Below are 287,649 nucleotides of genomic sequence, written 5' to 3'. Positions count from 1 at the left end.
GGGGTACCCACAGACATTACAGCTAAGGAAGCAGAGAGTTAAAGTTGCCAGGAAAATGTCTTCGAGACTTGCCATCAGGGGAGGAACAAGAGGTCTCTGGAGTTCAGCTCAATTTATGGCACCTACTATATCCATCTGGAGAATTCCACTGTCTTCTCAAGAGTACCAAGGGCATTCACTTGGACAGGAATTTGGGGTTTCCTAACCCAATCCTGAACACACCTGGCTCCTTTTTCCACTATTTTTTTTTTTGGTCATGATTTGCCTCAGGTCTCCCCTATCTCTGAAGGAAAAAGCAAGGACATTTTAGAAATTTCCCGTGTGCAGTCTCCTTAACTATTCATACTAGTTCGGGTGGAGATGCAGTGGTCAAGCTCAGCTAGATCACGGCCAAGGGCCATGTTACATGGCTCATCTTTTCACTCTCTTCATGATACCATTTGATGAGCAAAGTCTTCATTCTACTGTAGTCCAATTTATCATTTTTTTCTACTTGGTGAATTTCATATCCTATTTAAAAAGTCATTCCCTACCATGAGGTCATGAATATAGAAGCGTTATTGTTTTACCTTCTTTTTCTTCTTTTAAAGTTTTTATATAAATTCCAGTTAGTTAACATAATGTTAGTTTTAGGTGAAATATTAGTTTCGTGTGTACAATTTAGTGATTCAGCACTTCCATACATCACCCGGTGCCCATCACAAGTGCCCTCCTTAGTCCCCATCACTTATTTCACCCATCTCCTCACCCACCTCCCCTCTGGTCACCATCAGTTTGTTCTCTACAATTAAGAGTCTGTGTTTCGGTTTGCCTCTTTCTCTTTCTCTTTTTCCTTTTGTTCATTTGTTTTGTTTCTTAAATTTCACATATGGTATGTGTCTTTCTCTGACTGACTTATGTCGCTTGGCATAATACAATCTAGCTCCATCCGTGTCATTGCAAATGGCAAGATTTCATTCTTTTTCTATGGCTGAGTAATGTTCCATTGTGTGTATACACCGCATCTTCTTTGTCTAGTCATCAGTTGGACATTTGGGCTCTTTCCATAATTTGGCTATTGTTGATAATGCTGCTATAAACATCGGGGAGCATGTATCCCTTTGAATTAGTATCCTTTGGATAAATACCTAGTTGTGTAATTGCTGGATTGTAGGGTGGTTCTATTTTTAACTTTTTGAGGAACTCCTGGCTGTTTCCCACAGTGGTTGCACCACTCTGCATTCCCACATTTGTTTTATCTTTTACACTTTGGTCTACAATCTACCTGGAATTGATTATTCCATGTAGTTTAAAACGAGATCAAGTTTAGTTATTTTTCCATGTGGATATCTAATTGACACCAATTACTGAGAAGTTTCCTTTTCCTAAAGTCAATCAATGCCCTATTTTTTATAAATCAAATGTTTAGATATTGGATTTACTCAAAATTTATCATTTTCATTGTTCTTCATTTCTTTCTGTATCTTTGAACTTCCATGTGGGATCTTTTTTCTGCCTGGATTAATTAATAAATTCTCTTAATTAGTTAATTAATTCTCTTAGTTTTTATTTCAAAATATTTTCATTTCACCTGAATTCTTAAAGGACATTTTCCTTGGATATAGACTGGCTTTTATTTTCTTTTTATTAACTACTTAACTCTGTTGTTTTTTATGAAGAAATCCACTTTAAGTTCAATTGCTACTCCTGAGAAGGTAATCTGTTTTTTCACCCCTTCTGACAGCATTTAAGATCTGCATTTTGGGGCACGTGGGTGGCTCACTCAGTTAAGTAAGAGTTTGACTCTTGATTTCGGCTCAGGTCATGATCTCGAGGTTGTGAGATCTGTGGTAGGCGTAGAGCCTGCTTAAGATTCTCTCTCTCTCTCTCTCTCTCTCTCTCTCTCTCTCTCTCAAGCTCTCCCTCTGCCCCTCCCCCACCATGCTTGTGCACACTCGCTCTCTCTCAAAAAAAATCTGCATTTTGTCTTTATTTATTTTGTAAGTATTTCCACTATAGTGTGCTTAGGTGTGGACGTGATGTGTGTGTAGATAGAAACACACACATATACAAAAATATAAAGTACATATAACACAAATATTTCTTAATGCATTTGGCTTATGGGTGTAGGACGTTTTAAATCTAGGGCTTAATATTTTTCAGCATTTTTGTAAAGTTCTCAGCTGTTTTATTTCTAAATATTGTCTGCCTGATTTTCACTCAGCTCTCTTGACATGCCAAGTGTATGTATGTCAGACCTTCTGTTTCTTACTCTCCTGTTTTCCATCATTTTGTCTCTCCATGCTTCATTCTGGACATTTTCACCAGTTCATAAATTCAATAATTACCTTTACAGATTAATTTAATCTATTATTTATTATTATTATTATTTTTTAATTTTTAAAAAATGTTTTTATTTTTATTTTTGAGACAGAGAGAGACAGAGCATGAGCAGGGGAGGGGCAGACAGAGAGGGAGACACAGAATCCAAAGCAGGCTCTGGGCTCCAAGCTGTCAGCACAGAGCCTGACGCAGGGCTCGAACTCATGGACTGTGAGATCATGACCTGAGCTGAAGTCAGACACTAACCGACTGAGCCACTCAGGCGCCCCTATTATTTATTATTTTTTTTAAAGTTTACTTACTTATTTTGAGAGAGACAGAGAGATAGAGAGGGAGAGAGAGAATCCCAAGCAGGCACCACACTGTCAGCCCAGAGCCCAACGCTGAACTCTAACTCATGAACTGTGAGATCCTGACCTGAGCCAAAATCAAGAGTTGGAGGCTCACCAACTGAGCCACCCAGGTGCCCCTAATTTAATCTACTATTAATCACATCCATTGAGTTTTAAAAACAGGCTTTTGTATTTTTCAGTTCTGGAATATTCTTTTTTAAAAAATAGTTCTCCTCTACCAAAATTCTCCATATTGGTTTTGGTCATCTTAAACATACATGCATCAATATTTTAAATTTTTTTTAATGGTTATTTCTTTTTGAGAGAGAGAGAGAGAGAGAGAGCGAGAGAGCAGGGGAGGGGCAGAGAGAGAGGGAGACACAAAAACCAAAGCAGGCTCCAGGCTCTGTCAGCACAGAGCCTGATGCGGGGCTTGAATTCACACACCCTGAGACCATGACCTGAGCTGAAGTCGGAGGCTTAACCGACTGAGCCACCCAGGTGCCCCACATGCATCAATATTTTAAAGTTCATGTGCAGTAACTCTTCTGTAATCTCTGGAAGTCTGTTTCTGTTGCCTACTTTTTCTTTTAGTTTCTTTTCTTCTTGTGTGCTTGTTATTTCTTATTGTGTGAACATGAGTTTTGAAAAATTGTTTGCTGAAAGAATTTGAGGACTAGAATAACATATAGGACATATGCTTGCTTCTGCTGTGCATGTAGGATTGCCAGCACTTGGAGTTACCTGATCCGGTTCGGCACTGAGAGAGCTTCGAGCTGAATTGCAGCCTCCTTGAGAGCAATTTGCAGCTGTTCAGTTTTAGGGTACAGCCTTTCTGTGACCCCAACCCAAAAGGAAGTGTGTTCATCAGGCCACCCCTGTACACCAGCTCACTGCTATGTTAGTGAGCTCTGCACTCCTCTCCTGGCACACCACGCCCTACAAATGTGCTGCTCAGCCTTTCAGCCGGCTTCTCTAGGGTCAACACACACTCCCAGAGGAGGGATGGCCCAGCTACTGGGCTTACCTCTCTGGGCCTCTGGTCTGCCTTCTAGATCGTTCCCGTAATTCTTTATGACCTTGTTAGTTCACTATCAAGACATAACAATGCCTTCAAGAGAAGTTTTTAAAAGATTTTATATACTTTTAATATTTGTTCTCAGCAGGAAGTTGTTCTTTTTTTTTAATGCTTATTATTTTTGAGGAGAGAGAGAGAGAGGGAGAGAGAGAGAGAATGTGAGCAGGGAAGGGGCAGAGAAAGAGGGAGACACAGGATCCAAAGCAGGCTCCAGGCTCTGAGCTGTCAGCACAGAGCCGGATGAGGGGCTCGAACTCATGGACCGTGAGATCATGACCTGAGCAGAAGTCGGATGCCCAACTGACTGAGCCACCCAGGTGCCCCGAGGAAGGTTGTTCTAAATTACTGCACTCCCATCACCGAGAGCAAGAAGTCCTCTTCAGCAGAGGGGCTCTGCCCACCATGTTACTCTTTAACATTTAATATCAGGCATTGTCCAGTAGCAGGAGTTGTATCTGAGAATAACTTTGGAGAGAGAGAGAGAGAGAGAGAGAGAGAGAGAGAGAGAGAGAGAGAAACATAATATGGTAGCATAAGAGCGCGGGCTAATTTTGGACTACAGTCAGCCTCCATTTGAAGCCCTTTGTTTCAGAGATTGGCTTGGCCAAGATATTTTGTTCTTTTCTTTAATTAAAAAAAAAAAAAAGCTCTTAATGCTGTAGAACCCATAGGATCCTTTCAAAACGAATCATGTCTATATAGATATGTTTCTCTGGAAGTTATAAAACTATATTTAAAATATCGCCTAAAAAAGAAATACATACCAAACCCTAAAACGTATTTTAGATTTAGATTTCCCATCTCAGGAAATTTGGAAAATAACCGGAAAATATTTTTGTGACTTAAAGAAGCTCTTCTGAGCTCCCCATCATTACCTGACTCATTCATTTAAAATGCATCATTGGACTTTCCCTGTTTTCCTATGCTAGGGCCCCAAACATTGGGAGTATGCACTTCTCAGCCTTGGAGAATGTATAATCTAGCTAAAACCAGACAGGTGAAAACCATCTAAAGTGATAAATATGCATAAGATCTTATAATGAAATGTACATATATTACAGAACCTAATTCCAAGAATGAACATTTATGAATTATTCTGCTTCACTGATCATTTATCATAAACCCTCATGGCAGTTCATAGTTGTTGACTACTTTTGGCTTCCCCTGAGAAATTCAAAAATACCTGTGTAATCTAAAAATCTTCATTTGTTAATAGCCCCTAAAACTTATACACTAAAAAGTAGTATAAAAGAATAGGCAAGGGGGCAGATGCAGGAGTTAGACTGCGGGGGCGTGAATTCTTAGGAGTTGGGCAACCTTGATGGGGTCATTTAACCTCCATCCCCCTCTGTTTACTCTTCTGTAAAATAAGGATGAGGGCACCTACTTTGTAACATGTTTGTGCAGAACAAAGGAGCTGAAATCAATCTTGCACTTAGAACAAGTAGTAGGGCCTGAGAAAATACTCAATGTAAATTCTTTTTTTTTTTTTTTTTCTTCAGGTGCAATCATGGTTAAACATCTACTTGGGGGAATTGAAGAATAACTTAGAAAATACTTTGTGAATTATTAGGAACAACATCCACAATCAAGAGGGAAAAGGGAAAATCCATTTTGTTCCCAGCCAAGAAACATTTAAACAAATATCTTTCCTGTCCCCGCTCAAATGTGTGTGGTACAAAAGCAGTTTTAACTTTGTCCTTCCAGAATATCTTTTTGATTTTTCTTATCCTCACACCTGAAAGAATTGGCTAGCGACTTTTCTTACTGGAGGCTATTTTACTGAAAGAATATTTACTTCCTCATTGTGCAGGGACCGGAGCCTCAGTAAAGACGGTTCGCTTGTGTCCTCATTACCTACACTCTCATTGATAATATAGCTGTTCTCCTACCCAACTCAATCCTCTCTCCTCTTTGCCTCTAAATCAAACTTTTGACTTTGGCTATTGCATTACTATAATCTTGATTATCAAGTACATTTCTTAAAAGCCTGGGAGAGAACTTGAATAGCACTGTATTTACCAATTACTACCCACGAGAACATTCTGTCTTGTTAAAATTTAAATTGACCTGAAACAGTAAAAATATACTTTCTCTAATAAAAAGCCCCATTCATTGGACAACTTTTCTTCTTCATAGCCTTTTAATGTTTTGTATTCTTCTTTTCTTTTTTTAAATAACGTTTATTTATTTATTTTGAGAGAGAGAGCACGTATGCACACACAAGTGGGAGAGGGGCAGAGAGAGAGGGAGAGAGAGAATCATCCCAAGCAGTTCTGTGCTGCCAGTGCAGAGCCCGATGCAAGGCTTGAACCCACAAACTGTGAGTCCATGCATGACCTGAGCTGAAATCCAAAGCCAGACACTCAACAGACTGAGCCACTTAGGTGCCCCTAATGTTGGTATTCTTAAGACCTAAGGGCTTTTTCTTTGCTCTCCCATTTCTTTTTGAAATCACATCCATGTTAAGGATTTCCTTCCCTACCACTTTGTATCTTTTGCATAGAATTTGTCCTCAGTTGTGAAGCTCGATCCGACTTCCTCCTGGACAGCTCCCATCTGGATATCCCAGAGACGCCTCAACCTCAATATGTCTAAAGCAACTAACGATAAAGTGCAACCAAAGTGACCAATATGATTATGCTATATCTCTGCTTAGGTTCTTGAATTAACCTCTCAGTCAATGGTGCCAGTATTTTCCAACTAAAGGGTGCATAAGCATTACCCAGGCATCTTGTAAATCTGTGGGGTCCTGGGCTACAAAAATTCTGATTCAGTAGATCTGGGAATGGAGCTCAAAAATCAACATTGTTTTTCAAATGTTAATTTATTTATTTTGAGAGAGAGTGTGTGAGTGGAAGAGAGGGGCAGAGCGAGAAGGAGAGAGAGGATCCCAAGCTGGCCCCATGCTCAGCATGGAGCCCGATGTGGGGCTTGATCTCACAACTGTGAGATCATGACCTGAGCTGAAATCAAGAGTCGGACACTTAACTAACTGAGCCACCCAAGCACCGCAGGCATCAGCATTTTTTTAAAAAATTTTTTTTTCAACGTTTATTTATTTTTGGGACAGAGAGAGAGACAGAGCATGAACGGGGGAGGGCCAGAGAGAGAGGGAGACACAGAATGGGAAACAGGCTCCAGGCTCTGAGCCATCAGCCCAGAGCCTGACGCGGGGCTCGAACTCACGGACCGCGAGATCGTGACCTGGCTGAAGTCGGACGCTTAACCGACTGCGCCACCCAGGCGCCCCAAGGCATCAGCATTTTTAAGAAACGTGTCAAAGCTCTGACATGGGCAGCTGGATCCCATTCTGAGAAGGACTGCACTGCAGGACAGTTCGGCGCCCTGGGGATAGCACACATGCCCATGGTTTTCGGCATGTACTCACCTCTCTAACCTCATCTCTGTCTATTCCCCCCTTCGTGTCCTAAAATCCAGCACGCAGGCCAAGGACCAGGAGCCTGGGAATGCTTGCATCTTGACCTGCCACTCACTCATGTTTACTTCGAAGATCTCCCTGAAGGAGGTCTACCCCCAGACTATAACAGAAGTGAGAAAAACGCCATCTTGTTAATAGCTCAGACTATGCCCGATACCCTTGAGTTCATGGTCATCTTATAAAAACTGGAATGCTAAACATGGCTGAGCATAGGATAAAGAGAAGGAAGCAAGACACCACCCTTGGACCAAGAGTGTCCACATCTACAAAGCCAGGCCTGAGTTCACTTGCCCAACTGATGATCAACAGCTGGTCTATGGCCAGGCAGGAGACCTGGGAGCAGGGAACAAGGGTCGGTGGAGTCCGTCTAAGGAGACAGAGGTAAAAGTGTGCTTATTTCATGGGAGGACAAAATTTAAGAGAGGTACCATGCATGGCTAACAATCTTTAAGCCACAGTAACCGCTCACTGTAAAATGAGACTAATTTCTCTTCCCTTATTTTAGGGGAGGGGTCTTGGGAGGTAGACTGTTGGGTGGAGGCTGGAAGCCTGGGAAGACAGTGGACACTTGTTGCTCCTGGACTGCCGGAGGAAGGACAGAGTCAGAGCCACTCAAGGACAGAGCTCTACACCCCTTGCCATCACGGACTCTTTGGAATACTAGAAAGAAAATATATTTGGGCAAAAATTATTCTTTGCAAAATTGTAACTTTTGATTCGGGAATGAGATAAGGAAACACAAATTACATCTCTTAGAGAATACAAATGAGTTTTCAAGAAGCAAATGGGAGTGTTTCTCAGTGTGAGATACCTTATCTGGCTTAATTAAGAGCCCCAGGAATCCTATTCAGGGAGCATTGATCACATCAGATTTCCTTTTCTCTAAAATAAAAATGCAGCCAGTGAAAATTTATCCAGTCCTGGGAATAAAGAGCTCTAGATTCTTCCAGAGAACTTGGAGGTATGAAAAAGAGGTGTATATTTGAAAGTTGGAAATGTGGAATAGGGGTAAAGATTCAAATTCTGCCTGTGGTAATATCTTTAGTGCATAACGCTTCATTCAAAATCAGACCTATCTCCCTTCCAGGTAGAAGCTGGACACTCACCAGTAACCATGAAGTCCATTCAAGGCGACCCAAACTTCAGATGAACGCAAGGCAGCCCATTCTCAGAGAACACTCTTTTCACCTTTAATTGTGCCATCTTTCCATGTTTCATTTTACCTGGGATGGGAGTTGTGGCTCTTGGCCAGGCCTGGTGATTGGGGTGAGACCAACCCCATGGTGGGTGCCAGAGGTGGGTATCAGCTCCCGAGGAAGGCCAGAGTTTAAGGCAGAGCATGAAAAGTTTGGAAATCCAACTGGCCAAGTAAATATGTTAAAGGCACATTCCAGAGGCTGATTGGAAACCTGCCTTGCCTAGTCTTCATGTGCCTTCATGAGCCTTAAGTTTTTGGAGTGCCGTCTTGTCCCTCGAGCTAAGGAAGAAGACGGAGGAAGGCTAAGATCAGGTTTCTGGAGAAACTCCAGAAACTTCCATTATACCCGTGAAGACCATGTGTGCATCAGGAAAACCTGGCCCAGATGGTCTGGAATGACCGAGGCTTCAGACCTCCTGCCAATGAACACGCTTTTCCCTGTTCACCCACCATTGCTCCCACCCCACAGTACTGTGACTGGGGGACCTGCGTGCCTAAGCCAGCCCCCACCACTGCCAGCTTGTCAACAACAGGCTTCAACTCGGCCATTTCAGTGAAGGGCCCACAGGCACCTCTAGGGAGAGTTCCAGAGCCTGTAAGTCATTTCTGGAGACACTGAACCCTGGTCACCTACCCTGGTCACCCTGGCACATTTAGCACCCCCAGCCAGTGGGGGCAGTGTGCAGGAGGCTAGTTCCATGGTTCCCCCAAATTCTAGGAAGGAGAGGAGAGAAGAAAAGGGAACGGAGTAGCCCTGATGCTTTTTATTATAACTATATTTCTGTATCAATAGATCTGTCCCTAGCCACCATTATTTCACTCTTTGTGCTGTCTTATCAAATACTCACAACAATTAACGTGAGGAAGATATAATTACTACCATTTGCAGATGAGGCTCGGAGAAGTTAAGTTACTTTACCCCTCATCAATGGTTCTCGAACCTTTGCATATATGAGACTCCCCCGAAGGGATTGTGACCACATAGAATGCTGAGTTTCTGATTTAATGGATCTGGGATGGGGCTCAAGAATTTGCATTTCCAACCCGTTCTCAGGTGCTGCTGCTGCTGGTGGTCCGGGGTCCACACTTTGAGACACAGAGGTGTCCACAGTCTCGTGGGGTCCCAGACAGTAAACAGCTACCGATCTGGGAGAAGTGCATGGCAGAGGGATGCGTGCAGGTCCACCTGAATCTGGAAGAGAGGCAGGCAGGGCTTCTGTTTCACACATCTTCTGGGGTGAGGGGGTCTGGTCATATTACAGAAACGGCCCTGCCTCCTCCTCTCCGCTCTACTTTTGGGGCAAAACTACTGGAGGTATACCAGTTGCGGTTCCATCAGAAGCAGAAACCTCACATGTTTTTACAGGGACAGTTTAATTTAAAATAGTATTAAGTATTTCTAGGAGATTAAACACTCAGAGAATAAAACAACTCTCAAGGACATCCCAAGGCTGCGGTAAATTAGTCCCAGGGGGCCCGCTGGATGGGGAGGGGGCTGACTGGGCTGCTATGGGCCCCAGTGGGTCTACAGGTGGAGACTATGGTTGGAGAGCAAAGAAACTCAGATGGGGACGAGCCTACTGTAAGCTTCCTGCTGGGTCACAAGTAGGCCAAGGCCAGTGGACAGGGAATCCTGGGCCAGGACCAGCAGACCCTCCTGGGGTGCCAGCGGGCCAGGAATCCAGGCTGGGACTGGCAACAACACATGCTGGAGGGTAAGCACTACTGGGGGTTCAGCACACGTGCTCCAGGCAGCCACGGGGAAGCAGAAACAAAAGCACAGACCAGGGAGAGAGGCCCTTCCTCCTGCAGCGTCTCTTCCATACCCTCCACACAAGCTTAACTTCGTGCCAGATGGCAAAGGAGAAACGTTCACGGAGTCCAGTGTCATTATCTGGAAGTAAGGCATTGAAAGGTGCATTGAGAAGCAAGAAATTGATAACTGTACCCACCAGGGATCCACGAACTTAAACTACAGTGTGAATGACCTTTTGGAATCCAGAAGCAAGGTGGCCGTGAGAGAGGCATTCGCCCACGTCGGTGGGTGGTTAGCGGAGTTGTCCTTGAAATACTTTCCATTCCGTCATGGAAATTGGCTGGAGGAAAGACAGGAAAGGCAGTGCAGGCAGAAAGAATTGTTTTCCTGAAGGCACATGGGAGAAGACCATGAACTTTCCCAAGGAGCCATTGAGTAGAGAGAAGGGCAGATATTGAGCTTTTCATCCTCCCAAGAGCAAATGCTAGTTAAGCAAAGAACTTCACTTCCCTGAACCAAAATGGATGTGAGGGAGCAGCTCCTTTAGTCACCTGCCCTCCTCCATCTCCCCTCCCTACAGACCTTTCCACCCTACTTCCTGCCTTTCCTCCTAGGCTTGCCCCTCCTAGCCCCGCCCCAACCCCCACTCCCTAGCCCCGCCCCAACCCCACCCTCTTAGTCCCGCCCCCAACCCCACCCCTCCTAGCTGCACCTCTTCTAGCCCCACACCTCCCAGCCCCACCTCTTCTAGCCCCACCCTCCTAGTTCTGCCTCTTCTAGCCCCACCCCTCCCAGCTCCACCTCTTCTAGCCCCACTCCTCCCAGCTCCGCCTCTTCTAGCCCCACCCACCTAGTTCCACCTCTTCTAGCCCCACCCCTCCTAGCTCCACCTCTTCTAGCCCCACCCCTCCTAGCTCCACCTCTTCTAGCCACGCCCCCTCCTGGCTCCACCTCCTTCCTTTTGAGAATGCCGTTCTTTCACATTTCTCCCCAGTAGTCTTTGGAGTCTCTAGGATGAGATCAGGGGCTTCATAAGAGGTGATTCTTTCCACTACTTCCCTCCTCTCTTGCTGTAGTTCATTGTAGATGAATCTTCTGATGCTGCCAATGCCACACCTACCAGAGGCACCCCCACCTCGGCAAGTGCCCAACAAGGGCTGTGCCAAAGCTCCAGAGGCCTGCTGTGTAGGGCCCCAGTGCAAACACGCCGAAGGTGGCCGCCATTGTTGCCCGAGCAGGTGCTGGTGTCCACTGACACCCTGTCCAGGGCTGCTTCTGCCTGAGGCAGGGGCTGATGTCTGCAGCAGAGACTAGGGACCCTAAGCAGCTTGCTCTCCCTGGCCCTGGGAGCAGGGTCACGTCTCCCTCCAACACCAGCTCAGGTTCTTAACCAAAATGTAGCCCTTGCACCCTGTTAAGCATGAGTTCCCTTCCAGAAGGCTCCGAGGTTCATTATGATAATAGACCAGGGATGGCAAATGGGTATCATTTCACTGCCCTCCAGATGTTTGAGGATCCTCTGGGCAGGTCCAGAACAGGGGAGGAGGAACACCCTGATAAATTATACATGACAAACGGAGGTGGCGCCTCTGCAAATCTCCTGGGAAACCAGTGTGGCCCAATCCCACCGCCAACACAGCAGGGACCCCTCCTTCTGAACTGTAATCTCACTTTTCAAACAGGAAATAGAAGAATAAAGCTTGTTTTGACACAAGAGCTATAATTTGTACGTGAGAGTAGGTGCTGGAAACACCACCTGTGCACCCAGCTCTCGGTAGAACAGCCCAGTGGCTGAAAAGAAGCAGCTGCTTTTCCTCTGCACCGAGGCATTGTGTGTCCGAAAGGTTACCCTGGGTGTCTGACTCATTGTCCTTCTTGAAGCAGGATGGGTTGTGGCAGGACCCCTTAGGGAACTGGACAGTTCAGGATAGGAAAGTGAATCCTCTAAGTTGGGTCCAGATGCTGAAGAAGCACATCAGCGGGGAGGGGGCGGTGGTGGTGGTGCCTGAGCCAGGTCGTCTTGGCGGGCTGAAACCTGACAAAATGTCGGGAGGAGAACCAGACAAATCAAAATGAACGCTGGAGACTCTTGTTCTCGGTGGCCGGAAGCTAGGGATGGAGGCACCAGCTCAAAATCTTAGCTCCCCGGCTGCTATCCTGCAGATCATGGTGGGCCAGTCTGGGCCTTCTGTGTGGACCCAGGGAGGGGGGGGGGGTGGCTGCACCACCCTCGGCAGGGAGTGAGGCCCTGGCGGCAGGTGCCACTGGCCTGGCCCTCTTTGGAACGTGAATTTCTTATGGTTGCCGAGCTCCAGAAGTCCCAGGGTGTAGGGACTGTTGAGAGCTGCTGTACCTCCCCCCAAAACAGGAGGGAGAGGGACCCTCGAGGAAAGAGCTCAGTGCTAGCATCGAACACCTGCTCTCTCACATTTTCCTGACGTGTGGAATTGCATAAGCTTCTGGTGAGTTTGGTTATTCCTTGAGACAACTGGGGAAGAACTTCAGAAGACTGCAGGAAGGATTTTAAGAAATAATAGATGCATAGTACTTGCAGTGTTCGCCAAATTGGCTGAATTGACATATTTGACGGGAAACAGGGAGGGTTGGAGGTGATGACCTCTATGTTCTTTTGAACCCGAGGTGTCTGATTCTACTGGTTTCAGCTTCTGTGCTGGAAGCTGCTTTTGTCCAACCCGCGGCCCTTCGGTGGACTCTTCTCTCAGTCTGCGTGTGAAGCGCTGCTTCCTCCTGGGCGCCCTCTGGAGGTCAGGGGACGCAGGCACAAGCAGGGCCGGGAGCGCTGCTGCGCTATTGGACTTCAAGGAGTGTTTTCAGCCCTGGTGTTAGGGACAGGGGGACTGTCTTCAAGTAAATGATTTGCACAGTTTGGACTGTGCATGCCCTTCCTTGTCACGTGGCTCCCCTAACTTCGCCCGTGGCGCCTGTCACTGCTGCTGCTGGGCCCGCCGTGGAGCTCCCAAAAGGAGAGACATCAGCCGCTCCCCCTCGCGAGCACCCCACGCTGGTGCAGGGTGCCAGGTGCAGGGCTGGATGCCCCCGCGTGAGGAGCGCTTTGGGGAAGCTGCCTGACTGGTGACTTCTTCCAGCTCCGTGTCCAAGGACGTGACCTCACACAGGGCAGCAGCAGCGGGGTCTGGTCCGCGGGAGGAGCGGCAGGAGGCCAGAAGGTAGGGGTAGAATGAGATCATGGTAGTTGTTTGCTGGGCTCCCTGCTTGTGGGCTTGGGTGGGCTGTGTCCCCTAGAGGCCATAGCTCCTGGCTGGTGGACTTCTCTCTCCATCTCGCTGTCTGCCCCGGCTCAGGTAATTTTCCCTCGCCTTGGCTCCTCAGTCCCAGAGACTGCGTCCTCTCTGTGTCTTCCCCTAAAATCAGCCCCCACCTTTGCTAATAGGTCTTATATTAAAATCCCTCGATTGCCCTGTTTGGAGGTACCGTCTGTTTCCAGCTGGGACCAAGGCTAATAACTGGGTGAACTTTCTCCAGAATTCGCAGGGGCTTCTTGGGTCCAGTCCCTCTTTCAAGTATGGACTCTGAAGCCAGACTGTTGGCGTCAGAATCATGTCTTCACCCGCACCCCCAGCTGTGACTCTGGGCACAAGATGCCACTTCCCCAAGCCTCACTTTCCCTGCATGTGAAATGGGCACAATAACGTTATGTCCTCGGTGGCTTGTTACAGGAGCTAAATGTGGGGGCATGTGCCAAATGCTGGCGAAGACCTGGCTCAGTGAACCTGAACTACAGCTCTGCTTCGCCCCCCTGCTTGCCTCTTCTGTACCCAGCTCCACCAAGGCCTTCACCTCCAGGAGGTGGGGTGGGGAGCAGCTGGCACTTAGTCTCCGGGCAGGTGTGCAGGGAGTTCAGAGTCAGGCAGGCAGCCCCCAGCTCAATGTCCGGGCCCTGGTGAATGAATGAACGTAGTCATTAACATGATTTTATTCCCGGAGAATCCGTAGATCTTACAGCTAGACGCACCCCTCGGAGAAGCTCCATGTCCCACACTTGACTGTTGTGGAAACAGAGGGCTTGTTGCCTTCCCCAGAGTCACATGACTGGTTGCTTACGATGTCCCTCCCCCCACCCCTCCCCACCCGCCCGGGCTTTCTGTTTGAGTTTGTAAAAGCATCTCTAAGGTGTTGTGATTATAGCTCAGCCCGACTATTTCACTCTGAGTTGGTAGACCGCTCCTTTGGTGATGTCAGGAAAACTAGGATAGGAATAAATACATCCTGGCAATAATAATAATAATCTATTATTTCATAATTTATTGTAATTATTTGTTATATATAATATTATTTATTATATAATAATTTATTATAATTTATATTATTATTATTATTATTATTATTATTATTATTCCAGTTCTGCTGCTGCTACCACTTTTGTTTTCTATCCTGCACTTTTTTTTTTTTAATTCTCTTAAGCACTGGCCCTAATAACAAGCCGGTTCCCCGTTTTCCGCAGACAGCCTCTCCGCAGCCGTGAGCTCAGATGTGCTGCAGCTTCCGACAGTGGGTCCAGAAGGCAGGGCCTGGGCTGGCGGGACACCCAGAGCCCTGCGGGGACACCTCAGAAGGAGCAGGGCCCCAGGTGCCCCTGCCGGCTGGACGAAAGCCCCGCGCGTCGTGGGTCCTAATCAAACCCGAAGAGACTGTGACGACTTGTCCCCGCCAGCTTCGCAGGAGGCTCTGTTCTCATGGAAGTTGGTCTGTTCCTGAATCCCGTAGCTGGACTCCCAGCCTCGCTGTGACTCAGGCGCTGGTCCTCGAGGTTTGGGTGACCCGTTTCCAGCTCTGGGGACTAGAGAGGGCAGGCCGGATAAACAGCTCCAAGGGAAGGGCCGGCCCGCCTCTCAGTCCTGGGTGGCTGCAAGGTGCAAAGGTCTTTTCTTGAGAAGCCGCCTGGGCTTTTGGAAGGAAGAAGTTCATGGCTGGGCGTGGAGCAAGGAAGAGCTACGGGGGGGGGGGGGGGGGTGTGAAGCTATGCAGCTGACGGACGTGCAGGGGAGAGCGGCGGTGGGGAGAGGGCCCCTCAGGAGAACGTGGGCCGGGGGGGGGGGAGGGGGGGGGCGGAAGGGCTCTGCATCTGTCCCAGAGCCCGGTCTCTGTCACAGCTAGGCTGGCGATCAGGTGGCCCGCAGAGCAGCAGTCCTTGACTCCAGGAGGCCTTTTCCCCAGGCAGGGGAGGACACAAGGCACTTGGAAGCTTTGCGGCTCCGAGCAGGGGAAGGGCACACCGGGCTTTCCCCTTATTCGTGTCTCCTGGGCGCCGGACTGCAGGGCTGGGGCCTTGGCGGCCGAGGAGCCGGGCGCACCCCGGTCTGTCCCCCGGGGGCGTGGGGAGGGCACAGACCTCGCGGGGTGGGGGCTGGGCTGGTCAGGCTGCTGGAGGCCACGTGCTGTGGCAACGAGAAGGGGAGGCAGAGCCCCGTTATTTGCCATCTCTGTCTCCGCTCTCCTTTGCTCTGATGACCTTGAAGAACCTTTTGTTCCTCCTGTCCCAGTTCGGTTTCCATGGGAACCGGAGTGGCAGCCTCATCTCTCGGCAGAGGTGCTGTGCCCCCAGGATGCCAGGAACACCTAGGGGAGAGACTAGCAGAGAAGGATAAACCATCTCAGAAATTACCCTTCAGGGCGCTTCCATATTTGGTTTTTATTATTTTTATTTTTATATATAATTTATTGTCAAATTGGTTTCCGTACAACGCCCAGTGCTCATCCCGACGGGTGAAGGGTGCTTGCTTACATTCTGCTTCCACTTTCGCCTGGGTTGTAGGTGTTTAGTTTCGTTTGGGTTAAGTTGGCCCATGGAGGCTGCAGGGGAAGAGGCTCTCAGTTCCACTCCGTCTGGATCTTTGGTCCTCAGCAATGCCTTGTGCCTGGTTGGCGTGATAATTATTTACGGAGGGATTCGTGGGCGGGGTGGCTGCGGGCACATGAAGTAATGTGATGTCCTCTCAATAAATCCACATAACAACACAGGGCTCCTTGAGTCCTGGCCTCTCCCCAGATTTGCCACCTGACAAAATGACTTCATGAGGGAGTCATGAACTGCTCTAGATGCATTTTATTTGAACTTCTCCAAAAAGCTAATGGTACACTTACAAGTGGTCACCTACAGCCAAGCTGATTGACAGCCATGGAACTTTCTGGAATGGGCTGGGGCCCGCTCAGCAGGACCCTGGACAAGAAGACAGATTTGGGGTAAGCAGTCTCCTGGTGAGAGCACAGACTCTGGAGCCAGGGTGCCTGGCTCAGATGCCAGCTCTGCCACTTACAGACGGAGCTGTGTGACCCTGACCAGGGAACTTTGCCTGTCTGAGTCTCAGTGTCCTCATCCATAAAATAGGATGATAACAGACTCTATCTCATAGACTTGCAGTGAGTATTGAATGAATGTACGAAAAGTGCCCAGAAAATACCTACCCATAATAAATTCTAGAAGTCTTATTATTACCATCCTTATCCTGTTTTATTCATTCTGAGACACATCTCTGAAATCTGAAGATTTTTTTTCTATCTTCTTGGTATATAACATATGGTGTGCCCAACGGTAGATTGTATTTTAGGTTCAGTTAAATTCATTATTGTTGTTGTAATGATCTCCAGTCTCCGGCACAGTATCTGGTAAATAATGAGGACTCCATACACTTTAGGAAAAACCACATTCTCTGGACACTTGGCCCTCCCAGGTGTCTCTCCAGGCCTTGCCCTCCTGGAATCAGAGTGCTTAAAGGTTTGCCAGTGTGATCATCAGTGTGTGTTCAATTATGATCAGAATAGAAGTTCTGTCATGCAGACCAGAACTGCAGATTCTAGATATGTGATCATCTCATTTTCTTCTCCTTAGCCATCAAGCCAGATGTTTTAGCTGGGTTTTCAGTGTTGGGTGGGTACATTGCCTCATTTTGCATCACGCTGACAATCAGAGGGAGTTTTGTGTCTTCACTGGTGAGAGTTCTCCAGAGAAACAGAGATGAGAGGATAAGTACTACATGTATAAAAAGAATTGACTCATGTAATTATATGATTGACAGTCCAAAACCTACAGAATAGGTTAGCAGGCTGGACACTCAAGAGGGAGCTAGTGTCGCAGTTCAAATCTGTAAGACCGTTTGCTGCAGAATTCTTTCATGCTCAGGGGAGGTCAATCTTTTGTTCTAGGCAGGTGTTCAACTGACTAGGTGAGGCCCACCCACACTATGGCGGGCAATCTGCTTTACTCAAAGTCTACTAACTTAAATGTTCATCCCATTCAAAATACTGTCACAGAAACATCCAAAATAATGTTTGGCTGAATATCTGGGCATCTTGGCCCAACTAAGTTGTCACAAAAATTCACCATCACAGTGACTTATGGAGAAGATGCCTGGAGTAAAGGTGTTCCGTTCTTGCCTTGGGGAGACTACCCCCACTCCACTGTGAATTTCTGATGGTCTGGGCTAGACTCTACAATTGTATCTTCTACTATCCCCTCAACAACCTCAACAACCCTGCACATTAGGCAGGAATATCTTTATTTCTCTTTTTTTTTTTTAATTTTTTTTAACATTTATTTATTTTTGAGACAGAGAGAGACAGAGCACGAATGGGGGAGGGGCAGAGAGAGAGGGAGACACAGAATCAGAGGCAGGCTCCAGGCTCTGAGCCATCAGCCCAGAGCCCGACGCAGGGCTCGAACTCATGGACCGCGAGATCGTGACCTGAGCCGAAGTCGGACGCTCAACCAACTGAGCCACCCAGGCGCCCCTTCTTTTTTTCTTTTTTTCTTTCTTTTTTTTTTTTTTTTTAGGAATATCTTTATTTCTCAAATGAAGAAACAAAAATCTGAATTTAAATGATTTATTAGTAGCTATCTCTGGCCAACTAGTGGATGCATTACTCAAATCCAGCTTCATTTGTCATTAGCTCTTGCTTGTCAAGGATCCGAATAATCGTTGTTGTTATTGTTTTCTTGTATTTGACTTAGGTGTACTGTATTTCAGGCAATGTTCGAAGCACTTTACATATATTAACTTTTAAAAATTAACTCGCTATCCTAACCATCCCCCACCTTCTGAAGACAGATGTGATAAACAAGTCACTTGAAAGTGTGACGTGCCTGTGTCCACATCACTGGGGCTGGCCCCCCACCCCAGGGCTCTGGGCGGTCCTGCCAGTCCTCTCCCCTGCTATTTTTACTGAGCAACTGATTAATTCCTGCTTGGGGTGGACATGCCCACTCCGTGGTGTTCACATCTCATCAGTTCTTAGCACCTTCTAATTGCTTCTGAGATTATCTCCTCTCTTAGTTTGACACGTCTGATGAGGACAGGGAGGACAGGAGGACAGGACACACAGGAACCAGGGATGCTGTCAACACCCCAGGCTCTCCTACATCCACCCTCCTACATTCTCATTTTGCGCCTTTTGTTAATTGCCAGTAGCTCAGACCTGCCATCCTCGGGAGAAATGTGAACCTCGTTAGCAGGACATCTGTCTGTCTCTGAGCGTTCACTCAAGGGTTGAAGTCCTGTGAGCACAGGGCTGCTGGAAGGTCTCTGTCCTCACCCTGACTCCTGATAGAGATAACTTTGTAGTAAAAGCCCTTTTCTCTTTCACGTCAGGCCAGCGCTGGTGCTGAGGGAGGCGCATTAAAAGAAAGAAGATGTCACCTTGATTGACTAGATGGCACATCTAGAGGACACGGGTCATCATTTGGTGTGAGCAGTGAGTGCTACAAAGACTGCGCATTTGGGGGGGACAAGGAACACGGAAGCATGGTTTGGCTAAGAAGGAAAAAGGGGTGTTGACTTCATCTGGGTAATGAAGCATAAGTAGAACCTTAAAGTTATATATTTATTTTGAGAGGCACAGGGACAGTGTGAGTTGGGGAGGGGCAGAGAGAGAGGGAGAGAGAGAATCCCAAGCAGCCTCTGCGATACCAGCGTAGAGCCCAATGTGGGATTTGAACTCATGAAACTGTGGGATCATGACCTGAGCCAAGCATTGGACGCTCAACCGACTGAGCCCCCCGGGCGCCCGAGAATAAATAGGACTTTAAAAGAGCGAAGGGAAGGGAGAAGAAAGGCAGTGGGGACAACAAGGGAGGGGCGGAACGTCCCACAGAGCGGGGGTTCTCCACTGTGGTCTTGTCAGCATGCTCCGGATCCCACTGCTCCCGTTTTCTTGGGGATCATTTGCTGATGCCCCCAGCCCTGTCATGCACCTGCTGCTGTCTCTTCTCTGGGAGGCATTTCCTACCAACATTTCACCATGCTAAGCCTCCAGCGTCCTCAAATGACAGTGCACAGTCAAAGCTCTAACAGAGTGTCCCTCCAGACACCCACCACCCTGCTTCTCCACTTCAAAGCCAATAGTCCAGAAGGAGGTGTGCCTAGGTCTTCTGCCTCACATGCCCCTCGGTCCCTCCAAGCTGGCCTCCCTCTGCACGCACAGTCTCCCGCGACAGCTCTTGCTAAGGGACACTGTGTCAGTCTTTACTATTGTCTGGTTCTTAGCAGCACGTGACCGTATTCACCACTCGCTTCTTGTTGAAGTGCCCTTGCCTTTGTCCCCAGGGGTCCCAGACAGGTACTACCGGTTCGTCCCCTTTCTGACTGTCCCATCCAGGCTTCTTTCCCACACGGCACGTCCCACTTGCACGTATCATGGGCCCTTCACGTGCAACACGTGAAAAAGAAAACTCATTCTTTTTCCGATCCTGATCATTCTCCACTAGCTTTGTCTTCGTCAATGGGATCACTGTACATCCAGTTGCCCAAGCCTGAAACAAGGGGTTCAGTCTTTATATCCTTTTACATACTCTGTCCACTTCCCTCATTCTTTTTCTATTACCAGGTCCTGTTCACTTTCCCTCTTGAATGTCACCAGTGAATTTTGTGTGTCAACTCGACTGGCTCAGAGGACACGTTGTTTCTGGGTGTGAAGTTAGCATTTGAATCAGTGGACTTCATAAAGTAGGTTGCCTTCTCCAATGTGGGTTGGGGGGGGCATCATCCAATCCATGGCTGGCCTGAATGGAACAAAAGGCAGAGGAAGGAGGTATTTGCCCCTCTTTTTCCTACCTCACTGTTGAGCTGAACATCTCATCTCGTTTCCTCCTGCTTTCAGACTGGGATTTATACCACTGGCTCCCCCTGTTTGCAAGTGTTTGGACTCAGACTAAATTAGACCACTGGCTTTCCTGGGTCTCTAGCATGCAGATGGCACATTGTGGGACCTCTCCATCTCCGTAGTTGGGTGAGACAATTCCTATACTAAATCTCTCTCTTTCTCTCTTTTATATATGTATAAAATACAACATATTATATATAATGTATACATGCATACATACACATTCACATATACATATATCTATATCTATCTTACAAGTTCTGTTTCTCTGGAGATCCCTGATTATTTATATCTATCTATCTATCATCTATTATTTATCTATCTCTCTATCATCTATCATCTATCTATCTATCATCTACCATTTATCTATCATCTATGTCTATCTATTATCTATTATTTATCTATCTGTCTACTATATCTACCAATCATCTACCATCATCTATTATCTATCTATCTATCTATCTATCTATCTATCTATCTATCTATTTACCATCATCTATTATCTATCTATCTATCTATCTATCTATTTATCTATCTATCTATTATCTATCTACTATCTATCTATCTACTGTCTATGTACCATCATCTATCTATCTATCACCTCTTATATATCTATCATCTATATCTATCTATCTATCTATCTATCATCTACTACTTATCTATCATTTATATCTATCTATCTATCTATTATCTATCTACTATCTATGTATCTATTATCTATCTACCATCTATCTACCATCATCTATCTATCTATTATCTATATATCTATCTATCTACCATCTATGTACCATCATCTATTATTTATATATCTATTTACCATCTATTTATTATCTATCTATCTATTATCTATCTACTATCTATATCTCTACTATCTATCTATCATTTATCATCTATATCTATCTGCCATCTACCATCATCTATTATCTATATATCTATCTATTTACCATCACCTATCTATCTATCTATCATCTATCTATCATTATCTATCTATCTATCTATCTACTCTCTATCTATTATCTATTATCTCTATCTATATATATATCATCTATCATTTATCTATCACTCTATCTATCATCTACCATTTATCTATCATCTATATGTATCTATCTATTATCTATCTATTATCTTCTATCTAACTATCTACCATCTATCTACCATCATCGATCTATCTATTCCCTCTCTCTCTCTCTCTCTCATCTATCTACCTACCATCTATCTACTTCTACTCTCCTAGCCCAAGCTGCCAGCATCCCTTCCCCAGACTAGTAACTCACTTCTAACCAGTTTCCCCACATCTGTCCCTGACCTTTTTCCATCTTATTCTCCACATCGCAGCTAAATTGAATTTTTAGAAAATTGCAAATATCATTTTGCAGCTGCTCTATTTAAAACCTGCCGGTAGCCTCTTTTTGCTGCAGACCAGAGTCCTTCCCGTGGCCTGGGGGCCCGCCTGGACTGACTCCTGAAAACCCCACCAGGCACATGCCACGTCATCTTCTCCCCCATTCACCCCTCACCCGTGGGCCCTGTCACTTCCTCCCACACCCCAAGCTCATGCCCTCTTCCTGGCTTTTTCCCAAGCCCTTCCCTATGTCTAGGACATTTTCCTGCTAAACCTTTACCTAGTTCTTGTTCTCTTTGGGGGCACTGTGTTCAGAGCAGATATCAAAATGCGAATTCAACATTAATTGTAGAATTAGTTTTCAGGTACCTCCCCCCTGCACCCCAGAACGAGGGTTTCTGTTCATCTGCTGCGCCTGTGGTGCCCTGGCATGTGCTGTGCCCACTGGGACCTCAGTAATTCCCCAAGCACCCCAACCTCCCTGCTGCTGGCTTCCCCCACGGAGCCACCAATCTGGCTGTCTCACTTTCTTAAAGCTCGTCAGTGGCTCCAAGTGGCCCACAGCTCTTCTTGTCAATCTTTTCCACTTGAGTGAAGGAGGTCCAGGAGGTTACGCAAAGCAGCCAATGTCAAGCATGGCATTTTTCTGACATTTCACGTTGTCTTTTAAAAACTCATGTGAAGTCTGCATTCCAAGCTCTAATATCCATTTGCTAAAAATAGAAATCATGCTTCCCCACAAAATGCACACACACAAAACTGATGCTCCAAGCTCATAATGCCCATGGGGCCCTCCTGTCATGACCACCATGTGCTTCTGGGAATGTAAATACCCGGGTTCGAGAAGTGCAAGTTTGGTGTTCTTCATAGAAGATGATGTTGGGGTCGCATGCCACCCCTTTGGCCTACCTTTCAGTTTCCCACAGGGGCAGTGGACAGTCCCCAATCCTGCTGACAGGTTCTCACTTCACGCACCTGAGAGCTTTTTCTCCGTGCAGTGAGAGCTTGCTCAGCCAGTGTTCAAGGCAGCTCAACCCTGAAATTTGAGGGATTTAAAAACTCCAGGGCAACCCTCAGCTGAGGAGGGAAGAGTTGGTATGTAAATTCTCCAGCTTCCATTGGTGGGTCAATTGTGAGCCATTTGGGTCTTCCAGGAAGAATATGCTAAGACGTAGTTAGACATGTGATTAATAGAGAGTAAAAGACAAATGGCTTTTGAAGGCTGAGGCAGAGCCCGAAGTCACCCGCTGCTGGTGGCTGTCAGTCAATTGCATTCCTGTGGCTGGCTGTGTCACCAAGAGAAATCATTATCTACCTTTGCAGAGGAGGCTAATGGGCACTAGGTCACGAGGCAAGCTATGGATCCAGGGCTTGATTGGAGGGCACGATGAGCAACCAGAATGAGATTGGGTTTTTGTTAATGGCAGAAGTTAGGATATACTTGAGTTCTTGGCTTCCCCTGGGACAATGCCAATGGCCTAAAGGGGCCAGGTTGACTCCTATGGTTGACGAGAACCACAGGAGATGTCAGCGCCAGAATGGACCTGCAATGGGCAAGCAGAAGCCATCTGCACCAGGACCATGTCAGAGCTCTGTGAGCCCAGTGTGGTCTTTCCCAATTCCTATGCTCATATCAGTGGCCACAGTCAATTCAAAAGAGTCCAGGTCCCCAGTGCTGCAGCAGCCCCTGTGTGCCATCTTCCCATCTCCCTTGCCCCAGAGGTGCACTGTGTTCCCAGAGCCAGGCCACCATGTTGCTCCTGGCCACTCCCTTTTGGACCAGAGCTGAGTTTCCAGTTCTGCGGCTGCACCCTATGCCCAGTTGATGTCCTTCCTGTCTGTGTAGTAGGGCAGGGTCCCCGTCCCTCAACCATGGTCAACAGAGGGTGACAGCTGAGCAGGCAAAAAGATCAGAGTGATCTGGTGGAACCTTGGCCTCTCGATGACTTCTGACACGTGACACCTGACTCCCTTTCTCTCATCTGTCCTCCTGTGCACAGGAGTCACCTGTTAGCCAAGACAAGGGAGAGGAGGCCATATTTACAGAGATGCCACCTTGAATGGGGCCTTCCCATGAAATCCCATTTAATTTTATGACATTCCATGAGGTAGTTATCACTGTTCTACAGCAGAAAAAGAGACTCAGAGGTTGAACCTGGGTCTTTCTGACCGAGGGGCTCTTCTCTTTCCAAGGTGGTATGGATACTCCAAGTTCAGATGGAGTTACTTCTTGCACTAGCACTTCTGGCTCTTTACCTGTGTGGGGTAGATAATGGTGAAGATGATGGTGAAACATCAATTGTGGGACATTAAAGTTTGCTCATGGTTTTCAATTTATAACTCTTGTTGTAAATTAGTGGGTAAGGCAACGGTTATCATGACCAATTCAAAGGTCAGTAAAGAGATAGCCACTGTGGAAACAGTATGGAGTTTCCCCCAAAAAATTAAAAATGGGATTACTATATGATCCAGTAATTCCTCTACTGGGTATTTATTTACCCAAAGATGTGGAGATATGGAAGCAACCCAAATGTCCATCCATAGATGAATGGATAAAGAAGGCATGGGGAAAAATATGTATGTATAATGGAATATTACTCAGCCATAAAAAAGAATGATATCTTGCCATTTGCGACAACAAGGATGGGCCTATAGGGTGTAATACTAAGTGAAATAAGTCAGAGAAAGACAAATACCATGTGGTTTCACTCATATGTGTAATTTAAGAAACAAAACAAACGAACAAACAAAGAATAAAAGAGCGAAACCCCCCCCCAAAATACTCTTAAATACAGAGAACAAACTGGTGGTTGCCAGAGAGGAGGTGGGTGAGGAAATGGGTGAAACAGGTAAAGGGGATTCAGACCACACTTATCATGATGGGCACTAAGTAATGTACAGAATTGTTGAATCACTTTAAAAAATAAAAAATAAAATTAAAAAAAGAGAATTGTTGAATCACTATCTTGTACACCTGAAACTAATATAACACTCTATGGTAATTACACTTCAATTGAAAAAGAAGAAAAAAGAATATCATGACATCAAGTGCATAGGTGTCCCAGAAGAAGAGAGAGAGGAAAGGGCAGAAAACTTACTGGAACTAAAACCCAGAATTATGAATTAATGCTCAGTGTGGATCCTGGAGGGGTGTGTGTATCTTGTATGTTTGTGATGTAAACGTGTGAGTGAAAACATTACCATATTTTGGATTTTTTTCATGAGTCTTGGCTGAAGGATTCTGCTGTGGAAACTTGAAGCATAGCTTCCTAAGAATGAAACAGTTGGGCTGGATAAACACCCTGCAAATGAATGAAAGGCACTAACTCATGACACACGAAGACCATCTTTAAGTGAGTAAAATGAATACAGTGGAAACATCCGAGACATTTCGTTGGAATCGCAGCTGAGGTGGCTGCTTCTGGATTATCTTTCAGAAGAGCCTATCCCAGGCACAGGTTCTACTGATTACATGGGGATGGGGTGACGTGAGGGGCAGTCATGGAGGCATCAACTCTATTAACTAGTGACAAAGTTCTCCTCCCTTGGGTAATTTCTTCAGTTTTCCTCCCTGGGACCTCACATTGACAAGAAGCCAGTGGCTTCATTCCGTATACCTTTCTGCCCACCAGCTGTGTCATAGGAGCCGACTGCCTTTCCTCCAACGGATATGAAAATGCAAATCTGTAAGGAGAATATGGAAATTCACTCTTTTAAGCTAGCTACATGTCAGACATCCCAATAGAAACCAACAAGATGACATCAACTTTAAAGAATGCTTCAAAAGTGAGCGTAAGGCGTTTAGATGGGCAGTGGAAGTCAAAAGACAGCGCGAAGCTACAAAGTCAAAAGAACTAATTAGGAGAGAGATTCAGAGCAATGTAGATCATGTGGCATGTGAGAAGGAGAGAAAAATAGGCCACATTCAGGAGGTAGAGGAGATGGTTATTGGAGGGAAACCCTCGAACCCTCTTGTTTGAGGATGGGCCCTCTTGTTTGGCCATCTTGGGGCTGGGGTGCTTGGAAGCGAGCCGGCTGGTGCAGGGGGACTTTGAAGGGTGCGCTCTGCTTGGGGCAGGTCAGTGAGCGCTGCCTCGTGCTGCCCAGTCCTGCTGTTTTCACCTCATGACTCTTCCACGGGCTCCTCGTTCGGCATCTCCTCAGGATCCCAGAGGCTCTAGGAGAAGTCGTTGTGCTTGTCTCCGGGAGGGTCTCCCCGAACGTAGCATCCCGCAGAGTCCTGGAAGGCAGGGGGGCCTTTGTGAGCCCCTTCGCAGGCCCCTCCTATCCAGCCTGCCTACCAAATGAAGAGGCAGTCCTGTCCCTGCTTCACCCTCCATGCTTTCTTCAAGGACGATCTCATCCGCAGACTCACCTCCATCTTCCACTTGTCCGCTGATGACGCTCAAACTCAGAACTTTTCCTGTTCTCAGTCTCTGAGCCCCAGACTTCTATGTTCAAATGGTTACTGAGTGTCCTCGGACATACCTCACGCGCAACCATGCAAATGCAGAGATTTGGTGAAACCACACCCGTACCAGTCTCCTCTCTACCCCCACCACCAAAACTGGCCTCTGCTCCAGTGCAGCGAGGCTCAGGTGATGACCCAGCTGCCTGTCTGCTTCTGGAAGCCAGAGGGCTGAATGTCCTCCGTGACACCCCCAGGATCCCATCATTCTGCTAAAACTCATCTTGCATTTTCCCAAACCTGCCTACATCTCCTCAACTCCACTGCTGCCTCCTTAGTCCAAGTTACCAACATTTCTTACCCAACTAGCTTCCCCAAAGCATTCTCTGGCCCTTTCCAATCCATTCCCTACTCTTTATTTATTTATTTAGAGAGTGAGGAGAGGGGGTTGGAGAGAGAGAGAGAGAGAGAATCTTTTGTTTTTATTAATGCTTATTTATTTTTGAGAGAGACACAGAGCATGAGCAGTGGAGGAACAGAGAAAGAGGGGGACACAGAACCCCGAAACAGGCTCCAGGCTCTGCACTGTTGACACAGAGCCCGACGCAGGGGCTTGAACTCACGAACCACGAGACCGGGACCCGAGCCGGAGTCGGACGTGCAACCGACAGAGCCACCCAAGCATCCCATCCATTCTCTACTCTTAACCAAAGAGGTATTCTAAAAACTGTACATCTTTTGGTGGTGCTCCATTGCTCTTAAGCTAAGAGTCAAAATCTGTGCCACCAAGGTAGCCCTGGCACCCTGCTGTCCTCCAGCCCCCGCCTCCGGCACTTTCCCCCTCAGCCTGGCTATTTCTCTGTCGTCCAGAACATCATTCTCCCTCGCCCGCAGTGCCCACACTGGGAGGGTTTTCTTCACCCCGTCTCCTGACTAAGCCCTTCTCGTGCTTCAGACCTCAGCTCAAATGCCATGACTCCAGACCAGGTAAGATCTGCTGTTCTGTGCTTTGTAGATTCTTCATTGCCTCATGTAACTCTCATTGACACGGCTGGCCAAAGCCTAAGTTTGCACGATGTGTGAATTTACTTCGTCAATGCTTGCCTCCCCACTGGAATCTAAGCTCCTCCAAGACCAGAGACATCTCTTTTGCCAGTTGCTGAAACTCCCATCCCAAGTCCAGTGCCAGGGCCACCGTGTCCCCACCCCCTGGCAAGGGCTTTCTGCTGAGGTTTGCTCAGTGGTGGGTCGGGGATGGGTGTGTGGGAGGCCTGGAGTGCCGCTTCCGCAAAATCTCCCTCTGTGGACCAAGTTTCCAGTTGGAAAATGCTGCCTCCCCCTGGTCACCTGCACGGACAGGAGAGGGCCGTGGGGGACCTGCAGGGCCCTGTCAGGGTCAGGATGGGCAGAATTTTCCAAGTCCATGATGAACAGCTGTGTTCCTTTTTTTTTTTTTTAAGGTGGAGCATGAAAAAAATCCTGGAAACTGGAATAACTATTTGCTGGTTGACCCATTTTCCATAGATTAAGCCGAAGAGTTTGCAAATGAGTTGAAAGTGGAGGGTCTGAAGGTTTTGCCTGGAATTGTCATTGTCTTTTAATGGTGTATCTTAAACGTATAAATTGTTACTACTGATTTGATGGCAAATCATTGACTTTATAGACAAAACCTGCATTTTGAGTCTTTTCGTTCACTAATTTTTTAATGAAAATATCCTTGTATTTTTATCTGGTCCTCTGGTAACCAACAACATGGGCATTTGTCTGTGTCTATAACGCAGATTAAGATGGTTGGTCAATGAGACAAATCAGAGCCATCAGTTTGAAACCCTTGTCCAACTTGGCTGCGGGCTCCCAATGGGCAGGGGCCGTGTCTTATTCGATTCTCTTCCCCCAGCTCCTGGTAGGATGTTCAGAACACAGAAGGTTGCTCATTGAAATTTGCTGAATATGTGAGTGAGTGATTACAAGTTAAGCCTGGCCTAAAGGGATGGCCTAGAATGACTTCCGGAACAACCTAATTCCTCTGTAAAAATCCTTCCACTGAACCCTTCCACTTAAAAATGTTGTGAATTTTGTTTTTTGTTTTGTTTTGTTAACTGTTTATTTCTGAGAGAGAGAGAGTGAGCTGGGGAGGTATGGCGGTTGGGGGGGGGACAGAGGATCTGAAGCGGGCTCTGTGCTGACTGCAGAGAGCCCATGTGGGGCTCAAACCTATGAATTGTGGGATCATGATCTGAGCCCAAGTTGGATGCTTCACCAACTGAGCCACCCAGGCTCCCCTTGTTTTGTTTTTAAAAGCGATCTTAGGGGCGCCTGGGTGGCGCAGTCGGTTAAGCGTCCGACTTCAGCCAGGTCACGATTTCGCGGTCCGGGAGTTCGAGCCCCGCGTCAGGCTCTGGGCTGATGGCTCAGAGCCTGGAGCCTGTTTCCCTCTGTGTCTCCCTCTCTCTCTCTGCCCCTCCCCCGTTCATGCTCTGTCTCTCTCTGTCCCAAAAATAAATAAACGTTGAAAAAAAAAATTAAAAAATAAAAATGAAAAATAAAATAAAAAAAATAAAAGCGATCTTATTTTCATATACAGAGGGGGAAGGAAATGGTAAGTTGAACCTGGCTGGGGGCCAATATCCTTGGAAGAGTGTGTGCAGGGAAACTTTGGCTAGCAACAAGGCATCTTGCAGTGAGTGGAAGGCGGAGTGGGCGGGGGGAGGCGGGGTGGGAGCAAGAGAGTCAAAGGGTCCATGATTGAAGGTGGGAAGAGGGGTCATAAAGGGGCAAGGGGGTTGGGAGCAGCAGTAGCACTGGATTTCTTTGAGTGTCACACAAAGCAATACCAATTTTCAAGATGTTATACACATGTCATACACACGCACAGTGCCTTACGGAATGAAATTTCCTTTTTCTAAAGCGAAAACTTTAAAGCCTTTGAAAAGCGACCAGTTTTCTCTTCCAGATGCTGCCTGGCAGTGTTGCAATGAAAAGAGCCTACCATCTACTTGAAGTGAATGTGGAATGAGCTGTCAAGGTCAGTGCTATACAGTAGGAAGGCTTTCTCGATATTCTTAAGTAGCCGGAACGCGGCTTGAAAACCAGCGTAGGTGGCAAATGCAGCAGGTGGACATGGGCGTGGCTTGTGGCATTAAGGGGCCCTGACCCGATCCGATCAGCATCTCACACGCAGGGGATGTGCAATAATATTTGGAATGAATTTGTTCGGAACGGCTCAGAAATAGCACAGAGTTTACAACCCGGAAATGTTTACAAAGTGTTTCAAGTCAGCTGTGGCTTTTGAGTACAGCCAGACGGAGCAGCTCAGAAAGCGGCCCCTTGTGGCTGATAACCTGAGGCCCCGCTGGGGAACGAAAGCCCACACAACTGAGCCCACGCCATCTCGAAATAGAATTGCTTCCTGTCGGGTAGCCCCTCTGACAAAACCCTTTCTGCTCTTCTCCACTGCCCTTGGAATAAAGCCCACGCTCACAGCCCTGTCTCCCAGCCGGCAGGGTCTGACCTCTGCTTCCTCCCCCTCCCCCCCACGGTGCCACAGCCTCCCTGGTCTTTGCCCTCAGATTCTTCCACTCCAGGACTCACGCACATGCTCTAACCTCTGTCCAGAATCAGACACTCCCACCACTTTGCCTGATGAATTCATTCCTCCTCATATGCAAGTCTCAGCTCCAGGACGCCTCCTCGGAGGTGGGTCCCTGCATCCTTCCCCAGGTGCACCTGCGCTGTGCTTGACTTCAGTTTGCTCTTTCCTTACCGCAAGCTAAGTCTTTCTTTTGTTTGTGTCCCTTTCTGTCTCTCTCTTGCTCCCTGCCAGATGGTAAGTTCCCCAGGGTAGAGGATCAGGTCCATCTTGACTGCTGCTGAATCCATGGTGCCTGTTCCTGCTCCTGACACACAGAAGGTGCTCCATAAATTTTTGCTGCGTGACGGGATGTGTAGGCAAATCGAAGCGATGGAAAGTGAGAGACCCTTTGGACGTTGTGCAGAGTCGGCCCCGTGTTTTCTGCCACGAGACGGTGGTCGAAATGGCTAACAGCACTCCACCGAGCCTGGAGGGAAGGGATGGTCAGGAGTAAGGTCCAGGCTCTCCTGCCAACGTGGCCCCACTGGGATTCTGGGACCCACAGAAAGAGGAACAGATCCCTCCCGCCCCACCCTCAGGATTTTCTCTTTGCATATGAAAAGACTGTGAGGGCCCTGAAGATGGGGTGTGTGCATTGGGCAGAATTGTAGTCTGAAGCTTAATCTGAAAAGGAAGGAGGGTGGGGGGTGGCTTGGACACCCATGCCTCTATCCTTCGGGGAGCAATCTGGGTCCCACTAACACCCTTCCTCTCTTTCCTGTCTCCATGTGCACACCCAGCGGACCTCTGCGAGGGGAACAGGTGGTGGGTGAATGCCTGAATGACCATGGCTGAGCGCTCCTGCGGGTTAGGGGACAAAGCAGTTGCCATGCAAGGGTTCAAATCCCCCAGGTCTGACTGCAGTGTCTCCCATGAACAGGTCTATTTAAGACGTGATTTGGAACGTGACAATGACATTCAGCGTGTATGCCACCTCCTTTCTTACTACCAGCAGCCTTACCCCGCTCCGCCCTAGATTTTTCCACCTACGCTATTGCCACTTGGTAAAGAGGGAAGCTCAAAGCACACGCTGGTGTGCCCAAATTCTCATTAATTCCTCCCTGTGATTTGGGGAGAAATCGAGGTTACTTTAGTAGCAGCTTCTGAGTAAAAGTAAGCAGCCTCTTAGAGAACAAACAACCCTCCTGTTTCCGAAACTCCTCCCTGGACACTTATTTGCCAGAGAGAAGTCAACATGCCTTATGGCTGGGATCTAACAGGGTCTAAAGGGATGGTCAGGGACACACGTGGCACATGTTGGTCTTTCGCCTAGCACAAGCCAAGACTGGACCTTCTGGGCCAAAGTGGGTCTTCCGAGGGCAACATTCAGCTTTTTGCTTTTTCCCTGCAATGGGTGTATGGTTCTCCTTCCCCAAATGGACATCTAGGCTTGGATGGCAAATTGCCCATTGAGGGGTCCAATTCCCCCCCGGACCTTGTGTCTCCCTTCTGATACTGAACAGTATGGGTAGTGCAATCCCCAGCCGGGAGGCATTCCTGCAGGCAAACAGGCAGCCATTCTCAGAGTGTCCTGACCTTTGCACATGGTTTTTATTTTCCCTCACCACCACGAAGGCAATGTCACCCTCCACATTGGCAGGTGCTTTGGCCCTGTGCTGATGTAGAGGTCCCACTCTTGCCTCGGCCTATGTCACACGCACTGATCTTATACCTTGCTATAGAGCGAATGTTTGTGTCCCTTCCAAAATTCACATGTTGAAATCCTAACCCCCGACGCGATCATGTTAGGAGGTGGGCCTTTGAAGGTGATTAGGCATCTATGAACTAGGACATGGGACCCTCACGGGACACCCCAAATCTGCCAGAGCCTTGATCTTGGACCTTCTAGACTCCAGAACGGTAGAAATAAATGTTTGTTATTTAAGTCTCAGTCTTTATTATTTTTGGTATAGCAGCCTGGACAGACTAAGACGTAGCTGGTTAATCATGGGCCGGCCACTGAGCCAGACATGGGAGAAGATCCCACACATACCAGGACTGCATTGCCTTTCACAAGTGAACATATTGCTTCTTGTTCTCTTATTTTTGTTTTAATGTTTATTTATTTTTGAGAGAGAGAGAGAGAGAGAGAGCAGGGGAGTGGCAGAGAGAGAGGGAGACACAGAATCTGAAGCAGGTTCCAGGCTCTGAGGTGTCAGCACAGAGCCCGACGCCGGGCTCGAACTCACGCATCATGAGATCATGACCTGAGTTGAAGTTGAACGCTTAACAGACCGAGCCACTCAGATGCCCCTAAAGTGGATATTATAAAAGATGCTCATTATTTAGGTAATGCAGAGTCTGAATAGTTAACATTAAAGCAGGTGTGACGATTATTTGGGGAGAGGGAATGAATGATCGGAGAACCCACACTGCTTAGGTTCCCTGCTCTGCACTTTGTCTACAGGCTCAGCCCTGACTCCTGGTCTGGCTCTCCTCAATCCGGTGCCCTCCCCACCTGTGCCCACATTCTCACCTCAACGTTGGGCTAGATACTGACGCTGCATTTTTAGACTGATGAGAACAAGAGGACAAGTTTGCTTAAACCAGCAGTCACTTTGAATGGGAAACCAGTGGCCATCGATTTAAAATGGGAAAGAGTGCTCTGTAAGATCAAATCCACTTTATTGGATGAATTTTTAGCTGTGCAATGGTGTTCTCTTTAATAAGAAGATTGACAAATCTTACACAGGGGGAAAGAGATTTGACACAGCAGTTTAAGGAGATGTTGTTAGCAAAAAACAAGCCGAGCAGAATTAAGTGGCTTCTTCCAGAAAGCAATAATTCCCCGTCTAGTCTCTTTTCACAGCTCATTAATTCTCTAGGCATCAGAAAAAGGTGTCTCCCAATTATCTTGCCACAGGAGAACGATGCTGGTGGATGGAAGCGGACGGTCTACAGCCCAGCACAGAAAAGTGGTGATCTGAAGAGGTGGGATGCTCCTGTTGCCGTGGCCCCAGCTCAGGAGTCGCCCTGGAGGGGGGTGAGGCGCACCATGATGGCCTCTCTGTATTTGGGAGGGCTTGGCTCAGAGGCCCCTGCCTATCATTATCTGCGGCCTTGAGCAAACTAATTAACCTGTCAGCACCTCACTTGTCTCATTGGTAACAAGGGGTTACTAAGAGCTTCTCTGCAGTGTTTGCAAATGAGGTGCGATCATCCAGGTGAAGTGCCTCATCCACTGGGCGCGTAGTAGGTGCTCAGTAAATGGTGTATGTGCAGAGATGCGTTCAGGGCATATTCTTAGAAGACAACAGGCAGATGGTTTTTGTGTGTGTTTTGTTTTGTTTTTGCTTTTGGCAATTTCAGTACAAAAATTTCAAGTTTCTGTGGCTCTCAACTCACATGAGACACATGGTTGAGGCAGGCTGGAAAGCAGGGCACGGGATAAATAAGGTGAAACTAGGTGCCCAGTTGTTATAGGTGGTGAGCAAGGAGGGCTCTTGCCAGGCAAGACAAGGGCTTCTTCTCCTCCAGCCAGGTCAACTGCTCAGGCTAGGATCTTAAGACAGCGGAAGGGAATGACAGGAAGTGGGCTTTGACTGCACAAGGGTGGCATCTGCAGGGAACGGTCACGGGCAACACCCATTCTACCCATTCCATGGGCAATGCTGTCCACACCTATCAGGTGTCAGATTCATGGGGAGAGGAGAATTAGTGGGAACGTAGCGTCCTCTGAGTTCTCAGGGGCTCCTCCCTTATAAGGGGTGATTTCAGAAAGGAAGGTCATGGAAGCTAAGGCAAGAAGTTAGCTCCCAATGCCTCAGGGTCTGACCTGTGGGATACCGCTCTGGGATTTGGGAGGTGCTGAGGCCTATGGGAATTACCAGTGCGCGTGCCTGACAAACTGGCTTAACTCAGCTGTGTGGCCCTTCAGAAGTGATGGGCGGGCTCGGAGCCGTGTAGCTAAGGGCTGTGATCCACACATGGCTGGTGTGCAGGTGCAACGTTTATAAAGTAATCCACCGAAGGTCTGGCCCCCACCAGACTCGACATTTAGTAAGTGCACGCTTACACGAGAACTTCCAGAAAATGATTTGAAGAATGTTTCTTAGGTGTACCGAGTGGTCATGAAGAAGGATTTCCTTGAGATATGAAGGGCAGTCAGTCTTCCTGCAATTGAATCTTCATGAGAGAAGGCAGCGAATATGCACACTGGGATTGGTATCTGACTAATCGGGGAGCTTTGGAAGAGGACCGCATTGATCTCATTGGCTTCTGCAGCCTCGACGGCTTCTGTAGTTGGCTGAGACATGATACGGCCCCGGGTTCATGGAGGCCACGCAGAGTTAGCCAGCAGGAGACTGGCTCACTCGGCCCGGTGGGGGAGGTTTTAGAATTGGAGATGGAGGCAGGTGTGAAGCGGGCCCCTCCAGTCCAGCTGCAGCGTTAGCTTCACCTGCGGTGCCCCCCTTCTTAGCTGCCTCACCGAGGGCTCTAACACGCAGGCACTGATGGGTGTTGACTAAGGCCAGTTTTAGGTCTGGTGAGGCGGGTTGAGGAAATAGCCCCGCTGTGCAAGCCCTGGACCTGACAGGCCTGGGGTGAGGCCTGGAGCCCACCGGAGAGTCAAGACATCCCATCTTAGTAACGGACTGCATGCCTTAGATTCCTGATAGCATGCAGTTCCCCACTGGGGTGCTTCCCCTTTCCGTGGGGGCAGGATTCTAGTGCATTCCCCCATTCCCGCCAATACCTGCCTCACCACAGAAAAATGCTTGGAACCGGGATTCGGCGCCATGCCCCTGGCAGGAAGAACCACCCCCCCCCACCCCTTGCCGGCCCTGTCCCTGTGCCTGCTCTCAAGATGGAGTCCACATACCCAAGCACAAGAATCCCCTTCCTCTGAGTATGGCGGCCCTACAAGAGGCAGTTCCCCATCCAGGCTGCCTGCCTCCTCTTCGAACACCAGCCCAGCCTGAGGGGATGTGGGCCTGAGAGCCCAGAAGTCGTTCCCTTTGCTCCGCCTTAACTTTCTGCCTCACCATGGCGCTCCTCTCTCTTCCAGGGAAGGTGCCTCAGAGCGGGCAGGAACGTGCTTCCATTCTCAAAGGGCAGCTGAGGGCTGTGAAAATCATAATTCTGCAGCCAGGGAGCATTTGAAATCTCTCTCCAGGTCCAGGGCAGCCTCTCAGGAGCCTGTCTGCCTCGACACGTGTCAGCTGTGCTTCATGGACCTCACCATCTGCCCCGTCTGCCCGCCCTCTTCCTGTGCCGCTAAACTGGAAAAGAAAACCTCCGGAAGTTGTCCTTTTGTGAAGGCCCTTCTCTGCTCTTTTCTCTCTTCAGGTTCCCCGGCTCCCTGATTCTCCCACTGATTGCCCTCGCCCCACGTTTCCTTCCCTTCCCGTCTGCTCCCTGGGCCTCATTCCTGCTCTCCAGCCTACAGGGAGGAGGCCCAGGGGCTTCTCAGCTGGGCTGGAAGGTGAGGCCTCCCGGGTTCCCCCTCTTTGTGCTTCACAACTGCCTCCCCTCAGGTAAGGGCGCTGAGCCCGAGGTCAGAGTGTCTTGGCAGTGATTGGCGCTGATTCTCATTTTAAAATTTTAATTGCTTGCCTCTCTGGTTTTCCTCCCCCCTCCTGGTTTCAGTCCTGACTGGCTCATCTTGAGCTGGAAACTCCACTCTCTCCCCGGATCTCACCACAGGCTGAGACCGTGAAAGAAAACTACAGCGAAGGTGATAGGTACTTTGTGATTCTTGGGCCAAAAGTGCGAGAAAAGAACCAGCCACTGGGTTCTGCCTTGGGCGGGAGCTGTGGGGCACAGTACGATGGGGAATGGCCAGGAAGTGGCCCGTGACAGCTGTACATGAGCTCGTGGGTGCGCTGGGTGGCCCAGGCCAGCTTCTGAGAGTTACTTCCAGGAGACCAGGTATCTGGGAGGCTACATGTGACACGCAGAACACAGCAGAGGAAACACAGAGGAGGACAGACCATTCAAGGACCTTGTCCTCCGTAGCTCTCAGAAGGTGGACACTGCTCTGGGAGTTGGAAGGAATCGCCTGCGTGACGTGGATGGACCTTAACCCACGAGGTCTGTGAGCCTAGCCCAGGACCAGGGGTGTGAGCTTCCAGGGGGGCAGAATCTCCCCGCCCAGAATCCACAACAAGCCTCAGGGTGGTAGGGATGAGGGGCGAGGGGTGCTGGCCCTTGGAGGGGAGCTGCTGGGTGGTCTGTGAGATCCAAAGAGGGGGGTGATCCCGGCCAGCCGGCAGAGAGAAGTGTGTGTGAAGACAGAGGGCCCTCTGTAACTATCATTGTGGGGAAACCCATCCTGCCAGCAGGGCTGGCAGAGGCCGGGAGGGAAGAGGCAGCATTGCCACAGGGGCCCAGGCCACAGGCCCCCTACTCAGGAAGGCCTGAGCTGGGAGATGCCGGGACTGGACATACTGTTCCTCCCCATGGAGCCTTGATGGCCCCGGGGCCCCCCCGAACAGCGCAGTCACATCATTCCTCCTCCTCCCCCGGCTCTGTGGCAGGTGCTGTGCCCCTAGAGGCCAGCGAGGGGAGGTCGTGGGGACAGTACCGTCCTCACACCGAACCCGTGTTGTCCCGGGACCCACCCAGGCCCTCGGGCCCGTCCTCTCCCTCCTGCTCGGCCTCTGTATCGAGCTCCGTTTCAGCACAGCCCCCCGGCAGGGGTGGGCTAGGGAGATACTGGAGGAGCCGGCCTTCCCGCCTCATTTCTGCCAGCTCCTTGGCACAGCAGCTGGGCGTGTTGGTCTCGTAGGTGTCATGGAAGGTGTTGTAGTCCACCTCGTAGAAGCCCTTTTCCAAGGTGAGGACTGGTGTGAATCGGTGGCCCCAGAGCACCTCTGTATCCATGTAGGAGCTCCGTGCCTGGCAAGTCATACCTGGGGGGACAGAGGGCACAGGTGTGAGGACTAGCCACATCCATCATCCATCGTCCAGCCAGCATTTGTGCACCTCTACTTGTGCTGAGCACGTTGGAGATGTAAAGCCGAAGAAGGCACAGCCCCCGCCTTGGGGGAGCTCCCCGGGGGGGGGCGGGGCGGGTAGAGGCAGAAAAGTAGAAACCAACATGCGAGATTCTGGAGTAGGTTCCTAGAGACTGGGGCAGAAAATGCTGGAACAGACAGAGCCAGTGACATGCATTAAGGTCTAGAAGACTGAGCTACAAAAGAGGCAGGAAAAACATCTGAACAAAGATAAATACAGAGTGAGTGAATGTTGAGAGACTGACAGGCATGTAGGACACACAGGGATTGTTTGGGGGTAGACACATATGGGCAGAAGCCTCTCTCTCTCTCTCACTCACGCAGACACACACACACCTTGGCTCCTCGACTGGCATGCTCCAATGCCTCCATTCCCTGTCTGCTCAGCCCTTGCATGCTTATGTTATTTTTAGGTGTCGCTTTTTCTCCAGGGAGGAGAGCAGCTTTGTTTATGGATGAGGAAGCCTCTGTGTTTGGGGTCACAGGAAAGCAGCTTTCTGATATTTAATCTTCCGGTGGCTTGCGCTCTTAACTGAAGGAGAAGCCCTCTCCAGCTCACGGGGTCTCATGCACACCTAACCCAAGTGAAAGGCCGCTTCCCACCCATTTGTACTCCAGTGCTGGGTACCCCCAGTGCACCCCACACACCGTGGGCTTGCAGCCCGCTCTCTGCTCCCGGGGTGCTGCCTGGGCCGGGCCTTTCCATTCTGTCGTCCCCTGTCACGGCCCAGAAGAGGGGCAGAGGCCTGAGCTGGGCACTGACCAGCCTAGACCCGGGCCAGATGTCCGCAGGCTCGGGGGGCCTTGGAGAAGACAGCGGTACAGGACGTCCACGGGGGCCTTTGGGCCGCATCTCCTGGGGCCCTCCCCTTGGGATGTGGCGGGGGGCCACCCTGCAGCTAGAGAGCCCACCTGTGTCCCTGATCTGGAAGGAAAAGACGCCCTTCCAGGTGCCAGACACGGTGCTGTACATAGGACACTCGTGTAATCGCTTCATCCCCCCCGGCCACCCTGTGAGACGGATGGCACTCGTTTTGCTGACAAGTTAACAACTTGCCCACACTCACGCAGGCTGGTTGTGGCAGAGCTGTGCCAGTCAAAAACCCGCCTGAATCCACGGCCCGTGCCTGGCTCCGAGAGTGTGGCGACTAAGACGTTAAAGTCACGGAGAGGAGAACAGGTGTGGGTGGGAGCTGTCCTCCCCTGGTCTCCCGGGGACTCCCTGTGCTCATGGGAGGGGAGGAGGTCAACCAGGTCGGGAAGGTCACCTGCAGGCCACTGATTCTGAAGGATACCCGAGGGGTGGAGAGCCAGTTCGGCTGGGTCGACACCTGATCCCTCCATGGCAGGTGGGAGCAAAGGCATGAGGGCAGTGTAGGGCATAACTGTCCAATGTGTCCCCACCTCTCTGACCTGGCCCCTCCTTTGTGGTCCCAGAGTGGAGCTCCTCCTCCAGAAGCTCAGCCCCTGTTCGGATCCCCAACCCAGCGCCGAGGGCGGTGTGGCCTGCAAGCCCCCCTCCCCCTGCTCTGCTGTAGGCTTCCTGCGTCCTGACTGTCCTTGGCCCCAGGGGCTCCCTCGGCTGCCACCATATGCTGTCTGGCCAGGCTCCAGCCCCCAGCAGATGGCCGAGCAGCCCCCCCCCGCGCCCATCCCTGGAGCCTGTTTGCACCCCCAGCCAGCTTCCCCAGGCTCCGTCCAAATGGGAAGGTTTGTGAACGCCCCGTCTGAGTTTCCCACCCAGCCACCAGCCTCCGAAAGGTGAGGAAGCCTTGTTTGGCCATCTTTGTGACAGGCCGCTGAAATTCTGGGAGGCGGTGTGGTGCGGCAGACAAAACTCTGGATCTGTACGTGGAATACCTGACTATGAACACCTTCTGTCTGCACGAAGCTGTGCGACGCAGCATCAATGTCTGCTTAGACGGGACTGGAGTGACCCTGGGGTGCTGTGGCGACAATTAGAAAACTACTTATCATTCCGAGCCTGAGTGCGTTTTCTCTGAGCGCTCCGTCTACTGGGTGAAAAGAAGAGAAAAGAAGGCAAGGAGAGGAAAAGAAAGAAGAAGCAGGGTGCGGGGTTCTGCCGGAGGGCTCCTCACCCCAGGAGGTGTGGCAGGGGTGGTGGGAGTGGGGGCTCGCACAGAGGCCTTGGCCTTTGAGGCAGGGCTACCAGCTGCCTGTGAGGGTTCACAGCTGAGCAGGCAGACTGGCCACGAAGAGGGCGTTTGCGTGGGGCGTAGATACCCTGTTTTCGGCTCGCCCTGTGTTCACTCAGCTGGCCTTCCGCAGGGAAGCTTCTGGACAGGCTTCTCCAGAGGGGGGTCAGCCAGAAGAGCTGCTCCCATGGCCCTGGGGCACGGGCCTCTCTCCCAAAACAGGATCCTATGACTTTGGGAATCCTTGTGTTTGGGAGATGCCACACCGGAGCCTCTTCTCGCAGAGTGACCCGCAGCACGGGGAGACACCGTCAAGTCCTGCTGTAAAGAAGCCAGGGCACCCTGTTTGACTGTATTTCTCCAAGTTCTCTGGTCACAGAACTCCGTTTGGGTAGACATGTGCTCCAGGATGGGGTGGGGCAGCGTGGCCTGCTGAAAGCGAGGGCCAGCTTTGAGGCCCCCTGCCTTCACAGGCATCCTGGCTCTTTGACTGGCTCTTGGACAAAAAGTAGACCAATAGCCTGCCTGTCTGTGCCTCTGTTTCTTTATCTGTAACTTAAGGACCATCATCTCACAGGAGGTGGGAGGGCATTAAAGGCAATATGATACGTTGGAAGTTTAGAACTGCGTGGGGCAATCGGAGGGTTCAGTGAACATTAGCTGTTGTTACTCCCTCTTGAATACTCCCTCTTGAATACTCCCCTCAGGTCACACCGTTAGAGACTGGGCTGGCTGAGTGTGCCATCCCAGGATTCTTAGGCACCAACCTCCACCTTCTAATCCTGGTGACCTAAGCTCCCGGGCACGTTGGAAGGTTCTGTGGCCGAGGAAGATAAAGTGTCTTACCTGTTGCTTCCACCATCCCTTCTAGAATGACCACGACTTCAAACTCCTCCTGATCCAGCTGGGCCCGAGACATCTCCCAGAAAGGGCTCTTCTCATTTATCTCGTGGGAGATGATGAGCGGAGACACCAGGAAGAGACGGTCATCCCCAGTGTCGAAGCCCACGTTAATGTCCGTCTGGTTCAGGGGGATGAACTCCCCTTCTTTGGTCTGCCGGGACTTGATGAGTTTGGCGCGGATGGAGGCCTCCACAATGTGGGAGTTGCGAAGGTCACCCACCCGGAACATGAGGCAGAGCTTCTCGTCCCGCATGGAGATGACCGCGTTGTTGGAAAACATGAGGGTCTCTGCTCTCTTCTTTGGCTGACTGATCTTGACAAACATGCACCCCACCATGAATGCATTGACAATGGAGCCAAGGATGGCCTGGACCAAGAGGAGTATGATCCCCTCTGGACACTTCTCTGTGATCACCCGAAAGCCATACCCGATGGTGGTTTCAGTCTCAATGGAGAACAGGAAGGCAGACACAAAGCCACTGAGGTTTTCAACACAAGGAATCCAATCTTGGTCACCAACGTGGTCCAGATCACCTCGGATGTAGGCAATCAGCCACCAAATGAAACCAAAGAACAGCCAAGTGATGGTGTAGACCATCGTGAAGACAAGCAGGTTGAAGCGCCATTTGAGGTCCACCAGGGTGGTGAAGAGGTCGCTCAGGTACCTATAGGTTTCTTGGACGTTGCCATGGTGGACGTTGCACTTGCCACTCTTTTCCATGTAGCGCTGGCGGGGCTTCTTGCCTTCTGCCAGCAGACGGGTGCGGTCTGTGGCAATGGGGATGTAATCCCGGGCCTGTTTGGGAATCTTCTTAGGGTCCCTGGGAGTGACTCCAATCTCCATATCCTGGTTCATAGCATTCCTAGAATCGCCAGCCATAGCTGGGATGCGTGGAGTTAAAAAAGACATCATCAGTGAAGTGGACTGTTCTGATTCACAGAAACATAGGCCTTCAAGGTCACCCTTGCTTCTGGGTTCTCAAAGGCCCCTCATCTGGTATACAGTAGACCCTACTGTGGCGTTCTCAAGGGCAGGGACCATGTTTTCTTATATTACCTGCTTGTATCCCTGGTGCCCACTACAGGTTCTAGCATATAGTAGCAGCTCAATAGTTGCTTGCTGAAGGAAGGATGGAAGGAAGGAAGGGAGTAAGTGAGGGAAGTGGGAGGGAGGGAGGAAGGAATAGTTGTTTGTTGGATGAGTAAGTATGCAGGTGCAAACCGCACATCGTGTTGAAGGGATTTAAAGATATGTGGGAGCAATTTAAAAAATAAAATCACAACAATTAATTAAGTGCCTGCTACAGTCCATGCATTACACATGGACCGTCACTTGTTATCACGACAACTGGTTGGAGTTGGAGCGTGGGGTCTCACCGTTTGCTTAAGCGTCTATTTATTTCTAATAGTACCCCCCCCCATTAGAATGTAAGCTCCGCATGGGCACAGTTGTGTCTGTTTTGTTCCCTCATACATTCCAAATACCCAGAGGCTAGCCCAGAACATACTGTATCCTCAAAAAGTACTTATTGGATAAATGAATAAATAAATAAGAAAATAGAGTCCCAAAGCAGTAAGTGATTAAGTGCTACCTGGGCCACCAAACATGTATGTACGGGAGCTGATAATCTGGATTCTTGATCACTGGGCCCAAAGTCTGTGTTTTTTTCTTTTTATCTCCCTGTCTCCTCTCTTTTTGTCTCAGATCTCAGCAGCAGACAGAAAGGAAAAGGCAGTGGGTGGCGGATTCACCATGTGGTCACTCCTCCCATCTGAGTGGGGAGTGCTGCCTGAGCACTTAGTAATATGACAAATTGAAGTGTAGACCCACCATTAAAAATCTTGACACAGTAATTCTGTGGCCTCCAAAAAACTGAAATGGACAGGACATTAATGCCCCTAAGGTTTTCAGAAGGGCTGCAAACTTTTATGTGGAATCAAAAAAGAATGCATGAAAACCAAACTCACAGATACAGAGAACAGATACAGGGGCAGCGAAACGGGTGAGGTGGTCAAAAGGTACAAACTTCTGGTTGGAAAATAAGTCCTGGGGATGCAATGTACAGCATGGCGGTTACAGTTAACAGAAAGATGCTAAGGGGGCGAGTCTTCAAAGTCTTTGTCACAAGAAAAACAATTGTAACTACACGTGGTGATGGATGTTAAGTAATTGTGGTGATCGTTTTGCAATGTATGCATCTATCAAATCATTGTGTTATACACCTGAAACGAATACAATGTTACATGCCAATTATCTCAGTAAAATATCTCAATATTTTACTCAAATATCTCAAAAAATAACTCTCAGAAAGGGCTGTGAAATGTTTTTGGAGGATATGCCATACTTTAAAGAAACATCTAGATACCTGTAATAGTCTGCTATTTTTCGGATATTCTGCCCCCTTGCATTTAAAATACTTTAAGGGGCATCTGGGTGGCACAGTTAAGCGTCTGACTCTTGGTTTTGGCTCAGGTCATGATCTCATGGTTTGTGAGTTTGGGCCCCACAATCAGGCTCTGTTGCTGACGACATGAAGCTTTCTTGGGATTCTCTTTCCCCCTCTCCCTGCTCCTCCCCAGCTCCCTCTTTCTCTCTCTCTCTGTCTCTCTCTCTCTGCCTCTCTCTCTCTCTCTCTCAAAATAAAAAAATAAACTTAAAAAAAAAACAACTACTTTAAGACTCTGCTGAAACTAGGAACGACCATGAGAATCTCTACAGTTAATAATCACAGCTTAAATTTCTGAGCATTCATGAACCAGGCCATGTGCTAAGAAATTTACATCCATTAGCTCATTTCTCACAACAAAGCTATTAGACAGGAACTGTTATTATCCTCCCAATTTTCAGGCAAGGACAATGAAACTCAGTTAAGTGGCTGTTAGGATTTGAATCTTGGTTTATTTAGCTCCAGCCTGGGGTCTCACAGGACCCACCATACAATGGCTTCTAGACATTGATGTTCTATGGCTCCTGCTTCAGCTAATGAGCTGCCTATTCTGGAAAGTTCTATGAGCTTCTGATCCTGGGGGAATTCACCTCAGGAGATGCTGTTACTCAGCCCTTCACCTTTACAAGTAAACTTGTCTTGATTTCACAGGTGCTCCCCCCCCATTCCGAGGAAGCAGGGTCCCTGGTAGCAAATCCCAGATGCGTGTTCTATAAACCATGGAGGAAGAGTTCACCCATCACAAAAAAGTCAGATGATCCTGGCAGACCTTTTTCTCTGCTGCCTTGGTGGTTGCAGCAATTTCAAGGTAACCTTTAAAATATCACATTGAAGGGTCATCAGGAAGGCTGTTTGTCTCAGACATCCGTTGGCCATTTCCCATTCTGCAGAGGGCCACCTGCTCCCTGCTCCCTCACATGGCAGTTACAAAGATAAATGAAACCAGGAGCGAAATGCTTGGTGCTGCTTTGCAGAATCCCAAGCGTGATGTCACTCTGCCCCTTGGTAGGAGACTGTTTACTGACGACTCACTCAGAGATACCCAGAAACAATGAGAATTGCTGCTAATTCCAATGCCTTGTGTGCTCCTGGGGACTCCAGCTGTTGGAACCCAGAGAGGGGTCTAACAGGAGGGCTGTCCATGGACTCCCCAAGCCACTGACTCTGGGCAAGGGCAGGTGCAGTGCTGGCAAGAATGAGTCACTGGCTAGGGCACCTGGGGAAGCACCTTCTCCTGCCCCAGCTCTTCCGGAGAAACAGCTTTTCTGCTGATTTTCTGCACTGTTTCCTTCTTTACTTTTAAACATACTTTTGTATGTTCTTGTAGGAGAAAGCCTTGCTCTGTACTAGAAACAGAAAGATTTTCTAGGACCCCTCAGTCAAGATCTGAGAATTCGTTGTGCTCAGCAGACAGGGAAAGGGTTTACTTGATATTGGCATCCGTTCTCCAAGTGTACTAAAATCATCTGCCGGAATCATTTCTTGCTCAGCCCAGGTTGAGATCTGGGTTCTAGCCCAGCTTCCAAGAAACTTGTTCTGTGACCCAAGGAAAAACAGTGTTAACTTTCTTTGCCTCAGTTTACTCTGCTATGAACCCCAGATAATATTTTCCACCATTCCAGCTCTGGGGGCCATTATGGGGATCTAGGGAAAGACTATATGAAAACAAACAGAAGTGTGAATATAAATATAGATCCATAAACTCTCCTTGAATTGAAATTTAATTCAATGTCCCATTAACCCCCACTTGAAGGATGAAGAAAGAGACACAGAGCATCTAAGTCAAGGACCGAAGGGCCCCGGTGGGCCATCTGCTGGGCAAGGCACCACGCTCACAGGTATGGAAACTCTCCTACCCGGATTTCTTCCTAAGAGTAAGTGAAATGCCCATTCTAGAAATCTTGGCCTCCAATGCTATGGGCCCATAACATGAAAAGAATTTTTAGGGATGATGGAGATGAGCTTTTTGAATCAGATTTTCAAGATCTATTCTATTAACTCATGCACCCATTCAGCAAGCGTTAGTGGAGGAACCGGTCCAGCTTTTGTGCTAAGAGCTGGAGAGTAAGTAGTGAATGAGGTGATACAGACCCAGCCTCCATGCCCTTTAGAGTCTAGCACTGCCCCCTTTGAACCCAGGGGTCTGGGCCGGGCAGAGGCTTTGGACTGGAGGAGGCAAGCCAGTAAGAGAGCTGCTCTCTGCAGGACCAGGAAAGGCACTGACTTGAGCAAATCCCATTAAACCCCATCAGGCCTGGTGCCGCTACTCATCTGTAATCCTTTCCTGTGTCTGTGAGTAGGAAGCTGTGCCCAGACATGATTAAAACTCTTGGGAAAGACAGAGCCTGAAGTCCAGCAAAGTGGTGAAAACTCTTTGATATAAAAGCACAAACGGAGAAAGAATGAAAGGAGGCACAATCAAAGGAAGTTGTACTTAAAAAAAAAATTTTTTTTAACATTTATTTTTGAGAGACAAACAGAGACAGAGTGCGAGTGGGGGAGGGGCAGAGAGAGAGGGAGACACAGAATCCGAAGCAGGCGCCAGGCTCCGAGCTGTCAACACAGAGCCCAATGCGGGACTCGAACTCACAAACTGTGAGTTTAGGTGATGCCTGAGTGAATCTGACATTCTTTTAAAGGGGCCTCTGTATTAAGAATTCCCACCCCTCCCCCACCCCTCCCCCACTGGACACACAAGGTAAACAAAGTCCTGTGTCATGGGGATGCTTTTTCTACAAAGTCAGGAGCCATGGACACAGTACCTTGATACAAGCTGCACTTGGAAGTCGGCAGGGTTTCCGGAAGGGAGCACTAGGCTGGGAGTCTTGTTTCAGACTGGTTCCCTACTGTGAAAAGGAGAAGAGCAGATATCCTTCACAATTTCTTCCTTTCTCTCTTACATATGCTGAGTCAGTGTCTTCCCGGAGATTTGAGATATGGGATGAGGCTGGAGGAGGGGTCATGAAGAACATACTCCTATTTCAGGCTAAATATTTGTATACTGTTCTACATGAATCTCTGTGGCTATTACTGAAATATGAAAATGCTCCAAATGGTTGATGAATAGGCTGTCCCAATGCTCTTGAGGACCTTCAAGATTAGCAGGGAGTAGGGGCCCTGGGTGGCTCAGTCGGTTAAGTGTCGACTTCAGCTCAGGTCATAATCTCAAGGTTTGTGGGTTCAAGCCCCACGTCGGGCTCTGTGCTGACCGCTCAGAGCCTGGGGCCTGCTTCAGATTCTGTGTCTACATCTCTCTTTGCCCCTGCCCCACTTGTGCTCTGTCTCTCTTTCTCTCAAAAATAAACAAGCATCCAAAAAAAGAGAGAAAGATTAGCAGGGAGCATTAAAGGTGTTACCAATGGAGTATGTGCTGGGTATAGAGAAGGCACATGCAGGCGGCAGAATTCTAAGATGCCCCCATTATTCCTGCCCCCCCCCCCGAAACTCCCTGTAATTCCCCCAGATCTGGGGAAGGGATACTCTCTCCCGTGACGCGCCACAGCTGACTTTAAGAAAGGGAGACCACCTGGGGTGAGCCAGACCTAATCAGGTAAGCCCGTAAAGGGACTGGGGCTTTTTCTGAAGCAGAAGCTTAGAGGCATGGGCGGAATTAGATGAGAGGGAGAGGCTCTTGGCTAGCTGTGAACATGGAGGGGGCCAAGTGGCAAGGAAAGTAGTGACCTCTGGGAGCTGACAGCAGCCCCTCGTGACAGCCAGCAAAGAAACAGGGACCTCGGTCCTAATAACCACCAAGAACTAAGTTCTGCCACAACCAGAGGAGCTTGAGTTCCAAAGGAGTGCGTAGCTTGCTGACACGTGGATTTCAGTCTTCTTAGACTCAGAGCGAAGAACACAGTCATGTCATGCTTGGACCTCTTACTTAACCCTAAGCCTAAAACTGGCTGTTGTTTTAAGCCATTTAGTCTACAGTCGTTTGTTGTGCAGAAAAAAATAAGACAAAACAAAACAAAAATAAACAAAACCAAAAAAACCCCACTAACACAGACTAGAAGGGGGAACCAGGTAATAAGTAGTTAGGAAAGCTGACCCTGGCATCAGATTACCCAGCTTCTGATCTGACCTGGAGCTGAGGGACTTTGGGGGAAGTTACTGCTCTGTGCCTCAGTTACTTTTTCTGTAAAATGGGGATGATGAGGGGACCAACCAGGGAGGGCTGCCGTGAAGACTGAATAAAGGTTGAGACCAGTACTTATTTTCCATCCAGGGTAGAGTTGTGGGGGTGGGGCAGGAGGGCTTCAAGCAATTCAGGAGAAGAAAGAGCCAACAGCCCCTAGTGTCTACTGGGTGTCAGCATCATGCTTCCAGCAGCTTCTTTCACTCCACAGGGAGGCACGGTCTTTATTTTCCAAAGAGGGACACTGAGGGGGAGCGTGAATAACTTGCCCAGTCACACAGCAACTGTGGAGAAGCTCTCTAGAACCCACACTAGTTGTGCTGGATGAGTCATTGCTGCTTGGAAAGGAGCTCTGACCTTGCTCCGGTCTCTCTGGGGTCCCCAAGCGGCTGGGCCTGAAGAACTTTCTAAGAACTCTCTCGCCCGTGGCCCTTGCACGTAGAGGCAGAGGCTGTTCTGGGGCTCAGATATGGGTGGCTCACTCTTCTGCTCCTCTCTTCCTGGGTCCCGATGAGCTGCCCTCCTGGGGCAAGAGCGGGACGAAGAGGGGGAGGGAAGGTGACCAGGACAGGGGAGCCCCAAGCACGAGCATGGCGGGGATCTGGGAATCCCTAGAGGGGGGGCCTGGAGCATGGGGTCGGGGTCCCCTGGCGTGTGCGGCATGACCCCGGCCACCTCCCGTTGCTGGTCTCTTGGAATGAGACGCAGGGGGCTTCCCATGACCCTTCTTTTCTCAGCAGGCTGCTAGAGGACAAAGGTTGGAAACTGCAGTTCTGGCCTCTGCCTTTATAGCTCCCTCGGGGCCACCCCGGGCTGCCCTTCCTGACCGACGCACAAGCAGCTGGAGAAGCTCGGGGGGCAGGGGAGAGCAAGACCGGCCCTGTCCCCTGGATGGGTGGGGCTGGCCCAAGAAATCCATGTCTGAGCCCTGCTTCCCCAAGGAGGGGGTCCCCCAGAGCCTGTGTCCAAACCACACTGATGGGCTGGCTGCTGCCAGGGGGCCAGTCCCGCTCTCCCAGCTTTCAAAATAACCATCCTTAAAAAAAAAAAAGAAAAGAAAAAAAGAAAAACTTCAGCGCATCCTGTGGTTTAATGGCAAAAGAGCACAGTAGTAATACATCTTTAAAAACCCATCAGGTATTTTATTTTAAAGCGCAATCATTTTGCAGCTATTTGTTCTTGTTCACTTAGATGGAAACCTATTCTTTAATTTAGTGTGTTGTGGTTTTATTTTTTGAACCTAAGTTCAAAAACGATCTGGGTGATAGCACGTGTGAGACTAGGCGTACAAGTCCGTCGAAAACTGTAATGCGCAGATTCAGTCATTCATCCATTCCGTGAGACCTCCACTGACCCCCCTGCAGGCTTTAACTGTGCTGGGCCCTGGGGGTAGGAGGAGGTGGAAGAGCACTTTACCATCTTTCTTGTGCTTTCTAGTCCCAGAGATCTTGTTAACATGCAGATTCTGATTCGGCTGGTCTGGGGTTCCCAGAGTCTGCATTTTATCAAGGAGCTTCCAGTCATGTTAATGCTGCTGATCCTCTCTTTTTTTCAACGTTTATTTATTTTTGGGACAGAGAGAGACAGAGCATGAACGGGGGAGGGGCAGAGAGAGAGGGAGACACAGAATCGGAAACAGGCTCCGAGCCATCAGCCCAGAGCCTGACGCGGGGCTCGAACTCACAGACCGCGAGATCGTGACCTGGCTGAAGTCGGACGCTTAACCGACTGCGCCACCCAGGCGCCCCTGATCCTCTCTTTTTTTAAAAAAACTTTTTTTAATGTTTATTTTATTTTTGAAAGAGAGAGAGACAGACAGACAGAGTGTGAGCAGGGGAAGGACAAAGAGAGAGGGGAAACAGAATCCGATGCAGGCTCCAGGTTCTGAGCTGTCAGCACAGAGCCCGGCATGGGGCTGGAACTCATGAACCGTGAGATCATGACCTGAGCTGAAGTTGGACGCTTAACTGACTGAGCCACCCAGGCGCCCCTCTCTCTCTCTCTTTTTTTAATGTTTATTTATTTTGAGAGAGAGAGAGAGAGACAGAGAGAGAGCACGTGAGTGAGGGTCAGAGAGAGTGAGAGAGAGTGAGAATTCCAAGCAAAGCTCCATGCTGTCAGCGCAGAGCCCGACTCAGGGCTTGATCTCAGGAACCCTGAGATCCTAACCTAAGCGGGTATCCAGAGTCCCTTGCACTTGGGTGGTCGCCTCCCCAGCTGAGCCACCCATGCGCCCCCTGCTGGTCCTCTTGGAGTTGCAAGACTTCCCTGCAGGTGCACATTGTAATCAGCCCGGAGCTGGACACCAGGCTGATGCCTACGTCCCGCCCCCAGAGAACCTGACCCCAGGGGATTCTAACAGCAACCAAGATCGAGGACCACTAGTGTCTTTTCTGCCCTCTAGGAGTCACGGCCTGTTGGGGAACACACAGCAAACAGTCAGGGTAGCAGAGAGTGATGGCCAGACCAAGAGACAGGTCTTAATTTGGCTTGGCCAGGGTGAGTGAGGAAGGGCCAGGAACGACTTGGTGAGGAAGGTACCCGGCAAGTGAGGTGGAGTGAGCTGCTCGCCATGAGACGCTGGTGGGCTAAGCACCTGTCATGAGCCATCTCTGTGCCAGGTGATGTTTACACACTGTCTCATTTAATATTCAAATAGATCTATTAAGCCTGCCTTAATTTACAGATGATTTAGTAACTTGCTGAACGTCACTGAGCTCTTAAGCGGCTGGACCGCGTGTGTCTGATTCTAAAACCTCTAAAAGCGGCTGCCGCTGCCTCTGAGGTTACTCGGCCTCGGCCCTCGGGGTTTGACCAGGCTCTCAGTGGCTCTGAGCCTCAGGGGGGACCCGACCCTGAAATATCTGGCCCAGGAGACTGCCAGACGGACACGCGCCTGGTCTGTGCCATGCAACCACTTCAGGATCTGCTGCTGGGCAGCCCCACGCCCCCAGGCTGCCCGGAGCCGCCTTCCTTTTACCCCCGAGGGGACTGTACCTTCCATCCACCCTCCTACTTGCCCTCAGTAGGCCCCCTGCTCAGGCTTACAGCTGCTCCTTGACTTTTTCTAACAATGGCAACACTTGCCCCCACAGGTCCCTAACTGTTCCAAAGAGACAGAAGGGGGGGGGGTTCTGCGTGTCCCAGCTGACACCTGTTCAGGTATAATCACCGAGGACCCCTTCCACTCCCAGAAATGTCAGGGTTTGCACAACATGGCCCCATACAGGGAAGACACAACTGCCCGGGAGTCACCGATTCCTCTAAGAGTAAGTCTCCTGCCTCTAAGGTGTGTCTATTTCTGCCAGGAGTGGGGTGAATACCCTGCCATTCCTGAATTTCTTAGCTGAGTGGGGCGTGCAGCCTGCGGTAACCAGAACCCATGAGGCTGGTGCCAGACTCTGCGGTCCACGGAGCTCAGTGAGGGGAGGTGCTCGGCTGAATTCTTTCCGCGCTCACTGGCCACGTACAGATAATATACTTTCTGCCATTTTGCACTCGAATAGAAGCTCTCTTTAGGCCTTCACTTTCATGTTTTTGATAGAGACAAGGATTTTACAAGATTTAATTCTCTTTATCCTGGGAAAAGCAATTATATGAATACATAAGTGCAACCAAAACTTGCTCTGGGTTTCGGGAGCACAATATGGAGCGGTGGGGAGTGAGGTGAGGACACACACACAATCCTAACGGGAACAACTGTTATTCAGCCGCTGCTGGTTGTTACCATGCCAGACTGTGGAGCTGGTGCCGTAAGACCTTCCTCTTTCTTTTTCCAGAAAAGCAAGAGATGAAGACTTTTTTTTTTTTTTTAGATGAAGACTTTTAAACAGGGATTTTTTTTTTTCAACGTTGACAATGAATTCAACCATTTTTGAAACAGCAAGCTAACCAAAGAAAATAGATCTGTGAGTCAGATTCAGTCTGTCAGCTGCCAATTTATACTCCTGGGCTCCTGAGTCGGAGAGAGGCTTTTTCCTCACATGGGCGCGTTGGATTGTACTTTGAGTTATGCTGAGCATGGCGTTAAGAGTTGTGGTGGCACCAGAAAATTCTCCCTAACAGGTCTTCTGTGAACACGGCCTGTCAGCCCTCAGTACACGGGAAGCCAGAAGGCCCATCTGGGACTCACATCACAGCAAGGAGAGGGGTAAATGGGTTGTCCTTCCCTGCCCACTGGTCCGGTTCCTATGGTCCTAACAAGCCCTGTCTCCTCACCGACAGCCTTGTCCTCCCCAGTCTCCTCCATTGTGCAGGCGACTGTCGCGACCCCTCCGCCTCCCTACGGTGAATCTTCTGTCTAGCTGCCTTTCCCTCTCCGATTGCACCCTTTGCAAGTATGCCGTCACGAGCAGAATCTTGGACAAGCATCGCAGCCTGCCATCTCAGTCACGGTGGACGTGGTTCTCAGCGGGGAGAAAGTTCTATAATGTCTATAAATGCCTCAGAGAAGGTGGAGGGAGCTCCCTCTCCGGAGGGGGGCTGTAAGGACAGGAGCATGGGGCAGGTCAACTCCCGAGCTCGTTTCTGGCTCCCAGGTAATGGATGCTGATCACCAGCGATGACAGAACCCTAGAACAATGGGACTGCGAGGCTCTGACGCGGGTAGGGTTTGACCACCTGTGCTGGTCTTAGGCCCAGGCTGCTCCTCGCTCTCGTGGGCCCGCAAGGGCTTGGGGAACGCCTGCTGTTGGTTCTGCTCCGAGCAGAGTGCCCAGTAAAGGGGGTTCTGCCAAGATCTGCCATTGCCAAAGTGAACTTGGGCACCCCTCTCTCTGGAGTGCAGAGGTCTCCCATGGCTTTGTGGGTGGGTGGGGGCTGCATGTGGAAGGAGCAGAGTGAAGGGCTTTCATTGAAACACGGAGCCAGGGACAATGTGGTGGGAGGAACCGCCTGTGTCAGGACACTTCATCACTGCGGATGTTCTGGTACACCATGTTCCTGATAGCTCGGCTGCCAAGGCCACTGCGGGGGAGCCACTGTGGAAGGCAGGTGAGGAGGCCTCAGACGACGAGGGCCCCGCCCCCCCACCTCCGGACGGCATCGGCCTGGCTCAGGCTGCCCCTTCCTGGAGAGCGGTCACAGACTCACACATCTCCCCCTGCCCAGGCATCCCAGGCCTCCATCCTGGGGCAGCCTCTCTCCCTTCCAAGGAAGGGGAGCCCTTGAATCTGGCCCCTCGGCACGAGCGTGATTATTATCTAGAGCCAAGTCAAGGTCTGAGGCTGCTCCTAGAATAACTCAGCTGTGCCTCGTTTCCACTCAGAGCATCTATTCCGTCTGCGCCCCACCTTCCCTCTGCCCTTTCCACTCGTTCTGCTATCGTTTAAAACATGTGCTGGATTTATTTCCTGTAGCTGGTGACGCTGACTTCTTGTTTTTCTTCGCAGAACAGCCGTCGAAGTGAAATGTGCATGCGTATGCTACTCCGAATAGGTGCCTTGTGTAAATCAGCTCACTTAACCATCCCAACAACATTTTAGAGCGAAGGACTGTGTCTGTCAGACAAACAAGGAGACTGAGAGTCAGAGAAGGTAAAGAAGTTGCCGACGGTCACGTGGCTCCTAAACAGCAGGACCCGGTTTTGAACTGACCGTGGCCGAATTGCAGAGCTGGTGCTCTCCTGCTCTCCCACGTGAAGCCCATCCAAGTCCAGAGCACTAAACAGAGTGCGATCTTGGTTCTGAATTATAATCCTGACTTTCCTGGCCGCATATCTGGCTCTGAATTACACATTACTGCATAGCTCCCTATCTGGGGTCTCTTTCCCTATGTAAGAAATGGAAATATCCAAGGGAATCATAATGGTAATGAAATAGCTGCCATTGTTTCAGGGAGATTCTACACTACCAGATAATAGTATAATATACTTTGTTCCCTAACCTGAATTGTTACAGGCTAAGAGCAGGCACGAAGTTATGAAATAATACCGGTATTATCGGTATATGTCATCAGGATGGAATAATAATAGTAATTGGCATCTCTGTTGGGGGTCTCTCAGAACTCTTGGATTGGCTCATGAGAATCCTATAATATTAATCTCACTTGCTAGTTGCATAGTTGTGGCTTACACAGGGCACACAACTGCTGGTTAACTCCCTCCCAAGATGACGACACTGTAGACACAGCAACACTGAGTGTGAAGTTTTATGTCATATAAACACTGAAAAACGTAACAAAGGCTTAACAGGTGGCTTTGACTTCTGGCTGCACTTCTGGTAAAGGGGGCCAGTCGATGCCACAAGGGGCACCAGAAGGTTGAGTCTGGGGCCTTCGGAGCCGTGGGCAGCCCAGACAAGGGAAGATAATTAGCTGTCTTTCAAACTGCATCTTTGGAGACCTCGGCACCAACATTCTAAGGAAGTAATAAAAACTTGTGCGTTATTTTATGGTATCTGGAGAGAAACATGTACTCTATGAGAAGTGCTGTGGACTAATCCCGTTACTTGTCATTAAAGAAACAAAAATACTGACACTTCACCATAAAGATAAAAAGCAAGGAGAGGAGGATTAAAGGGTGTTTCACTCAAGGTTTTGTTTTGTTTTGTTTTGTTTTTTTGGAAGACACAGTTCTTGTCCGAAACGGGAGCAGGCAGATCTGGCACTTGCTGGTGGAGTCCAATTCTTTGGAGAAAATACAGAGACAAAAAGATCATTTTGATGGTATTGAGAAGGTTTCCTTGAGTAGATTTGAGTCCAAATACACCCGGCAGTTTTTAAAAGGGCAAAGTTAGGCCTATTTCAAGGTATGGAATATAGATTTGAAAGTCTTAATCACGGTGTGAGTACTTTTCAAGCAATTGAACATTTCATATGTCCCTAATTATCGAGCAGTGCCTCTATGGAGCAGGGCTGGAAGCATGTGACTGAGGTTCCCAACTCGTTTGGCCCTCATTTGCTTAAGATGGAATATCTCATTGCCTTTCTCGGCGGGCTGCTGTGGGCCACTCGAGGGGCCCTTCCGTCTATTTTTCCTAATACTTAGCCGTGGCTTACCGGCCACAATGCAGATTCACCCACCCAGCCCCCTGCAGATGATGTATGAAAAATCATGAATAAAAGGGCATGAAAATCAAATTAATTCATTTTCCATTTCCCCCACATTTGTATCTGTCTATCCAGTACTTTTCCTTTTTAAGCCTGCTGTCCCTTTGAAAGCGAGCAGCATGGTTATAATACATTCTCCTCATCGTAACCCTGCACTGTATGCATTCTGCATTAAATAATAAAGGAGATTAATAATTAAATCAAAATGAAAAACCACTTGTTTCCTGTCTACAGCCCAAGGGACAGATTTCCTGGGCTGGTGCCAATTTATCAATGATGATTAGAGACTAGGAGGCAGGAGAGGTGCAGAGAAGACAACCACGAGAAAGCAGAGTCATGTGAATATGAACGTACTGATGTACGAGGGAAAAAGAAGGGACGATGATGACAGGTAAGTGAATGGGGAGAAAAGACCAGACAGGTAAAATCCCAAAAATTATAGTTGAAACCTACTGGGGGCTCACCATACCCCACATTGGACTCTAAATGCTTTACATGTGTTAACTCGTAATCATTTCAGAACAGGTGTGAGATAGATACTGTTTCCCCCATTTTACAGATGAAGAAACTGAGGCACAAGGCAGGGTAAACCAACTGCCCCAAAGCAAGTGTTTGTGTGGACTGAAACCCAGGCTAACTGGCTCTAGGCTCATTCTCAGAGTCCAAGGACAAAAAACAGGGAATGCCCCAAATGCGAGGAATGACAAATATTAAGGGAGAATAGACAGGAGAAGTCAGCGAGAATATGACAAAGATAAAAGCCTAAGAATAAAAGACTTGAGAGTGAAAGTAGGTTAAGAAACAAAGGATGAAAAGACAAAACACAGTGAAAGTGAATACAGGCAAGAAGAAGAAAAGAAAGAACAGAGATGATCAATCAAGGGGAATAAGTCATCAAGTGCTTATTGTCCGATGCTTTTCCTTTGCTATCTTGTTTTTCCATGCCATGTCAAGGTAGGTGTTACTATACCCATTTTACAGAAGGCAAAGTGAAGGTCTGAGAAGTGATATACACAAGGTCACACAGTTGGTTTATGGGAGATCAGACATTTTGTATCAATGAGGGGCACCTGGGTGGCTCAGTCGGTTAAGCGCCTTCCTCTTGGTTTCAGCTTAAGTCACAATCTCACAGTTCCTTGAGTTCGAGCCCTGTGTCGGGCTCTGTGCTGACAGCACAGAGCCTGCTTGGGATTCTGTCTCTCCCTCTCTCTGCCACTCCCTCGCTCTCTCTTCTCTCTGTCTCTCTCAAATAAACTTTAAAAAAAAGTGTCAACGAAAGACATTAAGGAATATCTAAATAAGGAAGAAATATACTGTGTTCATAGACTGGAAGACTCAATAACAGTAAAGATGTCAATTCTCCCCAGACTGATGTGCAGGCTTAATGCAATTCCTATCAAAATCCCACCAGATTTTCCATAGGTAGAGAGATTATGCTAAAATTCCATTGGAAGTTAAAGGAACTAGACTATTCTTGTAAAACAGTTTGAAAAAGAATAAAGTGGAAGAAATCAGTCTAGTGCATTTTAAAACTTATTGTCTAGCTAAGTGATCAAGTCTAAGTGGAACCGGAGGAGAGACAGACACATAGATCAATAGAACAGAACCCGGAACCCAGAAATAGACCTTCACAAATATACCCCACTGGTTTTTGACAAAAGCACAAACCGGATTCAATGGAGGAAAGACTGTCTTTACAACAAATGGTATCAGAACAATAGCCACAGACAGAAAGATGAACGTGACTGAGTCTCAGACCTTATACAGAAAGTGACTCAAAATGAATCACGCACAAAGTATAAACGAGACAGCTGTACAACTTTTAGGAAACAAAAGAAAACCTGCGGAAACCTTCAAGATCTACAGCAGGCAGAGAATTCTTCGACTTGACACCGAAAACCTCATCCATAAAAGGAAACACCTATAAATTGGACCTTGTCGGAATTAAAAAGTTTACGTTTTGCTGAAAAAGACCTTGTTAAGATGAAAAGACATGCTCCAGAGTAGGAGAAAATGTTTGCAAACCATGTATATGGCAAGGGTTAGTACCTGGCATGCATACAGGACTCTCGAGATCCAACAGTAAAGCAAACAATCTAATTAGAAAATGGGTCTAAGACACGAAAGGACATTTTCCTAAAGAGAACATATGGGGAGCAAACAAACACATGAAGAGATGGCCAATATCATTAGCCATTAGGGAAATGCAAAACCACAGTGAGATATCATCGCACACCTATGAGGATGGCTAAAATAAAAAATAGTGACACCACCACATAGTGGCAAGGATATGGAGAAAACGGATCACTCCTACACTGCGGATAGGAATGTAAAATGGTACAGCCACTATGGAAAACAATTTGACAGTTTCTTGAAAAACTAAACATATAATTACCATGTGAACCATCAATTGCACTTCTGGGCACTTATCCCAAAGAAATGTAAACTTATGTTCATGCAAAAACCTGTATACAAATATTTATAGCAGCTTTATTCATAATAGCCTCAAACTGGAAACAACCCAGATATCCTTCGAGGGGTGAATGTTTGAATGACTTCCACATCCACACTGAGATATGACACAGCCCATATACTCATGCACACACACACACACACACACACACACACACACATATCCCTGGATCAATCTCCAGAGAATTATACTGATTGAGAAGCCAAAAGGTAGGGTCACCTGGGTGGCTCAGTTGGTCAAGCATCTGACTTCAGCTCAGGTCATGATCTCGCAGTTCATGGGTTCAAGTCCAGAATCAGGCTCCCTGCTGTCAGGGCAGAGCCTGCTTCAGATCCTCTGTCCTCCTCTCTCTCTGCCCCTCCCCCTCTCATGCTCTAGTGCTCTCTGTCTCTTTCTCTCTCAAAAATAAATAAACATTAAAAAATATTTTAAAAAAGAAAAACCAAACGGCTATATACTGTATGACTAAATTTATATAACATTCTTGAGCTGATAAAAACTAGAAATGAGGGCAAGTTAATGGCTGCCAGGGGGTGAGGAAGAGGTGGGACCGGAGGGAAGTAGGCGTGGCTATAAAAAGGGGCAGCATGAGAGATCTTGGCTGTGAGGGAAATGTTGTTTTGTTGAGTGAACATTTAAGGTAAAGATTCAGGGGGAATCTGAATGGATGAGAAGAAGGACCGGTGCAAGTGCAAGCCCCGCCCCTCCCCACCCTGCCCCCCTCCAGGTCAGTCTCAGGGCCTCTGAAACTGGGCTCCTTCCCTGGGCTCCCTCCTCTCTTCCACCTCACTGAATTTTTGAGCCCCCTTGGAAAGCTTTCCTGCTTCTCCCTGGCCTTTCCTCTGCCTTTTTGCCTCACTGTGATGGCTCTTAGCTCTGATGCCGCGAGGTATTCGTGGACACGTCTGCTTTCCTCGGGTAGTCAACAGAGAGAACTCCAAGGTCGGGCAGGCAGGGTGTGTCAATGACCCAATCTTGTAGCGAAGGTTTCTACACAGGGTCTGGCCTGTGGTAGGAGCTCCATACACATTTTTATTTTTATATCTTTATTATATTTTTAAGTTTATTTATTTAGTTTGAGAGAAACAGAGACAGCGTGAGCAGGGGAAGGGCAGAGAGAGAGAGAAAGAGAGAAAGAGAGAGAAAAAAATCCCAAGCAGGCTCCGCACTGTCAGCACAGAGCCCTACATGGGGCTCAAACTCACGAAACCGCGAGATCATGACCTGAGCCCAAATCAAGAGTGGGACGCTTAACCGACTGAGATACCCAGGGGCCCCTCCATATGCATTTTTAAAGGAATACGTGAGTGACATTTAAGTTCGTCCAATAAAGGGCACTTTCCAAAGTGACTCAGGCACTCTGACTGGCGCTGTAAGGCCTACATACCTTACTGTCCAGTGGGGTTGCTCTGTGATAGTCCAGGTTAGCTGACTGGCATAACTTTGGTTCGTAAGGGTTTCTTATAAACCTGGGCACCTGTGGGGTCTGTTATCGCTGCTGGATGGCCAGCTTCCTGGAAAGGAGGCAGGACCTAGTCTCTGTTGCTCTTATGACTCTCCTCCCGGCCAGACTCTGGGCATCCAGTGCTCAACAGCACGATCTTGGGAGGGACAGACTCGGAGGGCAAAACACACAGGACACGGGTTCAACCCCCTGACGGTACTTCTCTGCCTTACTTCCTCACTGTTCGTTTTGAGCAGCAAGAAATAATGTAGGAAGATGGCATTAGGGCCTACCTCATATTACAGTAAGAAGCCTGAGATGTGGGACAGGACAAAGAGGCGGACAGCACACCCAGCCTCAAACAACCAAGTTTGAGGATGAGAGTTTGGAGAGAATGAGAGTTTGAAAGCCCTTCGTGGGCTCTCCTTCCCTCCTTCTGCATTTATTTCTCCACCCCCGGCCACCAGCCTCTCTGGCCGCCATATGGGTTGACCCTCGGTGACCCGGAAGCGCTGTTGCCACCTGACCAACTGGTTGGGTTATCCCTGACCTTTGCCCCTCAGCGTGCTCTGGCCTGGAATGATAACGGAGCTTAACATTTGCGCACCAGCCAGGATCTCCAGGGTCATGTGTTAAAGGTTTGGCTCTGACATTTAAGTTAACACGGTTGTTGGCAAGGCATGCTGCCATCCGGGGCTCTGTTGACTAGAATAGCTCACTTATCAGAATGTCAAGGTAGGAGGAACTAGATAAGCTTTGCTGCACTGGCAGGGACGTGGCCCCGTTCCCCAGCAGCCAGGGTCTCAGGAAGGGGGAGCCGTCCCCTCCGTTTCCAAATAATCCCAGAGAAAGCCACCCACAAGTCTCTTAGAGAAATACATTCAGGTGGTTTTTGTTTGTTTGTTTGTTTGTTTGTTTCAAATGCCTCACTACACTCCTTTGTGTTTGATCTCCCATGCTTCTTATCTTTTCTTTAGGAAAAAGAGAAAAATTCCTCCATGGCTGACAGCTGTCTCAGGAGACATCTGATGATGGCCCCTCTCTTAGAAACGCTGCCAGCTCTCAATGGCCTGCCTGTAGCTCAGACACAGTGAAAATTTGAATCTAAACATGGCTCCTTCAAACCACCGAATGGACTCCTCCTTTCTCCCCAGGGTACTCCCACCCCCCAGCCGAAATACTCAATCAGTATTGCCCAGAAAATGCAAGCTTTTGCTCTCATGCTCCGACGTGGAAGGCATAACCCTGCCTGAAGGACCACGTTCCAAGGCTCTCAAAGGTTAATTGTTCCTGGCACATGCTAAGTGATCAAATAAATGGTTGTTGAACTGATTTAAAAACAAGAAGCTGAAGTAGATGCCATTTTCAAGTACGTGAGCGCCCAGCACACCTATTTGTGGCTTTGCCCACAGAAGGCATGGGGAACTAGGTCACTTTCAGAGCAAATGCTAAGTGGAGAATGGACGATCTGGTTGTCTCTTCCCTGCTGTGGGGTTAACTCCATCACAGGGGACTACGGCAGTGTTGGAGTCTCCTGAATTTCTGGACAGGAAACCCCGGCAGGCATTTGCAGGAAGCCCCAAAGGGATGCTGCCACTCAGCCGGCCGGGGACACTGGGGCAGAGAGAATGTCTGTGACAGAGCCATGCTGATGTTTCCACAGTGGGAGAGCTGGGCTCTGCTCAGCATGTGCCCGCAGACTCAGGGGTGCCCGTGTTGGGGAATCCCGCTGAGATCTGCCTGCATCCCCAGAGAAGGCAGCAGAGCTTTCGGACCAGCCCCTTCTCTTTGCTCACGCTTGTCGCTTATCGTGTCCCCACTGCTTGCTGGATGGAGTTAGTTCATTCATCCCGTGTCTAATGCAGGCGTGCTACTTCCATAAGACATGTTGCCTGCGAGGAGTACTGGCAGACTGTAGTGGCTTTTGGAGAGGACAGAAGTCTGTGTGAGTGGTCCCCTTTCAGCCAGAGAGCTAGATAGTGTATCTAGAACACGGCTCGGGGAGATAGGGAGGACTGTGGAATGTGCAGACACGCTCTCTATGTGATGTTTCCCCCTTCGGTGGTGACCCTGGTGCTGTTCTGATAGTTTAGGCTGCTGTAATAACATATTATCAATCTCATAATTAATATGCAGAGCCTGACAAGTAATAAACACATAACAAATGGCCCAACATACTCCTTCCAAGGTAAAAGAAGGTTGTCTTTTTCCAGCCTCGGGCTGTAAGTCTCTACTCTGTGAACTCCGTTTCAGATTGTCTGGGTCCAGGATGGTACAGGGGATGGGAAGAGGTGAGAAGGGGAAAGTAGGAGAAACAGCCGATGGAAGAAGAGACAACCCCATCGCATACACAAAATGCCCAGTGTCACGTAGTCAGCGTTCAATAAACGACAATTCCTTAATACTACGGCCAAGAAGCATGCACCCTGAGTGCGTGAGGCCATCTAGGGTCAGATCAATAGTTTAAAATCCCAGGCAAGGTGACAAAGCTTTTCGTGCCAGAGCCCAAACGAAGGCCTCCTCCCCCTAACTTCTACACCATCCACACCCTGCTTGGTTCTTCCACCAGATTCTAGGGCGCCCCAGAGCCTCATCAGCCAGCTGATAGGATTTACACCCGGCTTTGAGGAAAAGGTACGGATTGGGAAGGCCAGCGTACCTTTCGGGGTTACTGTTTAATAGTGGAAAGAGTCTGGCTTTGAAGTCGGAGGACAAGGGTTTAGGGGATAATAGCTCTGCCATTATTCCCGCTCAGAACTCTAAAGCTGTGGTCTCATCTGTAAAGCCGGCGAATGACCTCCACCCCGCGGGACAGGCATTCAGATGAACTCATGTGAATGTGTCTGGCTCAGTACTTGGTTCCATAAATATTAGCTTTTTTTTTCCACTGCTTCTCTCCCACTGGGAAAAGTGCTTTGTGAACCAGAAAGCCCTATGATGTGGTTAGCTTAGCGGTGAGAAAAAGGTACATTTTGGAGTCAGGCCCAGGTGAGAATCTCACTTGTGAGCTGGGTACCTCCCGCGAGTTACACAGCCCCACGTAGCTGCAGCTTCTCAGCCGGAGAAGGCAGATGTGAATATTGGTTCCATTAAAAGGATCAAAAGAGAGCAAAGCGCTTGGCCCATTCTGACACAGAGCAAACAGTCATGTGCCTGTTGATCTTCTGGTGTTCCAGAGGGCTCTCAGAACAGGTGCTGGGCTAGCCTTCCCCGACCTGGTGTTTAGGGTAGGCCCTGGAACTTTGGGGACCAGACCTGGTCCCAGGAGCCATCCCTGCCAGCTTCCAGGAAGTGACCAGGCGGCAAGGAGGGCAGAAAGAGCAAGGCCACGTTTCCAATGTGGCCAGACTTAAAAGAAAGCAAGAGTCAGCTGAGAGTCAAAAGCTGAGGGAGCTGGCCGCCTCCCCCCAGCCCTCTACACCCGGGTATGAAGGCAGAACCCTCACCCCGGGGAGGGGGTGGGGGGGTAGATGATGCCCCCACCCTGCCTTGGCTTCTCATTCCACTGCGGGGGGGGGGGTGGGGGGGTGGGGGTGGGGTTTGGGGACCCTCCCCCTCCCCCTCCCCAGGTAACCCTGTTGCAGCACCTGCACTGAGATGTTTACAACCCTCTGAAGACTGAACTCCCAATGCCTGGGGCACCTGCCGGCTCTGGGGAGCTCGGATTTCCTGGTTGAACTTTAAACCGGCCCTCAGCCCTCCACTGACCCCATGGGCTCCAAAAGTGGCAGATGCCTGGCAAAAGCTAACTGCCAGGGGCAAGGGGCACCTTGAGGGTACCCATCCCGCCTTCCAGAACCAGTGGCGGGGGTTAAAAATGCAGAAGGAAAAGAAGGCAACTTACTTGTTGAGATGGGAGCTTCCAAGTCCCACTGATGCTAACTTCTGGGTGCAGGGGCGCTCAGGGCCCTCGCGGGGACTCTCCAGCCCCAGCCATTACCACAGCCTCGGAGTCCGCCTAGAGCTTCTCCCTGGCGTGGGGTCCTGTGGCCAGAGGCTAAGCCATCCTGTCCCTTCCCGCGCCAGCCCCTCAGTCACTCCCTTCCTCCGGCAGCCGGAGGCTCTGCTCACGCTCTCGCTCTCTCGCGCGCACTCCCCCCTCCCCTCCGTCTCTCCCCTCCCCTCCGTCTCTCCCCCTTCTCCTACCTCCGCCCGCTTCTCTCCCCCGCTTCCCCTCCCCTTCTGCCCCAGGACGGAGGACTCTGTGTAACAACGTGTAATAACCGACTTAAAGGGCCCCGGGCAAAGGCGGGAGGGGCGGGAGGGTGGGGCGGGGTTCCCGGGCGGCCCGGGGCGCAGCGGTTCTGAATGAATCGGATCTGGGAGGTGCGGAGAGCACCCGAGGAGAGGGGGCGGGCAGCTGTCCCCTCCCTCGCGCCCCCTCCCTGCCGCGTCCGGGCTGGTGGTACTGGGGGTGCTTCTGGCCGTGCAGAGAGGCAAAGGATGGAGATCTTGTGCAAGCCTGTGTGTGTGTGTGTGTGTGTGTGTGTGTGTGTGCGCGCGCGCGCGCCCTCCCGCGTGTGCATGTGCGTGAGCTCGCCTGCATGTGCATGTGTGAGCGCCGCGTGTGCCTGTGTGTGAGCGCGCCTGTGCGTGTGTGTGAGCGCGCGCGTGCTGAGTGGGTGCGGTGGAGCAGAGGAAAGGAAGAAACTAGAAGGGCAGAAATCTTGGATCAGAGCCCTGGACGGGCTGCTCAGCCACCTCGCTGCTGCAGCCACCTCGCTGCTGTTGCTTCCGCGCCCTCCCGCTCCTGTGGGCGCAGTGAGGGCAGTGGTCCCGTCCAGAGACAGGAAACAGGTCTGCTCTGATCCCAGGGCTCTCTGCTCACCGTCTAACCGGCCTTTCCGGGGACATGTGACCTGGGCCTGGGTAGGGATAGCGGGAAAGGGGAAATGCTCCCTCCGCTCAGAGAAGTCTCCCACCGACTTAGAGCCCAAGCTGAATGCACACCTAGGCCGAGTAGAGCCACTGCCTGCCCTTTGGGGTTTCTCCCTGCCTGGAGGGCTGATTGCATGCGTTTATTCTTTAATTAGTGGGAGCTGCAGGAAAGGCAACTGCAGATGGGCCATCCCCTGCAGAGAGGCCTGCTGTCTGGGGAGGCGCCGCCGGCAGGCTTCTCTGAGGACCGTCCATTCAGGGCAGCCCAGCCTATGGAGTTCGGCACACCTGCTCCAGGCCCTGAGCGTGTCTCCTCTATGCCAGCAGGCACTTGATCAAGGGTGTGAGACCGGTGTCCATGAGACTGTAGGCTCTGCTGGGGCAATGACTGTGACTGACTTGTTCTCTGCTGTGTCCCCAGCACCTAGCACGAGTGCTCAATGAATATGTATCAAGTGAACACTGTGAACAACAGGAAAGCGGGTTTATTAAATCACAAGGAAACAATCGGTTGTTAGTGGGACTGGGCGGGGGCGGGGGGGGGGGTGCACCAAGTCATTCCTCTCCAGTGAGAGCACAGCAACGTGACAGCAACATGGCACTGGGAGCCATGAGGGCAACCCCCCCGGGGGCTCCTGTTGTGGCATGCAGCAGCCAGCGTGCACACGGCCCACTACCCAGAGTTAGAGCACGGAGGGTCCCTGCCGGGGTTTACATGCTGGACGCCCCCTCCTTTCTGTCTGTAGCGGGGTCATTCAGTGTGGCTGCAATTAACCCTCACTGAGTAGGAAATCTCCAAGTCCCCTTGGGGGATTTAGCCTGTCTTCCTGCTCATTCATTACACGTTGATCTAATAGTTTAACACTCTGAGAAGACAGTTCTTAATTCCTTAATTTCCTAGCTCTTGGGAGAAGCCTTGACTATATAGCCCTGTGGCCTGGATGACATCCTTTATACACATTTACCGAGCCTATGAGAGCCTGTGAGCCTACGAGCCTAACTGTTGCTTTTGGATCCAGCGTAAAAAACTATGGGATTTCTTCTGCCAAATGGGGAGAGACTGGCTGACTTTGAGGCAAAACATAGGGTGGTCTGGGAAATGTTGCTCTGTAAATATTCTCACAGCGATGGGACCTTGGGCCAGGGGACAGAAAACCTGGGTCCAGTTCTTGGCCTGGATCTGAAAAATCAGAGATATGGGGGTTCTCGTCCTGACTGGTTTTTGCAAATTTAGGTGAGCCTTCACTTTTCCATATGCCCAAGTCTCCCAGAGAGCCCGGGCAACATCTGAGGATAAGAGATGCAATTGAAGAATGGCTCTGGGGGCTTGGAAGATGCTGGGTGCGTCTTTCAGTGTCCAAAAATTGATGAGGCAGTACTTGAAAGCACTGAGAATTCAAGGGTGTTATCACTGTTAATTAGAGTACTGCCTCCGTCCACCTTTATCAGCTTCTCTTACCTGCCTTCACTGAGTGGGAGGTGAATCACAATTAAAGTTTTCTTTTTAGAATATGACACACAGGAAATTATCTTTTCTCCTATTTATAGAAATTCGATTTGCATTTATGAGGCTGGTAATGTCTCATAAATATTTCCGGCCAGATAAAATATTAATTAAAAGAGCTCTACTCTGAAGTCCTAACTAAAACTCTTCTAAGACAAATATTGTAAGTATTTTCACTCATGGCAGAAGAATTCCTCACATATTAGTTGGATATGTTAATAAGTCAACCTAGCAACAACAGACATGTGTCGACTAATGAGTATTAACTTGAAATAGTTAAGAATTCAAAATGGTATGAGAATAGTATCACAGATAATTGTGAAGATGCCACCCAGTTTAAACAGCAAAACACAAGATTGCCGAGATTGTGAACCCACCCTGGATTAGCTCCTCATCCCTCAAGAGAGAATCAATAGCCTGAATTTGGTGTTTTTCTTTCTCATGATTTCTTTATGCTAAGACCACACACACACACACACACACACACACACACACACACACAGAGAGAGACACACTCTTATTCAATCAGTGAATATTGCCCACATATCCGTATTTTTGCACTCATAAACTCCTCTGAGCACATTGATATGTGCTGTGAGAAAAGCTAATAAGTATAATGGCGGCTTTGATCTACGATGTCTCACCATTCAGTTGGGAGGGTCAGCCTCTATGCAGGAAAAGTTAGCAGACAAATTAACAACTTGGGTTCTACTTCATAGGTGCTAATTGGATGGGATGATGGTGTAGAACAGAGGGTAATGCTAACCAAGCTTGGAGAGTCGGAGCTGAGAGCTGATATCTGCCTAAGGACTGAAGGAGCATCAGATGTGAGCCCTGAAGTAAGACTAGGCTTTGAATATGGAGGGGAGTAGGGTTTGTATGAAGAAAGGTGCGGGAAAGCAAGGCTTACGTGTGTGTGTGTGTGTGTGTGTGTGTGTGTGTGTGTGTGTGTGTGTCGGGGACCTGAGGGAGGGACTGGTGTCAGGGGATAGGGCAGGGAAAGTGTGAGGGAGGGTTGATGTCAAGTGACTGTAATGAGCTGAGTGCCTATTACCTCTGAGCTCAGCTAAGCGGTCCACATAAGCAGATGCTTTCATCTTAAGACCCCAGGGGAAGGTAGTATCATCATCATTTCTCCGATGAGGAAACTGAGGCTCAGACAAGTCAAGTGTCCTCTTATGGGCACAGTCATTAATAGTGACTTTCATAACCCAGCTTTGTGAGATTCCAAAATCATATTCCTAACGGTTATGGGTGAATGGTGTTCCCCACCCCACCCCAGATTCGTATGTTGGAGACTGAACCCTGAGTATACCCCCAGGGGTGCTGTATTTAGAGACAATGTTTTCAAGAGATGATTAGGTTAAAATGACGCTGTTGGGATAGACCCTGATCCAGTCTGCCTGGCGTCTTTATAAGAAGAGGAGATTGGGGCACGCAGACACCGGCGGGGGGTGGGGTGCAAGCAGAGAAACGGCCACGTGAGGACGCAGAGAGAAGACAGCTGTCCGCAAGCCGAGGAGAGAGGCCTCAGGAGAAACCAGCCGTGCTGGCCCCGTGATCTTGGACTTCATCCTCCAGACCCGTGAGAAGTAAATCTGCTGCTCAGGCCCCTCAGTGTGTGGTGTTTTGCTACGGCGGTTCTAGCACACCAACACACGAGCCATACTGGCTGCAACTGTGCCTCTCGGAAGCGCCTTGTGTCCCAAGCCACGGAGCGTGGACTTGCTTCGGCAGAGGGGAGGTGACCGGAGAAGATTTCTGAGTCGGGGAGAAATAGGGGAAAGTCATTTCTCACGAAGATTTTCCCGAGTGGTTTGGTACATAACTGATTCACGTATTCGTTTCAGCGAATGATGACTGAGCACAGATCTTGGGACCTGTGCTGGCGCAGAGGTCGTGTTAGTGCTTTTCACCACCGAGCTCCGCTAGGTCCCAGCTGCTGGTGCATAGTAGGCGACGAATCAAGTTTTGTCAAATGAGAAAACGGTTACGGGCTAGGTTCTGGGGATAGGAAAAATGGCAAGACAAACACAGAGTTTGTCTTCAAGGAGCTTAGGGTCTGGTGAGGGCACCAGGCCGTATGTAACTAGTTCCGCCAGTGACCAGCTTAGGTGCAGAGAGAGTAAGCAGCGCCACCCAACGGAACTTTTGCGACGAAGGAAACATTCCGTATCTGTTCTTCTATAACACGGCACGTGTGGTCGTTGAACATGTGAAACGTGGCTACTGCGAGTCACAAAATGACTTTTAAATCTGATCTCATTTCTTTTAAATAGGCACTATGGTGGGGGGGGGTGGAGTGCGGGCTGCCGGATGGCACTGTCTAGGGGTCAGAGGCAGGGGTGCACGCTTGGGCTTTGGTGGTCACAAGAAAGAACCCCACGACCCGTAGGGTGTTCACAGATCAGCGGTAGGAGCCCCACTCCGGGGAGCTTGTACGAACTACTGAACTCCAGCCTCCACCTCAGTCCTGCTCAGAGACCAGCTTCACTCCAACAAAATCCCTAAGTGATGCCTACGCACGCTGGGGTCGGCGAGAGAACACGCGGTAGAAAACACAGCTGAGGCAGACTCAGCAGATCCAGTGCCTGGTAGCATCTGGGGAGTGGGGAGAAGAGAGGGTGGAACTGGATGGCTTGTCGCTGAGCTGTGCCAAGTAGGCTTCCCAGACTCCCCTGGGATCAGGAGAGCACCGTTCCCCTTCCGCTTCCCTCCGCTAAAGCCCTGATCGCGGGGTGCTGGGAGTTCCTTTACCTGTCTTCCTCTACCTACAATCTGCAAGTTTCTTGGCGGGTGGGGACCTTGGGGTTTCAAATCCTTCCATTCCCAGTGTCCGGCGTCACGCCTTTTATTCAGCAAATGCTTACTGGATGTATGTGTGGCTCGTGAAGGGAATCAGGAGATCGGAAGGCGCAGGTGGCCCGGGGAAAGAGAGACACAGAGTCTGATTGTAGATGAGGTGCCTGCTAACTTAAGGCTGACAAATCTCCTAAAGAAAATTGTCTGAAAAGAGGAAGGACTGAAGGCCTGAGTTGAGGAAGGAGTCAGGGACCCAAGTGCAGATTTCCGGCTGTCATCTGCAGAGGGGACAAGAGGCCAGAGCTGGGGACTGGGCTCACATCCGGCTTGAGGGAGGAGGAGGGGGAGGATCCAGAGCAGGACAAGATGGCTGGAGGGTAGCTCTGGGGGTGGGGGTGGGGGGTGCACCACGCTGAAAGGATGAGGGGCAGGAAAACATTGCAGTTCGTGTATCAGGTTCATTCATTAATAAAATATTTCTTTAGTGGTGCTTATCTTAGGAAGACTTGTGCTCAAGCACAGCAGAGGGTAAGAAATGTGTACCCACAGTTCCTGCAGACCACGGATCCAGAAGAGTCAAGGGAAACAGAACTAAGGGGTGGGGGGGAAAACAACATCAATGGGGCTATCAAGGTGTCATTAGTAATTGCAGAATGTATTAAATAGGCCTTTCTTCATGCCTGATTTCCATGCCTATGTCTCTGCTTCCTGAATAGATAAGTATCCCAGCTGTCACTGGAGGATCCCAACTCCAGTTTTCTTTGAATTTCTTTGATTTCTGACATTAGCACCACCTGGCTCTTAGGCTTTCCTAAAACAAGCTTCCCGTTCCTGAATTTCCTCTTATCCGTGAGTCCAGGCCCCAGGGCCCGAGAGAGACATTTACCACAATTGGCTGCACAGTTGATTTTATTGAATCAGCATCTGTGCTCCTAGAAGGTGGGGCACTCAACAAGCTAGAAGGTTCTGGATTTTGTCCCCAGCGTTGCGTTTTCAATTGTCACAACACTGAAGGCAAATGATTTTTTCATCCAGGTCCATGAAGAAGGATGATATTTGAAGATGAAAGAAGATAAACAACTTAATTTTTTCCCCTAATTTTATTGATAAAATCTCATTCTGCTTTATGGAAAACTCCCTAGAAATGCCTGACCAGCGGGGCCCTTCCCAGGCCGGTTTCACAAGTGGCCAATAGCACCATCTAGTGGTTGGAAGAGATTTTTCTCTCTCTCTCTAGAACAATTAGGCATTCATTCATTTTCATCTTTAGTTTTGTTTTATTAAAGTAATATGTGCGTATGTTCAAAGCACATGTGCATATGTTCTGGATAGTTAGGAAAACAGCCAGGCTGCCCCCTCCTCCTCCCCCATCTCCCAACCTGCAGACACTCCTACTTTCATCTCTGCTATTTTTTCACCACACATCTCTAAATGACACACTTGTAGTAATTTAGAGTCTCTCCAACTTCCCAGAAGTGTTGGATGGAACACTAAGATGGAACTTAGCTCCCATTCCTCCCCCACCTCTACCACATATGTTCTCCCTTCTCATTTCCCATTTTCCCAGTGGAGTTTTGTCAGAATTTCCATCAGACAGTCCATGTTAATACTCATATGTCTATAAAATTCTGGTTGGATTGTAGCTGATCTATGCAGTCAGACTACTTTTTCAATCTCGCACAAGTTTTGGGTTTCCCTGACATCACTAACTCTTCTTGGTTGGCTCTTATCACCAACCTCGGTGAAAAAATTTCCACCTACACTTTCAAGCTCTTCTCAAGATGTCCCAAAATAAAAACAATTTTAAAAGATTAAAAAACAAATGTCCAGATACATCAGGTTCTGTTGGTTTCATCCCTTGGGGAACTCTCCTCTGGAGTCTTGTGCTCCCTTTGGTCTACATGGGTGGCCCTCTCTGCTGGGGGTGTCTCTTGTCCCTTCCACTCTCTCTTACTGCACCCCATTTCCTGAGTCTCCTGTTTGCTTATTTCTTGGTTCACTCTCTCACTTTGGAGGAAAATATTCTACAGTTCTGTCCTGGGAAAGAGAGCACGTGAGGTACATTTTTTTTTTGGAGACTTTGCATATCTGAAATATCTCTATTCTGTTCGATTGACAGCTTGGCCAGGTATGGCATTCTAAATCAGAAATCATTTTCCTTGAGGGGCCCCTGGGTGGTTGCTCAGTCAGTTCAGCATCTTACTCTTGGTTTCAGCTCAGGTTATGATCTCAAGGCTCACGAGTTTGAGCCCCATGTGGAGCCTGCTTAGGATTCTCTCTCTGCCTCTCTCTCTCTCTCTCTCTCTTTTTCTCTCTCTCAAAATAAATAAATAAACTTAAAAAAAAGGAAACCATTTTCCTTCAGAATGTTACAGGGATGTCTTAATTTTCCTTCCATCTTTTGATGATGTTGAGATGTCCAAAGCCAGATTCATTTTTGATCCTTTTATATGTCCTCTTTTTCCTTTCTGAAAATGAGCATGATCTTCTCCTTGCCTGTAGTGTTCTGAAGTGTCCCAATGATGTGACTTGTGGTGGGACTATTTATATCCATTGTCCTGGGCATTAGGCAGACCGTTCCATCATTGCCTTCCATTCTGGGAAATTTTCTTGCAATGCTTCTTTGATGATTTTCTTCTTCTGTTTTCCTCATTCTCTTGTTCTGAAATTTCTGTCACTTAGATATTGGACCTCAGAAACCTCATATTTCCTTATCTTTTCTCTTCCAATTTTATCTCTTTGTGTTTTTTGCTCTGTGTTCGGGAAGATTTCCTCAACTTTGTCTTTCGAACTATCCATTGAGATTTTGGGTTTTGCTATTGTATTTTAATTTCCAAGACCCCCCCATTTTTATTCTCTTAAGATTCATTTCTTTTTCTCTTTAAAAATTTTTTTTAAATCTTTATTTATTTTTGAAAGAGAGAGAAAGAGAGAGAGAGCACGAGCAGGGGAGAGGCAGAGAAAGGGAGACGGAGAATCTGAAGCAGGCTCCAGGCTCTGAGCTGACAGCACAGAGCTGGACGTGGAGCTCGAACTCACGGACAGTAAGATCATGACCTGAGCCAAACCAACTGAGCCACCCAGGTGTCCCTTAAGGTTCATTTCTTGAGGGTAGCATTCTTTCTACTTGAAGCTTTCTTCTTCCTGCCTGGTCCCCACTTCCTCCAAGAGGCTTTTACGTGTCTGTCTGTTTTAGTTCCTTGGATATCGGGTAACCTGCTAAGAGGAAGCTCTGGGGCAGAAGATGGTGTTGACAAACTCTGGCTGGGCCATTTCATTGCAGGAACCCCTGATAGCAGTTTTTTCTTTAGGACATGATCTGAGTTTTCAGGAGCAACTCTTTCAATCTCCTGTTTGGAGTGTCTGATACTGACTGCTAGCCTCTGAAGTCAGGCTGGGGAAGAGAACTGGAGACTATCTACTATGCATATGTTTACTTAGTTCTTCTTTTTTTCAGGGTATGATAAGCCCATCCTTAATGGTGCCATGTGTCCCTCTGTCTAGGGGCCATTTGCTTTACCATTTCCGGGAATAAATCTCCAGACCAGTGCAAGAGAGGGCCAGGAGAAATTTTTGTTTTTGTTTTTGTTTTTGCCTGGGCCTATGCAGGGAGGGGATCTGGAAATCTAACTACTGTCTTTCCTGAACAGCCTCAATGAACCCTCCTTGTGTGAGCTGCTTCGTTCATCTCCTACCCCAACTTCTGGAGGTAGACAGTGTTATAGATAGCTAAATCTTTTGGGATTCTAAAGGGTGAATTTGCTGGTTCCTGTTTTTTTTTTCCTATACAAGCATAGAACACATCTGTTTTCTGGTTTTCAAAAATGTTGTTGTTCTTGTCTCTTGTCCAGTCTTCTTACCCTTGAGGGTTAATGCCTTTTCTAAAATTGTTATTTTATCGGGGTTTCAGGGGAGAACAAAAGTAGAAGCATTTCTTTAATTCACCCTCTTTATACTCAAGTCATGCATTCATTTTTAATCATCTATTCTGCAGACATTTGCTGACCCCTTGCTATGCAGAAGGCTCTGTGCCAGTTCTGGATGTGCAGTGATGAATGAGGCTATATTCTCTGCCTACAGAGGTGCCTACCCTCATGGTAACAAATAAATAATAAATAGTTATACAAGCGTATATGGAAAGAGAACACAGCTAATGGTGATGGTTGGGCGTCTCCTGTGAGGTTGAGTCTCCGTTGAGGAGGACAGCTCTCTGCCTTTCCAGAGACCCCAAAAAGTGACAAAGCTTAGAACATCTGTCAAGGTCCTTGCAAATTCAGTCACTTGATTGCAAGCACAGCCATCTCCCAAGGGCACCCATTAAAATCTAGCTTCCTAATGTCTAGACAAAAATGCTAACTTATTAATTCACAGTGAACACCAGAAACTAGAACTCACAGACGGCATGGTCAACGAATTTCTCCCTACAGGGAGAGACCTACATGGGAAGCCATATCATGATTGGAACATTGCTAAGTGCACCTGGAATCCAGTAAAGGGCATTAGTTGTAGGTAGACTGGGTGGTTATTAGTCTTGGCTATTGAACAAGAAGGAAGGTCATAGTCAATGGACTAAGATATTGAAGTCTGCTGCCCTTCCCCGAGAAAATGCCTGATTCACAGTGCACTTGGGGTTGTTATTTTCTTCGCATACATCCATCACTCTTTGTGTGAAGACCCAAAGGTATTAGGCTTTGTCTAGAGTGCGTTCAGACTCTCTCCTCCCTGCATTCTCCCTCTCCCTACCCACAGATGCTCAGTTCTTCCCCTGACACTCTGGCAATGTTGAGATTTTTATTGGGTCATGGGACATGGTCACTTACTAGATGGTGGGTTTTGGATGAGCTGCCTTAAATCTGTCTGATGGTGGGAACACCTGCTAGGGGATTGGAGAGTCATATGAAGTATCTGTCAAATTCTATAGGGACACAGAAGAAGATCACCCTACTTCCTTTTGTAGTAACATTAGAAAATACTTACTGGGGGGCGCCTGGGTGGCGCAGTCGGTTGAGCGTCCGACTTCAGCCAGGTCACGATCTCGCGGTGCGTGAGTTCGAGCCCCGCGTCAGGCTCTGGGCTGATGGCTCAGAGCCTGGAGCCTGTTTCCGATTCTGTGTCTCCCTCTCTCTCTGCCCCTCCCCCGTTCATGCTCTGTCTCTCTCTGTCCCACAAATAAATAAACGTTGAAAAAAAAAATTAAAAAAAAAAAAAAGAAAATACTTACTGGGCAGTTTTAAGCTTCCCGTTATCTCAAGAGAACCTGATGATCATTTGCCCCAGTGTCCTTTTGTAAAAGAAGAAACCAAGCCCCAAAGTTGTTAGTGAGAGTGGCTGGGTGGGCTCTTTCTCCTCTGCTGAAGGATTTGCGGGCCAAGATAGGACTACAGCAGTGGGCATTCATAGCCTCTGTCTAATGAGCCAGGGAGGATGGGTGAGGTCAGGAGGAAAAGGGGTGGGGTTGCACAAATAAAGGTGGGAACAAGAATTGCCCATGCTCAAATCATTTGTTTTCCAGGACACCAGGGCTGCTCGGGTAATGAGGACAAGATTGTTAACCTAGCCTCGGGTCATGAGGCCAGGGTCATCACATGCCCTTCTCTGCAGCCACCTTCCTTTGTTTAGATGACCACATAACGTAAGGGTCATGAAAGTGTTTTTGGATGAGACAGATAAAAGGAAGCTACTGTGATGGTTGTGTTATAAAGCAATGCTAAGTCTTTTTCAAAGAGGAGAGCTCATTGCTGGGATTCTTTTACCTGAAGGTAGCAACAGCCCTATATCATACTACCTGAGCCTAGGTCAGGCCCTGTTTGTGTTCTTTAATCTCCAAAGAGCATCCCAGCCACCCACCACCTCCATTTCCACAGCCCCCGGCAGTCCCTGGGGCCACTGGGGGCAGTTGTCCCCATCCTCACATCCCAGCTGGGGAAAGCATAGTGTGGCCTCCGCTGTGCATCGGTGGAGGACTTAGGACTCAAACCAGGATCTCCTACTCCCTGGTTAAATTTGATCTTAGTATTACACATGATAATAATAATAATACTAAGTGATGTTTATGTAGCACTTAGCAAGGAACTTGTACACAATATTGTGTAAATAAGGCAATTATAATTTGTCCCTTTTTCAAATGAGGAAGCTGAGACTCAGGGATTATGTAACCACCCCAACGTCATACTGCTATGACGTGGCAAAGGCAGACCTCAAACCCAGACTTCCTGGCTCCAAGTTCAGTGTTTTTCCTACTACCCAAGTTCCCTGAGGCTGTCACCCTGAAATTTGGGGCCCTTATTCTAAAGCACGTTTCCTCCCCTTGAATGAGATCCTCATTACCTACACCCAAGGTCACAGTGGGATCCAAGAAACAGCAGGGGCCTGGCTGGAAGGCCAGTGAAACCCACTCTTTGGGGTCCAAGTTCTGAGATATTCTAGGAGGGCCTGGGGTTTATGGTCCTATAGGCACTATGGGTACTGAAGGCTGAGCGACAGTATTAGTTGTGGGTAAATCTCTGAGTCATGTAGTGAGGACAGGGCTGGTCACCATGGTGGGAAAGGACTGTTCACGTCACATCAGCTAATGTGGTGGAAAGGCATCAACTTCAAGGTCACAGGACTGGCCCAGGACACTTGTGCTTTGTCATGGCAGAAGTTGGCAATTTCCAGAGCCCGGGTTTGCGCCTGAGTTCAGGAGCTGAGCCTCACAAATATGTGAGCCTGGGAAAAGTACCTGCCCGGTATCTGTGCAAGGGGAATTTTCTACCTGCCCACCCCTCCCCCCTTCCCCAGAGCATTCAGTGAGCACAGGGGTGACCAGCTGAACACATGCAAACTCATTTGTCTTGACTTCTGATTTTATGGGGACACCTGTGAGCAACTGAGAATCTAGAACAAAGTGTCTGAGACATTGGTGTGAGAAACCCTGGAAAAGCAAAGGCCGGTGTTGCTGCAACACTGAAGCCCTTCCCTCTGCAAACATTTCCAGCATGACTCTGGTCCTCTGTCCTGCCATGTCCCCAACCCAGACCTGCTCCCCAAACAGATGAGTATGAAAGGCAAGGTCATCCACCATCCCTTCCTTCTCTGGTCAGCTGTCTTGGCTTGAACTGCATGCTCTGTGGGGTTCTGGCAAGTCTGTACATGCCCGAGAGAGCGGTGAGGGTATCCTCCAAGAGTCTACTGGATACCACAGGGGCCGTAGCCCTAAGGGAAGAACGTTGGCCAGACTATGTAACAAACTAGTCACCGTTGGTCTTCAGAATAGAGGCATGACCATGACCATTGTTGGGGGTGGACACTCAGCGTTGTCCTTAGCTCATGGCATGGTATGGGGGGCCCTGTGTGTCATGGTGGCTGCCAGAAGGAAGGCACGGAGTGCACGGTGGCCCCCAGTAGGTAGGCACTGAATGCATGAGGGCCCCTAGTAGGAAGGCACGGAGTGCATGATGGCCCCCAGTAGAGAGGCATGGAGTGCTCTGTGGATATGACGTCACTGCTGGGGTGCCGAGGCAGCCGAAGAAGGAAAACTACAGATGCCACATACAGCTTGTGCCTGATCTCGAACACACCTCCTGAAAGTCTTCCAAGAAAGTTTCTTTTGGAGGATGGTAGTGCTTGGCAGGGGAGGAGGCATCCAACGTTATAACAAGGTTATACGAGGCAAAGGAAGGACACTCAGGCTTAATCATTCATTCATTCTATGGACGAGCTATCAAGCTCTATAGCTTTGGAGCTTGAGCAATTGTGGAGGATGGAATGAGGACTCCGATCAAGAACAGATTTCCCGGGAACTTTGTGTCAGCGAGGGAGAGAGCCATGTTCATGGACAAAAGTGGCAAAAAAACAAAAAACAAAGTATTGACCAGGGACAGTAAGAGTTAGGGGAGAAAGACGTGTGCTGACTTGGGGTCTGAGATTCTTCTTGAGAGTGCAAGGAGAGAGTCTTCTGGAGGCTGCCCTCTGTCTTCTCTCCTTGCTGGGGAGAGAGGTCTGGAAAGCAGGGATGCTGAGTCTTCAGAATGCAAAGCAGGATTTCTGTGGAAGCTTCCCCGGGGGCTCTTGAGCGGCTCCTTGCCCTATTCGTATTCATCGCTTCCATCCACCAGACATCCTCTTTGCACAAGTGCTAAGATGACCTATATCTATTTCGTCCTTTCTCAAGGATGTATTTTTATATATTTATTTTTTTATATATGTTGATACATAGTGAGCTGCCCACGTTTTTGTCTTTGTTTTTATTTTGCAGGAGTTATTATTTTATATATATAAAAACAACCAAACCCAAATGGTTCAAAAAGAAAAGAAATTTTAAAAAAGGGAAGAGAAGGGGCGCCTGGGTGGCTCAGTCGGTTAAGCGTCCGACTTCAGCTCAGGTCATGATCTCACGGTCCGTGAGTTCGAGCCCCGCGTCGGGCTCTGTGCTGACAGCTCAGAGCCTGGAGCCTGTTTCAGATTCTGTGTCTCCCTCTCTCTGACCCTCCCCAGTTCATGCTCTGTCTCTCTCTGTCTCAAAAATAAATAAAACATTAAAAAAATAAATAAATAAAAATAAAAAAAGGGAAGAGCAGACTCTGTATAACCCGGATGTATACTCTCACTCTCAAGCCCAGGGCTCTGCCCCAGGCACTGAGGAGACGACTTCTTGGCTCCTTGAGGCTTACCGAGTTCCTGGCTTAGTTCCTGGAAGCTCAAAGAGCAGGGAGGATATTGGAGAAGGAGATTTGTGATTTGTTTAATATTTATGCCTCCCGAGCACAGTGGAGTTAGGGTCTTGGATTTGAGTCCCAGTTCCTTCACATATCATCCGTGTGGTCAACTGAAAACAAGCCGTTCAAGGGCAGGCAGTGTGTGTGTGTGGGGGGGGATATATGGATTATTTAGCATCTGTAAACAAAACAAAACTCATCTCCAGCTCAATGTGAATCACCTATGAGTTCTAATGGGTGCTAATAAGAGCATGATGTCTACAACGAAGGAGGCAATGGTCCATTTCACTTGGGTTGGCTGGAGAGCACCTCTGGAGTGCTGGGCTCCCAGGGCCGTGTTTTTCAGACTAAGGAGGCTGGAGTGTTTGGGTGGATGTCATTGAGGGGAGAAGACATGGGAAATGTGGGCAAGTCAGAGTCCTTTTCTTTTTCTTTTTTATTTATTTTTATTAAACATTTTTTTAACATTTATTTATTTTTGAGAGAGAGACACACAGAGCTCGAGCTATAGGAAGGGCAGAGAGAGAGAGAGAGGGAGACAGAATCTGAAGCAGGCTCTAGGCTCCAAGCTGTCAGCACAGAGCCCAACGTGGGGCTTGGACCCACAAACCATGAGGTCATGACCCAAGCCAAAGTCCAACTGAGCCACCCAGGTGCCCCGCCAGATTCTCTTTCAATGCAGGGGGTTTGTGAATCTGGGAACCTCTTCTTCCATTCCAAGAAGGAAACTGCCTGACAAGATGGGGGTACAACACTTTTCAGGATGCTGGTCTGGTATCTAGTGATCAAAAATATCAGAACAGCCAAGTTCACATAGCAACTGAAGCCTGTCTCAACCCCAGGGCCAACTGCCAACACCAAGATCTTTTTTGGAAGGCCATTCAAGGCCCTATAGGAACTGGTCTTGCTAAGCCTCTGTTTCCTCACATCTAAAATGAGGATTAGAGGGGCACCTGGGTGGCACAGTTGATTTAGTGTCTGACTCTTGATCTCGGCTCAGGTCATGATCTCATAGTTTGTGAGTTCGAGCCCCGAATCAGGCTCTGTGCGGATGGCATGGAGCCTGCTTGGGATTCTCTCTCTTTCTCTCTGCCCCTCCCCTGCTTGTGCGCTCACATGCTCCCTCTCTCTCTCTCTCTCAAAAATAAAATACATAAATTTTGAAAATAAATAAATAAGTAAAATGAGGATTAGAAAAATACATGTCTGCCTTCTTTACAGAGACACAGACAAGAGAGAACAGCAAAATGCCTTACCCACAGGCCAGAAAGATTATTCTCTTTACCTGAGGACCTCACCAGCCTTGCGCACTCCTGTGTTGCTCATGAGTAAAACCTGTAAGAGAGCAGGTCCTGAGGAGAGGAGTGGGTAGCAGAGCACAGACCCAGGGGCCCTGAGTCCAGCCTTTTCCCGACCAGAGCCCAAACGCTGGCCTACAGAGGGCAGACACCTGAGGACCCACTCAGTTGAAAGTGCGCAGCCTTGGGGAGGTTTCCATTCTCAGGGGCAGGACATCAAGTCCAGTCGCGGTCATTACCCAGTCTACCTAGCAGAAACGGCCTGCAGCCATGTCCGACTTATCTCAAAGGGCCAGGAGAGGGAAATATACTGGTTGCTGTTTAGTACTGATGTAGCACTTGCTTTAGGGGAACTGACTAAAATCTGTTTAGTGTCTGGAGCTTTTCTGAGCGGCAAGAAGGGCTCCAGGCACTGCTGAAGGATGTCTTTTTCTAAAAAGCCTAGCAGAAAGAGGAACCGGCCAAGGCTGCAGCCTTTTGGCACCTTGTCTTTGTTTAAGGGCACTTTCTGACTGGTGTGACTGGCAGGGCTCCATAAATAGCACATTGTGTGTCTTTGTGTGTGAGATTTGGGCTTACCGGATGTGCCCCCACAATGTCCCAGAGGAGGAAAAATTTTATATTTGCCAAAAACACGCTAAGGGTATCAAAACAGGCAATGATATATGTAAACACAAAATTGTGAGTGAAGCATGACAAAATTCCTCAAGATAGAAAATTTAAAACAAAGAAAAATGGCATCATCTTCTCCAGTGACCCATCACACTGGCATTCCAAGTGTCTGTCTCCTCCCTCAAAGCCACGTTGGTCACACAGTTGGAAATGGATACAAGGTCAAAATCCCAAGTGCAGCATGCTGTCCTTCCGCCATCTTGGTCCCATCTACCTTTCTCCCGCTTCATCTACCAGCACACCTTTTCTTGAACCAACATTCTTCCCCTGAGTCTTCCACACTTCCCAAGCCTACCTTTGCTCTCCAGCGTCCAAACTATTTTTCCTTCATCCACTCCCCACCTTCGACGACCCCCCAGTTGAATTCTACCTTTTTGGTAGCACCCAGTCTAAACATTGCCATCGTGGTAAAGCTTCCCTAAGTAACCTCTTCTATTTCCTCATGACATTTCTCATGCGTTTATGCCTCATTGTGTTTGTGACTGTCTTCTCTACAAAAAGTTAAACTCTTGAGAAAAAGGACCATGTTTTATTCATCTCTATAACTCCCCAAGTGCCTGGCACTGTGCCTTTTACTTAGTAAGGTCCTCAACAAGCTTTTAGCGGATTAAATGGACTCACCAAAATCCTCCCTTCATTGAATTCTCTTTCTTTTTTTAAAAAAGTCCCTTGACCTGGAATTTCTTACAGAGCAATATGCTTTCATCTTATCTTCAAGGGCAGTAAGTGTTTCAGAGGAAAAGCATTTCATCTCCTGCATATGGCCTTCTTCAAAACCTTTCTGTGGTGAAACCTGTGTAGAAATGCTCTTTCCTTTTTGTCAGCACAATGGGATTTTCTGCTTCTCCTCTGTAGGAAACACATTCAGATTTTACCATTAGACACGGATTCTCAAGAAAATCAAGGCCCAAAGACAAAAGAAGATATTTCATCAAAGGGTCCCTCTGTCCGGTCCCAGTTAGGATCTGGGCAGCCCATCTCACCACCTGTAGGAGGTGGCGGGTAGGAAGATGGTGTGTTAGGACACAGGAAATCTCCTCCCTTACCTACAGATGGAAGACGGCTTGTGTGTTTGTGGCTCTCCAGCTCAGTCTCCCTGTATTCAACTGCAACAAGTCAATGTGCTTGTTTTTCGCAAAGAGCGTGAGATTTTGGTGACAAAGTCATGTATCAGTAAGTCTCGAGACGGACCCTGCTTGGCTCTTACTGCCTGGATTTGGGAACACATGGGGCTGCCCAGGGTGTTGTCCCTCTGGCCAAACAAGCCCCCTTCTCTCAGAGCCAAAATGGAAATGTTGTCCACCAGAAAAAAAAAAAAATCGCAACCCTGTGGCCCAAATATTGAGCATTAGCCTTGGAGTAGTATTTCTGAGAAAGGCCCCTGCCCTCAGGCAAACGTTTGGAGGGGTGGTGTGGGAAAGAGGATAACAAAATGTTCACATGCCCGTGACGGTGACCGTAGTAACCCAACATTCATCTTCTTTTCCTTCCACCCAAAAGGGAATATGCTGAGTGCAAATGCCCCTAGTCACTCAGTGTTTGTTATTAGGAGCTGTCATTTTCAGCTCTTGCAGTGCTGGTAAAAGACATTCATTTAATATTTACCTCCTTATTTCTAAATAACGAGTTTGTACTGTATCGATTTCCCTTGTTTGACTCTCTTGACTTCCTCATCTGGGAGGTGAGGAGTTAGCCCTCCATCAGCCCTATTTCTCTCTATTTCTCTTCTCTCCATTCTCTCCCTCCAATTACATCAAAAGTCTTATTAGCTCAATACCCAATGTTGACGTCATTACCATCCTCTACATGTTGTTCACAGCTGAGCCAAGTGGCATATTCTTTTTAACCTTTTTAAATGTTTGTTTATTTTATTTTATCTTTTTAATATTTATTTATTTTTGAGACAGGGAGAGACAGCGCATGAACAGGGGAGGGTCAGAGAGAGAGGGGGACACAGAATCGGAAGCAGGCTCCAGGCTCTGAGCTGTCAGCACAGAGCCCCAGGCAGGGCTTGAACTCACACACCGTGAGATCATGACCTGAGCCGAAGTCAGAAGCTCAACCGACTGAGCCACCCAGGCACCCCAAATGTTTATTTATTTTTGAGAGAGAGAGACAGAGTGTGAGCAGGGGAGGGGCAGACAGAGAGGGAGACACAGAATCCAAAGCAGGCTCCAGGCTCTGCACTGTCAGCACAGAGTCTGACACAGGGCTTGAACTCACGAGCCATGAGATCATGACCTGAGCCGAAGTCAGGCACTTAACAGACTGAGCCACCCAGGCACCCCCAAGTAGCATATTGTAAATATACTTTCTCTTCCTTGTAAATGTTAATAGTTTTCTCATTTACCTAGCTCTTCGTGTATCTATTATTCATTCCACCCAAAAATCTCCTTCAGAACCATGAAACCTCTCTTAAGATCCATCGGGTGACACTGTTTTCCCTGAGAGGCAGCCATCGCCCAGGCCTGGCTGTCCTTGCTGCTGGACAGATGTCCTCCAGGGTGGCCCCCCACCTCACCGGACAAGCCTTTCCATATCTCACCCATGCTGGGTGCCTGTGTCTAGGATTTCTCATATCCCTCTCTCAGGGTTTCTGCCCTCTGTTTTGGCAAACGCATCTTCCGGTAACTTCCTAGAGTACAGTCCATGAAAAGTAACATTGGAACCTTGTGTGTCTAAAATGGCCTTTATTCCACCTGCACATGGAGTTACAGCTTAGACTCGGTAGAGAATCATTTCTCTCCCCTCACAAGTTCAATGGGGAATCACTCCACTGTTTGTAGGATCCTATGTTGCTACTGGGGATTTGGGTGTCACATTGGTTCAAAATCATTCAAAATCATTTATGTGTAATATCGTTCCCTCTATCGCTGGTGTTTTGAAACGTCCTAAAATTGCCTTCATGTGGGTGTTTAAAATTCCTCAACTCTCATTTTGGTTGACTTCAGGAGGGAGCAAAAAGAAACATTTGCTTCATCTGCCAAATTTTCATCTTAAAGTACTTTTTAATGTCTTTGCCGGATTCTCAAAATGATGAGCTCAGTGCTTTGTGAAGAATATACACAGTGCCAGAAAGGGTACAGTGAGAACTGCTTTTTTATTTCTAATTTTTTTAACGTTTATTCATTCTTTGAGAAAGAGAGAGACAGAGTGCAAGCTGGGGAGGGGCAGAGAGAGAGGGAGACACAGAATCCGAAGCAGGCTCCAGGCTCCGAGCTGTCAACACGGATCCCCACGCGGGGCTCAAACTCGAGAGCTGTGAGATCAGGACCCGAGCCGCAGTTGGATGTTTAACTGACTGAGTCACCCAGGTGTCCCTAGCACTTCTTTTTCTTTTTTTAATATTGAGGTACAGTGGACATACAATGCTATATTAGTTTCAGGCGTATAACAAGATCCGCTTTTTCACTAACTAGAACAGAGGTAGGACAATGACCCAGACTTCTCCGTTCCCTCGCAGGGGAAACTGTGTCCATCTGAGGTGTCCCTCACCTCAGGGAGGTAATGGTTGGGAGGAGCCTAGGCCTTAAAGGTAGGCCTGAATTTGCTTGTCCCCTCCCTCAACCCCCAAGCTTGGGTACATATGGAATGCGTACCCAGAGACCGGTGTCCTCACCACTCCATTGGTAGGCTGTGTAAAATAACACCTATCCCAAAGGTTGTTAGCATGATTCGGGCCGGTGTGGGCAAAGCCCTTGACACAGACCGCCAGCTTAGCCCACGTCGGGTTCCCCCTTTCCTCTGTTTGGACCAGGAAGAGCTTGCCTCACTCAGCAGTGTTACTGCCATTTGCTCCTCTCGCCTTGAATCTCCACGCGTGCCCGCTCTCGGGGCCCAGAACGTGGCTCCAGCTTTCCCTGATGCCTGCTTCTTGCCTCTCAAACTTTTCATCATGTGCCACCCTTTCTGGTGCGAATGGGACGCCCTGCCTTTTCCTAAATCAGGGGCCTCTAAAGACCTGTCCTTTATTCCAACCGCTCCTGTTAGAGCATTAGTCACGAGTAGAATACTTTCTTTAAAGAAAAGAAAAAGAGGGGTGCCTGGGTGGCTCAATGGGTTGAGCGTCCGACTTCCGCTCAGGTCATGATCTCGCGGTCCGTGAGTTCGAGCCCCGCGTGGGGCTCTGTGCTGAAGGCTCAGTGCCTGGCGCCTGCTTCGGATTCTGTGTCTCCCTGTCTCTCTCTGCCCCTCCCTTGCTTGCGCTCTGTCTCTCTTTCTTTCTCTCTGTCTCTCTCAAAAATAAATTTTAAAAAACATTTGAAAATTTTTTCAAAAAGAAAAGAAAAAAAACCGCACCATCCACTCGGGGCCTCCAGCTCGGGTGCAGAGTTGGGGGGGAGGCTCCAGGCGGCTGGAGGGGTAAATGCTGGTGAACAGCAGCAGGGTTAGCAGAGCAGACGGGACAGAGCCAGGGGACAAGTCCAGAGTGCAGGACCGCTGAGGACTTTGTGACTGCAGCGGGAGAAGCAGCACACTGGGAAGCAAGGGCGGCATTTCTCCATGAAGCCTGCGGGGAGCAGGACAGGCTGAGAAAATGAATCGCTTTGCTTCTATGGAAGAGGCCGCGTTCCATCAGGTCCAACATCTTCACTGGCACCTTATAAGCAAGATTCCTGGAAACGGAAGAACGCAGCAGCCCTTCCCTCTCTGTCACTTAGCAACGGCCTCTTTCTCCTTTCTAGCAGGTCCCAAGGGGTCCTTTCAAGGGGGTAGGGGTGGGGGGGACGGATGGAGGTAAGATAATTACCTGGTGTGCATAATAATAAGACATTCGGGCTTCATTGTGCAGGGAGTGCTTGCCTTGCAAATGAATAAGACACTTTAGAAACCTTTTATTTTCCTCATTTGGGTTTGTGCTGTGTTGTGTTGTGTGCGCGTATGTGTATCTCCAGTTGTCTGGTGGCTGCCTGGGAGAGTGAAAGGCCTACCCACAACTCCCACTCAATCTCAGAACTCAGCCTCCGCCTCCGCTCTGCAAATTGGATGGGAAAAGCCCTTTTCCTGAAATGTCTTGTGCCTCTCCAGTGTCCCTGAGTGTCACAGCTCTCTGGGAGCTCCCAACCTAGCTGAATAGCAGGGCCAAGCCCAGGGCCTTGGAGGAGAGACACCAGGATGGGATTAACGGTGTAAAGATTTTATTTGGGGAAACATCCAGGTGAGGGAAAATAGGAAGGGGGCCAGGCAAGCCGTCGGATAAAATTCAAGGTTGACTCTGAGTGAAGGAGAGAGGGAGGCAAGACTGAAGCATCTTAACCAACCCTGGGGGAAGGTACCACATGGCCAAAAAGTTCTCCAGAGGAGAGGAGCCCTCTCTCAGAGGAGTCCCCCCACCCCCACAGTGGCCTTCCCGTGTGGGTGCTTGTGCTCAGTATTTGGACCTGGACAGTCCCTCTCCCTGTCCTTGGACATCTGCAGGGCGCTTTCTCCTGGTTCCCACACCCAGACTTGGGGGAAGTGCACTGTTCAGAGGTGGGCAAGGGGGCAAACTGGGTGCAGGAAGGTTATCCTACTGGTGGAGTTGGGAGACCTGCTTCGGCAGGCAGAGGACCACACAGCTGGAGATTGAGAAAGGAGGTCCTTTTGGAGAAGGGGTGAGCCCAAGGACAGAGGAGCAAGGGTGGAAATTGGTGTGTTCACAAGCGACCTTCTGTGAAGGGGAAAAGTCATATTTAGCACGAGCTTTGAATCTCTCCTCTTGTCCCTTTTGCTGTGCTGTTCTCCACAGACTAGGTCTCTTAACGATCAAACTTCACACGAGAAATACTATTATAAGCTGTTTACTGACACCTGCTATATTCTCTTTCTTTTACTGAGATAACTGATTATACTTACAAATGTTTGAGAAGAACATTTCCTTTTTCCATGTAATCATGCATTCATTTCCATTTTATCCTCCCTGTGAAAATCGTGATCTATTAACTCTCCTGTGTAATTGAATGGCGTCAGAATCGCTGACACGTGGCCTCGAAACTATGGTGCCACTCTCCAGTTTCTGCCATTCTTTCAATCGCTGAGACAAATAAAGTCCGAAACCTCGTAACGTCTAGTGTGGTATTGATTGAAGAAGAAGGGCGCAGACAGTAAAGGGATGTGTGACCTGCCCATATCCTTGCCTCCACCCCGCCCCCCCCCCCCACAACTCCTCCATGAAAACAATGACCGCTTATTAAGGACACTGTTTTCTGATGCTCCAGGGAGTGACCCACAGTGAAATGAGTGACGGTCCATGGAGGACACACATGACAAGGAGGAACACTAAGAGAGCATCGTAAGGGGGGCAAGACAAGATCTTGTGTCCCTTAGGATGGTCTAGAGGGAGGCGGGGCCTACGGGGTGGGGGTGGGAAGGAGATAAGAAGGGTGATGCTTGGGGCATGTTGACTTCCATGAGTGTCGATGCCAAGTGCATTACATACATTATCTCACTCCCCACCGTGGACTTCAGAGGATAAGAATCTAGGAATTTCCTCTCAGGTAACGTAGTTGGTAAAGCAGGGGGTTGCTCCCCCTAGCCAGTTCTGTAAAGTCCCTGCTACAAAGCTCTACATTGTGTCAGGACCAGGGAGACAGATGAATGGTCAAGGGAAGGTCAGGGCAGCTTGACCTTCTGTGGTCACTGAGTGAGCCATTGAGCAGGAAAGCTTTGGAGGGGCTCCCTGGGGACCCCCAACACCCACACCTGGGGGCACCTACCCTATGTGCACATGTGCGCAACCTCATGAATTTGACTTGGAAATCTGTCAGCATCAGAGAATTGACCTTGTGGTTCCAAGTCATGGCTCCATAAACAAATCTTTCTTAATTAGCCCTGGCAGCTCAACACCTCTGGTGTGTCTAGCCCATTTCACTGCCACGCCTACTCTTGTTGGATCCAGTTCTAAAGTAAACTATGTTCTTTGAGAGCTCTTGCATACACATGAGTTGGCAGCCGGTCTGAGCTGACCCATAGACTCGTAAAAACCAACAGGGCCTCAGCACCCTCGCCTGGGATACCCAAACTCTTGGACCAAAGGTGCAAAGTCTTGCCCACATCAAGGATCTGGCTGCTTTCTTGGGGACCAAGAGATTGGGTTTTTGTTTCTACGCTTACTCTGGCAATCCATGAGGTAAGGGGGAGAAATGCCACACCGCCTCTGTAGAAAAGCAAAGTTAATTCTGGTGGAAATTTAACCCTCTTTTCCGTACCTCAAGTCTAGACAGACCACCTACCACTCCAGGGGATTAGAAGTGTGGTTTTAACTTGCTCACTTGATGTTCTCTATCTCCTGTCACATATGGATTACAAACTGTGAGCTTCATCCTGCTGCCTCTTGGCCATTTCTCAGCCCAGAGCTGGAGCACAGCAAGAGCCTCTGGTCCCACCCTGCCTGGTTCCATGGTCTTCCCCTCTTGGTAGTAGAGATACGTTCAGGGATTTGGTCCCTGATGGCATCCTTTCTATTGCTGCAAGAACTTGCATGATAGTAGGACCTCTCTTAGTACTTCTCCATCATGAAGACGGAGGATAAAGGTGCTAATGAGGTCTATTATGGAAAAGGTGCAATGCTTACCTGGGTCAGATGTGTTGGTAAGACATTTTGCTTCCCTTGTCCCAAATGCCTTTCCTTCCTTTGATGAAATGTTGCCAGATTAAGAGTGAATGCATTCGGATTTCTCAACATTTATTCAATTCCCTACATTTCTGCTGTGACAAGTGCTTTGTAGCAGTGAATGGCAAATGTTTCCCTATGCTCTGCTTTGTAGAAACCCCAGAGTGACCAGGCACAGAGCCCCCTTCTCCAAACATCTCTGTCGTATAGATTATGCACAGTTGCTCAGAAGAAGTTTGTCTTTTGCAACAGACAAGACTTTGGGGAAAAGTTTTTCTTTTTCTTTAGTTGGGCATACAAAATAGAGCAAAACATGGTGATTGTGATCAGGGGGCCATTTTAGACAAAAATGTATCCAGGTCGGCCAGTGGGTGCCCTTTAGTCATGAGCTTGGCTTGCCGTGTCTCACTCTATGCTGTTTTGTGACAATGTATTCTCACTCAGTCAGCTTCAGTTTCTTCAAAGCAGGGTGAGGTAGGGGCATCTGAGAAGGTGTGAGCTATTGGAAAAACATTATGTATATATATATATATATATATACACACACACACACACATACACATATATATAATGTATACACACATATATATGCATATATATACACACACATATATATCATATATACATATTTGATACTTAAAGGCATAAAGATTGATTTTCTTCTGTGTAAGGAAGCACTTCAAGTCAGTTTAGGGGCAGGGCTAAATTTGCAAGAAGCGCGGTAAGTGGATTACTTGTGAATGGTTCTTGGAACTTGGGTGACTTTCAGTTTTCTCTGGTTTTTTAAAAATTCAATATTTAAAATACTGTAATTGCCAAGAATGCTTTGCTCTACAGAGCCGAAATTCAGAATTTCTCATGCATGTCACTTTCCTGTTGTCGGCAATTCATTTTTCTATGCTAGGTTACAAATCTACCCTCGACCTGTTCACAGCTCAGTGATTTTCCAAAGATTTCGGCTTCGACTCTCATGCTTTACCTTTTACCTGCCCCGTGACTCCTGTGGATTTAGTGTTTCCTAATTCCTTCTCGTCAAGTTTTCACTGGGATCGCTTCTATATCTCAGCAGCTTGACCTTGAGTGTGACCCAAACTTCACCTCTCTCACTTCTACCATTTAAGATGCTAATGATGACTATTGCTTTTCTTCTCTTCAATAGTGTCCTCATTAATATTATTATTATACATATAGGTCTCCTTCCCTCATTTGCCTTTCAACAAGCTTATAATGAGCGCTCATGATGTTGTGGGAATTGTGCTTGGTCCTGGGAAGTTACTGAATAGCTCTGGTTCTCACGGCACTTACAGTTTAGGGGGTACATACACGGAAACAGGTGATTACCCTCTAGCAGGATACATACGATGATGAATAAGTCCTGCTACACGCAGTGTAGTCGTGATTTAATTGTTGCATACACAGGAAGGACATCCTACTGTGCCTGAAAAAGACTTCATGGAAACATGATCCTCAACTCCCTGGGTAGACGGGATGGGGCCTGCTGGGGGCAGGGGGAAAAGCATTCCAGAACAAGGAAATAGCACTTACAAAAATATGAAGGCATGAGAGATGACGGCATACACAAGGAATATGAAGCTGGTGTGGCTGGGGATGGGTGGTAGGGGAGGGGTGAGGAAAGATGTCAAGTGTCAAGTCACTATGGAATGAATTTATTGGCACAGAAATCAAAGTTTGCCCAATAATCAATTGAAGGTAGTTGAGTATAGTAATTAGTTTTAAAGACATCTATTTAATACCTTCTTTTTTCTCCACACTAGCTGGGTGTTTTCAGAGGGGGAAGTGATGGTCAGGTTGATAAGAGGCTTGAGGCAAAGAAAGCCCAAAGTGCCCATCTACCTTCATCTCAAGGCCAATAAAATCACTCTGATTTTACAGGTTGAGAAAAGAACGTACTGGACTGTGGAATGTGATGACTTAGTCTAAGTCAAAATGTAAGATGAAAGGACATAGACCTTCCCAGTCTGCTCTGTCTTTTGGAACCTATAAGATTCATGAATGCTATTAGCTCTGCTCTAGATAGCAAAAAAGTGGCTGGCTTGATTATGTAGTTCATAATCTTCATGAACAAGCAGGGAGTATATGGAAACTGGAAAAACAAAACAGAATAAAACCAAACCAACAAAACACCTTCAAAAAAGAATGAAAGAAAAAAAGAAAGAAAGAAGGAGAGCAAGAGAGAGAGGAAGAAAGAAAGAAAGAAAGAAAGAAAGAAAGAAAAAGGATGAAGGAAAAATTAGTGTGAAGACATATAAGAGGTAGACCCCTAGACAAGTCAATGATAAACGGAAAACAACCTTAAGGTCAAAGGGCTCATAGGAGTCAGTTCTTGGTTCTAGATGGAATGATCCTAAGCCCTCCTTGCTGAATTTACTATGAAGGATGTTCAGAGCAAGTGTCACTGTCTTTGCTGTTGCCTTGTCAGAATCTGTGAGCAAATAGAAAACATTGCCCTCACACGTGAAACTCCCTGGTTCTGTTTGAAAATAACAGAAAAAAAAAAACAAAAAAAAAAACAAGAATAATACAGAGTCTGGGCAACTTCAAGACTACTAAGAATCCAAGTCGTTTCTCCTGGAAACTCTTATTAAGGGCTCTAGCTGTTAATAGAAAATTCAACCTAGTAACATCACAGTAAAACACCAGAACATTGGAACTAACTTTAAACAATAATTCTAAAGGTTCATCAAGTCCATTTGACCCATTATGCAAAACAAGAAACTACAGTCTAGAGTAGTGCAGTGACTTTCTCAAAATCCCCAAAAAATACCAATCTGAATGCATCCAGTGTCGCTTTCGGTCAGTAACTTCCTCACTCAAAGAAGCCTTTTGTTATTTTCCCAAATTGGTTCCCCAGGATGCAACAGTCTGCCTCAGTGTGCACATATCTGTCCCACATTACATTACATTCTGTAGTTATCAAGCCTTGTAAATTCTGCATTCTAGTTAGATGCATGTAAATTCTGCATTCTAAGGTTCTTCTTGAATACTCTGTGAAACGCAAGCCAGAAATTTCCATTTATTTACAATTTCCCAATCTCCACCACCCTCCCTCACTTCCAATTGCACAAACACCAATGTTTCTTTGCCTGAGTTCAAGAATTGTATTTAGCAAGGTGGATCAATGTGGCACCATATCCCCAGGGAGCAGATTTAGATATGCAGCTCGACCCCATTGGCAGCAACAGGTTAATATTGTCTTTGCATTTAGAACAACCAAAGCTCTCTCAGGTGACTACCCCTAGGGGAAGACTCATGGTTCACTGCCTTTGATTAAATTCTTGGGAGCTTTCTGGCTCTATCCAGATCTGCCATTTGTCCTTGAGGAGCGCGACAGTGTCTGGAAACTATGAATAACTGTTGCTACCTTCTCACAGGAAAAGACTCCCTGAAACCTGGCCCCTTGGCAATCAAGTCCGATGATGTTATGTTCAGAGAGATAAGAGTAATCCCAGTCTTGTGCTGGACGGCTCATTCGACCATTTCAGGGATCAAGGTATTCTGCTGGTTAGGGAGGTAGGCCACTGATGAATTATGCATACAGTATGGAGAGCTTGACTTGGATTCAGAGATAAGTCACAGGAATGGCCAGAAGGTCACCTTAGAAAGAAGCTTTCTGTATTGAGCTTTTCTAAAGTGTGAAGACCCAGTCCCTACTGTGCAGAACTTTCGGTCTCACTGGAAGGACAGGTGTGAGTGACAGGCAGAAATGAGGCACATTCTAACTGGTGGGGCTCTCTTACGGAGTCTGTTTCTAGGGTGGCCTGAGAGAGGTGGAGTGGTTGAGGAGACAAGGCTCATCTCCTCTCCCAGCCACTCCATCCCCCCAGATGGGGGGAAGAAGAGGAGACCTGAGAGGCCCTAATAAGAATGCATACCTGGACTACGTCCAAGAATCCCTTCAGGGTCTGGGGATCTTCATGTTCCCTTGCATTGTCTTGAGGCATTGTGTGTGAGACTCAAGGCTTCCTTCTTCAGCCAACGCAAATGCTCGCCTCTGTTAAGACTCAGATGAGAGGAAGTCCACCGAAGAAAGAGGCTGGCTGAGAAATAGAGAAACATGTGCACAGGACTTGGCTTTTATTCACCTTTTCATACATGTGTGCCTTTGGCTGGGTGTTTCCAGCCTGTGGTGGTATTTGCAGTTTTGGATTTCTACAAAGACGCTTCTTTAAGTGTCTAGTGGCAGTGTAGGGAGGGGTGTGGTGCAGGGGGGGATGTGGGCCCAGTCCTGGCTGGCGCCTGGAACAATGTGAGTGGACAGATCCAGGACTCAGGGCGAGAAGCGGCCCCATTCCTCCCAAGGAGTCTGCGCATCGTGGCCTGGAAGTAAAGATGGGAAATGGGTCATCTTTTGAGAAGTTTGGCCAGGGGTGGTGGGCTAACATTGCTTTCCAGTGTAGGAGGGGGCTGGTTTTCTCATGCCTACCGAAGACAAGATGACGGTGGATTCAAACCTCAGCCTCAGGATTTGAGTAGATATCAAGGAGAAGCTTGGGCTGTAGCGGTGTTGAGAGTTGGGGAGAGATCTCAGAGGGAACTACAATCCGTATGTAATCACCTGTGTCTGTTTGGGAAGTGGTTCAGGGGCTGCTCACCAGTATGCTCTTGGAAGTCTCTTCTCAACCCCAGGTCCCAGAAAGGGGTGGAACACGAGCTCCTGACTCTTGTCTTACGTCCTTGTACCACAGAAGTGTACCTTCAATGATCCCGCTCTGTCTAGTGGCTTAGAGAAGCAGATACGTGTTTCTAATGCCACACAGTTTAGGTGTGTCCCAGGGACAGCCACCTCTGGCTACCTGTCCCATTCAGGCTTTCTTCAGGCTGCCTGGGCCTCCAGGATAAATAGGCCTTGTAGCTTTTTTCCTGCCTGAGGTCCCAAAGACCCCAGAGGTGCCATAAACCCCAGGCAGCCAATAGATCAAGGTTTTCTTCACCTCCTCTGTTCCCTGCCTACTCTTGGCCCTGCTGCTCCAGGCTCTGGTGTCCTCACTCCTGAATGTTGGCAGTTCTGTTCTAAGTGATCCAGCCCCTCTAGTGGTGCCATTCTAACCACCCTGCCCCCACCCAGTCCCCCCCATCCCTCCTCAGCTACCAGCGAGTGCAGCCGCAGGAAGCAGACCTCTTCGGTCCCCTCAGCTGGCCACTTCACTATAACAAAGTCTGGCAGAAGCTGGCCTGCAGTGGATGTGTCTTTGCCTGCTTAGCCATGCGGGCAAGGCGGGGCACGGGGACTCTAACAGCCAGACCACAAAAAGGCTAATTTCCAGATGCAGATACAGTAAAAACAGCACTAGTTGTTGATTAGTGACCAGATGCTGAGCCATTCTAGGCCCTGTCCGTGGCTGGGGATGGAGAGGAGGTACAACACCCAACAGAAAGAGGCTGGCTTCACCCCTGCGCTGATGACTGTCCTTGCCCTGGAGTCACTAAAAGTAATCCCATTGTTCACAGCGCAGTTTTGCTTTTCAAAGTATTCTAGGCAAGGCCAGCGATGTGGTCCCCATGTCTCAGGGAAATTACTGCACCGGGGCATAGGTTGTGAGCGACCGGTCACATGAGTTGGTCAGGTGAGAGCTGGGTCACATGGTCTCCCCGGACCTCCCTCGGCATCACACCTGGGTTTCAGAGCCTCTCACTTTCTGGAGCAGCTCCAGACTGGTTTCTTTTTTCCACTCTCCTTGTATCCTGCTAGCTCCTGGCCCTGCAGTGAGAACCTCCACGCTGTGGGCCTCCGGGCCCCTCGATCAAGCTGATGTGAACTACAAGGACCTAACCCTGCAGTGGCAGCGGGCTACTTTTCAATATTCCAATTGATGATACTGCCACTTTTCTTCCGATAGAATCTTCTGGAATCCCTGACATAGTAACAGCAGAGAGACTTCCTGAGTTCTTCAGTGCTTCTCTTCTTGCAAATCACATCCATATTTAAAAATGCATTCATTTCCACACTTATTCACTCCATGCCACTACACCTATGGATTGTCAGGCGCTTATCTGAGGCAGATAGTTATTGCTTCTATTTTAAATTGTCAACATAGGTAAGATTCTTCATTGGAAAACTGCTATAGCATCATATTACCCTTTCAGTCAAAAAGTCTTTCCTTATGTCTAACCGAATGAACTCCCTATTGCTACAATTCCAACTCACTTTTGTATCACCCATCTGGATTTTCCCAAACTCTACATCATTTTATCTATATGATGCCCTTGGAGGTAGCTATTACTATTACTATTATTTGACAGATGGGAAAACTGAAGCTTGATCTGTGCCCATCCTAGGGTGGAGGCAGACCTCCTTTCAGAACTCTCCTGACATTCTAGAACTCTCTGAGCAATGCCCTGGGAAGGAGTCAGCAAGTGCTGCTGCAGGGAGTGAGGGAGGGTGACTCTGAGCTTACCCTTGGCCCCAGTGAGTACCTTCCCACTCTCATCTTGGCGTTGCTACCCTCACCATCTTTGGTGGCCCATGCCCTCCCGATTACCAATACTTGTCAAGGTTACCTGCAGGTACTGTGACTTTCTTAACCCTCATGATGATCTATATTATTGTGTTTATTTGGTTTCTTTTTTATTATCTGTTCAGCTTTCTCCACCCCCCTGAATTTCGATCTTTTCAATACTATATCCCAAGTGCCTAGCACAGAGCCTAGTAAGTGATAGACTCTCAATAAATATTTTTTGACAGAGAGATAACAAGGAAGAATAAGAAAAGGAAGAACAAGCAAGAAGGACAGAAAGAAGGGAAACAATTAGAGAGCCTGCCTTTTCCCCTCTGCCTTTCTGCCTTTCCTCCCTTACCATGGACATTGGAATTCATCCATTAAATGGGCCAAATCTTATGGGACTTGTGGTAGAAGGATCTAGAAGACTTGGGCTCTCATCCCAGCTCTGCCTCCTTGAAACCTCCCTATGCCTCAGCTCCTCTCCTGTAAAACAGAATAATTATATCTACCTCACGGGGCCATGGTGAGGATAAAATAAAATAAAATTTTGCATTTCTGCAAAACCAGTTTCTGGCACATGGTAGATAGTCAGCAAAAGTTGTTCCCCTTCCCCTGCAGTAACTTCAACCTTTTGACCTCAATCCTGCAAAGTAAAGTCAAACCCTGCAGCATGCCTCCAACCACATAGGAGAGGCTATCTTCCCAGCTGGTATGAGGATCTTATAGAGAATACACCGCCAGCCTTCTGTCTGTGCCAAAAAAGTCACATTGGAACGGATGCATTTTAATGAGCTGCTTCTGGTAATTAAACCCAAGGGACATATATACCAGCTGAAACTACAGTAGGCTGAATTCTAACTTTCTAGCTCTGTGAACTTGGATTAATAACTCGGCTTCTCTGATCTTTGGTTTTCCCCTCTACACACTTGGAATAATAATGATGGTGGAATTATTGAGTGTGAGCATGGAGAGGGTCTGGAACGTAGTAAGACCATAACGAAACTTTGTTTGTTTATTTATTTATTTATTTATTTATTTATTGTTTTTAGATAGAGAATGAGAGAGAGAGAGAGTGCACAAGCTGTAGAAGGAGAGAGAGAGAGAGAGAGAAAGAGAATCTCAAGTAGGCTCTACGCCCAGCGTAGAGCCCACCATAGGACTCCATCTCACAACCCTGAGATCATGACCTGAGCCGAAATCAAGAGTCGGCTGCTTAACTGACTTAGCCACCCAGGCACCCCTAGTAAGGTCTATAAATGTTAGTTTATGTTGATCCATGGGTTAGAAGAAAAGCTACCCTCAAGACTAAACTAGATGCAAGAAAACTTCAAGGAACATTAATTAATTGCCAGTTACTTTTATACATCTTGTCTCCTTTCATCTCTGAATAACATGAAAAGATACAGCCCCTTCCCATTCTCCTTCATTCATCAGTTCATTCATTCCACAAACACCAGCTGTAGCCAGAGAGATAACGGGTCTTTCTAATAGTGAAACACGGTGGTATGTAGTTGACTTATTTAATGCTATTCTGGATATCTTTCCTTTCAGGGCTCAGCCCTAGATTGCACAATTCCTGAAGGAGAGGGGCTTTTCTCTGGGTGCTTCTGCTTGGCCAGTAGAGTACCCCCTCTCCTTGCTTCCAGCTGCCCTTGCCTGCTAATGGGAACCATCATCCCAGGGCCTCACTGCAGGCTTGCACTCCGATGGCTCTTTCTATTTCAGCCACATTTTCTTCAGCTTCTCTGAGCCTTTGCACATGGTTCAGCTGCTTTTGCACTCTTAAAACCTCCAAACCCAATACCAAGTAAATCGATGCTAAAAACGGGCAGTTTTTTTTTATCCCGTAAATGAGTTCTCAAAAACACATGCATTTCTTATACACATTTCCAAGCACAGGATTGAGTTCATAATACATGAGATGTATGTGCCACTACACATTGTAGAAAACCTAAGCTTAACTTTGAAAGATGAGAGAACAAAAGTCCACAAATGCATGCAATGCTTGTGAACATTCGAGATCTCCCTGCTACCTATTGGCGTGGGCGTTTATGAATTTACCACGTGTCATTTGCATGCCATCGCTGGATGTTTATTTGGTCATTAGTTGGGTGAGAAAATAAAAAATGTGTTCAGATGCAACTTGGAGGAAAATAACTTCTCTTTCCTTCTCTTTCCCTCTCTCTCTTACATGCACAGCCCAGTGGGTGCCTTGGATATAAAGTGGTGAACAGATCAGAGCAAGTCCTCAGACTGTTCTTTCAGCCAGGGGAAGACACAGGCTTTCACTCACTTAAGAAATATTTCTTGGGGCGCCTGGGTGGCGCAGTCGGTTAAGCGTCCGACTTCAGCCAGGTCACGATCTCGCGGTCTGAGTTCGAGCCCCGCGTCAGGCTCTGGGCTGATGGCTCAGAGACTGGAGCCTGTTTCCGATTCTGTGTCTCCCTCTCTCTCTGCCCCTCCCCTGTTCATGCTCTGTCTCTCTCTGTCCCAAAAATAAATAAACGTTGAAAAAAAAAATTAAAAAAAAAAAAAAAAAGAAATATTTCTTGGGGCGCCTGGGTGGCGCAGTCGGTTAAGCGTCCGACTTCAGCCAGGTCACGAACTCGCGGTCCGTGAGTTCGAGCCCCGCGTCAGGCTCTGGGCTGATGGCTCAGAGCCTGGAGCCTGTTTCCTATTCTGTGTCTCCCTCTCTTTCTGCCCCTCCCCCGTTCATGCTCTGTCTCTCTCTGTCCCAAAAATAAATAAACGTTGAAAAAAAAATTAAAAAAAAGAAATATTTCTTTTAATTTATTATTTATTTAAAAATTTAAAAAAAATTGTTTATTTTTGAGAGAGAGAGGGAGACAGAGCATGAGCAGGGGAGGGGCAGAGAGAGAGGGAGACACAGAATCTAAAGGAGGCTCCAGGCTCTGAGCTGTCAGTACAGAGCCTGATACAGGGCTCAAACTCATGAACCGTGAGATCATGACCTGAGCTGAAGTCAGATGCTTAACCAACTGAGCCACCCAGGTGCCCCTCAAGAAATGGTCCTTGGGTTCCCACTATGGATCTAGGTGCTGGGGATTCAGAGGAGAACGAGGCAGGCTGCTCTCTGGGAGTGAATGTTCTAGCAGAGGCGAGATAGGAGGTAAACATGTAGGAAAGAGGGAAACAAACAAGATGCCATCTGTAGTGACAAGATGGGAAGAAGTGAAAGCGGAATGGGGTGGCAGTGATATGAGGGGGTGCTGGGGACAATGGCAGAGTCCGGGTCATATAGAGCCTTGAGGTCATAAGGACGAGAGGAAGGCAAGAGAGGCTTTAGCAGGGTGGTAACTTGATCTGATTTACACCGTTAACACCTCACTCTGATGGTGGGGAATGTATCATGGGGAAGAGGGAGAGATAGCAGAGAGATCCTATAGCCCCCTCAAGAACTTACGTGGTTTGGACAACAGGGTTGGGGTGAAGAAGACAGACAGGTTCTGAACATGGTTTGTCAAAAGAGCAGACGAGGCTGGCTGATGAATCGTGCTGGTGCAGGGATGACAGAAAGGGAAAGGATCAAGACTGAATCAAGGCTTTTCTTGAAGTAGTGGGTGGTTGTACCACTGACAGAGCTGAGGAAATCCCCGATTAAGAAAAATAAATGTAACGTAGGTTGTATTAGGTGCTGAGAAGGAAAAGAGGAGGGTGCTAGGAAAATTTTTTTCGAGAATTCTCAACCCAAGATGACTGTCCCCAGGTGTGATGTCCTGGTACGTGGTTGGGGGAAGGTGCACTTTTCACCCCCAGCGCAACGGTCATGGGCAATGAACCTCTGCTAAGAGCCTCTAGAGAAAGGATTGTACCAGGCGCATCACCAAGGCCCATGCTGCAGCTGCTGCTGTATCTGGAAATCTGGTAATGCTAACCTCAGAGGGGATTCAATTGGTTTGGCACAATTACATCTCCATTGGTCTAATCCAATTTCATCAATTTATGGCCAGTTTTTTTTCTTCTGTTCCTCAGCCTTTTCTCTCCTTTGTTAATTTTCCCCTAGAAGCCAGCCAGACAGACAACGTCTCCTCCTTCTGGGTCTCAGGTATGCAAAAATACGCCGCATCAGTCCTCTTTAAAGCAGCCCAGAGCCCCTGTCACCCTCTCCTAGAGGTTCTGGTGGGAGACCCTTTTAGATGAGCCAGTGGGGACAGAGACGTGGGAGGCAGAAGGATGTTACCCGAGGCCTGGCATCTCCCCCCAGGCAAGACTGCATGGCCTTCCCAGCATTTCCTGTGCAGCTCGTACAGGCACTTCCGAGCTGGTCCTGGAGCCAGCCGCCTGCTCAGATCCAGACTGGGAATTAAAATTATTCCCCAAATGCCAACTCAACCTTTGGCTGCCTCTTCACCAGGAGTCCTCTACCCTCCAAGCAAAGGGACCCAACATTATGAAGTTTTTAGTGTACTGGACCCTCTGCTGGGTGTCCTGACACTGATTCCTGCCTCAGCATTGGGAAACTGGTATTCCTAGTTCCATTTTTTAATGGTGAACACTTGGGTTCAGAGAAGCAAATTAATTTATTCTTGCCAACAAGTGGAAAGAGTAGAGTCCAGGCCAAGGCCTATACCCCCCTTACGGCCTGCTCCTTCACAACCTTCCGGACGCTTGTTGGACCCCATCTTTGCTTTGCCCACCCCACCCACTGGACTTTTGCGATGATGTTCTCAGTCTTAGTGCTACCCACGGCTCCGACCTCATACCCTCTGGGTGCCCGGCAGCGAGCATTGCGGTCAGTGCTAAGCCCTGGAGTCAATCTCTTTGTCATTCCTAGCGGTCTTCCTCTTGTCTCCTCCGTCTTGACTGGCGCAGCATAGGGGAGACTTGGCAACATGGGTCGGGGAAGGACGAAAATAATGGTGGCAATACCCATCACTGAAAATGGGGACAGCTATTGGGAGTCTGGTGGGCATATGGATGGACAAGAACCAGAAAACAGTGGCTTTGGCTGGAGGGTATACCATTCAGCAGAGTCATAAGACCTACACATCAAAAAGAGAAAAAGACACAGAGAGAGAAGGAAAACAAGCAAACATAAACAACTCACGATGAACTCTAAGATCTTTACTGTTCCTCAACTCTTCTTTTCTTTCTTTTTTGTTTTTCAGGTTTAATGAATTACATGGGGACACTGGCCATATAAAAACACAAGCAGGCACTCAGTCTCGGACCAGTCAACCACGGAGTTGGAATTCAGGTCTGACCCAGGACCACGGGTTCCAAGGCGAGAGACTCTGGGGCACCTGCACGCACTCTCCAGGTAGACTGGCCTTGTTGCTTTTCACAGCAATCAGTATTCATAATAGGACAGGGGCTATATTTCAGTCCCCCACCCCCAGTCTCATGTATTTATGATACTTGGTAAGATCAGCTTTGGTCCTGATATTGTATCATCAAACAGGTCATTACGGTCTATATTAATCCAGGTGAGGATTTTTTTTATTTTAAAGCAGGCAACTGAAAATAGAAACAGGGTGGACTGATACATTCTTTCTTGCTCTTTTTTTTTTTTTAAGTTTATGTATTTATTCTGAGAGAGAGAAAGGGGGAGGGAGGGGCAGAGAGAGAGAGAGAGAGAGAGAGACTGGGAAAGAGAGAATCCCAAGCAGGCTCCATGCTGTCAGCGTGGGGCATGATGTAGGGCTCGAACACACATGAGATCATGACCTGAGCCAAAATCAAGAGTCAGACACTAAAGACACTTACCCAACCCAGGCGCCTCTCTTGGTCTTGACAGTGGTGCTTGTTCAAGAAGGGTGCAAGGGAAACCCAGCCCTGCCTTTGAGAAAGGGGTCGACTTCTGGGAACACACAGTGGGTAGTTTTTTGTCATTCCCCTGAGAGGCTGTGAGTCCGGGTTCCACACGGCTCTGCCCTCAGCAGTCACCCACAGAAGCAGCGAAGACACCGCCCCCCCGACCCTGAGCCAGTCATGCTCCATATCCCCTCCTTCTCTCTCTTTGGTGTGTGGGGGAGTAGGGGGAAGGAATGATATGGAGGGACTTGGGGGCAAGGAGGGGCTTTAAATGGTCGCATGGGATTCTGGCTTGTCTGTGAGGTAGTACTGAATTTCCAGAGAGGTCATTGTAAATGAGACTTGAGTTATTAATGTTATTGGCTCCAGAAATCAAAAAAAAAAGGGGAGGGAGGCAAGAGGATGAGCAAGTGATGAGGAGCATGTGAGCATGGGGGGTTGCAGTGAGGCCAGGTGGTGTTAGCACAGAGTGAGGTCAAGGCCACCTCTGGGCATCCCTTCAGATAGCCTGGGAGTCCATGGACCTGCCTGCTTTGGGGAACCGTAGATCTGGCTCCCCATCACACGAATTTAGCCTGAACTCCAGGCCTGGGATACGTGAGGAGCAAGTGGGCAGAGCTGAGATGGTCCTTCACCCCGGATCTGCCAGGTCAGGGTCATACCGTGTGCGGTTCTCAGTCCCGTGGAGCCCAGGTGAGGATGGGCGAGCCGGAGGCACCCACGCTCTGCCTCAACCACTCCACCCATCACCACCTGGCCAGGGTGGGGAAGAAAAGTTTCTCCCCCAGATAAGGGGAGAAGAGACATCTCTCCATATTCTAGTAGAGATTCTATGTAGGAGCGAGGGGAAGCAGGAAAATCTCCCTGTACCTCCAGGCTCTTGTGGCCAAGAAAATCATTTTGATGGTGGGGCCTCCAAAATCACAGCGACGACCTGCTGTAGGAGGGAGGTGCCACCTCCAGCCCAAGCCCCAGAAAAGGCCCTGGGGTAGTGATTCTGGATACAATCCGCCCACTTCAAGTATGCCATGGTGGTTGGCTTAGTATGTTCACCAAGCTGTGCAACTCTCACCACGTCAATGTTAGAGCATCGTCATCCCCACAGAAAGAAAGTCCATAGTCAATGTTGGAACATCGTCATCCCCACAGAAAGTCCATACCCATTGGCAGCCATTCCTCTCCACCTGCTACCCTGCAACTCCCAATCCGACTTTCTCTCTCCACAGATTTGCCAACTGTAGACATTTGTACAAGCACAATGCTTTCAAGGTTCTTCCTTGTTGTAGCATGCATTAGTACTTCCCTCCTTTCTTATGGCCGAACAATATTTCATTGGATGGCTGTGCCCTGTTTCTCTTATGGATTCATTGGTTGAGTGACACCTGGGTTGTCTCCACTTTCTGGCTACTGTGTGTGACGAACGCTGGTATAAACATTCGTGTGCAAGTTTTCATGGATGCGGTGTATTTTCCCTTTAATCCCCATGACAACAAATGGGCATCATAATCCTGATTTAGTAGGAAAAGCCGCAGCTCAGAGAGGTGAAGCGACAACTTTGGAGACAGAGAAGCTTCTTTCGATTTGGTCTGATCATGACAGGAGGACAAGTAAGAGGAAATAAGGTGGGGCTCCACCTCGCCTTTCCAGGTCATTATACACACCATTGAGTAAAAAGAAATGGCAGGAATGAGAGAAAGTGCGTCAGCAGGTCCGCTGTGGGCTCCACTGGCCTTCTTTTGGGAGGCAGGTCTCGATGACAGCCTCACGCTTGCCCTGCCCTGGCACGGTTCTAAGGTCTGGGAAACGTCCCCCCTTTCCCAATCGCCTCCTTGTTTCGGTGGCAGACGAGGAGCAGTCAAGAGTGGCTCAAACAACTGCTGGGGTAGCGCGTTAGGCTTGTGAGGACTCAGGTGGGACGTCTGTGTGGCAGTGCCCATTTTGAGAAGGTTCCTGAGGTGAGCTCTGCCCGGTCCCGGGAAGAGCCCCAAAGAGAGGAACTCAGCATGGGCCCAGGGGTGGCTCTATGGCATGGAACAAAAGGGTCACAGAGGCTGCTGGCTCTGCTTGTCTCTGCCCCCAGGGCTTTCCCAGAAAGTACCTGGACCTGGGAGTGTGGGTGACGTGCCGCCCCATTAATGTAGCTCCGATGGCTAGTTGGAACCCAAGCCAAAGCTGGTAATCATTGACCCTCAGAGGCTCCCTGGGGCACAGCAGTAGAGTTAACAGGAACACTGGCTCTCTGGCTAATCCCCTGCTCTGTGGTTTATCCTAGAGGCTTGCCCTTCTCATCACCTTTCTAGGACGCATGATGTTCTTGTAGCCTGGACCCTGGTGTAGAGAAGCCCAGCATTAAAGGCATTGCAGATGATGACGCGACTGGGTCTGTCAATCTGCCGGCTGTAACTTGAAAGGAAATTAGTGTTGAGATGCTAGCACTGCGGGTGTGAACAGCTTGATCCCTTTCCATAGCAGAGTGTCGTCCAAGCCCTTTCCAGCCATTTGCAAGATTGATACGAATGGCCCCATTTCTTTGATGAGGAAATTGACACACCGAGAGGTTAGGCAGTACCCAGGGTTCGAGCTAGTAAGTGACCGACACCAGATCCAAACCCCACATACTGACTTCTTAAATCCTTCCTGGGAGTCACTTGATGCAGCTCTGATAGGGAAACAAACATAAGCTAGAATGTGAGACCAGAAGGCATCCCAAGTTCCCTCCAAACTCAAGAACCTGGTGTTCTTTTTTTTTTTTAAGTTTTTTTTTTTTTAATGTTTGTTTATTTTTGAGAGAGAGAGACAGAGCACAAGCAGGGGAGCAGCAGAGAGAGAGAGGGAGACAGGATCCGAAGCAGGCTCCAGGCTTCGAGCTGTCAGCACGGAACCCGGCGCAGGGCTTGAACTCACAAACCGCAAGATTGTTACCTAAGCCGAAGTCGGACACTTAACGGACTGAACAACCCAGGCGCCCCCAAGAACATGGTGTTCTGTCTCTTGTCTTTTGCATGTCTATCAGAGCTGGGTTATACCAACATGATACCCTTTACCTTGGGGACAGCATCATGAATTCTAGTCCCCAAGTGCCATTACTCAGGTATTAGTTGAATTAGTCCCCTAATTTTAAATTGCCATTTGGAATTCTATATGTTTTCTTAAAAACAAAGTGCACTTTCTTGGTGCAGATGCTCAGGAAAGTATGTTCAGAGCCTACAGACCACACGGAATTTATTCGTTTCTGGGCTGGAAAGACAGTTGATGTAATTAAACCGCAGGGAACTAAAAGGGTCAGATTAATGAGAGAATTCCCACACTAATAACAGTGTGGGATGAAAAGATGAAATTTAAGAATTCTTTCATTCTGGATGTGTCTAGTTTGCAGAAAAACACACTCCTCCCAACACATCCCTTTACAAGATAAACATGTGAGAGGGTGATTATTTTATTTGCCAAAATCATTCTTCACTTTATAAATTATTCTGTGAAGGATTCCTTTAAATATCTAATATCCTAATGCATATGTGATACGACTTACTGTATATAAGCGATTTCTGTTCTCATACCATCTTCCGAGAACACCATAGAATTGGTTCCAGGATAAGATTACCTGTCAAGACATGGACAGAGACATTTGCCCTGTCATGGAGTTCTTTTGAATCGTAATGAGGCTAAAAAGGCCATGAGACTAGAAACGTCTTTGGATTGTTGTGTGAATTCAGTTTTCTGTCACAGGTTCACTAGAAACTGGATTCAACAGGTAATGTAGCAGCACTCAAGAGGTCCGGCCTGCGTGCACAGGAGGGGTCTTAGAACCGATCCATCTGCCCATTCCTTTGTGGCGAAGTCCCATCTGTTCCTGGGACAGACGGACCCAGGAGTCTCTAGGGATCTGTCCTCTCTCTCCAGACGATAACCATATTTGCTGTGTTTCACTAGGTGTCTTCCCTACTGTGATTTCACCCCAATCCGGCGTGCGTCCCGATAGAGGCAGGTCGGCATATTCCACGCCCAAACCCGGGCCAGCTCTGTTGGCCACGGCAGGTTTCAGTTATACGTGAAGCTTTGAAAATCGTCTCCTTGCACCTCTTCACATAGAGTCAGGTGGCATGGACTTCTCTGTGAACAAGCCAGCGAACCACCCAGGCTAGAAGAAACCAGATAAGGGTTTGGTTATGAGGAGCGTGAGGCCACAAGGCCGGATCATCTGCCCTGTCCTGGTGCTGTGGAGACGGAGTCCTGCCATTAGAGAGTGGCATTAGGCTCTATTACCCTCCCCACATCCCCTTCTGGAAAGTAAGCACTTTGAGCCATTCACACCTCACTGTATTGATTAATCTCCTTGGCAAATACTTACTGAGCATCTACTGTAGGCTGGCACTGAGCCAGGAGGCACTGGGGATATAGCAGGAGAGGAGATGGAGGGGGTCACTGCCTCCAAAGCAGCATAAAAGTAAACGCGTAGGTTAAAATGACTGTAAATACTACCCCCAAAAGTCAAGAGTGCAATCAACTACCGCAAGGGGGAGGGAACCTGATTTAAATGGGGAGGGGCTTGGCCAGGGACTCTTCCCTCTTTGAGAGACGGACATTTATGTTTCTTTCTGAAACCAGGTAGTCAGTCTGGGGTTCGGAGGAGGGAGAGCAGAGAGCCAGGTGCTCCCAGCAGGGGAAACGGCACATGAGGCCAGATCGGAAAGGTGAAGTGACTTGCCCCCATTTCTGTAGTTGGTGTGAGGCAGAGCCGGCTGCCCAATGTCTCCTCCTGTGTCTGTATCCCCGGCTGTTGCCGAGGCGTGCCCGTGGCGCTCAGTGAGTGTCGTTGAACTGACCGACTCCGAGGCCAGGGTGCCTGGCCCTCCTGCTCGAGCAGTGAGGACCCAAGGTTCGACTCACCATCACTGGCAGATTCTCCTCTTCCAGCGGGGAGGAAGCTCCCCAGCCTCCCTCACTAGCCATCACTCCCAACGAACCTCTGACCACGGAAGATGAAATGGCCCCACCCTGTGGAGATCCAGAAATATCTCCAGGCGGAAGATGGCATTGCCGTAACTTCAGGCCACCGCCTACAATTAGCTCAAGCTAGGACAATCTAGAGATTAGGACAATCTCTAGAAGCTTCCAAAGAAAGCGCGATGCTTGACAACACATCTTCAGCAGCTTCCACGGTTGTGTCCTAATCACTTTGGCATCATGGCCTTTCTGAACTCCATCTGGCATTATGAGGTCCTTCTGGTGACATTGGGGTGCGAGGCCTTCTCCCCCAACATGCACTCTCAAATCCAATCCAGTTGAGCCTGGACCTTCTCCACGGGGGCCCCCATGGTGTCGCACATACTCTGCCTCCCTCAACTTTTCTGGTGCTTTGGCCCATGCTCTTTCTTGTCCCTGGAAACCTGTCCCCAGTCTGCCAATCCAAACCTTCAGGTTTTGTGTCTTCCAAAAAGGTTTTGTCTCTTGCTGGTTCTTACCTTCTATGTGCTTTCTGCATTAGGCAAGGAAACGTGTGGAAAATCACCATGCCTGGTGCAAAGTAAGTAGGTGCCGAATAAATGCGTGCCTTCCCTCTGCCTTGTTCAGTAACTATTTTGAGTATGCCACTGGGCTTAAAAGCAAGGGCTTCTCAATCAGGCAGAGCTACGTTCTTCTAATCTTTGCTCTTTGGGCTTTTTGCTTTGTGACCTTGTGGAAACTTGCTTAACTTCTCTGAACCTCAGTTGCCCATCTCGTAGGGTTATGATGAGAATCAAATAGTAACATGTACGTAAAAGATTTCTCTCTTGTGCCGGCGCCGACATTGTAGGCTTTCTGGGCCCCACAGTTTCACGGCTCCAACGGGGCACCCTCTGCATCATGCTCCAGAGGGCGCTGTTCACACAGAATGCAGGAGAGGCGGTCAACAGGATCCGAAAGCCCTCCATGATGTCTTAATAGCCATTTCCCACTCCCTCTCGGGAGACTTTTCTCAGCCCTAGTCTTTCTCTTCATTCAGTTTGAGCTGTGCAGCTTCGTTTTCACCTTGACTGCCTCTGTTAGCTGTGGCTCAGTCCCCTCATACCCAATGCCTTCTTGGTAAAGAGCTGAAATCCGTGAAGTTTAGAAGAATTCTTAGAAAAACCTCCGGCACAGAAACCAAGTAGATCCACCTGTGTGGCTGTGTGTTTCTCTTATCTTCTAGTGCTTTCTCACTCTGCTGTCGCCACTCCTCGCAGCCCCCAGGGGTGCGTTGCTCTCTCTTCCAAACTGTGAGCCAGGCAGAGATGAAGTGCCTCCTTTTGGTCCTTCTCTGCAGAGCTGAGACATGCTGACATTTCCTAAATACCTGAAGTTGCAATGACAAAGAACAACAAGGAAGCAGTATTGAAAGTACACACAGAATAAGCGTCCAGCTTCCAAAGCATAGGTTTCCGACTCCAAGGCAAATGCACGCCGTCACCAGAGACTGGTAAGACCCGCAGACGTCCTGCTTGTGTCCAGCTTCACTAGCTCCCGGGCTGACTGGATTAGTGGGAACATCACACCTCTTGACACTTGCTGCTGGGACCCAATCCAGATGCCATGAAAAAATACAGGTTTTTGCGGTGAGAGTGTCAGGATCTTAGGACGACCAATTGTCGTGGTGAATAAGATAGCTAGATAGAATTTAAAAGCTGCACCTGAAACTTTTAACTCCTTTTAATGACTTTGGGTATTTCAATTTGGTTATTTCCTTGATTCTGCACATCCGGATACAAAAGCAAACAAATGTGTAAAGTGACCATATGGCTTGTAAAATGGCTCTATGACTTCTTAGCTATACCTTTTCTTCTGTGCACTTTTCTGTCCTTTGGTGGTGTCAGCGCCTTCCAGCCGAAGAGTGCCAGGAACATCCCTGTAGTTGAACAAGCTGGTTTTTTGCAACTAGTGAGAATACAGACCATGAATTGTGGGAAGCCTCGTGGAGTGTTAGAAAGTACTTAAATAGGGGGCACCTGCATGGCTCAGTCGATTAAGCGTCTGACTTCGGCTCAGGTCATGACCTCACAGTTTGTGAGTTCAGGCCCCACGTCGAGCTCACTGCTCTCAGTGCAGAGCCTGCTTTGGACCCTCTGTCCCCTTCTCTATCTGCCCTCCCCCACCTCGCACATGCTCTCTCTCTCTCTCAAAAATAAACATTAAAAAATTAAAAAAAAAAGAAGAAAATACTTAAATAAGATATAGGCTAGTTTAAGCAATTTGGGGAAGATTTAAAGAAGTAACACTTTGCTCTGGGTTAGATGCCAGGAACTCAGAGTAATGTTATGGTTGAATATGTCAGTAAATCTTATCATCTAGAAGCGGGGGGTGGGGGGGAAGACGGGTGTGCGGCCCGAGTTGTTATTGGTGAAGAAGCAGTGATCACTTCTATTAGCCAGGACTAGGGGGATTAGGGTCATTTTTGTGGTTTGGACAATGTTCAGACGTGATTACGGAGTCGCCCTGTGTGATGCTGATGTTTCGAGAAACTGTTTGCGTTCACCCGAACACAGAGCCCTCGCTGGGAGAGCCAGGACCTAGCTCCCAGAAGCCAGGGCTGCTCTTCTCCTTTGCAGTGGGCATATGTGCACGTATTCAGTAATACGATCAAGTCCTAGTCAAGGTCTGTGGTGGGAGAAGGACAGCGCCACCCCCGGTACCACTCTTGGGGGTATCTGGGTAGGCTTGTTAAGAATAATTCTCATTCCTTCTATTCTCTTTCCACCTCTGCAAGGTAAGGCTTCTGCCCTGGTTATAGACAAATCCTTCATTCATTCATTCATTCATTCATTTAAGTTTAGAGAGAGAAAGAGAGAGTGCAAACAAGGGAGAGGGGCAGAGAGAGAGAGAGAGAGAGAGAGAGAGAGAGAATCCCAAGCTGGCTCCGCACTCAGCGCAGAGCTTGATGTGGGGCTCGATCCCACATCATGACCCTGCAATCGTGACCTGAGCCCAAATCAAGAGTCAGACGCTCAACCAACTGAGCCACCTAGGCACCTCAGACAAATCCTTTATAAAAGCATGTTCGCTATTCCCAGGTTTTCGGTTCCACGTGGGAAGATGGGCTCTGGAGCCAGTACAGTTCACAGGCGTTGCTGCATTGGCCGAACCTTTGTCTCTTTCCTGGAAGCCTTTGCCTTCCCCTGGCTGCTGTCTCTAATATAGCCCATTTTAACTCCACACAGCGTAGACTTCGCGTGGCCTGGGTCAGTGACACCTCGTTAAACTGTTACACACATTTACATTTGTAGACTAATAGTAACAGTTCTTACTATTTATTGCCTAACCGCTGCGTTCTGGAAACTTTGGAACTCTATGTATGAGATGACATTTAAAACGCACTGCAACCTTTGAAAGTATATTTTAGCAGCCATTTCAGAAGTGAGGAAACTGAGGCTCAGAAAGACTAAGTGGCTTTCTCAGGTCACCTGGTCATTAAGTGGCAGAGCTGGGATTCAGTCCATGTCTGTGTTTACCCAAGCTGGAGTTCCTTCCACCTGTCATGCTGCCTTTGGTTATCACCTGTGCCGGGAACATCCTGGACCAGGTTCTCCCATCCTTTCTTGGTCCCCATGCCTGGCACACCTCTGCAGTTATTCAGATAATGCTACTGGACCAGCTGGCTCCAGAAATGTCTACAGAACATGGTGTCCTTTATGAGAGCACTGATACCCTCAGATCTTGTGGTCCCCTGGCTCTTGTTCCCACACTCTTTTCGTTGGAAGGAACCAGGCACCCAGGAAGGCCTGTGCTGCATTCTCACCCTGGACACAAGCAGATTTACGGCTTCACGGTGGGCAGGGTCTGGGAGGACCTTTACCCCAAAGGAAAGGTGAGGTGTTCCTGAAGAGCACTCCTTAAAAAAAAATTATTGATTTATTTTGATAGAGACAGAGACAGAGAGACAGAGAGATCACAAGCAGGGGAGGGGCAGAGAGAGAGAGGGAGAGAGAAAAAGAGAGAGAGACAGAGAATCCCAAGCAGGCTCCACGCTCTCAGCACAGAGCTCGACGGGAGGCTGAATCTCAGGAACCATGAGATCATGACCGGAGCTGAAATCGAAAGTGGGACGCTTAACTGACAGAGCTACCCAGGCGCCCGCTGAAGTGCATTCCTGAGTCCAGCCTGGAATGTTGAGGTTCAGGTATCCTTCTACATGCCATGAGGCCAGGAGGAGTGGTTTGTACCGGCGTGCCAAGGTCTATTTGAGAAGAGCTCACGTTGACCCCAAGTGAGCTGCCTGATGGTGCTAACGACAGACATCAGCAGTAACCCTTCCTGGAATTATGGAACGAAAGGGAAACCACCCTCTGTCTCCAATAGGTTCTACATAGGAAAGGGGTAGTCCGGGAGCTAGATGATTCAGTCAGGGCCCTGAGTGTTTGCAGACCCAGCTGGGTGGCTATCCTACAATAGCTTGAGATCACTTTCATAGAAAACAGGAAGTTCTCTGTAGTAGCGGTTAAGTGCAACATACCTTAGCAAAGGTGTGTGGAAGAATATTTAGGATTGATGTCCAACCTGTTGGGTCTCCTCTTTGGTGGCTGCTTTAAACCCCTGTCCTCAGCCCTTTCAGAGCAGCAAACACGCCACACTGCGATTATTCAATCAATCTGTGAGCAACTTGAGAGCAGGGACTGTTGTCATTAACTCTTCTGTTTCCTAGCAGAGCACCTGATACATAGCACACGTTCAATAAATGGAGCGTTTGCTTGATTATGTTAACGAAGGAGGCTGCGACTTTGTCCCATAATGCCACTCTGCACCTCGCTCTCATAGGTCCTCAGCAATGTTTGTTGATTCAGTTGACTCTTGGCTTAAACAAAGCAGTAAATTCTCACGGACACTTGAATTTCTCCTCCACTGCCGTTGCAAAGGAACTACAGAAAATCATTTGACTTCCGCTCTCAGGACCCATAACTCATAAGTCCTACCTCTAACATAAAACCTCGCTTCTCAGAAACGTTCCTTGGTGGGATTAAGGCGGTGAGAGGTTTGATGAAAAGGCAGACTAGAGTAAATGTTTTATCATTTCTCTTTAGGAATGATGACCTTTGTGATTCAAGTAGGAGGCAGTGAAAGCAAAGGTTTGCTCTCCCCCCTCTGATATTGTGGCTGCCAAAATGGGCGGGGGTGGGGGGAGACAAGGAGGTGGTGTGAAAAGTCCCCTAGGAAGCTCCAGGTCCTTACTGGCTTGTTCTCAGGTGGACCCCTCCAAAAGAACGGCTTCTGTATCCATTCTTGGAATGTCACTAAGGAGCGCACACCGTGGGTACCTTGCTTAAGGTGACCGGAGTTTGGGTTGGTGTGGGTACCGCATGCAAATGGATTGGGCACTTTTATGGACAAAAAAGAGATCCGGGAGGAAAAGATGGTTATTTCCAGGAATTTGAAGGGCTCTTAAACAGAAGAGACTTCAGACTTATTTGGTGTTATGGTGAGTTGTCACTGAAGCGGAACTAGACCAGTGGTCTTCGTAACGGTTAGCCATCCCGGTTTACAATGAAAGTATCTCTCGTGGCGCTCCACCAGTGAGTGTGTGGACTCTTGCTTGCCTTTCCCGGCACCTCTTTCCATCCCTCCACGCTCTCTTTCTTCTGTTGCTTCTTCCAGGGCCACACACAATTACAGTGCAGTTGGTTAGTACTACACCCACAGGTATGTCTCCTCTAAAACATCCCAGAGGGGGACCCATATAGCCAATCCACTGGTTTTATGCGTGGGTTGATGAATTTCTTTATCACCGCTCAACAAATACTTATAGTTCCTACCACATGCGAGTCTAACACCATGCTCAGGCCTTGCCCAGGAGAGCATGTCTCTGCCTTTCAGATAAAAAGCTGCCCAGAGCATTCCCACGGTTTCTCATCGTGGCATCTCCCACCCCCATGCTTGACTGGAAGCTTCTTCACAGTGACAAAGACTGCCCGTTTGGTAAACGATCGTGTGCGTCTCTAATGTCCAGCACAGAGCCTGGCATAGCAACACAACATTGTTGAATGATGATAGATAAAGACATTAATGTATGCAAAAAGGCAACGAGTCTTCTGTCAGTTGAAAGATTTTGCAGAGGCTGACTACCCATCCAATAGAGATCTTTTAGAAAAGATGTTCCTCTTGGGCACATACGCACCACCCCACCCCACATCGTAATTGCTGACTTACTGAGCTCACTTCCCCATTTGACTGTGAGCCCCTCGAGAATGGGAACAGAGTCCTATTTGTTTTTGAAACCCTACACAGTAAACATAGCCCCAACGTTTGGAAAGTGTACAAAAAGTCTATTTTCTGAGAATGGACTCTTTACAGAACAAGCATACTGGAGCCCTGAAGGGAAAAAAAAATGGCAATAATATAATTCACCTGCCCTACCAGGCCACTAAGAGTACCTTGGTAAATATTAGCCAATGCACAGCCCTTTGCTTGCTGTTAAGATTTACTGATTTCAACAGAAAGTAACTTAAAAACTGTACATGTTATACAACCCAGACACCAGGGCCGATCTCTAACCACCCAATAGTATGACAAATACATATTGGCTCTGTCTGTGGTTAGGTTAAATGCCGTTGTCTAAGCAAAGTAGGCTATGTGCTGAGTATAATGGGTCTGCCATGTGAATGATGGGTTTGGTCAAGGGGTGGATTTGTCCTGTATTCTTACATTCTCCGGGTATAATTCTTCTCACTCTTTGAATAAATAAACCAAAAGCATTGGCTCACTTAGTACATGTAAAAAGTGCGTTCAGTAAATGCCAGATTTTATGAAATAAGTCCGACAATAAAGGCCGCTTTTAAATCTGTTTCTTACCTGACAGGGACTATTGTATAGAGAGATTATCATGGTGTCTTGTTTCTTCCTGGTGTCTCTTACTTTCATCTTACAAATATGTACTGATCTAAGTCTACATATTCACGTGTATCTTTGCAAACACTTGGAAATCTCAGTATCTCAGTGTGTTTCAGAGAATAGGCTGAGAGATTGACGATAACTAATTCTTTCTGGTGGAAAGCTAATAGGCATGACCTATGAGAAACAGTAAGAGAGCTATATGGAGCGTGGCAAAGGAGAGGAGGAAAATGCTGGAACTCAATCCATGCCTGCTGCCCAGAGACCTTAGCTGGGGGTTTGTCATGTCTTAGCATGACGGTATTCAAGCCATGTGAGGTCTGAAAAAAAAAATACATACCCAGCTTGGGGCTTAGTCTGAGAACAACCAATTGCCTTGGTTTAAACCACACAACCCCACTATCAAATTAAGCGTTTTCAAGCTAATACAAATTAGCATCAGTCCACTGACCAATGCCTGAAATAAATTAGGCTGAGTCTAAAAGAAATCAGTCTGCATACAGAGGGCAACTCTCAAGGCCACTTCCTTGCTTTCCCCAGGCATGGAAGCTCCGGTTTGGAATATGCTTAGGATGATGGTAAGTGCAGATGGTCTGGGGGAAAGCTTTATAAGCTGACATTTTTGTTTGAGCTCTTTAAAAAGCCAGGAAGATATTTTATTAGCCATGCAGGCATGGAAACCCAAACGGATCCAAGAGATAAATCAGAGGGCACTTGCTCCCTTTACGGAAATGTTCTTTATCAAAATGAAACGAACTTGAGACTGGAAGAGAACAGTCGTGAGGAAGAAAAACTCAGAAGTTGCGTTTTTGGAGCCATCTCTGGAAATGCAATGCGTGATGGAGAGAATGTGGATTCACTTGATAAATGTTGGCTTGGGAATTTAGCATTTTAGGTGACATCCACTCTATGAAGAGCTTTTAAAACAGTGCGAGCTTCCATGAACCCAGGAAAGGGAGAAGTCCTCAGTGAATGTAAGCCAGGTTAAACTATGTGTGTGCAGAGAAAGGAGAGAGACTGGGGAGGGGGTAGACTCTTCTTCTTCAGTGTGTCTCACCTGGGACCAACCCTAAGAGTCTTTGGGGACTTGAGGTCAATGAGGGTTGGGTGGGATGTCGGCAGGGCCTCTGAGTGTGTGCACTGCTGTTTGCACTCCTGGTAGCATTTTCTTTTTTTATATCTTTAGAACTTGTCCTCAAAATTTCAAATCACCACAGCTGTGGTTTTCTCTTCACTACTTCTACCTGGTGTTGGCTTCTTGTGTTTTCACCTGCTTTAAGGCTGTGAGCAAAACACTGTGGGATAGGACTTTTGTTTAAAATTTATCACTAAGTTGGTTTCGCTTCCCAGTTTGTATGAATAAACACATTTTTGAAGGGGGTTTTGAAATCTATTTTAGAAACATATTTGCATTTAATTAAAAATACCACGAAGACATTGCTAACCATGGTGGGCACACCTTGGGATGGGGGAGGGCACACCTAGGGGAGAGGGAGTCTAGTGTTGATGACCATGGGTTTCATCACTGTAGGCTGTTTAGGGGAAAATCCCTTCACTTTTTTTGCTATAAACTGAAAGTCACAATAATGTCATCAACAAGAAACCATTGATCAGATAGTATTTTGAAGAGCTTAACCCATTCACTGAATTATTCCATTTGTGTTTATTGAATAACTAGTAAGTGCCCATAGACTGTGCTGGCAGCTGGAAGAGAGGAGTGAATAAAGCATGATTCTAGCTTTATGGAGTATTATTGAAATCAGAGCTCCCTTCAGCTTAGGAGCAGGGAAGGAAGTATGAGATATTGAGGTGACCGTCATACTATTCGTTTTAGGAATCTTGGCATACCGTGGAGAGAGACAGGAAACAGGTTTATAGCTCTATTGAGAAAACTTCTGAGATCATATGATAGGACTTGACCAAACCATATTGAGGAGCCCTGTTCTAAATAGTCTCAAGCATTAAAGGGGGGGAAAAAAAAGGAAGTTGACCAATATTTGTCTTAAGATGTTTGAGGCGTATCTGGCTTTAGAATATAAAAGGTAATAACTGAGATGTAGCCTGGGAGAGTCTCCTCTGGGCTGGAAGCAGGGAACCTTACGTTTTATGTTTTCAGTTGTCACCCTGCCACCGGTTAGTACAAGGCTTTAGATAGGTCCTTAAAATTTTCTGGATCTCAGTTCCTTCATTGGACAAATGAGAAAATTTAATTGGGTCAGGATTTCTTTTGATAGTGAGTAATAATAACAGTGTATAAGATGCTTTAGGTAGTATATTGATGAGCCTTTTTTATAGTTATTTGTTATCGTATATTACCAAAAATGTAAATGGTGCTTCCAGCGCCTGCTTTCACAGGTATTTTTGCTTAGCATAAGGCTAAGTTTATTAAAGGAGAAAGAGTATTGATTTAAAGAATGGTATCAAATAAATCATAGTACAGGACATAACTGGTTATCACAAACATTTTTCAGTTTGTGTGCCACTGACTAAGGGCAGGAAACATTTGAATATATGCCCTTTAAGTTCCTTCCACTTGTATCTCTGTGTAATTATTTTTCTTCTTCATATTTAAGCACTATGGTGTCCTAGTGGAAAGTTTTTACCGAAAATAGTGTTGTGGTATCCAGAATAAACTGTTAGCTTTCCTAACTTGATCAGTAATTGAGATCCTTTTGAATGGTCTTTCATATATAGTTAGCTCTTTATGTGAGTCACCTAGTCCACTGCTGCTATAAACATAATTTTGTTTTGCTTTGTTTTGTTTTGTTTTTGATGTGTTTCAGATCAGAGTGCTGACAGAAAGAATGTTCAAACATCTTCGGAAATGGTTCGTCACTCACTTCTTTGGGCATTCTCGACAAAGAGCGAGGCTGGTCTCCAAAGATGGAAGGTGCAACATCGAGTTTGGCAACGTCGAGGCACAGTCGAGGTTCATATTCTTTGTGGACATCTGGACGACTGTGCTTGACCTCAAATGGAGATACAAAATGACCATCTTCATTACAGCCTTCTTGGGGAGTTGGTTCCTCTTTGGTCTTCTGTGGTATGCGGTAGCCTACATTCACAAAGATCTCCCTGAGTTCCATCCTTCTGTCAACCACACCCCCTGTGTGGAGAACATTAATGGCTTGACCTCAGCTTTTCTGTTTTCTCTGGAAACACAAGTGACCATTGGATATGGATTCAGGTGTGTGACAGAACAATGTGGCACTGCCATTTTTCTCCTTATCTTCCAGTCTATACTTGGAGTCATCATCAATTCTTTCATGTGTGGTGCCATTTTAGCCAAGATCTCCAGACCCAAAAAACGTGCCAAGACCATTACATTCAGCAAGAATGCGGTGATCAGTAAGCGGGGTGGGAAGCTCTGTCTCCTAATCCGAGTGGCTAATCTTAGGAAGAGCCTCCTTATTGGGAGTCACATATATGGAAAGCTTCTGAAGACCACCGTCACTCCTGAAGGAGAGACCATTATTCTGGACCAGATCAACATCAATTTTGTAGTTGACGCAGGGAACGAAAATTTATTCTTCATCTCCCCACTGACAATTTACCATGTCATTGATCCAAACAGCCCCTTCTTCCACATGGCAGCAGAAACCCTTCCCCAGCAAGACTTTGAATTAGTGGTGTTTTTAGATGGCACAGTGGAATCAACTAGTGCTACCTGCCAAGTCCGGACGTCCTACGTCCCAGAAGAGGTGCTCTGGGGCTACCGCTTTGCTCCCATAGTATCCAAGACAAAGGAAGGGAAATACCGAGTGGATTTCCATAACTTTAGCAAGACAGTGGAAGTGGAGACCCCTCACTGTGCCATGTGCCTTTATAATGAGAAAGATACTAGAGCCAGGATGAAGAGAGGCTATGACAATCCCAACTTCGTCTTATCAGAAGTCAATGAAACAGATGACACCAAAATGTGACAGTGGCTTTTCAACAGGAGTAATGGAAAGTCTTGAAGATACCCGGTGACTAGAAGTATGACGAAGTGATCGAAAATTTGAGGGTATGAAATTAAGACAAGAGCCTTCAACGTCTACCAGCACCATGCCCCTGAACTCCATAGCCATGATCTTGCGAGACACATAGCTCTACAATGCACCTGCATTAGAACATGCAATATATTTCTAGAAAACTGCAATATGGAAGCCATAGGAATTCACTTGGAATCTTGAATATGATTATTTGAAATCATGCAATGTTGATAGAAACGGACAAAATCATCGACAGTTTCATGGACAGGACAAAAAAGATCTTAAAATTCTCTTTGAAGAAGTTATGGGCTTTCGATAGGATCAGAATTCTTATTTAGATTCTACTGATAAAAAATAAGCCACTTTTAACATTGGCTTTTGTCAAAGAAAAAAAAAAAACAGTCTCCTGAGGATGGAGAGAATGAACTAATCGAAGATGGCAAGAAAAGACTGATACTCAAAGAACATCTGAGGCTCTGAGCTTCTCCAGCCCTGGTTGTTGGAGCTTTGGTCCTAGTCTGGGTCATGCTGTGTTTACTGAAGATCAAGGGGAGGCTGAGTCCACGGACTCTCCATCTCTATGTATCCAACGTGGGGAGGAGTGCTGAGCTCCATCCACTTTCTGGCCCCGCCAGACACTGCAGCCCAAGTTCGGTTTGGGCCCAAACGATCTCACGTGGTACGTTTAGACAGAGGCTAAATCACCACTCTAGAATCTCAATGAACACCTTCCTGCAAGGAAGAATGCTTGATTTGAAAATGGTGATGTTATTTCTTCCAGTTTGTGTGAGGTGGGGTAAGGGGCTATGAATTGGGGTAAAAGAGTATTTCCTGATCTTCCAAGAAGGCAGTGAAGAGTTTGAAGGAGCAGCGTCAGGGTAGAAGGGACAGTACCGCCAATGCTTCTGAGAAAAAGAAAAAAGTATCTTGTGTTCTTCTGCCTCGAGTTTGTACCGAAATGCTGTTTCTAAAGGAGACGCGTGGGATGGGCTGTGACCCCACAGTGAGGAAAACACGAGGTCTCCCTTCCTCAAAGGGACCAACTGAACATAAAGACGGATCTGTAGAGAAAGATTTTACTGTGAATGTCTCTTTCAGGGCTCCTCCTGCATTATTGTGAATATATTCTGGAAGGAATGGTACTCAAAGCTGCTTAGGAATCAAAACGTTCCCGGTGTGTTGATTGATCTATTAAATCTCTGAAACTGTGCGCGTGCTTTCCAAAAGTGTCAGTTACGGTGCATGAACTGTAACAGACCAACAGGTGACAGCCCTCTTGCTGAGGGTGGACTTTCTCCTGGGAGATGTGGGAGGGGTGAGGGAAGATGGCAAACAGGACCATATGTTGTCTCGACGCCAGCTCACCTCCGGGGGGAAGTGACCTTGGCTACAGACGTGCCTCTTCCTGTGCGGCTCCATCGAATCACTCCAATGTGTCTTGGCACATGAAGCAGCAGCTGTGGCAGTTTTCACCAAGGATGGTTCTGTTTTCCGGGGCCCGGGGATGAGTTTGGTCAGATTCACACACACGCTTTGGTCCCTCTGACCAAGAGCAGTAAGAAGTCTGATGGGCTAAGAGTTGTGCACTTTGTCAGTGGCCGTAACACCGGACCTACACGGGAGATTACTCTGTGCCTGGAGGTATGCTGGCACCGCAATTTGATCTATTGACAAAGCTAAAGGAAATGAGGGAGCTAGAATTCTCTGCTGGCCACTGTCGTGAGGTTGTATGACTCCGTAGTCCCTTCATTAACCTGGGGGGGTCAGAACACATTCCTTCTGGTCTGTTCTGCTCCGTTAGCAGCATGCTTGGGGATTGCCGGAAGTGAAATGATCTTATGCAATCTATTCCTTTAGACTGCTGAAGAGCTGAACCACTGGAGTCTTTGTGACTGGTGTCTCTTTCTGGGTTATTCGGGGGAATCCGTGCTTTCAAATATTCCTTTATTAGGATTAAGGCATTCTCCTATGTGGAGTCTCTTTCCACCTTTTTTTTTTTTTTTAATGTTTATTTATTTTTGAGAGACAGAGAGCGGGGGAGGGGCAGAGAGAGAGGGAGGAAGAAGATCCGAAGCAGGCCCTGCACTGACAGCACAGAGCCTGATGTGGGACTCGAACCGATGAGCCATGAGATCACGACCTGAGCCAAAGTCTGACGCTTAACTGACTGAGTCACCTAGGCACCCCTGGAGTCTCTTTCTTCATGCAAATCCCCCATGAACCTCTAGCAATCATTAATATACTTACATCCAGGAAAGCCCTGAGGAAATGAGGGCCCACAGGTACCTTTTAATAATCTTGAGGGGTGGCTGGAACCCCAAAACAGCATAAAACCCCTGGATGTTTAAAAAGAGGGGGAGGCCAAGGGCATAGGAGCTCAGTGAGTAAAGAAAACATATGGGAAATAGAAGGTTCCAGAAGGCTAACTTGCCTATGGGTTAATGCCAGTGCTAAAGGCAGGCTTTTTACTCCAGTGAGGTAACATGGTTCCCAGCAGGAGCTGACCACGTTAGTATTGCTTTTGCTCTAGGTGTGCCATGTTCTATTTACCGAATTATCAATCCATTCTAAAAGCAATTCGTCGCTGTGTATTCCTTTCAAGAAAAACTGCATCCGTGATGCTGTACCATATTCAAAGTTTTCCTGGTACTCACTTCCCTTGAAGTGCCTCATTTAGCTCTGTTGCTATGGGGGTTTTGGTTTGGAGAGTCTCAACTTGGCTTCATCTTCCAGGTCTTAGGTGGACTCAATATTGCCAATATTCAGAGTTAAGGTTTGGGAGATGGTCTAAAAATGTATTCCACAAGAGAAATCGAAGAAGGAAGAGATGGGCTGTAAGCAGCCAAATCTAAGAAGTGAGAGGATTAGAGTGTCTGTTTCCACAGCTTATGGGTGGGTGACAGGACAGCAAAGAACTTTCCCGATGCGCTGTGCGGACAGTTGAGGAGGTGCCTTCCCTGGAGATTTTTCACAAAATGGGACGTGGGTCCTCAATAGGGTGGTCCGGTGAGTAGCATGGGGGATCTTTCCCCGTCCAGAACACACGTGAAAACCGCTGATGCAAAGGATGCAAATGAGCCCCTGACCCCGCCCCTGGGCCGTTGTTGTCTGCCATTACAGGAAGTGCATGTCAATCAAAGCTTGACAGGGGAGATAGAGCATTTTATTTTGGAGCCAGAAGTTTGAGAACAATGACTGGAATTTCCTCTTTCTGTCCAGCAAGGGCTGTTTGTCACTGGGGAGATAAAAGTCCAGGGGTAGGGAATAAAGGTTATCGGGAACAGCGCAACACAGAGCCGCGTGGGGGGGCGCCGCGGGAGGAGGGGTTATGGAGGAAATCTATTTCAATGCCTGTCATTGAGTTTCCATTAAAAGAACATTCAGTTAGGAATTCAAAAATAATTTAATCTCCCCAGCCAGATGCACCCAGCTGGACTCTTTGGAGCCGAGCCCTGCAGACGGGGAGATTTGTACAGGGGCTGCAGGGACTAGAGTTGCATCTCGAACCAATACATCCTTGACTGCCCTGGCTGTTGTAGAAGACGTAGGTGGCTTTCAGACTACTGAGAAACCCAAGACCTGGGCTATAGCAGAAGAAACTTACCGTAGGGGCTACTTCCTGAGTTCCTTGTATGTTTCAGGTTCTGTTTTAAACATCTCATATACATTACCTTATTTAATTTCCCCAATGACTCTATGATTCTATTTTTGCATTTATTTTTCACTTGAGGCAGCTCAGGTAAGGAACTCGTCCAGAGTTACTAGCTGGTAAACGGCAGGGCTGGAATTCAAACCCTGAGCTGTCTTGAAAGCCCATGTGTTGAAAATCGTTCAAATCTGCATCCTAACACAGCCCGCCTCTGAGGGGACTCACCAGGGCCATCAGACATTCACGTTGAACCCAAGGAGACTTGACACATATTCCTGGTCCTGTCTTACACTTTGGGAGAAACCCCTCATAGTTTAGCACAGAGTGGAGCCTCTGGCTAGTGCTTAATAAACACCTCTGGACTTACATGTTCTAGGAAGAGGTAGTGTTTAACCAGGGCCTCTGGATAATCTGCTAGGTTAGCATCTGGAAATATCCTGGGTACCCTGAAGATTTGCCTCGCCTGTTGGTGCAAACTATCTTTAGGCCTCCTGGGTATTGGATAGACTACGAGTTGGGGGAATTTAGGTAGAATCCTGGGGCCTGGGACTCCATTTCAACACAACAGCTGCTCGCGGGGGGCCTCCTGTGAGCCAGGCACTGAGGATGCAAGAATGAGGAAGGAAGGGTGGTTTCTGCCACTGCTGTAACTGAGGGGCTCAAAGCAGCCTGGTGGGCGTGAGCTGAATTGGAAAATTGCTGATTGTGGAGAAAGTAATTCCCTCCTCTTATGCAACATACATATAATAGTTTCCATAATGTGATATTGACATGACTGTTAACAAGACTACTGACTACCTTTCTAAAATGATTAAATCAGTTCTTGGGGGCGCCTGGGTTGTGGCTCAATTGGTTAAGCAGCCGACTCTTGATTTCTGCTCATGGTCGTGAGATCGAGCCCCATGTCAGGCTCCCCCCTGGGCATGGAGCCTGCTTGGGATTCTCTCTCTCTCTCTCTCTCTCTCTCTCTCTCTCTCTCTCCCTCCCTCCCCCTCCCTTGCTCGCACTCCCTCTCTCTCTCTTTCTCAAAAACAAAACAAAAAAACCCAAAACAAAACAAAACACCACAATTCTCTATAATACGTCCTTCTAGGGATGTGGAATCAACAAATGGTTTTAAAGTTACTTGAAGTAGTTCTTTTCTCTGTGGTTACATACCCACTTGAAATAGAGTTAGGTCCAATGGTTTCAGTTTATTTCCAATTATGAGAGCTTGTTTATTGTTTTCCTTTTTGATATAACTGTTTTCTTAGATTAATTATGCAAAACAAAAATTTACGTGGTTTCAAAAAATCATAGGGCAGGGTATAGTAAACTCATTTCTATTCTCGTGTCTTCTCTGTTCCCTTCCTCTTATAGAAAGGTAATGGTTCTTAATAGTTTTATCATGCTATTGTGTCACTTTGAAAAACATGAGCAATACATTGGGGAGATATATTGATACCCCCCCCATTCTTACACAAAGGCAGCATTGTAGAAACACTGTCCCCCAGTGTTTTGTCCACTCAACAATATATCCCGCAGATGACCATGTTACGATAATTGCTGATGATACCCCACTTTCCTTCTCTGGCTTTTGCAGAAGTTGCTGGAATCTTGCTCCGGAGGCCCCTGCCCTGCTCCTGTGGGCCTGAGAGATTGTGGATGTGGCTGTTTTGCATTCCTAAAAGACTGCCTCCCTTTGCTGAAAGCCTGCAAGGCTTACCCTGCCTGTGAGCCTGGGCTCCCAGAACCAGGGTTCTTAGCAGGAGATAATCTGCCTGGGACCAGCAGCTCTTTAGGGATCAAAACTCCCTGGAATTTTGGTTGGTTGGAAAGTCAGAACAGGTGCCCTCAAGGAAAACACCCTCATTGCTGTACACGGTCTGGGATGTCTGCTAAGGGAGCGGGGGGGATTCAATTCCCAGGGCATTCTGGGTAATCTCTTTTGATTAGGATCCAGGGACTCTTCGGAGGCTGGGGGTCCAGGAAGCCACCATTGTATGCAAAATTTCATGCACAAGTACTAAAATTAAAACAATTAAATGAATCGAATAAATAAAATGCTCGTTTGAAGCACGAAAAAAGTCCTGAGGGAGGTAGAGGTAGGGGTAGGCTTCTTGGGGATGGCACCTGACTGGGCTTAATGCATGGGAGAGGTTTGAAATAGGGAGAGGGGAGGGGCAGAGAGGTGGGCAACCAGGTGGGAGGGTTAGTCCTAGGCTAACAGAAGAACAGGATGTACATTTGCATGGGGCTTCTGGGAGGTGATGGGTGGTTTATGTGGCCACAGCATGGGTGTGCAGAGCGGAGGGAAGTAGCACTCTATGGTCAAGAGTCCGAGGTTTGGTGTCAGCCCTGGGTTTGAATCCTGGCTCCATCAGTCAACCACGGTCTCTGAGGGGCAAAGACATGATTAAATGAGTATTTAATAAATATAGCTCCAGTGTTGGTGTGTAGGATGGATTGGAGAATAAACTGGAGATGGAAACTAGCTGTCAAGGGAGGGAAGGAAGGTGCCAGCATTCCCACTGTTCAGGAGGATAAACATGCTCAGAGACCATATGACTTGCCCAGATCACCTAGCCACATACATACAGATGGGAAAGCAGGGGCCAGACCCCAGAGCTTCTATTTTCTAGTTAGTTCAGTGTTCTTCCCTGGGCTTCCCACAGCCTTCATGCCCAGGGATTACTGGTCCTGAAAGAAAGCTCACCAGGAAGGTGGCAACCGAGGTCAGGGGATTGCTCACCAGGACCAGAGGGCTGGGAGTCTGTGTCTGGGGAACGGAGAAGGCACCACATACTTGAACTGTTTCCTTGGGGGTACACAGAGGCCACCTGCACATACCTTTGCACCTGGCATCCAAGGAGCCCAGGAAGAAGGGGAAAGGCTTGTCTCCACTGTCACAGAAGTGACTTCATCTAACCCGATGAAGTGAAAAGTAGGCGATTCACTAATTAGCGGGCTCTTGGATCACCAGCAAAATTGGTTTCAGCTGAACCAAGAGCGACATTAGAGACCATAATTATCTCGATGGCTCTCTCGGTGCCCCACATCACAACTTGAATCTGTGACCACCTCTTAAGGATATACCCTGATGAAAGCATGAAAGAAAAAGAAAAAAAAAACCATAGATAATAAAGAAAGAGATATTGAAGGCAGGAAATACAATATGAAGTTCAGTGGCTTTGAAGGCAGATCTGCCCAAGCTTCGCTCTCCCATTTACTGGCCATCTTATCTAAAACTAGTTCTTAACCTTTCTGAACTACTTTTTTTCCCCAGTTGTAAATAACAGTAGTCAATACCTATGTTAAAGAGCGACTGGAAGGACAATCGTATGAAATACTATGTAACGAAATAATAGGTGAGGCGCCTAGCACAGTGGCTACCATAGGCTCCCACGGGATGGTAGTTTGAGTGATGCTAAGGTGATGGTTCCGTTGATGACGGGCAAAGACAAGGAAAGGCAGAACCTGACCACAGTGGTTCGTCCCACCCTGTGCCTTCACCCTGTGCCTGAGTCTCATCATTTCCTACTCCCTAGATTCCATCCTTTGCTTTTTGTTCCCAGCCTCGAACTTAACCTGAGGCAAGGTAGCTCACCTTCCTCCCATCACTGCTTCTGCTTCCACCTGCAGATGCACAGAACCTTACACACTTAACAGTGAACAGGACCTACGATCCTGTTCCTGATCCTACCCTGTTAGTCTACAGGTGGAGAAACCAAGAGCTCCAGAAGGAAATGACTTGTCCAATGTGTCTTAATGGCCCTTGGAAAGCATCAGTTGCTTCTGATATCCCACCGCTTGACTAGGAGAGTAGAAACGGGTGATATTATTGAACTAACTAGAGAGGAAGGCTAAAGGGAGGGGACGCTGAGACAGTGGTCTGTCCTAAGGGAGCCTGCACTTTTCGTTAGTGCAGTGTGCCTCTGGCCAGGAGGTGGCGCCACATACCTCCAGATCACAAAGCGAATGCCGGCCCCAGAGAAAAGTTGGCCTCTGGCTGTTAAGTGGTGCAGAGGCAGCCGTGGCATACCCCAAGGGAGCTCTTTAATAGGCACTATGTTTAGAATATTTAAGAGAAATATTCTGGGTCATCCAGTCATTGCTGGGCTGACAACATGTCCGTGAAAGATTTTGAGAAATGAAATTGCGAAGTCTAGGACTCTGGAGAGGTTAGGGTGGCGGAAGAGAAAGTTATCATTTATTATGAGTCCACTAGAGCTGAGGTCCTTTGACATTTTCTCCACAATGAGCTGAATTAATATCATTATCTCCCATCTTACAGATGAGAAGACAGGGGCTTGCCCGAGGTCTGTATGTGGCTACTGAGGGCAGAGCTGGTATGTAGGTGTGTGTTACACATTTATATTAATTTCCCCATATAACCCTCACCACAGCCCGGGAGGCAGGAACAGCCCAGCTATACAAGCGCAGGTCATGCTGTGTGCAAATTCCTGGGCCCTTCCCCAGCTCCTCTCTCCTGGAGGCCTGGGTTCCAATCCTGACTCTTCCCAGTGGCTTTTTTATGACTCTGGCAAGCAACTTAAGCCTCTGAGTTCTAGCTTTCTCATCTGTAAGATGAGGACAATAAGCAGGAAAAGTTGAGAAGATCAATTGGGAAACTGTAGGAGAACACACAGTCTTCATTATAAAGCAAGATTCTAATTTACAGTTATTTTCACTGCAGATGTCTAATAGCTTAATTCACATAAAGACGTACACAAGGCTAGGTGTCACCAGATTATTTGTAGTGATGAAAAACCTAAGCGTACCACAATAGGGAAGTGGGTTAAAAGCAGTGTGGACCCAGCTAGAGTGTAATACCATGCTACTTTCAACACATATGTGGGCACTCAGCAAGGTCCTGGACATGTGCAGGAGAATAAAATGCACAAGGAGCACCATGGAGCTCATCTTCTAGGGGCAGCTGACGGGAGACACAGTTGTCAAAGGGGAGATAGGGCACAAGGGGTCCTAACCTAGTCTGGGGCACCTATGAGAGCCTGCTTGAGGAACAGACATCAAGGTGAAGCCTGAGGCATCAGGGAGAGCTAGCCCAATGTTGGGGGGCAGAAGGTATGGATCAAGAGAGGGGAGTGCTCCTGGAACACATCCAAAGTGCAGGATGTGAGAGCACAGTGCCTTACAAATCACATTTAAAATGCATGTGATGATTGTAAACAATGTTCCCCCAATGCAAAGTGAAAGAAATGTGGACCGAAAATTATACAGACTTCAGTTTTTTTAAATTTAAATCTGGAATATTTTTAAAAACATACAATTTTGTTGCATATGTATATGTGCATATACATATTTATACATATGTGTATATACACATGAAGACTTAGAAGTAACCATAAATTCACTTCATTCATTCATTCACTCATTCATCAAATGTGTTTGGAGGGCTGGTAGTCCTGAGATTGCTAAGTACAGAAGGGATACAAGTATGAAGAAGGTGGTCAAGAGCCCACTGTCACAGGCTTACTTTCTAATGGAGGGAGATGGGAAAAAAAACAAATACATGATCCGTAAGACAGGCTACAAAGAACATTAAAAAGGGTCCAGATGGAGATGACTGGGTGGGCGGGGGGGGGGGGGGGGCTACTTTAGGTAAAGTCATGAGGGAAGTCCTCTCTGAGGAGATAACACTGAAAACCGACCCGGGGATGGAGTTGGCTATGCAAAGATACAGGAGAAGAATATGCTAGGCCAGTGGTCCTCATGGACATCATCTGGGGGGCTCCAAAGAATACTGATGTTTGCCGCCCCCACCTCCAGATTCCGATTTAATCCCATAGGGACACAACCTGGGCATTAGGATTCTTCAAGCTTCATGGGGATTTTTACCAGGTTTCCTGGAGACACTGATAAACCGTGAGCCTGAAAACTACCGGTCTAGATAGAAGCATGTGGAGGTGATTCGCAGTCACTATCTCATCATCTGTGGATGGTAACACGATGGTTATGTTTATTGTCATTTTTTTAATAGTCTCTATTTTGCAGATTTTCTTTTATAGCCATGCATTTTTTTTACAGTAATTTTAAGTAGAAGATAACTCAGAGAGAATTATAGGGTCGAGGGGTCTAGATAAGATAAAGATCCAGGCCCCGCCTAGACCTAGGACATTTGAATTCTGACTGCTGCTGAATGAACAGCGGTGTGATCTTGGGCAAATTATTTTACCTCTCTGGGCCTCAGGTTTTTCTTCTCTCTACAATGAACTCTATAATTCCATGATTCTGTGAATTGGAGCTCTCAGTAAGCAAGAGCCAGCAGAGGCCTGAATAATTAGAAACATGACTCTGTGTGTGGGGATGTCTCTAAATAAGGGCCATCTCTAAACTTCCAGAGTTCTAGAGGATCTGATCAGATGCTTCTTTTGTTTTCATTTTTTTTAATGTAGTTTTCGTGTGAACTTAATATCTGTGGTTTTCTTATGCCGCCCCTGAATGAAACACGAAAAGAGGAACCATAGCCTTCTCTTTGTCCTCTTTGTCCCAGCATGACCAACCACTCTGCTGGCTTCCCTGTCCCCATCCTGCCACAGTGTCTCTGAGGCCCTGCATAGAATCGTTCAGGGCCAGCTGGCGAAAATGCCTTCTATTTGGCCTCTGAAATTTGCCAGGACTCTGCCCACATTTCCCAGAATTGTTCCCTTGCCTCTTTCGCTTTCCCCTCAAAGAACACAAACCCCAGGAGTTGGGCACTCAGGTTTTTTTTCTCCAGCCGGACCACATTCTTAAGGACTCCATTGCAAAGTGAAGAGGAAGGAAAGACAGACTGCAAGTGTTTGTTTCTTTCCTGCTTCCTGATTTTGTTCAGGCTGTGGTCAAAGCCATTAGTGTGAGGGGCTCACCCGTGGGCTCTGCGGTCACGATTTCTGCTTACTAAGAGGACAGGGAGGTATGGTGTGGTGCAGTGGGCAGAGTCCTTGAATCTAGCCTCCTCTCCTGCTTCTGCCCCCAAAGACCTATCACTTCATTGCTGTGTCTCTCAGGAGGGTCCCAGTGACAAGAGCCAGTTGTGAGTCTCTCTTCCCAGATCCGAGTTCAGACTCTTCCCATCGGTAGCTTGAAATTGGCTACCTGCAAGCATTTGTACCCTGGAAATCAGCAAAGGCTGCAAATCAGGACCCTACCCCCGTCGAGAGCAAGTTGTCAAGCATTCACCAGCACACCACTGAGGGTATGTGCCAGGCCACGCTGTGTCCACAATCCTCTGAGAGCATTTGTTGTAAGTGCAGGATCCCTGGGCTCCACTGCTGACTCTGGAGATAGAATCTTTAGGCGCCTGAGGTGATTCCAAAGACCTGCACACTGGAGCTGGCTTTCTAATGAGTGGTGGAATCAACAAATTACACATCCTGAGAGACTGTTGTTGGTTCTTGAAAAAATTCTGCTTCTGGATGCCACACGATGTATTTTCAGGCTCCGAGCAGTCATCACATCATCCACCACTAAGCTGTCTTTTTCTTGCAAATCTGGGGACAGCTTTGCTCATGACTGAGCCTGCTGACGTATTTCTACCTTGATAAGGTAATTCCTGCTCCCAGGTCTTACCTCAACCTGATCCTACGATGGGAGGTCCCTGTAATTAGCTGGCCCTCACTAGCCACGGCTTCGGGTAGCCAGTGTTTCTTGTCAGAAGTGACTTCTCAGGGGAAAGCTGAAGAGCACAAGGCATAATGAGGCACCTACCGATGTCTCTCCATCCCCTGAGTTCCCTTCTGGAATGGAAAGTCACGCTAACTCCACAGGGGCTGGCCTGTGGCATACTGCTTTATGCCACGTTGGACTTAATGGCAGTTCTTGCTATGATCTGGGGAAGGAAGGAAATTGGTGCCAAAGAGGGACAGAGGCAGGGATGTTGTAAGTGTCTTGAAATTCTACTTGACAACACTTAGTACACTGCCCGCAGAGAGACCATGGCAAAGCAGCCACCAGGAATGTCTTCTGGAAGCAAGAGGACGCTGGGTTAGGGAGGAACCTGTTACCTGCAGGGAGAAGCACCAGGTCTGTAATGCCAGGACTTCAGAGCTGTGGGATTCCTTTCCCATCCCTCTCCTGCCTCAGTTGGCCAGCCGGGCCCTAGGCTCTCCCGCTGTCTGATCTTGACACGAATGGCTTACTGTATCTATCTCTGATTTCCTTCCCGTCTCTCTACTTTCTGACCCCAGCTTTTCTATCTGCCTTCCAGAATAGCTCCGAGTTAGGCCCTTCCTGCTTCCTAGGCTCCGGTGTCTTTTTCCGCCTCCAGCCCTCCACCCTTGACGTTGGACAACCGCCTCTGGCCGCCGGGTGCGGGTGGAAGGCTCCGGAGAGCCTCTTCAAGACGTGGTAATGGCCCCGCGCTCTCAGTCTCCCTAAACTGATGGAGAGGCCAGACCCTCCCCACTTCTCTCCGGGGAATGGCCGCTGGCTCCTGAGAAGCTGGGTTGGGGATCTGGGGAGGCAAGAGAAGATTCCTCAGACCTGGGGAAGGGGGTGGGAACGCACGCCCGCTGGGGCGCCCCCGAGAGGCTGTCCGCGCTCACCCAGGGCAGGAGGCAGGGACCCAGTCTGCAGATAGAACGAGAGAGAGGGGACCTCACTAGGGATTAAAGTTCAGGCTTCCTCCTGAACTGACCCCCAATCTCACCCCGAATTACTGTCGTCTTCTCCAGAAAGTGACTCTCCCGCCGCCAGGTCACGTGGGCCCCGGCCTGGGGAGGGGAGACTGGCAGGGCCCCCCCCCCCCGCCGCTGCGCACCGCCCCTCCCGCCTCCGCTGCCCCCCCGGCCCCCCCCCCGCCCCCGCTCCCCCCCCCCGCCCTGGCTCCGCCCCGCCCCCCACCCCGTCCCCCGCAGCGCGCCCCCCCACCCCGGTCCCCCACCCCCGGCTGCGCCCTCCCCGGGTGCGGGCGGCCGGCGTACCGCGGGGCTGAGCCCGAGCCGGCTCCGGCTGTCTGAGCGCCGCGCTCCAAGGCAGCGGGGTGAATGGACGGCATCCAGCCCGGCCGGCAACTTGAAAATAAAAATAAAACAGAGAGAAAAGAAATAAATAATAAGGAGCGCGCCAGAAAGCCAAAGAAAATACGATCGCCAGGCCCGAGCGGGCTGCGAGCCTGCAGCCGGCCCTCGGCCGCGGGCCTCTGGCACTGGAGGCGGCGGGGCCTTTGTGCTCCCCCGGCCACCCCCTGCGCGTTTCTGTCCTAATTGAAGAAACACAATCCCCGGGCTGCGCAGCGACGCGCCCCGCGGCCGCCGGAGGCCAGAAGGGGCCGCTGGCTGCTGGCGCGGCCGCCAGAACGCCCCCGCCCCGCAACAGGGACCGGCTTGTTCTTTGTGCCGGCAAATATTTATTTTGGTTCAAGTGGACGCCTTTCCACAAAGACCACCTGGTTGTAATCAATAACACCTATTTTCAGATAATCTGCCGCTCTCTAGGCAGAGCCCACGGCACTCACCCAAACAGAGACCTTTTCAAAGGACATTTTAAATGGACTGGATTCAGAGGGCTGGAGGAGGGACCCGGGCTGGGGGGGGGGGCGGGTGGTGAAGGGCGGAGGGGAGGGGAGCCCACGGACCTGGGTGGTCAGGCCGGAGCTGGGCCCAGGCGCTGCCAGGTGGCCCTCTCCCCTGGGACCCTGATGGGGGTGGGGAGAGCTTCCAGGAATGTTTCTCCAAACAAATGAAAACCTTTCTCTGGTGGGCCAAACGTTGCTGTAGACGTAGACTTCTAGAAACTCTGACAGTAGCTTCCTCTTCCATCCCGAAGAGCATCTATTTGTCAGATCAGGACTTGGGCTGGAAGCAGCACCAAGGGCACTCCGGCTGGCCAGCCTCCGAGGAGCACCTTGCTTGTAGAGTTAGCATCAAACTAAGAGCGTCTCACAGGACAACGGTTTGTGCAAGAATGTGTGCTGTGCTGATCACCTCCCTGGGGCTGGCTGGCATGTGCGAGGTGTGGATGCAGCCTGGAAGGAGGTGGATAAAACGTACGTGGAACGTACATTCCACTGGGGAGAGACAGACGGTAAACCCGTAAATAGGTAACATACTCAGAGAGAGAGGCGTATTACAGGAACAAAGAGATATGTGAAGACGCTTTGAAAACTGTAGATTGCTTTGTGTTTCAGTTCAGAGGTGGAAACATCTCTCTGGGCTGCTTTGTCTCCTCTGTGGCAGGTGTCAAGGAGGTGAGTCCATACGGGCGGAAAACCCCAAAAGAGTCGGAAGGTGCTGCTGGCCCCATGACATTTCAGGTGGAAACGCAGGCCTGGGTAAGACCACCTACTAACGTAATTTCAGAGCCTCAGAATCCTTCATCTCGGATGGGGCTCAGTAACACCCACCTCGATGGGTTGCTGTAAGGATTAGATGAAAACTGATAGCCTGCTTCACTCCATGTTACTTCCTTCCTCCCCAAAATGCCATGTTTTAGTCAAGGTCCAGCGATGATGCAGTATCCTGGTGTAAAACGCCATTTTTAGACTTTTCATAAGATAATTTCAGATTTCTAGGTGAAGCATGGAAACCAAATAAGCCCTGGAAGCTGAAACTGGGGATTGCTTTCACGGGAGGTGCTGGGCTGGGTCCTTCTGCGCTCAGTGTCGTCTTGACTCTGACAGTAGGATTGGCCCAGCCAGTTGGTCTGGGTGCCTGCCGAGCCCACAGCCTGACTCAGGGAAGAGCCAGGCTTGCTCTGCAACATGGGACTCTCCTGGCCACCACTGTTGGGCCCTGACCCAAGGACAGCTAAGCCATGAGCTCCAAGTAAACCTTGAGGTGCTCAGAGTGAGGTGACTAGTTAGCTTAGCAAGTAAATAACTCAGCGGGCCTCCTCTCAAATGTTTCAATGGGAATATGGAGAGATCGAGGCATGACATAGTGGACGGCCACAAGGGAAGATGTGAAGCAGGTGTCTTAGTCATGGGAACTTAGGAGCACGTTCTCTTGAACTCCCTAGGCTCTAGCAGCTTTCTTGTTCCAGGGCTCCATGAGGCTGTCTGTCCATTTTTGCCAGATGTCCGTCTTCCTCATCCCCATGGGTGTTTTAGAGTAAATTCCCAGTACTTGAGGAAACCAGAATGAGTGCCTGTCCCTTACAACTCAAAGGCCCACCTTTTATTAGGCCTGTCTAAATAATGTAAGGCTGTTCTCTAACCATAAGCAGCCAGGGTGGGGAGAGGCGTATAATGGGCACAATATAAAACCGTTCAGAAGAGTTGTCCTTTATCAGTTAGTAAGGGCCTCCCCGCTGTCAGAGGATCTGCTGTAAAATCTCAAGAAATAACTTCTCATATCCCAACACTGTTTTCTCTGTCCTTGGAGACGGTCGGGAAGAGGGGACAAGACTGATTTACTTAGTCCTTTGTGCTGGTGGGGCCTGGCTGGGGCTGAATTTATGTCACTGCTCTTCATCAAGAATGTGGCTTTCTCCCTCTGATGAGATGTCCCTCAGCATTGATTGTTAGCTCGGAGCTTGCTGAGAGATTAAACTTGGGCTCAGACAACCCGGTGGGGGTCGATGGCCCAGGAAAGATTATGATAAGGCAGGGGTGAGGGACAGGAAGGAGGGTGGTGTGCTGGAATTTAGGATAATTGAATTTGCTGTGCAGCCAGCAGTTATGACCTGGGTCATCCGCTGGATCTTGGGTCGTAAATCCACTAAGACCAGGAAATTCCAGGGTTAGGCCAATCTTTCCATTTTTTCTCAGAGACTAAGATGGTTGAGGATTTAGAGAGGAATGGTTTTCACCTTCTAAAGAAGCTGTGACTCTGAGCAAACTAATATTTTTGCATTACGATACTTAAACGTGTATTTCGGAAACCAAGTATCAGCCCCTCCGTCTTTTTGTCAAGTTTCTCCCAGGAAAACCAGCAGGACCTCCTATTTATGGACAATTGTCTATCTGCTCTGATTACCCAAAGTGCTGGAGGTGGAGTGGGCTCCCTCCAGGGGCCTACTGCTTGTGAATTATGAGACCCTGTTTTGACTCCAATTTTCTCTCCATTGCCTTTTGGGCATTTGCTACGGCAAAGCTGTGGGACCATTTGTAATTAACCCACAACAAACTGAACAGCTGATCTCCTGAAATCTAGGTATTTCTTGCAAAGTAAGACTTGACCTAAGGCACACTATGCAAGTAATTTTTATGGTGTCTCCAGAATTTTCTGGAAATGCTACAAATACTCCAGAATATTCCTCTTGGAATGAACCAAATTTCCCATAGGTGAGATGCTTGAATCCTCTGGGCGAATGCAGGTGTCCTAAGAATGTAGGGCAGCTTAGGGGATGACTGTGTCTTTGGCCACACAGGTTATTGTGGGGATGGAAATCCTCACTTTCCTCTGCAACCCTCTCTTCACTTCCATCTGACCAAAATCTTCAAGGGTTGGCTTTGAGCACAACCACCAAGTCTAGGATTTGTTGCTGGATTGAAGCCACTTGGAAATTTGGATCAATGGGAGTTTTGTGTGTTGGATTCTGATAAGATGATCACTGAAGTTCATTAAATATTCAGCATGGAAAGAAGACTGAGAACCATCTTTGACAGGTTTTAGCTACAATCCAAATTCAATTTGCTTTTCAGAATCAGTGGCAAGTTCCTATTTCTTCCCTATAGACTACGTCCCTTGGGAGAGACAGCTTGAATTCTTCACATAACGGTCTCAGGCGGATATCTTATGCATTTTGGTTTCCAAGTAGTCAAATATTCTATTATGATTTTTTTAAGACAAAACTTTGAGTTATTCAGAAAAAAACTAGGTAAGTGGAGGTTCCTAAAAAAGACAAGGACCGAGCAAAGGGAAAGGAAGTTGTCAGGAAAAGCTGGGGTATCTGGAAAGTATTGCTAAAGTATGTGTGGTACTTGATTAAATATTTCTGAAAGCCAGAGCCTAGAGGCAGTACAAGAATCATTGGGAAAGAAATACTGCATATTCTGGGGAAACCAATCAGTACCAAACACTGGCTTGGTAAAAAATGCCAGCAAATTATAATAGTGCTCTGGTCTTATACTTTAACTGTATCTCTCACATGTTTATTTTCTCTGTGTGTCTCTGGAGTTAACTATAAAGACTCGGGATAGACACCTTACCCTGCCTCTCAGACCTGCTGGGCAGCTGGGCCCTGGACATGTTCTGCCCAGCAGGTGAAGTTTGACAAACAACAGGCATGTATCAGACCCTTCCATAAAGCCACGCACTTGCTAAGTCCTAGGAATTAAACAGAAAACATTGGACACAGCTCCTGCCCTTCATGTCCTTATAGTCTAATGGAGGACACAGGCCTTCAAATACAAATAGATCTGGATCTGAGCACCGATTGATAATCAAAAGTAATTAAAAAGTTGATGGCATTCTTAACCCCAGCCTCCCTCAAAAAACACTTGTGGCATATCCGAGAGTATTGTTTTTCCACACTGGCCAGACATATCCTTCCCCATCTCCTTCCACTCTCTCCCCTGGATACCCAGCTCAAGATTATTTGTTTCATTTGGGAGTGCCTGGGTGGCTCAGTTGGTTAAGTGTCAGACTTCCACTCAGGTCATGATCTCACGGTTTGTGGGTTCGAACCCTGTGTTGGGCTCTGTGCTGAGAGCTCAGAGCCTGGATCCTGCTACAGATTCTGGGTCTCCCTCTCTCTCTGCCCCTCCTCTGCTTGTGCTCTGTCTCTGTCTGTCTCTCAAAAATGAATAAATGTTAAAAAAATTTTTTTAAAGATTGTTTTATTTTATGCCCATCCCCAACCAGCTCCTAGCTCCTTGGTCTCTCTGGTTAACTCCTATATCTTTCTTTCCTTTCTCTTGTTGTACTCTAGATTCTTCATCTCAAAAGGTGTAGGTGTGTGTGTGTGTGTGTGTGTGTGTGTGTGTGAGAGAGAGAGAGAGAGAGAGAGAGTACAGAGACAAGCAGAAACCACATTAGTGAGATTTGTAGTCCCTTGTCCTCACCCATGGCCCAAACATACATACGTTCAGCAAGATTTGTGCAGTTTTAAATGTATATTTCCAGATCTTCCCTTTATCTGCTTCTCTTCTTTTCACCTTTCCCTTTCCCTTCTTTCCCATTCATTTCTTTTCTCTCCTGAAGTATTTATTCTTGAAGCCATACAGGGAGCAGAATGAGGTAAGTATCAGAGTGCAGTGTTATCAGGGCCTGCCCTGGGGGACAAGGGCTCTCGTGTGGAGTGTCCCGGAGTGCAGTGCTAGTGTCCAGGTGGAGCAAAGACAGTACCCATGGGGGACAGGGGTGCAGCCTGTCATGAGTCAGGGCTTGAGCAGATGGAGGAGGGTGTCCCTGCAGAGGGGTGGCCTGGCTTGGGGTGTCAGAGCTTGGACAGGATGAGGAGGACATCATATGGAAGCATGGCCTGGTATGGGGTAAGGAGGGAGCCCATGTAGTGAGGTGGCCAGGGTGGGAACTGAGAGCCAGAGCAGGGAAAGGAATGTCACATGGGGGTGGGGGTACAGCAGAGATAGGAGACAGTTGCATGCAGGAGGACTGATAAGTAAATGCCTAAATTATGCTAAATGGAAGCCATGTTTCTCACTGTTAAATAAGGGAATTACAATATGGGAAGGGAAAAACTAGGGTGAACCCTGTGGTGTTAGATTGGAAATGGACGCATCTGAGTAAATGTCAGGTTTTCAATATAGATGGAGAGATAAAGAAATAACTATGGACATCAATGTCTAATCATATCTGATGGTTAATTTTAAGTGTCAGCTTGACTGGGCTGAGCATTGCCCAGATAGCTGGCAACACATTATTTCTGGGTGTGTCTGCGAGGGTGTTCCCGGGAGAGATTGGCATTTGAAACTGCAGGCCAAGTAAAGATCTCCCTCACCAATGTGGGTGGGTGTCATTCAATCTGTTAAAGGCCAGTCGGTTGGGTAGAGCAAAAAGGGGGAGGAAGGGTAAATTCTCTTTCTCTGCTTGAGCCAAGACATCCACCTTCTTCTGCCCTCAGACACTGGCATGCCTGGTTCTCAGGTTTTTGGAGTCAGACTGGGAGTTTTACCATTGCCCTGACCGCTCACCCCATTCTCTGGCCTTTGGATTCGCTTGGATTGAATTACATCACTGGCTTTCCAGGTTCCTCGGCTTGCAGATAGCACGTTGTGGGACACTTGGTCCTGACGATTGCATGAACTAACTCTTATAATAAATCCCTTCTTATATATCTCTCTCTCTATGCATCCTATTGATTCTGTTTCTCTGGAGAATCCTAACACAGCATATGTATACATGTAGATATCTCTGTGTGTGCACACGCGTGCGCGCACGCGTGTGTGTGTGTGTGTGTGTGTGTATGATGTATGTGTGTGTATGTACATATGCTACCTAACTCTGTCCCCTGGAAAGGCCTGGGAGCAGTGACCCTGCAATAGCAGTGAGCACACCTAGTACCCAGATTTTGGGCTCTAAATATCATTTTCCATTAAAAAGAACCAGTGATCCTTGGAGAAACAACTGATTTGGGGGCTAGGCTAGGGAGCCCCAAATACGTTGTTGGAAAAACAAAGAAGTGCTCAAAGATTGGTGGGAACATATCAAAGAGCACAGATGCCAATTTTAATGGCATCCCACTGGGGCAAGATCATCATCAGACTAAACAATGATAAGAACACATATCTAGTGGATAGAATGAGAAACCATGAGTCTCTAGAGACATAAATAAATGAATACATTGAAATTTGAAGGTGAATGAGATATTTACATGATTTCAAAATACCTACCCACAAAACACAATACTTGTTGATTACATAGGGGAAAAATACAGTGGACAAGCTTGGAAGACACTACCTTTTTTTTTTAAATTTTTTTTTTAATGTTTATTTATTTTTGAGACAGAGAGAGACAGAGTGTGAACAGGGGAGGGGCAGAGAGAGAGGGAGACACAGAATCTGAAACAGGCTCCAGGCTCCGAGCTGTCAGCACAGAGCCCGACGGGGGGCTCGAACTCACGTACCGTGAGATCATGACCTGAGCCGAAGTCAGACGCTTAACCGACCAAGCCACCCAGGCGCCCCAGGAAGACACTACCTTAATCAAATCACCAAAACGAACTTGATCAATAAAGGGATAAGTTGAAAGTGTGTGCCATCCATAAAGTGCATGGAGAAGGTAACATCCCTCTGTGATACTGCTGTTGTAGATGCCTAGCCTAACTCTAATAATGAGGAGATACCAGACAGCTCCAAATGGAAGGCCATTCTGCAAAATAACTGGCCTGTAATATTCAACATTGTCAAAGTTCTAAAAGTCAAGGAAAGGCTCGGGAATGTTGCAGACTAAAGATGTGGGACAATAGGGCCCTGGATGGATCAGTAGGGCCCCAGGGTTATGAGATCAAGTCCCTCATCATGCTCCTTGCTCAGTGGAGAGACTGCCTAAGATTCTCTCCTTCTGCCCCCTCCCCTGTCTCTACTCTCTTCCCTCTTTCTTAAAAAAAATTAAAAAAAATTAAAGATATGGGACAACTAAATACAACTGGGATTATGAACAGAATTCTTTTGCTGCAAAAGGCAATAGTAGGACAATTAGCAAAGAGTGAATGGTGCCCAAGATATGGACAGAAATCGGTCCGTATTTATTCCCCTCTTGAATACATCCCTTGCGCAGCTTCCAACGGCCAACCTTTCTGAAGGTATAAAATGTGCTTCTAGTTCTTACAGTGACTGTTCCTAAATAAAGGTGCTACTATCTGAAGGAAAAAGAAATCTGTCTATGTTAATTTTCTGATTTTCACAATCACACTGGATTACGTAGGAGAACATTGTTTGTAGGAAATACACTCTGCAGCATTTGCGTGTGATGGAGCCATCAGGCTGGCAACTTATTCTCAAGTGCTTCAAAAAAAATGGTTATTGTAAACTCAACTTTTCTGTAAGTTTGTGACTGTTTCAAGCTTTTAGAATTTTTTAAATCAAAATAGTATATTCATGATATACAAAGGAATTGGAGAGTGTGATTCGACTCTTATTTTCTGATATCTGAGAATGACAGACAGCTACTTACCAAGACAATACCTCACGTTTCCATAGTTCTTTTCAACATGCGGAACATTTTTACTTACAGTGTCTTACTTGACTCCTGTGACAACGTTGTACGGTTATGACGATAATCTTCATTTTACAGATGGGAAAATCAGGCTCAGATGTAGTATGTCATAATTAGGATAGTGGAAACGACCGGCTTCATACCCAGGTCTCTCTGACGCCATCCCTGTTTTTTTAATCTTTTATTTTTTATTTGAGAGAGAGAAAGAGAGAGAGTACGAGAGGGGCAGAGGGAGAGGGAATGAGAGAGAGAGAGAGAGAGAGAGAGAGAGAGAGAGAATCCCAAGCAGGCTACATGCTCAGTGCAGAGCCCAACTGAGGGCTCAATCCCACGACCCTGGGATCATGAGCTGAGCCCAAATCAAGAGCCAGATGCTCAACCGACTGAGCTGCCCAGGCGCCCCTCCCTGTCCTGTATGTATTCTCTTAGCGTATGGTCTGCAAACAATCTGGAGCCAAACTTACTAGGCATAAAATCCTAGCTCCCAGCCTCTACCTCTTAGCCGATTTAAAAACCCAACCCAGCATTTCTGACAAAGGGCATTTTTAGCATTCTTTCATAACAGTCTCATTTTATTTGCAGCTTCCTGCAGCTGGCAGCATGCTCTACAGACTTCAGGTATAGGCAGAGCCACCGAAGGGCAGACTCCCAAGTCGGGCACGGGCGAGGGCTGGGGATGGGGAAGACACATGGCTCTCTGGAAAATCCAGTTTGCTCCCACTTTTCATTCATTTGGAAAATGCCTTCTTGACCGCAAAACAAAATCTACCCTGCACTCAACTCCTCGAACAAAGTGCTCACCGGTTACTGAGGATTTAATAGAAGTTCTCGGAAGAGCCTAGCACATACTAGCAGATAGCAGTGATTTTAGATATACTTCCTGTACAGTATTTAATAAAGGGTTTTCCACATGTGTCATCTCGTACCTCACAGGAACTCATCACGGAGACATTACTCAGCTCCTCGGTTCAGAGGTGCAGCTGCGTCGCCTTGGAAAGGTCAGAATTTGAACCCAGGACCTGTGGCATTACATCCTTGCTCATTTATCTACCTAAATTGCCTCTCTCCTCCCACTAAGAAAACACATGAGGTAACTAACTCAGTTAAAATCCAAAAGGTTAGTTTAGCAATTGTAGGTAAGTGAGTGGTCTCACTGGAAACTTTTTCTGTTTCCCCTTAGAGCTTTTAAGCAAAGTGCAAATTGACTATGTGCTTAGGAATTTACCAGCTCAGACAGACTGAAACAATTAGACAGGAGGCCAAGTGAGAGTGAGAGAGGGAGACAGACCCCAGGCACGTGAGCAGTGAGCCGACATTCCTTTCAAAAGCTTCCCTCCATATCCTTTTGCAATTGGCTGAAGCCCTAGAGGTTTGACTGGCTAAACCACTTCCTCTCAGAAGTGTCCGTCAACCCCCAGGGGAGCCTGGGATTTGTAGTCCTGATGTCAGCTGACCTTTCATAATCCTTCAGCTGGACTCCCGGCTGAAGGAGTACAGTGTCAATTTCAGTAGCTTTCTATACGATGAGGTATCCAGTGTGCTTTTTGCAAGACACAAAGCTCGTCCTGGATAAGAGTTGAAGCCCCTGTTTACTCACCAGAGCCCAGTCCCCTGGTCCCCCTCATTCTAGTTCTTTATTACCTCCCTTCTCTCCCCCATTGACACGAAGCACCGTTTCACTGCCTCCTCCCGAGGGCATGTTGGACACAAGCCCAGCATCGCAGCTGATGTAGAGGAACCTCCAGGAGGCAGATCCCCAGCTAGGTGTGGGATCAGGGCTGGATAGCAGAAGAACCATGCCAAAGGGTTGCTGCCCCAAATGGTACCTTCTCGATAGGTTTTAAGGTAATATATTTACATGATGGTTGTTGACTTGATAGGTATTTGAGGAAATGGACTGTGACACCAAGTCCACAGACCACCTACAGAAAACACTGCATTTTATTTTATTTTTCTTCGCTTTCTATTCCCTCCCCAAACATTGCCTCGGCTTGGCAGCACCTTGGCTTAGGATACACAGATCTTCCTTTCCACCCTGGTGTTCTGGAACCTCCGGATCTCTTTTGGTCTAACCTATACCCTATCTGAGGGCCCACATTTTAGCATTACCCACGGACTAAATAAACACAGTCAACTGCATGCAGATATTACTGGTGAAATTTTAAAAATGGTCATCTTAGGTGTTATTAAATCTTTAGTGGTCATTGACCACTAAAAATGTAGCAAAACAACAGATGTCGAATTTATATCTTCCTTTGTGTGGGAGTCAACAATACGTTTCGACAGTAGAAAAAAAATGACCTCCTGTTCAAAAGAGTGTTGACTGGCATGCCAAACCTTGGGAAAGAATAATTTCCACTAGAACCACTCACGGGCTTACCATGCTTCTGTATGCCTGGCTTGCACTGTTTATTAGACTGAACGAACTTCATGACATAGTTACAGATAGTTGAGTGGGGAAAATACTGAGCGAGCAGCCAGGATGGCAAAGAGACTATATGCCCTTTGCCACTGGTCAGGTCAGCTGGATGCTCTTGAGAAAGCTAGTAAACCCTAAATCTGGCCATTACAGGGGACTGAATGCCAGCCTTCACACCACACAGATGATTGTGAGGAGAAAACGGTGCCCTGGTCCCGTCAGGGAGGCACCGACTCCCTAAATGTGGGAGCATTGTGGAGAGCAAATTCAAGAGGCAAGGTTTGGCCAAAGTTCTGAGACTGTAGAGGTGATGGACATAGGCCAGTGCTTGAATAGGGCATATAAAGAAAATCTCTTAAAAAGGTGAACTCCTGATGGTCTAAGCATCCCGTTTTCCCCAGAGCAGCAAGAAATACTTGCCTCTATTTTCCCTAACGATTACTTTGCAAAACTGATGGAAAATTGCTTGGCTGAGGTGGAGATTTGCAAAAGAATCCAGCTAAACTGCTCTTTTTTTTCTTAACTTTTATTATTTATTTTTGAGAGAGAGGAGAAGAGAGAGAGAGAGAGAGAGGGAGACAGAGCATGAGCGGGGAGGGGCAGAGAGTGAGGGAGACACAGAATCTGAAGCAGGCTCCAGGCTCCATGCTGTCAGCACAGAGCCCGACTCAGGGCTCGAACTCTCAAACCATGAGATCATGACCTGAGCCGAAGTTGGATGCTTAATCGACCGAGCCACCCAGAAGCCCAAGTTCGAGTATTCTTAAACATACCTGGCCTTTATCATTTCTCTTTCTATGCTTGGATCACTAACACCAAGTTTTTATTTTCTCCTTTCTTAGAAGTCACTAGAAAACCCATACATACATACTCATTCCTCTAACGACTACCTTTCTCGTTGAGTGTTGACAGCAAGAGATATGCAATGCAAAGAAAATAGGAAGAAAACATTAGAATTTCAGTTTTAATTTATTTTTATATTGCTCTTGAAAAAATTCCTGTTTTGTCTTTGTTTTGTAATATAAATAATAATAATGTGACGGTGTGTACGATTCATAAATCAATGTTCATATATTGAGAATATTTGCTTAACATTTTTTTTTGTACTGGTAGAGTGCAATTAAAAAAAATTGGAAAGAAAACTTGGAGACCAACGTTCTGGGACACATCTCCTTTCATTTAGGTAGACACGTTGTCTAGAAGGTACTCAGTGTTAGCCAGGGAAGATTACATAGATACCGATGAGTCTCATTTCCCATACCGTCAAGGATTTTCCAGGCCTCATTTGTTTTCGTTCTAAAATAGAAGAAATGAAAACTAGCTGGCTAACACTGAAGCAATTTGAAGCAAGTTTCTTCCTTGAAAAGAAAAAAGACCCTAACAATATGCTTGGGTCATAAGACCCTGTCATGGGACCGGAGGAAGCTGGGCCATCTTATTTGTGAGACTATCAGGAGGATGGCCACTTGGGTTTGAGGCGCTCAGTAGAGGCAACAGACTGAAGTTAGCTTCGTTCTGGTTCTTGGACACAGATCATCCGTGGCCATGGCTTTCATCTTCTAAATCCCTTTTAGGCTGGAGAAAGATTTAAATGACATTTAAAAAAAATTTCCGCAAACGTCATCAATAATGTGAAGGTTAATTTAGCTATCTACTTGACTGGGGTCACTGGGTGCCCAGGTTAAACATTATTTCTGAGTTTCTATGTGCAAGTGTTTCTGGCTGAGATTAGGCTTTCTATCTGTGGACTCAGTGAAGTAGATGGCTTTGCCCAATGCTGGAGGACTTCATCCCATCCATTGAGGGTGTGAATAGAGCAAAAGGCACAGGAAGGAGGAATTCACTCCTTTGTGTCCTGCCTGCCTGCCTGCCTGAGGTGGGGCGTTTTCCCTGCCCGTGGACTGGGATTTATACCATCGCCTTCCCTGATTCTTAGGCCTTCAGACTCAGATTAGAGCACATGGCTGGCTTCCCTGCATCTCCAGCTTGCACAGCAGGTCATCGGACCCGTTGGCCTTCATAATTTTGTGAGCCAGGTCCTCATAGTAAATCTCCACAAATACCATATATCGTATCAGCCCTGTGCCTCTGAAGAACACTAATACAAACAACAATAAAAAACCACATCGATTTTGTGCTTTCCGCTGCACACGTGAAAAAGTCTTTCGGGTGCAAGAGGTCCACAGAAAAGTTACCCTGGGCAAACCCTTTGGCCTAATGAGGGGTAAATAAGAAACCAGTGTCCTTAGTTCTGAGAGAAGGCACAATTTATTTAGTCAAATTATTTTACAACATAGTCTTCATTGACAGTTGTCAGCTTAACACTTAATATAGTCTTAAAAAAGTCAATGATTACTTGCAAAATTATATATATTTTAATATCTAAAAAATATATTGCATATATAAGGCAGGAACATCCCTTGTATCCACAAGGGAAAGTTTGTTTGTTGTTTTCGAAGTTGTGATTATTGCATTATGGCTATTTACACACATCGCCAAAGCATTAAAGATTTAAATGGATTGCTTTAACCTGCTTGTGCGCACGTGTTAAAGACGGCACAGTGCTTCTCTTCCTAGTAAAGTCAGTGACTTAAACGTCCTGGTTGCTTTTTAGCAATAGTCACATTATGCTTTTTTCAAACCAGCTATAAAAACGTACAAACAGCCCAAATGTACAGATTGACAAAAGATGTACAAATTACATTTAAAAAAATAACAACGACCGATTTGATAGTAAAATTGTATTTGTGACCGAGGTCAACTCGTTTATTTATTCTTTTTACTTTTTTAATTATTTATTTTTAATACTGTGAGATATAGGAAAATAACTCTGCATAATTTATACAGTAAGTTGCCTTCTGATTGGTTGACCCTGGACTGGTGGTCTGACAAACGCACAGCGCTTGCGAATCTGTTTGTGTCTAGAAATCCCTAAGACTTTCCAAAGTTCTGGGACCCACTGTCATTACTTAAAAAAAAAACTATTTAATTCTCTGTCTTTCAGGAATGTCTGCATTTGCATTAACATTTCTTAGATCATATCTTGAGTATTTCTAGAGAGGATGGTCGGCCTAGTGCATGTCGACCACTGGGAGAAATTTTGCAATGCCCATGGCTTCTTAAATACGACACACATGTTCTTTCTTTTAAATTCCAGTTGGGTGAAAACTTCACTGGCCTTCACAACCAATGTTCCAGTTGCCATCCACTGATTTAGGTCCTGCTAAAATACGATTATAAGCTTCCTGCCTCTAGTTTCACTTAGTCTCAAACCAGAGCGTAACTGGTTAAGTCCATGATTCTTTATCATACTGAACCCTACAAGGTCCATGATGAGACCCGTGTATTGATAAGAAACTGCTTTGGTCATAAAAATACAAAGAGAAGGTACAGTTTCTTTCCTAGAACCATGATACAACCATTCCAGTAATCTAAATATTCAACTCAGAAGATGGTAGGAGATTGAGAATCCAAACTGGTGTACTGGCCCAGAAAATGATCCATCTTTTTGTTCAAGGTAGAGGAAGCAAAAGTTACCAACATTTAAAAAAAAAAAAAAAAGGATTGTCTTTTTAAAGAACAAAGGTTCTATCCAACAAGAAAGAACATCCAGTTTTGTTTTCTCTTCAAGGCCACGTATGTCCTTTGGAGTCCAAAGTATCGCAGGAGGTGTGAGGAATGGGGGCTTCGGGTAGAAGGCCACCGATGATTAAGCTTCTAGTAGTAGCTGCCTAAGTGTGAGGGCACGTGGGTGTTAGGATGGCGGGGGACATTGGGGTTGGGGTAAATGCCACCCGTGGGGGAGGTCCAGTATTGGGACGCTGCTCCAAAGAAGCTGGAGGAAGTGACAGGCATGGAGGACGGGTGGGGAGGGACAAAGTTCACCTTCTGTTGATGGGCGTGGTAGGAAGGCATATAGGAGATATCAGAAGGGTACTTGTACATGGACGACTCGGTCGGATGCGGCTGCAGAGCCTGGGCGATGCCGTGGAAGTCAAATTTGTAGGCATACCTTTTGCCATGCACTTTGGTCATAATGTTTTTATCGTAGTAGTATCTGAGGGCCCGGCTCAGCTTGTCATAATTCATGTTGGGCTTGCTTTTCCGCTCCCCCCAGCGCCTGGCCACCTCATCGGGGTCCGTCATTTTGAATTCCCCGTTGGTCCCCTCCCAGGTGATACAGCTGGCGTTGGCACTGTCGGAGAGTAGCTCGAGGAGGAATTGCCACAGCTGGATCTGCCCGCTTCCTGCAGGCAGTGAGGCAGACGGGAGAAAACAGAGGATCTCAGCCTGGGAAAGCCAGAAGCTCAAGTCCCTAAATGCAAGGATCCTCTCGCCCTTCATAAGAAACCCTTAATTTCCTTTTACATGCAGAATCTACTGATTCCGGCAGCCCCTGTTTTCATTGTTGACTTGCTTTTCTGTTTGTCACTGAGGCTGCCTTCATAAGCAAGATTAGACCTTAAGATAGTGTGCCCCAAGGCACACTGGGAAAACTCCCTGTGAGTAATGAGGTGCTGGCTTCCTTAGAACTAGCTGTATGATTTGGGGCAAGCCACAAAAAAATCTGGGGCAAGATTTTTGAATCTCTTCTTCTCATCTCTGTCTACTGGATGAAGTCCCCCCAAGTATTCCTGTCAGTGTGAAAGGGACTCGGGGCCAGGAGACCGCTGCCAGAGTCACAGGCAGAAGGTGAGGCCCAGGCGTCAGGCTGAAGGGACCTGGAATGTTCCTCAGCAGAGCCCTAGTGCTTGGCTCCCAGGTCCAAGTCTTACAGAGAAGAGCTGGGGCAGAGAGAAAACTAAGGCGAGAGGGAGCTGGGTGGCTCCTGCCTCCTAACCCAAAACAGGAAGGGCCAGGCACTAAAGAATGGGCCTGCAGAAACTGGTGACAGGAGTCCCCCGGGATGGGAAGGTGCGGGCTTTATTACTGTAAAGTTGCCAGTTAGCTCACATACTTGGTGATCTTGGTTTGGAAGTCATTTGAGAGCTATTCTTAATAACGAACTCTTAAAATACATTGTCAGAGTCATTTTATCTACAACTTTTCAGGGACACACCTCTTTCATAAGGCTGGATAACTGCAACACTTTCTGAAGTCAAGAATAATACGCCTTTGGAACATCTATTTACTTGTGACTTCCGGGAGGACCATAACTGAGAACTCACTGGAATTGCTCGTCTTTCTTCCCCACCCTGCCTTCTTTCCCTACAAAAATTTCTACCTGTGCCATTTATTACTAATCTCAACCTCCATGCATATATGCATGCTAATATATTTGTTTTTCCGAACTAACCTCAGCTAATGGACATAACTAATAACAACACCCAACCTCTCACTTGTACCCTAGAGAAGCAGATGTTGACCATTTCAAGGGAAGGAGTGCAAGTAACTTCCTACTCAGGTGTCTGAACATAGGACAGAGGTCTCTGTGTGACCTCACAAAGCTATGGAACTTTCTGGAAAGAAAAACCTTCCAGGCCAAAGTAAACTCACCGGGGTTGGCTAGGCGACTGCTGGTCGGGCCCAGGATCTGATATGGATCTGAGGAAGCAAAAAAGGAAATTAGCTTCACTGTTATTAAAAATATAAAAACAACAGCATTAATAATAAGAATACCCCCGGGGTTTATACTTTTATTTCAGTATCATAGAAAAAACTGATTTCAGAAAACTTTACTACTTTTATATTCAGGCCTCAAAGATCTGGGGCATAGTTATAGTTTTCATCCCCATAATTACAGAAACATAGGATACCAGCAGTATCTTTTTTTTTTTTTTTATTTTCATATTTGGTGTCTAACATTTGTCATTACCGGCAACAGAATCATGAAACCATATGGAAAGAAGCTGGCTAATACTCAGTCCTAATGAATAAGGTAAAGGATGGCTCGTTAAATGGGTTTAAAGAAAGGTCTAATGATTCTTAGTCTTTTAAGAGCTCTCTACACACGTCTGTTTTTGTGATGTAGCATTAAAAACACGTGCCTGGAAATCAGGCAGCCCGGATTCTAGCCCCAGCTATGTTGCCGACTAACTGATTCACTGGACAGTCTCCGGGTATTGGTTTTCTCATGTGCAAAATGAAAGCGTTGTGCTACTTGACTCCTTAGTTCCCTTCTAGTACCAGACTTGACAAGACTGGCCAGAGTTTGTATTTGAGCTATAAAATGATTATTCTTTATATCTCAGTGTATGTAAAACTTACATGATTATTTAATTCTAAAAAGGACCTTTGTGATTCTGTTTATGTGAGGTTGGTCTTCCTTTTTTTCAAGGGAGAAAATGGTATAGAGCTGGATCATAACTTGGCCAAGCTGTCAAATGTTGGGTACAATTTTGCTATTTTTTGCAAATTGTAATTGCAATTTTAAGAAAATCAACATGATCTTTAGGTTTCTGCTTACAATCATGAATTAACTTGAAGAGTCTTCAAAGCTACCTCGCCTACCCTCTTGCATCCACATATATGTGTCGTAGGTACACAGTATGACAACCAAAATATTTTTGGCAGGTAATGTCTAATTTTTTTATTGTTGAGAATTCTTTAAATCCGCTGTGTCAAATCCTGTTTGGTTTGTATTTCAGAGTCAGCAGGCTCTTTCTTAACCTTCCTGATGAAATGTAGGTTAATTCTCTATTGCTCTGCCTTTGGTAGAGATAGGAAACAATATTTATCTGTCCCGAAGCAAGTGACTTGTTCAGAACTTACTCTCAGCTGTGTCACACAGAGAAGACACAGAGGTTTGGGAGTGGACACAACAGCTGTCTTCAGATATAGGAAGGCCCTTCCTACAGAACAGGGGGAAGGCTTTCCAGAGAGCAAACTAGAAAGCTTGATGGCAGTTAGAAGGAGGGCGACTTTGGCTCAAATAGTGGAAAGGAGCCTACCGAAACAGTGAACTCGTTACTTATATAAATATTCAAGTAGAGGTGAGGTAATCAAAGGACAAATGTAATAGAAGGATGTTATAGACCTAGTTTCATTCCAAGAGTCTCCCAAGTCCTTGGTTTTAGAAGTTCCCCTGCCTAATTTGTTAAGCTGACCCATTACGGGATGGGGTCATTTCAGAAGACAAGTTGTGTGAAATCTCAAAGGTTTGGACAGCAGCTTGGGAGTCTGAGGCTACAGCTCTAGTTGTCTCATAAACCAGCTGGGTGGTTTTTGGCAAATTACTTGACCTCTCTGGGCCTCAGTTTCTTTATTTTACAACATGAGGCGTTGTATCTTTTAATCTTTACATTTGTTCCATCTCCCATAGTCAATGAGTGTTTACCTGTTCTAGGGCCTGCTACTTGTAATTCACAGAGCGATTACAGGGAATCAAATACAGACCCTCTCGGAAAGAAAACCGAAGACACACACTGTCTATTGTCTCAGCCCTCCTCAGTTGACCACACAGAACCAATGGTTGGATAAGGAGCAAAGGAGAGATTACCGATCACGGACAGGTACCTGGTTGGGGCCTTTGTTCAGTATTCTTACTCATTGCTTGTGCTCCTGCAAGTGGGGGGCCTGCGGCAGGGAAAGAAATACGGTAAGTGGGTCCACTCTGTGTGAGGGAAGAGGAACGTCTTGTTAAATGCCCTCCACAAGGAACACGAATGTGCTTTGTCATTCATTTGTTCATCCTCTCACTCTCTACTCACTCATTCATTTTAGTTTCTAAATATTTATCTGGAATCTACTGGTGCTGGCAGTATTCTTGGGGCTAGAGATTCAGCAATGAACCAGCAGTTCTGGTAGAACTTACCAGAACTTACCATTTTAATGGAGAGACAATGATAAACAACAATAAACATACAGCACAGCATGTCTAATGGTGTTGCCACCGTGAACTGCATTTTTAAAGAGAAAACTTAGAGGTCCTTAATGGGACAGTGACGTATGCGCGAGCGTCACCGGCGGGTCATGCTTCCACGTTTCGTGAGCTCCCCTCACGGAACCTCTCACATACAGCCTTTCCGCTGCCGCCATAGCTTCTCCATCTGAGCTGCTTCTTGCACAGCTTCTGGCTTACTCTGTCTCTTTCCTCACTACTCCCCTTCTTCCCACTGGTCCATCATACGATATTTAGCTGGCTCAATCTTCCGAAACCATTTCACTCCACCACTGAGATGCCTTGGTGAGTCTTCACCGACTAAAGAATGAAGGTCTACCGTCATACTACCCTTTGTGCCCCTTCCTTACCTTTCCAGAATGCTTCCCTTTGTGCATCCTAAACTCCAGGAACCTGGAGTCCTCACTGACTCCCAGACACGTCAACCTTGCCATCTTTCCCTGGCCCCCATCTCTCCGAGGAGGGTCTGTCTTCCCCATCTCTGCAGGTCCAAATCCTCTTTTGAGAGCCAACTCAAGTGGTTCCAGGCCCACAGTCCTTCTCTGATATCACCCAGATGGAAAGAACTGTGTGTGTGTGTGTGTAACCCCTCTCCCCAGCCTGACAGATTGGCCTGGGTCTGGTTCATCTTTGTGGACCCGAGAGTGCCAAGTCTTGGGCCGAGAATAAACAAACAATGAATTGTTTGAAAGGACAATTGCATTGAAAGGAATCCTGGCTATTGCTTGGGCATCAGTTGGTCATCCTAACACCTTCCTGAAAGAAGTCTCTTCACCACTGATTCATATGCTTGACCCTTCGCTTCCTACAGGTAGCAAGGTGGACCCCTTCTGGTTAGGAGTTTATAGTCATTTTTTATCCCTACCCCCCTAATGGGAGATTTTTTGGGTCAGACTTGAGCACAGATTGATGTGTCAGAGCCCTGCCATCTCCTCCTAAGACTACCCTCCACCTCAGCCACTCATGACACCAGGACAGGGATGTTGGTACGATTAAGTTCCAACACTCAGAGGAGGAAAGTCACGAAGGGCCATTATGACGTAAGTGACTGGGTCCAAATCCAGGGACCTTGCATTCATACAGAACCCAGTCCTGAGAAGGCTTCGCACTTCAAAAATTCTGAAACCAAATGCAATGCAACAAAACAGAAGGGTCTGAATGAAAATCCCATACCGTCTTTCAAGGAGCAGATATCACCAGCAGGCTTTAAATCGGCAGTTCATTTGGATGTCCTCCCCCAAAGCAGGACAACAAATGTTCACCCCATCCTGCTCTATCTCATGGTCCTGTTCTCCACCCCCCTGTTTGTAGAAAAAATGTTTTCCTCCAAATAGTAGCGTGACATTTACTTACTTTTGTTGAGGCCAGAATTCATGTTATTGCCCCATCCTCCTCTCCTGACTGAGTCGTAAGAAGGGTCTGATGAAAAACAACAGGGAGAGGTATGTCAGCATCTCCTGCTTTGCAGAAAGGTGACACGAGGATTCTCTTTTAGCTATCAGGAGAAATTCAATTTAATCAGCAATGCCTTCGTCAGCCTGACTAAGTTCCGGAAGTGTACTCCTCCGCGGGGTATGGGTGGGAAGGAACATGAATACTGACTGAAAGCTGAAGGAACAGGAAAAATCCTGAATGCGAAGTCAGAGGATTGGTTCCAGTTCTGTCCCTGCCGTCACTTGTTGTGGGACCTTGAATGAATCATTAGGCTTCCCCAAGCTTCAACCTTCTCTAACATGGACAGACAGGAACATGTACACGATTTATCTACCTTAAGGAATTGGGGTAATGTTGGGAACTGCAGGTCTGTGTTCCCCCTCCCCCACCGGCCCCCATATTCACATGTGGATATCTCATCCCCTATGTGATGTGGTGACACTAGGAGGTGCAGGTTTGGGGGGTAATTGGGTCATGAGGCTGGAGCGCTCAGGAGTGGGGTCAGTGCCCTTATAAGAAGAGGCCATAGAGCTGGCTTGTTTTCTTCTGGCTACGTGAGGATGAGAGAAGTCAACGGTCTCTAATCCAGAAGAAAACTCTCACCAGAACCCTGCCCTGCTGGCACCTTAATCTCGGACTTGAGCCTCTAGACACGTGGTAAATAAATACCTATGATTTATAAGCTGCTCAGTCTACGGGACTTTGTTGCAGTGGCCTGAACGGAGGCAGGTGATAATCAAACGAGATAACGTATGTGAGGTAGCTTATAAATCTTTGTACACATATAAATTAATACAAGTTTAGAAAGAAAAAACTTGTCTACAGTTGTATAACAAGGTCCTTTAAGCAGCTCTGAAGAGATGGGCCGTGTCCAATGCCCTCCACAAGGGCCCATGGTGTTCCTAAAGGCCGATTCCAGCTCCTGGCATCAGCACGCTGATGCCAGTGGCGATGGCTCAGGGGTGTCAGCACATTACAGACTCTCCATGCTTTTCCAACAGTAGTGGAGAAGCCTGGGCCCGATGACCACAGAGAAGGGGAGGAGGCCAGAGGTGTGGCTGAAAATGGGGCAGGACCAAGAAATGAGGACATGGAGAAATGCTTCCCGCCTGGAAGGGCCTAAAGCCTTGCTCCCAGGTTGCCCTGGGGAGCATTCCATTGAGCCGGAACCTTTTGTGGTCCTCACCACTTTCCCCAAAGAGTCCACAGGCCTCCATAACCATGTTCAGACCTTGCATAACTAACTGGCTGGAAGCTTCTTCTCTTCCTTTCTCAATGAGGGGATCCCCATTGCGATATTGAACAGGAACAGCAGAAGACCTTAAGGATTCAGAATTATGACTTTCAAAGTCTTTCCATGAACAACAAAAAACCCCATAAAAGCCACCCGAACAAATGAAGCAAAGCCTCATCAAACAACAGCCTGGCAGGGGTGAGACCCAAACCATCCTCCTCCACCCCTTCGGAGCCTCCTGAACAAATTAAAATAAGAACCGAGAAGATGGATGGGCTCAGTCGACTGCTTGTTCTCATCGGTCGTGGCTAAGAAGAACCAAAAGACAAGGACCGGTTTCTTGTGGCAAAACCCACGTGTGGATGCACATTCTGCCTGGCTCTGGCAGAGCCAGCCCAGTTTTTAAATTCCCATCTGTAGCAGCTGGTATGAAAAGCAAAACAGAAAGTGAGAAAGATGGGGATGGGGATAAAGGACAGAGAAGGGGACAAAAGAGAGACAAAGCTCAACCTGCTGAAGTCGTCTGTTTTTATTTTTATTTGGCATCCCCCCCCACCCCCGCCATCCCACAATTCCTCCTGACAATGGATTCTTCCTCTTGCCTAAAAACAAAACAAAGCAAAACCAAACCAAAATCCCAACTTGTTTACAAGCCTGGAATGAGGTGGGGGCGCTCATGAGCGTTTTCTGGGATGTCTTGCAGGTGCCCACAGAGCGTGTGCAGTGCCGGGAAGCAGAAGGAAAGGCGAGATTCTTCAAGATTTCTCTTTGGGGGTGGGGGCGGGGGTGGGGGGCAGAGACCAAATGCTGGTCAGGCCTCCAGCAACTTACAGCTGACTCTGGAACAACACTTGGACTGCACAGGTCCACTTATACATGGATCGTTTCTGGTATCGTACTAGACATGTATTCTCTCTTTCTTGTGGTTTCCTTAAATATTTTCTTTTCTCTAGCTTACTTTATTGTAAGAATACAGCATATAATAGACATAACGTACAAACCATGTGTTAAGCGACTGTTTCATGCGAATGGTAAGGCTTCTGGTCAACAGTAGACTATTCGCAGTTAAACTTTTGAACAGTCGGAAGTTAGACACTCGTTTCGGACAGTGCGGAGCCCTGGTGTTGTTCAAGGGACAGTCGTAACTGGGAGTCTGTCCTGCATTGTATTCCGTGCGTGGCCAGAGCCTGGATGTGAAGTAATATGGAACAAGTTCCCCATCCCTGCATATTGAAATAGGAGGAGACGAGTAAGATTGTGGGGAAATACAGGCCACGTGTCAAAGGAGTGGTGGCGATATTAGGGTCCACTGGCGGTTAAGGAGGGAGAGGTGAGTGTAACTGGGGCTGTCTGACTTGAGTGAGACCTCTCTGGGGAGAAGAGAGGGAGCAGTCACCATGTTCAAGGCCATGGTGACAGCAGCCAGCCAAGTGAGATTGTGGGTGTGTGGCACCACCATGAAAAAGGGTGTGGTGGAGAATGGAGCTTGTGGGGAGGTGTGGGATGGATGGGAGCACCTGGGGAAGGAGGCGATTCTCATAGGAACAGAACAGAAAGTGGGATCGAAAGTGACAAGTTCACGCAAAAAGAAAAAAAAATCAGTAAGTTCCAGGAACTGGTGTGTGTCATCCACAGTTCTGACTCGACTTATGATTTACTGCACTGATAAGATCTCTGTCTCAAAGTTTACTTATTGTTTCCTTCGTCAATCATTATTCTACTGAAAGCTTCCACCCTATCTGAAAGCTATGTTATATCCATTCCGAAGACCCGATTATGGCCACAGCTATAATTACCATCGACTTATCAACTTTGCCTCCTGTTCTTTTACGGCACCTCCAGGAACACAGCAAGCACACAAAGGTTACAGAATGCATGGGTCAGTTCCCGCTAACCACCCGAGGGTGGGTGATGGCTGGATTCTTCTCTAACTCCAAGTGCCCAATCCCGGTGTGAAGCCGATGCTTTATCAGAAAAGTGTTTGGTAACCCCGTCTTTCCTGCAATGCCTCAGGGGCTGTGGAGGGCTGCTGTGGGGTGCAATTCTCCCACTGCCCCACCGCAGGGGGAAAGCCTGGCTGCAAAGACTTTCGAAGACCTAACCAACCCCGGAAAGGAAGTGACAGAAACAGAGAGGCCGCCAGCAATCAGCCTGTGCATTTAACACAGCAATAAATAGCAAGAGGCATCAGCCATCAGCTGGTGTCTTTAGCCAATGGTCTCAACTGTCCCATAGCAGAGTGTGAAATCAGGGCAACATGGACCACGAGGCCCCTCCCTTTTGCTTTTTCATTCCTATCTCCTGGCCTGGAAAGCCCTCCCACTGGCACCTGCGTCCACAAAGGACCCCCTGGGCCCGTTTACTGAGGAGTTTCACAAATGTACTCTTTGGGCACGGGGGTTCGTGGGGACAGCTGCTACATGTAACATTTAAATGAAAACCAGTGTTTTTGGAGTAAGTCCTATTGTAAAGACAAAGCATGATGCTGGAGAAGACCCAGGCCCTGAACCAAGGTCCGGCATTCTGCCTTAGAGTGCTGAAGAACCAGGCGGCCTTGCGGATTAAATGAGATATCCAGGTAAACGCTTAGCACAGTGAGAGCGTGGAGACAGCCTCGGTACATGTTGGCAAGTAATATCATTATCGGCATCATTAGCATACGCCTAAAAAACGTTTAGCCCCAGAGACATGTTCTCTAGCCCTACCCGATACCCATTAACTTCTCCCCTCCCCCACCCCCTTACTCGGTTCTTATTTTTTCCACTTATCGCCTAATTTAATCACTCACTCATATTTGTGGTTTCTGGTCTGCATCTCCTACCCGAACGTCAGGCCCACAGGGGTGGCAATCTTTCTTCTGTTCCCTGATGTAACCGAGCACCTAGACCAGCGTCCCGCACAGAGCAAGCGCACAGTAATTCTTTGAATGAATGAATAAATAAGGCCAATATTTTGTCCTTGCCAAAGATACGCGCTTCCTCTTACTGTTTGCTATTTCACTAGCTGAAGAGAATTCAAGGCCCCTACGCTGACTTTCCTTAGGTGGTTCAAGTCTGGGTGACGAAGCGTATAGGCACGTGAGCCCTGTGTGCCCTCAGGGCATAAAGGACAACAGTGCACGTACTATACAAGGCATAGGCCGAAACCTTGTCCCCATAGGGAAGTCAAGGAGCGGACACCATACATCTACATGCCTGCATTTTATTTTACGTAGTTTTAAACAATGTTGTTGAAATGAGGGTTTGTGTGTTGTTGTTGTTGTTTTTTTTCTCCTAAAAGTCACACAAGGGAAAACCTAGCAGTGTGGTCAGCTCTAGCTCCAGACATACAAACAGAAATATGTCTGTAACCGAAATGGAAAAGCCTGGACCGGGGAGTTAACCCAGCGACTCACATTTCTATACAAACACCAACCCTTCCTGGGCCCGATGCCTGGCTGTGTCAGAGCCCCTGACCTCTGCGGCCAGCCAGCTCAGGGAAAATTCTCTCGTGGGGTGTTCCGGGTCCACATAGCAGCTTGAGTGGGCACCAAGCCCCGCCTCCACCCCACAGCCCCCAAATGTGTGTGCTGTCTGCGTTCTGAGAACTGTCTTCTTTTCTTTTTTTTTTTTTTTTTTCTTAACGTATTTTCTATTATTTATTTTTGAGAGAAAGAGAACCAGTCGGGGAGGGGTAAGGAGAGACAGGGACAGAGGGCCCGAAGTGGGCTCTTTGCTGACAGCAGACAGCCCAACGTGGGGCTTGAACTCACCAACCATGAGATCCTGCCCTGAGCCAAGGTCAGATGCTTAACCAACTGAGCCAGCCAAGGGCCCCTGAGAACTGTCTTCTGAAAAGACATGCTAAGGTAGCAGCAGAGGGCCCAGCGTTCAAAAATGTGAACATTCGGGACCAGCAGACCGGTGGACGATCTTCTAACAGGTGGCAGATGGCCTTATCAGCAGAAAAATCACCCAGACTCTGGCAAACTCACTCTCTGGCTTTATAGAATACTAAGATGGCAAATCTCATTGTGATTCCTTTTCAGAGAAGTCACCCAAAGGGCTCCAGCTGGAGCCCATGGTTTCAGGCAGCCCTAAAATCAATTTCTGCCAAAGCAGAGAGGGACCAGAAGCTTGTTCTGGAGACTCTGGGCGTTACTGGGCATTGTCGATAATTCAGCCTCACGTATATAATGGCCTGAACAGTGTCTCCATTATGTGATACTCAGTGTGGCTGAATCTGACACTAAATGGCCTCTCAGAATTCAGGAGAGCCTCCCGGAATAGAGAAATATGAGCATGGAGATTTTTGGTTTTTTTCTGAAAAGTCCCTGTTGGAAGGGGAAAGCTTTTTCTGGACATGACCTTCTCATAGACATCCCAGTGTTAACTCCGTTTCTGTGTGAAGCTTTTAAACGGGTCCTAGAAATCTGGCCAACTGACTCAGGAAAGAAAGTTTCTTTCTGCTCTGACGCCCACGGTTGGCTGTCTGAAGGCCTAACGGACCAGGGAACACGCAACCCTCCACTTTGTCATGACCTCACCCAGAGGCCCACGATGCAGTGACACCAGCACACAAGAGCCTCTCTCTTTATCCCTCACGACACGAGGCCACGCTCTCAGTTACTTGATGGAAAGAGATGAATTTTCCCTGAAACTTCTCTTTGGATTTCTGGTTTTGCCGCTGAAGCATCTGGCAACACCTAGCCCTGTTTATCCGTGGAGAGCCCGGCTTCTGAATGTAGACCTTTCAGCTGAAGAATGGACAAGGCTGTTCACGCTTAGAGCAGAGGCTTCTCTCAGTCAGATCCATACTTCCTTTCTCGAAAGAGTGAGGATGCCAGAGGAGACCCAGAGCCCTGAACTCCCCAGGAAAAAGCCAAGCCCGCTCAGAAGAAGATACATCCCCTAGACGCTTCCAGGGAAGAACCATGTGGGGGGGGGGTGGGGGGCAACCTTCTTTGTTGTTGGGAGAAGTCTGGGCCAGACGATCCTCCAAAGCCCCTTCTCCCTGTGAGGTCCTGGGCTTTTCTGTCGGGCCCAGTCTCTGAGGAGCAGGCCCTACTGACCAATGACCCGACTCGGGCTGCTTTCTTCCCGGCTCTCCTTTGTGTTGCCTTTGACGCTGCCCCCTACTGGTGAAAGCCTGCTCTGCTTCCTGAACCTTCCCAACCCCCACCTCAGAACGGGCTTCTCGTCTGCCACTGTCTCCATGATAACGCCTGCCAGCGACCCTGCCAGATGTCTGACCTTCTGGCCTGGCTCTCCCACTTCAAACACAGTGAGCGGGCAACTAGCACCTGAGCAGTCGCTGTTTATGCAGGACACAGGAAGTCCCTGTGAAGGTGTCCTTTTCCTGTGGTAAGCCTTGGGGCTTCTCCAGGGCTTATGACACAATGTTTAGAAGCAGTTGGCCTCCGGGGACGCCTGGGTGGCTCAGCCGGTTAAGCGTCCAACTTCAGCTCAGGTCATGATCTCACGGCTCGTGTGCTTGAGCCCCACATCGGGCTCTGTGCTGACAGCTCAGAGCCTGGAGCCTGCTTTGGATTCTCTCTCTCTCTCTCTCTCTCTCTCTCTCTCTGCCCGTCCCCCACTCATGCTCTATCTCTCTCTGTCTCTCAAAAATAAATAAATGTAAAAAAAATTTTTTTTTATTAAAAAAAAAAAGAAGCAGCAGTTGGCTCTAGGTTCGGATCCTCACTCTGCCATTGTACTCTGCTGGGTGATTCTGGTCAAAAGGTTACTCTGCTTTTTTGAACCGCAGGTCCTTCTTTTCTCAAAAAGATGAGGAACACGTGCTTTATAGGATTGCTCTGGGGAAACAAACATTTGATGAACAGCAACTTAAAAATATACACCATATACCTGTAACTGAGTCAATCTTCCTTGCACCGCTAAAATGTTTATCTGGAGAGTGGAGGTTAAAAAGTTCATCAAGGAAGGCCTTGGAAAGGAAGAGAAACCATAAAGGAGAAGAAATAGTTCCATTCCTGTGCTCCTGAATCAGGGATCCCCAAATTGGAATCAAGTGTGGCTCTCTCTCTCTCTCTCTGTTTTTTAATGTTTATTTATTTTTCAGAGACAGAGACAGAGACAGAGAGAGAGGGAGGAGCAGAGAATCCAAAGTGCGCTCCTGCTGACAGCAGAGAACCCAATGCAAGGCTCGAACTCACCCACTGTGAGATCATGTCCTGAGCTGGAAGTCGGACGCTTAACCGACTGAGCCACTCAGGCGCCCCAAGTGTGGGCTCTCTTTTGAAACAAGAAATGCTTTAGCCTGGACCGTTGTGTGAGAGACACCACCCTAGAAGATGGCGAGGGGCAGTGGCTATGGGCTGCCTGCTGGTAGAGTAGGCTTAGGTGTTAAGAGTCTAGCATCAACCCAATGGCCAGCAACTCTAGGTCCCCGCCTGGCCGGCCTCGATGCTCAGAGCTGTGTCCTCACCTCACTTCAACCCGTTCTATAGGGGCAGCCTCGCCTTCACCTCAGTGGCATCTTATGTTCCAAAGAGCAACAGAAGATCTTGGCTTCCACTGAGACCTCAGGAGGAGGGAAATATCTAGGGAAGGCTTTCCTCAAACTTGGAACTCACAGAAAAAAAAACATCCTGGATCAGATTTCCTCTGCTCAAGGATCTTGTCCTGGAATCCAAACAGCCCCTCAGCCTCAGAACCAGCCCCGCTGCGTGGAGCATAATGGAGGTACTGTTTAAGATATTATATGTGCGAAGGGAAAAGAGGACATATGAGAAAAATGCCTGAAAAAAAAATGGATGGTTTTTAAATACGAAAAGTTTGGAAAGGCGAGTGGCGCATTTGCCAGGCGCGGCCTTGCCATAGTCACGTGACTCTCCCTGCTGAGCCTGGACCCTTCCTTCACTTTGTTTCTCCCATGGGCTCTGTGTCTGAACGACACAGGAGTCTAAATGACGTATTTATTTTGATAAGGCCTCAAAGTGGGATTTTTGGGGCCAGCCTTATGTGGAAAAGCAATCCGCACTGACTAGATTAATTGGGTGTTTGCCCACATTCCCCTCCACATTGGGCCATGTAGACACAACTGAAGTGCAAGGCTTTTGGTCAAACCTGCCTCAGGTTTTAAAAGGCTTCCAAGTAGGAAAAAGAAACGCTAACAGTTCACTTAGGGCTTGAACTTGGGCATCATTTTCTTTTCAAGGCTCTCTGGTGAGAGTCTGATGTTCATTGTTCTTCCTTGTTCTGTCTTCTTGCGAATTTTTCGTATCCCCCTTTGCCTGGCGATAATCATTTGGAAGAGAGGGCCTGTGTCTTCCTTGCCTTTGTTTCTCTCGCCCGCTCCAAGATTCCTCCCCTCCCCAATACTAGCTTATTGGACTTCATCGATATCTCCTATCCCACAACACATTCGTTCATTCAGCCAAATTTTATTGAGAGTCTGCTACTCTGCGAGACACTGCTCTACGTGCTGAGAATACAGTGACGGCTCGATGCACATCCCTGCTCTGTGGAGCTTACATTCAAAACCAACAGCAAACTACATCGTATAGGAGAAGGTGGTGAGTGCTGTGGAGAAAAGGAAAACACTGACAGAGAAATAGACAGCCCAGCGGTGGGGAGGGCCTCGCCGAAAATACGTAATTGGAGCAAAGCCTTGAGCTGTCTAATGTCGTGAAAATAGAGCTCTCCCCAGCACCATCATGTTCTCAGGAAGAGCGACCAGACAGGCCTATGTTGATCTGAAAGCCCTCCTGGAAAGTCAATGCCCTTTTACTAGTTCTTTGGTCAGTGAGAATTACTCTGTGTCGGAAGACAGCGAAATCAGTGAAAAAAAAACCTGACAGTGTTCCTTTGACATTTGGGTGAGGGCAGTAAAAGGTGAGAGTCTAGTCCAGGAAAGAGTTCACCAATTTCTGCATATGTAGAATCAGGGTAATTGGTAACGCTAGGGTCTCAGCCTCACATGGACTTAGGATTGCCATTCAGATCCAGAAACTTAAAATCCCAACACTGCGATTTGCCTTTTGACCTGCATCTGAAATGGTTCTCTGGGGCCAGTGTAGGACAAGTGGACAGGGCAGTTCATCATGAAGGAATACTCCATCTTTGTGGCCTGGCAGGTAAGCATGAAATGCTCTCATCCCTGAGTCCCGTATCCACACAACGAAAACACGGTAGTTAAAGAAGAAGAACCATCACTTCTTGGTAGGTGGAATGCGATCTCACTTATATAATAGAATCAGAGGCTTCTTTTCAGACTGGAAGAGACCTCAGACATTATCTAAACCAGACATGCAAATTAGCACAGGCCTGGAGGCCCAAAGCCTGAGAGAAAGCATATGTGGCCGTATAAGAATTTTAATAGAAATTGAAAGTATGACTCATAGCATAAAAACTGCCATTCTCTAAACTCCCCTAGGATATTGGGCAGGACTGATAATTATTCTGCCGGCAGGCCAAAGACTTTCTAAGCTCACAGATTTTTCAAAATTATACCATGAATGATTTTCATCTCTTTGGACAAGTAGTACCTAAATCTTATCAAGCATAAGGTCGTTTGTGGTATTAGTAAGTGCACCTAAAGATTTTCATTAGAAGGAATTCAATAACTTCTCTTTAATCTGTTCCAAGCAGGGAAACAGCTCACTGCAATTAGAAGAACTCTGGGTTGGGGTTCAGAACTCCATCATTTGCTTCCCATCTCTGCTGGTGACCAGCTGCAAGGGACTTAATCTCTCTGAATCTCAGTTAACCTATCTGTAAAAGGTAGGTACTGGGGGGGGGGGGGGATGATTCTTCTAAACTTAAGAGTTTGGAAACCAAAGGGCCCTTTTAAACCCCACTGGGTTCTACTGAGGAGAAATGAGATCATGTATGTGAAAATGCTTTACATACTCCAAAGTGTCCTATAGAATTATAGCCACTATCCTGTTCTGCTATCCTGTTCCAGAGTTTAATTCATTGGAGATAGGACGTTAATCTTTCTGTGTCAACCAAAGCTAATTTCTTTTGGTTCTGTCTTTAGTGAAGCATAAGGATTGAGTAAATATTGAATTAGATTGTCAAAGACTAGATTTTTCGTCTCCAGTGAATCCATCAACTGGGTCCATCCATCTGTCAATGATATTTACCAAACATCCTGGAAAAGAGGACGTAGGACCAAACTCACAATTTGACACTATGAGGTAATCTTGTAATTAGGTAATTAGGTTCATAGTTTGTGAGTGTGGTCAGGGTTTGAGAGGAGATTGTAGTCTTGGGGAGTAAGGAAGAAATAACATTGAAGAAGGTGGGACTTGAAATGGGCTTTGAAAGGTGTGTTGAATTTTAATAGACAAAGTAATAATACCACCTAACTACCACTTCCTCTTTAGAGTATGCCTGACACAAGAATCTGAGCTTTATCAAGGAGGCATGTTTAAACTTTTTATTGACCCTCCCATGTGAGAGCTTACAAATCCCCGAGATGAGAGAGGAAAAGCCCACACAAGTCCTGGTTAGTGTTTCTAGCTGTACTCTTTCTTCCTCAAAGACTTGATCTTTTCCCCAAAGGCTCTTTCATGAGAAATAAGTTCTTTATTTTCTTATATAGGAGCTTCTCTAAACCGAGTAAGTTGTTAACATCTATACAAAGAACTTGGGAAAAGCTTTTATATTAAAATAACAAACGATGCTATCAATGTCTTGGCTTTTCACTAGAAGATGCCCCAAACCCCTACACCTCTATCTGGCAGGAAAGAAGCTGCTCTCTCTCTCTTTCTCTCTCTCTCTCTCTCTCTGGAGAGAGAGAGAAGATGGAATTTGTCTTATAAGCATGAGACTAAGCAAGCTTCCTTCAAAGACTTTCCAATAACTACTTCCTCCAAACAATCTCCCTGTATAATTTCTGTATCAGTATATTTTGCAAAACAAATGCATTTGGAATATTTTGTTTCGAGGTGGCCACCAGTAGGTCCTCTGGAGCCCTTCTGGACTTCCTATTTTCTTTCCAAAGTACTTTGGGAACTCACTACTCAAAATAGCCACAGGGGTCACTTCTAGTTTCTATTATTAACCAAGACCACATGGTAATAGAAATGGAGTTACATCAACCAAGGCCAATTTCATTTTGAGTCGTAGCTCTGTTATCTGGAATGGGATGAAATGTCTGAGTCAAAGTGAAACTTGGTAGACATGAGAGGCCCAAAATAGCAAGAGTCAAGAGTCTGGAGATGAATTGGAGATCCAGAACTTGAATGGCCCACTTAGTCAGTGTGAGATCCTACCGAGAAACTGGCATTAACTGGGGTGGGAGCTGCACCCCACTGGGCACTGCCATGGGAGGTCCCTCCCCAGTGGCAGGGGAGGAGTTGTTGTCTGGCCGAGGGATTGGAAGGGTGCTCTTGAGGTCAAGTGGCCTCCAAATACTTTCCCACAGCCTTGCACCTTTCCTCTTTCCCCCTCCTAGGTTTACTTAAAGCCATTTTCTCTTCTTAAAATGCAGCAGAGCTCATCCCTTCATTGTCATCAGTCATTAACGTTACTGGGCAAGTTGGTGCTGATTGGGTTCTTGATTTCTCCAGGGAGCATCTAAGAGCAGCTTCAATAAACATATAAACAAAAGACATGCCCAAGGAGGGCAGGAAGGCCAACGTGGGAGTTTGTAAGCAGCCAGGACCAGGACTAGGGGCCTGAGTGCCTTTGGGCACAGGGACAGGAAAAGGCCAAAACTGTGGTGGCAGAAAGGGTGCTGATGCAGAGCAAGGAAGGCACATTTCTTCTCCCTTAAGTATTCAAATAAAGCTCCGGCTCCCCATGGTGGGGTGATGTCAGGGGACAAGATTTCAGAAGCAATGGAAAGCACTTATTCTAAGAACACAAATCTCTCAGCTCTGACTCCATCCCGGGCCCCTTCGCCCGGCACAGGTACACAGGAATTGAGAAGGGTGTGTGGGGTGGGGTGGCTGGAGGGTCCTGGCACATGTCTTCAAAATGCTCACAGGCATTCTGGTATCTTTCTCCTCCTTGAGAACCATGGGCCAATGAAGCTTATAGAGGCAAGGGATTGCTTACTGGTTGTGATTTGAGGGACGTTTCACAAATAGATTTATTAGACTGATATCTATTCACCCTTATTCTAAAAATTACGTCTGTGGGGTGCCTACATGGCTCAGTAGGTTAAGTGTCCAACTCTTGATATTGGCTCAGGTCGTGATCTCGGTCGTGGGATTGGGGCCTGCCATTGGGCTCCACACTGAGTGTGTAGCCTGCTTAAGACTCCCTCTCCCCCGCCTCCTTCCTCTCAAAATAAATAAACAAACACCAAAAAAAATAAGATTAAGTTTGTTGCCATCCTTATCGATTGGCCTAGTATTCCATAATATATCGTTTCCTTGTCTAGATCTCTTCTCTTTTGCCTTTATTCTTTTAAATGTAATATTGAATACAAAAGAACGTGTAATGTCATGGGAATCGTAAAGCATATTAATGAAAAGCACATCTGTGAAACCACCTAACTTGCTTCTTGAAATGCAGACACTGAGTCAGGTTCCTGATTTTTTGGACCACAGCAGGAATCCCTTAAGCTAATCATGTCACCTTAGTAGCTAGGTGACATCAGCTGCCTGGGAGAAATGGGCCTTTCCATGGGGTGGTGTATGGAATAGGAAGAGGCAACTGTGAGGCCTTGGAACTGCCCTGTGGGCAAGAGGCTGCAGTAACAGACCCAGTTCTCATACTAGCTTTGTGATTTGGGGTTAACTTCTCTGTGCCCCAGTTTTCTCATATGTGAAATGGGAATAATAATAGTACCAACTAAATGAGGTTGTTATGAAGTGTAAACGTGAAGTGAATAGAATGTTCTTGGCACGTGTAAGCACTCAGTGAGTGTTAGCTGTTATCATTATAGGGGAAGGTGATAAAAGGAAAGGAAGGAAAGGAGAGGAAGGTTGAAGTCAGTAGGAGTTACATTTTTCCTGCGATGCTACTTTCCTTGGCTTGGTTCTCCTTTGCCTTTTTTTGCAACGGAACACACAGCCCGAGGACCCAGATGTGAAAGGCCTCCAAGGGGAGCTTAAGCTGATCAAAACTGGGCCACAAGGGTGAAGGAGAACCATCATCTTGTGACTAGAATCTGCTCTCGGCAAACTCTTCCCTCTCCTCCTGGATGGGACTGATCACAGCTTCCGAAAAATCACCTTGGGGGTCAAGTGAAGGGGAGACTGGAGGCAAGGTAGAAAGGAAAGGCAAGTTCCATACCACCTCTGCATCATATGAAGTCCAAATATCACTCTCAAACTGGGAAACAGCACGAAGAGTTAGTTGTACAGTAAACTCTTGGGAGTCGTTTAAGGCATTTTGCCTATAATTTTCATCCATCGATTCAGTGGCCTTGTCTCAGACAAAGTCCCCATCTCCAAGATGCTTCAAGTCTTGTAAGACAAAAGACTACTATGACAGAATCCATTGAATGCTAAACTGGGGAAACAGTGGCTACAAGCAAAGCCCTCTGGGAACGGATGGATGATCATATCGAGGAGATATCATCTGACTTGCGCCTTAAGGTGTGGGGCACATTTCTTCTCCATCAAATATTCAACTACAACATTGACTCTCCATGGTGGGGGTGTTTTTGGGGTGGGGGGTAGATTTCAGAATGTGGCTTTCTAAGACATAGATTGGGGTGTGGGGGGGGGAGACAGAGGAGAAAGGGTATGTGCCATTGGGCAAAGCTGTCCCATTCCTGAACCCTGAAAACACCTAGACTGTTCTGGGATATGTGCCTGTGGATCCTGCCTCGCTCAACCTGGACAGCCTTCAAATACACACACACACACACACACACACACACACACTCACACGGAAAAGCTGGTTTTGCCTCACAATTCCACCATGTTGTGGTGGCAAAGTCAATTGATCTGAGTAACTGAAGAAGCCAAGACTGAGAGGCTCCCACCTGGCACTTCAGGCGGTCACCATAGTTGTGTGTGTGTCTGTCCCATACAACCCTGGGGGTCTCATCGTGAACATACATGTACCTCTAAATTCTCTTCCTGCAGTGTGATGTATGGTGGTCTATTTCTTTAAAACAGGCAGTCAGTCAATCCAACACAGATACTGAGGGGAATGATCATGGCAAGAGATCTTTCCTTGGATATATTTTAAAAAATCCTCAAAGGAATAAAATGTATACAATTCGAATATTCCTGAGACAGATAAGCTCCTTCAAATAAGGGAACTCCTTCCTTAACTAGAACTAAAGGGGAAAAAAAAGAAATGTCCCAACAAAATTCCTCTATACCTTCCTCTAACACTGCAATGGTACAATACTGAAAGTCGTTTGCCTCATTATTCTGGAACAAATTTACACTTGTCTTAGGAAACAGGCTAAGTGTTTCCAATAATTTAGAGAAAGCATGTCCTAGTCGCTGTGTGGAAGCCACACATGTGTGATAACAGTGCACACAGCACACCCATGGAAAAAAATAACAGTGCTTTTACTTAAGAGAAAGGAAGGATAATGGTTACTTAGAAAGTGTCCCAGACAAGCTGTCAAATTGAATTCAGAGAGCTGGAGTCTGACTCCGGGACAGGGCTGGCTGGCTAAATTCCCTTGGGATTGGGGTTTCCTGCCTGCTACAGTTTGGAGACAACGACTCTTTGTTTCCAGCTCTCTCTCTTTCTCTCTCTCTTTCAATCTCTCTCTGGTGAACACACACACACACGCACACACACACACACACACACACACACACAAACATGTAGCTCTCCAAAGAGGGTCAGATCGAAAGCAGACAAAACATTAACTCTGGAATTTCAAAGAAAAACAGTTTTAAAAAAAGTAAAATGGAGAGAGCAAGCTACTGTCTATTCTATAATCATAAATCCTGCCTTTGGACCACAGAAACAGCACACGCTCTCTCGCTCTCGCGCGCTCTCTCTCTCTCTCTCTCACACACACACACACACACACATACACACACACATTCAGCAATCATCCCTGCTTTGCTAAAAATGGATTAGGGGTGTTTCACCATAAAGGAAAAACATATAATGACAAAGTTCTTAACAGGCCCTCCTGTGAGGCCTCAATACCCTTAAATTCTAAGTGCATGTTAACCATCTAACCTGCTCCATAAGAGAGGTTATTTACTCCCTAAAAATAACAGGAGCTCACCTCACAGTGGTACGCATGTTCCAGAACAATCCCCCACGTGCTGCCCTGTCTGAGGCGTGCCCACGCCCAACCCCACACTCACCCTCCCCTCCCGCAGAGACACTACACTCAGGAGGCTGCCCGAAGCCCACTCTCCCCCAAATGCTGTACTCAGAGATGCATCACCCTCATTCACTACACGACACGCACAGTGCACAGCTTTAGGAATACGTATTCTGAGCTCATCTCTGTGTCTTTTCCCATCAAAACGAAACTTCTCAAGGCATCTTTTAACTTGTGGAAAATTTCAGAGGTGTAGAAACGCAGAGACAGAAGTCGAGGGAAGCGTAGAGGGCATTTTATCCTGCTTTAACAAGCATGGACTCAGGGCCAGTGTCCTTTTAGCTCTCCTCCCACCCACTCCCCCTCCCCAGCCCCCATTATTTTGAAACAGATTCCTGGCTCTGGGTTCCTTTGCTGAGCTTCCTGTCCCACAGGGAGACGCCCAAGGGGACTTGGTCTCTCAGCTTCACGTGAGCCACCCAGAGTCCATGCAGGGCCCCCTACCTCACGCCCAAGTCACCCATGAGCCCTGTTGGGAGGCCTTGCTGCTCCCATAGGGCATGCTCATACACCCCCAGCGAAGCTCCCCTGGTCCCTTTCCCCAAATCGAGCCTGAACACATATGGCGCCTCCACACTGCGGCCCCCACACATACATGGCAGGCCCAGACCCACTGATTGGTGTTGGGGTCGACCACCTTCCCCTGGTTTCCACAGCCATTTCCAAGACTACCATACTGTAGACTTCCAGGGGTGTCCCATCTTTAACTGCGACCTCGAAAATTAAATCATCTAAAGGACACCCCAGAGAGGATGTAATGCAGGGGGGATGGCAAGATCCGGTGATACATCACCCATACTCCACCACACACTATTTAATTGCTTACTGGCCTAATCTACAGATCTCTGACTCTGATTCCAAGCCCCGTGATGGCAGGTGCTGGTTGGCACACCATGTTTCTGGGGCTCCGCCCAGTGTCCCAAACACGGTAGGTTCTTAATAAATGAAGAGGTGACGGAATAAGGTGGAGAAGGACGCGAATCACAGAATTTTGGTCCCTTTCTGACCAAGGTACCAAGTGACTTTAAGCTCTGCCACTTGCCTTCACTCCCCATGTGGTCTCAGCCGGACCCACATCGCCTCTGGCCTCACATCTCTTTGGGATTTGCATTTAATGATTCTTTCATCTCTCCATGAGTCTCAGAGAACTTCTTGTACGTAGCATGTGTTTTTCTAATTGATTATATGCAATTTCATTTTACTCCTTACGAGTTCCACGTGCATCTCCCCAAGAAGACCTTACGCACCGCCGGTGTCTCACCCGTGGTATTGCCACGCCAGGTGATATGCTAAGGTACCCTTCTCAGCCTTCAGCACAGTGTCAGCAAATGGGAACCCCTCAAAAATATTCTAATTATTTTGCAATAATGCCAACTATTATTACAATTCATGGAGCAAACATGGAGCACTTATTGGAAAGTCAGATACCACACTAACAAGTGATTTATGAGTACTGTATCAGCCCTCGAGGGGTACTAAAATTGTCCTCATGTTATACATTAGGAAACTGACACAGAAAAAGTAAGTGACTTGTCCAGGATCATACAGTCTGTGTACAGATCTTAAGGTTTGTTTTTTTTTTTTTTAGCTTATTCATTTATTTTGAGAGAGAGAGAGAGAGAGCATGAGCTGGGGAGGAGCAGAGACAGAGAGAGAGAAAAAGAGAATCCCAAGCAGATTCTAAGCTGTCAGCACGAAGCCTGATGTGGGGCTCGAACTCATGAACTGTGAGATCATGACCTGAGCCAAAGTCAGATGCTCAACTGACTAAGTCATCCAGGCACCCTGAGGTTTTTTTTTTATATAATTTTTTAAATGTTTATTTTTGAGAGAGAGAGAGAGAGTGAGACAGAGTGAGAGCAGGGGAGGGGGCAGAGAGAGAGGCAGACACAGAGTCCAAAGCAGGCTCCAGGCTCCGAGCTATCAGCACAGAGCCTGACGTGGGGCTTGAACTCATGGACCACGAGATCATGACCTGAGCTGAAGTCAGACGCTTAACCAGCTGAGTCACCCAGGTGCCCCAAGGCACCCCGAGTTTTAATTAAGATAATACAATGCCGAAGTAAGAGAGGAATACCTACCTTAGGTAAATTCAGAGCATGAATTAAATAATTTAGTTAATTCAAATTGTCATTACATGATTGAATTAAATATGTTGAGACGATGATATGAGAAACAGCCTGGAGGGAGGAAAGAAGCCAGAGGCTTACGGTTGAGCCCTGCTCTACCCTAAGACCTGGATGACTTCAAATGAACCCCGTAATCTCTGTGCCTAGTTTTCATTACCTACAGAATGAAATAATAATAATAATAATAATAATACCAGCCCTGCTGTCTCATGGTGATGGCATGAGGCGCAAATGAGATAATGGATGTGCAAATGCTTGGCAAACAATAAAGGGCTGCAAAAAAGGGGCTGTTGCTATGTGCACAGGCCCCTGCCATCTGGAAATCTCCTTGAGGGAAGCCGGGCTCTTGTTAGCACGATCTTCAGCGCCAGTTAGGCATTTCTCTCCAAAGGATGCGGAAAGGTAGTTTCTCCCCCTCTCTTTCCCATACTTGGAGTGTAAGCAGACAGACTTTTTATCCATCAGCCAAGGCAACTGCTAGCGATGGTTATTCCACAGGCTGACAATCCACCCGCAGTGGAGAAGTGGTTTTGCATTTAGCAGCTGGTTCTGAAAGCCTTCCCAGGCTGGGGCAAGAAGATCAGTGCTACATGGGCCCTTGGCAGGTTTATGAGTTCCAGGAGTTAATAAACAAGGAGCTCAATATCCTCTGACTTTTGGAGAGGCAGAGGTATTTAAACAGATCCAGCATGAGGAGCTAAGGAAATGAGGGTTTAGCCATGCAAAGCAGCCCTGGACCAGAGGGGTGCGCTGATGACTGCATTTTAATTTTCCAGCTGAGAGCACTGGGGGGTCCCTAAGGTTTACCCAGAAAACAAGGTGGAGTTCTGACCTGCACCCCCGAACACACTCCCACCTCCGCATGGAGGGCAGAGAGAACAGGTTTGGAGTTAGTGGTCCCGGCTCCAGGTTGCGGATGTGCTTGGTAAGGCCACTTAACTTCCAGAACCCCAGTGTCCTCCCTATAAAATCAAGGTACCAATACCATGTGTATTATTTAGATACATACGGTGAGGGCTTATAAGAGGAATTTCTGAGATGTGAAGTGAGGTGCTAATGTAAACTTGTTAAAATCAGTGATAACGATCACATCATCAATGACAATGATGAAATGAATGAATCCTGATCACGTGGTCCCTTCACTCAACCCACACCTTCATCAGTCAACCTGTAGGTCCTGTGCTTCCTTCACGAGAGGCCAGGAAAGGTCAAGATCAACCCCCCAGTGCATCTCCAGGAAAACCCTAGTCAGGGGAGGCTCTGAGCTGGGTCTCCTTCTCCTCTTTCTGGTTTGTGTCTGCACTGTAGCATAGGCTTCCCAATTTGGGCTGCAGCTTATGAGATTAAACTGGAGAGCTTTAAAAAATTCCCAATGTGCATGTGTCACTCCTAGATATTCTGAAGTAGAATTGGTCATGTCTGGGGCCTGGGAATCAACATTTTAATTTTTTTTTTCATTTAAATTTTTCATTTTTTTGATCGTGCCAAAACATCCATCGCAGAATTTACCGTTCTATTTTTCAGTGTACATTTCAGGGGCATCAAGTACGTTCGTGTTGTGTAACTTTCACCGTTGGAACTTTTTCATCATTCCAAACTGAAACTGTACCCATTCAACGACAGCTCCCCATTCCCCCCTCCTCCTGGTCCCAGGAACCATCATTCTACGTTCCTTCTCTATGGATTTGCCTACTCAAGGTGCCTTGTAGGAGTGGAGTCGTACGATATTTGTTCTCGGGCACCAGTGTTTTTTAAAAGCTCTCTCAGTGACTCTCTGTGCCGTTCAGACTAGAAGGCAGTGCCAGTCAGGGGTTGGGTATGACTTCATCTTTGGGAAAAGAGAACAGTACAGGGGCATGGAAGGAGATGACACTGGGGAAAACTGTGGCCACAGGGGAAAATAATGGGCAAAGTTTCAGATCTCTGCTGCGACAACATATAGGCCAGATACTGTCTGCATGGAAATTGGGCCAGAAGGGAAAAGCTGTATTTGCCAGGGAGACCATCTGAAGCAGGGAAACCTTGACTCCAACCGGGGTTGAGTCTTTGCTGTGCTGTTGACCAGCTGTGTGCTCCTTCAGCGAACCACTTAAAGTTGCTGAACCTCACTTTCTCTCTCCGCAAAACGGAGAGAGAGTCTTAACTACCTCTCAGGATGTTTCCAGGTCAGAAGCGGAGGCAAAGCAAGAGGGTGTCTAAGGTATTACAAAACCTCATATAGACGACGGCTGTGGCTGCTATCGTAAATGGGTAACAATTGCTTCCGTCCTAATTTATTTTTTGAAAGTGCATTAGCCTTGATAAGTAAAGTCAAGTGAGCACAACTGTTTTGACTGGGTCCAATCCGTGACCATAGAATACTTCGGGTAAAGGGGCTTAGAGACTGCTATAAATTAATTTTAAAAATCAAGCCTTATTTCCTGGGCACAAATGACCCTCCGAGGGCGCAATCATTTGCAAGAGACAAGCTGGAAGGGTGATTATGCCATTTTAAAGAAAAAGGCACTCTCATTTGATAAGTGAATGGAAGAAGCACAATAGACATCATCTCTTCAACTTCTTTCCTTTGTGTGTGATGCCAGCACCTGCCCTTTGTGAGGCACAACACACACACACACACACACACACACACGCACGCACGCACACACAGCTCTGTTGCTCTAGAAGAACTCTGGGCTTGTTTGGGGCTATGTGTGTGTCTTATTCCAACAACGTGGAGCCAAGGTGGCTCGGTGTTTTCTCTTGAGTTTTCCATTTAATGTTTTCAGTAATCAAGACAGCTATTAGAGAAAAAGCAGGAGAGGAAGAGAGAGAGGGAGAGAGAGAGGGAAAGAGGTGGGGAGGAGAGTGAAAAGGAAGGAGAGAGAAGCCTGATTAGCTTTGTCTTGCTAATGCACTTTGTTTTGTGGGCGATGGGCCTTTCAGACAGATTCAGACCACCTCACAAGGGGGGAGGCAACACAGAAGCAAGACAGCTCAAGTGGAAAGCTTTACTGGGGACAAAAGATGCACCTGCAAAGCACAGACTTAATGGTCTCTAGAGGCCAGGGCCGATGTTGGGAGATAAATGCCCCGGCACCACCTGAATGAGGTCCTGGCAGCGTGCGTTTGCCTGGATACTACAGTTAATTCATTTCAGAAGAGGGGTTGTTGCCCAGCAAGAGCGAGCTACTCCTGCAATAAGCCTGAATAAGCCCAGTGGCACTGCAAATGCTCGGCCGCCCTGTGCACAAAGGAGCCAAGGGAAGGAAATGCAGTATGGTAGGTAAAGGAGAGGGCTGAAAGCTAAGACCCCTGGAGGAGTAATGAGCTGCAGCTCATCAATGCAGCTCAATTCAGACTTGCTTCTAAACGAAAGTCTTTATTTTAAGCCCATTATCAGATATTCTCTCATTGGCTCGGCCCCAGTCTCACTGGTTGCCAGCAGGGTTTAGCCTGAACAACTGAAGGAACTTTGAAGGATCTCCTTCTTTTCCTTTCCTCCCCTTCCCTTTCTCCCTCTCTCCCTTCAGTCCTTCTTTTTCGCTTACCCCCTTCTTTCCAAGAGCTGGATCCCTATCCTCAAATGAAATTTTAACTCAATAAATAAACCAGATCAAAACAGTGTGGCCCTGATGAAGGCGGAGCCCTCACCTGGGGCTCTAGAACATCCCTTTAGAAGCCCAGAGCTCAAGAGTCAAACCCCTACTGACTTAGTTCAGTCCTTTTATTTGACAGGAAACGAAGATGCGGGGCATGAAGTGATCTCCCCAGACCAAGCCAAGGGTGCCCTGACCTCGAATTTAATATGTTTGTCACTATAATATATTTTCTCTATGATAGACATCTGCAACATGATGTTAACTAGGTCAGCAAGTAAAATGTGGCTTGGACTGCAGAATGAGTCAATATGACTTTAGCTTTCATGGCAAAATCCAAAAAAATGTGATTCGGAAAGGAAAACAGTAGCATGAATAGGAGGGACCCAGCGTGGGGTAGGAGGCGGGGGAGAGGAAATAAATGAAACCACAAAAGTTTAAAAGCAGATTCACCATGTTGTATATTCCTTTCACTAAATTCTCTGGTTATCATCTGATTATAAATTGTTAACAGGAAACACAAAGTCCTATGTAACCAAAGGTGTGATCGTGGCCAAAACACCCATGCTTTTTGGGTCTGCCTCCTCCATAACTCACGAGGATTCTGAATCAATGTTCCTTAAGGCTTTTCTGTTAGAAGAGCTTCATGTTTCTCTGAAATCTTATGCTGAGCTATACTACATGCAACCTACATGGAAAATTTCTGCCTTCATTCATTCAATTTTACACCACATGTACATTATATATATATATATATACACACACATATATAATATTATATATATTTATATGATTTACTGTCATTATATATATGTACTATATATATTGTGCATTATTATATATATTATATATATAATATATATATATATGTATGATTTATTGTTAAATTGCTTTCCATACAACACCCAGTGCTCATCCCAACAAACTGAGGGTTGATAGGGGGTGGGGGAGAGGGCAAAGTGAGTGATGGGCATACAGCAGATGTACATGAAAAAAAAAGTGGCAAAGTAGAAAGTCAAGGAAGGGAGTGTGTTCATCAGACTCCTATTCGCTCTTTAAGCCGCCACTCAAAATTCCCCTCCTCTGTGGATTTTTTTTTTTTTTTGCCTTGGGCAGATTTTTTTCACTTACATTTTTTCTCCTTTAAACCAGGTACCACGAATCATTCACTTGTTTAAATGCCTGGGATCTAACACAGTATCTGGAACAACACATCCTCACAATGTTTTGTAAATAAGATGTGGAGAGGTGCTATTGCAATCAAATCCTCACTGGTAAATACCATTTGTTGAGGTTGTTCCTGTCTCTCTCAACTAAACCAAACCCACTAGACCAAATCCCCACATCACCACTTTAAAAATAAATTGGCATTGCTAAAATTTGTTAGGAAAAAAAAGAGACCCTTAAAATGTGGCTTTGCAAGAATCCTTAAAAATCTTCATTTCATGATCTTCAACAGAGAAAAGCCCCCAACTTCCAGCTTTGAAAGGGTGCAGTCCTCGAAGAGCAACAGCTTTTATTTCATGGGGTAACAATGTCAAGTCATATCTTTGATATCATTACAAGATATTTAAAAACCTTGCTGTATTTTTTTAAATGTTTTTATTTTTATTCCTGAGAGAGAGAGAGAGAGAGAGAGAGAGAGAGTGAGCAGGGGAGAGGGGCAGAAGGGGAGAGAGAGAGCCTCAAGCTCAAGCAGGCTCAAGCAGGCTTCATGCTCAGTGTGGAGCCCAATGCAGGATTCGATCCCATGACCCCGGGATCATGACCTGACCTGAAATAAGAGTCCGATGCTCAACAACTGAGCCAACCAGGTGCCCCAAAACCTTGCTGCATTTTTGCAGTTAGTGCAAGCGGGATATGCTTTGGCTTCTTGCCTTGTATGCTAGAAAAATCTGAGCGGAACAAAAGATTTGGTGCTTGAAAATTAACAAAGGGAAACCTCAATAAAATGGAGTTGGGGGGCCAGAAAGAGAGACCTAGTGGGGGGAGGGGGGCAGTACCACTCACATGTCAATTACAGGAAGAATGGTCAATTATAGACTTCAACAGATGTGTCAATGACCTATCACAACAGATGAATCTCAACAGGAAAGAATCATCAGTTACAGGTTCCAACAGGGAAAGATGTACATTACATCTCCTGCAAGAAATCAGCTACCCCCTGCACCTCAGACAATGAGAAGCTGTCATCACCCCCGAACTCTTACTTTTCTCCAGTGGACTTACATTCACAACAACTCCTCCCAACTTCCTCCATGTTCTCCATAAAATAACGTTCCTCTCTCCTTTGTTTGTTGGGCTGACCTATGCTTTCCCCATAGCTTGTTTATCCTGAATTGCTATTCTCTGCCCTTCCCACATAAACCAGTTTTTGCTCATAAAATAACCACCGATCTTGTTTTTAAGGTTAAGAGTGCACCGATTTGGAGTTCCCCACGCCAATCTTAACAGCATGGAACCGTGCCTTTCCTGGGACTGAAGAAAATGCATGAGAGAACAGACTCACCTTCTTTGACACTCAGTCGTGAGGATTGGTCTGTGTGGGAGGTCGTGTTATAGGCCAACAGTGAACCTGTAAGGCAAAACAAAAGCATGTTATAACAAGGGTAGATCAGGAGTAGAAGATGGGAGGAGAAGGGAGTCAGGAGGGGAATAGATCCGGGTAGGTAAGAGAGACAGATGGCTCCTTGAGAGAAAGAGTTCATGGAATCCATCCTGCCTCCTGCGGGGAATGTGTTTGATTCTGGAGCTCCGGCCAGAGCTAGTTAGGACAGAATACCCGTGAGTGGGACACACACAGCCCTCGCCAGCAGCCATGTTCACAGTTCTGAAGCTCCTGGGTGTCCACACCCCATCATGGCAGGAGCACAGGACTGAGACTCTCCCTGTGCGGCCATAGGGAAGTCTAGACTTTGATTTCTGCAGCAGCAAAACGAAGGGGTTAAACTACAGGAGGAGTTGGCAAGCTTTTTCTATAAAGACCAGATAGTAAATATTTTAGGCTTTGTGGGCTAACTGCAGTCTCTGCTGTACATTCTTCTTTGTTTTTGTTTTGTTTTGTCTTGTTTTGTTTTGTCCATGGGCCAGAGTTGGACCGATCTGGCCTGCAGTTTGCAGTTTTGCCACACCCTGGAGAAGCGGCTACACAGTTCCTGCGTGCTATGGTATCCGGTGGGTTTACAGACAGGTCATTTTACTGGCGGGTGAGATGCTTGGGTATCGGTCACTGAGAATGGAGGGGAGTGTTGGCGGTTGGGAAGGGGTCAGGATGGCAGGAGGGCCGGTAGTAACCTTCGCCTTCCTTTGCAAATGTCTGAGAGAACACAGCTGATCGTGGGGCACAATCCATTCAATTTCCAGAGTGCTGCTACCCCATCTCCTAAGATGAACCCTTAACGCGTAACTACTCTTACCGGGCACTGCCCTAGGAATTTCACAGGGGTGACAGTTCTTTTCTGTTGCATGTAAAAACTCCCCCTTTCCCCTAAAATGGGGCTCGTTCCTTAGTTTCAAAAGAACCCAAGGGTTTCGTTTTGTGAACTGTAGGCATGTTTGCAATTCTCCTCGAGAGTCTCCTGGGGAAACTCACAAGTGCCCTCAAGACCAGGGCTGGGATGTGCTTTTGCAGACTACAGGATAAGCCTGCCGTAGGTATTGGAGGCTGGGGAAGTCTTTGCAAATTTTCCCTTCCCTCTGCAGACGGGCGGCTGACTTGGGTGCCAGGGCTTAGGACAGGGGATGGGCTGGCAGACGCTCCTATTTTTAGCCTCCAGTCATGGCGGGGTTGCAGGAGCACAGCCGCTGCCTCACCCAGCTGTGGGCGTTTGGTTGTGCGCCTCGGAGAAAATGTGTGCCCTTCCAGGCCAGACGACGAGGGAGAGAATTTTACGGGAATCACCCAGCTGCCCAGCACCTATGACTTGTGGCTTGGGCGACCGTTCCTTCTAGCTCTGAAACCATTCCAAGCGAAAAAGAGGGGCGGGGTGGAGGCGGTTCTGAGACCACAATATGCCAAAGCGTGGATGTGTGCAGACCATTTTAGAAAGGAAACAGTCACGTGCGTATAATATCCCAAGAACCAGAGGCATTTGGTTAGTCCATTCTGAAAAACATCAAGGATCAGGTGAGGCTGTGACAACCTCATTTCAATACAGTTGTTATGCAGACAAGAGTTGAAAGTTAGACCTGCCTCTTAACCCTTAGCTCAGTAACCTCCCTCAATTTACCCAATCTCTCTAAGCCACAGAGAAAATGGTGTCGGAAATGGGCTGGGGTGCCTGGGTGACTCAGTCGGTTAAGCGTCTGACTCTTGATTTCAGCTCGGGTTATGATCTCACAGTTTGTGGATTCGCACCCCGTGTCGGGGTCTGAGCTGATGGTGTGAAGCCTGCTTGGGATTCTCTCTCTCCCTCTCTCTCTCTCTCTCTTTCTCTCTCTCTGCCTGTGCTCTTGCTCTCTCTCTCTCTTTCCATAAATAAATAAACTTAAAAAAAAAAAAAAGCTTTAAAGGGCACCTGGGTGGTTCAGTCAGTTAAGTGTCCTACTTTGGCTCAGGTCATGATCTCATGGTTCACGGGTTCAAGTCCCGCGTCAGGCTCCGTGCTGACAGCTCAGAGCCTGGAGCCTGCTTCTGATTCTATGTCTCCCTCTCTCTCTGGCCCTCCCCGGCTCAGGCTCTGTCTGTCTCTCTCTCAAATGTAAATAAACATTAACAAAAAGCTTTAAAAACAATAAAATGGGCTAATAATAACATCTACTTAGCACAGTTGTTGCAACAATTGGATAGAATAATACCTGTAAAGTGCTCAAAAAAGACCTTGGTTCATAGTAAGTGTTCAGCAAATGCTAGCTGGTTATCATTACTATTTTTATACCCCTTCTCCCACAGACACCGCAATGACATACAATGACCCCTTTATAAAAGAGCTTGCTGAGCGTTTGTCTTGTCTTCTGGACCTGGAGTTGCGGACGGGTTCTGCTGCAATAAGAAATAATCCTCCATGACTGGAAGGAGGTTAAGAAATAGAACCGAGCGTTCCAAGGGAATAGAAAAAAAGGTCTCAGGAGTAAGACCAAGAATGTCTGCCTTTCTGTCCCCGACATTCTCTCCCTCAGGCTGAAACCTCACGGCTGGAGCAAATAAAGAAAAATGATGGTCTCAGAGGAGCAAACTGCCTGAGTCATTAGTGCAGATTTAGCTGAGAGCACGAAGCTTAGATAAACCACATTTATTAAATTTTCCCCTTGGTGAAAGTTCTTCTTTGGGCACATATGAATTCCACAGGAAACTCCCAGAAAGCCAAGAGAAAGGGTCGTTTGACCTCTGCAAAGCTTGCATGAAATACATATTTCATGGTAACCTAGGAAAAGGATTTTGCCCTGAAGACCGTTCCTGGTTCAAGTTTCACTCCTGGAAGGAGGGGCTGGTTGGGGGGCATCTGGCCTCCCTCCCAAGGGACTGACATCTTTTCTCTTCTCCGATTTTTACTTGACAAGTTCTTCAGGCTACAGGGGGTGGCACGGCACACCCTTTTCTTATGGGAATTTGTTCTGATACAAGAAGATCCTTCCTGGAGCCTCCTCTCTTGCTCTGTTGCTTTGGATTTTCTTTCTCCTGCTTTGAGGCTCCATCTGTGTAGAGCTAAGGTGAGCTCCTAATCTTTCCTGACACCGTCCTGTCGTCCTGTTGGAGTAAACAGGCTGTGATAGGAGGAGGGAAGGCAACTCTCCTGAAAGCAGTATGCAGCGGACACTTTATATCTATTCTCTCCTTTTATCCCTAACGTGAGCCAGGCAAAGCCAGTGTCACGTTCTTCTCCTTTTACAGATCAGCACTGGGAGAAGTCAAGTCATTTGCTCAGGGTCACACAGCCACAAAGCCCAGGAAGCCAGGATTCCCATTCTGGTTTATCTGCAAAACCTGTTCTCAGTCCAGCAGACCCTGCAGCCTTCAGGCTAAATCTAAGAAACAGACAAAACTCACCTATGGCGTCGGGAATCAAGACAGTGGTTACCTTGCTAGGGAGGAGTGGGGGACAGAGAGAGGGCGCAAGGGGGCTTCTGGTCTACTCCTTGACCTGGGGGGTGATTATACAAGTGAGTGGAGGGGTGTCCGGGTGGCTCAGCCGGTTAAGCTTCCGGTTCTTGGTTTCGGCTCAGGTCATGATCTCACGGTTCATGAGTTCGAGCCCCGCATCAGGCTCTGCACTGACAGTGTGGAGCCTGCTTGGGATTCTCTCGCTCTCTCCCTCTCTCTGCCTCCACCCCACTGGTGCTATCTCTATTGCTCTCAAAATAAATAAATAAACTTAAACAACAACAACAACAACAACAACCAAGCGAGGGGATTCCCTTTGTGCCAGTTCCTTGAGTTGTGCATTTATGATTTTTACTCGACTCTGCACCCTTCAGTTAGAACGTTTATTTATTCACTTAATGTACGGACACAGGCATATAAGTATATCTGCTAATCTGGGGCCCCGGAAAGCATGAAGTGACTGCTGCCGAGAATGGACTGGCCTTCCCAAAGTGAAAGCATAAGGGAAAAATAATTTCCCCTTTTTGAGTCCATCCGTCACTGGATATCATATTAGGGATCTGCAAAAAGATGGAAATGAGCAGAGTGAAGCTTTGCAGGTGTGAGGTAGAGGCCCAACAATGGGTCTTTCTTTGGTTCTACGTTCCCCCAACGTAACTTGCTCTTCATCGGGGACACCTGGAGCTGGGGAGACAACCGTCCTCCTTCCGGTGCCAAAGCCTTTGTCTCCTGCCTATTGAATGTGGGTTTCCCTTTCTCTGGGCTGCATCAATGGCTCTGGCTGAAGTGTAGGGGTGGGGCGGGAGGAGGGAGCGGAGACATACGGCTCCATGTTCTCAACAACAGGCCCGGCTGGACGACTGAGTCCAGGGCAATCTGGTCTTTTGTTCTGCCCGAATCCTGTTCTCTTTTACTGGTCAGATCCCGGCCTGGAAGGGATAATGCTTCACCAGCTTAATTGCCCGGACCCATCACCTTTGCCCAACCATCTGAGGCTGCCGGTGGGAAGGCCGCGGAACGCAAAATGTGTTTTCCATTAAGTTTAAATTAAAAATCGGACTCAAGATAGATACCTTTTCTGCAGCCTCCCTGCTGCACGATATATCATTCTCTTGCGCCACCGCGATTTCAAAACACGGTCTCTCGGCACTTTCTCACAGGTCAGGCTCCGAAACACATACAGATCTCCCACTTTTTGTAAAATGACAAAGGACTCCTTTTCCTTCTTCGGCCTCTGGCCACCCCAAGCCCAGAACCTTCTGGGCTCCCAGAAAGCCCAAACTCCCCCCAGTGGCCCTGAGTCTGAACTGCCAGCCGAGAGGGCTCTCACTTCCTCTGAGGTCCGTCCCCACCGCGCCTTGTGACGGCCCAATCTCATTTCCCGCAGCCCTTGGCCTGTAAATACGGCCTCTGCCAATGGGGTGTGCCCGACAGAGATACTGGTGGGGCCGCCTGGCGGGTCCAGGCTGTGGGGCGGCACCGGGAAGAAAGAAGGACAGGGTTAGCGTGGTGATAGGTTTGGCTTTAATCTGCCTCATTCCAGGAGGCCACAGGGAAGTTTCGGAAGGCATTTATCTCTTGGTGCAAATGAAAACAGAAAATGCTGTGGGGAAAGTGGCCTGGCCGGCAACATGGAAGCATCAGGGGCACGAGGCTAATTCTAAGGCAGAGAAGGGAGGTTAGCTCCCTGTCTCTCTCTCTCGGGCCATCTCACATCAGAGCATGAAGCTGCGGGCCGATGGCAGACTGACACTTAGGAGGCCTGGGGCTTAGCTCCCAGGCTGCTCTCCACTGGCGTCCGCCTTTGAACCAATTTCTGAAGCCCTCCAGACCTCGGTTGCTTTGGCTCTAAAATGGGGGTGATAAACAATTGTCCACGTGGTGTCCACAAGGGGGCATCCTGTCCCTGTACAGTGAACGACACCTGGGGAGACGCACACCTGAGCCCCGGTGTCCCCGGGGGACCCCAGAATCGTCCCAAGTACTGTGGGCATCCGTCCCAGCCCCCCGCCCCCACCGGCCCCCTCCCATGTCCAGTGCGGGTGATGTTACAGAGCGCGGGTGTAGGGGACGGCCACTCTGTCTGGGACGGCTGAAAAGCTGAAGTACGGAGACCAAGCACTTCCAAGCAGGCCAGATGAATCCGGGCATGCCAGGCCACCAGACGGGGCATAGAGGCACTCAGGACACCACTGTTTCTTCTCCACCCCGGGAAAATACATTTTAACATTGAAGTGTGGTGTCTGACATTTAAAGGTATAGCTCCCCTCCCAGACAACCAGAGCAAATGCTCCAGCACCTTTTGTGAAAGTGTGAATTTGGTGCTAGAGCTTCTTACCCCACACGGTTTCCTTGTTTTCTGTGCAAGTCCAGAAAGATCAGATACGTTGGAGGGATACAACGAATGTGGCGTCTTCCGACTTCCAGCTAAATCAGAGGGCCTCCAGTTTTCTTCTGCTGACTTTTCCTTAGCCCCACGGCGTTTCCGCCCCCATCTGCGTCGAGGAGCTCAGCTACTTGCGCCCCACCTCTTGCCAGAGTGGGGGATGTTTGAGCCCCGGGCCCCTCCTCAACAACAGGACAGAGGACAAAGCACCAGGAATTAGCACCCCTCTCCCCTGCCTCCACTCAGCTGCCCCAACCTCTGTCCCCAAAATACCGGCCTCCCTGCCTGAGCACAAAACATCCGCTGGAAGTAAGTCTGGAAAAACAATAAAGTGTTTGAAGGCATGTTGGTCGGCACGGGGAGGGTTCCCTGCGATCCTGCGCGCAGACAGTCACCAGGCACATACCTCCCGCAGGGGTCTTAGCTGGCCAGACACCGCCCAACACAGAGCGTCCCCGAGGCCAGAATCCGAAGGGAGACACCAGTTGAAGAGAAGCATGAATCAAAATTTTTTTCCCATGATGGTGCATCAAAAGGCCCTTGGACTGTTACCATACTATGCTCTGGCAGGTTTTATTTTCTTTTTTTGAGCCTTCATACAGCATTTTAATTTTTGTTTCTGCAGGCAGACATGGTTTTTCTATCATGGCACCGAGCACTTCATATTTAGCTGTTGCGCTCAGCGTCGTATCAAATAGGCACCTTGTTCCATCTCCTCTCCACCCTGGAAATTTCCTCCGCTCATAAACAACTTTCTGGAAACGTCATATTTTTATTGCTTTGGGGGCATATCTACATATGTAGTTACGGGGCCTATCTTCCTCAACGTCTACAAATATTCTTGAAACGAAAGAGGGAAAGAAGCAGCGAGGCATGCTTTTTCTTGGCCTCGTACTTGTGGCCCCCAAAAGACCAACGCTCCGGCCCTCATGCTTCACGACCCTCTCACTCCTTTGCCCCTTAGTGTCTGTGCTCCTCTATCATGGTTACCAGGGGCGACCTTAGCCAATGCCTGAGCCGTTGGGGCAGGTGTTGGTCTTGCTTCAGGGTCTGTGGCTTGGGTTCTTCGGTGGCAGGAAACCCTAATGGGGACTTTGGTTGTTTATGGACCTGCCAGAAAGCAGGCCTGAATGGTTTCACATGGCATGAAGGGGAGTTCCCCACGTCAAGGCAGAATGCACTTGAACATTTCCCCAACAAAGGCATCTGCCACGGAACCCCAAATTATTGGTCCCTTAAAGTGATCGGACGTACTGTCCATGTTGCTGCTGTCTCTCTCTTCTCCCACAAAGAAAGTACAGGGGCCAATGATTCCTGGCCCTCCACCATATGATGCCCAAAGAAGCAGAAAGGTAGGCTCCAACAGCGTCCTTGCTTTGCTGATCCACACTTCTTGTGCCCAACTTACGTTGCTCACTTCCAACCTCTTCCCTGCCTGGCTAGCATCGCTGCGGGGCTCTGTGCAAAGAAACTTTTTTTAAAAAAAAATTCCATAAACATTTAAAGGCTGAGAAATACAGATCATTAGAAAATGCTAATTCTCCAAAGCTCAGGAAAACTGGGTAGAGAATCGCCCCCTTTTTTTTGAGCTTGTTGTTTCTTGGGCTGACCTCACGTTGCAGCAAGACTCAGACATGAGGTAACTGCTCTGGTGTTAACATACACTGCATCATCCACACTCTCTTGCTGGTTACGAGACGCCTCGGAGAGGTGACCAGAGTGCCCGGAGGCACCAGTGGAAACTTCCAAAGGCATTTAAAAAATTTTTTAATTTTATAGCCAGTGTGTGTTGCTTCCACCCCATGTAGCACGCTGCTGTAGAATGAGACAGAAGATTACAGAGATGGTGAGCTGAAGCCGCACTGAATGATGGGGAGACAACGAAGAAATAACCAACCAACCCAGAGCCCAGGAGGCCAGGAAACGCAGCCCGCAGGCACTGTCCAAAGACCTCAGCTTGGAAGGGGCTTTAAAATCATCAAGTTCCTTCATTCCAAAGCTTAACTCCTACAAGATTCCCGGCAGCTCTGGCTATTTTTTTTTTTTCTTAATGTTTTTTATTTATTTTTGAGTCAGGGAGAGACAGAGCATGAGCAGGGAAGGGGCAGAGAGAAAGGGAGACACAGAATGGGAGGCAGGCTCCAGGCTCTGAGCCATCAGCACAGACCCCGATGCAGGGCTCGAACTCACAGACCGTGAGATCATGACCTGAGCCGAAGTCGGACGCTCAACCGACCGAGCCGCCCAGGCGCCCCCAGGCAGCTCTGGCTATTGACGGCAAACACTGAATCCCAAGGTTGCCTGTCTATCCCTGCTCAGGGCTGACTGTTAAAAAACTCCCTCGTAGAAAGAACCCCCATCAGTCTTCCTGCAGCATCACCTCCCTGATCTCTGTGCCACCTTTTCTGGCCACAGACAAATCCTTCAGTACTTGGGGTCACTGATACACCTACCACCACGCTTGGATTTCCAGTGAAGCGTTAGGGCTGAGGCTATTAGCATGCCTGAAAGAATTGTTCCTATCTCTGTGCATACTGAATAGTAAATGAAATGCACATGGAAATGATGGGATCTTGGTGCCTGAGCACTCTGATATCGGATAAATCTTTTGAACGACTACACAGTTTCTTTCATAAAATCGCCTTTTCCAAAGCTCTTTTTTCCTTCTCGCTGTGCCAGAAGAACATGTCCAAGAGACCCTCACGCACATGGAAGGTCGGCTGCTCCCCTGTTTGGCTAGGAAGGGTGCGTAGTGAGCAGCCCGCAAAGGTGGGGTTCGGGCGGGCCAGAATGACACCAAAGAGAAGAGGAAGCTAATGTGTACGTTTTCAACACCTTAAATCCTAAACCCATGAATCTAGAGTTTACCGGAGGAACTTTGAATCATTGCACACGAAAATACCAGCCAGGGTGTCCATCTATTTATAATTCCAGGGCAAAGTAGTTTCTGGAAAGGGGTTCTCCTGGCAACTACACTCTGGCAGGCCCCACCGGGTCACAGCTCCCTGCTTTTTTCTCCAGTTCTTATTCCGCTTCCCTTGACACTACGGGACTGGGTCAGCCCCCTTTCAGGGTCTGTAGGAGCCCATGAGACCTTGGCAACTTCACAGGCCTTGACGTGTGAGGCTCCGGTAGCATCTGCCCAACAAAAACTGACTGTGGGGGGAACCAGTTTCCTTTTCCTGGATTAGCTCCATGGGAAATCGGTCTTCATTTTGACAGGGCCGTTCAGAGTCTTCTCCCAGCCCTGGGGACTCGGCCACACCCTCCGAGGGGCTCCGCTGCCCAGAAACAGACAGGACACTTACTTTCCCTGAGGTAACTGAGGTGTGACAACAGCACTTCCGTGTTGTAGAGGGAGGTGGCTCGGAGGAAGTCCTCCTTGTTCATTTTACACAGTTCCTTGCCATCCATGTTCTGGAAAAAGGATGTGTCGATCTCCATCAAGCCATACTCCTTTATCGCCCACTCCAGCCACTGCCGCACGTGCTCCTGAGTCCACAGCGTGGGGTCTGCAGAGGAGAGGGCTCATTAGCAAGGGCAGGGCCGGCCAGGACTCCCCTGCCTTCATGAAGGCTGCATATACCCTCTCTCTCCCCATCCCTCCTTCTCCTTGTCCTCCTCCTTCCCCCGTTCCCCCCTTCTCCCTCCCCCCACTCTCTCCCTCAGTGGGAAAGTGGGTTCCCTCCCAGATGGTCCTTCTAGAACTCCCATCTGGCTCCTCCACATCTGGCACTGCCTGAACCACTTAGCACTCCGGGGAGGTTCTTAGATGTCTCCCTAGGCATCGTGACAGAACATTCCCTTTAAAGTATTTGGAGGGCCATTAAAACCTTTGCTGGAGAAATGGTGGCATCCAAATGAAAGTAAACACAGTTCCACGGACCCAGGGACCAAAGTCCTCTGGAAAGGGAAACCATCTGTATCTTAAGAACATTAACGATTGCACGGGAAGAACACCAATCTCTCCGATGGCTACAGAAGGGAACACATATGTGTACACTTTTCCTGCAATTCCATCTGTACAGTTGGAAAACCCAGCGCTGTGAGCCTTTAACATAAATCCAACCTGGGTTTTCTCCTTGTGGAGACAGCTGGGTTGAAATTTCTACCAGATCATCCCCCAAACGTTTTTTACGATATTTAAGTCCCCAGAGATGAGGGAAACACACTGGAGAGAGAAAACCTTTCAGCCCTTCAGCCTTTGAGTGAACAAAAATAATGTGATGATGGAGGTCCTCTCCACCCAGGGGCCTCACAGCTCCTTTCTGGCTAGGTGTGTGGATGATGGGTGTGGGTATGCTTTGAGGGCTGGCGATGAGTTCCAGCAAATTCCACAGCAGGTAGAGCGCTTGTATCTTATCACAGACTGGAAGCCGTCTCTTTCCTTGGCAACCGATTATCAGCAAATCCAATAGACACCTTAAATATGCCCATCAGAAAAAAATGCCCATCACAGAAGAAAACTGCATGGCTCTTGGCCACATGAGATATCTGCCCATGTGAAACATTTAGGCAGGAAACCACATAATTAAGCAACAAATTTCATGGTGGTAGTTGAAGGAATCATGGCTGGAGGGGAATAGTGTGAACTTGGAGAAATACGGAAGGCTGCCTGGATGAGGGGAGGAGGCTTGGCCTTGTAGGCAAGCTGTCAGCCCCCAGCTTCTACCGGGCCTGCTTCCTTAGCATATTTCCCAGGAAAGGATATCTGTGCACCTTCTCAGCCCTTCACCCTCTCATTCAGAGTCTGTGAAGGTTCTGGGCAAATATGGGAACCAGGTTTGGAGGATTAGGAGTGGCCGTGGGGAAGGGAGCGAAGTTCTGTGGCCTCCCTCTCACCGAACACGAATTCCCCAGCACTTTTACTCAGAGCTTCTGCTGATCACCCTTGTTTGCCGTGGGTTCTCCCTTTCTCCTTGGTTTTTACATGTGAGTATCTAGGTGGCGGGGGCTGAGTCTGCTCTGCGAAGGGCCCAGCCTCGGCCCACGGGCGGGAGTGGTTGCTGTCCTGGCGCTGGAGGTACAAGAGATGGCAAAAGAGGAGAGAAGAGACTTTGGAGTTCAGGTCACAGACTGCCGCCCAACAACCAGTACCCGGTAACTGGCCTGGATCTGGGGGGGCTACCGTGTGCCAGCTGCCTCACACGGCCCGTGGCTCACGCATCTAGAAAATCCAGCAAAATGGCTTTTGTCTTCATTTTACAGATTGCAAGAGGAGTTTGGAAAGGTTAAGTCCGCAGCTCAACCTTGAGCCTTCCCAGGACTTCACTTGGTGGAGGGGGTGGGTCCCCCTGACCCAAAGCCCCTCCTCTTGCCTTCCCACCTGTGAGCTGTTCTGCCAAATAACAGAGCTCCTCCTAACGCTTCATTGTACAAGTCTATATGCATCTCTCTCCCTCCCTCTCTCTCTCTCTCTCTCTCTCAACAATTTCTTGGTTTGTTGACCTCTTTTACTCTCCAGAAACAACTAGGCATGGGCCACTGGGAAATGGAAATATTTTGTACCATTTAGGAATTCTAAAGGAAAACGGCACAGGTGGGCAATGGATTACGCAGCATTTTTATTTCATCTGCTCTCCTCTGCTTCATCCTGACTCCTCACTTTTAGTGTTCGAGGCCTCAAATTCGATTTTACACCATGTATTTAATTTATTTTAATATTTCCTCTCTTGCTTTGGGCTCTATCACAATATTATTTCTCTCCCTTTACAGCACAATGACTTCTAAAGCTTCCACTCTGGATCACGCTAAACTCTTCCAAATGTATTTCCTGGATGATTTAGTCCTAGTTTCTTCCCATCCGAACCTGAAACTGGTGATTAACCAGAGCCCTCGTTTATACTTGTCTCAAAATCTCCACCATAAATTCAATCAGTTGTTTCACAAATGTTTTATTGCCTTGATTTGTGGACTTGCCCAAATGAAACTTTCCCTCATGTCCAGGCGGCTGGCCTGGAGGAAGCCAGAATGTCTGATGATAATGTTGAAAGATCTCACCAGAGGGAAAGTAATGAAGTAAATCCATAGCCAGCGAATTCATTGCAAGAAAGGCTTTGAAAACCCTTTGATAAGAATTCACGCTATTTTCACCATTACTGCTATCATTATTATTACCTTGGTCCACTGAAGGCTGACATTTTGATATTCCTTTTGGAAGTATTTCAACACCAACTCAGAGTGAAAGGGTCAACCAAGCAGCCTGTCTGTTTGCCCCCTCTCTGCTCCCAGAAGTGACGACGAAAATGAGATGGCATCCATATTTGGTTCAGAGACAATCTCTGATGCCCTGACTCTTCAGTGCCCAAGAGTGCCTTCCCATGCTGGCCACTGTTTGGCAAAACAGGGCAGTCTGATGCCAGATGTGCAAAGGCCCGGAGAAGCTTGGCTTTGCTTAGGGGAGAGCAGCGAGGTCCCCACCCTGTCTGCATTATCGTTCCTTCATTGTCTGCTTCCTTTGATGAGAAGGGAGGAACACGGTTTTCTTGGACCTTACAAATGCACCTGAGCTAAACATTCCTGGTGTCTGAAGGAGGGAGAGAGGGAGGGGATCAAACGTTAAATGATAAAAGTAGTGTAAGTAGAGAAAGCAGTTAAATGCGCCCGGCATCTGGAAAGTGCTCAGAAAATAGGAACTACTCTCCCTCCTCCTGTGTGAAGCCGTGTGCTTGTGGAAAAGGGAAACTCAAAAAAATCCTTTATGAATAGTTTTCAGGTCCTGCAGGGCACAGAAAAATTCCTATTTTCCCAGCTCCTCCTGCCTCCCTGGGTCCCACACCTCCCACCCTCTGCCACCTTGAGTTTGGCCTGGCGCGCAGGGATGCTACGCGGCCATAGTCCTACGAGATGGTGAGACACGGCTTCCCATGGAAAATAAATACAAAAGGGCGTAGGAAGGAGAGGCTCATTACAAAACCATGCCTTCTAGGCCAACAAGCAAATTCCTTTGCACTACCTCAAAGAGATGTCTAATCCTTTGCCCTCAGACACCACGGCACTTACACTTTTGCGAATGGAAGGGGTTGTGCCTTTTTGGTCATGTTATTTTGGTAAGATTAGTTTTAATCCCTGCCCTGTAATTCACTCTGCTTAAGATTTGGACGTTCTCGCTCCTTCTACCTGGCACCGACTCTACCCGCTGCAGTTTTCAAACCCCCTTTCTGACCAGGCTGCTGAGCTAGCTGGTCTAGCTGAGGCAGAGCATCCGGCCAATGGACGGAAGGCTTGAACAATGATTTTATTTTCTGTAACCAAACAGCACCAATACCTAGGAAAAATAGGCTATTTTTACATAATGACATAACTTGCTGCACACGTTAAGGCGCTCCATTTGTTAAATATAGTTATTTCTATTTTGAAACGAAGAGAGCTGGCTGTAATTTTGGAAAGGTGGAAGCTTGCAGATGCCAGGAAGTACTGCCTGATGGACATGACAGACCTCTGCGGCCACTCTTCTCCTTAAAGGCAAGGGCGGGCCCGTCCAGGAGTTCCTGGGACTCCTTCTGGTTTCAGACGGCCTTGCCTCTGCCCTCTTGGCAGTCCTCATCCTGTGGTACCGTGTCCTGAGGTCGAGTCTATGACGTGACCTGTTTGAGGGTGGGCTCCCGGCACCTGCCCTTCAGGGTGCTGGTGACACTTGGGACACTATCTTGAAGGACAGTGGGAAGGAAGGTGAGGAAGGTAGCCCTCCTAAGTCAGCACTTCCATAGCGAATAGGGTATCAGGTAAAGGTTCAGATGCCCAACCGGGACAAGCCCGCCCTCCAACTACTAGCCCAGGAAAGTGAGGGCACGGATGCCAGCCGGCAGCCTGGTTCCCAAAGTACCTGCAGGGACGATGACCCTCCTCTCGTTGGTGGTCATGTTGGGAGGAGGGGGGCCGTTCTTCTCGTCCATGTAGCTGTTGTAGTTCATGGCGTTGGACTCGCTTCCACCAACTAGCTTGCTGCATTTGCTAACACTGCAGTCCACTGGAGACTCCCTGAGGCGAGAGGACACAAAGCCCAGAGGAAGTCATCACTCCGGCTGCCATCAGCACAGCGTGGGCAGACAATCATGGCGCCATTTCCCAGCCCCACTTGGTGCAACGCTGCTGCTGCCTTATTTCTATCCTCCACGCCGCCACCAGGGTTTTCAAATCCCAGCCCAATCCTATAATTACGGCACTTAAAAACTTTTGGCAGCTCCCTACTGGCCTCAGACTAGAGTCTGGACTTCTCAGGACCGCATCACAGCCCTCCCAATCTGACGGCAGCTGACATTTTTAGCCTTGTTGCCAGGCAACCTGTGCTCCAACAGCACTTGCCCTGGCCTTGGCCCCCAGGTAGGCCTCCGCCTCCCACCCCCACCCCGGCACTCTGTTTCTGCCATGGTTCTAGCTCTGGTCACGCTGGGTGATTGTTAGCTTAGCGGGTCCTCTTCCCCCGCTGGATTGGGAGTTTCCTGAGAGATTGACAGGACTTCCTCCTTTAAACCTCAACGTCTTACGTAGTGCCTTCTATAGGAGACGAGTGATCAGTGTTTGCTGAGTGAAGTATTTCTACTGCACATATATGATTTTGATGCATTTCTCGTACCCGGTCCTATTTTAACTTCCCAATACCCATCCAACGGTTCATATCTCCTCTTTATGGTTAAGGAAACTGAGAGGTGAGGTGACTGGCCCAGGGTCACACAGCTAGTGTGACCTGAGCAGGACTCAGGTCTTCGGTGTTAAGCTCTCCCATCAAAACACCCATACGGGCGTGCCTGGCTGGCTCAGTTGGTAGAGCATGTGACTCTTGATCTCTGGGTCCTGAGTCTGAACCCCACGTTGGGCATAGAGCTTACTTTATTTTTTTCATTTTTTTAATGCTTATTTATTTTCAGAGAGAGAAAGTGTGCGAGGAAGGGAGGGGCATAGGGAGAGGGAGAGAGAGAATCCCAAGCAGGCTTCATTCTGTCAGGAACAGAGCCTGACATGGGGCTTGATCCCCTGACCCTGGGATCATGACCTGAGCCAAAATCAAGAGTTGGATGCTCAACCAACTGAGCCACTCAAGCACCCCTATTTTTTCAAATGAATTTATTTATTTTTAGAGACAGAGACAGAGAGAGAGAGAGAGCACAAGTCGGGGTGGGGGGGGCAGAGAGATAAGGAAAGAGAGAATCCCAAGTAGGCTCTGTGCTGTCAGCACAGAGCCCGACATGGGGCTTGATCCCATTAACCATGAAATCATGACCTGAGCTGAAAGAGTTGGTTGCTTAACCGACTAAGCCATGTAGGCACTCCACAGAGCTTACTTTAACACACAGACACACACACACACACACACACACACACACACACACGGGCTGGTTGCTTCATGAAGAAGGAATAGAATCCAAGAACTTTAACCTGATAGAAAGGCTGTGGCCTTTGTGGCCTTTTGCAGCCCTGGATGCCACGCTCACGGAAGAACCAGAAGGAAGTGCAAAAGGCAAAAGTCATCCAACTCCGTCTGGATGTACAGAGCCCAGTTAGCACCTGGTGTGTTGCAACATGGGTGCAGGGAGCCTGTTCCCTGGCGCCAGCTCAGCAATGAGCAGCCGTCTGGAGATCTAAGCCGACACTCCACTTGTGGCCACCCGTGCCCGGGAGCGGGCCAGCAGAACGCTCCACATACCCCGCCAGCCCAGCATCGCGGCCCCTCCCAGCGTGCCTGGGGGAAGTGCGGTCCTGCCCTGCCCTAGCTTCCCTTCAGCCCCTCCGGCAGCAGCAGGACCAAAGGAGACAACTGGAAGGCCCTGGAGAGGCTGCAGCCGTGGTTGCACAGCGCAGGAAGCATCGGACCTGGGAGACAGCCAGTTCTCTCAAGAGCTCCAAACCAGGCCTTCAGACCAAGGAGTTCAGATAAGGTTCAGATTACAGCTGCCCAACCTTGGGCCGCAGAACGACTCCAGGCTTCCCAGAGGCCTGGCCGCTGCCCTCCTCACTCTGCTTTGGGCAGGGACCAACCATCATGAGGACTGAAGGAGCCAGGTCGTGCCAGATAGGGCCTCGCCCATCCCGCGGCCGGTGGCGGCACCTCCAGAAGCCGGGAGAGCAGTCCCTGACACAGAGGAAGGGAGTAACGGCCCGGGGTTGGGGGGCGGGGGGAAGGGAGGGGGCAGGGGTGGGGGCTGGGGGCCCAGGCAGGGCAGGGGGGCCAGAACACATCCAATAAAAGACAATTAAATGAATTTGTCTCTTAATCTGAAAGGAAAAAAATATTGAAGATCACTTATCATAGCTGGGAGATAAATGCTCCACTGAGATATTAGAAGTCAGACGGTAATTTTTTCCTGATGTCTTACAGAGGGGAACATGGGCTGAAAATGAAAATAAGATGTATAACTTACACATGTTAGAATTTAAGGTTTTACTATTCGCCTACTGTTTTTCCAGGCAGAGAACCAAGAACCAGCCGTCAGAGCCCCAGATTGTTGAAGGTTTAATGTCCCCATGGCAGTCTGCGGAGAGGCAGTAGCACATCAGGGCTTTTCACCAGTTTGGCCCTTTGGCTTCTGCTGTTGAAGGACTTGGCCCGTCCGGAAGCAGTCCCAGAAAGACCCTGGTCCTGTGTCTGAGCGGAGCTCTGGCCAAGCTCGCCGGGTCCCCCACCCTCCTCATGGCTAACCGCAAGAAGGCGCGTGCGCGCACTCACACACACGCGCCCACGAGTACACGCGTGCACACACACACAGACACGTGCACATCCCCAAAACACATGCACACGCACGCCGCCGCGGCCTGGCGGCCTTTCCCAACATACTTGTCCACTGTGAAACAACCCAAGTGCAGTGGGAGTTTGCAGGATTAAGTTGGCCTTCAACCAAGGGAGCGACGTTTTCATTGGCTGGGAACCCCGTGGCAGAGGGTGGGGTGGCCAGAGCACGCGCTTCCTCTGCCGGATGCTTGAGTGCAAGGGCCGTGGGCAGGGGTGAGAGAACTTTCGGGGAGGAGAGCAACATCCAACTGGGGGCGGGCATGACGGAAGAGTGGGTGCTCTTCCGTAGGCCGTGCCCCCCATCGGCAATATCAGGGAGACAAGATTCAAAAACTGATTTCCCCTGTCAGCTGGGCCGCTGGCGATTTCTGAGCTAAAAACCGACCTCTTGCCATGCAGGGGTGAAAAGTCAGAGCCACAGAAATTGCCAAAGCGGAGCAACCCTTTATGCCATAGCCACCGATGGCAGGGCCAGGCCTTGGCGCCAGGAATAGAGAAAAATAAATGCGAAAAGAGGAAACATTTGGTAAAAGGCACCTGGTGAAAAGAGGAGCCACGAGCCCTAAGATGAGCACCTGCCGGGAAGGTGGGTGCCCAGGTCACAGGATCGGCCGGCTCCCAGAAGAAGACATCAGAAGCACAGCCAGGACCGGGGTTCTCTTGCCGGGGTGACCACTGGGGGCCGAACGGTAGATGGAACCTCCACGTAAGTTCTAGTTCTGCTTCCTCCTCGCTCCTTCCCCCCATCCCCGCCCCTCTGGATGCACCTACTCCCTGGCAATATAAGGCAAGCTGTCTGGCTGCCCACTCGTGGGTGCTTCTCCTCTGGAATGAGGCCCTGTCCTCAGTCCCAGACCCCTCCGCTAGGGGGGCCCTCAGAGAAGCTTGGCATCACCCTGGACCACTACACTTGACCAGGCCGGCCCTCCTCCGAGCGCCCAGGGGGAAAAGGAAGGAGAGCCATGCCTTTAACCTCCGGCCTGCCACGCTGCCCTCCATTCTCAAGCTCTTGGGCGCTGAGTCTCCACCAGACAGCACACGCCTTATATGCGGCCATCGGGCTTGACAGCTACTGCCAAGGGTGGGTACTGGCGAAGCCCAGCCTACAGGCTGCTCTCGGTGAGGCAGCTGGCGCCTGTGAAGAGGCCCGGTGAAAACAAGAGGGAGGGGGAGGGGCGCACGGATGGAGGGGAAGAGATTTGGCCACTCAGCTTGCCTGCACGGCTGCTAATTTGTATTGAGACCTGCACTTACAGCTGACGTGAGGCTGGGGCCCGCAGGCAGCTGATAACACTAGGACAGGTGACGAGGGGGCCTGGGGTGGCCACTACAGAGCAGGAGGAGGTGCTGGCTCAAAGAGCGTAACTCAGAGCATCTCCCTCTCAGGATGGCAGAAAGCCATGGCAGGGGAGGCCGCAGCAAAGGTGACATGGACCCTGCAGCCTTGTTCTCTCTTTTCCCCTTGGGACATAAGCTCTTGACTCTTCCCGTTCTATTTTTGTGGGTTCAGTGAACACTGCTTTAAAAATACCGCCAGCGGTTTCCCAAAGTGCCTTGCAGGTGTTAAGCAATTTAAAACAAGGTGAGAAATCTTGGGTGTTTGGGTAAAAGAAGATTTCAGAGACTTCTCCTGAAGACGACCCCTTTAGACTATGGCAGATGTCTTCTATGTTTGCAAGTGACATAACGGATAAAGGGTTAGTATCCAAAATCTGTAAACAACTTATCAAACTCAACACCCAAAAAACAAACAATCCAGTGAAGAAATGGGCAAAAGACATGAATAGACAACTTTCCAAAGAAGACATCCACGTGGCTAACAGACACATGAAAAGATGCTCCACATCACCCATCATCAGGGAAACACAAATCAAAACCACAACGAGATACTACCTCACACCTGTCGGAGTGGCTAAAATGAACAACTCAGGCACCAACAGATGCTGGTGAGGATGCGGAGAACGAGGAACTCTCTGGCACTGCTGGTGGGAATGCAAGTTGGTGCAACCACTCTGGAAACTGCATGGAGGTTCCTCAAAAAATTGAAAATAGAGCTACCCTACGACCCAACAACTGCACTGCTAGCTATTTATCCAAGGGATACAGGTGCGCTATTTCAAAGGGGCACATGCACCCCCATGTTTATAGCAGCACTATCGACAATAGCCAAAGTGTGGAAAGAGCCCAAATGTCCATACACTGATAAATGGACAAAGAAGATGTGGTATCTATCTATCTATCTATCTATCTATCTATCTATCTATATCTACAGCGGAATATTACTCGGCGATCAAAAAGAATGAAATCTTGCCATTTGCAACAACGTGGATGGAGCTAGAGTGTATCATGCTAAGTGAAATAAGTCAGTCAGAGAAAGACAAATATCACATGGCTTTACTCATATGTGGAATTTAAGATACAAAACAGATGAACATATGGGAAGGGAAGCAAAAATAATATAAAAACAGAGAGGGAGACAAGCCATAAGAGGCTCTTAAATACACGGAACAAACTGAGGGTTGCTGGAAGGGTGTTGGGTGACGGGAAGGACTGAAAGGGCGAGGGGCATTGAGAAGGACACTTGTTGGGATGAGCACTGGGTGTTATATGTGAGTGAGGAATCACTAAATTCTTTTCCTGAAACCATTATTACACCAGATGTTAACTCACTTGGATTCAAACTTTTTAAAATAAATAAATAATTTTAAAAAATATATCTATATACAGCAAAACAAAACAAAACACAGACATCTTCTCTACCTTCCCATTCAACCCAGAGCAACTCAGAGTACACCCCGTGGATCCACACGTCTGTGGCCCAGGCTGGCTGTCCGTGGATCCTCCGTATTCACACAGTTCCTGCGAAGTCTCAAAGGCCACCCAAACCACACAGTTGCGTTAGGACCTATCACGTGTGTCTCCCACGTGATGTTAATGCTGTGCAACAATTAAGCAAATCTGCGTTGTCTTTAGGATTTCTGTAGGATCCGCGCACAGGCGTGTGCCTATGACTTGTTTTTTTTTTTTTTTAATTTTTTTTTTTTAACGTTTATTTATTTTTGAGACAGAGAGAGACAGAGCATGAACAGGGGAGGAGCAGAGAGAGAGGGAGACACAGAATCTGAAACAGGCTCCAGGCTCTGAGCTGGCAGCACAGAGCCTGACGCGGGGCTCGAACTCACGGACGGCGAGATCGTGACCTGAGCCGAAGTCGGCCGCTTAACCGACTGAGCCACCCAGGCGCCCCTGACTTGTTTTTAAAAAGACATACGCAGTGGGTTAAAAGCAAACTTCAAGAAGAGGAAAAAAAATCATCCATAATATAGCCATCACCCTAACCCCATAGCTAGTTTCATCTCCATACAGGATAGGTGCTCACAGCTTCTCCGGAACCCCGAGGACAGCTTCCCACCCAGGTTATGTGTGACATGCTCCATGCTACAGGGTTCAGAACTTAAGGAAGCACCTTAGGAAGGTGTTTTGCAGTCACAGAGGCAGAAGTTACAGGGAGTGTGAGGCCGATCTTCCTGTAGGTGGAATGTGAAGTCTGTACGTGTCCCCTAAGGGCGTCCAGATCCTGCTGGCCAGTCCCATAGGGGATGTCAGGGTAGACTAACACCGACTCAGATTCTGTGTTCCAGGCACATGAGCCAAGCAGGTCCTTGCATTTCTCCTCCATAAAATACTATTCTCTCCTTCACGGGCTGTTTTCCCCAATCCCTCTGGGTGAAGCAGGATGCGGCCGACAGTTATTTGCAGACCACAGCTTGGGGTCAAGTTGCTGAAGCCTACCCAGAACCTATATGGGCCATGCTGTTTCAAGAACAACTCACTCTAGCAGATTCAGCCACAACAGGAAGATGTGGAGAAAGAGAGCCAACCTCCCACAACACGGGCAAACTAGGCTTTGTCTGAGCAACCCAGACCTCAATCTCTCCACTTGATTCCGAGCCAAATGACTTAATGCTGGGATGAAAAGCAAGAAGGGCATTGTAGCTTTAGGCACAGAGAACACCTCCTCCAGAGACACAAATACCTGTGGGTATTCCAATAAGCACGAAGTGACTTGGAAAACCCAAGTTATCAGAGACTATGGAGGGAATTGTGGGATGGTCCAAAGCATTCTAGCTCAGCGCTGTCCAGTTGAAGTAGAGTGTGAGCCACATACATAATTTTCCATTTTCCAGTAGTCGCATTTTTAAAATAAAAAAAACCAGGTGAAATGAACTTAAAAATATGTGAAAATATATTAGTATATGAACTCACTACAACCAAAAGATTATCATTTCAACATCATCAGTATAAAAAATAATTAATGAGCTATTTTACTTTATCTGCCCCCGCCCCCCACTAAGTCTGTGAAGTCTGGTGTGCATTTTAGATCTAGAGCACATGTCAGTTTTGGATTAGCCACACTTCAAGGGCTCAGAAGCAGCATGCGGCTAGTGGCTACTGCCTTGGACGCCACAAATCTGGTCCATGAGCCAAGAGACCCCAAATGGGGTCAACACACAGGGTTGAGGATGAGAGATTTAAATCGCCTGGCATCTATCTCATCGTGTCATTTCTTCTTTGCATGATCAAATAGTAGAATCTATCCTCAGCAAAGACGTTTTTCTGAAAACCCCTGCTCCCTGCTGCCCACCAGGCCAGCTTACATGTGGGCTCCTGGAGAATATTTACGAGGTGCTGGCAATGGCCGTCCCTAGCCTGCGTGGCTCCGAGAGCCCACGGTATCTTCTTTGTTCCCCCAGGGTGAGTGAGACTCCATCCATCTTTCTGAACCTACTCTATCACCTGCGGACGGTCGGGGTCAGGACGGGCAAATCAAAAGCAGGGGCTGCTTTGTGCGACCAGAGCCACGTAAATACCACGTCTGTTCTTTAGAGGTGTTCACACAGCTCTCCTCCAGCTGGCTTCTGGTGTGACTGCAGCCAGGGATGGCTGGCAAGCGGGTCCTGAAACTCGATTTCCTTGCCCCAGTTTAATAGGTCGGAGTGCCCTGCGGGGGAGTGAGAGGTCAGCTCGACAGTGTGGCCTCCCCCTGAGCACAGATGCAGGCTCTAGCCGAGGCAAAGTGGGCAGACCTTGGTTTCTGTCCTGGCTTGTACACCATGACCCATATGGCTTTGAAGAAGTATCTTCACCGTTGAGTCTCGTCAGCCACGCATTCACTCACTCATTCATTTAACAACTCTTTCTGGAGCACGGATCAGGTGATAGGCATTGCTCAGTAAACAAAACGAGGCCCTGCCTGCATTTTAGTGAGGGATGTGATACGAGCCAGGAAGAGCTAAGAAGAATCAAAGCAAGGCAAAGAGTGACGGGTGCTGTCTTAGAGCAGGTGGTGAGGGAGGTCTGCTGAAAGGTGACATTCAGGCACAGAGACCTGAAACAAGTGGGAGAGAGAGTCCTATGACTTGATGGAGTAGGAATGCTCCAGAAAGAAGGAATACAGGCATGAGACTCTGGGGCAGGAGAGTGCTTGGGGTCCAGAGTCTTGTGTGGCTGGTGCGGAAGGAAGGAGGGAGACAGGAAGGAGAAAATGAGTTTCATAGAAATGGGGGCCAGGTAGAAGACTTTGGGTTTTGTCACAAGGCAGTAAAGGATTTTGAGCAAGAGAGTTAAGTATTCTGAAAGGATGGGGTGTCTGGATGGCTCAGTTGGTTAAGTGACCGACATCTGCCCAGGTCATGATCTCATGTTCGTGGGTTCGACGGCAGAGAGCCTGCTTCAGGTCCTCTGTCTCCCCCTCTTCTCTCTCTCTCAAAAATGAATAAACATTAAAAGAAATAAATATTCTGAAAGGGTGAGTCTGAAGAACAGACTTTAGGAAAGCAAGCAGAAGGGAAGACAACAGGGGGCAACTGAGGCAGCCTAGAAGGACAGGTGCTGCCTGTCTGGGTTGGGGTGGAGCAACAGAGGTGAGCAGTGGTTGGGATTCAGGCTACAACAGACCAAAGACTCTCCAAGGGTGGAATCTGGATTTTCAATAAGCATCAGGAAGGTCCTGTGGTTGGGCCAGTTTGGGAGGTATTGCTGAATCGCCTTCCTTGCTGCCAGGCTGAGTGCCGGCAGAAATTGGACCAGGAGCCCAAAGGCACAATGTACAGGGAGGGAGGGAGCAGAGAGGTGGCCCACAGGCCACGAATCAGAAAAGCCCAGCTCTGGTGCCAGATTTGCCTCCTCTAAGTCCTCAGACAAGGCGTCTACCTCTCCCCGCCCCCAAAGCCCAATTTGCCTTCAAATGTCAAAATGTAATGGCGACATCTACCTCACGGGATCATGGTGGGAAGCAAACCATAAGATAATATGGAAAAATATTTAACAAACGATACCCTCCTTCCACTATGAGGGGCTCACTATCCTTATTATCTGTGTGCAGAGATGCTCATGTGAGGGGCTCCTGGCTCAGAACCTCCGGGCCTTCCTAGAAGGCTAGACTCTGGGAAGGCGGCTGTGATTCCGGTGACTGGTTCTGGTTACTGGGATTGGAATGTGGAAGGGCTGGGGGTTCCCACAGGCGAGTCGGAGACCAGGGATTGTCTGGGGGAGGTCTCCTCCCCAGTTGCACACTCGCCCCCTTCTCTCTCCTTCTGTGGACTTGTTTCCTTACCGACCTCATCCGCTTCTAGCGAAAACTCTCTAGAGATGATGCCCAAACCTACATTCCAGCCCCCAGATATTATCTGAGCTTTAGTTTCCAAGGCCTAGTAGACATTTTTTAGCTGGATGTTCTACTGATTGCTCCCAGGAATCTCAGAGGGAACACTGACATCTCTTCTCAAAGCATTTCCTTTCCTATGTCCCCTGGATAACATCACCATCCTTCCTAAAATCATCCAGGCTCCAGTCATTTTTTGTTCTTTCCTCTCATATACCCTCCAACCCCCAGAGACTTCAATGTTTGTCCATCTGAACCCTGCTAATTATCCCTTTGGCGTGTCCTTCATGCATGTACTTCTTTTTATTTCCCTAATTATTAAAGTCGCTCAAATTCAGAACTTGGTAATCTCTTACCTGAGATATTTCACTACCTTCTTATCTTTCTGAGGCTCCCTTCCCCACCGCTGTATACAAAGACCCTCAGTGCTGTAAATGACGCTCTGAAGACGTCAAATGTCAAGTCTACGCTTAAAGTCAGTGTCTGCATACAGAATAAATTCCATATTTTCTTAGCCTGCCATTCAGGGCCCTTCATTAATTTTCATTTTTATCCCCTTGTGCTATAGGCCCATTGACTTGCCCGATAGTTCATGAATGAGACTAATATTTTCTCTCTTTTTTGCTCATGAGGATCGCTATCACTGTGGAGCACTTTCTGAGTCCCAAGCACTGTCTTGGGTCCTTCCTCCACAGCATCAGACTTAACCATCGGGACAAGCCTATGAAGAAGCAGATCCTCTAGTCCTGTTCTAGGAAGGAGGCAGCTGGTGATCAGACAGCTAGATAGCTTGTCCAAGGGCAGAGGTGGGAATGAAGTCTGGGCTACCTGTCCTCCCGGCATGCCCTTCCTTGACCCTCTGATTCTTCTCTCCTTGGGCTCTCTTCCCTGCATTTCCACAAGAACAGTCTTACTGCCCTGGGCACCACCAGGTTCAACTATACTTTCCAAGTGTGATGTTTCCTCCCTTGCTCAGTGAGACCATCGATGGGCTCACCTCTGTTGTCACTTCTGGACTTTTCCCATAAGGATGGTTTGGTCACCTTCGCTCTAGTAAGACCCACCCAGAGGGGTCAAGTTTCTTCAACAGGTCAGGGAGGGTAGGTTCTCACAAGGGCTTCCCCAAGAGGGGCTCTACCTGGGCCTGACACACAATAGGTGTTCCACAAGTATCGGCAGAGGGCCGTGAGTCTGACTCTGACCTGGCTGTTGAGGGCGGTACTAAGACTTAGACGGCCAGGTGGGCTTAGAAGCCAGTAGGGCTTCCTGGCCCTACTCTACTCCCAGCCCTCAGTTTTATAGCCTTCTCTTGTCTCAGCTTTCTAGGGACTGACTCAGGCTCCCTGGCCCAGCACCAACAGCCACTTCGGTCAGATCCGCTTGACTCAGACACCTGGGGAGCAAGCGTGCCTCAAGCCTCCACCAGCCCCTCACCTGGCAGCTGGCCGCACCTACCCCTGGAGCTGCACAGGCCTGGTGGGCTTACCTGGATCCATTCATGTGGTCATACTCCCGCTTGACGTTGACCCTCACCGGCTGATTAATCCATTCCTGCTGCGGCGGGAGGGGGTTGATTTTGTGGGGCTGGCCATAGTCAGGACTCCCTGAGGCGGTCATGTCGGCCTTGGGGAGATGGGCCGCCGCTCCGTAGGCAGAGTCGAAGAGGGACTGGTCGTCGCTCACCACCGACAGAGCCTCCTGGAGGGTCAGAGAAGGAGACCGAAAGCCCAGTGTCAGTTCATCCAGGGTTACGCTTCACCTCCTCTCCCTCTGAGCTGGCAGGGTGGCCCAGGGCTGCCCCAGGCGGTTGCCCAGGTCGCTGATTGACTCACACTCTGGGGGGCTGTTTATTCCTACGCAAACTCCACGGGTTCTCTGAAGGTTATCCCGGGTGAGGAGGGAGTTTGGGCAGTGGAGTGGGGAAGGAGGAGCCATAGGAGCACTTCCACTGTTGTGTCTGCAGAAAGGAGGGCGGGGAGCCAGAGGCCAAGAGGGGTGGTCACACAGCGTGCACGTGCAACGTTCCAGTGGCACTTGAATGCCGAGCTCTGTCAGCCATAAGCAGAGAGGCCTCTGACCAGCTGTGTGGAGCTGTCAGGCTGGAGGGGGATATGAAAGTGAGCATTTACTTTATAGGTGAGGCCAGTGAGACCCACCCAGAGAGGTTAACTATCCAGCCCAAGGTCACACAGGGGAAGGGTGGGGCCCGGGGCTGTGGCTGCATCTAATTTCAGTTTCCTTATCTGTAAACAGGAATAAGAATAGCTTTTTCAGAGCCGATAGGTGGGTTAAGTGAGAAAAATCTTGGTACATACAGGTGTCTAGCTTGTAAGAAACAACCAGCAGTTTCCGCAGGGGTTCCCCAGGGTGTGCTGGTGCATCTTACACACATCCATGATTCAACTGGGAGGCTGCCTGCCTCTTGGGGACAGCGCTCTGTCATGCTTTCTTGCCTGACTCCTAGAGAGGATAGCTTCCTGTCTTAATCTGATGATTCAGTTTGCCCAGGAATGAGGGCAGAATTTCAGCTCTGTGGATGGGGGCAGTGGAGGAGAGGCCCTCTGCAAGACCCTCAGTCTTCCCGCTCATACCGTCCCATCGCCCGGAGGAAGTCTGGCCTGTGGATGCCTGAATTGCGAAAGAAAGCCTTGCACTTTGCAGAGATCGCCTACCAGCCAAAGCACCACCATAAGATTCTCCCACTATTCCAACTCACATCACATCACGGACCGGGGTGTGAAAATCACTGTATCGCATAATCACACCAAAGTAAGGGGACCGCTTTGCAGAAAAGAAGGACACAATCTAGAGGGCAGGATTAATTTACAATCTGTATAATCTACAATTACACAATCTATAATTAGGAAGAGGAGATGGAATAATATATGACAAATATCTAGAACAGCTTCTGGCAGGGCGCCTGGGAGGCTCAGTCGGTTAAGTGACTTCGGCTCAGGTCATGATCTCACAGTTCATGAGTTCGAGCCCCGCGTCGGGCTCTGGGCTGACAGCTCAGAGCCTGGAGCCTGCTTCGGATTCTGTGTCTCCCTCTCTCTGTCCCTCCCCTGCTCACACTCTGTCTCTGTCTCTCAAAAAATAAATACACATTTAAAAAAAGAGAACAGTATCTGGCACATAGTGACCCCCAATAAATGTTAGGTCTCATGATTACTGGTGTTCAAGTAAAGATTCTCTCAAACTACTTGTTATGGGGTCAATCATTCCCTTAAATTCACATGTTGGAGCCCTAACTCCAATACCTCAGAACCAGACTGTATTTGGAGCAAGGGCCTCTAAATGGGCCTGATTCCGTTAAAATAAGACGTTTGGGATGGGCTCAATCCAGTCTGACTGGTGTCTTTGGAACAGAATTGTTGGACGCCCAGAGTCCCCCATGTGGAGAGGCAGCAAGCCATCCGCAAGCTAAGGAGAGAGCCCTCAGAACCCGCCAGCACCCTGATCTTGAACTTCCAGCCTCCAGAACTGTGAAAAAACAAATTGCTGTTGCTTTAGCCACCCAATGTGTGGTGTTTTGTTACGGCAGCCCCAATAGGCCACCTTTACGTAAGCCCTCCCTACACCTGTCAAATTACAGGCTGCTCCAGCAGCTAAAGTCACTGAAGTCGCTGTTTCTCCTGGGGCCATTCTCAACCCCAGCAGGGCAGCCACATTTCAAAGAAAAAGGCTCTTCTGTGGCTGTTTCCTGCTGGGATCAGGGAAGAATTACTGGAACACACTCCAGGAAGTCTGCTTCTGCACCAGAAGGCTTTGGATAGTGTAGATACGGACAGAGATGGAAGTTTCAAAGCTGAGCTACCTACCTACACAATATTGAAAGGCTCCCGTCCCCCAAACAAGTGGGTGTTCCTTGATTCAGACCTAAAATACGCTGGGATCCTTGCTCGTTTTCCACCTAGTGCCCTTGTGTCGGGCTCAGACAAAAGCTGTGCTGCCTGGAACCACTGTCTTATGGTTATTATATCCATTCTCCATGTCAGTTAGGGATCAGACCTGCCTTTGTATCCCACACCAGTTTTCAGTTGTCATCCAGGCCCACAGTGTTATGGTTCTAAGTTGAAAGGTTGACACTGTAATCTTCCAGATAGTTCAGCATGAGTCCCTGAAATTCCTAGGGTTCTAGACTAGGAGCAGAGATGACGTTACCACCACCTAGGACCCATAAATGTGCTTTTGGTGACAAAGGTGGAGAACACTCACCAGTTCTGCTAGAAAAAGAGACTACGTTCAAGGAATCGTGTTAATCGTACCACAGGGTATTGTCTTTTACTGTGGAGAGCGGCTTTATGCTCCGTCATGCACAAATCTTGGGAGTTTCCAATTACAGAAATTCTCATCTCCCATCTTCTAGTTTAGGGGAGAAGAAATTGAAGGAACGAGGCCTAGGAGGCAGGACTGGGGATAGTGATGCTCTGGGGAAGCATGAAAGATCCCTCTCATCATTAGCCCCAAAGATGGTGGGCCAGGAAGCAAGAGAAAGCAGGGTTTCAAGTCCAAGGGGGCCACGCAAGGTGTCAAAACCAAGGTTCGAAGCAAAGATTGCAACAGAAAACAGATAAGACAAGTTGAGGGTTCTGGTGGCAGAGCGTGGAGAGACTTCTTAAGGAAATGAGAATGCAGACTTACAGGACAAAGTGTAGGTGTAGTAAAGGGCACAAAACCTGTCCAAACTCATTTTGGAAAGTAGCTCACAATCAGTGGAAACTCCAGTCAAGTGGCAACATCACAGGACGAGAGATCCCTGATCTCCTCCAGAACATCTGTCGCTCCTCCTGTCTGACTTGTCTACCTCCAGGCACGTGTGCCTTCCCAACGCCTGTCTTCGTCGGGCTCTTTCCACTATGACTACACACACTCGTACGCTCTGCCCTCATTCAGCCCACTTTGTGCACGGAGCTCCCTTGAAAGTCATAAATACATCCTGCCACAATCCCTGCTCCGATACCTCCCAGAGCTCGCTCTGTGTTGACCGTAGCAAATCTACTGTCATCTGCTTGTTTTCCCACAACTCAGCTTGGCCCCAGATGTCCACCCTTACATTTCATGGCTTCCCTCTCCCGCGACTCCTGCCCAGTGCTAACTGTTTCCACTGCTCCACTCAGCGGGCCCCACTCACACACACTTCAGCGGTCCTTGGGCCGTGAGTACCCTTTCTTTGTCCTTTCCACCTGCGCACATATCCGACGCTTCTCATTTTCTAAGGCAAACAAGATCTTCCTCACCCATGAAATGTTCCCTGATAATGCCCTGTGACTCGTTTGAGCTTATGAAAGCCCAGTGAGAATACTGCGTGGGTAGGCGCATACACCCACACACGTGCTCTCTCTCTCTCTCTCTCTGTCTCGTTCCCTCTTCCTCTCTCTCCCCCTCTGTTTTCTATTTCCAGTCATTGATAAGCAAAGGGCTTTTTTTATTCTTAGAACAGTATGGAGAAAAGAATTAGTGGTTGGGGGAGGCTGGGAAAAAGGAGTAAATGAGGGAAAACAGCTCCCTGTCTGGCCTGCTGGACTGAATTAAGAAGTCTACTAAGGGCAGGAGACCAGAGATGAGGGCCACTAAGTGGGAATAATAGATTTGGGCAGACTAGACCCCAAACAAGCTGATTTGAGATCCTGGTGGAAAATGAAAGCTGGGGAGGAGAACATTCTCACCATCTCTGAAAGGAACTAGCACCCTTTTGGCCATTCAAGGCTGGAGCTTTAGGAGCATCCCAAGACGACACCCCTTCTGACTGTATGGTGGGGAACCTTCTCTGAGGCGCTCTAGTGGCAGTGGGCACAGGGAGGGGGGAGAGGCATAGAGGAAAAGGCAAAAACGGAACATGGCACTAGGCAACTGACTTGTGGCCAACAGACTTGTGTTAGGGACTCATGTCACGGTAAATGATATGGGTGTAGTGACGAAGGTGCCACTATTACCACATGAGGAGCTATGGAGCTGGCAGATACAGCTTTTCACATGAGCCTCTCTTGCTATCTTACGCATGTCTTGTAAAGCTGTTTACTTTTACTTCAACCCCTAAAGCTTTGAAAAGTTTATACATAAAACTCCTACTTGTACTTAAAACTCTTCACAGGAAGGACTTGTTGGTCTTCATGAGCTTTTCACTGATGAATTGTTGATGAGAATTTCATTTGGGGATGATAGACTGAATTTAGAAAGAACTTCAGCACGAAAATTCACAAGCTATTCTCAGTGACGAAGTTCCTTCAGTTTTTAACGACCTCACTGTTTCTGTTGACTTTGGACAGGACACGGAAGACAAGTTATTCTTCTAAAGACTGTTGCGTCCAGGTTGCTTTAGAGCATGCGACATAAAAATTGACTTCCACGTGAAGAAGACAGAAAGCATGGGATCCCTAATCCCTTGTGGTACTCAGTTCTACGGTTAATCCTCGGCTTAGTAATTAGATTCTGAAAAGCATCTTTCCTTTGCTAGAAAGACTAGGCCTGTAAATCACGGTGCTCTGGGCCCTCAGTCACTGAGTCCCAGACCCAGAGGGAAGCACACAGTCCCTTGACTCCTACCACGTTAGTACCCTACTTGATCCATTTGCTGGAAAGCCCAGACAAGGGCAACTTGGAAAGGCAGCTTGAGTTCAGAGCTAAGTGGATGGCCATATTTGCCCATAGAAATGCTGACCAAGCTGTGTTAACCTTCCTTCCCATGATCCCCTGCTGGCCCAGGGAGCCAGCAGAGGTATATGGCCAACGGGGCACTCGTCTTGATACGGGACTCTCCTTACCCAGTTTGGGTGAGATGCCATTAGCACAACACTTATAATATTTCCTGCATTCTCATTATTGAAGATAGATCACAGCAGTCAATTATCATAACACATATTAAGCGCAAAACACTGTTTATATGAGTATCTGATTTAATCCTCTTAGCAATACTTAGCAATACTATAAGGGATGTGCTATTATTACCTCTATTTTTTTCAGATGAGAAAATGGCTAATTCAGAGAAGTGAAATAACTTGCTCAGGTCACACAGCAAGTGAGTATGATCTGGGATTCGAATTCAGGTTTGCTGCCTGGGCACCTCCCAGAGAGACTATAAGCACTTTGAGGGTACCTCTTGAGTTTATTGAGCACAATCTTTAAAGTTGGAGAGATATGACCTCGAATCTGAGCTTGAACAGCTGCTCACGTGCGCACCACCTACTGTAGTTTATTTATACTCTATGAACTTCATTTCTGTATCCGTAGAATGGGGGATAATAACAGTACCTCACCTGCTTGATTCTGAATGAAGGTAACACGAGATAATATAAGTGAATTTCCCAAATAGAGTGTCTAAAGTTCTTAGGACATAATAAGTACTCAAATCTAAAAGAAGCCCAATGCTGAGAGATGGCATTGGGACCCTAGTGCTGGAGTTGTGATGGGGGGGGGCAGATAAAGCCAGAGATCTACCTCCTTCTCCCCTGTGTGGGTTACTTAGAAGTAATGGAAGTTGCCTAAGACTCAAAATTAGCAGGTTCGGAGATAATAGTTACATTTTGAAATGCAAATTCCATGGGTTTCTGAACATACAGCCTACTTGGCTAATGTGTTTCCACTCTTCTTTTTCAGACTTCTAGGTGACACAGACAAGATTCTGTTAAATAGCTATTAGGGGTGCCTGGGTGGCTCAGTCGGTTAAGTGGCTGCCTTCAGCTCAGGTCATGATCTCACAGTTCGTGGGTTTGAGCCCCACATTGGGCTCTGTGCTGACAGCTCAGAGCCTGAAGCCTGCTTCAGATTGTGTGTCTCCCTCTCTCTCTCTCTCTGCCCCTCCCTCACTCATGCTCTGTATCTCTATCTCAAAAAAAAAAAATTAAAAAAATTAAAACAAAATAGCCATACAAGTGAGGAGAAGAGCCATTTACTGCTGAGATAATCAAAATAGTAGGTGGCTACTCGTATTGCCATTCATACGTCGTATATGCAATAAACATCAGAAAAATGCCATGAGTAGGTCTGTGAGTTCACTAAAAACAACAACAGCAAAAAAACCCTTTACTTTGGAATTTGTCATATATATCTTCTTCTTTCTTTCTTTCTTTCTTTCTTTCTTTCTTTCTTTCTTTCTTAAATACTTGCAGATGTATCTTCCCAAAATTTATTTTCCTTAGATTAAGGCAAATGTTATTTCCCATGTGCCTGTCAGTTGGGTGATAGGGGACTGTGGTCAGAGCGTTGCCACATGATGGCCTGGCTGATATCAATGATGAGCAAACAATTGCATCTCTGAAAAAGCTTTGCTGAAACAGAGTTGGAAAAGCCCTTAGCGTATCCAAAAAAAAAAAAAAAAAGGTTTAAGACGGGTCCAGAGAATCTCCCCATTCTTCTTTTTTTTTTTTTTTTTTTTTTTTAGGTTTATTTATTTTGAGAGAGAGCTTGAGCAGGGGAAGGGCTGAGAGACAGGGAGAGAGAGGATCCCAAGCAGGCTCTGTGCGGTCAGTGCAGAGCCTGACTCGGGGCTCAAATCCCCAGCCATGAGAGCATGACCTGAGCTGAAACCAAGAGTTGGGCACTTACCCGACTGAGCCATCCAGGTGCCCCAGATCTCCATTTTACTCAGGAATACGTGAAAGAAATTTCTGCCGTGGTCCCTCCCGTCCACAGGAAGAATGCACCCATCATCCATAGTTATGAGTCAAATGGAGTCAGAGGAGGAAAGTCCCTGATGCCACCGTGGAGGGAGACCCTTTCCCTTGCTCACCCTTACAGTTAGGCTGAGTTTTTATGCTAGCCCAGGGAATGACCCAAGACATGGGGTCCCAAGAAGCACGAATTCTACATTGTTTCCTTTCCCCTTATTTTCCCTCTCTCCTGTCCTGAACCCCTAAAGGACAGGTTTCTGTGGCTGATGAGCTTTGCTCTAGGAGGGTGAAAGGATGTCAAAAGCAGTCACGCCAAGGTCCCTGCTGCTGCCCTCCTCGGCGGGTCCACTTGACTCGCAGACCAGGCCTCCGGAAAGCTGATCTCTGGGTCACTGCAGGGAGCACACAAGCTTCGGCTTTTTGTTACATTCTTTGCATAAAGACACGAAGTCCCCCGCTCTTGCCAGCCAGGGAGCATACACAATTCAGACGAGAGCAAAATCCTCTGTCTTCTCGGCTCTCGGAAATCAGCAGGCTCTGCTGCAGTGAGAGCATCCAGCTCCGGGCGGGGACCTCATCACAGCCACACTGAAATACCACGAGGAGGGGGTAGCGGCTGTCAGTTCGTTTTCAAGCCTTTTGCTTCACTCTCTTCTCTACCTACTGGCCCGGTACCCACTTCTTGTTCATTATGTCGGTCCCACAGACGGACAAAGAGAGAAGAAGGCAAATTTTAAGACAAGTTGGATAAGGAGGAAGGGGGCACCAAATATTAAGCAGAAGCCCCTCTCACAGGGTGTAGAGTGGGAGCTGCCTGTGTTCATATCTGCCAGGTTGTCTTTTCCCAAAAGGGCCATAACGATATTTCCAGTCTTTGCCACTCCCCATCAGAATGCAGGCTCTACTTCCCTCCCCCCACCCCCACCCCTTGATCCCAGATGGGACTTCATGACTGTTTCAACAAACGGAAGGTGGCAGAAGTGACCTTGCTGGACTTCCAAGGCTAGGTGATAAAAGGCATTACGACTTCCACCTGCTTCTTGTTCTCTCTTGCGTCTCTAGTCCTTGGAAACCAGCCACCATGCTGCAAGGAAGCCCAAACCAGCCCAAGCCGAGAAACTACAAGCATGGAGAGGCCCACAGCGAGAGGAAACAAGGCCACCAGCCACCAGCCGGCAGCAACCTCCAGACTTGGGAGGGATGAGCCTTCGGATGAAGGTTTGCTCGTGAGCATAATAGTTGTTTTATGCCACTAAGTTTTGGTATAGTTTCTTAGGTAGCCATAGTAACTGGAACATTTTCTATCGTGTTCATCACCAACAAGGGAACCCATATCCAGAGGAGGCAGAAGGTGATTGTCTAAGTATCCTTTTCACCACGGTTACTGACACTGGCTTCAGGAATCAGAACCAGGACTAAACAAACGGGGTAACTGAGGCACAGAGCATAACCTCTCTAGGTTCACACAGTGAGGGAGGGTCAATCTCAGCCTGAGGGCGTAACTCCTCTGATAACCACCTATCAGAATTACCCTTAACTAGCAACGAGAAAACAACAAACAAACAAAAGGCAAACAAGGGTGACTTTTTTAAAGCAGAAAGAGGGGCGCCTGGGTGGCTCAGCTGGGTTAAGCATCCGACTTTGGCCTAGGTCATGATCTCACAGTTCTCTTGAGTTCGAGCCTCGCATCGGGCTCTGTGCTGGCAGCTCAGAGCCCGGAGACTGCTTCGGATTCTGTGTCTCCCTCTCTCTCTGCCCCTCCTCTGCCCAGGCTCTGTCTCTGTCTCTCTCAAAAATAAACATGAAAAAAAAAATTAAATACATAAATTAGAAAGAATAAATAGAACATGCACTATTTCATATTGTGACGCTTATAAGGAACTCCTACAATCATTACCTCATTTAGCCTTTTAAGATGTTTGTTAAGATCGTGATACTATTAAAAAGAAAATTGAGGCTTAAAGAGGTTCATACTTGCTTCACGTCCCTCAACTAGTGAATTGCCCAGCCGGTGGCCTGACTGCAGAACTTACACTCTTCCCCTAAACTAGTTCCAGCCCATGAACTATAATCCTAGGCCGTGCCAGAGAGCCAAACCTGCCATGGAAACCCAGAGTGCTTCGGTGATTTCTAAAGTATTTCATTGAACTCTGTCCCCCCTGCTCCCCTTCACTCAATCCACCCACCCACCCCCAACTTAAATCTTCACTCGCTGGGGAGGGGGCTCTGCAGCGGGCGACCCAGGGAGAGGCAGCCAGCCAAGTTCCTAGAAAATGGAATTAGAATCCTTTGCAGATGAAAGTACTTTATTTAATGGAGTTTAATAAATTAAGGGAATGAGCCTAAATGGGTTCAGAGAAGAGGGTCTCTGTGTTCTGTAAAGGTATGCCATGTAACAGAATCCAGAGCTGTGGCCTTGTGTTAATCACGATCCCCATTAGATGCTTCTCCAGGTCTCCCGTGGGTATCTACCTTTGCCTGTTGACTTTGAGTTTTTACAGTCACTGTTTTGACCATAACCACATTTAAAGGGCATCTCTAAACATCAAAGTTAAATTCTCCTCCCACAGAGAATGATTTTACTGCTGAAAAGAAAAAAGTGCTGAATATGGAAACTAACAGGAAGGGGATAGAAGGTTAGTCTGAACCCCAAGACAGGAACGTCTTATAGAATGCTTTACTTTCTGTTTCTTTCCAATGGGTCTGACCTCTCTTCAACCTGCTTTTTCTCAATGACAAAGGTGACAGCAAAAGGGTCAGCGAAGATCTGTTATGTAGAGTTCGTTACATCTGACCATCCAGGAGTCAAGCTCCTCTCCCATAACAGGGACTGACCTGACCCCTGAAGTGGATCCCATGGTGCCGCAGGGGCAGAACCGAACTGGGCTGGGAAGCTGAGGCTCACTAAGTAAATGTTCACTTCTGTGAAATGGAGCCTATGTTCTCCTGCCAGTTCAGAAGGGCTGACGGGGGTAAACAAAGCCCTCGCTGGTGCAACCGGGGATGATGGACAGAGCTGTCAACCCCAGATGCCATGGGGAGAGGTGGGTAGGGAAGGCGGAAGTCCTGGCAGGTGACCCAGCTGGACCAGTCTACCAGGTAGACTCCTGGTAGACCAGTAGTTCCCTACGTACTTTTTTTTTTTTTTTTTTTTTATTGCTGCACATCACTTATATTGGGACAGTATTCTGTCTGACTTCACAGGGGAGGCTGTTCCAGTCATCAAAAATACTGGAATATTTCCATACCACTGGCTCCACTCCCTTCTCTGTCTGGGGACCACTAAAGGGTCAATGACTCCAAGACGAAGGATTGGTGCCCTAGTGCCCGTGACATACAGGTGGTTATGTATCTGAATGTTTCCCCGGATCTGGAGGGTGGTTTTCTGACTACAGAGGTGTTGGCGAGTGAGGACCATTGAAGATCCAGATGGGGCAGGGAGCATGTCTGCTTCAGGAGGGGTCAAAAGGCAAAGGGTGGAGGAAACAAACCACTTTGGCTCTGTCCTCACCCCGTAGGGTGTTGTTTTACAAATGTGTTCTCATAAAAGGCACCGGTTACAGGTTGGGTCAAAGCAGAGCGTTACTGGCTGTGTGAATTTGGGCAAACTACCCAAGCTCTTCGTTCCTGGAAAATTTTAACTGTCTTCTATCAAATGTTTAAGGCTCTCTGACGATGGCGAACGGCCTCACTGCCCTGACCACAGAGAGCTGAGGGCTTGGAAGAAGCATCCTCTGTGGGGAGAGGCTGCAACGTTTCCTCACAAAGTCTGCGTTTCATTCAGTGCAGGGGCTAATAGAATAGCCTCAGAGCCAGGATAAAGTTCCTGACCTTTCTTACTGCTTGAGAGTGGGAGCACTAAGAATTGTCCTTGGAATCTTGTCCTTATGGGTCTGGCTTGGTAGCTGGACCAAGAGGATCTCAATCTGGTCTGTGGGGACCAGACGAGACGCTGAGTGACAAAGGGAAGGGGGCAGTGAGGCGATTCAGATCTGAAAGGATGGGCTCCCCCAAGGGGCAGACAGCTGTCCACCAGGGGGTGGAAATGACACTTTCCACAACGTTCGTAAGTGCCAGGGAGAGGAGGAAGTAGATGGCAGGTGCCCTTGGGTGCTTCTTTGACTTCTGGGGTCATGGGAAATTTCCCATCCTTTTTCTCAAAGACCAGCTCTGCTGCTGGAGGTGCCCTGAGGAGAGGAACCCCAATCAGTCTTATTGTTTGTTTCCATTCCCAGTCGCTTGCTCCATTCTGAACACCCCGTCGGTGTGCAATAACCTTTTTTAGTGGATAAAATCCCTGGAACTGGTAGGAGACAAAGAGACTCCCGGCCCCTGCCAGCACCTTGACCACCACTTAGACTTCCCATTCTATCTCTTGGCCATGAGCAGTTTCGATTAAGCCCTGGACCCCAGGCTTGTCCAGTTTTTGGTTTTTAAACAGCCACACCCAGTGTCGATGTCTTGTTCAAATTTAAACACAAAGCCACTGACCGATCCTTCTCAACAACCACTTGAGGGCCCTATTCCTAGAAGCTATGATCTTATCTGACAATTGCCTCGTGCGACAGTTTCCATGGCAACTGGTGCCCTCATAATCACAGGAAAACCACAAGGAAACATGCACCCGGGGGTGGGGGTGGGGGTGGGGCTTTGCTCTCTTCCTTCCAGCTATACCCGGGGAGCACCCTGGACGGGGGAGACGAACGCAAAACCAGCCTCAAGAACCGGAGGGTCCAGTCCTGTGCACACCAGTTGGGAAATGTCTGCCAGCCTCAGCTGGCACTTGCCAGGGAGAATGCCATTTCACCGCGATGGGCAGCTAGGTGTCGCGCAGGGGACTCCATTTTATTTCATTTCCTCACGAGACACTGGGAACAGAGGAGCCCCTGAATCCATCTCGTAGCTCTTAATGGCTGTCTCCTTTCCCTGATTCACGCTTGAGGAGTCACGCTTGGCGACCTCACGCCCATCGAGTCCTGAGTGTGCAATACTTCCAACTCTCACATCTGGATGAACCATGCTATCCAAGGAGCTTAGTCCTCTTGTGGTCCCACGGCATACGGTTACCGTATTGTTGCAGTGACATGTGGCAAAAGCCCTGAGGATGGAGATGATGGAAGGAGGTGGTGCCTAAGGAGGTCCTTTCCTGGGCTGGCTCGGCAGCCCTGACCTGCCTCTGCCTAGCTTGTGTGCTTTATTTTATCCTGTTCCCTCTGGGCACCCTCTGCTCACGTTTCTGTCCTCTTCACTATTCCTGCATCCTGCCCCCATTTCTTCTCTCCCTCTCTTGCTCCTTCTGTTGCATTTTAATGTTCTGTTAACATATTTTTAATGTTTATTTAGTTTTGAGAAAGAGAGACAGAGCGCAAGCAGGGGAGGGGTAGATAGAAAGGGAGACACAGAATCTGAAGCAGGCTCCAGGCTCTGAGCTGTCAGCACAGAGCCCAATGCGGGGCTCGAACCCTCGAACCGTGAGATCACAACCTGAGCCAAAGTCGGACACTCTACCGACTGAGCCACCCAGGCACCCCTCCCTTTTTTTTAATGTTTATCTATTTTTGAGAGAGAGAGAGACACACACACACAGAGTGTGAGCAGGGCAGGAGCAGAGAGAGAGGGAGTCACAGAATCCCATGCAAGCTCCAGGCTCTGAGCTGTCAGCACAGAGCCCGATGCGGGGCTCGAACCCTCGAACCGTGAGATCATGACCTGAGTCGAAGTTGGACGCTTAACCAACTGAGCCACCCAGGTGCCCCTTAATGTTCTATTTTTAATAGATTCTCCTCTTGTTATATAAGACCCAGCACTCTGAACCTTTAGACGCCTATTCAATATACACTTCTTGACTGCTCTTTTGGTGTCTGCGAATACCTATGTGAAAACCAGCTGGCTTTTTCCATCACTCGAACCAGCTATCCCTGCACGGCACTGCCTTTCCTCGTCAACCCTGCCTCCTCAGGTCTCATTTACCCACCACACTTTTATGGAGGACCCACTGGGGGTCAGGCATTCGGCTAGGCACAGGGGATACAAAGATAAATGAGACCCCAAACTCGCACACTTGCCCTTAAGGAGCTCAAATCTGGGCAGAAGACTGATCCACACTTCGATACTTATGTAGGGGTGGGACGAGAGGGCAGTGAGTGAGGAGCTCAGGGAAGGCTTCCTGGAGGAGGTAGAGCCTGAGATGGGTGAAGGGGACCTTCCAGGACGCCTCAAGTGCCACCACCTCCAAGAAGTTTCCCTGCCTCCCGCAGCCCCCCACTGTCCCCTCCACCACTGAGTCATCACTTTATTCTAGACGGCTTTGTCACATTGCTTTTGTTTTCATTTCGCTTGTGCCATAGAGGGTAGTTTTTCATAGGTTCACATTCTGTCTCTCTAACCAGACTGTAAATCCCTCAAGGACGGGTTTTCTTTGTGGCTTTCCATAGGCCTTATTAACCCTTATCTAAGTGCCTCGATTCCCTCCTCCCAACAATGGGCACAATGACAGGACCCACTTCAAGTGGAGTGGGTTAGCATATGTAAAGGGCTCCCCACTGGGTCTCTGCTCTGAGAAGGGAGTGGAGCCAGGCTGACCGGATCTGGACTCATCTGGACTTGACACTCACCACTTGTTAGTTCTGTGACCTTAGGCAAATTCTTTAATCTCTCCGTGCCACAGTTTCCTTTTCGGTAAACTAGGGATGATAATAATTGTATTCTAAACTCATGCCTGTCACATAGTAAGCACCCTCTGAGCTTAATCTTCTGAGTATGATCCACAGATTCTAATGTAAGAAAAGCACATCATTTCCCTGGGCCTGTTTCTCGCGACATTAGACCGGCCGAACTAGATGATCCACAAGCCCCTCTCCAGTGCGGTGTAGGATGGATCCTCCAGCCCCATTTGCCTGGGACCATCCCAGTCTATGCCGATTGTTCCAGAAAATGTTACATAATACCTCCCTTCACTCTCAAAATTATTCCCGTTCGGATGATGCATCGGATGGCCAGCCTAGCTACGAGCAAGCTAAGAGATCTCAGTGTACCGTAGCTTCATGGGACCACTGCCCTCCCTTCCAGGGAGGAGGTAAGGGGAACCGAGGACAGCCTGGTCTATGCACAAAAAGCCAAGCATCCGCTCCTCTTGGAGCTCAGGCTGCATCCCCGGGACACAGCTGGTCTTTCGGCTGGCAGCCGCCCTCAAGGCAGTCGCCCACTGGGTTGGCCTTCATCCTTGCTTGACTTGAGTGCCAAACCTAGGCAGTCTGGCACCGGGCCTCCTGTCTCTCGGCATCCGTCTATAGGAAAAGCAGATATTTTGTGAACAAGTCCCGCCATGGCCTTCCAATGAAAACATCTCAGTGGGATTACATGGAGATATTTTCTTTGTCAATCTCAGTAAAGCTATTTGCACAGAAAGCCCAGCTGAAGCCCACTGACAGTTCCTGGGGACTTGGGACTGATTTAGTTACTCTATAAAGGGTACTTAGTGTTCTACTCTTGGACGCTTCTGAAGGTATCGGCCTTGCCCAGTAGGAGCCTGTCTGTCTCTCTCAAGGGCATGTGTCATGGTGGCAGTCAGGCTTAATCCTTGATGTCTCAGAAACTTAAAGGAAATGGGAAACTAGCCCGCCAGGTGGGGATGCCCTGAGGAGATGTCCAAAAACCTCATCAGCTCCTTTTTCCTTCTCGGTTCCCTTAACTCCAGGCTCCATTGTCAAAGGCTGTCAAGTTCTTATACTGCCGCTTCCGCTTAGTTTTCTGCGTGGTTGAGATCTCCCACGTTCATTACGGGCTCGGTGATTTCCATAAGGAGGCCAAAATCAATGATGTCAACCTTCCCAATCCTGCCCTTCTCGGGAAACTGGGAGCAACATGTCCCTGGGGGAACCTCATAGGCACCTTGCTCCTTCTAATCCTGACCCAAAGAACAAGCCTGAATGACTTTTCAAACGTGGTAAGGATTCTGGAAAAGAACGAGAACGTGCTCTATAACCTCAGTCTTGCGATAAAATCAGAATTAAGAAACAAAATGTGACGGGGCGCCTGGGTGGCTCAGTTGGTTAAGCGCTAAGGTCATGATCTCATGGTTCGTGAGTTTGAGCCCCATGTCAGGTTTGCTGCTGTCAGTGCAGAGCCCGCTTCAGACCCTCCGTCTCCCACTCTCTTTGCCCCTCCCCTGCTCATTCTCTTTCTCTCTCTCTCCCAAAATAAATAAATAAACTTAAAAAAAAAATGTGGGGTGCCTGGGTGTCTCAGACGGTTGAGTGTCCGACTTCAGCTCAGGTCATGATCTTGTTTGTGAGCTTGAGCCCCACATTGGGCTCTGTGCCGACAGCTCAGAGCCTGGAGCCTGCTTTGGATTTTGTGTCTCCCTCTCTCTCGCCCCGTCCCCTGCTCGTGCTCTGTGTGTGTCTCTCAAAGGTAAATAAACATTAAAAAAAATTTTTTTAAGAAGCAAAATGTTTATGTAAGCTTATTATTTTTTTGTCTTTATTTTTTTAGAGAGAGCGCAAGCAGGGGAGAAGCGCAAAGAGAGGGAGAGAGAGAGAGATTCGTAAGCAGGCTCACGCCAAGAACAGTGCCCAATGTGGGGCTCAAGCTCACGAAAGTGAGATCATGACCTGAGCCAAAATCAAGAGTTGGGTGCTCAACTTACGGAGCCACCCAGGTGCCCCAATAGATTATTCTTCTGCATAGAAAGACATGGAACTTGTAAATTTATCTTTTAGACCAACACTGTCCAATAGAAATTTCTGTGATAGGAAATATTTTAATTTCTTTTTCAACGTTTATTTATTTTTTGGGGGGACAGAGAGAGACAGAGCATGAACGGGGGAGGGGCAGAGAGAGAGGGAGACACAGAATCGGAAACAGGCTCCAGGCTCTGAGCCATCAGCCCAGAGCCCGACGTGGGGCTCGAACTCACGGACCGCGAGATGGTGACCTGGCTGAAGTCGGACGCTTAACCGACTGCGCCACCCAGGCGCCCCTATGATAGGAAATATTTTAAAATCTGCACTGTGCAACAGAGAAGTCACCAGGCCTGTGTGGCTATGGAGCATTTGGAACGTGGCTAGTGCGACGGAGGAACTGAATTTTAAAATCTTAGTGAATTGTAGTTCATGTCAATTGAAATAGCCACGTGTTACTAGTGGTGACTACTGTGGCCAGCATAGGTTGTAGATACCTGTGCTTGGTGGCCAGACTAGGCGCTACTCAAAACATGCAAAAGTCACGTTGGCTATTTCCTTAACGCGTCCGTCTTCTCTCTTTAGGGGAGCGTGAACATATTTGCCGCAAAAAAAAGCATTCATTCGTGGATGCATTCGTTCATTTAACAAGTATTTATTGGGCATGTGCTATGTACCAGGCTCTGTAATAAAATTCAGGACCATGTCAATGGAAAAATGGCATCACAGAATGTTAATAGCATTATTGCTACTAGAGAATTAGGACATTTGTAGAAACTTCCCCCTACCCCTGATCTGACCCTAGCTCTTCAGGGAAGCAAATATCAGACAAGCACGCAGATGCCTTTGTAAATGAGAGGGTCGTCCCTGGAAGGTAAGTAGCAAGGGGCAGCTCCAAATCTGCTGTGTAATCACAGCCTGTGCCCCGGGGGCGGGGCTGGAGATGGGGGAGGAGGAGGGTAGAGTGAGAGAGGGAGAAGGGGAGAGAAGATCCTGAACTTAATACGGCAGGAATTACAGTCTGCTGTGAGGATTAAAGTAAATAAGAACGAGGCTCATAAAAGAATTTTGGAAAGTGTAAGTTACCCGCCCTGTCACTTTACCACAGCTCCCGTAACAATGGACCGTGTCTTCTGCCACGTGTAGCATCCCAGAAAGCAATAAAGCAGCTGAGCCACTGCCTCCCGAGAAGGTGGCAGGACGCGAAGTACTGAGAGATGGCCCAACCAACTGTCAAGGCAGGGGGATTTCAGAGAAGGAGGCAAGCAGTGAACTGAGCAGGAATGTGGCCGAGGGGCAGGGCGTTAACACTTCATCGACTATCAACAAATGTACTGCAGGGACTTTCCTGGTCATAAATAGCCAGCTAGGACCTCGACATTTCATCTCATCCTCTGAAGCGCATATAGCAGAGAGAAGGGGGCATAGACTCGCCGCCACCACCCTCAAAGGCTGTTCCCAAGAGATTTGGAAGGGCACCGTTCTCCATTTAGTAAAATGGAGTTGTGGCTCTCTCTGCAGGGTCCTCTAACGAGATACCTAGATCTCCAGTGATCTGGAAAAAGCAGCGGTAAGGTGCCCCTGTATCCTGACTGGCTGGAAGGCAAACTCTGCTTCTCCTCGGAGACCCAGAGCCCACGTGTGAGTGGGCCGGTGATTTTACGTTCAACCGGAGCTTGCAGACTGTGCGCTCCTGGCCTCGTAACACATCCCTGGTGCTTCTCGAAGGTCCAGCCCTTGGGAGAGCAGCACTCGACTAGCACAGCTTGGGGGCTCTGGTGTGCCAATGCTGCCTGGTAGCCCTTCCCTTTTTCCCTTTAGGTTAACAACAACATTTGCATGAAAACAGGATCTCTGCTGCTGCACATTCTCTCCCTCCTCTCTCCCTCCCTTCCTTTCTGGTCACCCTGTCTCCGTCTCTCCCAGGCTGTGGTTCAAACATCCTCTAAGCCATGACCCACCAGCGCAGCCCCATCTGACCATTACAATGCTCCACGTGACCATGACCTCACCCCTCTGAAGGGAGGATTGTATAATACTAATTCACTCCACGTCTCTACTGTCCACATTTGATGGTTGAGAAAGACTTGCTCTAAAACATTCACTCTTGTAACCCAAAGGGCTTCCCACACTGTAGTTTTAGAGGGGGTTTCCCCTTCCCTCCCAGCAGATCAGTCCTCATAATTATTTTAATATAGGCTTATGGGAAAAAAAAATTGTGTTCCCTAGGCACACAGAAAATTATGGGGCAAGGAGGAGAGGAGGGGATCCAGGCAAGGAGAGACCAGAGCGACCATATTTACCAGGTATTGTTCTTTGACAACCCAACATTGTTCTAAGATTTCTCTGACTTGTTTCCAACAGTCTCAATGGAATAATTCTATAAGCACCAAATGTAAACTCCAAAGGGAAAAGTGAAGAGATGGAAAACTGTCATCGTTAAATACCCTTATTTGTTGTGATAACAGATGTACTCTTTCAGTAAATTGTTCAGATCCTATGTGGGTCCCTCGAGAGCTTTATAGAGAACACCCGTCGGTTTAGAGACAGCCCGATCACTCTCCCTGCGTGTGCATATGTTCACCCATTCCCAAATATTTATTTCAATACACAGCTTCTCTTCCAACTCCCACCTTGGGTCTGAGGATTTCTTGGGGGATTACTCTCTGCACTCGTGGAGCACAGCCATGCATAGACGTCGATAGCAAGGAGGCATCTATTTCCTTCTACTATCGGGGCAAGTGAATCAAGGCCCATGTGTCTCTCACACGCGGGGACAAGAGGCCCAGCTGGAGGGTCTGGCCAGACCCGATGCAGCTCAGACATGGCCCTTTGCTCCTGCAGCAAGAGGAAAATCCTGTCAAAATGGCTTAACGATCTTCTAATATTTCCATGCAATTAAGGCCACATCTGTCTCCCAGGCCCCCACACTCCTTTGCTAGTGCACAGACATGAACCAAACAGTCTGTCTTGTCGATCTGGAAGGTAACAAAGAGCTCCATTCATAACTGTAGGCACTTTCGCCATGTTTTTTTTTCAAAGTAAAATAGAGTTTTCACTTTGAGAATAACCTGTGTGGCAAGCAAGCGAAGGATTTTTCCCCCCTAATAAATCAAATTCAACAGCCTAATAAAATGCTGGCTCCCCCATTCCCCCCCACCCCCTCCCCCCTCCCACTGTCCCACTCCCTGCCAACAATCCCTCTGAATACAGACTAATGGGCGCACCCAAAGATGGTAAGGGGTGGTGAGCTGGGAGCAGGAAGGGAATTCAAACACCTTTTGAAGGTGTGATGGGTTTGTCTGGCAGATGAAGTCCTGAGATGGGTGGGGGCAGGTAGATACATAGCCTTCCTTCCCCTCCCCCACCTCACCTACTTGCTCAGCCTTTCTGGGCTGGTTTCAAAACACTCCTTTTCTGCTGCTGCTCCCTTTACCCCACTACCCATCCCCAGGCATTGGGTAAACCCTCTGCTTCCTTCTTTTGCATGTGGAGGAACAAGACAACCACGTTCCAAGGGATGGAGCAAGTTGGACCACACCTGCTGCTGAGCCCTGCAGGAGCTTGCTTCTCCTCAGAACAAGGCTGAGAGATCTCCCCGGTCTTTGAAGCCTCCAGAGAGTGAGTTTGCAGGAGATAAGTGCTGATAAACATCGAGTTTGGTGCTTATCTGCAGCAAACACAATCTTTTGAGGTTCTCTCTGCACTCACAGGCCATAGAGACTCTAATCAGAAAACAGAAGGGAAAATGCAAAACCAAGCAGTATTTGCTGCTGCTTTTTCTTCTTCTTTTTTGTTTTGTTTTGTTTCGACCTACACACTGGAAAGCCCAACACAGATACTATAATAGAGGGGACTCCAGAGTACAAATGCAGCCCTGGGTCTTTGCTTTGTTCCATTTTTCTGTTGTTCAGACATCAGTGGAGGGGATATTTTCAGACCTGGACATAAGAGGACGAGCCAAAGATTTATAACAATGGCAACTCCCTGTAGTATTTTCTTTTCTAAAATGCTTTCGTGTGCATTATGTTATCGGGCCCTCCTGACAACACTCTAATGGTTGACAAGTAAAGAAACTGAGCCTGAGCTAGGTGATATGACTTGTCCCATGTCACAGAGCTTGAAGTGGGGGTTCCAGGAGTCCAAATCAGATTTTTTTCCTATTCATTGTAGCCCACACAGAGGCTCAGCAGATAGAAGAACACTCAGAAATGGAAATGGTCTTGAATCTGGGCATCTCACCTAGAAGCATTTGGAAAGCTTGGGTGGCAGGGGATGAGCTCTGAGCTTCAAAACACTTGACTCATGCAAGAAAGGCAGAGACGCGGCTGTCTCATATTTCAGTGCATTGTTTATACCTGATTTCTTAGTATGGGATATTCGCAAGAAACACATGTGAAAGAAATAGTGTAGAGTAGAAAGCGCACTGGAACAGAAACATGGGATCCAGAGCTCTGCTCTCTCCACTACTGACCAGCCATGGGCTCTTGAGCAAGGATTACTTCTCCGATTTTCCATTTCCCCTTCCATAAAATGAAGGAGTGGGAGAGATGGTATGTAAGGCAGAAGGGCAAAGGAAGCATGGAGAGTGTTTGCTCCCCATGAGCACATTCTCTAAAAATTGCACAACCACAATGACAGTATTATGGTAAAACATTGATGTTCTTTGTTAAGACTAAGATGGAAAGCTCAAGGGTAGAACCTGGCTACACTTATCTCTCCCAGCTCCAATGTCCTATGGTGCTGATGGGAGAGAGTCTGTAGCTCAGGGAACTACTGTTGGCTATTCATGTCCCTACAGATCGCAAGCTATTTCCACGCAAATTTTTATTAAGCAATTCTTCTCCTATTGCCAAGGCCTCCACATTATGTACATCATATTGACGATTTGCAGTTGGATAGAAAGTAAACCCTCCACAAAAGCCTCGCCAGTAACATCACAGCAAAAGTAATTGGAACTTGGCCTAAAAGATAGTTTCCTGAGGGAAAAGGTGATGCATCATCTGCATGATCTATCCCAGGAGCCTCAATAAACCCTCAATGGCCACATTGAGGATGCGAGTAAGACTGAGGGGAGGGGTGTACGGTGAGGTAAGGAGGTTCTTACTTCATTGCTATTTGAACTTTTTAAAGGAATATATTATATGTATTATCTCTTTCATTAAAAATTAATTTTAGGGGCGCCTGGGTGGCTCAGTCCATTGAGCATCCGACTTCGGCTCAGGTCATGATCTCATGGTTTGTGAATTTGAGCCCCGCGTCGGGCTCTGTGCTGATAGCTCTGTGCCTGGCCAAAATTCCTACCAAGGGTTCATTCAAGCTGTAGAACTCACTGACGTTGGCGAGGCACCATGTTGCAGATGGCCAGTGCTCAGGTGTGGTGGAGGCCATCTAGAGAGACGTGAAACAAGCCTCACTGGTATCTATTGGATGAGTCTCACTCAGAAATGCCTTGCTTTGTGCTGTGTATTCTGTTTTTTGGGCTTTGTTTTTGTTTTTGTGTTTCAGCTCCCATTTAGCATAGTCCTGAAGATAACGCTCCAAGGTAGGTCAAAGAGTTTCTAGCCTCGTTTTACAGATGAGGGGAGAGAGCTTGCTGGTCCCCAGGTCTCATTCTTTCTGTCTGTTCTATATCAGGTGGCCTTTCTCCTGCTCCCATGGAGGGTCCACAGCATCATCACTACATAGTGATGTAGTGATTGGATTCAACAAATTCAGTTTGAAAGGGTCTTGTCCATTTAAGAGTTAAATCTACTGGAGAAATATGACTCTTGAGCTCAGAAAGATTACCCATACTCTTTTATAGAAACGTATAGACCATTCCGAAAATGTCTGCTTGAGCATGGGGAGGAAGCCTCAGCATTATCATCCGGTTAGTACCATCCTTTGGAATGCAAACTGGGGTCTGGCCTTGTTTGGGGTGCTGAGTCAGGCTCTACTCCCCAATGGCAAGACATCATAGTCTTTTTCATGGTCTCCCACACACACCTGCACACGCACAAATACCCACAAATTAGAATGCGTTTTGAAAACTACTAAATATTGCCCTATAAATATTTAACTCATGCAAATAGTGTTATAGCAGAAAGTATGCATATAGACAACATGGTAGCTATCTGTCTTTTCTAGAGTCAGAAAAATATCCATTCTTTCTAGTCTTCTTTCGATCGTACATACAGTATTCGATGAGCACTCGCTTTGGAAAGCCAGTGAACAACACGGTTTAGAGATGTACCATTAGCCATAAGCTCTGTGTTTGGATGTTTCAGCTACACTGGAGATTTTTATCTGTACCTGGCATGTCTTGGGTGTGTCTGAAATGGGTGTATCTCACCAAACCTCTCCAGGTTCCCACATTCTCAAGGTTGCTCAAGTGACAAAAGGATTCAGGATATCAAGCCAACAATGAGAATTTCAAGCATGACAAGAGTGCCATAGGCACCCATCTTGAGGATTTCAGAAGCCAGAGTGCTAATGCCACCATCAAAAGCTGTAGCTTATCAACTCATGTTACGCCCTTTGTGGGAAGTTTCCTGAGTCTGAGATTCCTGACTGTAAGAATTCTTATCAGGTCTTCTTTTTCTAACAGTTGCTAACTGACAGCCTTGCACGTATTACATGAATGTGTGCAGCTCATCATAATGGAAAGAAAGAACAATGTACTTACCCCAGGAGGGAGTGGGGGTTGGGGACCTGAGGAGTGGTTGCATGTTAAGCTCTAGCAGCTTGCATTTCCTGTTTAGTGGGGTTGGGCAAAGGGTTTAAATAGTAAGGTCTCACTGCTAAACCAAATAGACAGCCTCCTTGGTCATGCCCAAGGAACTGAGATTTGGCCCCTGGATACCAGATGGGGGTGGAAGTATTAGGGAACTTCAGGATCAACTGCTCCCCGTTTCCAGTTGCTTGCTTTTTTTTTTAATGTTTATTTATTTATTTTGGAGGGAGTGGGAGGGGCAGAGAGAGAGGGAGACAGAGGATCCCAAGCAGGCTCCTCGCTTTGGGGATCGAACCCAGGGACCATGAGATCATGACCTGAGTCGAAATCAAGAGTCAGATGCTTAACTGACTGAGTCACCCAGGGGCCCCCTGGCTTATTTCCATTGTCCTTTGTCCTATTCCTTCCAAGGTCCTCCCTGTAAAGTCAGGTTAAACAATTTCTCAGACCAGCCCATGAGACCCTTAAAGGAAAAAAATTTAAACATCTTATTCTTAATACTACTTTCTGTTTGCAGGAATCATAAATTTCTAAGGGGACCTGGCATGTAAGGGTGGGGAAGGCTGAGAAAGGCCGATGAAATTCATAAGCAGTTCACTATTTATTCTCCCAATACAGCCAAATTCAGACTCCTGGTTCATTCAACTACCTAGTAAATCACAATCACATGGGTGTTACAGTGTGACCTTTTATTTGCCTATCTTGTCTACAGACCTAATAATACTACTGATTGTCATTATGATAATTTTTGACTATCAAACTGATCTGTGAAGGAATTATACCAACTACACATCCACAAAATTCTCCTAAATTAGAGGTCAGCTCTGAAAATGAAAACCAAATGCTATCTTAGGAAGTACTTTATTTTCTGGGATTTCTCCAAATCTCAGAAATAAATTCATCTTAAATCCTTCAATACAAATGATAGCCATTATTAATTACCTTTAAGTTATTATGGAGGAACTTAAGCATAGAGCAAGGGGCCAGAACAAAGACTTGGGCTAGTTTAATTCCTGTACTCAGCTCATTCTCTGTCTCTGTCTGTCTGTCTGTCTCTCTCTCTTTTTTTTTTTTTTTTGAATGTTTATTTTATTTTGAGAGAGCAAGGGAGGGACAGAGACAGAGGAGTAGAGAATCCCAAGCAGGCTCCATGCTGTCAGCACAGAGCCTGATCTCAGGAACCATGAGATCATGACCTGAGCTGAAATCAAGAGTTGGCTGCTTAAGGGACTGAGCCACTGAGGAGCCCCTGTCTCTGTCTTTTTAATGGAAATGGCAGAAGATGCATCTTCTACACTTATTTCCCTCCATACTGTGATTCTAGCAATAATAATAACTGGGATTTTTAGACTATTTTATAGTTCAAGACATTTATCTTAATAGGAGCCTTCCCACACCTATGATCTTATTTAATACCATAATTCATGGGGAAGTAGGTAGTATTATTCCCCTTCCCCATTTTGTGGATGAAGAAAGGAAGGCTCTGCAAGGGTAAGACCTCATTCCTGGTCACAAAGCTGCTAAGTACAAGAACACGAGCCCAGCACCCCAGATGCCAGAAACCCAGGCTTTCCATGGGGCCACACTTTCTCTAATGCATTCGTTGCCCCAAAACACACCGGCAGTGAGTACGTTTAATTGTTTATAGTGACACCACTTTTCTTTGCTTTGTGATCCTGCTGCCTTCGTGAGACTGTAGGTGAGCGTTAAGGTGAGATTTTTATCTGTTAGTCACCGTTTTAATGCGCAGTGGGCTCATCAGAGGCCCAGGGACACTTGCTGATTGATGGCACGCACTGGACACGAGGCTGCTGGCTTTGACATTTTAAAACTGCACACTTCCTTCAGTGACACAGCAGGCCCAAGCAACAGGCCTCACTGCCATTTCGGCAAAACTAGGAAGTGAAACTGGCCACCGAGAGCAAATGACCACCAGCCAGAGCATTAGTGCAAACCCAGCAAAACGCACCAAGAGGCAGACCTCGTGGGTGAGAAGGACAAACGCCTTTCATGTGCAGCTATCTTTGGAGAGATGTCACTCATTCCTTCCTCCCACCCTCATTTCAGTGACAATCATCCCCAACTTTTGAACAGGTTCAATCGTGCACCTTTATATGGGTTCTTACACAACACTCACCCCTAGACCTGCCGTTTGTGAAAATCCCGGTCTCTGCACATGCACAGGTATGGCCCTGTCTCTAAATTTTCGGGCCAAAGAATGTTCTGAGAAGGACAAGGCAGGGTTGTTTTAATGTGAAGGAGAACGCTAGTTTTGCTCACATTCTCCTCTTTCTACAGCCTCCTTCTCACGTCCTGTGTCTCCTCGAACCTGGTCAGATCTCCGGCAGATGGTATTAGAATTTTTTTTTGGTGTGTGACTGCAAAGGTGTTTTCTGTCTGCAGCGTGGAGCCTGGAGCTCTGGGAGGCTGCTGAGGCTTAGGCAATAGTAATCTGAACCCTTGCATCTCAACAGCAAGCTCCGGTCACGGTCATATGCTCAGGCTCCCCCCTCCCCCTCCCACCCGCCACCCTCCCATTATGCTGATCACAACCCAGATAGGCGGAGCTTGTGGGAGCCAACGCCTCTGAAAAGCACCGGTCCCCCCAGGCTTTTTCATTCTCCTGGGCCCAGGACAAGAGGGAGAGAAAATAAGACACAAACTTCTTTGCATATGAATGCATTAAGATGTGTCTTTCTGGGTACCTTTGTTCCATCTGAAAGGACGGGAGGCGGCCAAAGAGAAGCGACTAATTAGACAAAGACAGATGGGCACATCAGAAAACATTCTGCTGGATCCTGTATTTGCACAGCGTCAGGAATTCTCAGCCTTCTACCACACATGACGTTCCTGCCCACCAAGTCCAAAAGGACAAATGTGGTCTTTGTAGCTTGACGTGAGACACTCCACAGATTGTAGACTAAGGTCGGATTTGTGGTCTGTTACTCACTTTGCTTCTAATTATTATTGCTGTTGTTGTTGTATATACATGCGTGTATATATATACATATATATGTATATATGTATATATATACATACATATGTACGTGTATATATACACATATACGTATCTATATACACATATGTGTGTATATATGTGTATATAGATACGTATATGTGTATATATATTATATATATAATATAATTATATATATATATATATATATATATAAACAATAACTTAGCTCTGTTCAGAAAGCTTGTCCTGGAAATGAATAGAGCTGCTGACGTGTTCCTCAGGGTACTAGCCTGGTTAGTTTCTCTGGAAGCCTGGCTCCTGAACTTGGTGTATTTTATTTAAAAAATTTTAAAAATAAAATTTTTAAAAATAAAAGCTTCCTGAGACCATTCTAGACCTAGTGAATTAGGATCTCAGGAGCCAAGCCCAGGAGCCAGTACTCTTTACAGTCCCCAAGTGAGTCTTAGGCAGACACAAATCTCCGAACCCATGTTAGGTGCTCAGTGAACAAACTGTTCCAGTATCGCATTTGTTTGGAAAGTGCTGCAGAAGACACTGCTCCTCTCCTTTCCTTACAGGTTCATGAGCTATATTAGCACATGGAACGTTCTGATCAATCCTGAGGCAAAGAGGCTTTTGTATGTTTCTAGAACCCAGAGTTTGCCACGCTATCTAAAAAAAAAATTATTTTTATTTTTATTTTTAGAGAGAGAGAGAGGAGAGAGTGCACAAGCAGGGAGGGGGCAGAGGGAGAGGGAGAGAGAGAAGCTTAAGCAGGCTCCATGCTCAGCACAGAGCCCCATGTGGGGCTCCCAGGACCCTGGGATCATGACCTGAGCCAAAATCAAGAGTCAGATGCTCAACCAACTGAGCCACCCAGGCGCCCTACCACACTATTTTGAACACAGGATCCTGTTGCGTAAAACAAACCCCTTTGAACATCCCTCAGCCACGTTTTGGAAGCAATGAAATGCCCTAATGGTATCTTCACCACGGGTCACTGGAGGACCCTACCTCCCTATAGGTCTCACTTTTCTTTTCCTTTCCTGCCGTAAACCACTCAAACTATCTCAAGAGGGAGGCACGCTCAAGACAGACAGCAATTATTTATTTATTTATTTATTTATTTATTTATTTTTGGAACTAGCTGCTTCTTAGAATCATAACCTGCTTTGGGTAGGTGTTGGAAGCAAGGTTGCATAGTCCTTCCTCCCATCTTTATTACTTATGTGGAAATATTATCTCTTCGGGGGGGGCTTTCCTTGAGAGGTCCCATCTCAACGATATCCAGCCTTAAGTTCTTTTTCAGGACACTCTACCTTTTTCCTCTTCCTTCATACCACATTTCTACTCACATATTCATTTGTGCAGAAGTGTGATTGACGTCTCTCCCGCCACTAGACTAAAAGGCTACGCGGGCAGGGTGTCTGGTCTCCTTCATTTACCTGCACAGCTAGGACTTAGCACAACCCCTGGCAGACAGTAAACACTCAATCAAAACTTGCTGCCTGAGTGAATTACAGACTTTTTAATCCAGCAACTGGCACAGGACATGTGGGTCCAAGTGATGTAGACTCACAGTGGTTCTGTCTACACATCAGGGTTTCCTGAAAAGCTTCTGAACAGTGCAAGGTTGTGCCCCACAGTCTCCTAAAGGAATAGGAGGGTGTGACAGAATAACATGCTGACCGCTGGCTGGGTGGGTGGAGAAAGGGGGTGGGGGGCGCTGCGAGCTTTATTCTGGTCTCTTATGACTTACTCTAGGTTTTAGGACAAGTCTCTGCATGTTTTGGTGCCTTAATTCACTGTTTCGTAAAGCGGGCGTCCCGTTTGCCACTCCAAAATTACACTGTGAGATGTCTGCTTGAGCATTTTGAAATCCTAAAATGAGAGGTGATTCTGCAGTTCAAATCATGGTTACTATTTCCAGCGCTGTGGGTTTCTAGCACGTGGCTGCGACCCTGGGGTCCTGCCAAGTGATTTTTAACACAACTTCGCTCAGAAAGTGTTTTACTGATGCTGTCCCTTTAACAGCAAGAGGGCCGCTCCTTTGCTAACTAACCACCCTTTTGTACTTGACCTCTTCTGTTGTGGTGCAAAAGTTCCACAAGCAGACCGTCCTGGTGGGACATGCCTGCTGGCTCTTTGGTGTTTTTCTCACCAACATCTATCTGCAGCTTGGCAACCTGAACCCAGAGAAGACAAGAGCACACCTCAGAGACACCACAAGGTCAAGTGTCAGGGGCTTCTTCCCCTTGGGCAGTCCCCCAGCAGTGCTGGGCTAATCCAGCCCAGGTTGTCAGCAGCACAGGAAGCAGAGGGCATGGCTAATGTACATGTCACCGTGTGGCTTATGGTCACAGCCTCACCCTACCTTCGAGCTTGCACAAGCTTCAAGAGCAGCAGGAAACGGCCAAGGGTATATATATAGCCACACTGTGTTTATCCCAGGGTGCTGTTTTGCACAGATTATTATGAACTTCTTCACTGGGACAGGACATGGCATCTGCCTTTTCCGCAGGGCCTCCTGAGGTGCTTGTAAAAGTAATCAATCCACCTGAGAAGGAAGAGGGACATTACGCCTTTTTGGTTTCTTCATTTTCAAGGTGAACGGACCAGCACGTTTTCTTTTCCAAAGGATTTCCGGATCCATTCAGCCAAGGCTCAGAAAGGATGGGAAACAGCCATGGAAAAATGCAGGATTTTCGTGAGCCTCTAAATACCACCCGTCTGGGAAAATCATTCATTCCGTAGATTGAGTTTCCCCTGAAACTCATTAATTAGACTTTGCTCCCTACCCCCTCTCCTCGACCCCTTAAGTTCTCCTGGCAAATAAGTAAGTCCATCCCTTGATAATGTAGCCCTCACACAGCCCTTGCTCTAGCTCCCTGGAATCCTACTAGGGCAGAGCCAACAGAAAAGCTGTGGGTACCCAGGCTTGCGGGGCCCCGGCACCGCAGAACACTTTTGTTCTTAAACGGGAGCAGTCGGAAGGAAAGGAAAAAGGGCCCTCGTTCTAGCTCCTCCCTCAGAGCAGAGTTATTCTTCATGGCTTTGGATGTGACTTCCTTGGAATTCATCGAACTCTAGACTAAAACGCATATTCTCGGGCTGGGCTGCGGCTTTCGGCTGCTCTGATTGGCCCTGTGCCACCTGCTGAATAAACACGGGGATGAGCATTAGGAACAGTGAGCTGTTGAAATACTGGTCCCACAAAGGGTGGGGGGGGGGGTAAATGCTTTGGTCGAAGGTGCACGCTTGGGTGACTCTGAGCAAATCAGGAAACTGCTCTGAGGTTCAGGTTTTCATCTGTAAAATGGGGATAAGGAGGTTGTGAAGATTCAGTGAGAGAATCCGAGTAAAGCTTTCAGCACAGCACCCACATAACTGACTCTATATAATACGGGGCAGTCCTAGCTGAGGTAGTAAGAATATGAAACCAAGGTGGGACTTTAGATCAGGCAGACTCCTGGGGAGTATAGACCCTGATTTCAGGATTTTCCACTCTTTGCGCTAACTCAGTTGACTGCCTCATTCAACATGATTAATATACCCTCTATCTGGGACTTGAACTGCTCAGAGGGCAGCTGGCTCACTATGGTTCCTCAGAGCAACCTCTGACACAGTGCCTCTTCACAAATGTGGTCTTGGTTCTTCCTATGCTGAAAAGACGTGAAACTTACACGATGCATTGTGAAAAAAAATAGGCATCCCCTTAGCGCAAATATTCTGGAGGACAGTTTAAACGTTTTCCCAACCTCACAGACCCGCCAGCCAATGCCTGGGACGTGTGCCTCCAGGCTGGCTCAGAAGGACCCAGCCCAAGAAGCAGAGGCGAATGCTTCTGGTTTCTGTCCTTCCAAAAAAGGGGGTAGGTATTTGAGTCTGTTTTTGTGTGCTTTCTACTTGGTGCATGGAGGCCAAAAGCAGTGAAAAAAGGGACCCATGTTGTGCTGAGCCCAGTACTCGTTCAGGAGTCCTTAGTGGATGCAGAGTGCCCGGGGAAACCCTCATATAGCTCCAGCCCGATCCTTTTCTTTCCCACCTCTTTAACCGTACTGAGTCTCAAACCATTGTTGAGACTCATTATTGAAAGTTGAGCACACAGTGGCAGGGGCCAAAGCCTGCGGCTGTGTGCGCCCGAGATTAAGACTTTTATCTGATCTTCGACAATTTGCAGAGGAAATCCTGTTCCAAGACTCAGAGCCCTGAGTGAAAGGTTGCCAGCAAGTCCTTCCCTCCCACCTGTGAGATAAATCAGGACACCTGAAATGTGAACACGGGCTCAGTGTTTATAAATGTAATAATCTCACTTCCTGTGACTCCATTAATCCCCCCTCCTGCCTTTTTTCTTTTAAACACGGCATAACAAAGTCTCTTGGCAGAGGCTGGCTGGGTGTCCTTAGCGTCCTCATGTATACAGGGTCACAAAGCAGAGGTGGCTAGCAGGGGACAGATGCTCCCCGCTGATGAGACCAAACAGCCCGATGTGAGGAAAACAGGATTCCCTTCTCTTTAGGAAGAGCTGGTGTAAACTGGGGAGTGAAACAAGATACTCCCTATAACTGAAGGAGGGAATCCCCAAGACAGAATTTGCTTGGGGGGTGTCTGTCCTGATTCTGTTCCTTTTCCCACCACTCCTCCTATTAGTTCCTTTACTGCCAAGCAGGAGTGGATCTGCTGATCGGCTGGCCCCCAGGTCCCCCCAGAACTGTGCTAGGTGTCTGGGGGGACAGTATGCAAGAAAGGAAAGTCATGGAACTTGCCCGAAGGACCTCATGCTCACAGGGACCGCAGGAATTACGAACGTGATGATGTGAGAAAACAATGTAAGAGCATCAGGCTACAGGAGAACCACCCAGAAGCAGGCAAGAAAGGGAAGTCTGGTTCTAGGTACGACACGGCTGAGGGGTCTGACCCCAGTACCCTCACCTGGGCAGCAAGGGGACTCACAGACAATTCCTGAGATCTTTCTGGATCCGGCATTCCCTGATTCTGTGACAGCCCCTGCCAGAAAATTCATTAAGGATGAAGCCAGACCCTGCGGCCACCTAAACTGGAAACTGGAAGCTCACTGCCTCGTTCGTTTCCTTGTGTCCACAGGGGCAGACCATGGCCACGGCACTTGCAGGGAAGAGCGAGTCTGTGGCACCGCTGGCTCACAGGCACTTGAGGCTGTCCCCTTCGGATTCCTCTCCCTGCTGGGCTACTCTGCCCAAGGCCCAGTGGACAGAGCCCCTTTTTTGTTTTGTTCTGTTTCAGCCTGTGAGGAAAACGAACTTGCTAGTCAGTATGGAACTGTCCTGAGGGGAAGTGGGGGCTGGGAGGGAACCTTTACTTCTGCCCAACGCGGGACAGAGAGGAGAGAGGGGATGCCTCTCCTCCTCCCTCAAGCGCTGCACCCTTCTACCTAACAAACAAGCAGGTGTGGAGGTCGGGAGCCCAGCCTGCTCTGACGTGGCCACGGCCAGCCCTTGCGATGCGGGCCGCCTGGTAGAGGTTGGCGAGAGCTCACCTCACACATCTGTCCCCAGCGGCACATCCAGTGACCTCACAGAGGGATCTAGAAGTCCACCACAGCAGGAGGATTTCCATCATGGAAACAGGTGCACAGACCTGGAGAGCTGGTTTTTAAACACCTATTAGCACACGTGGTGGGATGTGCCTGCTTCTCAAGCAGACGACCTCACTCCCATAGACCTCGAGTGGGCACTGACTCAAGTCTTAAGTGCCCTGAAAGGCTGAACCGGGGCCTGGCCACTGCGGTTGGCACCCAGGCCTCCTGATTCCCCTGGAGAAAGGGAAAGCAGTCTTCTGTGGCGGCTTTTCTAATCCATCAGCTACCAATTCTACACCAACGGTCACTACTGCTTGAGGAGCTGCTAGTTTCCCGGCACAAAACCGGGCACTTTGTGTAAGTTTTCGCATCCCATTTCACCCCCAGTGTGGCCTTATGAAGTAATTTCCTCCATCTCATAGTTCAGAAAGGTGAAGCTTGGGAGGTTACCCAGCTTACTGGTGGCAGAGCTAAGATTTGAACTCAGAGCTGCCTGACTCCAAACCGTGCTCCTTTACACAACGTGCCAACTGGAAGTGAACAGTGGTATTCCTCCTCCTTGAAAATATATCCAAATGATATCACTTCTAGGTAGGGCCTCAAGTATGGCACAGCTCCCAGGGCCACCATGCAATCAATATTACCCTTCCCAAAGACAAACCACCCTCCCCCACAGGACACACTTCCTCTTCCCCCTCCTCTACCCCAGCCGTTGTCCCTCCCCTCCTTCAACCTCTACTCAGAACTTACTTCCTCCTTGAAGCTTTCTCTTATTAACCCCACCCAGTTTTGATCACTTCACCAACTTTGCTTCTCCTCCAATGCTTAGACTCAAATTTACAGGACATTCCTTTTGCCTTATTTTTACAGCTGGGGGCCATTGGGTCTTCTTCATCGAGCTGTACCTTGCCCCTCTCTTTTGTGCTCATCCCATGGTGCCTGGCAGTGAGTGCTGTCCCCAGGGGCCTCTTGGGGTGGACCTCCTTTGTCTGTGTCTGTGGGCCTAGGAGTGGCCTGCTCTCTCCATCCATGCGGCAGGGTGCAAGGACATTCTCTCGATGATCTGGCCAAATGACTCAAGTGCCCTGTTTGCTCTGGCCGAAGATGGTATTAGTGTGGAGCTACGGCAAGAAGTCAGGAGAAAGAGGCCCGGCCAGATTCATGTCAACTCTGGGAATTCTTCTTTCCAGACCTCACGCTCAATGAAACTTCTGAGGACTTTCTTTGTCTTGGGCCAGACGAGGACCTGATGCTCTCTCTAAGAGGGTCTTAGGATTTCTCCTCATGTCCTTTCTACTCCCCACTCCCTTAGATGGACTTATTTGTTGAAATTAGCAATAGAGCAGGAGTTTGGGGCTGGGTTTGAGGAGGTATCTCTCTGTTTGATCAGTGGGGTCTGAAGGGTGTGAATACATAGGTGACTACGAGTGGGTGTTCGCTGGGGAGAACGGGGCTGAGACAGGAGCTGGGACACAGTCACCCATGTGACTATGTGCTTCAAAAGTCCTTGAGTGGACCTAGAGTAGAGGCTGGATCTTGGGTCTTCTGCGGGAAGATACCAGAAGTAACAGCTGGTCTGATTTGCATTTGGGAAGCCAGACTGTTTCAGACAGCTCAGCTGATGCAGGGAGCCATTCCTCTGAGGGTTTTCCTGGCCAGCTAAGACTCCTCCCTCTTCCCAAACTCCTCTCCTGCCTTGTTCCCTACTCCCCCCTGCCCTGAATGCGTATAATTCCTCCCCCCTATAAAGACCCTGCTGCTGTTTCACACTCCATGCTTCTGTCCTCCTGACACGTTAACAGGCCTCCCTCCCGCATGGCCTACCGCTTTTAGACTGGCACACACAGTTTTCACAAGAAGGGTTTTTGTGGTTTGGGTTTTTTTTTTTCCTTCATAAGTTTGCAGCTGCTAGTTTTGAAACCACCAGCCCTGGGGCAACTCAGTCAAACAGAGAGCAAGAGAGAAAGAAAAGGAGAGAAAATAAAAGGAGGGGATGAAAGATGTCTGTAAATCGTGTATTACATGCAAAAGGTCTGTGTGGTGGCCACATCCTTGCTTTGACTTCTCTGCCAGGCTTCTGTGAGTGAAGGGCTCTGGGACACCTTTGGGTGGGTTTGATGAAGGGTGCTCCTTCCCCCAGAGAGGGCCCGGGGCCTGTGCTCACAGGTGAGATGTGAGAGGCTGACATTTTTGGCCGTGATCTGAAAGGGGACCTGGCCAGTTTCCGAGGCACTGCTCAAAGACATGCAAAGGTGTGGACATACAACCTGTGCTTGCTGGGGACAGGGGAGAGGTGGGTGGGAGGAGATGGGGGAGACCCTGATGAAATTCCTGACTATTCTGTAAGGATCGAGTTCAGGCTCACCTAGGGTGTTACTTTACATTTGAAAAATAAGTATAGTTGGCCCTGAAACAACGTGGGGGCTCAGGGGCGTGGAACCCTGTACGGTTGAAAACCCACCTCCAGCTTTTGGCTCCCCCAAAACTTAACTACCAACAGCTACTCTTTTTTTTTTTTTAATTTTTTTCATGTTTATTTATTTTTGAGAGAGAGAGAGAGAGAGAGACAGAGTGTGAGCAGGGGAGGGGCAGAGAGAGACGGAGACACAGAATCCGAAGCAGGCTCCGGGCTCTGAGCTGTCAGCACAGAGCCCAATGCGGGGCTCGAACTCACGAACCGCGAGATCATGACCTGAGCCGGAGTCGGTCGCTCCACGGACTGAGCCACCCAGGCGCCCCCCAACAGCTACTCTTGGCCGGAAGCCTTGTCAATAACATGAACAGGCAATTAGCACCATGTTTTGTACATTATATGCATTCTATACTGTATTCTTACAATAAAGTAAGCTAGAGCAAAGAAAACATTATTAAGCAAATCATAAGGAAGAGAGAATATGTTTATACCGCCCTGCTGTAAACAATCCGAGTATAAGTGGGCCCGCAAGGTTCAAGCCTGTGTCGTTCAAGCGTCAACTGTATTTAGCTGAACAGAGACTTGAGGCAACACGAGGAGCCAGAAATAAACGAATCCAGAAAACACTTCACATTCGGGTCTCCCCTTGCCCCTCCCACATTCACTGTATTTGTGGCAGCTAATTATAGTTTTTATCTAAACCAACAGAAAACCTAGAGTCACAGCCCAGAGTCATACCCCTGGCCAGAGCATGGAGGCCTGTCAAGACGGTGAGCTGGCAAGCTTATTCTGGGGGGCTTTTGCGTGTTTTTCATATGCTGGCATCCCGACTTAAACCCCATAACTCTCTGTGGACCCTGATGAAAACACTTCTCCTGGGGGTTGGAGGGAGAATCAGGGTCCTATTACGAAGTTGATGAGAAAGGGCTGGTCCTCCAAATCAGGCCTGCTTCGACCTGAATGGGCAGAGACAAAGCCGGGCTGTTGAGAATCTCTGCTTCCACAACCCTTGGTTTGTGCCTCTCCTACAACAACGAACCTATTCTAAATTCATATCAGAATTATTTGTGGTCATGTTTCTCCTCACCCTCTCTCTCCACTTGCCTCTCACCAAATTTATGGGGGGGGGAGGGGAAGACTCTTGAGGGCTTGGGATATGTTCTCTTTGGAATTGAATGGAATATTGGTTGCCATACTGTCTTATGAAAATGTGTACTGATTTTCCTGTCACCTGCAACATAAAATCTGATTCTCTACAGCCTGGCATTAAAGTGTTTTAAGAGTCACTTCGAGTCAATTCTGACTAGTTTCCAGCTTCCCTCAACTTTTGTGGCACTCTTACTAACATGGCACGCTCTTTCCCAAGTTCATGTTCCCGTTCGTGCCGCTTCCCTCTCCCTGGAATACCCTGTCAGGTACATTCCGAGTCATTGTAGAAATCAGCTCCATTGTTACCTGCACCCTGGGGAGCCATCCCCAACCCTCTTAGCTCTTTCCAGCAGTTAGTTGTTCCTTCAGTTGGTCTCCTGTGACACTTTGTACATGTTGCAAAAGCACTTCCTGGTCTTTAGCCTCTGAGTGTCCGTATACGCCTGTTTCCCCCAGGGGACGCTGAGTTTAACAAAGGCAGGGACCATGTCTCACGCATCACGGCATTCTCAATGCTGCACACTGCCCAGAAGTTGTAGGTGCTCAGTACATGTGTGATCATTAAATTAATGAAAGACGGAATGGATTCCATTCATCCATCCCTCGGAATCCCCAGTGGACTCTTCCTCTACCTGTCCTCCTTCTTTCCTTCTCTGCCACACGTAGCCACCTCCTGACGCTCAGGCCATATATGGCGCTAGGAATTCAACTCTTTTATTTCCATTTCTGAAATGTCTAGATCCTTGTGCACAAGCTTCGTAAAATTACGCATAGCCACTGCTGCTCGTCATGCTCCTGGGCCTCCAACATTTGGAAAGATACTGATTCAGGAGGCCCTTTATTACCCAAAGATATAGACACCCATGAAGACGAGCCTTCCTGGATCACAACGTACCTCATCCATGAAGCCTTCCCACACCAGTCCAAACCCACAACGATTTTCCTTTCCTTCTGGTTTTTTTTTTTTGGCTTACCTCCCTTATGCTGCCTGATTCCCTCACTTTCTCCTCAGTTCTCTTTAATTACTCCACTGTTGTTCTGGACTCGTATGCAGTTGTCATGGATATTCTTTTCTCCCCATTCTCTGGAGACTCCCCCACGGTTCCCATCACTCGATACATGATCAGAATACAAAATGAATGACTGTGGTAGATGTCCCTAGGTGGACTTTCTGCATACTGTATCACTCTCCAGACAGGGTATCCCCAAGAGAACTTGACCTCCTCTGATTAGCTGCCGGATGCAGCGATATGAATTAGCCACATCTCAATGAGCATAATTTCTGTTATGGAATAAATCCCCAATAATTTGCACATTTTTGAACCGCAGTGTTGCACTTTACGGTGGAAGCCATACCACTCAGTTTCTCAGTTCAAGTATTGATAAAAATTGCAGAACTCTTCCCAGTAGAGAGAGCTGTGTCCCTTGGAGCCTGAGCAGCCATATCCCTGCAGAGCTCGCTTATACCCCAGGGCCACAGACGAGAAAGTGAATGCTTACTGTGAAGGCCAACTGTAGCCAAGTAGGCCAGGAGGGGTTTTTGATGTCTACAATCACCCAGTTGGTGTCTCCAGCCCGTTTTGCCCCTTGTCTGAACATCCTCCTCCTGTACTCCAGTGGGGCCTTCCCCTCTCTGGGTTGGGCCTCTCTACAAGGCATCCCTTGATAAATTCTCTTCTGCCTTCTCTTCCTCCCCTCCCCCACACCCTGTCAAAACTTGCTCGGTTTGCTACCTTCACAGGACCTTGCTCAGCTAAGCTTATATAGTAAATGCAACCACTCAAGTCATGTCAACCAGTAACTTTTGCGTTTTGACGTGAGCTTCCCGGAGGCTCAAAGAAACGAGCTACTGGTGACCATTTCAGGCAGATGGGATACTGGTGATGGAGTCCAAGGCTAGCCATGGACACAGGAAATCTTCCTCCCACCCTCTCCCTGCTCCAGGATGACCAGGAAGTCTCTGACTCCAAAGCTAGTCAGTGGGGTTTTAGACTAGAAGGGTAGGATAGGAGGTCCCCCACAATAAATCCCTGGCCTGGGTCACCTGGCTTCAGGGTTTGAAAAGTCATTCAATCCCTTCATTCTTAAAGTTGACCTTCTAGGGAGTCTGGAGCTGGCAAGTTTCAGATTCATTTGCGTCAACATGTTGTTTGGTTAACGCAGCTGAGCATCTAAGCCCGTTTTCTTAGAAACAGGAAATCCCAGTGTGCCAAGAGTAAACAGATCCCAGCCCCCAAAGGTTCGAGTTCATTTAGGAACTCCCTGACCACAAGGGTCTGTGGAGCTGTACGCTTGAGCCAGGCTCGCTCTCCCGCCCATAATGGATCTTGCACAAAGAAATCGGTCTCTCTTCAGCTCAGCACCTAGAAGAGCTGTGAGCTGAGCCAGGCTCAAGAGAGGCCGGGGGTAGGTTAAGGACAGGATCCTAATGTCAGACAGCATGGAAAAGCATCGAGGGTCTTTTGTAACTCAGGGGGTGTTTCCCCTGAGACCCCCACCACAGACTCTTTGATTCCAGTGGCTTGCTCATAATTCTTTGTATCTTCCACAGCAGCAGGGAATCTTGTCTGTTTTATTCTCCATCCCACCACTAGCACAACACGGTGTCCGGAACGGGAGGCACTAAGTGCATGGCTAGGGGGATGAACGAACGATTAGCTAAGTGGCACCATGAGAGTCAAGGCCTTCGTGAAGAAGCTTGCCCGTGCCGGCTTCGCAAGGCATCATGCAGGGGTCAGCCGCCATGGTCCTGAGGGGCTCAGAGAGAATTCTCGTGGGCAAACTTGTCAGCACTCAACCGGGAAGGACTGATTCTACCAAAGCGGCCGGGAGGTTCCAGCTTCTCGAGGTGAGTAGAGCAAGCTCAGAGAAGTGGAGGCTGGAGGAGAAGAAAATCAGTTGGCTGGCTGGAGGGGGGAAGGGCAGGGGGCTGGCCAGGGGGGCTCCCTCCCACGGCAGAGATCGCGCTCCCTCGCCAGACAAAGAGCCCTCAGACGGCTACCACCCCAACCTCTGCCACACACGGAGAAGGCGAAAGGGCCCGGCCTCTTGCTGACAGCCAGCCCTGCTGACCCCGTTTGCTGTGAGGGGGCAGACGAGTGGCAGACGGCCGCCTCAGAGGCTGGAGCTGCTGAGCAGTGACTGAGGAGCCTGACAACAGAAGAAAAGAGGCAGCTCTTATTCTATTCTTAGTAGTTGCTTTCCACGTATGTGTAAGTCAAACATCCTATGCAAAAAGAGGCCTCGGGCAGCAGGAAATTCGGAGTTGTGGGTGTCTTTGTGCTATCACATCAGGTCCTGGGTTTGCCCGTAATCCGGTCTCCGCGGGGCTTCCGTGGGGCGAGGCCAGGGAGGTGAGCTGAGGCGGGCCCCGCCTCCCCGGCCTCTGGCTTTATGACTCAAGGGGGACTCGGTGACTTTTCTTAACATCCCTTTTTCAGCATTTCATGTGGGTTTCTTTCTAAAGGCTAGAAAGAATACTTTATTGAAATCAAAAAGAAGTAAGTCTAGCCCTGTTAAACAATGCCATCCCAGGTCCAGAAACGGGGGAGAAGCAAAACAACATATACTGAAAGCCCAGCACTTAACCCTCATTTAATGATTTACTGTGCATCCATTAGAAGTGGTGATGGTGGCTCAGTTGGTTAAGCGCCAGCTTAATCATGACCCAGGTCATGATCTCGAGGTTCGTGAGTTCGAGCCCCTCGTGGGGCTCTGTGCTGGCAGCTCAGAGCCTGGAGCCTGCTTCGGATTCTGTGTCTCCCTCTCTCTCTACCCCTCTCCAGCTCACGCTCTGTCTCTGTCTCTCTCTCTCTCTCCCTCTCTCAAAAATAAATGAACATTAAAAAAAATTTTTTTTAAAGTAATACTGTAGAATAGTATTTAATGATACAGGGAACATCTACAATTTAGTAAGAAGAGACTAAAAGGAGATTGCAAAACAATAGTGTACATATGCAGGAAACAGGTTTACAAGGATGCAGTGAGAGCTTCTCAGGGCCATGGCCATTCTGGCTCCCGCAATGGCCCGCTTTCCCTTTTAAAAGGGAAAAAAGAGTTTATCTACTCAATAAACTCTTTCTCCCCATTCTGATCTTGGGTCTCCAATTCTTTGGTGCATCTGGGGCAAGAACTGAGCCACCTGGTAACAATATGATTCTGGTTATATAAAAAGAAGGCATATATGTCTAGATATTTGCACTAAAGAGACTATAAGGAAACACCCCGACACATTAACCGGTTATTTTCCGCACAGTGGGACTCCGGGTGCTTTTGTAGTTTTCTTTCATGATGTTTCCACATTTTCCAAAGTTTATCCAAAGCTGATGTATTACTTTGGAAGTCACTATTTAAAAAAAAATTCTTCAAAAAGACATAATGCATTTGGGGCGCCTAGGTAGCTCCGTCGGTGAAACGTCCGACTTCATGATCTCACAGTTCTTGTGAGTTCGAGCCCCGCGTCGGGCTCTGTGCCGACAGCTCGGAGCCTGGAGCCTGTTTCGGATTCTGTGTCTCCCTCTCTCTACCCCTCCCCCACTCATGCTCTGTCTCTCAAAAATAAATAAACATTTAAAACATTAAAAAACAGACACGATGCATTTGATGAGCAAAAGAAAAACTTAAGCTACAACACAGAAAAGGAAAAGAAGGAGCAGCCTGTGTAGCATCTGAGGCAGGTGTGCTGAGGGAGCCATTTCTCTTGGCGCTGGGTGGATTGTGATGGACCTTACCGTCCTGTCCCTGACTCTCTGTCTCCCCTCCTTTCTCATCCCTACGCAGCTCTCTTCCTTCTGACCGATGACCGCGCAGGGCTCCAACAGCCCCTTGCTGCCCTGTGGCACCTGTCTGCTGGGCATGACTTTCGGCTTGTTTGAGGAGAGCAAGAAAAGCCAGGGCGGCGCAAGCAGACGTGATGAACGCAGCTCCGCTTCCCAAGGCCAATGTGAGTCTCACTTGTGGCTGGAGAGCACCTGAGATCTCTCCAGGTCCAGGGAACTCATGCTTTGTGCACCCAGAGCCCTCGCTGCCTTGGTGCGAAGCCCCACTGGAGAGTTAATTAGCAAGATGTCAGCAACTCCCAAATGCCACACCTGTCAGACACTGGCTCCCTCGGGTCCCCAGGAGAACGTGTTCAAGCTGTAAGTAAGTAATATACACAGACGCATATGCTTTGTATATATGTACACAGAGATGCACGTATACACGCACGCGTACATACATGCACGTATCAGACACACACATACGAGAAAAGAGGGGACAGATCGAACGTGCGTGCACACACCCCATTTTGTCCTCACGGCATTATGAAATGGTACATTTTCTTCATCTAACTGATGAGGAAACTGAGAGTCTAAGAGGTTAAGTCACAGGGCCAGAAGTGGCAGAGCTAAGAATCTGAACCCAGTCCTGCATGTCTCCAGAGCTCTTAACCAGAGCCCCGCTTTCCCTCTAGTGTCGCCGTCCCGGCAGGCTGCTGTGGTTGTGGTACGTCCTAACGCCCCATAATTACTGGGTTCGACCCGGCCTCCAGAACAACCGTGACAAAATTTGTGGAAATGTTCACAACAGCTCTCGACTTCCAGGTTCTGAGATCAGAAACGGAAGTTTCAAAATACCGAAAGTTCGTTTATGTTGAACACACTGCTTAGGCTAAAAGCAGGAAGTCCGAGAAAGCCTGATCTCATGAGATTTTCAGCCCAATTTGGATCCACATCTGCACTTCTGGATTTTCCACTGAGTCCAACCACCCTCAGCTGCTCTGAGCTTCTGCCATTTCACCGACCCTCCACCTCCCGCACGGGGCATCGATAAGTAATAAAATCTGCTGCCATTCACGAAGACGTATCCGGTGATTGGCCGGTTGCAAGGTGGTGAGCTGGGATAGTCAGGAGCGAGGAACAATTGAAGTCTGAAAAGCATGCATGTTGCTTTTTGTAAAGTTACAAAAAAAATAAATAAATAAAGCAAAACACACAAAAGCTCGAAACAATAAGTCATCCAAATAATGGCCTTTGTTCTTCTCTTGCAGGTGCAGGAAACAAGTGGAAAGGAATCTGGCCACCTACTCCTTCCCTGCAGACCTGGCCTCCCCATTGGTCAGATTCCAGCGAGGCTGGAAGAAGGGCAGGTGGTGGTGTTCAGAAACGTGCTTTGCATCACCAGCTTTGGGGGAGCCTCAGAAGGTTGGGGAGAATCGCCTCTGTACCCCAAATCTCGTGGGGAGCGAGTCCCGCGTGTCGTGGATGCGAAATCTGTGACTAGGAGAAGTGAAGTGATTTGCTCAGCATCACACATCTGGTCGACAGCAGGAGCTGGGATTAGAACTCCAGTCTACGACATCCGGGTCCCCTTTTTCCGGTTAGGATGGCTGTCCTGCCTGCCTTTCAGCACTCAAATGAGTTAATAGATGTCCTAGAGTTTGTGTGTGTGTTTTAAAAATTTTTTTAAAGTTTTTGTTTATTTATTTTGAGAGAGAGAGAGAGAGAGACAGCACAAGCAGGGGAGGGACAGAAAGAGAGGGAGGGAGAGAGAGAGAGGATCCCAAACCGGCTGCGCGCCGTTCGCCTGGAACCCGATGCGGGGCACGAAAGCCACAAGCTGTGAGATCGTGACTTGAGTCAAAATCAAGAGTCAGACGCTTAACGATTGAGCCACTCAGGCACCCCTAGATGTCTTAGAGTGAATGTTTTCTGGGGATGCCATTATGGATGAGGCTTCCCTGTTCAGAGGCTCCCAGGAACAACCCGTCCCCACCATCCCTGGCGCCGCCTTAGATACCCCTGTGGGAACATCTGAGGGCTTTGGGATAACAAGAATCCCCCGCGCTTTGTGAAGCGGACTCCTCTACCCACGGACTGGCGCACATTCCCTTGTAGCACGACTTTAACTCAGCCACACCCGACTGAAACAGTCCAGGAGAGGTGACGGACTGCATCTTAGGGCCACCTCCTCCCCAGCTCAGGCACACAGGGGTCACTGCCTTGCCTTGTAAACCTGCACAAACGGGGTGCAGAGCAGATGCGGCACGACGCCTTCAGCAGCTGTGTGGCCTTGAGTAAATGACCTAACACCTCTGGGCCTCAGTTCCCTCATCACAAGGTGGGAGTTGCGATATATATACCTCACAGGTTGGTGGGGGAACTAAAAGGAACACACGTGGATGCAGGCTCCTCCCTCCCTTCCCTGCAGTCCAACACCTTCCTTTTGGGATAAACCCCAAGCCTGCATGTCTTGGAAGCAGCACCTCTGGGTCCCAGAAGAACTGCCAGAAGCTGGAAGAAGGCTTCAGATTGGCAGCACAGAGGCTTTCAGAGGAGTTTCCTACACTTAGCAATCATCACACACACACCGCCTGACAGCAAGACCTTCATGAGCCTGCTTTTCTCTTAGCGAGTGAATTTCCTGGGCATTTCCTCTCTCCTGACACGGGCCCTGCGCTGTCTCCTCTGCCCCATCGCAGGTGCACGGGCTTCGCTGGGCACCCTGGTTCCGGGTGCGCTTGGAGCAGGGGTGAAGAGGGTAATCTCCCCCACCGCTTGAAGTTACAGCGGGAGGAAACAGGGCCTTTCATGTGGCAGGGTCGGGCATTCTCCCTGGAGCGGGTACGTTCCCCGGAAGCCAAGCCGGTGGGCAGAGGCCCAGGCCGCTGCTGCTTCCTCCCCACCTTGGAAAATTACACAGAGGGCCACTTTGCCCACTGGCTGCCGGGCAGATGCCCCGCTGCTGGCTGAAACTATTCTACCTCCTTAGGATGAAAAACAACAATGTGCCATGCCCACAGTGACCAGCGTGCCCTTTCCTCTTCCTCCTCCCGGCCCTGGAAAAAGTACAGGATCTGTAAACAAGTCATTAGATTCGAGATCCTGCCCAATTTAGACTCTTTGTCTCAGTGTTCTCCAGAGTAAACTCGTGGTCACACCCACCCAAACCAAGCAAAGCCCAGAAGGAATGCAGGGCCCTGTGGCCAGGCTAACCACAGCTGACCCCACGATGCCCAGGGCTCGGTGCACTCCCGGGGCTGGGAGGGGCCCGCAGCAAGCCCTGCGAGCTCAGGTTCCAGCGGGGAGAAGAGCAGTGCCCTCGGACCGGCCCACAGCTAAGATCCCGGTCTCTGGGTTCAATTCCCCAAAGCAGTTTTAATTTTGCAAATGTCTCCCCAAACTATCAAAAATCCCAAATCCACCACCTCCTTTGAAGTCTGGCAAGAAAACCCCCAAGATCAGCTTCTCTTTTATTCCTGTACTTCCCGTACAGGCAGGCTTCTAGAAAACAGAGGTTGGAGAAAATGAAAGTCAATGCCAAATACTAACCAGACAGAAGACTTTTCCCCACGCCCCCCCCCCACCCCCAGCTCTGGCATTATGGGCTGGGGAGCTGGGCCCCTCTCCTGCTGCTGAAGATCTGTTTATTTTGCACTCCATAAAGGGAAACCAGGCCCTTTTCTGACATTTTGGCTCGGAGGGGGTGGGGAGAAAAAGAGGTCCAGAATTTAAACTCAAAACCAGATCAGCTTCTCTAAATCTCCTGGTGCTTTTTCTGTGATGCTTCAATGGGCCACATTGTACGAATCAGGCTTTTAACTCTCCCAGCCCGTGATGCCGACATCTCTAACCCCTGCGAAATGCCATAAACTGCAATGACCCCTTCTTGACTTCCCACCACGCCAGTGCGCCCCAGATGAAATTAGGGACAGACGGCGCTCACAGGCAGCCTGTATTGCCAGCCTCACTGGCCTGCCTCTGCTGCCCGCCAGCAGGGAAATCTGCTGTGCCTGAAACCAGGTTCTCCTGAGCTGGACGGTGGCTTCCTTTAAACAATGAAACAGGGAATTTCCTTTGTCCTGGAAATGTTCCGCTTGTCATCCACGTTATCCTTATCAGCAGACCACAATGCAGCGAGGAGAGGCCCCAGTGTGCTCAGGACCCGGGGGGTATCATTGCAAAATGTTTTCTTCGCTTTTTCCTCTGCCTTGAATTCAAAGCATGACCTCTACCAGCGGAATTCAATCAGGTCAGCTCCCAGATTCCCCAGTGGGGAAATAAAAGTAGCACAGGCAAAGTCTATTGTTTCCATCCCAAGAAGGTAGAGACGTCGTTTTCTCTCTTTAGCATCCCAGTAGATGAGGTGGGATGGGGGCGAGGGGAGGTAATAAGAGGGCGCTTAAAAATTGTTTAAGATCTCGGTAATAAAACATAGCCTAGATCCTGCACTGCTCCTGCACTGCCATAAGGTTTTCCCCAAACGTGCCTGGCATCTGTGCTTCAGTCCTTTGCCGCGGCGCTGGCCAGTTGAAATGCAATTCATTTTCTATTTGGACAAGTTTGAAACTAGATTCCCGCCCCCCGGCCCCCACCCCCCCTTTAAACAACAGGAGAGCAATACAGTTAGGAAAAGGGGTGGAGGCATGTGGAAACACCAGAAGGCCAAAGGAATTGCAAAAATAAACTTCTGCTAATGTTAACACTCTTGTATTCCAGGGAAGGCATAATTAATTGTATATGCTTAGTCACTTAGCAACCCCGAACTCTTATTCTGAAAAGCTGAAAATATTTCACATATGTAGTGAGTAAAGTCTTTGGGATCAGACAGACCCTTCTAGCTGCATAGCTTTTGGCAAGTCGCTTGAGTTTTCTATGCCTCCACCCCTTCTCATGGGTAAAGTGTGGCTAATAATAGATGTATTCCATGGGCTGCGGTGGGAATGAAGTGCTAAAATGCATTTAAATTGCTCAGGACAGTGCCTGGCTCATCAGTAACTACTCAATAAATGTTATTATTATTATCATCATCATCATTACAGATGCCTCCTGCAAGGTTGTTTTAAAGTAAAGGGCCCAGTAATTCCAGAAAAGATCTTGAAAGCCAATCCCAGCTCTGAGCCTCTCTAAAGTCTCCGATCACAGAGCTTTCTCCGAAAAGGAAACACCAGGTAAGGAAAGCCCACCTCCTCAAGGAGGTGTTTACTTGTTGCTGTTGTTTTATTTAATCTTGCGAAATGCTTTCAAGGCCGTCTTTATTACAACATGGCTTTGAGGTAAATTTATCACTGGCAGGATCTCCCCCTTCGGCAGTGAGAAAACGAAGGCCTGGGGAGACCTGGCCCTTGCTTAAGGACCCACAGCCCTTCATAGCAAAGCCAGTGAGCATGGCTTCCAGGGCTCTGTCTGCCAAAGAGCGGCCTCGCCTTGCGGGTGAGGAGTCACGCCAAGCTGAGACCAAGTTGATTCCGCCAACTGGAATTCTCCAAGGTGGAAGTCAACCTCCCAGAATCCTCTTACCCTTGAAATTTCTGGATGCATGGGATATTATAAGCATATCAACCACTACCTGTATATTCTATGCTCTCAGTTAAACACTGGTGTGGTAACGTCTCCAAAGGTCATTGTCCTCTTACCATTTTCTTTATTACACTCCACTTGCCTTGACTGCAGAAGAGAGAAGCTAAGAAAACGGCTCATGGACGCACAGATAAGGCCTGGAGGGACCTTGGATAGAGTGACGGAGCTTGTGATGCTGAACTTAGCCGTGCCACGGCGAAGCTGGGGAGGAAAGCAGCCATTTCATTCATCCGCTAATTCGGCCAAGACAGATTGAGGGCTTACTTCTCTTTTAGGCTTACTCCTCCTTATCATTCAAGGGTCACCCTCAATGTCACTTCCTTAGAGAAACCTTTGACCTCTGAGACTAGGCCAGGTCCCCAGGTTATGCTCCCCTGAAGCACCCTGCACTTCCGTTTTCACAGAGCTCTTTGCTCTGAAAGCAAATGGCTCAGTATCTGTTTTCCCTCCATCACCGTAATGTGACGGGGCAGGAGCCTCGCCTGTCTTTACTACCGTATCGCAGCGCCTAACATAGAGAAGGTGCTCGCTAAGTACATGAACCTGTGCCAGGTGCTGAGGTCTCCAGGAAAAACTGGCCGAAAGTCTGCCCTCAAGGAGTTTATGCAAACATTAAAAACCCATGCTTAACGCAGTATGACAGGAGTAACTACAAATTGCGACGGCCACACAATTGTATTCTACACACACTTCCTCACTTCGTTCCCGACAAAATCTAAAAAGAACAAACGTGGAAGTTTTCAACCCAAAGGGACGTTTTTCTGAAAATGCACGAGGCACAGAAATATGGAGCTAGTTATGGAGCCTATACGTAATCGGGATGAGACTATGAGAGACTCTAACTGGTCGTTCACTGGGGCCTGTGGATTGATCTGTATTTTAATTCATCCTTTCTGGAGGGCAGGCAAGTGTAGAAGCAGACCACAGTGGTTCGTCACTCCTAAAACCATCCCGTAGCACTAGGCTTCAGGGAACTTTGCCTTGTTTTCTCTGCAGCATCGATCCATCCTGGTTTTAAGCAATTCGACTCAAAAATGCATGCCACAGATTCAGTGATGGGCATAGGACTGACCTTCACAGTGATGTCAAACTGAACACTTTCTTTTTTTTTTTTTTAAGTTTATTTATTTATCTTTGAGAGAGAAAGCGTGAGCGAGGGAGGAGCAGAAAGAGAGAGAGAGAATCCCAAGCAGCCGCCACACTCTCAGCGCAGAGCCTGATGTAGGGCTCCAACTCGCGAGCCATGAGATCACCACCTGAGCTAAAATCAAGAGTCGGATGCTGAACCCACTGAGCCACGCAGGTGCCCCAACCTGAAGACTTTCTAAGTAAAAGCCACCACAGCTCCACTCGTTGTGTGTCTCCTGGAGAAAGACTAGGGTGTTTATTCCTCTTGCTAATTTCTGAAGCCACATCAGGTATAGCATGTCCTATGTTCCTATTATCCGTGGGTGAGGGCCACAAAGGAAAGAGAGAACTTGCCTCCTGTCTCGGAGATGTCAGGCTTTTGGATCTTGGTAACTGACGGTACCACAGAACAGTACAAACCAAGGGAAAACTCATTGGAGGGAAATTGGGGTTCAAAGAAGCCACTCTAGCTAGTTCTTTTCAAAAATAAGTTGGCTTGTTAATATTGATACTTAAGGAGAAATCTTCCTACAACAAATTATAGGGATCTGGGAACTAGAAAAGCCAACCATCTCTTAATAGGATGGAGTCCTACATAATAGGAAATCATATATTCACAGCAGCACAAAGCATCAGAACTGAAAACGACCTTAAAAATAATTTAGCACAAATGTCGGTATTTTATAAACTCAAATCACCATGTAGTACCGGATTCTCTTTTTTTCTGAGGTCATTTTTCAATGAAAAGGTATATAGAAAAAGCCCATACCTTTTTTGGCCAGTCCAATATACATTTACTCACAATTTGTGAATATCCCCATGATCAATTCCAAGTGCCTCCACTTTATTGAAAGGAGAAGAAAGCATTATATTCTTACAGGTCAGCATAGAATTGGTGAAGAAGCCGGGAGACTACAGAGTAAACTTACTTCCAGCTCCAGGCCAACCCTGGTAGTACCTGGATAACGCTGGACATTTACTTTTCGTTTGGTTTAATGTCAGTCCTAAGAGGAAGTGGAAGTGTTAGTCTCCATTTGGACAACACACAGCTGACTCAATAAAAAATAATCCAGGTAAATATATCCTCTGACTGAATTCAGATTTTAAGATGCTTTTGATGTGAATGATATAGACTTGTACTATCTGATAGGGAGTCACTAGCCATATATGGCTATCTAAATTTAGATGAACGAAAGTCAAGTGACATGAAATGAAAAATTTAGTCCCTCTTTCGCCAGCCACGTTGCGAGTGCTCAGTGGCCACTTGAGTTTGCGAGGCTAGTGGCTACCATATTGGGCAGTGCAGAACACAGCATTCCCACCTTTACAGGAAACCCTACTGGATGATTCTAAGACGTGTCTCTACATCTGCCACTCTCCTTTGCCTTTGAGATAAGGCTAAGGAAGTTGAGAACTACTAATGACGTTTCCCAAATCCCTCACCCTAAAAATTGTGCAAGAGCCATATCTGTCATAAAGCTTCTCAAAAGAGAGATATCTGAACCTTCCACAGCCCAAGAAAAAGTTGCTCTCTTCTACCCAAATCAAATCGAAAACCAGACATTCAGAGTTACTTGGAAAAGATGAGATTTTAGCTCGTTCCAAATGTGTAAATGTTTAGGCAAGACATAGGACGTAGTTAAGATGGCCGGAGGATGAGTTTGCCCAGAACCTTCATATAATCCAACCTCACAGAGATAGACACCACTGTTAAATGAAGTGAGTTTCCTGCAAGGTGGCATTTATTTCCATTGTGTGAGGTGTTCTTCATAACTTGAAATACATATTCGGGATGCTGTACCATCTCTTTACCTTCACTGTGTGGTTTTTGTCTAAAAAACAGACTCATCCTTCAACACAGCATCAAGATCTTGGTGGTCACTTGTCTTCCGGGGCAAAGAAATAGGACTGATTTTAGCTAAACTGCAGTTTCGGAAGAACTCTAGATCACTCTCTGAACAACTTAATGTCCAGCCCCACGGACTGTGAAATCCCAATTCTGTTGGCTAGGAATACAACTCTAGTACATTATTCAACATGTTTGGAAAAAAGATTTAAGGAGAAGCGCTGAATCCTCAATCCTAAATGTCTGGATGAGCACTTTAAAATGAACTGTCAATTTCATGTTCCTTTCTTTATGTCAGTATTTAGCGGCTTCAGTGTGGGTAAAATATTGGCAAATGTTCTCCCTCTCACTTCTGGTCACATAATAGTATTTGGTTGCATGGCATAGCCTGGAAGACAGAGATACAATCTCTCCTGCAGCAGTGATGACGCATGATGAGAAGAAAGACTAAGCTTGCTTTGTCTAGTCTCACGTGGGAAAACAGCCATGATTATTCCCGACTTCGACACTGACAGAGGACCATCTTTGAGACAAATTACTTCTTTCATTCTGCTGTTCTTTCACTCCCATTTAAATCAGTTAAACCTATGATGCTTCAGACAGACCAACACAACCCAAACAAATTCACAGCCTTTGCTCAGGGGAGTTAAGATGTCCAGTTCCTCCTAGACTGGAAAACGCTGCTTTCTGGAATGGGATGGTAAAGCAGAGCTTAGAGAAGGACTGAAATGTTAGCTCCGGTCTGAATGAACCAAGTTCTGACCTGGCCCTATATTGCCTTCTCTCATGACCGCAGGGACACTGAGACAAGAACAGAGGTGGTGGCACAGGTGAATCAGTCAGGAGAGCCAGTGGGGCATCTGGCCAGCTGGGGTGGGGGGGGATTTTAAAACTGTTCCCAAGGGAAGGTTGTAAAAGCTATGTGTGTCATATTCCAGGAGGACTCTTCAAAAACAGAGACAAACCTAAACAAAAACAAACCTGAGCATTGGTTGGACAGGAGAATTTTATTTCTCTGGTATTTTCAGTTTGACACACTCTCTTTATCAGCAGCACAAGCCTGGAATTCCTGAGGCTGCACTCATATCCTGAATTCAGTTTTTACGTAAAACCTCCATTGATTGGGGATGGGAGTTTCACGAGTATAACAATGGCCGGATACGAGGGAGGGAAAGGAGGAGTATGTGATGTTTGGTCTGTACTGATGCATTCATAGGGGCGAGTGTCTTTATGGGCAATGAGATATGAATAAGTAGCCGATTGACAAAATTAACCAAATGCAAGTAAGTCTTTGGAATCATTAAAACCAGAAAAAGCAACCAAACCCCTGGCTTCAATTGAAGAAACATTTTTATTATCTGTTATGTACAAACACTGACTTGGATGGGAAGAAAAACTAAAGTAATAAGAATTAGCATTTACCTAGCACTTTACAGGTACAAAGTGCTTTTCCTTCTGTACTTCTTTGAGTCTTACAATCGGTCAGTAAAGCAGCTGGAAAACTTCATATACCTTATAATTATTATCATTACTCTTCCTATTTTACAGATAGGAAAGGAGCAGATTAGAGAAGTTACTATGTGGCCCAAGATCACACAACTAATAAGTTGGTTTAAATCGAGATTTTGATACTTCAAAATGGCTTACTTACTTACATGGCTCCCATGAAACCATCTGCCACTCTCATAATGATTTTCAAACCCCTCCAGCATTTCACTGCCAGCCTTCACAAGATTTTTGGGCCCCCCTTCTTAGGCAAGAAGGACCACACAGCACACAGCATTCCCACATTACATTGTGTGAGCACAAAGTGACATTTCATAACTCAGGCCGACTGAATATTGCTAACCAGCTCCGAAGAATAATGACAGAAGGGTGATTCCTTAGTAAAAAGTTCAAACAAGGCTCAACAACAAAAATGTTGCATGATTTACAATTGACAGTAAGAAGAACCATGTAATGAGCCACTCAATAGTCAAACTGTAGCAATTCATTAAAGCCTTGCTCCAAAAAATTCAAAGCAACTCATCACTCCACATTTCTTGCCAAATCCGTGGGAGAAGAGGGTTCCTGCTAGTAGTTTTAATCCTTTTGGGTGGATGGAGAAGCTGAGGTTTAGAAAGGGAGAGTAACTGGCCCAATGTCGTCCAGTCAGCCTAAGGCCAAACCAGGAGCAGAACTGAAATTACCCAACCCCTTAGCATTTTAGAGGGACTGATACGTAGATAGGATAAGGGGCCTCTTCTCGGGGAGCACAGATCTGCTTCGGAAGAGTCTTCCGCTAATGTGCAGAGGTGTACCCGGATAGGCTCATCATTAAAACTTTTTAATGTCTATGAGGCAGGGTGGAGGATGAGGTTTGCTCTGATTGCAGACCACTAACTCCCTCCGATCCCAAGGGAGTTGAAAGCAACATTAGCATCTGGAAAATGCCAATCCACCTGTTCCTCCTCCCATGAAACTGACCATTCAACCGACAGCGTGTTGGTGGCGTCGACTGGCTACATTAAGGACTCCTATGTTTCATGTGACACTCCCTTGAGCCTTCTAGAAGACCTGAGGTCAGAGCCACCCCTCCCTTGCAGTAGTGGACATACCCAGTTGCCCAGCTTCAGTGATAGCCCTTATTTTTCCATAGGAGTTCACCTGCACCGAGGCATCTGTCTCTCTCTTTACCCTAGTAAATGTGCACATTTTCTGCACAATACTTAAACGTTCTCTCCTGTTTCCAATTATTTTTAACAATTAAGCATGCAAATGTCTGAGGAACATTTATTAAAATTCTGTGGGCTTTTAGGAAGGAAAAAAAGATGAACCAGCATGAAACTGAATCATCAAAGAGCTCTTACAAAACCAGCATTTTGAGCCTTTAATTGGAAGTGAATCAGAAACAGGCGTGTGAAATTTCCCATGAAATACACACAGGGTTTTAAAAATCAACGGGGGGGGGGGCAGGGGCGGGGGAAAGGTGCTCTGGGCAGAGAAAGTGATGAGAAGAAATGGTTAATTACGATAAACTCCAACCCAGCCCCACTACCTGGTCATGGCTTGTCTATAAGCCTTTCTGGGGCCAAATTTGGGGAAGGATGTGAGGATGACCCTGGTACTCCTTTACCACACTACAGACCCACTAAGTATACAGAGATCCGCCAATCTCCAGAAAGAAGGGCTTAGAGGCCCTTGCGTCCAGAGCAGCAAATCCACAGGCCTGCGTACCTTCACTAAGTCACCCTGGGAAAATTCTCCACATGCCAGTTTCCTGAAATGACATTTCCAAAAAAGTAGTCTGCTCTTACTCCCTCCCCTTTCTAGAACAGTGCAGAAAGTACAGGCGCCCCTCAAGTTCTTGCCCCTAGAGAAGTCCTATGCTGCACCAAAGACCCTATTCGAACGGGATTACTTGTGCCCTTTGGCCCAATATACTCTTATTGAGGAGAATTCCAAGGCCCTTAGAAGAATCTCTACAGACAGGATTATCAGGGCTGGAGGAGCTGCAGGAGTTAACTCATGGATCTATGTTCTAGGATTCCTGATTGGTCACAAACCTGGTACAGGGCTAGGGGCAGAGTACGTGCCAGGAACAGAAAGGTCTGAGGCTCATACATGTATGCGTGCAGTCCCTGCCTTTCCATCTGGAGTTGCCAAAGCAGGGTATGTGGGGCTTAGTATCCCAGTAATCCCTGACCCCACTCTCACACATTCTCCTCACGCCATATAGTTTCTGAGTTATTTTCCTCTTTGAAATACCCTTTCAATCTATTTTCATCTAGAGATGATGCATTGAGGATTGGGTTGGGAGAAATCAGTATGAATTAACAATGATGAATTAGCCCTCTCATCTTAGAAATAAGTTGCTTGCCTGGGGAGCCACATTTCAGTTTCAGTTTGTTTTCCATTTCAAATCAGTGATCTTTGGGGCACCTGGGTGGCTCAGTCGGTTAAGCATCCGACTTTGGCTCAGGTCATGATCTCATGGTCCGTGGGTTTGAGCCCCGCATCGGGCTCTGTGCTGTCAGCTCAGAACTTGGAGCCTGCTTCGGATTCTGTGTCTCTCTGTCTCTCTGCCCTCCCCCACCATTCTCTCTCTCTCTCTCTCTCTCTCTCTCTCTCTCTCTCATAAACATTAAAAAAATTAAAAACAAACCCAAATCAGTGATCTTTGTAGACAAAAAAATGACTTTAGTAACATTTGGTGGCTGCATGATTGCTTAGATGCCTAGCTGGTTTCTGTGCAAAGTGCCACCTTCAATTCCCTGGGAGTATTGTAGAGTTGTAAGGAAATAAGACAGATGAACAAAGAAAGCATGAATTCATTAGGTCTTGATAACTTTGCTCCCGGAAACACCTTTATGGCAAAGGTGTTGTTTGGGCGCATGAATACCCGAGTCCTGCTTCGAGTCTCTTTTGCCTGGTTCTCACCTTTAGACACATCATATCTTGAAGCCTCAGTTATCTTTCCTGTGCAATGGCCTCTTAGGTTCTAAGAGTTTCGGGGAGTATAGTGTAAGTTGACAACTTGTGATATTTGCACTAGGCCATATGACAGAGAAAACAGCTAGCTCCCTTGGTAGTTCCCTATTACTCTGGATTGTACCTCAGGGTCTTTCAGAAATAATGTGCACAGCAGGTGGCAAGGCTGAGTGGTAAGGAGTGACATGACATACTCCGGGCAAGCGAGGAAAGCAACAGCTTCATCCCAATTTCTGGAATTTCTTCTTCCACTGACGTCAATGACCCTTCAGAGATACTTCAAAGCTTCTTTGCTTAGATACATGTTTCTAGATTTAGAGTTTCAAACATAGCTAGAATGAAATCGCTAATAAGAGGGTTTCTTTGCTGTTATGCTGAATGAGGTTAACAAAAGAGTAAACCTTAAACACAGAGGTGTTCCATGTGACTCTTGAAGCTGTGTACACGAGTACGGGGTTGGGGGGTGCTCGTGTAGTGTTAGTGAGGAGAACGGGTTCAGTTTCCCTCCTGGAATGGAATCCAACTACAACTAGGAGGACTCCAAGTGGCTCATGGACCCCTGATAATTGCACGTGAGGTCCATCACACAGAATGCTGCGAAAAACTTGCAAAGACAGGTCCTCGGCCCGACGCATTGAGAATGAACATTTTAAAAGAATAGGTTCTTCAGTGTGAAATTATGTTTGGTCCCAAGTATCCTTGGAGCTATGGTTTTCTTTGTTCTGCCAGAGGAAAAAGGAAATACATCAGGAAGCTGGGCCAGTCCACAGGAAGTCTCACTTGGGCTGATAAAAGGAACTGATGTGAGGTGGCTGTGGATGCAGTTATAAGTCAATCAGCCTTGAAATAACAAGAAATGCTATTCAGGAGAAACGCGAGCTGAAGTTAGCCTTTCTCGATGCTTTCCTTTTAACCTTGCAAAACATTCCCTCTTTGTGTTTTGTAGAAGCCCCAGATCTGTGTGTGTGTGTGTGTGTGTGTGTTTCCAAGTGCATGTAGTTTGTGTGTGTATATCAGTGAAAGAGAATGAGAAGAGAGCAAGAGTTAGAACAGGAGGGAAAAGGAGAGGAGAAAAGGTAAGGAAGGAAAAGGAGAAGCACTGTAAGTCAAAGAATACGCTATTTTCTACTGAGCTACAAAACTCGGTCTTTTTTATCATCTCGTGGGCTCGTTAAAGCAAAACAGAACCTGGAGGTTTCACGGTCGCTGGCCTGCTGTCCAGTACACCTGCTAGAAAGACTGGGCAGGGACTCGTACCTGGGAAAAATACAGGGCTTAGGCTTCTGGAATAAAGGGTGGTAGAGAATTGAGATATGCCATGAATCTGACAAGTGCGGACTAAGGGTGGGGTCACTTAGACTGAAGGGCATTGCCAAAAAGCAACAAAACTTACATGGTCTTCAATAGGTGGGTTCGATCTGGAGCCTGACCTTCATGGATGTATGTGTCAATCTGGCAACGTATCACAGTGGCTGAGCTCTATGAGCTCGGTAGGCAAACAGGATTAGGTTCAAATCATTGCTTTTCCACTGTCTACCGTTATGACTTTGGGTGAGTTACTCCACCTCTCCGAAACGGAAACAATACATACATCATCGGGTTGGTATAAGGATCAAAAGTGAGCATCTCTATAGAGGTTAAAACAGACATTGGCACACAGTAAGAGCTAGAGAAATAGCTCATATGTTTTTTTCTTATGACTCTGATTTCTCCCCCTTCCTCTTCATTGCTATCCCCTCTCAGATGGAAGGTGAGTGAGCCCCTTGCTCTTAAGTAAGAAGTAGGGAAAGACAGGCCTTGGCTAGGGCCATTGGGGGTTCATGTAAAATAGTGGGTGATACAGTTTCAAACTGAATTGGGGCCTCTCGGGGTTGACTGTGTTTTTGCCCATAGCATAGCACCACTTCCTGTTTCAAGAAGAAGAAAAAAAGCCTTCCAGAAAACTCATTAAGAGGCTCAAAATTCTTCTTGGACATCAAATAAGTCCTCAAAAATATCGTTTTCTTAAGGGTTAAATGTAAATGAATCAAAACCAGACGAATTCAATTTCCCTTCAATTAAACAGGATTTTTTAAAAGTCCAGGGGAAAGGCGCTTGGGGCCAAATGTGTTTTGGGTTTTAAATGAGACCAAATTTTGGGAAAGAGTGTAAGACCCCATAGCGGAGTTAGGCCCTATTCTTAGTTTGCATTAGTGCAAAGGGATTAGCACAGCTCCAGTGTCACTTGGTAATAAAAACAACCAGCTCACAGAAATTCACAAAGCACCTCTGAGAGCCCCCAGCCTTCAACTGGCCTCAAAGATCACTCTAGAATTCAGTCCCGAGATGGCAGAGAAGAGCCACATGGGCTCCAATAGAACTTCTATGAGAGGCTCACTCATTCACGCCCCCAAATAAGCAATGTTTTTGAAGCCTGTCAGGGATCAGAGTTTTATGAGCGAGGGAGCTCAAAGGAAAATTCGAAATTATACCCTCATTGGATACTCGAGAAAACATTTAACATGAGAAATTGTGCATGAATTTGGAAGGACTGAAGTGACTTGCCTAAGATCCTATCACTCATTTGCGGCAGAGCCGGGGCCAGAATTCAGGTCTCTGGATCCCAGGCTGGACGATTTTAACTCTGTATTCACTAGAGTGGGCCCTAAAAGTCTCTGAGATCAGCACATTTGGGTTAGAATGCTGGTGTCTGGCCCATTTTTTGACAAGTCTGTTTCTAAAGTCCCTCTTTATTTTTTACATCCTTTTAAAAAATTTTTTAAAAAGTAATATATACTAGTGATTAAAAAAAAAATCACAGACTACCTAAGTTTATAGTGTGAAAAATAAGTCTATTTCTCCCTGCCCGGAGGCAACCACTGTTAATTGCCTCTTGCATATTCTTCCAGAAATTGTCTATGCATAACCATGCCTACGGGTGCATTTTCTATTTATTTATGTATTTATGTATATATTTATACAAAAATGGGACCACACGTTTTGTAACTTGCTTTTTTCCATGTGAAGGTATACCTTGGGGGAACCTTCTAAATCAGTGTGTCTGGACAATTGATTTTATTCCATGTAACACTTGCACGGTGTTTTCTTATATACATCCTCCATAGTGTTTTTAACAAGTTCCTTGTTGATGGATACTCAGATTCTTTCCAACTTTTGCTATTACAATGGTACAGTAAACTTCACGTACATATATCTTTCCTATCTGAGTAGACATGTCCATAAGCTAAATTTTTAGAAACTGCAATTGTTATCAAACTTCTGTGAATAATTAACGTCTCGATCGATGCTTCCAATCCATGGGCCATCCAGAATGTACCAAGCTAGATTCCCCCCATGAGATAAGGAGTGACATTTCCCCCTTACCCTTTCTTTTCTTTTTTTCTTTGAGAGAGAGAGAAAGAGAGAGAGGGAGGGAGAGAATCTTAAGCAGGTTTCACACCCAGTGCAAGGCTCAAGTCGGGCTTCATCCCGCAACCCTGGGATCGTGACCTGAGCGGAAATCAAGAGTCAGATGCTTAACCCACTGAGAAACCCAGGTGCCCTTCCCCTTACTCTTTCTAACACAAGGCATTACTTTTTAAAAAAAAAAATTTTTTTTTAACGTTTATTCATTTTTGAGACAGAGCATGAGCTGGGGAGGGGCAGAGAGAGAGGGAGACACAGAATCTGAAGCAGGCTCCAGGCTCTGAGCTGTCAGCACAGAGCCCAACGCGGGGTTCGGACTCACGGATCACGAGATCATGACCTGAGCCGAAGTCGGACACTTAACCTACTGAGCCACCCACGCGCCCCAACATGAGGCATTATTAAGCTGTTTTAATCTTGGCTACACTGCACTCATAGGTGACAAATATTGGAATTTCATGATTTTCATTTGGATATGTTTATGCACATTCTTGAAATTCTTTTCATATGCCTATTGGCCATTTCTATTTCTTGTTCTAGCATTGTCTATCATAGCAATTTTGCCTACTTTACTGCCAACTTGTCTATCTTTTTCTTATTACCTTGTAAAAAATCTTGTATACTAGGACATTTGCCTTTTTTTTATATCTGAGGAATATTCTTCAGTTTCTCATTTATCTTTGCCCTTGATTTACGGTATTTTTCTCTGTGTTAAAGAACTACAGCTGAGAAAGGGAGAAGAAGGCGTCGTCTCCCTGGCCGAGGCCCTGGTTTTCCAAAAAGGTCCGTACAACAGACTAGTATCACCAAGAGCAAAGAGACAATGGAAATTATAAGCTGGATGTTACCACTGGGAAAATGTGCCTAAATTTCTTTATAGTAAAAAGCCACAAATAAGATTCCCCCAATGAATATTGCTGATCTTGGAATCTCTAATAGTCAGAGCTTAGAATCTGGAAGCAGACAAAGCTCTATCCTCTAGAAGTCTGGAAGGAATACTGTAAGCATTGTGTTCTTGTTCTTTTACATGGAGCTCTGTTGAGCAATGTGCCCGGCTATATTATTCACTTTTGGGTTGAATGAATAAATGAAGGACTATGAATTAAGTGATAAATGCCGAAAGGTGAAATGACTCTTCAGGCATAAGAACTGAGATCTAAATATATGCGTTTATATAGATTGTAACAGCATTAACATAAAGACAACTCACAAGCTGAGTAATTTTATAATAATAACTGTTTGCATTTCTGCCACATGAACAACAGTGCAAACTCATTCATTCTCAGATCTCTTCATACCTAAAATCAATGAATACCCATATACGCAGACCCAACAACTCTGCTACTGGAATGTTAGATTCCAGTAGACATGTGAAACCCACACGTGTCTAGAAATGCAAGGTTAGAGCTCCCATGGCACCTGTAATTCTGGCCTCTTGCATGTGTGCACTGAGATGTGACACATGGTCTTTCATTACCTTGGACACATAGCACTGTCTGAGTAAATGGGCTCTGCTGTTGGGAAAACATTTCAGTTTTCCAGTCTCCATTCTCTAGGAGGTAACTTGAAAACTTTACACACTCTGGGGTTTTGATCATGAACTGCATGGGAGGCACATTGTCCCCCAAAGGTGGGAACTATCTTAAATATGTCGGCATTTTTGGTTCATTTTTGTAGGCATAAACAAATCGGAAGGTGTTGTAAAGTGGAACTGAATGACGTGAAAATGCATCTGAACATTTAATCTCTGATCCTGCTTGGAATGATGGCACTAACCGAGTTTCTGGTTTGCTTGGGTGAAATTTCAGTATTCCTAAATGAGGTGGATAGGCATAACCAAATTCTGAAAGTATGTCAGACCTGTCTGAATTTCCATCGAAATTTGATTTGAGTCTCAGGGAAACAACCTTTCCTTTTGTCTCTTCACAATTACTATCTGCTGACTCATTCTCAAAAGGAACTACAGTTGTACCCCAGGATAGATGGCCCAGTCAAAAAGACGGCTTGTGGTGAAATCTCTAGAACACTGAGAAAGAAGACACACTGACATGAGTGAAGAGGCAAATCACATTTTTATGAGATCTGGTGAAATAGAGTTTCTTTTCCCTTCCCTGACGCCATGTTTAATCAACAGCTATCTTAAAAGACGGCTGATAGCATGGTTTGAGTCTATCGTTGGCTTTCTAACCCTGTTAGTCACTTTTTGCGGCCTCTGACAAGTGATGGAGCCACCTCTTTCTCCATTTCCCAAGGAGTAGGATGAGGACAGGAAGGGTTCCATTCCTAAGAGATTTGTACTTGGTCATCCCTCTCTTCAAAATTTTGTGACTCCTCCTTTCTACACCTGAATTCTTTGTTACGACACTGAAGGTCCTCCGTAATCCAATTCCATCCAATCTTTTCACTTCTACCTTTGCCTTCATTTGCACCCGGCCCACCCACCCACCCCATCACCAAAGTATTCTGACTTCTAAGAAAGCCCCTGAACCATTTCTTCTTGTGCAAGTCCTACCGATCCTTCAAAGGTCCAGGATCCACCTATGCCAAGAGGCAAGGTGTATATAGGAAAAGCAGGTATTCCGGAATCAGAAATCCTGGGCTTGAAACCCAACTCTGTCATCTATTAGCCGTCACCTTAAATAACTTACCTAACTTCCCTGAACTTTAATTTCTCCCATACAAAATGGAGACATGGTGGTATTATCTCCCAAAGGGCTATCAGAAGGATTAAAGGCAAGTGTTTATGCAAAAAGTGTTTGTGCTTTGTAAATAGAAGGGACCGTACACATGACTATTGGTGTTGGGTCTTTCTGTGTCTGTCCAGTGGAAATGGCTCTTTCCTTCCTTGAGGCTACCATAACACTTACTGCATTTCTCTGTATACATTCACATCTCATCCTCCTGCTCAGTCTCCAGCCCAGCAGCCTTTTTGCCACTAGCATTATATCTTGACAACACTTAGTGACCCTGCATTATAGTCATGCAAAAGGCCTTGCTGATTTGCATGCTTACCGACTTGCATTAATATGACCGGCATCAGTTTATGACGCCAGCAAGGCAAAGGTTACAGAGTCTCATAAAACCAGCCAGCTTCACACAGAAAAGGTTATTCCATAGATTGTCTAATTCTGTCAAACTTCCAAGATATTGGCTCCAAGGGTGACAATATGGGGATGGAAAAATCCCACCCATTGCCTCTGGGAAACATCTCCAAGTACACGGGCTACTGATGTTGGGTCTATGAGGTCAGTGGAAGAATCAGAGTGACGTCACTTAGTAATGCCCCCCCACCAATGAACTGATACATGAATGGAGTGAGCACTATAGATATAAATCATTAAAGCAACAGAAAATGAAGCAGAGTATAGCAAGGAAAAGACACCTGCAAAGATCTGAGGTTACTAGAAAAACTGTTATTCTGGTTGATGATTTTATGAGATTGTGTGTGTGTGCGCGCGTGTGTGTGCTTGTGTGCGTGTGTGTGTGTGTGCGCGCGTGTGTGTGTGTGTGTGTGTGTGTGTACACAGTAGCCAATGTCCTTTGGCCTTCTCAATTTGTCACAAAACAACAAGCCAAAGATAGAAAGACTGTTTTAACTACAGGCTAAAAAAAGAAAGTCATGTTATTCAAAACAAAACAAAAACAGGATTCTAGACCTACATAATGTAGTTAATTGTCTAAAATGAATGAAAATAGTAGATTTTCAATTGGTCTGTACTCTGAAAACCTGTCTACCAAGCTATAGATAGAAAAAGACTTCTTTCAGAGAAGACGAGGATGGCCTGAGTATTGACTTACAATTTGAGGGTATGTTTTTGAAGTTTGAGGTAGGATAAAGGCCTCAGTCCATTAGAAATCCTGCCCGGCGATTCATCATCATAAAAATTTTCCCAACATTTTTGCCCCCCCCCAGGCAACTCAGTACTAGCATTAGACGACTGTTATACATTTCTAGAAGATAGACTTGGTTTAAATTAACTGCTTTTTAAAAACCAATGCCAAGTTAACTGGTTGACCCCAAACAGAAGCAGACATCGAAATCTGGAATCTTATTTAATGTGGTTGTTTTCCAAGACCTACCTACTACACAGTCTGAAAGATGAGCCAGTAAGGCATATTGTAATGCATCTGAATATATTTTACTTAAATAGTCAAATATTCAATTATTCAAAGAATTGAAATAGGAATTCAGCCCACCTGCCTCCAGTCTATAGAGGGGCCCATTGGCTATTTAAGCAAAATGCTGTACTTTTTGTTGTCTCCTGGTAATGGAGACCTTGTTTGTCTATAGGAAAATAAGGATTTCTTTTGAAAAACAGCAGTTTAAAAATCCTATCTGAAAATTTGGGACTTTTTAAAAAAATATGGACATAATTCAAGATGGTAGTGATACATTATTCATTAAATAACAGAAATGTCTTTAGTTCGAAGTGCTAGATACTTCATGATTTTTTTTATTTTTTTATTTAAAAAAAATTTTTTTAATGTTTATTTATTTTTGAGACAGAGAGAGACAGAGCATGAACGGGAGAGGGTCAGAGAGAGGGAGACACAGAATCTGAAACAGGCTCCAGGCTCTGAGCTGTCAGCACAGAGCTCGACGCAGGGCTCGAACTCACGGACCGCGAGATCGTGACCTGAGCCGAAGTCGGCCACTCAACCGACTGAACCACCCAGGCGCCCCATGATTTTTCTTTTAAAGACTTCTCTCTCTGTGTTTCTCTGTCTACTTCTCTCGTATACCCACTGCCTTCGGGATTCTATAATTCATGATAATGTAATGAAAGCAAATGAAATCTTCGTGGTGCCGTGGAAAGAACACTAGCTGGAGGGTTAGGCTCCCTGAATTCTCATCTTGACTCTGTCAGGAGTTAGCTGTGTGATCTTAGATAATTCATTAAATAACTCTGGGCCTCAGTTTCCCCACCCATAGAATGCGCACATGGAGCTCAGTAATCTGTAAAGTTCTAAAGTTGCAAACCTGTAAACTTGAATTTGAATGGCAGCAGAAGTGGAAGGAAGATTTTTGTAGGAATTATTCACAAGCAAAACAGGGGTCACCATTTGGTAATTACCTGAGGCAAACAGTTCGATGTGGTCATGGGGACAGATAAACTGACAAAGTCTATCTGGCCTGGAGTCCTCATGAATCCAGGCGATAGGAAGGTTAAAAGATGGGGGGGGGGGGGAGAGGGAGGCAGTTCACTCTTCAAAGTAAAGGCAAGATCCCTTTCTGAGGGCAGAAGTAAAGTCTTTGTTCCCAAGTGTTCCTCACTCTGCTGGTTCCTCCTCCATTACCATCCTGAAGTTTCCCGACTGGATAAGCACTGTCCTGTCAGCGATGACCCATCCTGATGGCCCCATCTGCCACATTGGTCTCTGTGCTGTTTTTCAGAGCCCAGCGCTGACCTCAACCTATCTTTCCCATTTTGCTCTCCCAGCATTAGGGGTTGTATGGTGCTGCATTTTCCTGAGGTAAAGGATGAAAACTGAAAGTTTCTCTGCTCGATTGTGGCTTTATCGAAGCATCCTCTCCGACCATCCTGGCTGATACGACCACATCACTTTCTATCCCCTAACCTGCTTCATTGTTCTTCAGAAGGGGTATCACTCCTGGACATAGAATTATTTATTTATGCGTCTGCCACGTCTGTAGAGTATTCATGCCAGCAGGGTTTTGATACCTGTTTTATCCTCAACACAGAAAGCAGAGCCTTGGAGCATAAAAGATGCGTGATTAATATTATAGTAATATTAATATTATGTTGAACTAATAAAATATGTCTTATGGTAAATCCAGACCTCTGATCTAATGCTCTGACCAATCGATCCCCACAAGCCCTATCCCCAAGGAGAAATTCAACTCATGTGCATTCAGCTAAGGTACTAAGCTTTCTTTAATCCTTACTCTGATTTCTGGCAAGGGAGCACCTTGGCCCCATTTTGTAGATGAGGAAACTGACATTCAAGGAACCGAGATGCCTCGCTGTAGGGCCCACAGCAACCGAGTAACAATTGAGAATGGACTCAAGTTTTTTGACTTGGAGTCTGCTGTGCATTTCTCTGTCTCATTCACCATGTCTGCATCCTCGCGGGTCGTTTCCCCATCTTTAATGGGACCGTGGGCATTGAATCAAGCTTTCCTGGATGGAAGAATGAGATTCAATTGAAGACTGCAAAAAACCAAGAGGCGGGTTTTGAAACCAGGTCATCTCTTGAGCAGCAACCCGTATCACGTGATTTTCAACACTGATAATATCACTGTGGGGAGCAGGGGTGGGGTAGGTGTTGTTTAATATCGCCGCTTAACTTGTGTGTGGCAGAAGAAGAGCAGAATGGCTCCTGAAAATTTTAGTATTCCTAACGTGATGCTCAGAGCCTTCCCAGGAGACATTCTTGGAGAGGAGAAGGGAACATGACACAGAAGGACTTGTAACAAGGGCAGCAAGATTAAGATTTTGAAAACACTGAGTTGTGCAAATTATGCACAGAATAAAAACCCTCTGCAAAGAAATCCAGACTCCCTGGCATCCTGGAGCAAATACCTCCTTAGTGCTGAGACCCAGAGGTATTTTAAAAGATAGACATGCCTTATAGTTGAGGAAGAAATATGCAGGTGCATAAAAATCACATTCCGGAATTACTTGAAGATGATTTGTCAAGGTCACTCAAAGTGGGAACCCACATTCTAGGTTTCTGTCTACAGACCTCAATCTGTATAAAACTAGATTTCGTGAACATGCAGGTACATGTCCTTATGGGAGCATATAATGTGATATATTAGGAAGAGAGGGTTCGAAAGTTACTACTGTAGAGCTAGTTTAGTCCCACTGTTTCATTTGTACAAAGATTTTGAAGTTCACATGGGTCTAATGGACCGCGCACTCTCACACGGAGACCAGAAATCCACGGGCCTCCCCTTGTCCACTGTCCCCTGCAAAGACAGTGCTGGAATCATCTCCGGAACAGGGTCTGGGGAACATCAAGGTCCAAAGGTCACACAGGAACAGGAAACCGGCTTTCACACACTTTCAATACCAAAGTATACACCAGCAAGTCAATTCTGCAGACTTTGGGCGACCAAAGATAACTCTGAAAGTCACTGCTCTGTGGGTGCGTCTGCATAGCCGGGTCACCTGGACAGGAGACAAGGGTGCTCCTGAGGAGGGTTTGGAGGGGCTCCCAGGCTCCCACCACCCACATGAAAAAGAAGACCTTTATTTCCATCCTTGGCATGAAGCACCAGGGTCCTTAAGCCTGTTCTCACTGCCTGCCACGCCAGTCCCTGTGTGTATATCTAAAGAGGTTAGCACATCTTGGGTACACAGACCACAGCTTCCTCCATTTGCTCAGGGCCTTAGAGGTCCGAGTATCATGGAGATATTGCTTCACTTCTCCTTAGGGTGTCCACATCAAGACCCTGGAGCCATCTTACCAACCTTCCGGATCAGAGGGACTGCTTCTGGGTAAGGGGTAAGTGTCCTGACGAGGGGGGCGGGTTTCTAGAGCGGAGCATCCTTTTACCAAACCTGGGACACACAGACACTTGCAAGCACACGCCCGCAGGCAGAGAAGCAGGCGCAAATGACCAGTGGCCACCTCCACCCTCACTATAGAGACACTCCTCACCCCCACGCACTTTAAATTGGAAGAATCCAGACTCACAGAGGCTCCCCTTAACCCAGTACAACCAGTTATCGCCTCTCCAGATTTTCAAGTTCCTTCTGTTGGTGCCTTTTACCTAAGTCAGCATGTTTCAAACTTTCAGAAAAGAAAAGGAAAAAAAAAAAACCTTAGAAAATAAAAACCACTACTCCACCCAAATGATAAAAATCTCTTCAATTCTCCAAGCACAACATCTTAGTCTCCTCTTAACTCAGCACTGAGCGAGAAGTTGATTCCTTTGGGTTCTGGGGAATGGCGGGCTCTGCCAGTCCCCACCTCACCAGCCTAATAGTTTTTCCAGACTGACTCCTGCTTGGTGTTGCGGGACAGCCTGGAAGCCGACTCCTGGTCCCATTCATTGCTCTCGGTCCTCTAAGGTCAGTCACTTGAGGGGGTGTCCCTCCTCCCTGCTCCCGGCCCCACTTCCCGCTTCCAGAAGGAGCAGGCAATCAACACTCCTGAAGTCTGACTCGAAACCCAGACCCTCGGCCACCCCTCTGGGCTGCATTTTGCAACTCAGACCCAGGCGCGAGGTGTGTGGGGTGACGCGAGGGAGGGGGGGGGGGTGGATTTGGCAGGGCGGTCGCCGGGGCCGTGGGCTCAGCGCCTGCCACCGAAGGAGAAGGGGCTGTGCAGGGCGCGGGACCCTCTTTGGGAAACCGTGGAGCGCGCCCTGCCCCCGGAGTCGGCGCACGCCGGGGCGCGGAGAGTCGGGGCCGGGGGCTGGGGCTGGGGGGGGGGCGGCTTGGAGCGGGGCCGCAGAGAGACCCCCCTGCCGGCTGAGCGCCGAGGCCCGCCCGTCAGTCCCGGGGAGCCGGCAGCTCCCGAGCGCCGAGAGCCGGCAACGCAAATACCAAGAGGAAGGGAAACCAGCCCGCGCTGACATGTAAACAGGGGATTCCATCTGGAGGAGCCCGCTCAGACAGACCCCCAGACACACTCACTTGCACCCCGATCCGCCTGCAACCCATCCACTTGCCCGCCCCAGGGCCCTCCAGGCGGGGACCCGAGCTGGTGGCGGCTGCATCTCCCGCCCCCGTCGCCTTCGGCCTCGGGTAAGAAGAAGCCGGCCGCCGGGCCAGTGCCCGGCGCCGGGGCCAAGGCGCCCAGCTTGCCCGGGGGTGGGGGGAGCGATGGACCCGGGGGTCCCCGGCCCCTGCCTTGGATCTGCTCCCGGGGTCCCCAGGTTTCACGCGGACCTCCGCCCGCAGCCCGGCCCGCAGCACGTACGAGCGGGCCGGACGCGGCTTCGGGACAAGGGGTGCGGGGCGGGGCGGGGGGAGATCGCTGTGGGTCGTGAACCCGGAGGGTCGCGCCCGCGAGTGAAACTCGCCACCGGAGCGCGGGAGGAGACGGCGCGAAGCCGGGGCACGGAAGGAAGGGAGAGTGGCCACGTCTTCCGGGACCCCGGCGCCCAGCGCCAAGCCTGCCCGCTGCCTCGCCGCCCCGGCCGGCCCCGCCGCTCCCGCGCCCACTGCCCAGTCGCTTACCTTAATAGTCCCGTCCATTTGGCCAAGTCTGCAGCCGAGCCCCCCAATATTCCACACATTGACCCGGTTACAGCCTGACCTCGCAGCCCCTTCGGATTAGCCCGGCGCGGCCTCCCTGGCGCCCAGGGCCCTCCCTGCGTGCCCCCCACGAGCGCCCTGCCCTCGCTCCCCTGTGCACGTTTGTTGTTGTAGCGGAGCGAAAAAGAGACAGTTAACCGGATGAAACTTTTTTTTCAGCTAATTTTGGGAAGTGACTTCACTTTGCGAATCGGGGAGGAAGTCCTATCTCTCTCTCTCTCTCTCTCTCTCTCTCTCTGTCTCGCGCTCTCCTCTCTCTTCTCTCCCCTCTGCTCTCTCCCTCGTCTTCCCTCCCCCCACACCCCCTCTTCCTCCCCTCTGCTGGTCCTGCTTTTCGCATCACACACACTATATAAATATACCCGGAGATGCCCAGATACATTCGTGCGCAGCGCACACAGGATACTTGCTCCTGGGAGATAAGAGAGAGCTGGGAACAATGCCGGGGTCCACGCCCGGCGCCCGCGCCCTGATTCCCGCAGTCTGCACCCCCACCCCCAACACCTTCCCCCAAAGTCCAAAACCAAACGCCTTTGGCCTCCTTCCTTTTCCCGGGGCCGTTGGCCGAAGGTGGCCCTCTTGACTCATTCCCTTTCCGTTTCTTCCCACAGATAGGTTCATTAATGCTTTTTCCAGCCGGAGTAAACTTATGGGGGGGGGGGTTCAGTTTACTCGGGCTGGGGATAACCTGGAGCCTACTGCCCGGGAAGATCCGGACTCAGACCGAAGGAAACCAACCATTAAAAAAATGCATCCAATGGGAATTTTTCCACTCGGGCCCTCGGCTGCCGAGTCGCGGCAGACTCCGGGAGCTATTTCACCGGCCGACGCGGACTCGGGGCACTTTCAGAAGGACCCCACCATCGGGGACGAGGACTAGGCTCCCAGTGCATTGTTAGCAGAAGGGCGCCCTCCGGGCGGCGCGCCTCGGCCCTTTGCTCCTGGAGAGCTCCCGGCGCCCGCCCAGGGCCGGGACCGGCAGCACCATAGGCCACCTCTCCGCGCCTTCTAGGGTCCAACCCCTCGCACTTCACCTGGACCAGATGGCCCAAGTCCCAGCGTTCGGCCAGAGCCGCCTATGCAATGCTACTCCAAGCCCCAAGAAACCTACGCTACCGCGGGACGTTCCCTCCACACTGGTCAACAGGTCTGCAGAGCGCAGCACTCAAGATCGCGGCACCGTCATCCCCACCCAGCCGTGAGGCCAGCCGACTTTTGGCCCACCTTGTCGGCCCCCGCCACCCAGAGACCTCCCCCGTCTTTCTGCAGGGCCGCCGCCGAACCCTCCAGTTGGGGCAGCCTCAGGAGTCCGGGGCGCAGCGAGGAGACATCCCCCCCACCCCACTCCTCCCCCAGGCGCTCTCGGCCTGACTCCCTTCTCCCCAACCTCCCAAACAGGTTACCTTGTCCACGCTCTCCAGACCACGCTTTGGACTTTTTCACTTTTATTTAAGAGTCCACCCGGGGAAGGAGGAAAAAAAAATCCAGAGGAGATCCGAGTCAATTGGAAAGAAAAAAAAAATTCAAAAGGGTGTCCACAGCGGCGAAAAAGGTGACTTATTAATTCTTTATTTCTTCTGGAGCAATTGAGCCAGAAAGCTAGCTCGCCTCCCTCCCTCCCTCCCCCCACCCCGTCTCGAAATTAGTCTCATCAATTCAGCTCCAATTTTGGGTTCGAATACAGACGCGGGTCTGAACGTGACCAGACCTGGAGTGGCGGGTGCAGCCTGCCAGCAATTGAGACTCGGTGTGCGTATGGGGGAGTGGGGTGGGGGTGGGGTGGGGGTGGGATGGGGGCCGGGCCGACCCCCCCACCTCCTGTCTGCTTCTCAATCCAGGGGTCTGCTCCGGGGCTCCCCTGGGACCGCCACATCTGGTTACCGCTAGCGGGGTCAGTCCCCCCCCCTTTGCCTGGGGCCACCAGTTCTGGAGTTCAATTAAAAGAAATCAGGCTTAACCCTTTCCTCCCCTAGGCCGGCCGCCTGCCCTCTCACTCTTCCCTTCAGCTTTTCCACATGCTTTCCAGAGAGGAAAGAGGTTAAAGGGAAAGGAAGAATGAATTACATCCTTTCAAACCCCAAATTGTTTCCTTTTCAGCCCAGACTCTGCCGACCTTCAAACGACAACAGGGCTTTCAGGAGGGTGCGGGGAGACCGCTTCCCACCCGAACCTGGCCAGAAACCCGGCACCCCCAGCCACATCGGCCCTCTTTCGGGCAGAAGGGATTCCAACTCCACCACCCGGAGGCCCCCTTCCGGGTCCTGGGCAAACACTGAGGTTGCTAATGGCCACCCCACCGGAGCCGCTGCTCCCCCTTCCTGACGCACTCCTCCAAGTGCTTGAGAAGGCTCCTCTATGGCAAAAATGTTGTGTAGGTCTCTCTTCCCAACTTCTATTGTGCCTGGCAAAGATCCCGTTACCTTCACTGCACTGATCAGTACAGTCACCCCAGTAAGCCTAGCACCCCCAATTCCTTGCAGCAGCAGCTGTCTCTCCCATTGGGAGTTGCTCAATATGCAACTAGATTAAACTGAGGACTTGCCCTCCTGTTTTCACCGTGGAGCTCAATAGCACTTTCTGTTTCTCCCTGAAAACCAAAGCTATGGCAATTTCGTAATTTTGAAGATGGGGGGGGAGAGGGAGAGTGGAGGCTGGCATTGGCATAAGGGTCACCCCTTTGTGACTTACTGACTGGCACCCCTGCCATGCCTTTTGCTCTTTCTGAGCCCCCCCCCCAGGAGAAGCTCCTGTCCATTCACAAGGTCCTCCACCCAGAAAGGAGAATCCCCCTCCCCACCCCCCCCCCAACTGGGAACAACAGCTCTCTGAGGCATTCCAGACTCCCTCCACCCCACACTGACATGCTGGTGGGCAAGTGTGCCCCACTTATGTAACTCTGGGTTTGCCGCTCAGCTCCTGCTGCTGCTTCTATTTTCAATCCCGAAGGGGGGAAAAGCCCTAACCAAACACAACAGTAAACAAGTCTGCCCTGTTTCATGTGGTTACCACCAGACATCTGGAAAGATGGTTTGATCCTGGCAGCTCACATTGTTTTCACGAGCAGCCAAAGAGAATATTTCGAATGTTTGCATTGAGACAAATTGATAGAGAGCCTGTGGTGAAGCCGGCTACAAATGAAATGTCTTTGAGTTGGGGAGGGGAAACCCCTCCCCTTCACCCCTCTCTCCCTCCCCTTCTGTCCTCTCTCCCGCCCCTTCTCTCTCCCCTTCCTCCCTTCCTCTCTCCTCTCTCCCCCTTCTCCTAGCATAGCCAGGGACTGGTTACCCCAGCCCACACACTTGCACACACCCTCTTTCCTGGCTCACCAGAGACTGTCCTGCCGGCCTTTCCCAGACTGGGCAGGGCTGGTGACCCGCGGCCGGTGCCTGCTACCAGCCGTGCCCATTCCACCAGCCCAGCCCACGTTCAAGTCAGGGAGCCCTCACACTCAGCCAAGGAAGCGGGGCCAGCATTTAAAACAAAAGCTACCAGGTCTGGGGGGGGGCGGGGGGGGGACCAACAAAACAACTCACCACACATGTCTAAGCCTAGGGTCACGGACAGAAAGCACGAACACGGAGGCGAGTATTTAGGAAATATTTGGGTTTTGAGCTTTTTCGCTGGAACTTCGGGGCTATGACTTGCCTCGCACCATCCGCACTTGACAGTATTTTCAAACATGCGGAAGTCCTGCTTCCCGCGGGAGGGGAGCGGCTGGGCGAAACGTGTCTTGGCTCTCTCAATGTCAGCCCTTTTGACCGGGTCAAGCCTTTCCAGACGCGACTTCCTGGGCTTCTTTGGTCCCAAGCCCAGGTTGGGGGTGGGAGGACGCGACAGTCGGAGCCGGGTCCCCAGGGTGCCTCCGGACCCGGGTCACTTGAAACCCCGAAAGATGCCAGGCCTGGCACAGCCTGTCGGGCGGATCCTTTCCCCTGCGTCCTCCCTCCTCCCCCGCCCCTCGGGTCCAGCGCGGCCTCGGCGGGTATTCGAGCTGGCAAAGAGGGTGGGGGGGAGAAGGGGGGAGGGGGGAGAAGCGGGGGCGCGGGGGAGGGACGGGCGAGCGAGCGCCAAAACTCCAGACTGCACAACTGCAGCTTCAAGTGTCTGGCCCCTCGCTCGAGGCCATAATTAATTTGAGATTTATTTTTATTGGAGAACTCGAGTCTCGTCTGACCTTAGCCAAACAAGGCAGCTCGAGCCGCCCCTGGATGCGCTTGAATGCCGGGGAATATTTCTGCAGGAAGGCTCTGCAGGCGCGCCTGCTTTGAATTTGTTTCTCAGACTTCATCTACTCACAGATTGAAGGAAGATTTAGAGCCTCTGCTCGCCCTGCCCGCTCCCCACGCTCGTTCTTGCCTTAGCGCCAAGCGGGTTCAAAACGCTACGTGGGAGGCCGCGGCGGCGGGAGGGCCGGGGGGGGGGGGGGGGGGGGGGCGGCTGGCCCGGCTGGGGGAGGGTCTCTGCGCCCAGAGCCCGAGGCGCTCGGGGCCGGGTCCCCAGACCACGCGGCGTCGACGAGGAAATCCCAAGGGAGTCCGAGGCCGACCAGAGAGCGCAGGCTGACAAGAGGTGGAGACCAGCCAGGTGCCGGGACTCTCACCCAGCGGCGGCGCCTAGACTGGGGCTTGGGGTGGGGGCGGGGGTGGGGGGGGAGAGGGGAAGGGAGAATTTCATCCCCTCCAATCTCCGTCCTTCCTGCCTCCCGGCCGCCCCACACGGCATTTATTCTAAGTACTGACCTGTGTCCTCGCAGCCCCTCTGCAGGACCTGTTGGCCAGATGCTGCCCCTGGGCCGTGTGGTGGTGAACATTCTGGGGCTCTAAGCCTCCTTTGGTCTGGTGCGTGGTGTGCATGCTGGTGTCTCCTGCAGCATGCAGCAGGGGCTGAACCAGCAGGGTAGGTGGTGAGGGAGTGAGTGTAAGGAGTAGGGCAGATTCGCTAAGGGGGAAGTGGAGGACCCTGACCGTCTCGTGGGGCGGGCGAGGGACCTTCCGACTTGTGCCCCTCGCACCGGGATCGACTGCGATTTGCATAGCACGGGACCAGGATTCCTCTTGGGTATCCTCCGTGCTCCACCCCGTAGCTGCAAGTTGGGACGTCCAGGTTGAAAGCCTCGCTGGGGGGCCAGGCTCCTAGGTTTGAATTCTGGCTCCGCACTTACCAGCTCTGTAGGTTCGAGCAAGCTCCTTAACCTCTTTGTGCCTCAGTGCCTTCATCTGTACAGTGGTGTTATAATAGGACCTACCCCTGGCGGTCAGCACAGTTCTGTCCTTAGCTCCACCCCTTACAAGCTGCGTTCCGTTAACCTCTCAATACCTCGGTTTCTCATCTGCAAAATGGATTACCTCCTCGGGTTGGTATTAATATTAAAGGAGTTACTATAAATGCAATGCTTAGGACAGGACCTGGCAAATGTAAGGGGTACCTTAATGGTACCACAATTATTCACTTACTGCATGTTATGGCCTTAAAGAGTCACTCGTGTTCCTTCGCTCCCTGCCCCTTGCTCTTTCCAGCCTCATCCCCACTCTAAGGGCTGTCCTGCGCATAACCCCGTGGGCACTCTGGGGGGTTCTCAGAGCCCAGATCGCTGCCGGGTGGACGGGGTGCCCTTGACTGCTGCGCCCGGCTCGGCTTCAGGCCCTGGGCCTGGGCGCCTGGGCTCTCAGTGTTTGTCAACAACCTCGGAGCCGGGTGCCTGACGCGCAATGGCAGGAGCTTGGCAGCCTGGGACTGTTTGTGCCCCTCTGGCAAATGGTCGATGTAGGGAGCCGGCGGAACAGACCCAAGATTGTCCCTGCCACGCAGACCTTTCGCCGCCGTCAATGCACCCCTTTGTGCAACAATACAAACTTTGTGGCTGCTGAAAAATCCATTTTTCCCCCTTGAAAAGAGCTCCTGCGGCGAGCGGCTCCTTTGGCTGCCCACAGCTCCTGGACTGCATCCTCTCTCCCTGCTCCCCACTCCAGACCGCTCCGCTCTCCTGAGCCGGTTTGCTTTCTCTCTGACTCCGGGCCCGGGTCAGTCTCCTGGGCTCCCACTTGCCCCTCTAGGCTTTGTCATCCCTGAGGTTTTGGATCCCCGGGTGTGTGCAGACCGGGGTGGAGGGGTGGCTGGGGGCGGGGGTGGGGTGGGGGGAGGGCACTTGCTGTCTTTGGGGCCGGGCGAGAAGTGAGAACTCCCTAAGCTTCTGGAACTGGGCGTGGCGTGGGTGGGAGGGGTCACAGCCTGCCTAACCTCTCCGGAAAACTGGACTTAAGGAACCCCGGCGCGCTTTAAAGCCTCCCGGTGTACGCCCTGCCACTTCCTGGGGGCCATCGGTCCAGCCATCTATTCATTGATTGTCGATACATGGAGTCACTTATTTTTCATTCATTCATCACAGATTAAACACCTCTTCTCCGCCAAGGCTCCGGGACCCGGCCTCCTTCAAGTGACTATAAAACTCCTTTAGACCTTGGGAAGGGGTGGGAGTCGGGACACGAGTACCTCGTGTCAACAAATTTCCCTTTAGAGAAATGGGAGGAGGGCTGGACGCTAAAGTGGCGCTCCCCCAGGGTCGCACCCCATCGAGGTGGCCACGGGCCGGCAGACTGACCCACACTGCGGTGGCATTCCCGGATGCCGGAGGGAGCTCAGCGTGGGCACGCAGGAGGGGGTGGGGACCTCAGGGGCGGAGTTTCAGGGAGAAGGGGGCGGGGCCGGGACCCGAGGGGTAGGTTTTCAGAACCGCGGTGGGCCCTTCCTCCTCCGACCTGGGGCTCCGACTCGGGCTGGCCCCGGCTCGGGGCTGCTACCCGGAAGGAAGGAGGTCGCGCCTGGGTCCCAACCCCGGGCACCCTCAGCCCCGCCCCGCTGGCGCATTTTCATTTAAACGTGCAACCCAGATGTCCTGGCCTCGGTTTGTTTACATTCTTGGGAACTGTTGTGAGTGGGAAAAAAAGTTCTATATTCTGTCAAATGTAGCAGTCTGCTCTTTGGAGGGCGGGTGGGGCCAAGAGAGGTGGGCTTCAGGACAGACGGGGTGTCGAGCCGGTGGGAGAAGCGCGTCGCGTTCACACAGCCGCGTACACACGCCCAGAGGCTCATGTGCACGCTCCCCAGTACGCGCAGACCCTTACTTTGAAACCTGTTGTGCGCCAGCGGCGCGGGCGCAGGACCCACTGGGACCCGATGCTGGCTCGCGCAGGTCCCCCGACTGGCGTCTCGGCTTTCCCTGCCCAACCTCATCGCGCTCACCCACTTCCAGTCTCCCGATCAGTGCCTACCGAGAGCGTTCCTCCCCAGCCAAGGATTCCTGAGGGTCTGTGCCACCCTAGGGTGGTCGGGAACGCCCCAGGCTCCAGGTCCACCCGCTGAACCCTCCACCCCTTTCCCCGGGGAAAGCCGGGAGCGACCACAGGCCCGGTGGCAGAGGGGCTGGGGGTCATTACCTGTTTAAAGACGCTGTCATGTCTTACCTTGACGTAAGACGACGTGTCGGGGACTGTCTGAAACATCCTCCGTTGGTGAGGAAGGGTCAGGAAGGCCCAAGAACCAACCTGGGTGGGAGAAACCTCAGTCACCCGAGAGTACAACATGGGTGGGACGGTGGCGGGTGAGGGGGGAGGTGGTTGGGGAAGGAGGCTGGATGGCTCTGATCGCCCAGGCCAGAAAGGGAGGATCCCCGTGGTCAGGTACTGGGAGCCAGTTGTGCGTCTCTGCCTCCCGACTTCAGGCTAAGGGATGGCGAAGGTTGAGAGCCGGCTCAAGACGACCTGTGGCTTTTCCTTGCAGTCCTGTAACCCTCCTCTATCCACAGATGAGACCACCCACCCCCACTCTGACCCCGGTCCTGGGTAGTTCCACACCTAGGGACACAGGGGCCTCTCTGAGCCGGAAGAGAGAACCCTGCCCTGGTAGGGGTAGGTCTCCCCACGAATGCAGCCCAAAGCCCCAGGGAGCGGATATTTACAGAACTGCCAAGCTTGGGCCCTCAGGGCACAGATCTTCAGCCTGCCTCCCCAACCACCTCAGGACTCCACCAGTGGCCAGCTGCCTCCCCCCTCTTCCCTGCTAGTGGACCGCTTGGGGAGAACGACTGGCTGAAGGTCCTAGAGATCTAGGGAGGCCCTTTCCCCAGCCCCGGCTCCTTAAAAGAGTTTTGAGGGCAGAGACCAAGATAGTGAATGACACAGCCGCATTTCTAGTGGCGGGGGAGATGGTGTGTGAAGTCTGAATATTTGGGCTAGCGGGTGCAAAAACCACCCTAGATGCCAGGTGCCTCTGGGTGAGTCTCTCCCTGCCTTGCCAAGTCTGGCCCTCTTGCCTTCCTTCTCTTAAACCATCTTTAACGTGGCAGCCTGCAGCTTCTCCGGCAGCCAATGTGTTTCTGATAAAGCACTTTTCTCCCCACTAACAGATTCCAGCTTTTGGCTCCTGAAGCCACAACACACACGCACACGAGTTCAGGGACCAGGTATGTTCCTTTGGGCCCTTAAATACCTCTTCCCTGCCTCTGTCCTCTCCCCGGGAGTGTCCCCGATTTTCTTTGCAACTTGGAGTGAAATTTGCAAGGAAAGTGGGGGGGGGTGGGAAGGAGAAAAGAAAGCCCCCCCCTCCAGAGAATGAGAGAAAGAAAGAGTCCCAGAAAGCCTCCCATTTCCCTTCTGCAGCTGGAGCAGGGAGAGGCGCCACCACCCTAAGTCCCCTCAGAGATCCCCCCTACATGAACACTCACCTTAGACACCCTTGTCTGTTTGGCCCGCGGCAGCCGAACTCCTGAAACTCCAGGATGTCTGAGCTCTGAGTGCTAATTCTCTGCTACCAGAGCCCCCGAGATCCTTGGTGGTGCCGAATTAAACCTGCAGGCTGCCCGGAGTCAAGCTGCACCTTTCTTTGCAGTGTAGCCAGACCGCCAGCCTGGGTCCCAGCAGGAGCTGGGGGGCCCGCAGGAACCGCTGAGCTCCTCTGTCTGTGCGCCCTGCCGCTTTCCTCTCTGCCGCCTCTCTCTGGCTCTCTTCGTCCCACTCCCCCTTCCTCTCTCTTTTCCCGTCTTTTAATTTGATTTCCGTTTTCTTATCAATATTTCAACTGCTGTCTGATGAATTGTTCTAATAGACAGCCACCCGTGTGCCCCTAGCTGCTTTTCCAGAAACCTCCGGGTGTTGCTAGGAAATGTCAAGGAACACTAGAAACCACACACATATCGCAAACGTAAAGCCAAGAGGAGACGTCGGGACCCAGGCCTCCTTTCATTTGATTATTTACTTTTTAAATGATCGCTATGCAAATAATTATTCCTAAGACTTACATAGTATGAATGAGGTCCTCTTTGATTTTTCAAGCCCTGAAGTTTGGCTTACTTAAAGGTTACCTTTCCCTTTATGTGGACCTCCCCTGAATACATCTTTTTCTGATCCACATTTTCCAGGCAGCATCTATAAGAGCAAGGTGATTTGCAAATGTCAGGGAAACAACCCTATTATGGACTTTTAATTTCAAAACCACAACATTTAACAACACCCTCGCTAAGGAGGCATTTCTGGGTCCTCGAATTTGTGTTGTGTTTTTCTTTTCTTTCTTTCTTTCTTTCTTTCTTTCTTTCTTTCTTTCTTTTTTTTAATTTTGGAATGTTGCTCATTGCTTCACTCTAAGACGTGGCCTTGAATGGGGCTCCGATTGCCGAGTCTGTGCTCACATTCACTCTTTTAGTTGCCCAATCCAGGGCCATTCTCCGCCAAACAGCCCGGCCTCGGCCTCGAGAGGAGTTGCCAGTGTTGCTCCCTCCCTGGCGGGTGGTTTTCACACCCTGGAGCTGCTTCTGAGGCTCCAGTAACCAGGAGCTTCAGCACCAGCTCCCCACCCCCGCAGAAGGCTTGGCAAAGACCAGAGCAGATGAACTTGGGAGGGAGAAGTGGAGGGGGGGGGGCGGTGACAGGTAAAGGTAGAGAGTGTGTCAGTTTGTAAGAGCAAAACCACAGCTTTGTGTACCTCCCAGAATTAGCCTCAGTTTCTCAAGCTTTGTTCTTTCTCGGGTGCCTAGACCCCTGACTGTTTTGGTTCTGGACACTGAGAGAATTAATTCAGTACCTGTTCCCTTTTCTCTGCCACCCCACTCCCTACCCCTCAACTGGCTCTGGAAATTTCTGACCAAGAGCAATTGCTAGGATTCCATTTCTGGAGAAAGCACACTTATCACCCAGATCTCCCCACGTGGGGGGTATGAAGACTGGCGGCAGGGTTATTCATTATTTCCTTCTCAACAATATCCCGATTTTTCTCTCCGTCCCTCCCCCAAAGCTCAACATATTGAAACATTTTGCTGCTTACTAGGAGCAGCCCGGAGAGCTATGAGGTGAAAGGCCAGCCTGGGACCGTGACTGGGGCTGCCTGGGCTGGGGGCTGATGGCCAGGCTGCCCCCTCCCAGCACATTCCTGACCATTGCTTAGGAAAACAAGACAGGCTTGCGGAGGGGAGGGGACTGAAGTACAAGAACCGGTGCCCCCAGAATTTTGTTCCTGGGATTCTTGGAGAGATCCTCTTGCCTCCCAAAGGGAGCAAACACTATTCCAAGCAACCACAAATAAAACAGAAGGTGCTCCTGCATCCTGTACCGATGTCATGCATTTTAAACAGAGGTTCTTTTCAGGGAAGTTGGAAATTTGAAAATGAGGGCTTCAGCTATATTAGAGGAGGTGAGCACTAAACAAATTGTCTAATTAATACCTCACCATCCAGATTAAGTTTTTCCAGCCTTGGTCTTTTGTCATTTTCTTTTCACCTCCCTAGTCTCCTTTCTTTTCTTGGAGGGGACTTGTAAGAGATCACTTGAGTACTTTCTCCAGATTTCACAGTTGTTATCACAGATTTTAAATTCTTCCTTCTTTATGTGTCACAGGTGCTATCACGTCCTTATTTGTAGACCTATCTATCTGAGGTTTGCCTCTCTTCACTCGATTGTAAGCTTCCTGAAGGCAAGCATTGAGTTTGTTTTGTTCATTGCAGGATACCAGTGTCCACACTGAAATGGACAGGCACAGAAGTGGGGCAATTTCTTAACCACATGTCTTCTTTCTGAACAATAAGGAGAGAGGGGAAAAGGAAACATACAAAACAAAACCATCCTGTTGTTATTAAGGGCAAACTGACAGGGACAGTTCCCCTGAGTATACTAATTCATTTTCTGCTTTGCAGGGTTGCATGAAATCAGTGCTCATGTGTTGGCTTCCTTTTTACATACATGGTTTAACCAGGAATCCTGAGGTCATCCCTCTGCCCAAGTACCATGGGTATGGTCAGCTGATGGGGGTGTCCTCCCCTAGTTTGGTACCCAACTCTTCAGGTTGTGTGTGTGGACACACACACTCAGGTATGTGTCCTATTTCTTCCTCTTCCTATAATTTTAAGAGCCAGAATGGGCATTCACTCCAAGGATCATGCATATAATAAAATCTTGGTGGTCCTGGGAAAAACAGATGAGCTGATCTGGATTCCCTTCCAACTGGGGTTTCAGAGCTGGACATAGACCTGGAAGCCTGCCGTGTTTGTGTACGTGAGGGGGTAGGGTGGGTTAAGGATGCCGAATGGGAGAAGTGCCTGCAGCCCCAACCACCCGTCTGGGAATAGGGAGGTGGGGTACGATTAGAACCCTGGCTATCTCATCCTCTGGGAAGATACAGCCAACTCCCTTTGTCACCTGGAGCCTTCAATTTGCCAGAAGAAAATTGCTGAAATTGGTAACAGCTGCCATAAGGAGGAGCCTAAGAGAGGAGAGAACGAAGGAAAAGGGGCAGGAAGACTCATTAAAGCCAGCTTATCCCTCTAACTGCTTCCAAAGGGAAAGGGTTGTGTGTGTGTGGGGGGGGGTGGTTTGCTCCATAGTTATTGCTGCCTCACCAGCTCATACCAGGCTGCTTCCTTGGGTCATAGATTTGTAATCCAGAGCCTGGTCATTAGCAAGTGACCCTGGTACAGAGTTTAGGAGGGTGGGAGATTGGAATCCAAGAAACGCTCCCAGCAGGGGAAGGGGGGGCACTTTATCTGGGTGGTGCCACCATGGGTTCTATGCCAATTAGTACTCAGCTTCCTTATTTGGCTAATGAGAGAGCTACCATTAGATCATCATGAGATGCCTTCCGATTAGAGTATGCTATAATTCTGTGAGAGTGTTTAACCTGGGAAAGGATGTGAATCAAAGGCAAATTAATGGTCTAGGGTTAGACAGAAACTTTGGGTTCCAGTTTTAACTCTGCTCCTGATGAGTAGTGTTATAAACTGAATTGTGTCCCCCCTGAAATGTATACTCAAAGGCCCTTACCACCAGTAATTCAGACTGTGAATGCATTTGGAGATAGAGCCTCTAAAGAGGTAAATAAGGTACAATGGATGGACCCTAACCCGATAGGACTGGGGTCCTTATAAAGAGATTGGTACGCAGAAATGTGGAACACAGAAGAAAGACCATGTGTGGGCACAGTGAGAAGGCCACCAATGGCAAACCGAGGAGAGAAACTTCAGGAGAAAACACACCTGCTGGCACCTTGAACTTCCAATCTCCAGAACAGTGAGGAAATAGATTTCTGTTGTTTAAGGCACTAATACTTTGGTATTTTATTATGGCAGCCCTAGCGAACTAGAACCATGATTTGGTTTCTCCAAGCAAGTCAAAGAATTGACAGGGTTGAAACACTTTACTCAACTCTTCTGGAACCCATTGTGATGATAAATATCTATTTATTGCATATCCACAGTGTTTCTGGCCATGTGTAGCCTTGTGTGTAAAGCAATATTCTGGTCTTTGTGGTTCTTTCCACCTCCCCTCCCCACCCCCCAAAATGGCTTAAACCTCATTGAGTTTCAATGTCCTCTATATTTTCTATTCCTTTCGCTCTTAATGACGGGAAGGAAGGAAGTTGCTTCCTGCTCCTCTAGCAAGCAATTTCAGATTTTAAAGGGTAGCCAACGAGATGTCACGCTCCTTATCTCTCATTATTTGTGTCCTCTTATAGCCCTTGCCAGGCTGCGAACCTAGACTGAGCTCCTGGAAATTACAAGGAGAAAGAAGTGGGAAATCTGCTCAGGGAGATAAGTCCAGGAAATGGAGGCAGTGAGTAGAACAGGGTCCCCTAAGAAGAGCTGGCCGACGGGGCACTTTGGATTTTGAGATGTGTGTGAGCTGGTCAGGCCTTTGATTCCTATCATATACCAACACACACACGCACACACACACGCTGCCATTCACACGTACTCTCAGTGTAAAAGGGGATCTTGGAATGGGGGAACATGGGGTGCAAAATAAAGAGCATTCAGAGCAAGGACGGAGAACCAATGGATTGAGAGATCAGTGACCCGAATGGGTGCAAGAGGAAGGACTTCTCCCAGGCTGACAGATTCATCCCTCACCTCTAGCTGCAGATTAGACATATATAAAGCTTCCCAGGACTGCAGATGAAGAGATGAGTCACTGGAGAATGGATGAGACCAAGCATTAAAGCAAAGAGGAGCCCTAAGACCAAAGACTTTTATATACATTATATTCTTTCCCTCAGGTCCCTTAGCAAGTTTCTCTCCTCCTTAAGTTATCTCTTCATGAATGTCAATTAGTTAATTTGATCTTATTAGCTAACCCTGAGCCCTGCTCTAGCTTAAATTTTTATAATTCTAAAGAGCCTATTCCTAGTCTCATCTATGGTTATACGTATTTTGTAGGTTATTGGGAGACATTCTTTGTCCTGTTCCTGTTGAAAAAACTGTGGTATTCATCCTTCATAATAACTCTAGTAAGGTTTCCGTGTGGCTTCAGTGTCTTCTGATTGAATGGAATAATTCATTCATTCATTTGCAGGGGAAGGGTCATGAGAAGGATCTGAGTGATATCACTGAGAAGGCAAAGGTTTGCAAGGACTGTATTATCTTTGCTCTGTCGACTTGGACTTAACCCTATAAAAAGAGGAAAGAGAACAGAATTAATGAAAGCATCGAGTTCGGGGTCATGTGTAGAAGGAGTCACCACCACAGTTTAAGGAGAATTAATCGGTGACTTTAAAGGCTTCCAGGCATAATTGGATGGAGTGGGACAGTCAGTGTGTCCGCTGTAACTCTGAAGTGGACGATGATTGTCTTAGCTGAAAACGAAACGAACCCTTTGGGACGCTGTTGAGAAAAATGCCAAAGAAGAAAAAGTGTGCCCACTCTGGCCACCGAAGACACTAGAGCAATGCCGTCTGAAATACAGATGTCATTTTCATTCTTCCCTTCTTGCCTTCAGAGCCCTGATTTACAGAAGAAAAAAGAAAAAAAAACCTTAGACAAAAGTCGAGCAGGGCCAATACTAGTTACTTTTGGCACAAAGGTCTTGCGGTATGTTTTTTAATGGAGGGGGTGGGAGTGGGGTGAGGTGTGGGAGGTATTTGAGTGAGGAGAGAGATCAATAATATCTCTGATACTAACGTCTAAGGATAATCGTTTGAGAATTGAGATGCTTTTGACCAAGTACTTCCAACCTCTAGACGGAAAAGACGCTGTGTAAATACTTGTCTGATCAAATACTGGTCTCATGTGTCATTATTGTTTTTTTCAGTGACCCTCAACTTTGATAGATGGGGACAGTGGGGTCCTGGAGAGAGCATGGTCACTTAGCGTTACTTCGATGCACGTCACAGCCGAACACAAAACAATGTCCCCCACTTAACACAATAAACACTGGGGACTCACTGCCTTGTGAGTTCCTCTGAGGGAACCTGCTTTCCCTAGATAAGAGATCAAAAGTAGAGGGTATATTTTCGTTTTCTGGGTGTCTGTCTTTAAATCAGGCTTAGTGAAGCAAGGTGTCTCCTAGATTTTTGGTTGAGGGCAAGGGGACACAGGTTTTTTCCAAATCTTATTTTCTCTTTTTAAAAGGTCAGATTTGTGAGTGACACAGGGGTGAACTGAGCAACTGTGAAATTCTCATTGCTTCAGAGTGACTGGGTATTGTGGAAATGGAAAGAATAGGAAATTATATTTCACACTCCATGAAGCCTTCTTGCTGCTTCTTCTGGTGATGGTTTTGGTCCCATCTTATAAAAATGGACTAGAATGGGAGGGGCAGGTTAAAGCGGATCTTGAAGAAATAGGTAAGTGTGGAATGCCCCACTCCAATCTTCCCTACTGCCTTCTCCACGTTCTGACTCAAAGGTGGGTTGGCCTGTGTGGCTACCAGAGCGCATGCGACTTCAAATTGAGCTAGTTCTGCGTGTCCTTTATTAACTCAGCTAGCCACTCAGCTAGCTAGCTGTTTTGTCCTTTTGAGATCCCTATATCCTTTTCATTCTGCTCAACGCTTTATATAAGCGCACTGGCAGTAAAAAATTAGAGCCAGGGAAGAGGGTTCCCGCTGAAAATTTTATGGATCAGCTGAGACAAGGGTCAAATGGCTACCAGGACTTCAGCTACTAGCTTGGGAAACCAGTTATTCCAATTTTTTTTTAAACTGAACCCCTAGATGATTCTCTTCAAGTTCATTCAGGGTAGACCTTTAGCAAGTTTTCTGAAATGGTTTCCCTGTAAGGGCTGACAAGGGGGGATGGTCAAATTTTTCAGCTCGGGAGGCTTTTCGATTTGGAACCAAACTGAATTTTGGCTTGCATTTCTAGAAAAGAAACTGGTTATGGCTGTGGGGCCCAGAACCCCGAGAGATGATAAGCATTTGCAATCTTGAGTGCTTATCTCCTCCTGTATCTGGCCTTCTTGCATTTATAAAGTAAATCGGGAAATCTCACTACAACAGGCTTTCCTGTGAGGAGGCTGGCATTTCCTGCCTGCCCCACTGGGGACAGGAATGGAGGGAACACACTGCTGATGTTCAGGTTTTCCCATTTCAGCCCTGCAGCTGCTGCGGGGGTTGGGGTGGGGGGTGGGGGGGGGGAAGAGGGCACCCACCCAGAGATCAGCAATGGTGTGAATTCGAGCTAAGGAGGTCATTGTTTTCCTGATACACTTTTCATACAACCTTCTTACACATAAAATAAGAAAAGAAACACCCATTGTTACTTATTTGAACACACACACACATGCCCAGGTACATATTCTGCATATGTGTGTTGCATGGATACCCAGCTGTCTTGCTTTGATGAAATTGATACATATATTGTCATATACTTCTGACAAACTGCCATTAAATTGGTTATCTTAAAATATAACCATTTGCATTTTGTTGCACCAGGGAAATATTCATGTAAATTCCATGGTGTGACATCTTAAGGGGCACCTGGGTGGCTCAGTCCGTTAAATGCTCGACTTCAGCTTGGGTCATGATCTGGCAGTCCGTGAGTTTGAGCCCCGCGTCGGGCTCTGTGCTGACAGCTCAGAGCCTGGAGCCTGCTTCAGATTCTGTGTCTCCCTCTCTCTCTACCCTTCCCCCACTCATGCTTTGTCTCTCTCTCTCTCTGTCTCTCATAAATGAATACATGTTAGAAAAAAATTTTTTTAAGTTTGTAAACAAATAATGCTTTTGTAAAGAGAAGTACCTCTCCTCATTTCTTGCACTTATCTTTAGGGTAAATTTTGTTCCTTTTCTGATATATGTGCTATTGAAAAGATCACTTGTATTAATAAAAAAATTTCACCTATTGCTTCTATCAAAGATGTGAATGTATGTAGAAAATCTATTATAGTATTTATATCACAAATTTTACATAGCACTTACAGTCATGTGTGATTGGACAAACCCTAGAGAAATTCACACTCAATTTCTGAGATGAAGAAACAGAATCTGAAATAGAAATTACTTCTTTTTTCATGGCAACATTTAAATATGTTATTTCATTAAGCAACATGATTATTGTTAGCACCATCTTTTACATGGTGAAATTGAATCATACATGAGAAACCTGAATCTCTTAGAATCATTAATATATTACTTAAGTAATGTGTTTTAGACATTATCTATAATTATGTAAGTAATTTGTCAAACTTTGCAGGGGGAGTCACAGGGCCTGGCTAGAACTCAAGTCTTTTCACTTCTTTTTTTTTTTTAAGTTTATTTTTTATTTATTTTGAGAGAGAGAGAGAGAAAGAGAGAGAGAGAGAGAGAGAGAGAGAGAGAATACCAAGCACGCTCCATATTGTCAGCACAGAGCTGGGTGTGGGGCTCGAGCTCATGAACTGGGACATCATGACCTGAGCTGAAATCAAGAGTCTGATGCTTTAACCAACTGAGCCACTCAATTGCCCCAACTGAGGCCTTTTCACTTGTACTCTTCTATTGCCTTGTTGAATTTCTATGAACGTGGTACATGAAATTGACAAACTTTCCATCTCCTTTAAGTGGTGGTGGGGTTGCTCACCATCAATGACAATTCACTGATTTCAGAACTCCCTTCTCTCTTCTTCCATGGTTAGAACACCTAGTGTTGCTTTCTGTTTCCTTTCCCTTTATCCCAGGAGGAAGGGTTGCAAAGATAAGAAAGATAGCTCATATATACTCTTCACCTACTTTTTCTCATGTTCCCATATTACATAACCATGGTGCCATTCATTATCAAAGCTTAGCATTTGTTCAATACTATTAAATAAACTTCAAACTATTCAGATTTCATCAGTTTTCCTGCAGTGTTCTTATTCAGTTCGTGGGTCCAGTCCAGGACCCCATGTTGTACTTTATTGTCAAGTGTCCTTAACCTCCTTATATCTGTAGTAGTTCTTTGGTCTTTCCTTCTGTTGCATGACTTTGACACTTTTGAAGAGCTTTGGTGAGGTATTATGTAGAATGTCTCTAATCTGGGTTTGTCTGAAGTCTTACTATGATTAGATAGAGTTATGTATTTTGGGGAAGAATACATAGGAAGAATGAGCCTTTTATAGCACATCATCCTGGAGGGTCCATGAAATTGATGTCTTATTACTGGTGATGTTGACCTTAAGCACTTGGTCAAAGTGGTATTGGCCAGGGTACTCCACTACAAAGTTACATATTTTTTCCCTTCACAATTAACAAGAATTAGGAGGGAGATACTTTGTCATTAACAAGTATTTGGTGGGGGGGGGGCGAGGGAATACTTGGAGTACCATGCAAATATCCTGTTTTTCCTTACCCTTTTGCTCACTAATTTTAGCATCCATTGGTGGATTTCATCTTAAGCAATAATTACTGTGGTGTTCTAATGATGACTTCACTCATTCCTTCTACATTTATTAATTGGAATTCTTTTTAAAAAAGAATTGTCCCTTCTCCTTTCTCTCTCCATTTCTTTTCATTTCCTTCCTCCATCCCTTCCTCCCTTCCTTCCTTCCTTCCTTCCTTCCTTCCTTCCTTCCTTCCTTCCTTCCTCCTTTCATCAGTATGAACTTATGGATATTTGTTTTATTATTTGGATTGCCATCTATCACTACAATTTATTTTGTTGCTCCAATTTCAGATTGCTTCACTTGGGCCATTGGGAGCTCTTTCTGAATTTTTTCCTTTAGCATCTCCTTATTTTCTGGCACCACGCAGTGCTTCAGGATTATCTTATATTTTCCCTGCCCCAGGCCTGCAATCATTTGCTTCTCCAAGGATCCCTGGTTCCTTGGATTGAGAATGGTATTTAGAAACCAAGATTAGAGGTTTAGTTGTGCTACTTGCTACTAGGGGTTACAGCCTTAGTCCCTCTCAGCAGACAGAACAAGGAAATATGTCCTAAATATACACACATATCTAGATTCCTTTCTGTATCTCTCTAGTCTGCTAGCGCTGCCATAATGGAATGCCACAGAAGGAGTGGCTTCAATACAGAAATTTATTTCTCACAGTTCTGGAGGCTGGAAGTGCAGGATTAAGGTGTTGACTGAGTTGGTTTCTTCTGAGGCTTCTCACCTTGACTTGCAGCTGTCCAAGTCTTTCTCTATCTTCCTATAAGGACATCAGTCATCTTGGATTAGGGCCCCAGCCTTAAGATTCACTTAACTTCAGTTATGTCCTCAAAGGCCTTTCTCCAAATATAGTCACACTGTGGGTTAGGACTTCAGTCTATGAATTATTTGGTGCATAGCAATCTGTATATATATTTTAAAACGAGCTAATGCTGATACCGCCAGCTCAGTGCTATACGGCTCATTTTGGAATTTCCTCTTTGCTTACGTGTAATTTCTGTCTGCAGCAGTGAGGAATCTGGCACTTACTATCTACAATATATTTATTTATTTGTTCAACCGTAGCATACCTATGAAGCCCTTCCAGAATGGCTAATCCATGCCCTTGGGAGAAACAGATTCACCCAACTAAAGTGTAGCAGTTTGGTTCTTTTTATATATGGTCCTTTTTATGTTTAGCTTTACAGTGTTTGGTCAACACACTGTTTCCCAAAGTTACTAGGTCCCCTTTCTTACTCAACCTTTTGGTGTGGTTATGTCAGCCACTTACAATGCAGTTGGGTTCAGTTGTCATGGAATGAATTCCATCTGGGGTTCTCCTAAAATTGGGGTTGAGTTTTTCAATTTCCATACAGTAAAACTCACTGTTCTGTATCGCATCAGTGCAGAACTATACTACTGTTCCACCACCCCCCAAATTCTTTTGTGCAGCCCTTTCTCCCACCCCCAATCCCTGACAAGCACTGGGATTTGCTTTTCATCCCCAGAGTTTTGCCTGTTTCATAATATGAACTCATACAATATGTAAACTTTGGGTCTAGCTTCTTTCACTTGCAAAGTATATTTAAGATTTATTTATGTTGGTGTATGAATTAGTAATGCGTACCTCTTCACTGCTGAGTAGTATTCCACTGTTGCGTAGTACTCGCTGAATGGAGGTACCACATTTTAGTGATCCATTCACCCACTGAAGGACATCTACGCCATTTCCAGTTGGGGTGAATATAAATAAAGCTATAAGTACTTGTATGCAGGTTTTTGGTTGTATGTAAGTTTTCAATTTGCTTGGGCAAATATCTAGGAGTGGGATTTCTGGCTTTATACTAAATGAACATCTAACTTTATAAGGAACTGCCAAACTATCTTTCCAAGTGGTTGTGCCATTTTGTATTCCTATCAGTAGGTTTGAGAGCTCCGTTTGCTTTTAATACTTCTGAGCATTTGGTTGTAATTTGCACTTCCCTAATGACTAACCATTCTGAGTATCTTTTCATGTGTGTGCTTGCATCTAAACATCTTCCTTGGTGAAGTGTGTTTTCATGTCTTTTGTCCAGGATTTTATTACTAGTTCTTGTTGAGTTTTGAGAGTTCTTCATATACTCTGGAAACACAGCTTTTATCACATTTATGTTTGAAAATATTCTCATTCATTCTGTGGCTTGTCTTGTGATTCTCTTAACAATGTCTTTCTCGGGGCACCTGGGTGGCTCAGTCGGTTAAGCGTCTGACTTCAGCTCAGGTCATGATCTCACGGTTCATGGGTTCGAGCCCCACATTGGGCTCTGTGCTGACAGCTCAGAGGCTGGAGCCTGCTTCGGATTCTGCGTCTCCATTTCTCTCTGACCCTCCCCTGTTCACGCTCTGTCTCTCTCTGTCTCAAAAATAATAAACGTTAAAAAAAAAAAAAACAATGTCTTTCTCTGAGCAAGTTTTAAGTTTTTTTTTTTTTTTTTTTTTTTTTCAACGTTTATTTATTTTTTGGGGACACAGAGAGACAGAGCATGAACGGGGGAGGGGCAGAGAGAGAGGGAGACACAGAATCGGAAACAGGCTCCAGGCTCTGAGCCGTCAGCCCAGAGCCTGACGCGGGGCTTGAACTCACGGACCGTGAGATCGTGACCTGGCTGAAGTCGGACGCCCAACCGACTGCGCCACCCAGGCGCCCCCAGTTTTAAGTTTTGATAAAGTCTAGTTTATATTTTTTCTTGTATGAATCTTGTTTCGGTTGTCATATCTAAAACCTCTTTGCCATACCTAAAGTCATGCATATATTTTCCTGTGTTTTCTGCTAGAAGTTGGATAGCTTTAAGTTTTATGTTGCAGCCTATTATGTATTTTGAATTAATTTTTATATAAGTTGTAAGATATTTGTAGTGGTTCACTATTTAATTACTTAATATTTTCCATATAGACATCTGAATGCTCAGCACTATTTGTTGAAAGGACTATCTTTTCTTGATTGAATTGCCTTGGTACCTGTTCCAAAAATCAAGTAACTGTATTTGTGTGGGTGTATTCGTGAGTATTCCATTCCGTTCCATTGATCTATGTCTAACCTTTTGCCAATACCACATTGCTTTGATTATGGTAGCTTTGTAGTGAGTCTTGCAATCATAGTGTGTATGGATGTCATGAATCCTGTGACTTGATTCTTTTGCAGGATTGTTTTGGCTATTCTAGTACCTTTGTCTTTCCATATAAATTTTAGAATCATCTTGATAGCTCAACAGGACTGCTGGGGTTGTGTTTGGGATTGTGATGAACCTATAGTAAAACCAAGGGAACTGACATTTAACAATATGAAGAAACATAAAATGTGAGTGCATCTTCTAAAGAATTTATATATGTAACACTGGTGTTTATTGTTGCATCTGAACTTATTGTACGAACTTTTGCTCAACTTCGTCACTAGTGCCTAAAATGAGCCACAAGTATCAATATTTAACCTTACATAAATGGTTCAGTGCAGGGACATGAAATGTAAACATACATTTACCCTTGATTATTAAGGGATAAAGGGTAATGATTCTCCAGAATGAGGTGTGAATCATCATGCAATGCTTTACATACACAATGACTTATTTGTGCCTATATTTTGATTATATTTACAATTAAAAAGAATTGTTTCCTTTTTTATCTATAGGAGAACTCCTGAAAAAATATGTAGAAATTTGAGTATATATTAAGGGCTCGGAAAATTGATTGACTAACAGGGCTATCAAGACTAAATTCACAACTACGTGTTCTATTAAATGTCCACCACGAGCAGTACTATGAAGGAATGTAGTATGGTGGGTAAGATCCAGCTTTGGGTCAAATAGACCTATGTTTGGGGCGCCTGGGTGGCGCAGTCGGTTAAGCGTCCGACTTCAGCCAGGTCACGATCTCGCGGTCCGTGAGTTCGAGCCCCGCGTCAGGCTCTGGGCTGATGGCTCAGAGCCCGGAGCCTGTTTCCGATTCTGTGTCTCCCTCTCTCTCTGCCCCTCCCCTGTTCATGCTCTGTCTCTCTCTGTCCCAAAAAAAATAAATAAACGTTGAAAAAAAATTAAAAAAAAATAGACCTATGTTTGTGTAATGGCCCCTCATTAACAAAGGGTTCTAACAGGTCAAAAAATTTCAAATAAAGAGTAAATTATTTCATGTATTAAAGTACTTAGCCCAATGCCTGGAACTTGATGCTCGATAAGTATTAGCTATATGAATAAACAGCTTTTTATCCCAGATGTTTCAAATATTTGTAATTGTCATTGATGAAATTTGGTTATACCAACTCTAAAGAATTCAGTAGCTACAGTTGCTAAAGTGCATCTATTCTGAAATGTAGTCACATCCCCAGAAAAACTCTTAATTAGAAAAGAAAATCACGGAATTGTTTCCATTGAAATCAGTCTACATATAAGGGGGGTATTCAAAAATTGTTTTTCAGAAAAACCAAAAGTATAAGTGACTGAATGCTGACTGATTTTTGAACAGACCTAGGAAGCTTGATAATTGAATTGCATTCAATTGACTAATTATTAAAGTCAGAAAGCTCTCTTTATTTATTGTCACACACACACACACACACACACACACACACACACACATTGTGGTAGGTTGCAAAGCTAAATGTGTTTGGCTTTAGGAATTCATCCAGCTGAATTTATAAACAATTCTGTTTATAAAGTAGGACTGTGTCCTACTTTTAGATCCATAATCTGTCAGATTTGTGGAAACTGAGGACAAAAGGAAAACGGTTTTCAGTGAATTTTCCCACTTGGTTAAGGAGCAAGGATAGGAACACACCATCTGATTCTCAGCCCAGAGTATCGTGCACGACTTGACCCTACGGAGTCAGTTTTTTTCAGGAAGTTCAGGACAGCTCCTCAAAAGCGACTAGGCAACACCAACTCGTGGGGACCCAGACACAGGTTCACAGGGAGTTCATGAAAGGCAATGGGCCACCTGAGCCCTAGAGGATTTGTTCAGGTGCACCCTGGCTGGGGGCTCTGGGACCTGGAAGAGCTTGAAACACCCTGGGCTCTCCATGGTGGGTAAGTTTGAGGCTCTCTTCTCGGATTCCATTTCCTGCCTCTAACGGCCACAGCTTGATCGTTGAGACTTAGCCACCCGTGACTGTTGAGGGAAATAGAGGGAAAATTGAGCTGCTGCTTGTGTCTCCTCTTCTGGCACCAGGGGCAGGGCCCGAGATAACTGAACCCCAGCCAGAGCTCGCCCTTCACTGTCACCCTGTGTGTGAAAACCATTCCGTGAGGATCTGGGACAGAGATTCTGAGAACCTTGCAGGAGAGATCCTTCTATGCTCATTTTTATTTTTATTTTTCCTTTGAGCTTAGAGATGAGGAACTCTGTCTGTAATGGAGAAAGATTAAAGTAATGCATAATAAAAGGGCACTCTTTTTTTTTAATGTTTATTTTTGAGAGAGAGAGAGACAGAGCGTGAGTGGGGGAGGGGCAGAGAGAGAGGGAAGCACAGAATCCGAAGCGGGCTCCAGGCTCCAAGCTGTCTGCACAGAGCCCAATGCGGGGTTCGAACGCACAAACTGTGAGATCATGACCTGAGCCAAAGTCAGATGCCTAACCGACTGAGCCACCCAGGTGCCCCAAGCGTTCTCCTTAATTCTAGAGAGGGGCCCGGGGAGTGCATATTGAGAAATGGAAATCGGGAGTGATGGAATTTGGAATCCTTGCCCGGAGAGGTGTCAAGGGGTTGTTCTGTGTAGACATTCGTCTCTGCTCTCCATTCACTGGCAACTTCTGCCGGTCAGTCTCCCCCGCGCTGGACCTCTGTTTTCCTAGTCTTTTAAGTGGGGATACTATCCACTCAAGAGGGATAAAAATGGTGGCCGAGGTCCTAAAATACACGTCCCAGGCCCATGTGCAAAGAACCATGCCTTAAAACCTGATTCTAAAAATTCACTGATAGCTAAAAATATCCTGTTGACACAGGCCTGTCGGCACCCTCTGATTTTTCATTTTACGTGCACAAATTTATGTTTTTCCATTTTCGTTGGCTGGGGTTCTGTTATTTGAAGGTAAGGTGTGGGAAGTCCTTCAGAGGTTCAATGGGAGACAGGGAATCGGATATAGTTTTTCTCTCTGGAAGAAACTTTCATCGAGATTAAAAAAAAAAATGTTTAGGCTCCGCTTTGCTACTGTAACCTCTCGTCTTCTGCCAAATGGCAATACAACAAAGAAAGCCTCCTTTTCAAGTCTCTGGTTAATAAAACAACACAACGCAAGACAAATAAACAGAAACAGAAGGCTGGAGCTCGCATAACTCAGGGAGCACATGTGTGGAGCGAGGAGGAGCGCTTTGCTCTGAAGACCGGGGGATGTCTCCGCTGGACCGCCACACCTCAGTCCCGGCCGCGGGTCTCAGGACCCCAGAAAGAAAGAGCTGGCCTGGAAGCACCTCACGAGCAAGCAGCTCTTCTTCTTCTGTTGCTCTTTTGCAACAGTCCTGCCCCTGTGCCCCCCAAGTTAGGGTTTTCTGCTCATGGAGATTTGAGTTGGGGGCTGGGGTTCTGGATGTTGCTGCTACAGACATGCTGCTTGGAACGGTTCTCCATTTGGTGCTGGAAAGTCTGGGTGTGACTGGCCGCGAGTCGTTTGGGGGTGTTTCGGGAGAAATTAACAGGCAGCTGACTTATTTTCACTATCAGATCAGCCTTCTCAGACTTCTGTTCTTTTCGTTTAGTGCTATGGTGTCTTAGGACTCACCTGGGAGCGCGGAGGGCTTGGGACCTCGTGATGGGATGGAGGGGTGGCTGGATGTCGGAGAAGGGCTGGTGTCCCTTCCCACCCCAGGGTGGGTTCCGAGTGGGGAGCTGGGCATTGCTCGGGAAGAACTGGCATTGGAGCATTGGCATTGGAGCTGGGCATTGCTAAGGAACCCTCCGGTTCCATACTCTTCTTTTCTTCTTCCACCTGTAAAAATGCTCTCTCACCTCTGGCTTCCCCTGGCTTCCCTCCCTCCGTCTTCTGCCAGGACACACAGAGCAGTGACTTACACCTCAGGATTGAACATAAGCCCCAAGCCCATGAGGAAAGCATTTCCTAGTAGTCGTGTTTCCTAGGCATGTGGGGGAGGGTTTCCAGTTCTTCATCTCTGTTCTCAGGGGACGTCTTCAGGCCAGTGTGAGCCAGTATCTGTGAATCAGCTGCTGCTCAGATCTGGAAACAAAGAGCAAACCCAACACTTGAAGAACTGCTCAGGATTTATGATGTTTCAGAGGAGAAACTGTTCATAAAAAAGCTGACGAGCCAACTTCTCTGCAACGTGTTAAATAACAAACTAAGGGTGTAGCGCTGCTTTTCGTTACTCGGAGCAAATGAAATGACAGGGAAGACCGTGGAGCAGTTGGTGGGATGTCTGGGACTTTGGAATGAAACCACACGGGGATTTTCATCTTTCTGAGGATTTCGTGCAGTTCGCTTCTCTTCATTTAGACCCGCTGCCTCTCCTGTTTTGGATAGAAGTGTCTCTTCAGGAGGTTTTCTGGAATGTAAGAATCCCCCAGTTCTCTCAAATGCTCCTTAAGTCTTGCTTCTTTGTTGAGGGCTTTATTAGACTCATCTAGAACTCTTTTTGGATGATCACCACAGAGAAAGTAGAAGCGGGACAATTTCCTCATTAGGAAATTGTAAGTCGTAAACACCATAGTGGGTTTGATGACTGCCTACCTGTCTTCCCTTCCTTCCCGAGCTGATGTTGGCACAATGCATACCCCTTCACGCACTGCCCAAGTTTCTCAGGGATGCCTCGGCCACCCTCACCTCCAGGGAGGGGCTCAGATTCATCAGGGCGATGCTCTCCTGAACACACTTAGATCAACAGTGACCACGGGACCTTGTGTGGCCTGAGGCAAAGATTGCAGAGGCTTCTGGCAATGCTCTTTCTCGCTTTTAAGAGGAACAGTAAATAGCCACTTTTTCTCCCTCCGCCTCAGTTTCTTCCGATGGCCGTGTTATTGCCACAAGGGAAGCTGCCCTGAGGACAGGGTTGATACCCAGAGGAAGGCAGCTCGAGAACATCTCAGGGAAATGCAGCCAGAGTCCTGATTGTGTGTTCTTGGAATCTGCCTAAACTCTGGATGTCCAGTTATATGAGCAAATAAAAGCCATCTGGGTCAGCTGAAATCATCCTGTCCTAGGGTTTCAACTCTTGGCATGGTGTAGAGCTATCTGTTGGAAGAGAACTCAGGTAGGAATCCAAGGATCTAGCTGAGGGTCTCGGGCTACCACCTACTAGTGATGTGTCCCGGAGCAAGTCTGGTCGACCTTTGGCACTTGATTTCTTTGTTAAAGGGGTGTAATGATCACTGCATCTATATGTCATAGGGCTAAGAATCAGATAAGTCAGCTTCCAAATGTGTAAAATGCTGTTATTAGCATCATTTGCTGGTTCAGTTCGTTATTCTATTATGATGAAAATAATAGTGGCTAACTCTATTAAGAGATTATTAAAGGGGCGCCTGGGTGGCTCAGTCAGTTGAACAATCAACTTCAGCTCAGGTCATGATCTCATGGTTTGTGAGTTTGAGCCTCGCATCAGGCTCTGTGCTGACAGCTCAGAGCCAGCTTCTGATCCTCTGTCTCCCTCTCTCTCTGCCCCTCCCCCACCCATGCGCACGCACGCACTCTCTCTGTCTCAAAAATAAACATTAAACAAAATAGAGATTCTTAAATGTCAGGCCCTGTGCTAATTGCTTTAATGACTTAGCTAATTTAATCTATATTGCAATCTTATAAAATATGTTATTATTTCCCCATTTTGCAGATGAATAAAAGGAATTAGAGAAATTAATGTTTCTTCCCAATATTATACATCTATTAAATGGGGGAGCTTATATATATATAATTATTCAAGCAATATCCGTGACATAGCAATTGCCACCAGCCCCAAATCCTATATAAGACTTGTTCCCATTTTCAGTGTTTTTCCACGCATACTATCATTATCTAGCTTCCTTTTATTTCTCCCTAAGTCCTTCAGCTTATAAGAATCTGCCTTTCATAATTAACCACTGAATGTACTTATCACACTCAGCAAAGAAATGAAGTTGGTTTACACCAGACTTCTAAAGTTTTGTGTGTGTGTGTGTGTGTGTGTGTGTGTGTGTTGTAAGAATAGTGTTCTGGGAGCCACCTGGGTGGTTCAGTCGGTTACATGTCTGACTTCAGCTCAGGTCATGATCTTGCAGTTTGTGAGTTCAAGCCCCTCGTCAGGCTCTGTGCTGACAGCTTAGAGCCTGGACCCTGCTTCAGATTCTGTGTCTCCCTCCTTCTCTGCCTCTACTCCACTCTCTCTTTCAAAAATAAATAAATATTAAAAAAAAGAATAGTGCGTTGGGATATCTATAATCGTAATGAGTGCTTTAAATATTTTGAGACTATTAAAATCAATGCACTTATTGGGATAACGTCTGAGATAGTGGCTTGCCAGTCACAGATTGTAGCTAGAAGTAGGTATTGCTGATGTCTGGCACTGGAATATTGAAGGTAGGTACAGATTCTATCTTCAATACCTTACTGTCTAAACCAATAGTTTTCCAATGGGGACATTGTACCCCTCCCCTACCCGCCCCCCCAAGGGGCAATCCGGAGATGTTTTGATTGTCACAACTAGGAAGCAGTGGTGTGCGATTGGCCTCTAGTGGGTATAGTCCTAAGTATCCTCCGGTGCACAGGACAGTCCCCACAACAAAGAAGTATCCAGTTCTAAATGAGAATCTTGCCGAGGTTGAGAGATCTGGGTCCAGACTACCCAAGGACCAGTGCTGATGTTTCCTCTCTATACCGTTCTTGCTCGGCTAGGAGTCAGGCAACCCAGCCTGTTCTAAAGGTTCTGGAATGTTCACAAATTGACACCTACACTGAGGCACAGTGAAGCCTTGGAGTTTGGCCGGGACGTCCTTCTACTGGAGGAGCCAGTAGAAGCCAGTAGAAGCAAGAAGGTTTCTTGCAAGAAACTGGTGACAGAAGACTCTCCCCTGCAAGAGTTGAGATGAACTGATAAACGTCTCGAACAGTGTGCGAGGGTCTTCAGGCACTTCATTTCTACTGGGACCTAGTGTGGTGAACTGACGCGCTGCCTGACTGTCTCTATGCACTCTTTCCATTCTCTTCTACCTATCCCCCGAGGTTTACCTCTATTGTCTCAGCCCCTGCCACGTTCTAATCTTGACCTCAGCACATTCGCTCCTCTACTGCCAACCCAGGTTACCATGATCATGTCTCCTTGGGCTGGAGGGGGTGATCATTTGCCTCTCCTTCTACTTTTCTCTCGCGTCTTTGCTCTGGCAGACACATCGCCTGTTACACTCACGACCTTCTTTTTGATTCACAGGCGCTTAGAACTTGGAAAAGAGTAGAATATTACAATTGCTTTTCTTTCCGCCCCCTTGCTGTAGAAGTCAGACTTTTGCTTATGGCCATGTGGATGCCTCTAACAACGAGGAGACAGTTGGGGCACACAACAAAGAAAGAAAAAAAATCAAAACGATGAACATGTCAAGATCTTACTTCACTACATCAGAGATTTCATAAGTTCCCCCCACCCCCCTTCCCCTACACTTTGGAGTTTAGGAAGGAGGTGGTGTTGGTAGAGGATAGTTTTATGGGTTTAGCCAGATGTTAGGGACATCTGGTGACTAGATGTTTGTTTTCGAAGCATTTCTGAATGTTACGCTCAGAGGCTGCGAATCGGGAATAGAATAGGGTCTTCTCTGGCCACTCTGAAAGGCAGCACTTGCTTTGAGAGTAGAGATTAGGGACAAAAGTAGGAGAGGTGGGCTTGACTTGGCAGAAGGTAGCTTATTCCTCTCTGTGCCTCCATGTCTGTGTTTGGAGACAGGACTCTACAGTTCCCTGATACAATAACCATGATTCTAGTTATAATTTATGGAGCACTTACTATATGACAGGCACTGTACTAGACGCTTTGCTTATGTTTTCTTATTTGCATTCAGTTTTCATATGCTAGAATCTGTGAGGCACTATAGGGGTGGCT

The 287,649-nt window shown here is 47.8% G+C and overlaps 3 protein-coding genes and 3 long non-coding RNA genes across 7 annotated transcripts; 4 read left to right on the top strand and 2 right to left on the bottom strand.

Annotated features, from left to right (window-relative positions):
• Positions 1 to 36,073: 36,073 nt before the first annotated feature.
• On the bottom strand, positions 36,074 to 61,178 carry KCNJ5 (potassium inwardly rectifying channel subfamily J member 5). Its single transcript, XM_047071313.1, has 3 exons — positions 61,052 to 61,178; positions 39,605 to 40,543; positions 36,074 to 36,497 (listed from the first exon to the last, which is right to left on the bottom strand). The coding sequence occupies exons 2-3, from the start codon at positions 40,539 to 40,541 to the stop codon at positions 36,175 to 36,177; spliced, it is 1,260 nt and encodes a 419-aa protein (XP_046927269.1). The 5' UTR covers positions 40,542 to 40,543; positions 61,052 to 61,178; the 3' UTR covers positions 36,074 to 36,174.
• A 50,327-nt stretch (positions 61,179 to 111,505) lies between these two features.
• Positions 111,506 to 112,639, top strand: KCNJ1 (potassium inwardly rectifying channel subfamily J member 1). The gene has a single exon (XM_047070024.1). The coding sequence runs from the start codon at positions 111,521 to 111,523 to the stop codon at positions 112,637 to 112,639; it is 1,119 nt and encodes a 372-aa protein (XP_046925980.1). The 5' UTR covers positions 111,506 to 111,520.
• Positions 112,640 to 138,046: 25,407 nt separating this feature from the next.
• FLI1 (Fli-1 proto-oncogene, ETS transcription factor) lies at positions 138,047 to 258,673 on the bottom strand. 2 transcript variants are annotated; one of them, XM_047072287.1, is made up of 9 exons: positions 258,467 to 258,673; positions 193,529 to 193,740; positions 182,478 to 182,632; positions 177,961 to 178,164; positions 168,736 to 168,801; positions 144,991 to 145,056; positions 143,253 to 143,312; positions 141,294 to 141,341; positions 138,047 to 140,044 (listed from the first exon to the last, which is right to left on the bottom strand). In XM_047072287.1, exons 1-9 carry the CDS (start codon positions 258,482 to 258,484, stop codon positions 139,515 to 139,517), a joined length of 1,359 nt encoding a protein of 452 aa, XP_046928243.1. In that variant the 5' UTR covers positions 258,485 to 258,673; the 3' UTR covers positions 138,047 to 139,514. The 2 variants fall into 2 exon arrangements, with proteins under 2 accessions (XP_046928243.1, XP_046928242.1); XM_047072286.1 differs by lacking the exons at positions 143,253 to 143,312; positions 258,467 to 258,673.
• On the top strand, positions 237,040 to 239,191 carry LOC124506262 (uncharacterized). The gene is made up of 3 exons (XR_006960736.1): positions 237,040 to 237,134; positions 237,925 to 238,053; positions 238,556 to 239,191. It is a non-coding gene; the product is annotated as an uncharacterized LOC124506262 (long non-coding RNA).
• A 127-nt stretch (positions 258,674 to 258,800) lies between the features above and the next one.
• Positions 258,801 to 261,106, top strand: LOC124506260 (uncharacterized). The gene is made up of 2 exons (XR_006960734.1): positions 258,801 to 260,096; positions 260,642 to 261,106. It is a non-coding gene; the product is annotated as an uncharacterized LOC124506260 (long non-coding RNA).
• A 4,187-nt stretch (positions 261,107 to 265,293) lies between these two features.
• LOC124506261 (uncharacterized) lies at positions 265,294 to 273,071 on the top strand. The gene is made up of 4 exons (XR_006960735.1): positions 265,294 to 265,445; positions 266,946 to 267,002; positions 269,721 to 269,895; positions 272,371 to 273,071. It is a non-coding gene; the product is annotated as an uncharacterized LOC124506261 (long non-coding RNA).
• The last annotated feature ends 14,578 nt before the right edge of the window (positions 273,072 to 287,649 follow it).

Source organism: Lynx rufus, unplaced genomic scaffold (assembly GCF_022079265.1).
Source record: "Lynx rufus isolate CCGP_SWC_20201006 ecotype Redwood Valley unplaced genomic scaffold, mLynRuf1.p SCAF_9, whole genome shotgun sequence".
Classification (NCBI taxonomy): Eukaryota; Metazoa; Chordata; class Mammalia; order Carnivora; family Felidae; genus Lynx; species Lynx rufus.
This window is presented reverse-complemented; position numbering and strand designations above follow the sequence as displayed.

What these genes read in the sequence shown, in the direction of transcription:
- KCNJ5 (XM_047071313.1), bottom strand. Translation starts at nt 40,541, where the DNA reads ATGGCTGGCGATTCTAGGAATGCTATGAACCAGGATATGGAGATTGGA. An exon ending in AGGGATGGTGGAAGCAACAG is followed by an intron (nt 36,498 to 39,604) that starts GTAAGACACTTT and finishes CTGTCCCCCCAG; the next exon opens with GTATGACTTGCCAGGCACGG.
- KCNJ1 (XM_047070024.1), top strand. Translation starts at nt 111,521, where the DNA reads ATGTTCAAACATCTTCGGAAATGGTTCGTCACTCACTTCTTTGGGCAT.
- FLI1 (XM_047072287.1), bottom strand. An exon ending in GACCACATGAATGGATCCAG is followed by an intron (nt 182,633 to 193,528) that starts GTAAGCCCACCA and finishes CTCTCGCCTCAG; the next exon opens with GGAGTCTCCAGTGGACTGCA. An exon ending in GAATTCTGGCCTCAACAAAA is followed by an intron (nt 143,313 to 144,990) that starts GTAAGTAAATGT and finishes TCCCTGCCGCAG; the next exon opens with GCCCCCCACTTGCAGGAGCA.